Raw genomic sequence first — 269,676 nt, forward strand, 5'->3', positions numbered from 1 at the left:
GGCAAGTAATTTTGCTCCCCAGATTCTGTCAACCCTTTGCTCATGAACGTTTCTTCTTCTAAGCTTAGAAAAGCCACATGTGCCTCTTAGTATAAGTGTTTGACCCAGTTATGGTTCATTCTTCCAGTTAGCATGAACTTCTTTCTTTTTACCCAGAAATGCTCTTTCAGCATCAGCTTCCTTCATCTGCCTGTCATTTCCTGGTTCCTCAGAAAAATCCTCTTTATTTCCCTCTTCTTCAATTCCCCAGATGTCAACTTCCCCTTTCTCCTCCTTTTCCCTTTTCTTCTTGGCTTCTTCTTCCTGTTTTCTTTTTACCCTTTCTCCAGACGGTTCTCTCCGTTGCTTCTCTACATCCTGTTTAGAATGTGCAATTTCAAAGTAGTTTACAGATGCTATAAACAAAGTTGATCCACTTTAGAAATGTCTGGCATCTTCCCACACTCTTGAAGATTTCTGGGATGATGTTTATTTACATACAAATTTTCAGTATGTGTGAGTGAAGTGTGTGTGTATCATTTGTTCATAAATAGAATTGGTTCACATTCAACAGACATTTACTGAGTGCCTACTGCTTTGCTAAACTTGATACAAGACAAGTTACATATATTTCTGTTCCTCACAGCAATGTGTGAGGTGTTACTAGTCTCACATTCTGGAAGGAATCTGAGGTCCAGACTGATTAAATAATTTGCCCAAGCTATATAGCTAATGAGTGGCAGAACTAGAATTAGAAACCAGCTTTTCTGGCTCTGAGTCTGGCCCTCTTTCTGCTATATCACAGTAACACAATCTTGAAGAAACTCTTTGAATTTGCCTTTCAACTGTGACCAGTAAAACCTTGCATTAAGTCGGAAATGGGGCTCCTTCTGAGTTCTTTGATGTATTCATCCAGGCCCGAGAATTTGACCCCTAGAACCATCTTCAGAGACTTTCTTATTCAGAGGAGCCTTAAAGAAAGGACACACAGTAGAAACTCCTTTAGGGCTTTAATCCTTACTTACAGCATCAGGGGCAAGAGGTCTTTTACCCAGTCTTGGGGGACAATGCTAGACTGAGAACCAAGAAGGCTGAGGCCAGTTGCAACCCTGCTGGCAGCAAATGCTTGATATCTTGGTGTGTTCCCTGCATTATTAGGGGAAAAAATCTCTTTCATTTTCTTCTGCCTAGAAAGCACTCATCACCATTAATGTCTCTATTTCTTTACTTCCCTCTCACTGCTCTCTTCACATATCTGTTTCCACCCTCCAGTCTTTGCCAAAACTGCTCTAACCAACTCCACCTGGACCTACAACTGTCCACCGAACCTATCTCCTCTTCATTAGATCTCAGCCAACTCAAGTCCACACTTTTCTCCTTTCTTTGTTTTTGTGTGATCAATCTCTTGCAAACATCCTCAATTCCTTGCCCTTCCCTCCCTTGACTGGGCAAACCCTCAACTCTGGTTAAAGCCAACTCTCCATCCCTGCACCTAAGCAGAGAAAATAGCTGGAGAAAACAATAAAACCAAGATGATTGTTCTCATTTTAAACTCATTATGACTAAACTGAAGTGAGCCCTTAAGTCCTAGTCAGTGAGCCTACTATTTCTCTGTGGTTGACTCACTCTCCTCCTTAGATAACTATTTCTCACCTGCTTCTTCTCCTCAAACTTTCAACACATCTTTCCCAATCTCATGCTAAGTTGTTGGCCTTACTTCCTACTTCACAATCATTAGAAATTTTCTACTTACTCTGTGGCAGCCATGGAGATATGCCACTTGGATTGTTCTTGAAGAAGAACTTGTCATTCAGTTATGAGGAATGCGGTGAGTGGATGGCCTGCAGCTGCAGCACCTGGGGATCCATTGAAGTGACTGAACCCAGGACATGCTGTTCCAAAGCTGCCCCCTGCCAGTGGCTGAGTGCTGAGGTCTGGCCATTTCCAAAATGGAACTCCTCTACATTCAGTCTTCCCACTGGAGCCCTGATGAGCAGGCGAGATTTTCTCAGAGCTGCACTGCACTTGGCAGCAATTCCTATACAATCCTCCATCTTTCGCAGATGTTAGATTTTTCTGCTTATTCCTGTACTCTCTACCCTTCTTCTTGCCCAGGCATTATCCCCAATAAATCTACACTTCTAACTCCATCTTGATGTCTGCTTCCCAGAGACTCCAATGGACGCGTACTCCTGTCACTGCATCTACCACCTGCTTGTATCTATTCTCATATAGTCATTCTTTACTCCTGTGATCACAAACGAAATGTCTGCACTCCTATAGAGAGCTAAACTATCTTCTTGGGCAGTAAATCTCAACTACTGTCACATTCTCAAGAACATTGCTCCAGAAATTCTTCTCTTTCTTTCCTATATTATTTCACTCTTTATTGGAGCATTCCCATTAGCATAAAAGTAGGCAGGAAAATCTATACATAAAAAAATTTGACCAACATTTCCCTTTATATACCACCCCCTCCTCTCTACCTTTTTTACACCAAACCTTCTCAAATGCCTGGTCTATATTTCCTGTCTCTTGTTGTTCTTCCATTCTTCCTTGAACACATTTTTGCCTATATCTCTCCATTGAAACTGCTCTTATCAGCGTCACCAGTAAACTCCATGTTACTAAATTCAGTGGTTCATTCTCAGTCCCTATCTTTCTTGACCCCTTGACACCACTGATCACTCCTTTTCCCCTCAAAAATACTTCTTTCACTTGACCTAAAGGATATTACTCTTGGGTTTCTTCTTCTCTTGCTATCCACTTCCTCTCTATCTCTCTCTCTCTCTCTCTCTTTCCTGGCTCCACATTATCTTCAGATCTATAAATATTGGGGTGCCCCAAAGCTCATCCTTTAATCTCCGTCATGTATATACTCACTCATTAGGAGGTTTTATCTAGCCTTATGGGATTTTAAGTATTACCTGTAGGCTGATGACTCCCAGATTTATGTCTCTGTTTGAGACCCACATACAATTGCCTCCTTGACATTTGGATTTCTCTAATCAGATCTGACCAAACATTTAACAATTATGTTATTTATTTTTGTCCCCACCCCACTCTCAAATATACTTTTCCTTTCTTCTTCTTTATCTCAGTAACACCATCCCTCCACTTACTTAGATAAAAAACCTTGGAGCCATTCTTGTCTACTCTCACTCATATTCCACATCTAATCCTAAATTCCATATTTCTCATCTAGTCATTCCTGTCAGTTTTGCCTTCACAGTGAATCTAGAACTTGAGCACTTCTCTCTACCTCCACCACTACCACCTGCTTTCGCCTTGTTCTACCATGGTCTTTTTTTACTCCTATAGTCTTGCAACACAGCAGCCGGTGTAATATCTTAAACTGTGAGTATATCACCCCTTTACTAAACATGGCTCCAATGGCATTTTACTCAGGCGTATGGTCCTAACCACTCTTGTTCTCTCTCACTCAGTTCTAGTCACACCGGCCTTACTCTTTCTTGAATAAGCAAGTTATGCTCCTACTTCAGGGACTTTGCATTTGCTGTTCTCACTACCTAGAAGGCTTTTCTCCTCCAGATATCTGCATGGCTTGCTCTTTACTTCCTCCAAGTCTCTTAAATCTCACTCAGTGAGATTTAACCACCTCTATATAAAAGAGCAAGGTCTTCATTATCACAGTCCACTCTATTATTGCTTTATTGTTCTCCATCATTTACCTCATGATCTCATTAATATATATTTACTTCTTCGTATGTTTCTTGTTATTCTCCCTTAACTGAAGGTAAGCCCCCTGAAGGCAGAAACTTCTGTTTTATTTCACTTATATATCCCCAGCAACTATAACAGTGCTGTGAACAGGCACTCAACAAATATTTGTCAAGTGAATGTACGGTTTAATAATAATACGTACCACATGTTAAGCACTCACTGTATGAGAGGAACTTATAAGATAGTTGTTATCATCATTCCCAATTTAAAGATGAGGAAACCAAAGACCAGAGAGATTAAATAACTTTTCCAATATCATACAGCCAGTACATGGTAAAGCCTGGATTTGAACCTAAGCAATCTAGCTCCAAAATTCATTCTCTTAACCAATATGTAATATTGCCTCAGTAAAACAATATCAGATGATAACCCAAAGTAAAAGTAAAACAAAACCAGACTAAAAAGTATACAAAAGTCTAATAATTTTTCCCCATGGTGAGTCTTCAATGTTTCTTTCAAAGTATTAAGTATCAAAGTTCTCTCAAAAGTTTTGTGTGTGTGTGCCTGTGCTTTCCTGGCACTCTAAGCATGAGCTTAGTCTGCCCATTGGGTAATCCAGTGCTGGTCAAAACCTGTTTGAATGGACCTTCCTGCAGAACCAGGAAGTCAGGATGGAGGGTGTCACCATCATGGAGTCATTGTCCCAAATGTCACTCCACCCATAAAATAGTTCTAGGAGGGCAGAAAGCTGGTAGACACCACAAACAACTCCCTTCTTTCTCCAAGTCATCCATCAGACATGGGTTCAGTGGCTCCCTTCTAATTTACCACACTGTGAGTAGGGAGAGGGACGCAGAAGGAGAGTGAGTTTGAAAGCAACAAGTTAAAAGCTGTGTGTGACCTCAGGCAGTTTATATATACTCTCTGAAGCTCTGTTCCTACATGTGAAAAATGGGAATAATATCTGTCTTGCTGGGTTGTTTTAAGGGCTAAGTGGGATAACTTTTGGAAAGTGCTCACAGAGGTAAGTACAAAGCTGTAGCTGTCCAATGAATGTGAGTCCCTTTCCCCACTTCACAGGGCCATGTGGTCAGCAAATAAGACAATGACTGTGAGGCTGATTTTTCAAATGAAAACATTGTACAAATGAGGAGTCAGACACCTGGAATTCAGGGTGGGGAGATATCTTACTTCTTTTTATTCTCCAGGTCTTATTTCCAACCTCTTCAGCAAACTCTTCATCATTTGTAAGAAGGAAATTTTCAAAGATGCTGCCTGACTTCACCTGTTGAAAAGAAAACAATGGGATCATTAGAACTAGGTCAAAGGGTTTAAAAAATCACCTGGGGCCTTGCTAAATGTAGATTCCCAGGCCACAGGAGCTTTTACTCAATAATTAAGGTGGATGAGGAAATCCAACAGTGATTAATGATACAGAGGGTTCAGGATGCTGTACCACCTTGGCTGATCCACTCTAGAAGGAAGTTAATTTTCTGTTTCTTCACATTCTGTGCTCCTCAAACTTCTTACCACTTTTTAGGGGGTTGAGAAGAACTTTTCAACATCCTGCTAGGCCCCAAATTGCTAGCCAGTGGCCCTTGTCTGAGCTCAGATGGATAGCACCAAGCACTAATGCCACTTACAATTGCCTTTTCTTAAGGTTCTCTCCTAATGTAATCAGAAAAACTAAAATAACACAAGGAACAGAAAAGGAGTGCTAGCAAAATTTAGATTCTCTACCATATTTCTCTATTTTCATAACAAATTCAATATTTATAATTAAAGGGAAAGATGCACTCATATATGTGGTATATAACCATTTCAGTGTTGATTTAAGGATAAAGGAACAGAATTGAAAGAGTACAAGTCATGAAGTCATATAGACCAGCTCAACCACATACTAGCTGTGTGACTTTGGACAAGTTACTCAACTCCTCTGAACCTATTTTTGTCATAAGAAAGGTATTGAAAATAATCACCCTGTAGCAGTATTGTCATGTAAGTTAGAAATAATATATGTGAATTGTAGTGTTTGACAGATAATAGTCAATAAATAGTAATAGTTACTATCGTATACTTTCAGCATCTGAGTATGTTTCAAAAGGAGCAAAAGGGGGGTCATTGTGTGTGTGTGTGTGTGTGTGTGTGTGTGTGTGTTGCATTAGCAGTATGTTAAGCAAATCAGTAAGTTAGTTGTGTGGGAGCAGTTGTGTGACCAAGAGATAGTTTGCAGCGTGAATTATCATAGGTCCCTCCTTCAGGGTTTGAAAAGATTTGTTGTTTTGTTTTTAAATAAGAAAGACTTTATTTCACTTACATCATCCTACCAACCCTGCCTCCAACAGAAAAATCAATAACAAAATAGCCATTTTGAATACAAATTGTTATTTCACTCTGAGCCATTTTAAAAAAGGTTTCAATAATTCTTTGTGTAACCTTAAGATATCTTTTTTATCTTTTGGATTTTTTTCTCTTTTGAGCTTATTTGTTGGCTCTTCCCCTTTCCCTGCTCTTACAAGAAACGCTCCTAATTGTCCCTGCTTTCTTCAGTGCCCCCTTACCTCCGTCTCCCTTACACGAAACTCGTGGCTCTGCCTCCAACTAAGAATCAGGACCTGAGACTCTGGCATTCTTCCTAAAACTTACAGAGGAATGACCTTGGTGTACTCACATCCTCTCTGTGCCTCCATGTTTTCATCCAGAAAATGGAAGAAAATATAGCTTCCCTACTTTCTTATACAGTCCTCAGAAGAAAAGAACATGTGGAAAAGAGCTCTGTTAGACTGTAAAACCTAAAATGTTCATTCACTGGAAGTCATCTGGTATCCTGTGCTACCCCACTAGGATCATAAGATGGAAAGAGTATCTAGGTTTGGGCGCTTATCACCTATGGGATCTTGATAAATCAAGTCCCCTTTTTGAACTCTCCCATCCTCACAGGGCTTGACACAGGCCACATGACTTAAGGGATGTCAACATGCTTTGCACTATGGCTAGCCTATACTCATTGCATTTTGTGTCACTATTCCTTCAAAAACCATAAGAAGCCCCAAAGGTAAGAGAAATAATTTTTTTTGTTGCCATCTCCTCCCAGTCTCTGTCCTAATGAAAGAATGCAGCCACTTCCAAGCAAAAGAAAGAAAGGGAGGAGGGAAGAAAGGGAGGGAGGGAGGAAAAATGTCAAAACAGAGCAGGAATGATCAGGGACTAGGCCAGAAAGTTAACCAGATTAATAGGCTAGGATAGACCATGTGGACAACTGTGCTTACAGAGCATCTGAAGGCTGGAAAACTGGGTTGGGACAGGGTGCCTAAGGGAATCCCTGCCCATTTCCACACTGAGAGTCGCTAGGCTTTTCCAACAAGGCATTAGGACCCTGTGGTAAACTGGATGTGCCAGGTTGGCTGAGTGTGGAGGGTTGGGTAGGACCTGTGAGTGCCAGGCCCAATTAGAACTTAGACGAAAAGGATGCTTGCAAGGGTGACGTCCCCATTGTGCAGAACTATGTCATCAGAGAAAAAAATGGTGAAGAGATAATGCTGGAGTTTCAGAAATGTAGTCTCTCAGGTTTCATCCCAGACCTGCTGGGTCAGAATTTACATTTCAATAAAATCTCTGAGTGATCGCTATGCACTTTGAGAAACATTCCTTCTGCAGGATGTAAATTCTGAAACAGGAAGGTATGCCTGCTTGGAGAGATTGATAGAACTCAGAGCAATTAGTGCCAAATGATTTTAAACTTTAGTAGATAAATAAAGAAACACTTAAAATGTGTACCTTGATGATTTCAGTGAAAAAGAAAACCCCAGTGCATCTTAAGCAATCAGATTAGGCATATTAACATAACCACATATTTTTACAAGATGTAGAAAGTCCCTATTATTTATTAAGAAGGAATAACTGAGCAGAGATAACAAGGGAAACTTGTGCAAACTGTATCCACATTCTTCAGATAACAAAAGAGGTGATTTAATGATAAAAGAAGAGAATAGAAAGAACACAAGTCACGGAGTCATACAGACCAGCTCAACCGCATACTAGCTGTGTGACTTTAGGCAAGTTACTTAACTCCTCTGAGCCTATTTTGTCATAAGTATTGGAAATAATCACCCTGTAGCAGTACTGTCATGTAAGTTAGAAATAATATATGTAAAGTACAGTGTATTCCTTCTTTCCTTATTTCCTTCCTTCCTTTCTCCCTTTCCTTCCTTCTCTTGTGAACCTTACTGTGCATGTGGTAATTTACACCATCTCCTTGCACTCACGCTGGTCTCACTGAGCCAGGAAACTAAGAAAGTAGAAATAAATAAAGTAGAAAGTGAACCAACCAAGAAAGCTTCAAATAGGAGGTATCTGTCCAAGATACCCTTCATGACCCTGAACTGTGGAAAGCACTGGCCAGGGACAGAAGCCTCCCTGGCCACAGGACCTTCCAGGACACACCTAAGGCCAAGTGGCTGCAGCTTCTAGAGAACGTGCTCTTGGGAGCGTCACTTGGCATTCCTGAGTCTCGATTCTCTCAAATGTGAAATGGAATAAGAATAAGGAATAACAGTGCTTACTTTACAGAACTGTGAGAATTAAAGGATGTAACAGAGGTCAAGCACTGATCCCATGCCAGTATTTAACAAAAATGAGTTCCCTGCCTCTCCAAGGAAATTCTAAGACTAGGTAGACTGCAGTTTCTAAGAGGCCTCCTGGGCTAAGGCCTTCATGCTGGGGCCTGTGTTTCAGGTGCTCTCTTTTCTCCTGGTTAGGGAAGAGTTCCCCCCCACCCCCCATCTTCAATAACAGGTCTCAAGGAAGAGAAGGTCAAGAGAACAACTCTAGAAATCCTGAGCGTATGAGCTTTCCCCTTTCCCTCCCAATCAGAGCTAGGAAAGAGGAATGGCAAAGAGAAGGAGGCTAGGTCGGAATTTGCCATCATGGCTGGGACAATCTCCCCCAATATTTGTCTGTGGATTTTTAATATTTCAAAGTTTTATGACATCTCTGACTCCTTTCTATCTCCAGAAACACCCCCAAGAATCATATAGGATCAGCAGAGCAGTGTAAAGTATTGGAACCCTGAAACTGGCCTCAGAAAGGCCTGCAGTCAGATCCCAGCTTTTTTGCTCACCAAATATGTCTTCAGGCAAGTGACTTTTCTGAAATTCTGTTTTCAAGTTTAGAAAATAGGAGATTTCATAGTGAGAATTAAATGACATTTCTAAATTCTCTAATATAATACTTGGTACATGATAGGGATTCAATATACTTTAGCTATTATAATTATTAGAATGAATATAATTAACCCCATCTTAAAGATGAGTGGTTTGAGGGTTAGAAAAATCAAGAACTCATTCAAGGCTTATGATTTCCAGCCTAGAGCTCTTTCCACTTTGTGGAATCTTTAGAGGGACTGTTGATCGGTGACTTTGTGCCCTGAGAGCTTTACCTGCCAAAGGTCCAGGCTGAGAACTCTAATGTTATAATAGCGACAAATGGTAGGGTCAGGCTTATATTCAGGGTTGTCCATTTCTGGATAAATCCACTCCCCCTGGTAATTGGGATTGTCCATGATTCGAGGTTTCCATTGTCCCTAAGGAAAGAAACAAGAGTGAACATGGCTTGGGGTTTATTTGGGGTTTTGGGTTTGTTTTTTTTTTTCTTTTTTTGCCCTTCTCATGCAATCAAAAAGACCAGTTATTTTATAAAGATGATTGTGTATTAGAAACAAGGATTCAGAGCAGGATTCCTGGAACTCCTTTCCCTTTCTTTGAACTAATGCAAAAGACTTTTCCAAGTTTCCCTGTCTATCCAGAGGGAACCAACAAGATGGCAGAGGCCCATTCTGAGCCCAGGCCCACTTCTCTGTGTAAGTTTGTCCATGAAGTTAAGAAAATGTAGCTTCACAGGGAATACCATCGAAGGACTCTGGCACTTAGGGCCACTCTCTTCCCAGTGTGCAGCACAGGGAACTGTGGCCAAACCAAATCATGCTCGCTTCAGTCAGTTTTATCTCTGGACCATTTGATAGGTGATTCCTTTAGTTCCTTCTCACTTCTGCCATGAGTTCAGGAGTTAGACCTCAAAAATAAGCACTCTCATACCCCAACACCTTAGGCTCAGGCATGTGCTATGTTTTCCTTTCTGGGCCATTTCTGAGACTTTTGATTTCTGACCCCAGGCCATTTCCTTTTTTGACCATGTTCCTTTGGCAGCTTTCTGCCACCCTGGATAACAGCCTACGGCTGCCTGGACCTCTGCCTCCCAGCGCTGACCTTTACTAGCCAACCATCTCTCAAGCAGGCACAGCCTTGACCGGGGGCAGTGACAGGGCATGACCACAGGATCTGAGTTTCCGTTTTATAAGTCAAAATTTTCATCTCTTCTGTTTTATTTCTCACTCCTATTGGATAGAGAGACCCCTCTCACCTTACACTTCAGGTTTGGTATCAGGGTCCTTCCCCTTCTCCATCCATCACCTTGTTCCAGTCATCTGGCTTCTTGGCGTCTGGGTCTGGAATGTACTCAAAGTCCTCCCAGTCCTAAAATGAAGTGTTTCTCCATGAGGACAGATGGGTAAGCTGGGATGAAACTGGGATTCAGAAAATAGTTAGCCTGGACCTGTCCCCTACCCCTGCCACCCTCCTGTCCTCACCCCTATGAAATCCCAGTTCAGAACTCTGCAAACAAACCCAATACAGGAGAGAAAAGCCTTTAAGCAACTCCAGCCCTTCCTCAAGTTCACTATCACACTGACCTTGAGTGCTTTAAGCTCAGATAAGATGGGAATTTCCCTTGTTTCTCATCCTCCTGGTCCCCCAATCATGTGCCCTATTGTCAGAACAGGTCTTCTAGCCTGGGTCCCTCTTCCTGAAGGCCTCATTTGGTGATCTGTCTTGTACTGCAGCCTGCTCCCAGACTTGTATCAGTCCTGCCTTGTACTCCAGTTCCCTTCTATTTCCCAAGACAGTCACACAGAGCCTACCCCAACTTCCATATTTCTTCTGCTGTGAAGCCTCCAAAGTTTTGTTCTGTCTATCTAGCAGTTCACCTTGGCGCTGACCATTTGCCCAGACTGACTGAAGGCTTCAATGCCCAGTCCAACAGATTCACAGTCATTCAGTAGCATTAAAACTTGGAAAGTTCACTGGTTGCTGGGCTCTCTCAACCCGTTGGTGATTCTTGAGACATAATAGTCAGCACCTATCCAAGAGGCTATTATCTTGACAGAGCCCTGCCTATCTAACTATTGAATATTTTCCATCTTCTCCAGGTTCACTCAGCAGGGAGCACAGACACCTGCAACCTCTCCCCTCTCCCCCAGGCCTTCCACCAACACTTGTCAGTGTTCCATGGTCCTCACCAGGACGTTAGTCTTTTTTTTCAAGATTTTGTTTGTTTGTTTGTTTGTTTATAAAGAGGGGAGAGGGGGACAAAGAGAGAGAAAGAAACATTGATGTGTCATCAACTGGTTGCTTCTTGCACACTCCCAACTGGGGACCTAGCCCACAGCCCAGGCATGTGCCCTGACCAGGAATCAAACAAGTGACCTTTTGGTTTGTCAGCCGACACTAAATCCACTGAGCCACACCAGCCAGGGCAGTAGGTTAGTCTTGATGCCCTGAGCCTGCTTTCTGGGCCTGGAAGAAACCTAGCCCTTAATTTTCCCATGGTGCTAAACCCTCAGTCACTTCACTTGGTCATCTGCCTTCATTCATGCTTCCCTCCCCCTGGAATTGGAGCCCTTTGCTGAATCCCCTATATGTGCTTGGTCCACTGCCCACCTGTCTTCAAGTCTCTCCTTATGAACCATATTCCAGCTTCAAGGTCCCATGCTGCCCCTTGCTGAACCCTGAGCATCTCCTCTGCATGAGGCTACATCTGCTCTGACCCACTATGAAGTAGCAACATTGTAGGCAAGGCCCTTCATGACCTGGCTCCAACAGACCATTATAACCTCCCCACTTTGACCTTTATGCTCACAAAATACTAAACTGCTGGTTTCAGTTCTTCACACAGTCCTGTTACTTTCCACAAACTGTTGAGCCTTTGCTCTTGCTATTCCCTGGGTATGGAATATCTTCCCTCTAATCCAATTTCCCACTTCCCTCTCATGAATTCACAGTTTGAAATTCAGTAAATTAACATTTAAAGGCTGTATATTAAGGACTTACTACATATCAGGCACTATACTATGTATATATAAATAGCTCATTTAATCTTCATAGAACCCTTTGCACACAGGTGCTATAATAATCCATTCGTGAAATTGGCTTTCACAGCAGTTATGTTTCTTGCCCAAGGTCTAACTATTAAGTTGCAGACTCACAATTAGTAAATAGTGGGTCACTGGGAAGAAGAGTTTTCAAGAACTACTATAAAGGACACATGGACAAAACCAAGGGGGAGAGTGGAAGCAAAGGAGGGAGGTGGGTTTAGCTGCAGTGTGGGGAGGGGGGGCGGGGGGGGAGTGGTGGGGAGAAAATACAGACAACTGTAATTGAACAACAATAAAGTGATTTTAAAAAGTAAAAAAAAAACAATTAGTAAATAGTGCAGCTCAGATTCAAACCCATATCTATTTGACTCCAGAGTCTATGTTTTCAAACCCAAGCTTAACCCAAATCTCAGGCATTGCTTCCTCCTTCCCAGACCATCACCTACACCCCAACTCAGGCTCAGTTAGGAGCCTTTTTAGGGGCTCCCACAGGATATGGCTTCCCTGACTCTCAGCACTAATTATACAGTGTGAACTTCTGTGTACTTACCTGCATTCCCTACTAGATTCTTAATCCCAGGAGAGTTCTCAATCATTGGATTGTCCTATTCATATCTATATCCAGTACAGCTTTCTAATGAAGGATAATGAATCAGTGAATATACTCCACACACAGCCTATCAATACTTTTGGAGTCAAAAAGAGATCCAGGTTGAAATCTTGGTCCTGATGTATGTGTGCTTGGGCAAATCACTTCATTTTCTAAGTGTCCATTTCCTTACCCATAAAATAGGGATCATAGCACACTGTTGGCAGAGGATACCAGAAGTTTCAACAGATCTTTAACAAAAGTGAGTTGCTTCCCTCTTCTCTCCATGCCTTGTTGGGTAACAATATTTACCTGGATACTTCCTTGAGAGAATGATGCCCCCGGTCTCCACTCTATTGTTCCGAGCCTCCTTCTCCCATCTCCACACCTGAATCCCTACCTCCTTCCCAGCCAGACACCCTCTGACCTCAGGTTTCTTATCTTCAGGATCCTCTATTTGCAGACATTCATCCCATTTCCTTGGTTTCTGGGCATAGGGGTCTTTTATCTTCCTTGGAGGCAAGAAGTTCCAGTCTTCCTCCAGATTCCCAGCTGCTACTTGTTTGTTGTCAATTTTGACCTCATAAGCCACATCGGGACGAATGATCAGAGTGTATGAGTGTCTTTATTGATCTGGAAAGGGAATAGGGAATATTTTAGTTCCATGTTGGACATCTTTAGATCTCAAGCATTAAATGCACCACCTAAAATAGACCCTCAATTTCTGAATGCCACTCCCCACATATTCACAAACACAAACACACTTCACCACATCCCTTATCCCATTTCTCTGGTTAATACAATAGAGACTCTGAGTCTCATTCTCCTAAATACATATGCCTCTGGTTTCCCCCAGCTCCCATCCTTCTCTACATCACAGCTCTGGTCATTCTCTGATCTTGTCTGTTTTTCTTTTTGTCTCACTAGACTGTGAGCTTCTCAATGGCAGGGCCCATGTCTGATGTATCTGTCATGCCTGCTGCTTCTAGGACAAGGCCTGCCCTAGAGAAGGACCTCAGGGAACCTCTTTGGAAAGAATAGCGAAGGGGAAGAATGTACAATCCCCATACGATCTTGTTGGGGAAGGCCTCGAGCCAGGGCACAAGACCTCCAATGACCCAGGCCCTGTGGGCTTCTCTAGACTTAGTTCCCACCACTCCCCTGCACTCTGCCTGCACCAGACTTTTTGCAGTGCCACTCTTTCTTAAGCCTTTTTGCTTTTCCTCATGCAATTACCTCTCCCAGAAAATCAAGCCTCTCTAAAATCATCACACTCCTTTACAAGATCAGCTCACGTTCTTTTTTAAAACTTCAGCACAGGAAAAATATCTTCTAGGAAGTATTTCCTAACTTTCCAGGTTGCCATCCTGTGTGTTTCCACAGACCCTGATCATACTGGGTGATCACTCTCCTTTGCTTGACTCTTCACTTCACTGGACTGTGAGTTCTGTGAAGTTAGGACCATGCCTTGCTCACTGCATTCTCAGCACAAGGCCCAGCAAAGAGTTGGCATTTGGTAAGTCCTTATTGAGTTGTTGATGAAATCCAGCTACTATCCTCCAGCTTGTCTAGGTCTTTCTATCCTGATGTTACTAAGATAAACTCACCCCTAAGAAATTTTTTTTAATGTTTTTCAATTACAGTTGGCATTCAATATTATTTTGTATTAGTTTCAGGTGTGCAGTATAGTGGTTAGACAATCATATACTTTACAAAGTGTTCCCCCTGATGTTCCCAGCACCCATCTGGTACCATACATAGTTATTATAATATTACTGGCTATATTCCATATGCTGTCTGTACTGTACATTCCCATGGCTATTTTGTAACTATAAATGTGTGCTTCTCAATCCCTTGACCTTTTTCACACAGTCACCTCTGGCAACCATGAATCTGTTTTCTGTGTCTATAAGTCTGTTTCTATTCTGTTTGTTTGTTGATGTTGCTCTTTAGATTCTACATATAAGTGAAATCATCTGGCATTTGTCTTTCTCTGACTGACTTATTTTACCTAGCATAATACTTTCTAGGTCTATCCATACTGTCTCCAATCATAAGACTTCATTATTTCTCACCCCCATTTTTCAGCCTAGCATTTCTCACTTGCCTCTTCCTTTCCAAAATCCAACAGTAGGACCTAGGCCATGCCAAATATTGTTACAAGAAACAACCTTATACATCTTCCTAGACTTTTGGATCAAGTGCACCTATGTGAACTCCTATAATTGACAACAATTTTCTAGGACTATTTTCTAATCTGTAAAATGGAGACAATAGTATTTAACTTACAGGGGTTTTGTAAGGTTTAAATAACATATATTAAAATGCTTCTTCTTCCCTCAAGCTGAGAACCAGGCCACATACTCACCCTGCACTTGATGGTCTTGTTGTCCTCATGGTATTTCCCTTGGTAATGAAGGATGACCTGTACTCTGTTGTTGCCAAAGCCACAGATGTCAGGGCCTGGAAATTAAATCCCAATGCATGATTTTACATCACTTTTAGGCAGTTTGCCTGGTCTGAGGCCAAAACAGACAGCCTGTGTGTTAATCAGGGTTCCAGTAGGAAATAGCATGCTAAACTTTAGGATTATTTGAGGAGAATTTAATCAAAGATCTATTTACAAAGGTCGAGGCAAGGCATGAGAAAACTTAAGGAATGGTACTATGCTCTGGGCTAGCAATAGTAGAGTTATTCCTTCCCTGAAGCCTGAGCGGCTAAGGAGGCGTGGTTACCAGAACCCAGAAGAACGAGAGCTGTATGGAGAGGGCAGCAGAAGAGAAACTGACTTTCAGTTGAGGGACACATCTCTCTTCCCTCCCTCTGATCTGCCAGGGTTCCCACGGACCACACCCAACTGGAAGCCCCTCCTGGGGCAGATACTTTGTTTTAATTTTCATAAGTAGGCATTACTTATGAGCATTATCTCCACGTTTAGCTGGGAAAATTGTGGCTCAGAAAAGTTAAGCACCTTGCCCAAATTCAAACAACTAATAAGAAACATTGCTGAGATTAAAATTCAAACTTACTTAGGAACAGCCTGAGATTCTTTCTGCTTTGTGAAAACTTTAGAGAGAGCTGTTGATCAGTGGCTCTCAGGCTACAGAGCTCCACTTGACAAAGGTCCAAGAATAGGTTTTAACCTAGTTTTTCAACCCCGCCTCTGATGTTATTCTCTCTCTGTCTTAAAGACTCACACACAGATGTGTTCTCTAGTCACACTGGTCTTACTGTTCTTCTGCTTGCCTTTGAATTTCATGCTTCTGAGCCTTTTTACACATTGTTTCCTTTGCCCTCATTACATTTCCTCCATCTCCTTCTTATTAAAATCTAACTCATTCTTCAAAGAACAGTTAATTCCTCCTCCCAGAAGCCCCAGATGAACTGAGTCATGCCATCTCTTTTGATCTCATAGCAACTCACCAACACCTTTTTCAAAGTGTGTCTTTCCTTTTCTCTTTTAAAAAATTATTCACATGCGTGTATCCCCACCAAACAGAAGGTGAAAGGTTGGAACAGAAAAACCACAGGCTGTAAAGCCAGACAGACTGCGTTCAAACCCTGGCTCCCCACTGACTCACCTTGGGCAAGTCTCCTGCCTTCGTTTCCTCATCTGTAAAATGGAAATGATAACAGCCCGAACTTGTTGATTTGTTTGAGCATTGAATAAATAACATTCACATGAAAAGAAAAAAAAATCATATTTAAAAAATTATTTCTAATTTCCCTACTACAACTACCATGTACATACATATAAACAAACGCCTTGTGAGACCGGTGGATTCAGAAGAAAAGAGAGATGAGCAAAGGCACACATTTTAGACACCAGTGTGCTATATTGCTCTGTATATCAAAGGGAAGAAAGGAAGGAAAGAAGGGAGGAAGGAAGGGAGGGAGGGAGGGAGGGAGGGAGGAAGGAAGGAAGGAAGGAAGGAAGGAAGGAAGGAAGGAAGGAAGGAAGGAGGGAAGGAAGGAAGGAGTTGAGGGGAAAGGAGATGCAGGCAGAAAAAGAGCAAAGAGGCTGAAGAGAAGGATTTGGCAAGGCCTTGAAGAGAGAGATCTGAAGCTCCATGAGAAAAGAAAGAAATGTTTAGAGAAAATTTTAAGAAAATGTTGCTGTATAACATGTAGTGTAACCCTTCCCTCTGACCTTGTTCAAAAATATTCAGTAAAATCAACATTCTTCATCTGTGCTTTGGGAGTTGGATTAGTTGTTGCTTGTTGGTATTTAATAGCAACCACATTAAAACTGGATTGAGTTTGGAGCTCAGTCAGAGCTGGATTGCCTCAAGGAAGCCTAGTGACACATCGAGGTTACAGATGCAACACTCTGGATATGTTCCAGATGTTCCAGATAAAGGTGATCCCTGACCTCCTGTGCATTTCTCTCTCTGAGGGCTGGAACCTCCTTCAGAGCACGAAGGCTCATTGTAATGGTTACATTGGAAAATGTCTATACTTTATGACCCCTTTCTCCTTTTCTGAAAACTGGAGCCTTCTTAATATCCTGTGCCTCTCCACCTCTTTGGTCTATTTATATTAACATTTAAATTTAGAGTTGCTTTTCTTCCCCGGTCTTTGAAGAGTCCTCCAACATAGAGGGGTTGAGCTACCACATTAGAAATTTCCTGTTTCAGGTCGTCTTGAGCCTTTTTGACATCTGCAGCTGTTCTCTTTAAGCCTCCCAGGCTGCCAGGGACTGCTAGCAGAGGGCTTACCAAACATGATGTAATACTCGGATTCTGAACACATGTCCTCCTGGTTCAGGGTGTCAGGAAAGAGTTTCACATACCCGCCACCACAGTTGATGCCTTGCTCGTGTTTTACCAAAAACTAAACCACCAAGGTCTCGTTCTCATTGTTGAACGGCTTCAACCTGGTTGAGAGGGTGTAAAACTTGGCATCTTCACTGGTCTGGAGACCTGGTAGCAGAGAGAATTGTGAGACTTACATACACAAAGAGCAGCCAGAGAGACCTAGCACTTGGCCTCACCAATCTCCAGCACTTTCTATACACCTACGGTGTGCCAGGTACTGTGCTGGGTAATTTACATATATTATCTTTTTCAAGCTTCAGAGCAACCCTATGAACTGGGTATTATCTCCACTTTACAAATCAAGAGTCTGAGTCATGAGGAGATGAAGTGACATGCCTGGGGCCACAAGGCTGAAAAGGAACTAAAATGGGATTTTTAGCCGTATTTGTCTGATTCTTTCTTTCTCCTGTACCACACGGCCTCTGATCTTCAAGAGATAGTTGAGTATGGTTTTGCAGCTTCACAAAGCAAGGCCCTGTTTCTTCTAAGGCCTCCTGGGTGGCCAGAATCAGGCTCTGCCATGTGCAGCTGCTGCGGTAGAAAGAGGCCCAGCACTGCCTCTCAGGACAAGTAATAACCATTGTTCACATTTATTCAACACTTTCTCTCTTCATTCATATGCACTACTGTTCTTAATCCTCATGGTAACCCCATGAGGTGGGCTCTACTAATATCTGCACTTAATCATGAAGCCATTGAAGCTATTTCTCTTGCCCGGGATCGCACGACCCGTCAATCCAGTCCCAGAGCCCCCGCACTAAGGCTTTACCTCTTCCTCCAGAGAACATCAGAGCTATAAGGGATCTCGGGGCCTTTCTAGACTAACTACATTACTTTAAAGATGAGGAAACCAAGCCCAGAGAAGGGAAGTTACTTAGCCAAGGTCATACAATCACAAATGATGGACATATAAGCCAAGTCTCCTGATTTCCAGGCCAATGGTCTTTTCCATTATTCTCTGCTGCTGTTCATCTAACTGGTTATGACTCTGTGACTGTAACTCTCTGAGCCTCAGTTTCCTCATCAGCAAAATGTAGATAATTATTCCTACCTCACAGGTTTCCCATGAAAGTAAATGGGTAAGATATGTGAGAAGTACTTTGCAAACTGTCAACATAAAATGCAAGGGGCTATCACTATTCATGCTTGGTGAGGGTCCTTCCTTCATGACGCTCTCTGTAATTCCCTGAATCACACTAGGCTTCAAGTAGGTTTATTTCAGACTCTTTGAATAAGTTTTAAGTTCCTGAAGAGCAGGGGCATTTTTATATTCCTAATATCTAAGACAAGGCCTGCCATAAAAGAAATACTCAATAAATAATGTGTTGAATTGCACAAAAGGACCACAAGTCCTGACTCAGATGTCTCTTGAGCATTTACTGCACACCAGACCCTGGCTAAGCACTTTCAGGTCTAATATTATTTTAGGAGCTGTCTGTGTTTTAAAGAGAACGCTTACTTCCTCCAAAGACCTCTGATGAGGCTGGAGTAGCCAGAAGACTTCTCTGGAGAAGGGAGTGGGCACAAGGGAGAGAGCGCTGAACCTGTAGGCAGAAGACCAAGCACTGAGTCTTCACTCTATCAACCCTTGCCATGTAGTCCAATGTAACCCCCTCTCTCTCTGAGCCTCATTTGTTCCCATAGTCCTTCTAGAAAACCAGGGGGAAGCTAATGAACCTGAACATGATGAGATGTGAGAAGCAACAACCAAGAAATCAAACTGAGAGGGGATGGGTGGCTGTGCAGACTGCCTTCAGAATCACTTAAGAAGCAGGCATGCCATGGGTTACTCAGTCTCCAATTCTCTCTCCTCTGGAAGCAATTTTGCAGAGTGGATTTAAATGAGATTTGAAATGCTCAAGCTAGTTCATAATTATCCCCTTTAATAAACATGAAATTGAGATTCATAACAGTAACCAGGAGAGAGAAGATGGGAAATCACTCCAGGGGACAATCAATGAATTCTATTCATAGAACAAAAGCTTTCTCAGACAAAAAATTCTTGCCTGCAGACCTTGCCCCAGGGCTCCTCCTCACCCCTTAATATCTTTTGGCTCTTACAGCAGCCTGGTCCAATGAGCATGGCAGGTGATAGTTATTTTCTCCATTAAGGTTCAGAGAAGTGAAAAGACTTGCCGGAATGACGCAGCTACCAAGTCATGGGAGTCTGCTCCACTCTCTGTTGTACCAAGCTGCCCTAGGGGAGGGCAACATTTGGAGGTTAATAGTGTTTTTTTCTTGTTTCAAGTGCAGTGTTATATATGTATATATATAAAAAAAATCTAGGATTGAGGAAAGCAATATTGTCCAGCAGTAGTGAACATAGTCCTGGAGTTAGACCTGGAATCAGATCTCAGCTCTGATTCGTGCTAGCTGTGTATGTGTCCTCAGGCAAATTACCCCACTTCTCTAAGGCCTCGCTGCAAAACTGCAAACACAATAGTAACCATCTCATGCAGTTGTTAGGAAGATTCATGGGGATAATGCACTTAGGGCTCAATTTTAAATACCTATATCAATAAGTGAACATTATTGTTTTTGTGGAGTTCATTCTCCATTTACCAACTTCTTTTTTAATTGAAGAAAAACAGATGACTTGGTAATCATGGATTAAAACAATTGTATAGAAAGAAGTCAGACTTTTCCCAGTCAGTTAGTACATTCCTGAATTCCAGTATTTACTTTTATCCTTTTCTTTGTCTCCATAAAACTTTTCTGTGGTGAGCTGAAATTTGCTGTAATCTGGCCTATGTTAAGATTCTACCCATTGTTTCTTCCATCCATATATGGCATTAAGAAGAAAAAACACAACATATAAAAATTGTGTGTGTGGTATGTGTGTGTTTAGAGACACCAAGATGCAGCTAAGGCTGAGCAAGACTTATGGGAACAGTAAAGGGATATCAAGGGATAACTTCAATATTCCTGAAACACCCCCTCCATCTGATGCCTAATTCCTACCATTTGTGTACTGCCAGGGGTGTGGCTCAGCTATTTGGTAGCTGAGCCACTAATACATTAATGCTGCACCCTACCCTCCTCTATGAGAGTTAAGTCCTGAAACCACCAGATGTGTATAGTTGAAAGTCATAGGGCATTCTCATCAAAAGTAGATGGAAAAATATGGTTAGGGGGACTATAAGCCCTTTTACATACTTATGTTTAGTAAAATAAAAATAATAAAATCAGCTCACCAAGAGATTAGCAACACCATTTTATACTTCTTGAATCACTAATGAAAATATTGAGCAATCAAGATCCATTTATCCTTGATTTTGCTTAAACTTTTTAGACTCTCCCTTGCAGTTTCAAGGAGATGCTGATAAACTTGTTTTGCTTTGGCAAAGATGGCATGTAGACAAAGAGGCATTCTTTTTGGGACCTGGCACTCCATCCAAACATTCAGTGCCTTTCTGATTTTATGTTTCAGAGTTGCTGACTCCAGCTTCTTGGGCCCACCATGGTCCCAGAGTTACAGGGCAATTTGGCAGCTTGAGATGCAAGAGGCCTTGGGGTAGCCCTTACTTCATCTCCTCCCTGCAGCTGAATGGCTATTTCTCAAATCCCACTACCCAATATCAAAGGCTATTACCTTAACTAAACCTATGGAAACCCCACATCAATGCACATTTAATTAAACTACCCTGAGCTGGCTCGGTCATTTCCTCCTACTCAAGTCTGATGACTCAACTACCTTCCCTCATGAGGCTCAGGGGGTGAGCTTGCTTTCTCTGGTCCTCCCCTGTCTCTCCCAAGATCTGCGTTGGACAGCTCAGGAAGTCTCAGTGACCACTTCACCCACCACTCCTGGGCAGGGCTCCAGGAGGTTCTTTCTACCTGGAGTTGCTATGGTTCGCATGAAGGGGATACCGCTTCCCTGACCATAGCTGACCCAATGAAGGATAAGGATTGATGCCAAAGTCAAAGGAGTTGTTAATCTGTGTTAGACTTTTGTGTGGCTCCCTGAAAATGTCACCTCATTCACTCCCAAGGACAGTGCTATGATAGGTGCTATTAGTTCCATTTTGCATCTAGGAAGTGGTGGGCCTAAGATGTGAACCCAACTCTGTCTGATTTCAAACACTGTCTTTCCTCTGGAGAAGAGGAAGACACAGGAAAAAGTGCTATGAAGAACAAAAAGTTGTATAGTCACAAAATAGCTACTGCTTAGCAACCATAGGTCAGGCCCTGAGTGCTTGTCATGCATTATCTCGCAGCATTCTCATAACAGCTCTGTGATGAATGTCTCATTTTTTTTCTCCATTCAAAGATGAGGAAGTGAAGCTCAGAAACTTATCCCAGAGCCCAGTTTGTATCTAAGTGGGTAAGCCAGGTTCAGGCCCAGGCCTAGGCAACATCAAAATCTGTACTTTTAATTCCTATACTATCAATACATGGCTTCTCATAAGGTCGTGTGTGTAGAAAAGCCCTTTATAACCTAAAGAGTGTCCAACAAATGTAAGTTATGGTGCTTTGCCGTTTGTAATTAATAAAGTTAATGGTGTGTAATTTGAGTGACATTTGTCTTCTTCATCCCGCCACTGTGTTCTGGTATCTAGCACAGAGTAAATCACCCAAATATCTGTCAAATGACTGAATGGTTGCATGATCTTGCCTTTTGCCTATACTACAAGATTCCCAGGCTTACAGAGGGATGGATTCATTTATTAATCCATTTAATGAAAGTTAATTGAGCTTAACAAGCATGCAGAAAAGGTAGCACAACTTTGACCATTAACTTTACAGGAGAGATTAGAACAGAACTTAGAACTTCTTATAGCTAATTATTTTTCTGGGTGAACAGTATTGACACAAATCAAACCTGACACAATTTAAGATGTCTCAAAATAAGGAGTTTTTCTTGGTAGGATAATGTCACATGGTCAATAAAGTCCCACTTTAATGTTTCATACTTCTCTTAACATCACAACATCTGCACCCTGGCTCTGGGTTCATTATTCCTTCATTTCTTGATCATTCACTGTGTGCTAGGCAGGCACCAGGCACAGAAACAAGAATCTACCAAAGTTCCTTCAGGGACTTACAAACTTCAGGAAGCTCAGAGTCTGGTGGAAAACTCACACAGGTAAACAATTACAATACAGGCAAGGGCAGTTGTAGGAGCGAGCACAGGGCAGTGAAATTCAGAAATGCACTGACTGCCCCCTGCCCTGCCCCAGTTAGGGTAGAGTTCGGAGAGGGCATGCCTGAAGAAGTGAGAATTAAAAAGGCAGAAAAAGTGAGGAGTGGGTGTTTCAAACAGAAAGACTTGAATGTGCAAAGGCCCAGAGTCATGAAACTGCCTGGTGTTTCAAGGGAAAGGTAAGCAGTCCTATATGGTTTTACAGGGGAGGGGAGAGTACAGTAGACAGGGGCCAGCTCAGGGAGAGCTCTTATTACGTAACTGAGAGCAGGTGAGCAGTATGCCAACCACGGTTGGATGTTACTGTTTTCCTCTGCTAAATTTTTCCCTCAAATTGGTCAAATACTGTATGTCCCCTGAAATCAGAGATCCACCCACCAAAAAGTAACTGATACTTGAGAGCTGCCATATTTAGCTCATAAATGTACATAATCACACCCGAGTCTGTAAAGATACAGTAGGTTTACATTTGCCAGTATGTGAAACAGAGTTTATTCTTGTATTGTTATTTATTAACTAATGTATTATTTGCCATTAGAACAGCTGTAAATCTTTGCCCCACCCTGTAGAACCACGGAGCCCACAAACCATGATTCCTCTGTCAAATGAACTTACCTCTACATTGCACCTCCCAGCGCGTCTGGCTGTGACATAGCTCAGATCAAAAGACTGGGCTAGGGACAGCCCTCTGCTGCCAGCTTTAGCAGTATCTTTAAGTACCTCTCTGAGGCTCAGTTTCTTCATCTACAGAAAGGGGTGTCCTAACTCATAGAGTTTCTGGGAGAATTAAATGAAGTCGCATGCAACACAGTGTCAGGCACATTATAAGTTCTCAAGACAGCCTGAAGCTGAATCTGTAGATATGTATACAAAGATATATAACGTCAAAGGTAAAGAGAAAGAAATATTTTTAGCATCGGAGGTAAAAGCCGTGCCTTCTCCCCCTGCCCCACCTAGTCCTGAGTCTGGAACAGGGTAGATAGGTCCTTCAGAAAATGCTTGCATGTGTAGATGAAAACACACTTGTTCCATTTATTTGACATCATCAGATTGTTTACCACAAACAAGAACTTGCTAGATAAACTAAAGCTTCTCTCTTCTGGTGCCAATATTTTCTCTACCATCTCCAATGGAAAAAACTTTTTTTTTTTGCTTAATCCTTTCACCCTTTACACCAGTCAATGGAAAATTTTTTAGATATTATGAAAGTACTTGACCTCTTATATAGAGAATCCTAAACAAAAATTAAATTTCTTGAAGACTCCAGCTCTGTATTAGCCTATAATATACAGCAGAGTGTGGGTTTGCTTTGAAATTTTTCTGTCTCCATTGTCCCTGATCTGCCGTGAGCGCTCACTTCTCCCTGAGGTCAGTGTGTTTGCTCTAACAATCCAGCCACCTCTTATGAGACCAGTGGGCCCTGCTTCCTTATCTGCCCACCAGCTTACCTGACCACTTACTGTTTTTCTTTCTGTTTGTCAGTCTATTTGATGTCTGACACATAGAACACAAGTCACTCAAATATTTATTAACTGGTAAAAAGCATTGTGAGGTGGTGCACAGCCCTGGATAAGACTCTGAGGCTTCCTACCTATTTCTGTAAGGGAGTTGAGCCAGTCACTTTTCTGAATCTGTGAATAGGAATTACTTTTACACTCTTTAAAGAAATAAACATTGTGTACATAACAGGTGCTCAATAAATGTTTGCTGAATGATAGATTGGCATGAGAACCAAATTAATTAAGATAATAAAATTAATTATTTTTGCTGCCACTGAATGGGTGCCTCTAGTGGGTGGGAGATGATCCATTCATTTGGTAGGTTGTCATGTCTAATCAACTGCACACTAGGAGGCAGACAGCCAAGTTTGTTTACAAAGTGGGCATTAATAAGAGCCTTTATGTGAGAAGTGGAAGAGAATACAAGCCATCTACTTAAATATTTACAGAGCAGCTATACTGTGCTAGTGTGAGTGCTACACGCTGGGGTACTAACAAGGCATAAATCCTTGAGCCTTCAGGCCCTCAAGGAATTCAAGTCTGAGCGAGACAGGTGAATGAAGTGTCTGCTTTTCTTATTTTATATTTCTTATTTTACATTTCTTAATTTTTCAAAGTAAAATAATGTATTATAGAAAACATAGAAAACCCAAAGGAAGCAAATAAACAATAAAAACACCCATAATCTACTTCCCAGAGATGACCATTGTCAACAGATTGATATATTTCCCTCCAGCCTTATTTTTTTTTCCTGTATGCTGGCCCCTCTTGCCTCCACATCCCTGCAGCCTCTGGAGAGTTCCTTGCCATCAGTTTGTACTTGAGACGTGGAAAGGCCAGCTGGATCAGGCCTCTTTGGTTTGGGCGTCTGTCCAGGGTGATTCTTCTCCAGGGCCAGCATGTCCAAGTATCCACGACCCACAGATGGTCCCAACTGCTATCAGTCTGAGGCCTGAGCCGCAGGCTGTTTCTTCAGTCCTGCTGGGCTGTCCTCCGTTGGTCTGAGCCAACTGTGCACAGAGGCCCTTTGTCTCAGAAGGTCTCTGTGGCCAAGTTTTCATGGTCAAGTCTGAGAGCTGACAGAATTAAAATTCACACACATACCTTGTGGCTTCTGTATCATTCAGTCCTTTGTCTGAATTCCAGTTTCTTTTTGCCTGATTTTGTGTGTTTACCATGGCCACGGCCATCACCCTTAGCCCTCCCCTATTGAATTAAAGTCACTAATTCAATGTTTCTCCAATCAACCAACATTCCTGCTTAGTTTAATGTAGGTTGAAGATAAACTAAAGCTTATCTTTTTGGGTGCCAACATTTTGTCTACCGTTTTCAATGAAAATTAGTAACCTATGTAAGGCCTGGGAATCCAAAAGCTCATGTTGTCCCTGAGGCTACTAGTAGTGTTACCTGGTGGCCATGTGACACTTGGCAGCTAGCAGTAGTGGTCAGTGTATTCTTTACGGAGATTAGAGACCTGGACTCAACAAACCTCTCTGCCACTGAGTCACTGTGTGACTTTGGGAAACCACCTTTCCTCTCTGGGTCTGTTTCCCCATCTGTACAATGAGAAGGTTGGATTTTAAAGCCCTGGCACACCCTCTGGTTGCTGAGCTTCCCTGTGGCCTAGAAAGTCTGGGAAAATAGCAGAAAGAAAGGAGCCTGAATCATACTCTGCCACGAACCCATTAAATGATTCTGTTATATCATATCTTCCCCCTGGACCTCAGTTTTCTCACCTGTGAACAGGGAGAAGAAGGCCCTTTAGGGCTAGTTAAGCTCTCAGTGCCTCTTCAGTTCTGACATTCAGAGAATCTTAAGATTTACCTTCCTGGAGGTTACTAAGTACTTGAAATGTGAGCCAGGAGGCCTTCAATTTAAGGGACTCATGGGAGGTAGTGGGGTGGGCAGCAGGAATAATGCAAGAAAAATCAGTTTAACCTCACGCAGTCCTGGGTTCAAATCCTAGCTTTGCCATTTTTTTAAAATTTAAAGATATTTATTTATTTTTAGAGAGGGAGGAAGGGAGAAAGAGAGGGAGAGAAACATCAATGTGCAAGAAAAATGTCAATCGGCTGCCTCCCATACGCCCCCAAATAGGGATCTGGCACACAACCCAGGCATGTGCCCTGACCAGAAATTGAACCAGTGACCCTTCAGTCTGCAGGACAACCCCTAACCCATGGATCCATACCAATTCGGGCCCTAGCTTTGCCATTTAATAGCTCTGTGACCTCAGACAAATTTTTCAACTTCTCTGAGCTCAGTTATGTCTGTAGACTGGGAAAACAGTAACTGCTTTGAAGAGCTGAGGTGAAGATTAAAGTGAGTAAAGCATCATTGCATAGTGAGCAATACCATGCTTTGAAAAGGTTACTTAAGGCATCAGATACAGCTTAGGTGTAGAAACTAGAGTTCAACAGGAGAAAATTCAGTTCCATGAAAAGACAGAATGGTTTTCTTAATTATTAACATTTTTTAAAAAATTAAGAATAACAGAAGCTCATTATAGCAAATGAAGTAAAAAATAAAGAAAAAATTAAAGTTATCTGAAGTTCCATTATTTACCATTTTCATTTTGGTATAAGAAGTCTTTCCAGAAGGTATCCAGAAGTCGTCATTGTTCATGCATGCACATTCCAGTCCACTCTCCTTGGCTGCCAGGTTACACTGCTGTCACAAAAACCATTCTCATTATAATAACAATGACGGGGCCTTTGCCAGACAGACCTTGTATTTTCCTATTTTTTTTCTATGCACAAATATATTTTACATAGTGACAATATATACCTTATATATAACTTGAACTCTTTAATGTCAATTTGATACCTTTTATCATCACCAGAGACTACTCCACCTCTGAAATCTCACGTTCAAACTCCCCTCCCCGTGATTGTGTCCTCCTATCTTCTAGTTCTCATACCTGCAAGCTCATTGCGAGTGCACCTCTTATCCCCTTCATTTCTTTCCAGTCAGTTGGCTCCTTCCTGTCTAACTCTCACAGTCTTTCCTTCATCCCACCCTCCTTCCTTCTTTCCACAAATTTTAATTGAACATATTCTATGTGTCAGCTACTGTACCAAGGGCAAGGTAGTAAAGTTGAAAGAGATGTGGATCCCTCACCTTCCTCATTCCTCTCAAATCTCTCACCCTTTTGCCTTTCTACAAAATTCCCACCTGTGTCATCCAAACTTTCACCTTTGTACCCCAAATTACCTACTGTATTTCCTCTCTCAACCAGAATGCTCCAAAATGTAGCCCAAACACAGTCTATTAATTTCCTAGTTCCTCCTCCACCCTTCAACCTACTGTAGTCAGCCTCCTACCCCCACCCCTCCACTGAGTCACCAAATGGTCTCCTAACTATAAAATGCAATGAATGCTTTTCTAGACTTTGCTTTACTTGGCCTCCAAACCACTTTTGACACAAGCTGTGTAACCTTGGGAAACTCACTCAACCTCTCTGATCAGTTTCCTCACCAGTGAAAGGAAATAGCATCTTCCTGATAGAACTGTTGACAGATAAAGAAAAATCTATTTGCACACAATAGGCATTCAACAAAGATTAAAATATGACTTGTTGTGTTTGGTTTTCTGGGTCTCTGACTACTAGGAAGTGTTTGTCTTGGCTATTATGAGCATTCTGATCTCTGGAAAGGGTCATTTCCCAGAAAAATTCATCCATTCATTCAATCAAAAAAAATTTTTTGAACACCTACTGTGTGCCTGTTCTAGGCACTGCTATAAGAGTTGCAGATACAGCAATGAACACAACAGAGAAGCACTGTGTTTCTCAGAAAGCTAATCTAAGAGTAAGGAGATAGACAATGAATAAACATACCAACAAAAAAAATGTATCATGTAATGAAAAGTATTCTAAAAAATTAAGCATGCAAAGGTTCACAAGGGAACTTTTAGGGGTCATGACCGTATGTTCTATATATTAATTGTGGTGGTGGTGGTGAACAGGTGAATACATTTTTCAACATTCAATGAATGGTTGATACATTTTAAATGGGTACATCTTACTACATATAGACAATATTGCAAAAGGTCAATTTAAAAAAAAATTAATTCGTATAAAGGGATAGAGTATAACTGTATATGGGGAGAAATTTTCTGATAGGGCAAATAAAAAAAGCCCCTCCAAGAAGTAGACATTTCAGCAGAAACTGAATGATGAGGAGTAAACCTCCTGAAGAGAAAGAGGTAAGATCAGAGAGGTAGGCAGGGTTCTTGTAGGTCACAGAGGTTGTTCACAATTTGGGCCTCATCAACTGTCTTGGGCTTGGGGCTGAAGCCCCTTCTTCTTTGGTTACAAGGAGTATTTCAGAAATGCTGTCGACAACACCTTTAGGCATTTCGCTCCTGCCACACTGGGCAAAAGGAGTTTGGTCCGGCGGGAAGGGACTGCAGGTCTGTGCATGTTCTCTGCCTTCTCAGAGGAGAAACTGAGGTGTGTGAGTACAGCCACCACAGGCAAGCAGGTGGGTGCAAGAGCTAGCAGTCAAGCTTAGTCTCACGGGGTTCACTGCAAAGGATGGCTGAGATCAATCAGGAAATGGGGACCACCAACCTGCTCTTCCAAGAGGCTTGTTTCTCGTCAAAAGATTCCTCTGCAGCCAGTCAGTGAAGCTGCTTCATGCATCCCACTCTTCAGCCAGCTCCTAAACATCTCTCCTGTCTTCCCCCCTTCTCTGTCACCCCCCAACATACAGAGACCCTTCCAACCCCCACCCCACCCACCTCATCCAGGCTTCTCCGCTTTTTACCAAGAAAATTACCATAGCCTCCCAGATGTCTGTCTCCAATCTCAAGTTTGGTTAGCTTCACGGGACATCCTCTGCATTGCTGCCGGAGTGCTCTTGCTAACACGCAGGCCGGATCTTGTTTCTCCACTGGTTACCAGCTTCACTAGCTCTCCCCTGCTCAGTGCAAGGCAAAGCTCCTTAGCCCCCTTGATCCAGCCCTAGCCTGCTCCCCAGCCTCATTTTAACTGCCCTCCCCGCCACACTTTTCAGTCCCGGGAAGATGCCACTGCTGGCGGTGTCATACCTGGAACCCCTGTACTTGCTGTTCTTTTCGACTGGAACACCCTTGTCTCCATCCCTGCCCATCTGATAAATTCTTATCTTTCCTTCAAAATGCTGCTTGGGTTTCACCTTCTTCCTGAAACCTTCCTGGGCTTATTACCCCCTTCCTCTGCACCACCTTTGCACCTTGTTCTCAGTACCACACTACATGTATCACAGAATGGGAAATTGAGTCCCAGAAAGGGGAAAGTGCTTATCCAAGCTTCGAAGGTAGAATGCAGACCCAGATTTTAAAAATCCTGATTCCTAGGCAAGTGCCTTATCTACCACACTTCCAAAATATCAAATTTTGCACACACACACATACACACACGCAGTATTTGGCAGTCTGGAACAGCACCATTGAACATCTGTCTTTAGGTAAGTAAGGATACAATTCTCTAATGTTTCCTGTGGCATTCCAGGGAAGGGGCTGGTCAAGATGACCTCCAAAATCCTCTGAGCTTTATTTTATGAAACACTAAAAATTTCACAATCACAATTAGTGCTCACATTTTCCCTCTATAGTTCACCTGTGTTTTAGAATGCAAGGAACAAGCACTTATTGCACATCTACTATAGTGCAGAGACAATGCTTTCCATACCTTATCTCATTTAATTCTCAGAAGAGGTTTGCAAGGTCCATGTTGTTGTCCTGGTTTTATAGAGAAGGGAAGTGAAATGCAGACAGGGTAACAGCTAGGAAGGGGCAGAAATTTGAACTACAGACCACTGAGGCAGGTGGTTGACAAGGAGCAGGTAGGACCTGGTCTTTCCTCACCCACCCCCTCCACCCTCCACAACTGGGTGGAGACCCAGGGACTCCCTGCCCCCAGCCAGGCCTCTTACCCCTATCTTCAAACTCCTCGTGCAGATAGACCTGGCATTGCACCTGCATGCCCAGGGTGCAGGTGGCCAGCAGCAGCAGCCCCTTCATTCTGTGGAGGAGCCCAGTGTCCCTAAGCACAGCCTCAGAGAGCCACAAGCCTGGCCAGGTGTTTTGCCTTACTGCAAACACCTCTGCCTGGACCCTAGGGTAGGGGCTGAGATCATCTGTATCCTGCACCTGACTGCCTCTCATCTGAAGCCTTGGGCCTAACAAGGACCCAGCCAATGGCTGGCAACCAGGTGCTAAGAGTGCTGTAGGATGGAGGTGGGAGGCCCACACTAAGGGTTGAGGGAGATATAGGGTAGGGTCCCCAGGGAGTAGGGGAATGGCAGGCCAGCTGAGGCTGGCCCCTGGGGTCACTGTAAGCCGGCTCAGTGTTGGTGTAGCCAGTTTCAAAGTACTCTCGCATGCTTCCTTCCACCACCTTTCTGGTCCTTCATCCCTGTCTTCCCTCTATCCCTCTATCCTTTTCTTCCTTCTTTCCATCCACTGGGCCTATGCAGAACAATAGCAGTGTAATGTCTGTTTATTTTAACACAAACACCTAAGGCCTGAGGGGGCCCAGAAGAAGCACTGTTCCAGAACGGGACCTCAGGAAAGGCTTCCTGGAGGGAGTGACACTGAGGTTAGCCAAGCAGAGAAGAAATGGGCAAGAGGGGAGAGGAGCAAAAGAAATACTATGGACAAAAGCCCAGAGTTGAGAAAAAGACTATCAGTTCTACAACAACCCAAAACTATGTAACCAGTGTTATTTCTCCTATTGTGAGGAAACAGGCTGTAAGAGGGAAAAAGGAAGGCGCCAACTATTCATTTGTGTTCATTATTATACTGTGTGCTAAGCACTGCCCCAGGCACTTAACATGCCTTGTATCACTTAATCCTCACAACAGTCTTGCCAGTTCAGTCCTATTATGCTCATGTTACAGATGAACAAACTAAGGCTCTGAGAGAAAACATGACTTGGAAGGTCACACAGAGATGGAATAGGGACTAGAACTTGGGCTTTCTCATTCCAGTGCCTTCACAACACCTTCATCCCACTATTCATCTATTCAATATCTAGTTATTGAGGTCCGACTCTGTGCTGGGCACTGGGCTAGGTGCTGAAGATACAGCAGGGAATAGCGCTGGCAAATATCCTACCAGCAGAGGGAATTTGGATTTGGTTCTTCCAGCCAGTGTTTTTCAGCTTCAGCACTATTGACATTTTGGGCCAGATAATGCTTTGTTGCTGGGGGTGGGGGGCCGTCCTCTGCATTGCAGGATGTTTAGCAGTATCCCTGGCTTTTACTCATTAGATGCCAATGGCACTTCCCCTCCCCAGTTGTGACAAGTAAAAAAGTCTCCAGACATTGCCAAATACCGCCCCCCACCTATGGGGTGACTCAAATTTGTTCCCCAGTTGAGAACCTTGCTCCAGGCACTGGTGGGATGTAGGGTTTTGAAAGGAGTGTGACATGCCAGCACTAGGAGTGCTCTCTTAGCACCAATAACCTCTACCATTGTTATGCTCATAGTGTGAGAAATTCTACTGTTCCATTCTGATAAGCTGGAATCACCTGTACCACCTGGGTAATATTCCTGCAGTCTGTTCATTTTCTGTGAATCAAGTAGATTAAGTTGGTCATGTGTCCCTCAAGGGCAGTGACCACTGTGGCTTCTTTGTTTTTATATTCTCGTCTCCTAGCAGAGTCAAAGGTAAATAAATGGATGCATTTTTAAATTTTCTTTTAAACATAATTATATATTTTTTGTTCTTATTTCTCATATCAGAAATTTGTCAGAAGTCTGATTTATAGTATAGGACACGTATCTTTGTAAGCAAAGAAAGATGTCTGTTTTAATTTTTTGATCCAAAAATTCTATGAATTGATAAAATGCATAGACTTCATTTACAGGTTTATTTCCCAGGTGGGAAAGGCCCACATGATTTTTGCAGCATCTGCAGGGGCTTCTTCAATCTGTAACAACATACTGTCAATTGTTCTCTGTATTTAGTCAGTTATCTGTATCAGTAATTGTTATCTGTATGTAGTCAGTGCCCATTAATGTGGCCTTTACTGAGCTACCCCTATGAACGAGGCAGCAGGAGAGAAAAGGGCAGAATTTCCATCCTCTAGACGCATCTGATCAAAAGGGATGTCAGGCTTACCAAGGCCTGCCTGACCTTGTTTGTTCTGTCCCTTACCAGCAGTGTAATCTTTGGTCAAACAGGGCCGTGTTATGACTTTTATAGGCCCCCTCCCTCCATAAGACAGTATTTAAGGTATATTATGACTACATGGCATAAAGACAAATATAACACAGCTGGGTTCATTATTATATGTGCAACATTTTCCGGGGCCCTAAGCCACTGTGCCGACTGTGCCTAATGGATAAGTTGGCTCTTGGACCAGTTACTGACCTCACCTAGTCCCATTTGCTTCCCTTTAAAATTTCAGTCTTGAAGCGTTGTTTAAAAGGATTATTTGCAATGCTTAGAAGCTACATGAGGGTAAATCAAGTCTGATTTGTTATCTACTGTGTGCTTACAGCCCTTCACATATAGTAAATAAGCACTTAGGAAGATGAATGTGAAATTATCCACACAGTGCTAGAACACAGTTAACTATTGCACTTCTGGTAACTATTACACTTCTTTCCCCAGATCTAGGGAGCAGTTGAAGACACTACAGAGCAGAAAGCTGAAGTGTACAGTACAGATCCTGACTGCAACAGGCATTCGGGTCAGGAAGTACTGTATGGGTCAATAAGGTCATATGCTTCTTAATTTTTTACCTGTCATTGCACCCACCCCCTGGGTCCACTTAATTGCATCGTAACACAATCTATCATTAGCTATATAGACAGGAGAAGGGAGGATTGAAAACCATCAATTTTATATTCCTGCATGGTATATTTGTATAGATACATATGCAAGGAGTTGTACCAGCATTGCCATGTGTTTCCAAATCCTCTGAAGATTTAATTACAAAGCTACAAAGTGAGTGCATAAATTATGCACCAGGCCATGTTTGGAAATCACTGTGTAGTCTTGGGAATTAGATAGGCGGTTAGATCTTTGTAACTGATATGCTCCCATTTAAGGATTAAAACCCTGTGGATCTGTGAGAATTTCTTTCTGCCTAAAGACAGTGTATCTGCAGTTCTGTGGGCTAGTTGGACATTTAAAATCCAAAGAGTAGATATCAGGAGGAGGAGGATTTTGCAAACAGCTATTTAATCCAGCCTTCTCTAGCCTCACTTCCCACCATGGGTTCTCTGGTTCCTCTCTGCCCACTGCATCTGGAAGGACATGCCATTTCCCAATTGCACGACACATAGCCTCAAGCCGCTGTGTTTGTACTATACTGTTCTCTTGAACATTCTGCCCTTCTTCATTCTGGAAACCCCAGAAAAAGCACCTATTCCTAGTAGCTACTTTACAAGTGTTAGTTTCTCTTCCCTGAGGAAGAAAGCAAAGGTGTCACGTTTCAGCTCAAACGCCATTCCCTTTGGAAGGCTTTCCTATCTTCCTTAGGAAGAAGAAAAGGAACGTACTTGTGTTGGGCAACAGTTATGTAGAAGAACCACGTATTTATTATCTTATTTAACACTCAGGGCGATTTTGTGTGGAAAATATTTGTATTCTCAGTGCCCAGGTTAAGGACATGAGGTCTGTAACATTAATAAGTATTTATCTTGGCCAGGGTTCCCTGCTAGTAAAGGGTGGAACTGGGATCCAGTTTTGCCTCAATGTCTTTCTCAGGCAAATCGGCTCTGTTATTGGGGCCCTCAAAGTCTTTCCACCATACTCTTACCCTAACTCATGTCTCCCTGAATGGTAATTTATTTACACACCATCATAATCTGTCTTCTTTACTAAACTCTTAAACCAGAGGCCAAATCTTATTTCTCAGTGTGTCTCTGATGCCTGGCACAGCGACTGTTTGCACTGGGTGCTCAGAACACATTGAGGGAATGAGATGAATGACAACAAAGCACTTGGCAGCCTTCAAGACATTTTCAAATATATGATTTTCACTTAATTATAAGTAAGTATAAGACAAAGTCCATACCCTTGGAAGCTAGCAGTACAGATGAAAAAATGAGCTATGTGCAGTGACAAACACAGTGAACAAAATAGTATGAGGAATAACAACATTATGTACAGATACAATGAAGTAAATTATCAGAGGCCAAGGAGAATGAGGACCGAGCAAAAGATTTTAGACTGGGAAAGAAAATCATCTTAGAGCTCCATTTAGAGGACTTGGTAAGACATTTCTTAACACCTTATTTCACCTTCATAAAAAGCCAATGAGTGACATTGCCTCTATTTTCAGAAAATGAACAAAGTCTCTTGTTTGAGAGGTTAAGTGTTTTGCCCAAGGTCACACAGCTGGTTTATAGCAGAGCCAATTCTATGTTCCAGTTTCTCAGAGCACTCTTCTTTTTAAAATGATAGCTGGATTATTCTGTGCCAATATTTAGGGGTACTAATAATTTAAATGTTGCTTTTTACAAGCAATAAAAACATTTTAGCAGGGGGTCTTCTGGTTGAACATTGTGGTGTGGTAGAATGAGTATGTATCTTGGTTTGAGTTGGAATGTAACTATTTTAGGATGTGGTATCAGGAAACCTGGTGGGAGTACAGTAGTAGTGACACAGGGAGTGAAGAAAGCCAAAATGTATGCACCATCAGGATAGCCAACTGGAACTCATTTATGCTGGGGAACTCTGGGAGATAGTATAGGACACATCCAGGATATCCAATGAGAGGGTGAGGAACTGGGGCATGTTCACCACTTTACCATCCATCATTGAGTTCCGGGCTACTTCTGGTGACATTAAATCTCTGAAACTCCCACCTTGCCCTACACATAGGCCAGTGTGTTCTCTGGCCAGAAAGAGAGAGAGAGAGAGAGAAAAAAAAAACATCTTCAGGAAAAGAACTGTAGTACTCCCTGTAAGTGGCCTTCTGTGTGTAGCTGTGAATGCCAAGAAATATATGGACAAGAAACCATTAGCATCTGCTATGGAATGTAATAGGATACAAATCCTGCATCTACCACTTCATTCTACATTCAAAAGAAACTCATTAGGTATTTATTGTGCATTATACACCAGGTCAGGTACGGTAAACTACAGTTTGAAGGCAAATCTGGTCTGCTGCTTGTTCTGCAAAATGATGTTTTACTGGAACACAGTCATGTCCATTCATTTATACTTTCGCTCTACAATGGCAGAGTTAAATGGTTGTGATAGAGAATGTCTAGCCTGCAAAGCCTAAAACATTTACACTTTACAGAAAATGCCAACTCCTATGCTCGATTCAATAATTGGGATACTGAGAAGAATGAAATTGTTCTCTTGTCCTTAAGAGTTTATAATCTAATGAAAAACACAGACATGGAATCCAGTAAATGCAAGAAAATGTTACAAGTAGCCATCCAAAGAGAGAATGGTGATTCTACTGGTTGGGAGAGGAAAACAAGAAAATTTTCATTAGAAGACATAACAACAGATGCTTCAGGGAAACCTGGAAAGATGAGTAGATATTTTTTAGATGAACACAGAGGAGGCAAGACATTCAACATAGAGGGGGCAAAAAATAGCAAAGGGTGTAACACAGATGAACATAAGATGAATTTAGTAAACCAGTGTCATATTTGGGCGGTAGGGAGAGGAGTGCCACAAAAGTAAGGAGTTACCCCATTTTATATTTCTTTTAGAAATATGAAGGCTCTCATTGTGGTATGAAGGCCAGGTTGAAGCGGGGGTGGGGGAGGGCGGGAGGGGAATTATTGGAGTCGGTAACTCCAAGCTACTGTAGTAATCCAAGCATGAAACGGAGCAGGCTTGAGCCAAGCTGGTAACCGTGACGTAGCAAGGGGAGACTGTTTTCTGTGCAGACTGAAACGTGCTCTACCCAGGCAGTAGGCTGGCTTAGGTACTTCCTCTGTGCTCCCACAGGACCTTTCCTACCTCTGGTTTAGCATGGATCACTCTGTGTAGCAACACGTCCTGTTTCCTGACAGAGTCTGGGCGGCTTGCAAATGAGAACCACGCGAGACTGATCTCTATCCATCAGCATCTGATCTAGAGCTAAACCCACAACTGTGGCTCAGAGAAGGCGACTTCCCTGAAAAAAGGAGTGAATAAATTCACTGTAAATTCATGGCAAGGGTGGCTGGTCTCTAAGTTTGCAGTGTCAGCTCAAGTGGAGACTTAGATCCAGAATGAGGAAGAGGGCATAGGCATCGAGCAGAGCTTCTGACTGGGACAGGAGGGTCTGACAGTGTATCACTGTTTGAACTGTGATGCTTGTTTATTCCAGCTCCGGAAGAAGGCCAGCGCATTATGGGTACATAAATGACACATGCCTGTCAAATTCAGAGCTGATATAATTATCTAGTGGTAATTTTTATTACATTCTTTTTTATTCCTTCACAAAATGGTCTTTCCCCGATTATAAATACAATGTCTGTGACTTATTAAAAACTTGGATAATACAAAGTAAGTATAAAGAAAAAATTAAAATTAACCACAACATCACAAACTTACTACAAATATTTTCCTGTATATCTTTATAGTCTTCTGGAAAGAGATGTACATATTTTATAAAGTCAAAATCATGCCATACATAATTTAAAACCATTTTATAGCTATTATAATGATTTTACAATAATAATTTTTTCATTTATTCAAACAATTTTTCAACTTGCACGTAAATGAGTATCTAGCGTGGTGGCCTCACAATCTCTCGACTTCCAGTCCTCCTGTAATCCATACCCCCCACACACTTCAGCTCTCCTCTCCCATGCCTATACCCTCAACTTTCCATCACCTGAACTGTTGTATATCTGCAACCAAAACTTTCTTCAGTCTCTGATAATAGTCTCTGTTCACTCCTCTAAGCCAACCCAAATAAATACACAATACATGTAAAAACTGTAATTCCAGCAAAGCAGCTTCCCCTCACCCTTTTATCCAGATTGCCTATGCGGTTCCCACTGTTTCACATTGTCTCACTGTTTCATACTGTCCGTATCAGGCATTGTGCTAAGCTTGAAGGATGCACATGTGATCAAGTCCTCAAAGAACCCACTGTCACGGGGGCACTCTGACTCTCTGAACTAGTACATGCAATAGGCGTCCCAGACTCTGTTAGTTGTTCAGAGTACAGGTGGGGCACAAGGGAATGACAGGTCCATCCCAGCAGAGGGAGGGAGTATGTTTACGGAATGTATAAAGCCCAGGGAAGCTGGGAAGTGGGTCTCCAAGGGGCCAAAAGAAGAAGCGTAAGACAAGTGTATTCCTCCTTTCCCTCCTTAGAACAATTACCGACCAAGTCTAGATCTCCTGAAATATTTTCTCTTCCTTCCCCAGCTCCTTTCTGCCTCAAAATCCTAGCCAAATTTTCCTAAAGTTGACATTTCACTTTCTTGCTGTCTAGATAGAGGAAAGGGTTTGTGGACAAAATAGGCTATGTCTTATTTTACTTTTCCTGTATTGAAGCTTGACCTTCCGTTCTCTCTACAGCCAGTGAAGGATAGGCAAGTGTTTTGTACGTGTCTGTGTTTTCCCTTAAGAAGGCAGTATTGTGTAAATGTTTTATTTGATGCCCAACAACTGCCAATTAAGAAACACAACCACAGTAACAGCAATAACTAAAAGAAGCAGGACACCAGTGACAACAGAACGCATTTTGAAGCAATTTACACCTACAATCTCAGCTGTGAAAAAATTGGAAATAATTTTTGCTCAAAACTAAAAAACAAAACGCATTTCCCAACAGCTGTGTAAAGGAAGGAAACTTAACAGTGAGAAATGCAAGCTGGTTTTGTTCTCCCTTTTTTAAAAAAAGGAAAAAAACTCGATTACTGAAATAATCATTCAGTTACATAAGTTATTATGTCTCTGCCTCCACTTACTCCCTCCTTATTTAATTCCATTGTTTAGTGAGTTTTAAAATCTTAACTCTAAAATGTTACTTAATAATATATAGTACAGTATCTTTCCCACTCTCCATCCCTGCTGTCATTGTCTAAATTTATACTCTTCTTACTGCTTGCTTGGCTTTAAAAAGGTCTCTTAGTTTGTCTTCTTTTTTCTAGTCTTATCCCTGATTTGTTCTCATTTTTGCTGCCAGAATGGTCTTTTAAGAATCATACCTGTGTAACATTGATTGATAGTCTAAATGTCAATAAATGGCAGGATGAATTAGTCCAATAAGTGGCAGGATGAATTAGTCCAGTTCCCATCCTTGATGAACTTACACTATTTAATAGTTAACTTCATCTCTTCTTTCTGAATCTGAATCCTAATCCTTATTTTCTGCTCTGTCTCAGCTGCTACCTCATTCCACGAAAGGCCAGTCACTAAGGAATGTGGGAATGAGAGCTGATATGTCTTTCCCATGTTTAATTTTAGCTGATGATCTACAGCATGTAGTTTGACATTTAGTGTAGAATGGTGACACAGTACTGTGCACTGGACGTGGCCTTAGGAGTCAAGAATTGCCTTTGCTCCCAGCTCTTCCTGATGACCTGTGTTATGACATTTGAAGCTAAGTAGAACCCGCTGATGCCTGTGACCCTGATATAAGTTCAAACTGATTTAGAAATTGATGACACTGCCTGTGTCACATCCAAGACATTTATTTACACATAGACTATGTAAATATAGCTTGCAGCAGGGGTGCAATGGATCTGGGGAGAAAAAACCTAGCTTCTAATTCTTGTTCTGCTGTTTACCAGTTGTGCAACCTTGGGCAAGCCACTCAATAATTCTGTGTCCTACTGTCCTCATCTGTAAAATGGGTGTAACATAAATATTAAAGGACTGTTGTGGGGATTAAAGGAGAAAATGTAGGTGATGGTGCTTAGCACAGTCCTTGGAACTTGGTAGGTCGGTTTCAAGAGAACACATAAGTCAGATCACCTTTTGTATGCCAGGCCCTGGGATAATTTCTAGGGCTACAAAGAGGAGCAAGACTTGGTTTCAGCTCTTAAGAAGCTAATGTAGCATAATGAAAACACAGATGTGTTTATATGGACTCATATACTCACCAATTAATGCTATTAGATACCTGAGCAAATAAATAGAAAGAGATTCTGTGCTAATGGTTTGGGAATAATTAATATTGTTAAAATGTCCATACTACTCAAGAGCCATCTATAATTTCAATGCAATCCCTATCAAGATTCCAATGGCTTTTTTTTAAGTTAATGAGTTTTTTAAGGTAAGCAGCCTTTTTTTTTTTAAAGGTTTATTTATTTATTTTCAGAGAGAGGGGAAGGAAGGGAGAAAGAGAGGGAGAGAAAACATCAGTGTATGGTTGTCTCTGACATGGTCACCCAGTGGGGAGTTGGACAAACAACCCAGGCACGTGCCCTGACTGGGAATTGGAACTGGCAATGCTTTGTTTGCAGCCTGCGCTCAAATCCAATGAGCTACACCAGCCAAGGGCTTTTGTTTTTTAAACAAATTAAGAAACAATACTTAAACGTGTCTGGAACCACAAAAATATGGCTATCCAAAGTAATCCTGAGAAGAATAAATGTGGAGGCATCACACGTCCTAATTCCAAAGCTATATTACAAAGATATAGTAATTAAAAACAGTATGGTATTGGCATAAAAATAGACACATAGACCAACAGAATAGAATTGAGGGCCTAGGGGAAAAACCATACATAAAAAATCAACTAATATTTTACAAAGGAGTAAAAAATACTCACTGGAGAAAAGACAGTCTCTTCAATAAATGTACTGGGAAAATTGAGATCTTCACATGCAAAAGAATGAAACTACACCTCTATTTATCCTACTCAAAAAAAAGTAACTAAAAATGTATTAAGACAAATGTAAGACTTGAAAACCATAAACTTCTGGATAAAAACATAAAGAAAAACCTTCTTCATATTGGTCTTAGCAACAATAAAAGCAAAAGTAAAAATGTGTTGACTACATCAAAGTTAAAGGTGGTCAGAAAGTAAAAACTTCCAGTATAAGATAAAAAATTTGGGGGAGCCCTAGTTGGTGTGGCTCCAGTTGGATTGGAGTGTCAGCCTATAAACAGAAGGGTTGTGGGTTTGATTTTGAAGTTGGGGCACGTGCCTAGGTTGTGGGTTTCAGTTCCTGGTCTGGGCACATGGGAGGGGCAACCGATGGAGGTTTTTCTTTTCTCTCTCTCCCCCCCAATTCCCCTCATTCTAACCCTAAACATGTCTTCAGGTGAGGATAAAAAATAGTTTTTGGGGATATATATAAAGTATGATTATAGTTAACAATACTGTTTAGTGTATTTGAAAGTTTGATAAGAGAGTAGACCTTAAAAGTTCTCATTACAAGAAAAGGCGCTGTGAGGTGAGGTGATGGATGTTAACTAAACTTAACGTGGTTAATCATTTTGCAATATATGCATATAAAAATCATTATGTTGTACACCTAAAGATTACATAATGTAATTGCTGTATGGGAATTATACTCAATACCTGGGGGAAAACATATCTGACAGATTGAAGCAGGAGAAATTTTAATTTACTGTAGACCTTTACCTAATGGTTAGCTCCCATTCTCTGTTTAGCTCCCCAGTGATATTTCCCTAGCATTTCTCTTATCAGCTAAGACAAGGGATTCACAACACAGACCTAAATAACAAAATACTTTTAAGTCCAAAATAAAATAGAATAAAAAAGTAAAATGCAAAGAAATCCTCTCCCTGGATCGCACTGACACTTACAGCTAATGCCCCACTTCTCAGTATTCTTTTTTTTTAAGATTTTATTTATTTTTTTTTTAGGGAGGGAAGGGAGGAAGAGAGAGAGAGAAAGAGAGGAGAGAGGAGAGAGAGAGAGAGAGAGAGAGAGAGGAGGAACATCAATGTGCGGATTGCTGGGGGTTATGGCCTGCAACCCAGGAATGTACCCTGGCTGGGAATCGAACCTGGGGACACTTTGGTTCCTAGCCCTCGCTCAGTCCACTGAGCTACGCCAGCCAGGTGACCTCAGTATTCTTTTTATCTCTTTCCTTGATATTTGCATGATGGGGGCTCTTTCTTATCTTTAACATCTCATTTAAATGCCATTTCCTGAGGGGGCCCTGCCCTGACCACCCAATATAAATAGCCCCCCATTGGTTTCCTATTACATCAAGTTAAGTTCTCTGCTAGGCCTTTATCAGTATATTTTTTCTTGTTTTATTTGTTTAGTGTTTCCATCACAGAATTTATATCTTAAAAAACAAGGCAACCTGACTCCTTCACTGCTTCATTCTCAGAATGTCTAACAGTATCTGGTTGAATAGGACAATACTTCCATACTACTCAGAGGCTCTGAGTCAGGGGTGTCAAACTCATTTTTACCAGGGGTCCACATCAGCTTTGAGATTACTTCAAAGGGCCAAATGTAATTTTTAGGATTGTATAAATGTACATACTACTCCTTAACAGTTAAGCGAGAGCTCGGCTGCTGCCGGCTAGAAACATGGTGCCAGGCTGGATAAAATAAGGTGGGTCCTCGGGCCTTGTATTTGCCACCTGTGTTCTAAGTGAATGAAGCCCTTATTTCTCTGACCTTACCTCCTACTACTTTCTCCCTGCCACTCTAGACACTGAATTCTTGTTGTTCCTTTAAAAATGCTAGGGCTCACAGTCTTTGCACTTGCTTTTCCTTCCTTTTGGAGCTCTTCCTCCAGGCTGCCTTCTTCAACCTTCTTCAGGTCTTTGCTCAAAAGTTACCTTCTCATTAGGGCCTTCCCTATTTGGGAATTCAAAATTAGCCGGTATCCTGCTGGAAGCCGGTTGAATCCTTCTCATTGCTTCTCCCCCACTCTCCTTGAGCTTTCCCCAGGAAGAAGGGCCATAAATCTCGAGGACTTTCCTTGGCTGAATCAGCTATCCCTGTCAGAGGACACTGTCTTGCAAACACCCATACCCAGGACACCTGGGGTAGATTAGCAGGGTGACTCACCCTCCCCGGGGGTCTGCTACACAACCTTAAAAAACACTTCTACTCTTTCCCTTACTGCTGTAGCCTGCTCAGACTCAGCCCGCAGGAGCACAGTGTCCTGCCTTGAATGGAAGCCCTTAATTGGACCTTTTTGACTCCTGGTCCTTTCTTAGCCATCTCGGCTACCAAACAGAAGTATAAGGTATCGTCATAGCTAGTAAAATTAATTTTTGTAATAAATAATCTTAATAGCAGTACTCGTGCTTGTATTTGCCAAACCAAGACACGGAGTTCTACACACAATGGGCGCCCACAGCAGGCGTGTTCGAGGGGCGTGAGCTGGCGATCCACTCGAAGCAGCAGCTGCTGGCCGCGCCCCTGCCGGGCCCGCCCCTCCCCGGCCACGCCCCCCGCAAGCTGAATGCCTTATAGGCGAGTGACGTCAGGCCGTTTGTTGTCATTGGCGGCTCCCAAGATGGCGTCTATCATGGAGGGGCCGCTAAGCAAATGGACTAACGTGATGAAGGGCTGGCAGTACCGCTGGTTCGTGCTGGACTACAATGCAGGAGCTGCTCTCTTACTACACGGTGAGTCCTTTGGGCTCGAAGCTCCTCGCTCCTCGTGGGTCACTGTTCCTGGGTGGAGGGGGACCGGGCTTTTTGTAGCGGGGTTGAGGTTGCTAGGCTGGGGGTGCCGCGGTGGAAGAGGGTTCCCTCGGAGAGGAGGGTTTTGCGTCCGGGATAGCCAATGAGGGTGAAGGAGGTGCTGGTGCAGCCAATAAAACAAGCACTGGCTGTCTGATTTACGGGTCGGGGGCGAGCCGCGTTCGGTTTTAGTGGGTTGTGTAGCGGTGGTCGGGTCCCGCCGGGTTTCGGTTGGGTGTAGTCGTGGCGGCGCGGTGCGTACCGCTACCCACGGAATCATGAACTTGACACCGTGCCCCCCCCACCCCCGGCCCTGTAGACGGCCGCACCCCTCAACTTCCCTCCAGGGATTGAAGAGTGTTGCTTGGCTAGGGTGCTTAGGTGACTGGCCCTCAAGCAGCACGAAGGGGTCTGAAAATCCCTCGTGTTCTGCCCAAGTTGGGTGTTTGGTTCACGGGTCGCACTCCTCTATTCAGCGGGAGGCGAGCGTAACCGACGCCTTAACTTTTGAGAGCCGAGGGGTTCCTTACACAGCAGTCTCTTATTAGCGAAGAGAGAATGGATGGTGTGGTGTCTTTTGAAAGTTATGTTCTGGGGAGGCTGAGTTCAGACTTGACTGTCCTTAAATACGAATCTCTGGCCTTGTGCAAGTCCATTACTGTGACTCTTAACAGTGGAGTCATGGTTAGAGTCATGACTATCCCCTCCCCCCATCGCAGTAGAAGTGGAAGGTGGGTGGTTATAAGAGAAATTCCAAAGGTATTCTTTGAATGGTATGTAGTTAACAATAGCTAATGATAGGGAGGAAGCCACTTAGGACAAAAGAATGCCCTGAAGGCTTTAGAAAATAATGGAAAACAAGGGACCAAAAAAAAATTGTGATTGTGGAAGAAGGGTAAATGTTGATGAGATAAATAGGGACACTATTTATTTGTTCATTTAAAAAATATTTGTTGAGTTTGCTCTCACTACCTGTTACTGCTTTAGGATAAGTGTGTGTGAGTTGAGTGTGCACGCTCTTGTGCATGTGAGCAAGAATCAGCAGAGTTCAAGATATTCACTATTCCTCCACTCCTCTTTGAAGTTTATATTCTGGTCTAGTGGTTCCCTTCATTTTACTAACAATAAATCTGTAAAGTTGGTATTTATTCACAGTTTATTTCCTCATTTTACAGTTTTGGAATCTGAGCCTCCAGGCTTTTAAGTAATTTGCTCAAGATCCAAGAGCTAACAAGTAGTGTAACCAGGATTCTACATTCCTAGCTTTCTGACTTTTTCCAGTAACCTCCACTTTCACTTAAGGAAGGAGAAAAGTGCAAGCTGTGAGTTATAAAAGGCAAGCCTGCAGGAATAGAAAGTTTAACTTTAAACATCCTTCAGCTATCAACTGCTTTTCTCCATAATTTTTAAAGGGGAAAAAGACCAAACCTGAATAAGATTTAAGCATATTGTTCAAGATTGTCTTTAGATAGCCATGAAAGGGAGGCAACTGAACATCATACTCTGAAAACTCTGGGGTTATAAAATCCCATGGCTCAGATAAATGAAGAGTTTTAGTAGATGTGATACTCAGAAAATCCTATGGAATCTTTATAGCATATTCAGGGTAGAGTAATTTCCATGACTGGCACTATGGAATTAAGTTACTCTACAAATCCTAAATTTGTGTGGGTCTGCTTATAAGGCCATGCTATAGAGGCCTCAAAGTGGGGTTCTTGGGAGCTCCTAGCCCCAACAGAATATTCTTTTTTCCTGTTTTTTTTTTCTTCTGTTAGTGCAGTGTTTTTCTGCCTCCTTGCCTTAGTTTCTGAATACCTTGACAAATTTCTTCTTGTTTTATCGGCTAAGTACAGGTTTTTTATAGATCTCTCCCCCTGTTTCTGCCCCAAATATTTAGTTTCCATTCTGAGTTTAGATTCTATAAAACATATCCTTGCCAGAGGAAGGAGGTATCATATTTCTCACTAATGGCTATTTAGAAGTTCTTTTACCTTTTCTAGTTCTTTGATGTTAAAGTATTTGCTTGCAGAGAAACAGCAGAGACATATTATAAATAAAAATATTCTTGTAAAAATAAAATAATACCCAATCCCTGATTAGAGGAGGTCAAGTATAAAGATAAGTATTCACTTAAAAAGAAAGCAGGAGTTCCCGGCTGGTGTGGCTCAGTGGAATTGAGTGCTAGCCTACAAACCTAAGGGTCACCAGTTTGATTCCCAGTCAGGGCACATGTCTGGGTTGTGGGCCAGGTCCCTAGTAGGGGGTGCGCAAGAGGCAATCACACATTGATGTTTCCCTCTGTTCCTCTCTTCCCCTCTGTCTAAAAATAAATAAATAAAATCTTTAAAAAAAAAGAAAGTAGGAGACACATTTAGTGTTGGCAGTGAGTTCTGTACATTTGGGCATTGTTTTAGTGCATTAGGATTCTGAAAGATTTGAAGGTACATCTTAATGATTTGCCTGTGGCTGACAACTTGGAACTACATCTTCCAGGGAGAGTATCAGAATTAGTTGCACAACCTTTTAGCAGAGCAGTAAATAGCAAGTCATTCTAGTTTCAAAAATCACTTGGGCTCTGGTCCTGCTCTGTGGTTGCAGGTGTGTTCTAGGGTGGCCATGAAAACCTTCAACTAAACTGGATTGGTCTTGCTTTAGAGTTGGCCTGTACTGAAAATTGATACTGGGATAATCTCAGGGTTGGCTTAGGATCAGTGAAATTGCTATGAACTGAATAGATTCACCTAAAGTTTAGCTCAGTCTGGATCTTATTCTCTGCACCTGGGCCTAGATCCAACCCAAACCTGTCCTCTGGGAACGGATGACCTTTCTACTTTATATTTCTTTTGTTTTCTTAATATGTGCGTTTTCAGTTTTGAAAAAGAGTTTAATACACTATTACTCTAACCAATAGAGGAACAGAGAACTCATTACCTCCTTTAGGGAAGTAGATTTAGGCCATCTTTTGAGCTCTAGCTCAGCCTCTTAATTATTGAAAACAATATGACTTAATTCATTCAGCAAATGTTTATTTGGGGCAACTTTGTAATAGGCATTGTACTTTACATGCTGGAGGTGCAAGCATGAAGGAGAGTCTCTTCTGTCTAGGAACTCAATTCAGCAGAGCAGACACCTAGCCATAATTTCAAAATAATATGATAAATTCAATAATAGAAATAAGACTAGACTGCTGTAGGAAAATTGCCTGGAAAAGGCCAGAGAGACATTTGAGCCTAGACTTAATGGATAGAGGTAGAAGAGAAGGGCATTGCAGGCAAGGGGAAGTGTGCACAAATTGGGAAGCTTGAAAACACAAGGGTTATTAAGAGAATATTGAGAATTTCTGAGTAGCTCTAGTGTAAAGGTGCGTTTGGGAAATAATAGGAGATTGAGTCCAGAAGATATTTGGAGCTGTCAGGCCTGGAGATAAAGGTCTGTTAGATTATACCACAGAATTTGTTAGTTAAATTTTTATTAGATGAGATGCCCAAAGAGGGCTTCGGATATGAATTTGGGAATGCTATGTGAACAGCCCACCATTTATGTGAGTCACAATCACGAAGGAAGATGGGACAAGAAGAAAAATTGAGGGAGGTCTAGGTATGGAGGAATTGGAAAGTAGAGGGGGCATGCCTTTTGTAAATTTATCAAATGTTTATTGAGTACCTACTGTGTGTCAGGGTCTGTGCTAGGAATAGGGATTACAATTGTCATGCCCTCATGATACATAGATTGTACGAGTGGATGCAGGAAGTAAGAGCTGTGATAGGAGAAACATAGTATGTTTGGGGGAATACATAGATGGGTTACTTGACTCAGTCTTGAAGAATCAGGAAAGGTTTTCTAAAAGAAGGTTTTCTGTGGCCTTACTGATGAGTAGGGGTTAGCCATATGAGCAGAGAGAGAAGTTTAAACTGCTTGGGGTAGAAGCAATGTTTTTGGAAGAGACAAGAGTCAGGACTTGTCCATCCTGGAGCCTGGACTGTGTAGGCAGTTGTGGAATGAGCTGGAGGGGTAAACAGGGGCCATATAATGAAAGGCTTTCTGGGTAAACCATGCTAAGTAATTTGGACTTTACCTTCAGCATAATAATTTAAGTGTAAATACTTTTTGATAGGAAAAAACTTTTATTATAGAAAATCTCAAACATACATAAAAGAGGATACTAAAATGAATTCCTGTTATCTAGTTTATATAATTTTCAACATATGGCCAATCTTTGTTTTATTAATACTCCTGTTAATTCCTTCATTCCCTAGTGGGTTATTTTAAAGCATGTATCATTTCATTTATGAATATTTCAGTATATATTACTAAAAGTGAAGATCTCTCTTAAAAATGTTATTACGATACCACTATTAACAACTAAATACTAGTACTAATAATTAATATTGACAAATATCCAGTCAGTGTTCCATTTCATTGATCGTTTCAAACATCTCTCCCTCATCAGTTGGTTTATTTGAGTCAGGTTTCCAAACAAGAGCCACACGTAAATTTGGTCTCTTTTAATGTGTATCTTCCTTCCCTCTTTTTCTTGGCCATATATTTGTTGAAGAAACCAGATCATATGTTTTGAATTTTGCTGGTAATATCTTTATGGTATGTGTAAACATGTTCTTTTGGGAAAGAATACTTCATAGGTGGGATACATTATAACACATCAAGTGGCATATTATGTATGATTGATGTTTCTCTGATTTTAAAATTGATTACTAGGTTAGGATAAAATATTCTCTTTTTTAAAAATATTGTATTTATTTATTTTTAGAGAGGGAAGGGAGGGAGGGAGGGAGGGAGGGAGAGAGAGAGAGAGAGAGAGAGAGGGAGGGAGAGAGAGAGAGAGAAAGAGAGAGAGAGAGGGAGGGAGAGGGAGAGAGGGAGAGACATCAATGTGCGGTTGCTGGTGGTTATGGCCTTCAACCCAGGCATGTACCCTGGCTGGGAATCGAACCTGCAACACTTTGGTTCGCAGCCCGTGCTCAATCCACTGAGCTACGCCAGCCAGGGCTGGATAAAATATTCTTTAAATGCTGTTGTTAAAGAGACATAATCAGAAGATCATTTTTATAGGATTTAGTGATTGGATGTGAAGGAAAGGGGAGGAAGAGTCTGATGAAATCTGGGTTTTGGGTTTTACCTGGATGAATGCTGATAGGGAAGATAGGAAGAACAGGTTGGGGGAGAAAGGTGGTTGGTTGCTTTGGGTCGTGTTGGAATTGATGTAAAGATGTCAATTGTTTGGAATTTAGGAAGATATCTGGGTTACAGATAATACTAGCTTTATATACACAGAGAGAGTTGAGCATGAGGATAATAGAGACCTTTGGATAGGATGCTAAGAAACATCTTTGAATTAGTTATCTGTTGCATTGTAAAAAATTACTACCTGAAAACCTAGCAACTTAAAACAGAAAACATTTACTGTCTCTTAGGTTCAGTGGCTCAGAACTTGGGAGTGACTTAAGTGGCTCTGCCTCAGGGTCTCTCGGAAGTTGCAGTTAGAAGACATTGGCTAGTGTTGGAGTCATCTGAAAGGCTTGACTGGGACTGGAGGTTCTGCTTTCAAGATGACTCAGTCTCACAGCTGCTGGCGGAAAACCTCAGGTCATTGCTGGAAGGTGGCCTAGTTCCTTTACCAAGTCACCTGCTAGCTGCTGCTTTGGGCTACTTGAGTGTCATCGTGACAGGGCGTAGGCTTCACCTGGAGGGAGTGAGCAGCCCAAGCCAGAGCAAGGAGGAAGCCACGGTGCCTTTTAAGACCTTGTCTGAGAACATCACTTTTGCCTTATTCTGTTCATTATAAATGCATTATTAAGTTCAGCTCAGGCTCCTGGGGAGGGGAATTAGACTCTGCTTTTTGAAAGGAATGTTAAAGACTTCATGGACAGATTTTAGATCACTACAAACACTACATCACTACAAACAGGGATTGCCAGAGAAAAATGCCTGATCAGAAGAGTGAAAGGGGACAGCCAGAGATATAAGAAAAAAATTTTTTTTGAAAACAGAAGAATGTGGCAATCAAGTGGAAATAATGAGTTGGCTTGAATACTGTTGAGAGGATTGACTAGATAAAGTCTTAAAAATATCCATTGGATTGGTCAGTTTGCACACCATCCGTGCCCTTAGCGAGAGCAGTTTCTGTGGAGCAGTGGGTGTGGAAGGCAGGTTGGAGTAGTTTGAAGAGTAAATAGGAGGTAAGAAATTGAGAAATTCAGAGCATTTGTAGATGATTCAAACAGGATATGGAATTGAGAGAAAGGGCTTCTAAAATAGGAGTATGGTTAAATGTAGGGATGGGAAGTAAGGTCTGAGTTAAAAATGAAAGTAGAGTCAGGATTTAAGGAATGCAAGAAAGAGTTACATCAGTGCTGTGGGAATGGGAAAAGATATAACTAGGAAAGTTTTAAAGGTTAATCACATTGCGTGAACAACTAGTTGAATTTACAAAATATGGTTTGTTTAGTCATTACCCATAAATGTTTAACTTCCTTTCTTGATTTGTCTTGTTTTTGTAACATTTTAAAGAGAAAGTTAGAAACAGTGAATTAGTAAGTTACCAGGACTACTCAAGGTACTCTTCATAAAAAGAATCAGTAGAGAAATCACGTGTTCTCTGCAATTACATACTGACTGGAAGGCTTATAATGACTTTGCACTTTAAAACCACTAATAGTCAAAACACATTTAAGTGTTATTAAGTATTAAGTGGCAGTCCTTAGTAATGTCTACAAGATAACCAAAAATCTGCCATCTAATTTTTGCATTTTAGGTTTTTGGAGAGCCTAAGTATATGTATTTCTCTTGCAAAGATGTAAAAGAGGTAGTCAGAAAGATAACAGCACTGCTCCCATAAAACAAGCAAATTTATACTTTTCTAAATAGTTGTTCGTGAATACTTCAAATGTGATTCTTATTAAGTTGACATATTACATATTAATAGTCGAAATGTAATAGAGTAGCTCTTCCAAAGCTACTCTATTACATTTTGAAGAGCTACTTTATTACTAATCTAAATGCCCTGAAAAACAAGTATGTGGGCATTTTATATCTTTTGTATTCCTTGAATATTCTATTCAGACTTGATTTTTCCCTGTTCTAATGCTTTTGAGCTTTGCTAATGTAAATTTTTGGGGCATTTCATCATTTTACATCTGTTATGATTAACTAGCCGTATCTCTAGTACTTTCCTTCATCTGTACAGCAAGCTTGTGAACTCTTTGATGGCAGTACTGAGCATTAAAATCCTCAAGCCCTACAATGTGGCACATTGTTCTCATAGTGAATGGAAGAATGTCCAAGGTCCTTCAAATAAGGCTTAGGGATGAGATGTAGAAGGCTGTTTTGGAATTGTTGCTCACACAGCTTTGTAAGTTTTGCAGAATAAATTAATAGCAAGTATGTACATTTCCATGATTTATGTAAAACTTGCTGGAGCTTATATTAGCAACAGTGGCTTTTGTTTAATCATCCAGAGCCTGTCGAACACATCCCTTGTGTGTGATCTTTTGCTTAGTGTGTTAATCAGTTAAGCAGTCAGTTCTTGTTTCTCTTGCTAGCAGTTTTGTTGATGGTAATATTTGTGAAAGGACAGAAAGTAGAAGAGTTTTTTTTAAGATTTTATTTATTTATTTTTAGACAGAGGAAAAGGGAGGGAGAAAGGGAGTGAGACATTAATGTGTGGTTGTCTTTTGTGTGCTCCCTAGTGGGGACCTGGCCTGCAACTCAGGCATGTGCCCTGACTGGGGATTGAACTGGCAACCTTTTGGTTCACAGGCTGGTGCTCAGTCCACTGAGCCACACCAGCTAGGGCTAGAGTTCTTAAATATGCCACTAGTATAAATGACAGTTGTCATAGGATTATATTTTCTTTCTTTTTGTTAGAAAGAGAGAGAAAGGAAAGGAGAGAGAAATATTGATTTGTTGTTCCACTATATTTATACATTCTTTGTTGTTTCTTATCTGTGCCCTGACTGGGGGTTGAATCTGCATCGTTGAGTTATGCTCTAACCAACTGAGATACCCAGCCAGGGCTAGATTTTCAAATCATTACATAATCCCAGTCAAAGCTAGACATGCACAAGTGATTTAAGTTAAGCAGTAGTAAAAAGCGTTCAATCCTTAGACATTTGAGTTGTTTCCACTTTTTGGCTTTTATGACTGATGCTCCTGTGAAACATGTGTGTACCTAAGTTTTGGTGTGGACATATGTTTTCATTACTCTTGGATGTATGTCTAGGAGTAGAATTGCTGAGTCATGTGGTAACTTGTTAACCTTTTCAGAAATTGCCAGACTGTTTTCCAAAGCAGCTGCACTGTTTTACATTCCTGCTAGAGGTATGATTCCAGTTTCTCTATCTGCTTGCCAGTATTTGCTATTGTCTGTCCTTTTGATTATAGTCATCCTAGGTGTGAAATAGTAAAACTTGATTTTGATTTGTGTTTCCTTCGTGGCTGTTGATGTTAAGCACATTTTCATGTGCTTATTGGCCATTTTCATATCTTCTTTGGAGAAATATCTATTCCGACCTTTTGCACATTTTAAGATCATGTTTTTTTTTATTGTTGAGTTGGAAGAATTTTGTAATATATTCTAGATACAAGTCCTTTATTAGATACATGACTTGCAAATATTTTATCTCTTTTTGTGGGTTGTCGTTTTCTTATGGTGTCCTGTGAAACACAAAAATTTCAAATCAGATTATGTCTAATTTACCTTTTTCCTTTATTGCTTCTGCTATTGGTGACATACCTGGTAAACCATTGCTTAATCTATGGTCCTAAAGTTTTATACCTGTGTTTTCTTGTAAGGGTTTTATAGTCTTAGCTCTTACATTTAGATCTTTGATCCATTTTAAGTTAATTTTGATACATGGTTTGAGGTAAGAGTCATATTTATCTTTTTACATTTTATATTTATTTTTACTCTTTTGCACGTGGATATTCAGTGATTCTAGCACACTAGATGGCAATTGTTGTGTTGGATGTTGTCATTTTTTTATTTGACATTCTTAAGGGAAAAGAGGTCAGTGTCCCTGATGAAATGGTGAGGTATGGCATGTTTTAAAAATCCTTGTGGTACAGTGGATGAAAACCGCTGGTCTATGTTCGCAGAATGTACTGCAGTCAACGAGAAGGATAAGACAGGTCTTCATGTACAGTTTATGTACAGACCTGCAAATATCCCCAAGAAATACTGTTTTATTTTTTCCAGATTTATTGAGATATAACTGACATGTAAGATTGTATAAGTTTAAGGTATACAACACACTGATTTGATATACTATGTTTTGCTGTGCATAATGCACTCCTGTGTGTAATGCATACCCACGTTTTTGTACTCATTGCACATGAGATTATTGTACACAGGGTATGTAATCAATATACCCATGTGTAAAGCACGTCCTTATTTTTCCCTCAAAAATTTGGGCAAAAAAGTGTGCAATATATACAGCAAAATACAGTACATATATTGTGAAATGATTACCACAGTAAGATTAGCTAACACATCCATCAGCTCACATGGTTATCTTTTTCTGTGTGGTAAGAACTTTTAAGATCTACTCTTTTAGCAGCTTTCCAAGTATACAATACAGTGTCGTTAACTATAGTCACCACAGTGCATTAAATCCCTAGAACTTAGTTATCTTGCAGCTGGAAGTTTGCCTGTGGCTCAGTACTTTGCACTTAGGACATCTGTGGTTTAAAGTGGAGCAATTTTTAAAAAATATAACTCCGTGATATTGACTTCTTTTACTTCTTTCTTACATAGGGGAGTACAGAAAAATACCAGTTGTTCAGGTATTAAGTATTTTGAAATCTTTGGTTATTTAAGGTTTCATTTGATTTTATTGCACACAATTAATTTATTTTTAGGAATATTTACTGAATATTAACATAGGGCTTATTGTACAGAACACAGCCTTCACTTGGCTCTGTCTAGTAGCAGAGACATAAAGAGTAAGCAACATTTCATCAGTAAATGTTTTTTGAGCCCCTAATGTGTTGCAGACACTGTTCTGAAGCGTAAGTCAGATACAATTCCTATCCCCTTAAGGAACGTGCAGTCTAAATGGGTGAGACAGACAGGTTAACTAGCTGTTATAGCGCAGCGGGGTGCAGGCCACAGCAAGGGGACCTGTGGAAGACTCTGGGGGCCCAGGGGTGAGAATCCCATCTAGACAGAGGTGAGGTACATATATGATCAGTGATAGCAAGGCAGACAATCGGGGTCAAAGTTATTCCAAGCTGAGGAATATTGGGTGAGAAATTTCAGCAGCAAAAAAGGTAACCCATTTGGGGAATTGCAAATAGATAAAGCTAAAGCTCAAAATGTGGTCCTCTGTCTGCCTGGGTCAGAATCACTTGGGAGTGATTCTTAAACCCCCAGGTGATTCTTAGCCTTGCAGGTGATTCTCAGATGTACTAAAATATGAGAAACACTGGTCTAGAGTTAAGGGACATGATGGAGGAATGAAAATTATGGTGTAATATATGCTACATTAAAGGTATACATAAAATATATGATTAGGTTTATTTGTATGGACTGTAAAACGTTTTCATTTTAATCCTGCCAATTCCTATCTGTAAGTGATTTAGGGGAAAGGGGGGTGGGGACAAATAAGGGATATTACTGTATGTGTAAATTTTGTCTCTTAATTCCCAGGTGATTCTAAAAACAGTTACTCTTTTATTTATTGAATGTTTTTGTTTTTCTTTTAGTCCAAGGACAAAATGATGAGAGGCTCTCGTCGAGGATGTGTTAGACTCAGAGTGAGTATTTACTCATTTTTATGAAAACCAATTTTGATAGAATAAAATGTTTTGACAGAATCATGGAAGTCTACATTTAGTTAAACTTTTGTTAGGCAGACAACTAGGTTCAGAGAGAAAAAAATTACTTTTTCAGGGTAACTACTAGTCAGTGCTAGAACCAGGGCTAGAACTCAGTTGGTTTGGCCCATGACTTAATGTTGTACCATGACTTAATGTAGCTACTGATCTTTTTTTATGACCTCTGTTTTATAATCAGGGATAAGGGCTGGAAAATGAGTTGAAGCGTTGGTAGTAGAGCAAACAGTAGGAAAAAAGCTCTGAAGAATCCCCACTTTTAGCTTTTTTTCAGTTGATGTAGCTGTGATGTCCAGTAGAAATACAATGTGAGCCACATGTAATACTTAAAAACTTTTATAGTTGCCACATTTAAAAAGTAGAAATAGGTGAAATTAATTTTAATAGTATATTTTGTTTAAGCCAATATATCCAGAATATTGTTTCAATATGTAATCAGTAAAAAAATGATTAATGAGCTATTTACATTCTTTTTTAAATACTAAGTCTTCCAAATCCAGTGTATCTTTATACTTATGGCACATCTTAGTTCAGACTAGCTACACTTTAGCTAGTGGCTAGTGGCTACCTTATTGGACAGTCCTGCTTTTGATTTTTTGTCCAGTTTCCATCATTGTCCAAATAGCTAAAGGCAAGAAAGAATGCAGGGTTGGGGACACGGTTTCTAGTACTCCGCTGTATCTAAAGAAGGGCCAGCTCTGTCATAACTAGGTAATCAGCTTCTCGTAGCCTCTTCTTCTTTAGGCTCCTGTTGCTCTCTTTCTGCCATCTTTTCTCTGCACCCTTTTGAAGATGTGACTATAACTGCCTTTATTAGCAGTACTTAATAACTCTGAAAAAGACCAAATTCTAACAGACAAATTTTGGCACTGAGATATAGAAGCATGTGTGTGGGGGGGTTGCAGGATGGGAATGAGACAGGCTTGTTTTGAGCAGATGGTAGTGTATATATGATACCGTAAAGATTTTTAAAAAATGTTTACTTTTTTTTTTCGTTCCTTTTGTCTTCTTAATTTTGTCTGCTATTGACCTCAGTTACCCCTCAATCTGGTATTAACTGCTTTCTTGGCTTGAGGTAAGCTCAATAGTGAGATTTTGGCAAAACGGTATTGAGACAGCTCTTCAGTTGACTTAAACCTAGATTTGGGCCACTATCTCATTGTTACATTTAATGCAATATTATTTTCTTTTAAATATAGCTTAGTTAATTATTAGCCTCTGTGACCACCACCCAAGTTAAGAGCTACAATTTTGCCACCTACCCTGGAAGCCTCTGTATGAGCCCTGTTCTAATTACAGTACCCTCCCTAAAGTTGCCACTCTTCTATTCTAGTAATCATGTCTTGGATTTGAATTCTTAAATTCTTTGTTTTTATCTTGCCCATTAAAAGAAAAAACTTCATATCTTTTGTTTATAATTTATCTATTGAAGAATCTAGACCCATTGATCTGTAGAAGTTTTCGTAGTTTAGATTTTACTGATTATAATTTATCATATTCCTCTGTCTCTGCTTTTTCTGCAAATTGGCAGCAGGATCCAGATACTGGATTGGACTCAGATTCAATCCTTTTGGCAAGGCTCTATAGGTGGCAGTGTGTTCTTTTATCAGGAGGCACATAGTGTATGGTTTTCGCTCTTTATTGATATTAGCAGCTATTGGTGCTCAGCACCTAGATTAATTACTTATTTGAAGGTTGCAAAATTACGATATTTTATATCAGAGACAATATGTAAGGAATCACTTCATCTATTATTTGGTTGTCTGGTGGTATAGTTCAGACAGATAGGATGCAAGCTTGATTATTTCTTTTTGCTTACTCAATTTTCAAGATAATGAATTGACTTAACACTCATTTTTATATACAGAATGGGACAAAAATAGGTTTACAGTTGTGAGTACACAAAACACAGAGTTTATTCTTATTTATTTTTTATTTATTTTTAAGATTTTATTTATTTTTAGACAGGGGAAGGGAGGGAGAGAGGGAGAACAACATCAATGTGCAAGAGAAATATCGATGAGTTGCCTATTGCAAGCCTGCCACCAGAAACCTGGCCTGCAACCCAGGCGTGTGCCTTGACTGGGAATTGTACTGGTGATCCTTTGATTCTCAGGCCAGCACTCAATCCACTGAGCCACACCATCCATGGCAGTTATTATTTATTAATTATTGTATTATTTTCCATACAAACAACTGTAAACTACTTTGCCCTATTCTGTATATATCCAAAAGAATTGAAAGTAGAGACTCAAACAGGTATTTGTACATCCATGTTCATAGAAGCATTCCTCACAATAATAGCCTAGAGGTGGAAGTCCTTAGTGTCCATTTGGTGGATGGATAGATAAACAAAATGTAGTATATATAATACAGATAATGGATTATTATTTACTCTTAAAAAGGAGGAAAATTCTGATATATGAGTAAAATAGGCCCATCACTAGAAGACAAATGCTGTATGATTCTACTTACGTAACCTGCCTAGAGTTGTCAAATTCATGGAGACAGAAAGTGTAATGGTGGTTTCTAGTGGCTGAGGGCAGGGGACTTGGGAGTTCTTGTTTAATGGTTGCAGAGGTTCAGTTTGAGAAGATTAAAAAGTTCTGGAGATGGATGGTCATACACAATGTGAACGTACATAACACTACTAAACTGAACACTTAAACATATTTAAATAGTAAATTGTATGTTGTGTATTTTACCACAGTTTAAAAACCCACACTTATTATTTATTATCTTCCAGTTCTATACACCAGCCACCTATGAAGGGTTTTCTACTTAAGGTCTCACAAAGCTGAAATCAAAGTATCAACCAGCCTGGGTTCTCATCCAGAGGCTCTGGAGAAGAATCCATGGCAGAATCCACTTCCAAGGTCATTCAGGTTGTTGGCAGAGTTCAGTTCCTTGTTGAGGACTGAGGTCCTTATTTTCTTGCTGGCTGTTAGCTGAGATCCGCTCTCAACTTCTAGAGGCTGCGCATACTCCTTGCCATGCAGCCCCACTATCTTCAAGTCAGCACGCCACATTGAATCCTTCTGGTGTTTGAATCTCTCTGACTTACCATTCTTCTACCAGCTGCAGAAAACATCTCTTATTTAAAGGGCCTCATGTGATGTGGAGAAAAGGGAATCTGTGTGCACTGTTGGTGGAAATGCAGATTGGCATAGCTACTATGGAAAACAGTATGGAGGTTCCTCAAAAAATTAATAATGAAACTACCTTATGACCCAGCAACTCTACTTCTGGATATATATTGAAGAAACCTAAAACATTAATTTTAAAGAATATATGCACCCCCCAAGTGCATTGCAGCATTATGTATAATAGCCAAGATACGGAAGCAACTCAAGCGCCTGTTAATAGACAAGTGGATAAAAAAAGCTGTGGTACATATACAGTGGAATGTTACTCAGCCATTTGTGATGGTATGGATGAACAGTCAGAAAACTACAAATATCATACAATTTCCCCAATATGTGGAATATAAAGAACAAAATAAATGAACAAACTAACTTGAAACAGACTCATAGACACAGAGCAGACTGGTGGTTGCCAGAGGGGAGGGGATTTGGGGACTGGGTGAAAAAGGTGAAAGGATTAAGAAGTACAAATTGGTAGCTACAAAATAGAGGGATGTAAAATACAGTATAGGGAGTATAGTTAGTAATATTGTAGTAATTATGGATGGTGCCAATTGGGACTGGAAATACCAGGGGAAGGAACACTTTGTAAAGTGTATGATTGACTACTATGCTGTGCACCTGAAGCTAACATAAATAATATTGAGTGTAAACTGTAATTTAAAATAAAATTTAAATTCCTGATAAAACATAAGAAATAAATAAAAGGCCTCATGTGATTAGATTAGGTTTTACCCACCAGGCAATCTCCCTTTTGCCATGTAATCAATCAATCCATTGATTACTCATCCTGTAACATAATCACTTCAGTGAGATCTTATCATTCACAGTATCCACCCACATGCAGAGGGGAGGAGATTACACAGGGCAAGGGTCATGGGAGAAGGGGTAGGGTTCTCCCTGCCACACAGCACGTCAGAGAAGAACCAGGTGTACTTGTGTTTGAATCTTAGTTTTGGTTTTTGCTTTGTTGACTGGAAGAGGGAAGTTATGGGTAAGCTTCCTGAGCTTGAGTTTTCTTTAAAGCAAGTAGTATAATAATACCTTTGTAGAATTTTTTTTAAGGATTGGACACCTGGTACATAGATGGAAGCTGTTAATTAGTAATCTGTGTGTGTGTGTGTGTGTGTGTGTGTGCGCGTGTGTGTGTATGTGTTAAGAGGTTCTGAGGTACAGTTGGCCTTTGAACAATGCAGGAATTAGGGGTGCTGGTCCCGCATTCTGTGCAGTTGAAAATCTGCATATTACTTCTGACTTCCCCCAAACTTAACTACTGTTGACCAGAAGCCTTACCCATAACATAAACAGTCCATTAACACATACTTTGTATATGATATGTATTTATATACTTTGATCTTAAGAAAGCTAAAGAAAATATTATTAAGAAAATCATAAGGAAGAGAAAATATACATTTGTAGTATTTATTGAAAAAAGCTTGTGTGTAAGTGATCCTGTGCAGTTCAAACCCTTGTTGTTCAAGGCTCATCTGTATTTTAAAAAAAGCTGGACTGCCATTTGGCTTTCTACTTAAGAAACATCTGGAGAATTTGTTTATAATATAGGTTTCCAAGCACCATCTCCTAGACATACTGTTTTAGAACAGGGTCTGGAACTTTTATTTTTAAACAGATTCTCCAGATCATGTTGTAGCCAAGTTTGGGACCACTGGCATAGTATTGGGTTGGCCAAAAAGGCCGTTTAGTTTTTTCCATAAAATAAAAGACACATTTTTTATTTTCACCAATAGCTTTATCAATTTGTGTATTGAGTATGTTAGCTATCTCCTGCTCTTGGCTTCTAATGGGTAGAGACCAGGGCTGCTGCTAAACATCTTCCAAGGCATAATGCAGCCCCACAGCAAAGAATTGTTTGGTCAAAATGTAAGTAGTACCAAGAACTTTGCAAACCACTTTTGACACATTCGGTCAGTCACAACACTTTCTCTATATACTGCACAAATTTTTACCTTCCAGTTGCATTTTTACCTTTCTTAAAATGATAAAGCACAATACGCCAAAAATGTTATTTTCTCCCATCTTCAGTATTCAGATGGCTGCACAAAAATTCACCAATTTTGATGTTCTTTTTTTTAAAATGCACACTGGTATGACAGCTGTCACCATAAAATCTAACAAAATTGTTTTGAATGACATTAAAGACAACTAAGCACCACTAGAGCCATTGTAGGGAATAAACTGAAGAAATGTTTTGGCCAACACGACAGAACAGGAAAGACCTGGGGCTCCATCTCGTTCAGCGCTACCCATTACTGACTCTGTGCCTGTGGGCAAATTTCCTTACCCTTATGAAGGTAACATTATAAACTTGCAGTGTGTTGGGAAAACTTCCGGAGAGACCAAAGAAAGAGGCTGACAATTCCAGCATTACATCAAGAGTTTATTAGAGGAACTTAGATAGGAGGCATGTCTTGGGCCCCTGTAAGACAGCATGGATACCCTCTGTTCTGCATGGCAGGTGCTAAAGAATTATCTAGAACAGAGCAAACGGATAGAGGTGCTGGGGTATGATCCACCCAGAGAAGGCAGACATGCCTAGATGCAGTGGCCTGTTCCAGGATCCAGCATGAGCTAGCACACCATGCAGTGTAGGGGAGGAGCTGCTCAGACAGTCTCCAAGGGGATTTATGGGAAGCAGTGTGTCCTGGCCGGGATCTAGCTGGATCTAACTTCAGAGTCCACATCATGGAATAGTCTGTCCTCCACCCAGGGTTGTTGTAAGGCTTAGCAGTTATGTATGCATAGGGTTTGGTGCATAGTACACAGCTAATATAGAACTGCTGTGGATAATGATGATCACAATGATGGTGATTGGTAAGCATCTGTCATCTAGAGTCCAAAGAGCTTAATGAGCTGCCATTGACCCCCCAGCATAGATCTCTTCCTGCTTCTCCATCCATCCCATCCCATATTCCAACTCTCTCATGTTCCCTTATTGTGTTTCATCATTCCTCATTGCTCTTGGGATGTTTTTGTTTTTAAATTACAGTTTACATTTAATATTATTTGTATTAGTTTCAGGTATACAGAATAATGTTAGACAATCAAATATTTTAGATAGCGTTCCACTCGATATTTCTAGTTGACATTTTTTTCTCTGTCAGGAATTTTCTGTGCCCCCATCTGGTGAGCTCATCTTCTAAGGGACTTTTCAAAGTTCGCTTCTTTTGTGAAGCATTCCTGATCCACATCCCCTGCCTCTGCCTTATCACAACCTTTGGCACTTATAGCCAGGAAAGTACTTATTACATTTGAACTTGTCTAGTTTCCCTACTTGTTAGTGAGTTCCCATTCACTGTCGACAGTGCCTGGTACATAGTAAGTAGTTAAAAAAATGCTTATTGTTGATTTTATGCATTTATAAAATAATGAATAAATGTTGGAGAATTGGCCTTTACTATAGTTTACATACAAAGGAACTATGAAGTTATCTTAAACACAATATGAGCTAGTTGAATGATATGTTTTCTAAATAAAAAACCAAACACCTGTGTGGTTTTAGGCTACATAAAAAGATAATAGAGAAAGGAACCGATAGTTATTGATGAAGGTCTTATAATTAGGCATTGTGCTGGATGATTTTCACATGCATTCCCATAATAATCCTGTCACATAAATGGTGTTACTTTATTTTACATGTGAGGAGGCTGAGACTGAAGCTACTTTTAGTAACTTTTCAAAATTGCACAGTAAGTGGTGAATCTGGGCTTGAACTTGGATCTGTTTCATTCAAAACCCTGTTCAATTCTTAACTCTACCGCTTGACTAGAAGAGTTAATGTAGAGACACGCAGCTTGTTGCAGGGTAGTGTAAAACCAGTGGAGGAAAGCAGAAGAGTGAAAAACCATTTCCTTCCCACCTACTTTCTTTGTGCTGGTGGCAAAGTGTGTGCCACTAGATGGTGTCCTTGCCTTTGATGGAAGAGTAAAATGTTGGTTAAGTTCTGCTGTCTGTTTTTTCCTCCTCCCCAACATACTAGCTAAAAGCAAAATATTCACATTCCTGATACAATTTGAGAAATGAGATGTAGTGCCATTGGAATCAGTGTGGGGTAGAGGTGAGAACGGGCCGTACATGAGATGGAATTCCAGTCTGGATTTTGCCACTTTATTAGCTTCGTGACTTCAGGCAACTTACCTGTTCAGCTCTGTGCTTTCTTCTCTCTGGAGCAGGCAGCATGTCATTCACTCACGGAATTATGGATAGCAAAGTAATTGATATATTAAAAAGTATCCAAATACAATGTCTGGGACTTGGTTCTTAATTTATGGGAGTTACTGTTATAATTAATAATTGCTGTTGATAAGATGAATCTCAGATTCGGAAGAATTTTATAGGGCCTTAGGAATCACCCAAACAAGGTAAATTATACTCAACATAGTTTTAATGCTAAATGTATTGTGAGTTTTCAAAAACTATTAACCCATACGTGATCCAAAGTAATACTTTTTGACTGGGTCCTGTGACACTGAGTTGACCAATTGCATGAGGGATGGCTCATCTGTTCTCTTTTCATTTAATCTGTGACGTGAGAGAGGTTTAGTGTGCCATGATGGGTTATTAATGGTTTTAGCACTGACTTCTTATGCTGGTCTGTTATTTCATTGATTCTACACTGTGTTTTCATATGATAACATCTCTGGCTTTGGGACGTATCTTACAATCATTGATTTCTTAGAATGGATGCAACAAGGCATTATTTTAGGTTAATGTATAACCCCTTAAGACTGTCCTTCTTCTTCATCCCCTTAGATTTTGCTTTTGCCAATTTTCTTCTCATTTCATTATGAAAAATTACTCTATTGATTTCCGCCCTTTTTGTTAATTCAGTAGCTTTTTTCGAGTATCATTTCTTCTGTATGAATTTGACACTGAAAGTATCTTCTCTCGGGCAAGATGTAGTCATTTATTCAGTCCCTGTAATTGGCACATAGATGTCATTAGGGTTACATTTTATGAATATTTACAATATTTCATAATTACAAATTAAAGATTAAATAAAAGATTTCAGGAAAATGTTAACTAAACGATAGTTGGAAATAGTGTTATTATCAGACACAATAGACTTTAAGGAAAAAAATTAAAATTGTTACAGAAAAAGAGATACCAAAACTGTACTATTGCATAGATAACATTCTTCAACAACAGTGGAATAAATTAGAAATCCCTTTACAAAACACTATCCACTCACTGCTTCACGTGAATACTTCTAAATAATTCATAGGTGAAAGTAGAAATCATGGAAATTATGAAATATTCTAACTTGAATGATAGTGAAGGGACAACATGTTAAAACTGCATCTAAAGCAGTCTATGATTTATAATCTTAAGTGAATGTATTGTAAAATATAGATGAAAATTAATTCAAAAAATTAGAAAAAGAAGAATTGATGAAGTACAAAGAAGAAAATAACAAAGTAAATTTTTAGGACAGGGTTACTCATTAATATATCAAAACCCTGAACAAAATACAGTGATCCATACTCAGTACTGTATAAATAAATAGTACTAGGACCAAATAGAATTTATTTTGTGAATACTAGAATACTAACTTTTAAATTAACTTATTTACTATATTAACATTAAGAGAGGAAAACTACGTGATCATCTAAATAAATACATAAGAAGCAGTGAATACAGTGAAACACTCATTAAAGATTAAGCAAACTAGGAATAGAAGAGAATATTCTTAATCTGATAAGAGATATACTACTAAAATGCTACAGTGTGCTTAACAGTGAAATCATAGAAGTATTCTCTTTAAAATCAGCAGCAAGACAGGGGTGCCTGCTTTTGCTGCTTCTTTAAATATTGTGCTCGTAGAGGTACTAGTAAATGCTATTAAGGTAAGAAAAGATACAAAATATATAAGGCTTGGAAGGAAGAACAAAATCAATATTTGTAGATGATGTTTCTGTAACTGCTAGAAGTCCTGGTAGGCATGTAACACAATTAGAAACTAAAGAATTCAAATAGAAAGGATTGGAAGGGAAGAAGAAACATCGTTGATATTTGCAGATATGATTGTCTACATAAAACGACCCACAATCCACAAGAGTCTACAGAAAAAGGTTTTTGGATATGAACTCAATGTGTTCCTCTATATGACTCACAAATAATTAGAAAAAACAATTATTTAAAAAAGGAATTCTATTTATAATAGTGACAGGAACTCTAATTACCTAGGAATATATTTTATAAGATAAATATATTCCTTTAGTGGAGAAAACTGTAAAACATCATTTAAAGATAGGGGGATGGAAGGGAGGGAGGGACAGAGGAAAGGAAAGGACAAAGAAAAGAAGGAAGGGAAAGGAAGAAAGAGAGAGGGAAGAGGGTATCACTCAGTAAATGAAGCTTGAATCAATTGGCTGCCCGTATGGCAAAAACGAAGTTATTCCCTATCTCACGGGGTATACAAAAATAAATTCCAACTCTGGCTGGTGTGGCTCAGTGAATTGAGCACCTGCCTGCAAACTGCAAGGTTGTAGATTCGATTCCCAGTCAGGACACATGCCTGCATTGTGAGCCAGGTCCCCAGTTGCGGGTGTGTGTGAGAGGCAACTGATCCATGTTTCTCTCCCTCTCTTTCTCCCTCCCTTCCTCTCTCTGTAAAAAAGTAAATACATAAAATGTTTTTTTTAAACAACTGCTTCAATGAACTATAAAAAAAATTCCAGAGGTATTAAAGGTATAAAATGAAAACTTACACTTAAAAGGACATATAGAAGAATGTCTTTATAATACCAGGACAGAGAAGGATATCTTAAAGAACAAACCAGGGTAGAAAAGATTGGCCCTGGCTCGTGTGACTCAGTGGATTGAGTGCCGGCCTGCTGGCATTCCCAGTCAGGGCACATGCCTGGGTTGCAGGCTGGACCCCCAGTGTGAGGTGAGTGAGGGGCAACCACACATTGATGTTTCTCTCCTTCCCTTTTCCTCTCTCTAAAAATAAATAAATAAAATCTTTTAAAAAAGAAAGATTTTAAATCCTTTGAACAACAAAAAAATACCACAATCAAAGAGAAAGACAACCCTTGGCCAGGAGAGAAAATATTTACAATGCGTACAACTGACAAAGTAGAATATATGAAAACTACAAATGAATTGAAAAACAAAAAGGAAACCTAAGTGACTGCATACAAATCAGTAAAAAAGCAAAGCAGATTGTTCGCCACCCTCTTACTATCGCCTAAAACGATGCCTAGACCAGCACTTGTCAGCTGGTATGCCGCAGTGTGAACAAATAAAAAATATACCTATTTTTTGGTCAGATTGGCAAAAAACAATACATATATTTTGGTGTGCCACAGAATTTTAGTAATTAGTTTATGTGTGCCATGAGATGAAAAAGGTTGAAAATTGCTGGCCTAGACAATTCAATAAACACTTGTTGAATCAATGAATGACGCTGAAGCAGGCCTTCTATACAGCCTCATCTTGGTGAGGCAGGCTGGACCCTGAGCTCTCCTGCTTGCTTCTGTATTGTGGACTCCTGACCCTTCTCTCTACACTATGTGCTTTTCCAGAACAGAGTTGTGTCTTCCTCCTCATATCCTCTGGCTGATCCTGTTAGAAGCTGTGTCAGCAGTCTGTGCCCTAGAGGAATCATCATTCCTTTAAAATCATCTGTGGAGCTGGTTTAGCAGCCCCCTTTTCTCTTCTTGCAGAGAGAGATTGGCCCTGTAAGAAGAAAAAAAACAGACTTCTGTGTTCCCCACCCCCCTACCCAGCTCATGAGAGCAAAAGTTTTTCTGACATTGTAACCAGAACTATGACTCAGGTCTGTAGTATGTGTGCATGTACACTAGAGAGGAGAAGAGGGAAAGTGAGGACATTTATCTGGTTGCACAAGACTGCTGCGCCTTAGTTTCTGTCTGGGACCCAGATAGTGTTACTCTGTTGGCACAATGAATCATAAAAGCAGGGCTGAGATAAAAACTTTGGTATTTTGATGGGTTAACGTACAAACAACTTTGTTTAACAATTGAATACTATTCCATATATAGCAAAGGGAGTTTTGCTTTCCAGATGTAAAAAATAAGTAGTATTAAACTCACAGAAGGAGAGGAAGGCCATTTGGTGGAAGAGAGCTTGGAAGATGGCTTGGGACTCCATCCCTACCTCTCACCTCTAGAGATGAGAGGTAGGAATGGAGCAAATCCTGAGGGCCTTTTGTAAGTTAGGCAATGGAATGACCATGTCCCCTAAACCAGGACATTCTTTAGACAAGAATGGGGTTCTGTTCATTATGGCAGGACAATAGGCATAGTCTGGCACAGTCCCAGGCAAACCAGGTTATATGATCACCTTATTTGAAGGTGAACAAAAGCCATTGATTTGGTTACATATCCAGGCATGTCCAACCTGTGGCCTATAGGCCGCATGCAGCCCAGGATGGCTGTGAATGCAGGCCAACACAAAATCATAAATTTACTCAAAACTTTATGAGACTTTTTTTTGTGTTTACGTGTCACAATGTATTTAATGTGTGGCCCAAGACACCTGTTCTTCCACTGTGGCACAAAGATGCCAAAAGGTTGGACACCCTGTGAGGAATGGGAACTAAAAATAAATTTTAGGTAGGAGGCTTGGACAAGACTGAATAATCTTGACTGGAAAGGAATGAGAGGTGGGACAGTTGCTGGGTGAAGATATGTAACTGAAAAGGATCATCGTGGTGGTGGTGGTGATGGCAGTTATCTTTGGAAAGAGGATGGAAACTCGAGACTGTAAATGCAGTGGAGAGAGAGGAAGGTTGAAAATTGCTAAAGTAAGAGACCTGTGGAAAGGTGATGGGGGTGGAGCCTTCTTCCATTATGACAGGCGGAAAGGAAGCAAGAATGGGTCTAGATGCAGGTAGTCTTTAGGTGGGGGTGCATGGCAGGTTTAGATTCTTACCAGAGGTGACTGCCTGTGTTGCTCTTGGGGGTCCAAGGAAAATAAAGAAGCTTTTAAATAGCTACAGTGGACAAGGGGAGAGAGACCAATAACAAGGCAGTGACGCCCCCATCACCACTTACATTCAATGTTGTTCACCACTCTGGTGGCAGCCTTAAACCAGGCAGTCCTAGCCAATGAATAAAGCAAGAAAAGTAAATATAAGCTATAAGGATTGGAGTAGAAGAAATAAAACTATTATTATTCACGGCAACGTAATTGAGCATATAGAACATCTAAAAGAATCTACAGATATACTATTAGAATGATGTGAATTTAGCATGATTATTGAATACAAACAAGGTCAGTGTACAAAACTAAATTGTACTTCTCTACACCAGCAACTAGCAATAGAAAATGAATTTTTAAAAAGAGTACATTTACCATATCGCCTAAAACATTAATTACTTAGGAATAAGTATTAACAAAAGGTGGGCAAGACCTCTACTCAGAAAACTGTAAACATTACTAAAATGAAAAATGACCTAAATAAGTGGTAATCCCAGTTTGTTCCCAGTTAGTATTATTGTGTGTGTGTGTGCGTGTGTGTGTGTGTGGGAGAGAGAGAGAGAGAGAGAGAGAGAAAGAGTATGTGTGTGTGTGTGAGTGTAACTTGTTCAGCTGACTAACATTTATAAAGAGCCATGAATACGCACTTCTGATTTCCACATTCTCAGTCAACTGACCCCAGTGGAAATGGTGATGTAGTTTCACCTGCTGTCCTAGGGAGAACTGGTGATGACTGTCCTGGTGATATTGACGTGTAATTTATCAAGGCCAAGAAGAAAGAGTTGGAGGACTTGCTGTACCTGATATCCAAATGTAAAGGCCTCCAAAAGATAACATGGAGAAATATTTTTATAGTCTTGAAATTGGGAAGACTTCTTAAAGAAGACGCAGAAAACACAACCATAAAGTACAAAAATCAATATATTGTACTACGTTAAAATTAAGAACTCTCCCTGAAAAGACACCACTGTGAAAGTACAAAGGCTGGCAACAGGGTGGGAGAGGGTAGTTGTCTAATTCATAACCAATGAAGGGCTCATGTTCAGGATATAGCAAAAGCTACTACAATAATTAGAAAATGATAGTGCAGTCTTATCACTAGAAAAGAAACTTTATTTCACAAGAGTCTATTCAGATGGCCAAAAACATGAAAGATACTTAAGCTCATTAGTTATCAGGGAAATGTAAATTAAAACTATTTTGATACCACTACTCAGTTGCCAGAATGACTAAAGTAAAAAAGTGTTAGTGAAGCCCTGGCTCGTGTGATCAGTGGATTGAGCGCTGACCTATGAACCAAAGGGTCGCCAGTTAGATTCCCAGTCAGGGCACATGTCTGGGTAGTGGGCCAGCCAGGTCAGGTCCCCAGTAGGAGGTGTGCAAAAGGCAGCCACACATCGATGTTTCTCTCCCTCTCTTTCTCCTTCCCTTCCCCTCTCTCTAAAAATAAATCAATAAAATCTTAAAATAAGTGTTAGTGAAGATGTGGAGCAGTTGAAGCTTTTATACACCACTGGGTGGAGTGTAATTGGCACAACCACTTTCGAGAACTGTTTGTATCTAATAAAATTGTCATGTGAATACCCTATGGCCTACCAAATTCACTTCTCGATTTATATATAGAAATATAAGCATATGTATAACAAAATACATGAGGAGAATGTCATAGTGGCATGATTCTGCTAACCTAAAACTGGAGACAACATACATGTCCATCTGCAATGGAGATGATAAATAAATTGTGGCTGTCCATACAAAGCAATACTATTTATAGCAACAAAGTGAACAAACTACTGCTATGTGCAACGCCTCAGTGAATTTTACAAACATCTTATTGAATGAAAGAAGCCAGGCACAAAAGAAAATACATAGTATGAGTCCATTTGTATAAAGTTCAAAGGCAGATAAAACTGATTTATAATGTTTGAAGTAAGGATTGTATTTATCTTTGGGATGGAGGGCAGGCCTAATGACTAGGAAAGGTTACTAGGGTAACTTCTCTTCATTGAGCTTGTGCAGTTATGATTTTTGTATATGATACCTTTCAATATGAAGTTGTTTTCTAGTGATATAGTGTATAAGATGCTTATCATAGTGCCTGCTCATTGAAAATGTTTGGTAACTGGCAGTATTACTGAATTTTTCGGACTGTAAGACACACCTAGGTTTTAGAGGAGGAAAATAGTGGAAAAAATTTTGAAGCAAAAGATGTGATAAAATATTTAATAACATAAATAACGTAGGCCCCCCCCACCCCCACCATTAGCCAGGCAAACTACATTTGGACTATAAGACGCACCCCCTTCCCTCCCAAATTGGTAAAAATATGGTAACTCTTTGCTGGAATTGAGTTCTCTCTGGTGACAAGATCTAGGGCAATGCCGTTCAGTACAACTTTCTGCAGTTATCAAAGTGTTCTGTATCTGCTCTGTCTGGCTCTGTAGCCACTGGCTATTGAGTATTTGGAGTATGACTAGTAGGACTGAGAAAGTTACAAAAATTTCACTTAATTTTAATGAATTATAATGAAAATTTAAATATCTACACGTGACTGGTGGCTGTTATAGTGGATAGTGCAGGTCTAGGATATTGATGTGAGGGATGAGTGACTGAAGGAGAAAGACAGTGAAGTTTATTTGAGTTGAACAGATCAAGAAGTGGAGAGGCCAGAATGTAGGATGAATTGTGCATCTGTACATGAAGACAGCTTGGGGTGATGGCAAGTCCTGATTGGAGTGGGGGATTGTTAGCTCAGTTCCAATGTCTTCAAAGAAGCATTTGGATAGAGGAAGGGAAAGGCATAATGGGCCAGAAAAGATGCTTTCTCCCAAATAGGCTGTCGAGGGTACTTAATTAAGTAGACATGTTTCTGAAGCACAGCTTAGGTAATTAAGAGCCAGGGAAGAAGAGTTTTAAGAAAGCAGTGTTCAGCAGCAGCAATCATGCTTCGGAGCGATGCTGTGTGACAAAGCTAGAGCAGTAAAGTGGTCACTGGAGACCCGTGAGGACACAGCTTGTTCACTAGTGGGAAGGAAATAGATTGCAATAGTGGATGAAAGGTTAAGGCGTGGTCACTTTTCTAAAAGCTCCTCAGTAAAAACAATAAGAAATTAAGTGGTAGCTCAGGGCTGTGCTTTTGTTTAGTAAATGGTGGGGAAATGAGCTAAGGAAAGACATAAAAAGTGAAATTGCTTGGTGGGTTGTTTTGTTTGTTTGTTTATTTTTTTAGTGTGTGGAGGAAACATTGAGGCTGAGTACTTAGAGGGTTGCTGCACTGGAGAGGGAAGCTTTGGGCTTGGTATAACAGCAGCAAGTTTAATTGGTGCTGTTATACCATAATGCCATAATGCCATAAGTGGCATTATGAAGAAATGTTGACTTTATTTAATAGATCATGGAGAGTCAAGGAAGGTTTTAAACACCTGGATCTCCTATAACAGTCTGTGCTGTAGGAATATTACTCTGGCAATATAGCAAAGGCTGTGAGCTACAATGTGGCCAGACTTCAGTGTCTTCAGGCAGACATTGCCTTATCAAGCACGAAGTAATGAGAGCCTGAATTAGGGGAATGACAGTTCATAGGCTACAGAAGAGTTGGCGAATCTGAGATTGTAGCCCAGAGGTGGGGTGAGCACCATTTGTGGTACCGGAATGAGGGAGAACAAGCATAGAACCTACAGGTTTCTGTTCAGGTTGACTAGGTAGCTGGTGAGCTTATGTTAAGGGACCTAGATTGGGGTGAGTTATAACAGCTTTGTTCAAATATAATTCATATACCATACAACTGACCCTTTTAAAGTATACAATCAGTGTTTTTAGTATAGTCACAGAGTTATGTAACCATCACCACAATAAATATTAGAATGTTTCCATCACCCTGGAAAGAAGCCCATACCCATTAGAGTTGTCACTTCCTATTTTACTGTCACTTCTCCCATCCCCCCAGCACTGGGCAACCACTGATCTACTCTTGGTTGCTATGAATTTGCCTGTTCTGGACATTTCATGTAAACGGAATCATACACGCTCTGCCTTGTGACTAGCTTCTTTCGCTTAGCCTGTTTTCAAAGGTCATCCATGTAGAGATTCCTTTTTGCCATGTAATATAGTCACCTCTTTGCAGGTTTTACCTCCTCCACTGGCATATAAGTGCATCTTGAGGGGCAGGGAGTGTTGTTAAATATTCAAGAGCTGTATCTAGCACATATTTTCATATTTTGTTATGACTCAGGAAATATTTGATACATCATAAATTCAAAGGTTAACTCAGTTGACTATGAAATTAAGTTAACCAGAATGAGCTGCTCCCACACATGCTTCCCCACTGAAGTGTGTCTGTATTTTCTGTCCTGGAGTAAGTGAATAGGGACCATGCCAATGGGTGCAATTAACTTTGTGTGGCCTTCGTTTAGTCACTAACTCACTGGAGACACTTTCCTTGTCTGACAATGTGGATGAAAATCCCTACTCAATCTGAAACTGAGGAATAACTAAGATAATTCAAGTTGATGGGCTTGGGATAGAGTTGGAGTTCATCTAGACAGCCTCTGAGAAGGTGAATGTTTATCTCTGTTACCTAATCCTCCTGGGAGAAGAACAGCCTTTTTCCAAGGGATTAGGTTATTTAGGCCCCTTGAGTCTTTTCAGCCCCCATTTTCAGATACTGGTTTCATCTGTGGTACATCGCTTCTTTTGTTACCAACTTGGGGGAGCATTTTACATATTCCATGTTCTCTAGCTTTTTTCTCTGGGATACTTAAGACACATACTTCTTTATGACACCAACCAATAGACTCTTTATTTTGCATAGCTTCCTGTCACTTCCTTTAATTTCTGTTTTCTTAATAGGATGCATATAGTTGAATAAAAAAAAATTAAAGTGTAAAACCTACCCTTCCTGAAACAATTTATAAATTCAGTGCCCTTCTCCCCTCTCTTTTGGAGAGTTATTCATGCTTTTATTTAGAAGACATATGCCGAATGTGTATTTGAGTATTATGCATCAAAATAAATAAAGTAGTTTTTGACTTCCAAGATCTCACAGCAGTTCGGTGGGAGGAGGCAGAAGCCTGACAAACGGATAACCACATTGTATTACGTGAAATGTGGAGCAGCAGGGCCGTGCATGATTGGTTATGGGAGCACATCTGGAAGAAGCAATTGGGACAGTGTTTTGAAGCAAGTGTCGCCTGGCATTTCTGCACTAACAAGTATGACACAGAAGTAGCCTGATGAAGAGCCATCTGCGCTCTGGGAGCCTCACAGCAGCCTGGCAAGGAGGAGGTTTTGAATCCCATTTTAGAGAGTGATTTAAGGCTCAGAAAGGCTCAGGGAGTGGTTCTTAAACACAAATCCTGACTCAGATTCCATGGTTGTCCCCTCTCGCTCCCACCACACCCATGCCCTTTCAACAAGGACAGCAAGTACGCATGCAGAGTACTACTACGGTGCCCCGCTACCCCTCTCCCTTAGTTCTTCCTCCCTAAGTAAAACCAGGGCCTCAGATTCCCCTCTTCTGTGTCTAGTTTGCTTCCAGTGTCGTCGGTGGTGCATTGAGCGTTCCAAGGCTGTAGCAGTGGTGAATATTGCTGATGTCATTGTTTGCCTTATTGGGATTTTGCTCTTTGTTTCACAGGGAGCTGTGATTGGTATAGACGATGAGGACGACAGCACCTTCACAATAACAGTTGATCAGAAAACCTTCCATTTCCAGGGTGAGCTGAAAGAAGAGATTCTTTCTCTTCCTAGTCCCAACTGCTTCTTTCATTTTCTTTTGGGTTGTTTGTTAAATGAGGTTTTGGAACTGATCCTGCATGAACCGGCGCACAGGAACGTTCTGGATGAAGTGGTGCTGCAGGTTAGGGAGGGATTTGTATCTGCAGTGGATACAGATCTGTTTGAAACGACTGGATCTGGCTGCAATTGGAGATTAAGATTTTAAAGGATAAAAATCAGTGAAGGGAGAGAGGAATGGGCTGCTGCTGCTGCTGCTGGCTTGTGTTTACAGAAGGTTGCTGACATTCTTTATCGAGGAGTATGGTTCTGCTTCTGCATGAAGAGTCTAAAGACTGACTGTGAAGGTTGCAGTGTTTGTTCGTGTACAACTCAAAATGTAAATTAAATTGAAGCTAGTGGCAGCCTTTGGTTTAAAGGTTTTGCTTTGCTTCAAGAACTGCAAGTTTGCATTCATTTCATCTGCATTTCTGTGTCTTGTCTGCCAGCCGTCATTTCTCTGCTATTATCCTTTTTATAGTTAATAACACCAATGCCATCTGCTACTGCTATGTTTCGGCATTGCATGCTATGGTTCACCGGTAGAAAGGGTAAGGTACTGTATGATCATTCTTATTTCATCTTGCATTGAAAGCTCTAAACCAGCAAAATAAAAGTCAATTTTAATGATCCCATCCTAATGTACCTCTCATATGATAGGAGTGTCTGTTGGCTTTGTTACTAGTGTTTTTGTTATTTTGCCTACCAGAGTAATCTCTCTATTTTATGTTTAAAGCAGTCTGAGAAACTTGAGCAATGAGAAGATTTAGCACTTTCTCTGAACTGCAAGTGGCTATGCACTGCGATAGATGCTGGGTATACCAAGATTGATAAATATTAAATAAATTTATAGCTTAAAAATATTTTGGTTGTGAAGTTTCACAGTGACCAGGTATGTTGTACAAGATGTTCAGACAGCTGTTGTCCTTCTGTGTTAGGGTAGTAATTGTAATTGTTTTTCTTCATTGTCTTGTTTAAGAAACTGATATGAAATGAAAGATGCAGCTTATACACAATAAAGACAAACCACTGTACTCAAAAGTGATATCTCTAACGCATTTAGGAAAAGCATCCTTAAAAATATTGACTGTGTTTGGTAATATTCTTTATTCAGAGCTGCTTAATTAATGATGCTTTCCTGAAATTTTTATAAAATTTATAACACATTTAAAATCTTACTATAAAAGGCCAAGGCCTTTATCTTTAGGTTAAATATAGAATGCTGCTTATAAACTAAAGCACATAATGCCCACGCATTGCAACTCTTTTCTTGAATGAAGTTGAATACTTTAATTCATTTCCAGTAATAGCTGCTGGATGCAGGTGAAGGCTGCAGTATGGAGTTCTCTCCTCTGCAGTTGCTAAGGAGACGCCTTCTTTGGACATCCAGAAGCTGTATTGTTTGCCTGTTTAAAGGAGAGGAGACTCAGACCTCTAACAGCAAAGTCACCTCTATCTTCTGATTTACTTTTAAATTATTTATGTTAAGTCAGTCTTCCCTTTAACACTCCCAGATTTATGTGGCTTTCTTGTAAGATAATTCCTTCAATGAATTATTTAAATGACAAGGATAAATAAGAGTTATATGTATTTTTTAAATGGATTCTTAGTTCTGAGACTGTCTATTTTCAAATGTAATAGTTATGGGAGTCTCAGGCAACATGAGACTCTAGCTTTTTAAAAAACTTGATAAGACTCTTTGTATATATTCTTGGCAATAATGAGTTATTTCACATTCATAAGTCCTTGCTCATAAGAAGTTATTCAAAAATTTGAAAAAAGTTTTTATTGTCTAATGCATTTATATTCTTGATTAGAATTGAAAGCAAGTTTACCAGATGTGCATTAGCATGTTTAAGTGTGTTGAAGTTTTTATTTAATGCCAGAATTTTTTAAAGCAAATGAAGTATCACTTGATACATCTATAAAACAAATTCTACGTACTGTTAACTATTAAAGGGAAAACTAGGATTCAGATTCATTCATTTATTCAACATCTATTTTAGATATTATTCTAAGTTCTGAGGATACAGTAATGAACAAAACAGATGCCCTCTTGGGTCATCATTCTGGTAGAGGAGAAAGCCAGTAAACAAGATAGATTAGGAAAGTACAAGTAAATAACAGAGTGCTGAGCTCTGGGGAGAGAAAACTAAAGCAGAAAGGGAGAAAACAAAAGAGCAGTGAGGTTGTGTATGTGTGTGCCTGTGTGTGTATTGTGGGGGGAGTGTTGGAATTTTAGAGTGGCCAGGAAGTGACTCACTGGGGTGGTGCCTCTCAGTAAAGGATCTGAAGAGAGTGAGAGCAACTGGATGGCTTTGTGGGGGATGGTGGTGGGGAATTCATCATTCCAGGCAGAGGGAATAGTAAGGGCCAGAGGTTGTGCCGGCCATAATTGAAGAACAGTAAGGGGGCCCACTCTGGCTGAAGTGTGAGTAACTGGGGGGGAGTGTTGTGGGAGATGAGACCTGAGAGGCAACAGGGAGCCTGGTCATGAGAGGCCTACGGGCCACAGTAAGGACATTGAATTTTGTTTCGATGAGACACATTAGAGGGTTTCGAGCAGTGGAGTGACAGGTTGTGATTTTTTAAAACAGTATCACTCTTGGCCACTGTGTTGATAATAAAATGCAGGAGGCACGGACAGACGCAGAGAAACTAAATTAGGAGGCTGTTGTAATCCAGAGAGATGAGGTGGCTCCATGGTAGCTGTGGGAAAGGAAATAGTGAGAAAAGGTCAAATTGTGTATGTGTGTTTAATCAACTTTACTGAGGTATTAACATACAATACAATGTACACATTATAAAGTTCAATGAGTATTGACAAATTTATACACTCATATAACTGCCAGCACAATCAAGATACAGAACATTTTTATCACCCACAAGATTCTTTTATCCTTCTTCCAGTCAGTCCCTGTTCCCAGCCCCTGGCCCCAGGCAAACACTGATCTACTTTAACTGGAGATTAGATTTTTCTTTTGGAGAGTTTCACATTTATAGAATCACACAGTATGTACTCTCTTGTCTGGCTTTATTGTAGCCCAGCATAATACTTTTAAGATTCATCCATGTTGTGTGTATTGGTAGTTTGTTCCTTTTATATTGTGAAGTGATAGTTTGTTGCATGTTATATTTAATTTGAAGGTTGAACTGTAGCATGTGAGAGGAAGACAAGAGTGTGGGTTGACACCAAAATTTTTACTAGAGCAACAAGAAGGGAGTTGTCATTGACTGAGGTGGGAAAGATTGCAAGAGGAACTGGTTTGTTGGGGGATAGATGTTGATGAGGGATGTGGGGACCAAGATCTTATCCTTGGACACGCTTATTAAGAAATTTAGATGCCTATCAAACTTCCAAGTGGGGATGTCAAGTAGGCATTTGAAGTGCAGGGTTTAGGAGAGAAGTTCATGCTGGACTTCTCTCCTGAATTTGGAAGTCTTTGGCATATAGATGGTATTTAAAGTCATGAGAATTTGAGGGTAAGGACAGAGAGAAAAAAGTTCCAAGTAAGAGCACTGGAGCACTCCAACATTTGTTTTGAGGGCACAGAGATGAGGCAGAGCTAGCAAAAGAGATTGAAAAGAAGCAACCAAATGGAGGAGGAAAACCAGGTGAATGTGATGCCCTAGAATCTAAGAGAGAAAGTGTTTCTAGGAGGAAAGAAGCATCAGCAACCATGCCAAATGCTCCTGATAGATCAAGTAACTTGAGGGCTGAAAAATAATTACAGGATTTAACAATTTAGAGTCCACTGGCAACATTGAGAAGAGCAGTTTGAAGGTGGCTCCAGCACAAATAATGCCCCGTTTTTATTACAAAATGTTTTCTTACAAGATCATAAGCATGTAATTCTGTGACATAACAATATCACACTCAAGCACACCATATGACATTTAGGTGAAATGTTCACATTAAAACTATAAATGATTATACCCTTGTTATTACCCTACCAACCACACTGAGGTGGACCTTACTCCTGCCGGACCCTGTAGACAGTGCTTTCAGGTTCTGCTGTAAAGGCACAGTGGGACACACAGTAGTAGTAAACTGGAGGAGGCATGAGAACAAGGGAGGGTTTGTTTTTTTTTTTAAGGTGAGAGAAATAATAGCACGTTTTTATGCTACTCACAGTGATTCAATAAAGAGAGAAAATTGATGCAAGAGAGGGGAGCATTGTTGGATCAGTGTCCTTGAGAAGGCAAGAGAGGATGGGATGTAATACACGGGTGGACATTGCCTTTGGCTAGGAGCAGGGACAGTGCATCCACAGTAAGGAGAAAGACGGTCAAGTGTGTGGAAGTATGTGTAGGTCGGTTGTTACCCATCCATTTCATTTCCATTATGGTTTAAATCTCTAGCTGTATCCTGAAACATCATTTGTTTGTAATAAAGAGGATTGATGCCAGGAAGAGAACAGATTTCCCTGAAACAATGGATAATTTGTCATTACAGTGATCCCCAGTTTTCTGGTAACTTGATGTTTCAGAATATCTATGATTTTAAAGAGATGCCATGAAATTCTCAAAACAATGTTAATTTAAATTAACTTTAGTTTTAAAAAGGCAATAATTGAACTTACAATTCTAGTATGTTACAGGTTTAAAGGATTTGAAAACTACAACTTTGTTATATCCCTTTTTAGAAATATTAAAGAGGAAATACTTGCCAGTTTATCTTAATGAACTGGTGTTTTTAAAAATTATTATTATTATTATTATTATTATTTTAAGCAAGGGCAGAAAAGATCCTTTTTCTATTAGCAGCCAAAGTTTTTTGCATGTATAGGATTCTGGACTAGACATTGGGTGGAAAGCTTTGGTGTTATACTGGCTGTCGAATTCAAACCTTCATTGTGTGTGTAGTATGTGTGACTCCCTGTGCTCAGAACTGAGGGTGTACAGGTGTAAGACATGGGCCAGGATGCCAAGGACCATGTGAGGAAGTAATTGTAATGAAATGTGAGATACGCTGTAGTAGTTACACGTAGGGCACTGAAACACAATGGAGAGGCAGTCAGCGCTTCACAAAAGAAAGACTTTTTCATGTTTCCAAGTAATTCTTCTTATAATAAAATTAAAAATCATGCTAGCTCTTAAAATTTCAAGTTGTTCTAAAGTATATAATGTAAAAATTAAAAGTGCCCTGTCCCCAGGCACTGCCTCCCTTCTCTCCCTCATTACCTCTTCTATCTGATGCAGCTCTGGAGGTTGAACAGAAGTTGGTCAGGTGGAGGGCCGCCGTAGCAAACGGATGGGAATACGGCACTGCCAGTGTGTTCACTAACTACGGATGTTTGGTGCTGTTAGCGCCGTGAGGAGGAAATGAGGTTGTAGACATACACAGTGGCAGATGTATCTAATATAAAAAGCCTATGTTTTTATTTTGAGGTCAGTGAGAAGCCAAAGAAGCAGGACTTTAAGCAGAGAAGAGACAGAGTAAGACATGGGTTTTAGATAAACAGCTGCGATTGTTAATAAGGCCCCAAATGGATGAACGCAGTAGTAATGGGGCAGAAGAGAACACAGGCTTGAGATTTCTAGGAGGTAAATCTATGGGAACTGGTGATTGCTTGGAAATCGGAGGTGAGAAAATGAGAGTAGTAAAGGTGACATTTTTGTTTTGGTGCACCGTTTGAATGTTGTTGCATCTGAAATAGAAAGCCCAGGAGAACAGAAGTGGTGAGGAACCTCTTATGTTTGTGCTGTCTGTGGGACACACAGGTGTAGATGGCAATGGGGTCTGAGACTGGGCTGGAAGATGGACATTTGTGGTTATTAGGGTAGTGCTGGTAGGTGGAGCAAACGAGTGAAGATCAAAGCTGAATGAAAACTCCAGCAATTTGGAGAGCTAATGCCCTGTTTGAAGAGGCAGCTGTTACTTAGTTCCAGACAGTTCAGGCTTTGAGTAATGCTTGTCCAAAGTTGCTAGATCATCAGGTTTTTCCAGTGAAGCTAAAAATCTATATTTTTGCGTGTGTGTGTGTGTGGGGGATTGGAGTATGTGTGTGTTAAACCTCCAGATTAAAAAACATGGATATATGTAGGCCAACAAAATGCATCTATGGGATAGATAAACCCTCTGAATCTTCAGTGGCTGGTTAAAACCATGGTAGTAGCAGGTACCAACCTTCTAGGAGATCCCAGTGAGAAGAGAGAGGAGGACCAAACCTCAGGGCACACTAGGGTGAAACCATCAACAGGATGAAAGGAATGATCAGAAAGGATGGAATGAAAGCCCTTGAAAGATACAAGTACTGTTTTTATAGGTCAAAAATAGTTTCATATCAGCAGTTCATATGGCTCAACCTAATAGAAGACTAGTCTGTAGTTCACACTAATTAGAAAATATCCAGTTATTTGAATTTTATCTTCAAACAAAATTGAATCTGTTTAGTTATTTACTATATATCATCATTTATAATGTTACTGATAGCATATTGGCATAATAATATTGATAGCTATATTTATTGAATGTTTATTTTATGCTAGGCTCTATTTAGAGTTTTATTTAAGTTGTTAACTCATTCAATCCTCACACTCTGATTGTTTTATGTTATATTAAGGAAACTGTGGGGTGCAGTCACGTAGGTCACATGGACTATGAACAACAGTTGTGCTCTGGATCAATTTTCTTAGCTGCCTCAAAAAGTTATTGTAGAGATTTGTCAACTAGTTTATAATTAACTTTTATAATTTTATCAGAAAATGAATTAATGTAAAATATAAGGAACAATAAATTACAATGCAGTTTAATGCAATTAAAAATGTTTGCCATGTTAATGTTGTGCATGCTTTATTACTTGCTAGAAACAGTAGCAGTACTGGTGGTGGTAACAACTACTGTTACTACTGCTAAGTATTTATTATGAACCAGGCATTGTATTCAACAGACACTTTACATTAGTTTCATAATTCCTAAACTCCACAACAATGAGGTGGTTTTATTTCTAGTTTTAGAGTTAGAGAAACTGAGTTTCAGAGAAGCTAAGCACCTAGGATTAGTGGGTTATTGCCCAGGTCTGTCTAGATCAGTAGTCCTTGAAGTGTGGTCCTGGCCCAGCAGGATCAGCATCACCTGGGAGCTTGTTGGGAACAGCATCTCCAGCCTGGCCCCAGGCTTGATGATTCAGAAACTCCAGGAATGGGGCCCTCTTAAGTGTTTCTGATGCACTCTGACGCTTGAGAACCATTGGTCTCAACACATGTTACTGTAGTTCACTCTCATAACAACCTTATACATTAGATGGAATTACTCCCAATTTACATGAGAATGAGACAGAGTCAAGAGACCCTGCCTTGATCTAAGATTGTCTCTTACTGTGTCCTAACCTACATAGAAGGGGTGTCTTGCCTTCAACAAACCTGTTATGTGAAAATCTAAGTTTTTTAAAGATGAAAATTAAGGATATATATATGATCGATTCTTCATAAAATAATCCTTCACTTTCAAAGGATTTTACTGAACACATTGTTTAAGCAGTATGTTCTCCAAAATGATTTACAGTATGAAATTTGCCGATTTATTTGGATGTACTTTTGAAGCAATGCAGGTTGACAAAATACAACATTTTTAAACATTAAAGATGTTTAAATTAAAAGAATCTTTTGGAACCATGTCTTAGTGGAAGTCATTTCTCATTTATCTGATAGCTGACCTTTTCAATTCAGTCCATTAGAGCTCCCTCATTTATTAAAATGTAGAATTACTACAAATCAGCCTAGTGGTGAAGGAAAGTGTTTAATTCAAAAAAGTTACATTGATCAAGTATCTTTGGGCAGCTTTGCCCCTACTGCATTAACATCAATCTACTCAGCATGGCACATCTGTATCGTTAATCACTTAGCAGAATAGACAGCTCATCATTAGACTAACCTGTGGTTGCTGGCCTGTTTTCTGCTTTAAAAACCACCATTTCGGTCCTGGCTGGTTGGAATGTTGTCCCATACACCAAAAGGTTGTGGGTCTGATTTCCTGACAGGGCTCATACCTAGATATTACAGGTTCGATCCCGAGTCAAGGTGTGTGCAGGAGGAAACTGATCGATGTTTCTCTCTCACATTGATGTCTCTCTCTCTCTCCTCTCTCTAAATCAATAAACACATCCTTTGGCGAGGAGTTAGAAAAACAACACAACCATTTCAGTACTATTATGAGTAAAAAGATTCCTTTATCTTCTGTTGATTATTGACTTAAAGAATTTCCCTCTGCAGTTTTGTGTTTTTTATTTTTATATGATAACTTCTTTCTATTTTTTTAATATATTTTATTGATTATGCTATTACAGTTGTCCCATTTCCCCCCTTCTCTCCCCTCCACCCTGTACTCCCTCTCCCACCCACATTCCCCCCCTTTAGTTCATGTCCATGTGTCATACTTATGATTTCTTTAGCTTCTATATTTCCCGTACTATTCTTGCCCTCCCCCTATCTATTTTCAACCTACATTCTATGCTACTTATTCTCTATACCTTTTCCCCCTCTCTCCTCCTCCCACCCCCCTGCTGCTAACCCTCCATGTGACCTCCATTTCTGTGGTTCTGTTCCTGTTCTAGTTGTTTGCTTAGTTTCTTTTGGTTTTGCTTTAGGTGTGGTTGTTCATAATTGTGAGTTTGCTGTCCTTTTACTATACATGTTTTTTCTTTCTCTTCTTTTCTTAGATAAGTCCCTTTAGCATTTCATAAAATAAGGGCTTGGTGATGATGAACTCCTTTAATTTGACCTTAGCTGAGAAGCACTTTATCTGCCCTTCCATTCTAAATGAGAGCTTTGCTGGATAGAGCAATCTGGGATGTAGGTCCTTGTCTTTCATGACTTGGAATATTTCTTTCCTGCCCCTTCTTGCCTGTAAGGTCTCTTTTGAGAAATCAGCTGACAGTCTGATGGGAACTCCTTTGTAGGTTACTGTCCCCTTATCTCTTGCTGCTTCTAGGATTCTCTCCTTCATTTTTACCTTGACTAATGTAATTATGATGTGCCTTGGTGTGTTTCTTCTTGGGTCCAACTTCTTTGGGGCTCTCTGAGCTCCCTGGATTTCTTGGAAGACTATTTCTTTTGCCAGATTGGGGAAGTTCTCCTTTATTATTTGTTCAAATACGTGCTCAATTTGTTGCTTTTCCCCTTCCCCTTCTGGTACCCCTATAATTCGGATGTTGGAACGTTTAAAGATGTCCTGGATGCTCTTAAGCTTCTCCTCGTTTTTTTGAATTCTTATTTCATCATGTTTTCCTACTTGGTTGATTCTATCTTCCTTCTGGTCCACTGCATTGTTTTTTTTAAAATATTTTATTTATTTATTTTTAGGGAGTGGAGGGGAGAGAGAGAGAGAGAGACAGAGACAGAGACAGACACAGAGACACATCAATGTGCGGTTGCTGGGGGTTATGGCCTGCAACCCAGGAATGTACCCTGGCTGGGAATCGAACCTGGGACAATTTGGTTCCCAGTCCGTGCTCAATCCACTGAGCTACGCCAGCCAGGATGCATTGTTTTGAGACCCAGTTTCCTTCTCTTCGCTATTGGCTCTCCTCTGTGTATCTTCCTGCATCTCTTTTATGGTAACCTGCATCTTTTCATGTAATTTGCACCCAAAATCAATCAATTCCATGAGCTTTCTGATCACCAGTGTTTTGAATTGTGCATCTGATAGGTTAGCTATTTCTCGATCTCTCAAAAGGATGAGTTCTAGGGCACTGATTTGTTCTTCTATTTGAGCCATCACTCTCTCTTTTTTTTTTTTTTTGGTCTGGTCACTCTTGTTACGGTGGGAGGCGGAGCCTTAGGTGTTCACCGGGGATAGGCACCCCAGTCGCTAGATTGTGACGTTATATGTGGGGGCGGGAGTGGGGACGGGAGGAAACAACGGCAATAGTTCCGTTCTCCTGGGATCGCAGTCTCTTCTCTGGGATCCTGGGCTGCGAGCTCTGCCCTGGTCCACAATCGCTACCCCTCTGAGTCTGCCAGCCACAGCTTGCGTACTCAGGGACCACTGCTGTGTTCTTGCGCACCGGATGGCTTTTGTGCCAATTTTGCGCCGTTTTCCCCAATCTCCACGGGCCGTGGACCTGCGCCCGCCCGGCTCGTCCTCTCCTACCAGTCTGGATGAACGGGTCTACTTCAACTTCTTGGCTGTCCGATTTCCATTCAGATAAATCCTCCGTCAGTTCTGAGTGTTATTCTGGCTGTAAATTGTTGTTGTTCTAATCTTGGTTGTGCGTGGAGGTACGGTGTGTCCACCTATTCCTCCATCTTGCCGGAAGTCCGATAACCTCTTTTTAAATAGAAACAGAATGAGTAACCATTAAGACTTCATGTAAGGGGAATATAAGGAGCTATAACTAATTCTCTAAATAGATGTTATTTCAGTAGGTGTTAAATGCGGAAATGCTTCTGAATTTGTACATTGGGGGTTTGCTGTAGGAAGGTTGGACCTCACTGCTTTACCTTTCTTCTTCCTAATTTGCATTCTGTTCAAGATCATTCCTGAATATTTAAAATTATAGTTTCCCCAAGTTTAACCAAGTGTGGACTGTGAATAGCTAGGATTAGAGTGGATATTTAGTTTTGTGTTTTTAATCATTTATGTTTTTATCTTACCATTCCCTTCTCTGTAATTTTTAAGTAGTAAAATTAGTGCTTGCTCACTGTAGAATTTTGGGAAAATATAGAGTAGTATGAAGATAATACTAATAATCACCCATAACCCTGCAACCTGAAGATAATTATTAGTAACATGCTTTGAATTTTTTTCTGATGCTTTAGATGAGTGTGTGTATTTTTAAAAATTGAGTCATTTTGTGTAAATAAAGTTTCCATATTTTAAACTTCCAAAATTGTCATGAATATTTCTACATAACACTAAATGTTCTAAGATTTTGAATAGATATATAACATTCCATTTGATGAGTAATTATATTTAACCATTCATCTGCATTACAAAGGTTTTTTTCCCCTATTTTAAGTAATACCATGCTGAAATCCCTGTATATAAATCACTAACCAAATCTCTGTTTACCTTAGGATAGATAGATTCATAAAAAAATTTGTTGGAACAAAAGACCTATTTTTAATATTCCTGAAACAATCCTCCCCAATTGCTTTCGAGAGAGATTATCGATTTATCCTCCCCTCTGCTTCACGTTCCTCCTAGGTACTTAGTATTATAATTTTAAAAGAATGCCCACCCAATGCCCCCTGCAAAATGTTTTTAATGTGCTTATTTCTTGTTTGATGGCATGTTCATTTCTTTGTCTATTTTTATAGTTATTGTTGATGTGCTCCTGTCTTTAAAAATATGTCCTTTTTGAAAAGGAGTAGGGAATAGTTTTAGACTCACTCATTTACCCTATCACCTGAGAAATTGGTAGTATATATTGTTAAGTAATCTTTTTACCCAATTTGGAAACACATGGCTTAGTAGGTGTTAGTGTGAAGAGTAAATTAAGATATATAAAGAAAAGTGTTTCTTTAATTTAGTATATAATGTGTACCTGAAAATATGCATGAAGTAGATTGTGCCTTTTAGACATAATATTTGTCCATAAGATATATTCATACATTTTATTATTTTCTTTCAAAAATGAATATATAGACGATGGACCAAAGTCTGAATGTCCCATTGATGATAAAGGTGTACAGTTTTATCATGCCTAATGATTTTTCATTTATGTTTATAAGATTTATGTTTATTGTTGCTCCTATTGACTCTTTAATTTTCCTAATTTTCTACTAATCAAAAGAATGGTATAACAATGCAAAGTATATTAAAATATATTCAGGATCACTGCTTTCCAAGTGGAGATGGTGATGCTACAAAAACTAAATTGTTGGTCTGGCATGATTTATGCCATGCATGTGATGGTGCAAAATGTCTATTGGCTGTCTGATTTAAAGAATTTTAAGTCATTGTACAAGTCTGAGGAGTCATTGTACAAGAAGTAGAAATTATATGAAAGTTGAAAGGGCAGGTACTGCTTATGTAAAATATAATCTTATATCTCAAGAAGCTTTGGGGACTCAAAACTAACTGGAAGGACAATTAAGCATTAAATTGCATGCCCTTGTAACTATAATAGGAGTTCAGGGAAGGGAATAATAACAATAGATTTTCCATGGTTATCAAACTTTTAATAAAAGCATTTTACATATGCAATCTTATTTATAAGCCAAAGCTGAGACAAAAAAATACAGTTGCTCTGGTTGAAGTCAGACGGCACTTGGAGAGTATACCAGCATTCGATTTATTTCATCCATCTTCCCTCCCCTCCCCTCCCCTCCCCTCAGACTTATGTGCTGCTCCCCCGCTTCTTTCTTTTTCTTTCTTTCATCTATTCTTATTGCCAATAAATATTTCACTGCTTACTGTTTACCAGGCATTAGGTTAGTTTCTGAGTTTATAAAGTAGTGAGCAGAGCAAAGTGTCTGTCCTCAAGGATCTCACATTTTGAAAATCATTATTCTAGAGGAGGTTTCCTGGTTGCTCAGTTTCAGGTAGTTCTTGGACTCCAGGTTAAATATACTTGAGCTAAACTGTGTCTTCTAGTAATGCCTAGGTTGCACGCCCTCTTACTTTTACTTTAGATGCCTAACCAGTTGGTGAATTCTCTAAGAAAATGCTTACTTCTGCCACGGTCATCTTTGTCTTTTCAGCCTCCGCCACTAACTCTACATGCAGTCTATGAACATCTATTCTCATGATCACGATGCTTTGCAGGGCACCCATGTGTGTGCACCCTTGGTCCAGCACATAAGTCTGAGTTGTTTTATCATTGCATTTTCTTAATATTAAATTTGGAGTCCCCTAAGATATTTTAACTAATCCCCTGGAAAAAGGAATTATGATTCAGATAAACTATAAGGCAGCTGTATCTTTGCTGCATTGCTAGCTTTAATGAGGATATCTACTTTGGGTGACTGCCTAGTGGGAGGAATCAGGGGATCATATAAAAGAGAATTGAGCTAACCCTTGCTTATGGATGATTTAAGGCAAGTGGGGATAGGTGTCGATGGGATTTTTTTTTTTAATCTTGGAGAGGTTGATTGGGTATCTTCCTGGGGAAGGTGATTATATTCTAGAAGTGAGTGTCTGATGAATAAAAGAAGGGAGTAGGGTAGAGAAGAGGGAGCAAACAGTTATTCAGGGTGCAGTTAGTGTTGTGTTAGCCACTGTGGTCCTCATATGTACCCCACACATCTTATGAGACAGGTATTTTTATTTCCTCTTTATAGATAAGGAAACTGAGGCTTGGAGGAACTTTTAATTCAAGGTAACATGCACAAGAAGTGGCCAAGCCTGGATTCAAACCCATGCTATTTTCATTGCATGATGCTGCTTATTCACGCCTTTTGTCCCTTGTTACCCTTGCTCACACTGTCTTCTTTCTTCACTGTGTCTTAGCCTCTTTTCAGTTCTAGCTTCACTACTGTTTTCTCTTCTAAATAGTACAGCATGCTTCCTATTCTGAGAATAGTGAATGTTTTCGTGCTGTCATGTGGTTTGGTTGTCAAAGTTTCCCCTGTGCCCAGTGTATCCAAGTTGTTAGTTGTCACTTGGCAGGGGCCAAGCTGAGGCAAGGGAACTGAGACATGGCTCAGAAGAGACTGGCGTGAGCCATAGCATGCAGCATGAGGTGAGCAGTCTGTCACTAAGTGTGAGGGAGGCTTGGAAGACTGGCCCAGCAATGTTCCCTGAATGGACTTAAAGGACAGGGAGTCAAATGGTGTTGACCTGTACCCTATTTAATTTTATTCCTGTTCTGACTGCAGAGTTTTTTTAATATATCAGTGAAGGAGCACACCTAAGTTGTTGAGGAAAACAAGCCAACATATCTTCTCAGTTTTATTCCTCCTCTGCAGAGGAAGTCCTATCTACCTAAGAAGCCTAGATGTGGAGTGGGGTCACCAGTAAGATGAGGGTGGCAATACTGACCTCTAGTATTATTGTAAGATTAGAGAAAATGCATATAAATACTCAACATGATGCCTGGCAGATAGCAGGGCTCAAAAAATAGTAACCGGCTTTTACTTGCATGAGGTATGTTTTGATTTTTTTAAAGGAAAGACTATGAGTGTAGAAAATAATATTTGAAATATATATATATACTTGACCATTTTCTCTGTGTGGAACTTTTGAGCCATCTTGCAGAGCTTTGGAATGTGAGCCAAAGTAAGTCCTTTCCTTTTAGCAATCTGCACTTTTAGGTTAATGAGATAAATCAAGGCCATGCCATAGTGTAGTGTATAGTTGAGTGTTAGTAATGTGGACAGGTTGGTTCATGGTGGACAGAGGGAAACAAATCTGAGTGATATGTTATCTGGAAAGATATTTCATTTTCTAGCTGTATTATAGACATTAGAACCAAACTAACATTGCTCTAATATTTTTTAGTGTGATTTATCATTATGAAAATTTTTAATGTTTTTTACACTTTGTACTTGGTGAGTTCGTTTAAGCATAGTGCATAGTGGTATAAATTATTACGAATAGGATTTGAGCCCTGAATTTAGGGAGGGCTGAATCAATGACATTTCACTTCATCTAGATTGTGTTTTACAAGATAGAGTTAAAGCTTGTGGAATGTACTGGGGTTATATCTGGGTTTATATTGCATATTTGGTCTGGAAATATATGCTTTCCTAAAAAAAAGATGAATATATTAAGAGCTTATAGCTAAATATAGAGAAGGAAGGAAGTAGCATATTGCTATCTCTCTGCTCTGAGCAGAAATCCTTGGAGAGCTACTAAGGGCAAAGAGTGAGACCTTCAGAAACGTTGTTCACTAGGAATATTGTAAGAATATAATGCAGAAGTACCTTTACTGTGCTTTACACCCTGAAGATATATTTGCGTGCTTTAAGTCTAAAGGGCTTCTGTACTCTCAGTATGTAAGGAAGAAAATCTATTTTCAGAAACTCTCTAAGCTTTATTTAAAGTAACAAATAGGTCATTATAGTTTTTTGTTAATATGATTCTGTCATGTTAGGCCACATCTATTTTGACCTTGTTTGCCTTGGAGGTAGGCAAGAGAATTAAGTACCAGCTTCTCTTTTCTTACAGGTATATTTTAGTTGCTTTGCTTTAATTTTATTCCTGAATTTTCTAACATGTTTTAATTTTCGTCTGTTTCCTAATTCATGCCTAATTTTAAAGTTGAATGATTCGTGACATCATTCTTCTTTTCTGAATAACCCTTAACCTTGGTAATCAGTGAAAGTGTTTTTCAAGTTCTCTGTTTTTTCCTTATGAACTGAGATGTGGCTTCAGCTACTCAAAATTACCTTCTTCTAACTCTCTCTCCCTTCCCTTCCCTAGAATACATGGGTAAGGTGGGACAACTATAATTGAACAATAAAAAATAAATTAAGCAAAAATAAAAGACGTGTTTTACTTCTTGGCTTCTCCTGGAAAAGGGAATATTTTCTGGCAACATTTATTTGAGTACTATAATTAATAAAGTCAGTAAAACTTTTTAAAAAGATTTTATTTATTTATTTTTAGAGAGGGAATGGAGAGAGAAAGAGAGAGAGAGAGAAACATCAATGTGTGGTTGCTGGGGGTCATGGCCTGCAACCCAGGCATGTACCCTGACTGGGAATTGAACCTGCAACACTTTGGTTTGTAGCCCGAGCTCAATCCACAGAGCTATGCCAGCCAGGGCTAAAGTCAGTAAAACTTTTGATAAGATTCTTCAGATCAGGTTTGCCAAATTTCAGAGTTGAATCTGAGTCTCTTCAAATCCAAAATAAAAATTTTCAGCTCACCAATTTCAGCCAGTTTTTCCTCCTGTGTTCTCATGATGTGAAGTAGCACTTCTCCTTACCCAATTTATCCAATTTGAAGCCTTCCCTTTCCTTACATCTGCATCCCTTACACTGTATCAACATCAAATGATTTACAATCTCTATTAGATTCTACCTTTTCTTTATCTCCCTAAGTCACTTTTTAACTTCCTTCTCTCCCTTTTCTGGTCCCTGTTCTGCCAAATCACCCTTTGTATTGATGTCTGGATGAGTTCTCTAAAACCATCCTATTCCAAATAATATTCCTAATTTCTACCCCCTGTCAGTATTGTAAGTCTTAAAGATTAAAAACTTAAATCTTAATTTTTCTTAAATTCAAGTTTAAGGAATAGTGGCCTCTTTACTAAAACCTGGAGTTAAAGTAGTTAGGAAACATCTTCTGCAGAAACTAAAATTTTTAGTGTTTATTTACATATAAATTTGGTGAGGATTTTTGATTGGTTGGGATACATTGATTTACAAGCATGTGATTGTAGAATTAATTGAAAAGAACCCATCAATCTACATCCGATTTTCTTGTCTGTTTTGCCTCAATCAAAGATACCAGTTGCCCAATACAATGCTGACCCTGTCCAGGGGAAGCACAGTGTTGCTTTAGATAATGAAAGCAGAGATTATGAGGGAGAAACTTTTGTCAATATTTGCTTGTGTTTTATTTGACAGTTTGGAGACTTTAGCTAAAGCTATTCTTAAGAATTGAGGGAGTCAATTATGGCAGCTTTAAGGGATACTAAGCAAAAATAATGATTTCTTAAGAAATTTTAAGATTTCTTTGGAAATTCTATTTTTAGATTCCAAATATAAAAAATGGAACCATACACTGAATAATGAAATCAGTGGATCATTATTTGTGATTCAACAAATTCTTAGTGAGCACTTGTTTGCCTGGAATGATTCTAGGGTTTGGGATACATCAATAAATAAAACAGATAAAGATCCCTACCTTGGTAGAGCTTACATTCTAGTGGCAGGAGGCAGGCTATAAATCTAAAAATGTGTTGCATGCATGTATGTGTGTGATGGGGTGAGTACAATGGAGAAGTGAAAAAGTAGAGCAGGATTTGGGGAATTGACAATGCTTGGTGGAGGGCCCAGGATTTAGTATATGCTGGGCAGGAGCTCTAAGAAGGTATCATTTAAAAAGATGACAAATTATCATTTTTCTGGTAATCACGAGCTTCAGTTATTTTCTAAGAACATGTCAAGCTTTGAGATGTTAAGAAGCTATTGCATCAGATTCTATCCCAGTACTCAGGGAATACACTGGTGAGCAATGGAAGGAAAAAATGTTAACAAATGAGCATTATCCTGTTATAGGTGCATTGACAGAAGCTTGTACAAAATGTAATAAAGCACAGAGATCATTCTTCTCTAATCTGATCTTGCCACTGTCCTAATTATGATAAGCAGTTTATTTAAACTATGGTACTTAGACCTTCTGAATATCAAAACATGGTTTAGATTACTTTAGATTTAGAGTCATGTGAATTGGTTTTTCTCTCTCCACACCTCTTTATTACCTTCTTTAAAAACCACCCTCTGAGCACTCAGCCTGTCCCAACTGGTTACAAATTATAGTCTGCAGTACTTGGAACCACTTCATTATCTAAATGGAATGTTTTTATTCAGTATCTTTCATGTACCCACTCACAAATATATAATGAGTACCTACAAAACATGCAAGGTGCTTTGCTAAGTGCTAGATATACAACAACAAATAAGGCCAAGAAGCTTCTGATTTCTAGGAGCTGCCATTCTAGTAGAGAAGGCAATCAGTATGTACTCAAATAATATGTCACATACAATATATACCAGTGATTCTGAAACATTTTAAAAAATATATTTATTTACCTTTAGAGAGTGGGGAAGGGAGAGAGAAAGAAAGGGAGAGAAACATCAATGTGTGGTTGCCTCTCATATGCCCCCAACTGGGGACCTGGCCCACAACCCAGATGTGTGCCCTGACTGGGAATCAAACAATCAGCCCCTTGGTTTGCAGGCTGGCAATCAATCCACTGAGCTGCACCAGCCAGAGCTGATTCTGAAATTTTTTAGTGTCAGGATCCCTTCACAAACTTATTGAGGACTCCAAAGAGCTTTTGTTTACATGGGTTATATCTACTGATATTTGCAGGTTAGAAATTCAAACTAAGGGATTTAAAAATTATTTATTTGCTTAAAATATCAATAACAAACCCTTTATACTAATAACAGCTTATGAGAAAATAATCATTTTCCCAAATAAAAAAAAATAGAAGAGTGGCCTCCTACATTTTTACAAATCTTTTTTTTTTTTTTTACAAATCTTTTTAATGTCTTGTTTAATGGAAGATAGTTGGATTTTCATAATCTGTTTCTGCATTCATTCTTTTGTGATATGTGGTTTTGGTTGAAGTATATGAAGAAAATATGGTTTTATGCAGACATATAGTTATAAAAAGGAGAAGTATTTTAATAGCCTTTTCAGATAATTGTGAATTTTATTCTGTGATACTTTGCCAGAACTCAGCAAGTAATAGTTTCTTATAGGTTAGTTGCAATGTGGAATCTGAAACAAAAGTAGTGTGATTTATATATGAAAATACTCTATTACATTAAATTCCATGGTCTATCTGGTACTTTGAATGAATCTTTCATGCTATTGCCTCTAGTTTTGCTAAGATGCCATAAGTTTTGCCACCATTGCTCTTGTACCATCAGTGCAGATGTCAACGCAGTGAAAACGCACAGAGGTATCCTAGTATTATTATAAAGGAATTTTGCCCTTGACCTACTTCACTGGCTCCCCAGTGTTGCATATCTCATTTCACTTGATTTTCACAGGAGACCTCTGAGTAGTTGGTGATAGTTAACCTCTTTTGAAATTTGTGGATACAACTCAGAGGTGTTAAGTACTGTCCTTTTTAGGTCACATAAAAAATAGTGTAACTGAGACTTGAACTCAGGTTTTCTGACTAGAGTTTTTGACTCTACTTCTTTCTATTTCATACTGTCTCCAAAGTGTGGGAAGGTTTATTATTGTTATCTTACAAGAAGGACTTTATGTCTAGCAAGAAGGGCATGGGATGAGGCTTATTAACAGGTCCAGGGTTGCTTGGAGCCTCGACACTGTTTATTTTTATTGCCTTCTAGGTACAATGTCATCACAATATACTAACATGTTATTTAGCTTCCATTCCTTTGTATGTTTTTCAGTGTTCTTCTTGTGATTGATTTCTAGTTTCATAGCAGTGTGGTCAGAGAAGATGCTTGATATGATTCCAAGCTTCTTAAATTTATTGAAACTTTTGTGTACTAATATGTAGTGTATCCTAGAAAACGTTCCATGTGCTCTTGAAAAGTATGTATATTCTGCTTTTGGGGGAGTGAAATGAAATCCATTTGGTATAGTGTGTTGTTTAAAGCCACTGTCTCCTTGCTGATTTTCTGTTTGTAAGATCTATCCACTGAAGTCCGTGGGGTGTTAAAACTATATTTCTGTCAATTTCTCCCTTTATGTCCATCAAGATTTTCTTTACATATTTAAGTGCTCCTATGTTGGGTGTATAAATGTTTACAAGAGTTATATCCTCTTGTTGGATTGTTCCTTTATCATTAAGTAGTGTCCTATTCTGTCTCTTACTGTATGTAGCCTTTGTTTTAAAGTCTGTTTTGTTGGATATAAGTACTGCTACCCCAGCATTTTTTTTCCTATTTGCATGAAATATCTTTTTCCATCCTTTAGTTTTAGTCTGTGTGTATCTTTCTATCTGAGGTGTGCCTCTTAGAGACAGCATACATATGGGTCTTGTTTTCTTATCCATTCAGCTACCCTTTGTCTTTTGGTTGGAGCATTTAAGCCATTTACATTTAAGGTGGTTGTTGATAGATACATATTTAGTGCCATTTTATTCTTAAAGTATTTTCCTCTTTTTTTTTCTTTTTCTTCTTAAAGTAAGCTCTTTAACATTTGTTGCATTCTGGTTTGGTGTTAACAAACTCCTTTAGCTTTTTCTTATCTGGGAAGCTCTTTATTTCTCCTTCAGTTTTAAGTGATAGCCTTGCTGGGTAAAGCAGCCTTGGTTGTAAGTCCCTGCTTTTCATCACCTTGAATATTTCTTGCCACTCCCTTCTGGCTTGAAATGTTTTTGTTGAGAATGATGACAATCTAGTTGGAGCTCCCATGTAGGTAACTACCAGCTTTTCTCTTGCAGCCTTTAGAATTCTCTCCTTGTCTTAAGCTTTGTCATTGTAATTACGATGTGTCTCTGTGTGGGCCTCTTTGGGGCCATCTTGTTCAGGACTCCCTGAGCTTCCTGGACCTGTGTGGCATTTTCCTTCATGAGACTAGGGAAGTTTTCGGTCATTATTGCAAAATGCTAAATTTCTCTGTGTATAGTCTGGAAAATGAAGATAATAATAATACCAATCATCAGTATTGTTTGTGAGGATTTAATTAGTTAATACAGGTTAAATGTTTAGACATATGTATCAGACCATGCTGACACAGATTAAATGCTTAATAGAGTTACTAGCTTTTTTTATTATTTACACAGAGACAAGACTCAGGCATTTCAGCTGAGGGAACACCTTGAGCAAAAGCTGGGAACTTGAGTCATGTGAGCATTAAGTATAGTGTAACTGAAATTGAGTGGTTCATAGAGGAGTACATTGGGAATTAAGATAGGAAAGGTAGATTTGGACTCTGATTATTGGCTGGACTAGAGTTATAAACTGTTGCTCAAAGTTGTGCTCCTAATGCCTAAGACAATGACTAGTATATGACACATATTTATATGCTACCTGAGTATTGAAACACTTGAATAAATTTAAGGAAAGACAGAGCAGATCCTCTTATCATGAGCAACATGTGTGGGTAAGATGACATTTTAGCATAGCCTAGAAGAATGCATAGGCTTCTAATGAGCAGATACTAGAGGCTATTAGAATGTGCGAAGATAACCCCCCACTGAACAGTGTACTACCAAGCCAAGTGATTGTACTTTTCAGGAGACCAAATTACTTGAGATTATGATCTGCCTTATCCTTGCTTATATCTCCAACACAATACCAGATGTGAATTGAGGCTCCATAGATTTTGAGCAGTTACTCAGCACTTAATCTTGTAAATATTGTTTTTGCATAATGCTTTCATTTCACAATAACTTTCAGAGAAAAGGAGGCTTTCCTGCTTATAGAGGCTATTTTTTTTTTTACTTCAATAACAGAACAGGTAAATAACCACTTCCTTTCATGAACAAGCAGTAATTTATTCATAGTTGCTGTATGTCTTAGAGGGAAAAGAAAATGTGACTAAGAGAACAGATTCTTAAGTGTGGATCAGGAACAGCAAGGTATAGGAGTTTTAGAAACTTGTCTTAAAACCTACTTCAATTATGTGAAAGAATGTGAATGAAATCCTGAAAATGTCAGTATTTTATTTCCTGGATGGATATTGTTTTTCTTTCTGTGCACTTTATATTGTTTCTATGTAAACCAGTCATTATTAGAAATAAGAATTTATCGCCCCTGGCTGGCGTAGCTCAGTGGATTCAGCGCGGGCGGGAACCAAAGTGTCCCAGGTTCGATTCCCAGCCAGGGTACATTCCTGGGTTGTAGGCCATGACCCCCAGCAACCGCACATTGATGTTTCTCTCTCTCTCTCCCTCCCTTCCCTCCCTAAAATAAATAAATAAATAAAAATCTTAAAAAAAAAAAAGAAGTAAGAATTTATCAGTAATCCCTTCCCTACTCATTTTTTCTGGCTAATCATTTACTAGATTATTAGTAGAACTTGTTTTCTCTTAAGGCTCTGTGGGATAATAATATGGGGATATTTTAGTATATGTCAGGCACTGTGCTATTGTAGAGATTAATGATTTAATTTAAATCCTACAACAACCTTGTAAGATCTAGGTACTGTTATCATCCCCATAGGTAGTAGTATCATCCTCATTATAGATGAGAAAATAAAGCTCAGAGAGTTTAAGTAACATGCTCAAGGTCTGGGTGAATAAGGACAAAGCTACGACGCATCAGAGCCAGCCTTCTTAAGTCTTTATCTATGCTACTTAACAGATACTGAAAAGCAGTAGCTTTGTGGGGCATTGGAGTGGCATAGAGAAGTGTTTTCCATACTGTAGATGGCAATTCACCGTGGATTGTGAATCCTATTTGGTGGACCAAGATCAGCGTTTTTAAAAAGGTGAAATACAGCAGAGGGGAAATATCAATGTGTATGGCATGTAGTAAAAGCAAACATTGTTTTGTGAAACTAATGTTCCAGTTTTATATGTATATGTCTGTATACACATATACGTGTATATGTATTTGTGAATTGTGTCATTCTAGAAATTGCATTTATTGTGGGTCAGAGCCAAACAAAATTTAGAGCTTGCTGGCTCAGAGAATGGAAAGAGAGCTTGAAAATGTAATGAGGTAGGAGCTAAAGATAGGAATTCTAGAGATAAGTTGAATACCGTATTTTGCCGTGTATAATGTGCACTTTTTTGCCCAAATTTTTAAGGGGAAAATAAGGATGCACATTATGCATGAGTGTAATGAGTACATTCCATGGGTGTAATAATCCCATGTATAATGCTCACAAAAATGTGGGCATGCATTATACACGGGAGCACATTATACACAGCAAAATACGGTATATAAACTTTATAAAAAGAGGCAGGAAGAGTTAACCTGTCTTTATGTGTATAAGGAATATATGTACTATTTAAAAGTTGTTTTCACTAATTAAATTGGGCCATTTTAGTAGGGATTTGTTCAAAAGTTTAATTTTACTTCTAGAGAGCTTCCTCAGCAGGTGGTTTGTGAATTGTATACCATTACTGTGTTCTTACTTCTCATGTGAACAAATAATTTATTATGATTGAGTAAATAACCATGCACTTCATTGGTACTTCATATAGACAAATATACTTCCCTGGTAGATCCAGCAGAGCACAGGTTTGTTTACTGGCTCATGGGAGAATGGGAGAAGGTGGGACTAGGTTAGTCAGGATAATAGAATATTGAATTTTCAGCTGGAAAGGGCAATTTAGCCCAAGCCCCCAATTTATTTTTTAATTATAAACACAAGACATTACATTTACCAACTGAACCATTTTTCAGTAACATTAAGTATATTCACATTGTTGTGCAACAGTCTCTAGAACTTTTAATCTTGTAACACTGAAATCTGTATCAGTTAAACACCAATTCCTCTTACCCCTTCTCCCCAGCCCTTCGTGATCACATTTCCCCTTTCCGTTTCTATAGTTTTGACTGCTTTAGGGACCTCATGTGAGTAGACTGACACAATGTTTGTCATTTTGTGACTGGCTTCTTTCACTTCGTATAATGTTCTCAAGATATGTCCATGTTGTAGCATGTGTCAGAATTTCCTTATTTTTTAAAAAGATTTTATTTATTTATTTTTAGAGAGGGAAGGGAGGGAGATAGAGAGAGAGAGAAACATCAATGTGCAGTTGCTGGGGGTCATGGCCTGCAACCCAGACATGTGCCCTGACTGGGAATCGAACCTGCGACACTTTGGTTCACAGCCCACGTTCAATCCACTGAGCTACGCCAGCCATGGCTAGAATTTCCTTATTTTTTAATGCTGCACCATATTCCATTGTATATATATGCCACATTTTCTTTATCCATTCATCTGTCAATAAACATTTGAGTTCATCCACCTTTGATTATTTTGAATAATGCTGCAGTGAACACGGATGTGCAACTGTGTCTTTGGGATTCTGCTTTGAATTTCTTTGGATTCACTGTGTAACCAGAAGTGAGATTGCTGGATTGTATGGTATTCTTGTTTTTAATTTTCTGAGGAACCTCTATACTGTTTTCCATAATGGTTGTACTGTTTCACATTCCCATCAACAGGGCACAAGGATTCCATCTTCTCTGTATCCTTCCTAACAGTTACTACTTCTGTTCTTTTGAAGAACATCAATGGATGGCCATTTTGAGTGGTGAAAGGTGAAATCTCATTGTGTTTTGGTTTGCATTTCCGTAATGATTAGTGATGTTGAGCATCTTTTCATGTGCTCACTGACTGCTTATATGTCTTCTTTGGCAAATATCTGTTAACTCTTTTGCTCTTTTTTAAAATCAAGTTTGTTGTTGTTGTTGTTGTTGTTGTTGTGTGTGAGAAGTTCCTTATACTGTATATTCTCTAGATGTTAACCTCTTATCAGGTATATGACTTGTAGTATTTTCTTCCATTCCCATAGGTTGCCTTTTCTCTCTGTTGATTGTTTCCTTTGATACCCAGAAGTGTTTAAGTTCATTGTGGTTCAATTTGTCTATTTTTTAAAATTCTGTTGCCTCTGCTTTTGGTGTCATATCTAAGGAATATTTGCCACATCCAGTGTTCTGAAGATACTCCCTATGTTTTCTTCTAGGAATTTCATTGTTTTAGGTTTGACGTTTAGGTGTTTCGTCCATTTTGATGAATTTTTATACCTGGTATAAAGTAAGGGTCCATCTTCATTCTTTGGAATGTGTGGATGTCTAGTTTTCCCAGTAACATTTGTTGACGAAACTGTCTTTTCCCCATTGTGTGGTCCTGGCACCCTTGTTTTTCTGTGTTTATTATTTGGCCTTACATACAAGGGTTTATTTCTGGGCTCTTTTCTTTTGTTCCATTGGTCTATATATCATCTTTGTGCAGCAAGCCTCCAATTTGAAGGTGTTAAAATGAATATTCAGATGGTATTAATGACTTCATAAGGTCAGCACTAGAAAAAATAGCAAAACATGGGCTGTATTTTCTGTTTAGTCCTATATCCTCATATAGTAATTTGTCACACATTTGCCTTTGCTTATTCTGTCCTCTTTACCCTGAATGGCTCCCTATCAGTGACCCCCTCCCACACCTCTCTTCGCCCCCTTCCTTTTCCCTCCTTCCCTCCCTCCGACATCCATACCCACCCTTGAACCTTTGACTCTAATTTCTAGTCATTTTTTAAAGCTCAACTCCGATCTCCTTGCTCCATAAGCCTTCCCCAAATTCATCTCCACAAACACACACTTCCTTGTGATAGGTTTTGAACTCTATGCTTACACTGATTTCCTCTCTGGTCATATCAGTCATTCTGTATAGTAGCAGCTGTCAGTTTACAAATGTATCTCTCTGTTACTTGATGCCTGTCTTAAAGGCAGGGCCTGGCTCTTATTTGAACTTATATCCCTAGTTTCTACACAGTACTTGGTATACAGTAATTATGCAATAAATGGGTGGGTGGATGGATAGATGGATGGATGGACAGATGGTAGAATGGAAGGATGGGTGGATATATCTAGTACTATGTTAAACAGTATGGTTGTTTTCAGATAACTTAAATTTTAACCATAGATATAAAACATAAACATGTGAAAAGTGTAAATAACAGTGTGGGGGCAGTATAAAATTTCAACTTTATAGGTAGTAAGTAAATACTTGATCAAAGAATAATTGGCATTTAAAAGTCCTGTAGGAGTTCAAAGGAGAGAGAGATCACTGATGCGGATCCTGGCCTGCAGGATCCGTGTATGTTGTGGCTGCTAGTGAACAAATACACACGAACAGCAGAAGTCCTTTGGAGAAAAAGGGATGGCGTGGCCGCACTCTAAGTGAGAGAGCCCCGACCCCTGCCTGGACAGGTTTTTATTGCTTCTCTGGGTACATTACATGGAGGGTAGTCCTCATTTATTATGCACGGGTTTGCTGCAGGGGATTACCTTTTACAGACAACAAAGGAAAGAATGTTGCTAATTACTTCAAAGAGAAGGATGTTGCAGACCAAGGGGAAAAGTGGTTGAATCGGTCACATTCCACACTTGGGAGGTTTAGCTCAGATTTTAGAAAGGTGCAGTAAGCACTTGCTGCCTCAATTCAGGGTGAGGGAGTTTTAGCAAAAGCAAGCCTCATAGCAGTCTGGGTACAATGCAGGCCTGATTCCCCACGGGAAAACCTCTCTGTGGGTGTGGTCCTATGTGCCACTCACTCCCCACTGGTTTTCCACATGGAGGCTGAGCTACATTTCCACGCCATGCGAAGTGGTTCCCTACAGATCACTGCTTTTGTACTAGTTAAGTAAGGCTTCCTTGAGGAGAACCAAGATCCCTTGTTCTGAGGGATGTGGGGTTTAGATAGATGGAAAGGAGGGTAGAGTCCGTGCTATAGTTTGAGAGGGGGAAGTATGCCATGAGAGGGAAGATCACTCAGTTAAGAGTGTTAATAGGTAAATGTAAAGATGGTTTGGTTCCTGTAAAAGAGGCATGAAATAGAAGATGTGGAGGGTTTTTACTGTTCGGGAGGTTAGGTGAATTCTACAGGACATGGGAGAATGCTGAGGGTTTTGATGGAAACAGCATTCCGAGTGAGGTATGCAGGCTGTGTTGGAGACAGCAGGAGCTAGTGCGTGTACTACATTTGTGGTGGTATTTTGTTTGTAGGCAAGAGACTGTAGGAGTGCTTGAACCAGCATGATGTCAGTAGGAACTGAAAGAAAGGATAGAGAGTGGGACTAACTCTATCAAGGAAGAATCTGGTGAACTTGGTACCTATCTATGTGTTAGATTAGTATTAACTTATTTAAAATCTACAGTCATCTTATGAGATAGATACTATTACTATCCTCATTTTAGAAATGAGGACACTGAGGCTTTAGAAAGGTTAAGCAACTTGTTGAAAGACATATGGTTAATAAATAGCTAAGCTCACAGTTGAACCTAGGAATTGTAGCTCTAGAGTCCATGTTCTTTTTCTTTTAATTTTATTTTTAATTACAGTTGGCATTCAATATTATTGTATATTAATTTCAGGTGCACAGTATAGTGATTAGACAGTTACGTATTTACAAAGTACCCACCTGGTGCCAAGTAAGTATCCACCTGGCACCGTACATAGTTATTACAATATTATTGACTGTATTCTCTATGCAGAACTTTACTCCCCTATGACTATTTTCTAACTACCAATTTGTGCTTCTCAATCCCTGTCCCTTCATTGCCTACCTGCCCCCCAACCCCCAGTCCTCCTCCTCTCTGGCAAACATCAGTTTGTGCCCTGTGGCCATGAGTCTGTTTTTGTTTGTTCATTTATTTCATTCTCTAGATCCCACATATATGTGAAACCGTATGGTATTTGTCTTCCTTTGTCTGTAGAGTCAAATTTTTTAAAATAATTGATTTTAGAGACAGGGAAAAGGGAAGGGGTGGGGAAGGAGGGAGAGACAGACAGACAGACAGACAGTAACTTAATTGATTTGGTGTTCCACTTATTTATGCATTGATTGGTTAATTTTTTAAAAAAAAATTTAATTTATTTATTTTTAGAGAGGAAAGGGAGGGAGAAAGAGAGAGCGAGAAACATCAATGTGCGGTTGCTGGGGGCCGTGGCCTGCAACCCAGGCATGTGCCCTGACTGGGAATGGAACCTGCAACACTTTGGTTTGCAGCCCACGCTCAATCCATTGAGCTACACCAGCCAGGTGATTGGTTAAATCTTATATGTGCCCTGACTGGGTATTAAATTTGAAACCTTGGCGTGTTGGGGTGCCACTCTCAACAACTGAGCTACCCAGACAGGGATGTAAAGTTCATATTTTTTAACTCTGTGTATCACAGTGACTTAGTATGACATTCTCTAAATGGTGTCTTTTGATGTACCAAAAATCTTAACTTTGATGTATTGATAGTTAAATTTATCAGTTATTTTCTTTATAATTAGGACTTTCATATCCTGTTTAAGAAGCTTTTTTTTCCCTCTGATGATTGTGGCTCAGTTTGTTGGGTATCAGCCTACAAAGCAAAAGGTCACTCGTTTGATTCCCAGTCAGGGCACATACCTGAGTTGCAGGTTCGGTCCCTGGTGGGGGCATGTACTAGAGGCAACCACTCTCTTCTCTACTTCCTTTTTTCTCTTCTCTCTTAAAATAAATAAGTCACCCCCCCCTTTTTTTTTTAAAGAAGCTTCTTTTCTATCCCAAGGTTATGATGATATTCTCCTGTTTTGCATTCTGGAAACTTTATTGGTTTTCTTTCACACTTGAGAATTAAGGAATCACCTAAAATTGATTTTTGTATATAGTACAAAGTAAGGTCAGGTGTCATTTCTTAAAAATTTTGTCTTAGCACCATTTATTGAAAGATTATTTTTTTACTTTATTCTTCTTGGTACCACATTTGTCACGAAGCAGGTGTCTATATGTATGAGTGGGCCTGTTTCTGGGCTCTATTCATTGGTTTATTTATCTGTCTTTGCTTGAATACCACATTTTCTTAATTAGTGTAGATTTATAATTAAGACTTCATATTTAATTGAGTAAACCCTCTAAGAATACTTCTCTGTTTTCAAGAAAGCCTTTACTATTCTTAACCTGTTGTACCATTTGTATTTGTAATCAACTTGACAAATTCCAAAGACACCTTTTGGAATTTTAATTTACTTTGTATTTAATCTATAGATCAATTTGAAAATTGTTATAATATTGAGTCTTTAAATCCATAAAATGATACTTTCATTTATTTATGTCTTCCTTGATTTATCATAATGTTTTAAGTATAATTTTTAAAGGTTTATTTATTTATTTTAGAGAGGGGAAGAGAGGAAGAAGGAGAGGGAGAGAGACATCAATGTGTGGTTGCCTCTTGAGTGCCCACTAGTGGGGACCTGGCCCACAACCCAGGCATGTGCCCTGACTGGGAATTGAACCAGTGACCCCTTGGTTCACAGGCCGGCACTCAATCAACTGAGCCACACCAGCCAGGGCTAGGTATAATTTTTTAAAAATTGAAAGAATCTTACAGAAAAGTTATGATAAGTATAGTACAAAGAACAACTCCCCATAGAACCATTTTGTTTTTCAGTAAATTGCTACATGTCTGTCCTATAACCCCCGAATGCTTTACTGTGTATTTCCTGCAAACAAGGAAATTTTCCTGTATACACTCTATACAACCATTAAAACCAGATCCATTAATACCAACCAATCCTTACTCTATTCAAGTTTTGCCAGTTGTCCCAGAAATGTCGGTTATAGCAAGAGGATATGATTCAGAATCGCATCCTGCATTTAGTTCTTTCTCTAGTCTCTCTTAGTCTGGAGCAGTTTCTTAGTCTTTCCTTGACTTTTATGACCTTGACACTTCTAAAGCTTATGGAATAATTATTTTGTAGAATGTCCTTCAGGTTGTTTTCTTCTGATGTTTCTTTATGATTTGGTTCGGATTACATTATCTTTAGCCTAAAGATCACTGAAATGATTTCAATTTGTCCTATTACTGATGACAACTACTTTGATCACCTAAGGCAGTATCTGCCAGACTTTTGTTGTTAAATACTACCTTTTTTCTTTCTTAATTAGTATTTTGTAGGGGTGTATTTTGAAGCTATGCTAAGATCCCACTCCTCATCAAACCTTCAATGTGTATATCAGTAGTAACTCATGGTTTTCCTGTTTTACTCAACAGATTAAAATTCATTACTATCATTATTTATTTTGATGCTCAAATTGTCCTTGCTTTGGCCAGTAGAATTCTCTTTAAACTGACTGGTCTTCTTTTGACATGTCCTTATGATATTTTTAGTATTTCCTTTCTTATTTTCTGGCCCACACACAAAAAAGATGTTTCAGGCTTATTTTCTGCCTTCCCTGTCTTAGTTCTGGATTCAACAATTTTCCCAAGGAACCCTGTTCCTTTCAATGGGAACGGTATTTAGAAATCAACACCTGGTGCCAGGTGTACTTATTCCTGTTGGGAATCATGGCATCCAGGATCTCTCAGAGCTACAGAATATATGAATGTTAGCATGTTTGTGTATATGTGCACATGTGTGTATACACATATATATCCATGTCCATGTTTGTGTATGTATTTATTTACACATATACTTAAAACCATGAATTCATAGTGATAATCTCCCATCTAATTGGTAACACCCAGAAATCATTTTGGTTCTCTCTTATCGTATTTGTAACTATTTAGTTTTACCATGTAACATGATTTTTGTTGTTCTGTATTCATTCCTACTTCTACCACCTTCCCTCACCGTTATTATTCCTCATGCATGAAGGATGCCTTTTAAAATTTTCACTGAGTGTCTGCTGGTGACAAATTTCCTGTTTTTGTTGGCCTGAAAGTGACTTTATTTTAATTCTTGAAAGTTTTTTTTTTCCACTGAATTCTAGATTGGAAGTTATATCCTTTAACCATTGAATGTAGTACTCTATTGTCTTCTGGTTGCCATTGTTTCTTTTGAGACTTTAGCTCTATTTAATGCTTCTTTGATGCTTCTTTGAAAGTAATATAGTAATATGTCTGCCCCCTATATATACCCCACTGCCCCCACCCCTTTCCTGACTGTTTTTAAGATTTTTTCTGTATATTTGGTTTACAGTAATTTTTGCTGTAAACCAAATATCCTTCTTGGAATTCTTAGGGTTTCTGAAATCTGTGGCTTAGTGTCTTTAATTTGTTTTGAAAAATTCTCAGCCAAAAAGTGCTGCTTTTCCATTTTTTCTTTTGTCTTTGTCTGGTGTTCCAATTACATTGATGTTACATCCTCTCACTCTCTATGTTGCTTACCCTTTCTTCTCTATTCTGTATCTTTTTGATTCATTCTTTTTTGTTCTGATGAGTTTCTTCTGCTCTTTATTTGATCTAATCTTCAGTTGAACTCATCATTGAGTTCTTAATTTTGCTTATTACTATCTTTAGGATTTATGTTTAATTATTTTAAAAATCTATATTATTTATAATTGAAAATTTTTTAGGTAAAAATCTGTATCATTTATAGAATAGTTTTTAAGTCTCTGTCAGCGTTTCTAGTTTTTGTTGAATGTAGTAAGCATAGTAACTTCCAAAGCATGGGATTGTTTGTTCAAACATCTGGAGCTCCTTGACCTGTTTCTCTTGTCTTGGTTTTCATTTATGTGTAGTTTTGTCTCATTGTGTCCTTGGTTACCTTTGCTTATGTATCTGAAAACTGTTTTTAGAAATAATTTAGCGGCTAAGATGCTTTCTTTTGCAGGTAAGATTTTCATGTGCTTTTGCTAGCCAGGTGCCTTAGAGTCACTAACTCCCTGGGGTTGTTTTAATCCATTTCAGGCATCATGACTTTTCTGGGCCACCCAGATGGCTGAGCAGTTGTTTTAATTCTTTTATTCGTAATCCCAAGGTACAGCCCTTTGAGAGCCTAATCAAAACATGACCTGTTCACCAAAGGCCCCGCAGTTGGTGGGCTATAGTTTCTAACTTTTGGCCTTACAAAGCATTTTATTTTTACTTTTAAATAGACTTCAATGTTAGAGCAGTTTTAGGTTCACAGAAAAATTGAATTAGAAAGTACATAGTGTTTTCATATACCCTCTACCCACACATGTTGACAAGGCTTTTAAGCTATTGCTCAGTCTATAATTCCTCACCTGGAATTTACAATACCTATAGTGACCTGAAATACCAGGCTTATCTTCTAGATATTTGACTTCTCCTAGATCTGGCCCTGTTCATTGTTTAGTACCTTGTTATTTTCTGATAGCTTCAACCAGCTGTTTTTAAATTTTTATTTATTTTCAGAGAGGGTGGGGAGAGAGAGAGAGAGAGAAACATCAATGTGCGGTTGCTGGGGATCATGGCCTACAACCCAGGCATGTACCCTGACTGGGAATCGAACCTGCGACACTTGGGTTCACAGCCTGCGCTCAATCCACTGAGCTACGCCAGCCAGGGCTTCAACAAGTTGTTTTTAAATAATTCTAGCTTTTCTAGTTGTTCTCAGTGGAAAGGGAACTTGTCTACTATTGAAAACAATTTTATTCCTCTTTTTATAAATTTCTGTAAGTAGACAGCATATTTGGAGGTTAGAAGGGTGAACCTATTAAGAAAATGGCACAACAAAAACATTCTCTATTAACATAATGGTTAAAAATTTTTACTTTCAATAGAGCTATATTGTAGAAATTAAGGTTTTAATTTTTATAATTTTTTATTCCAGCACGTGATGCTGATGAGCGAGAGAAGTGGATCCATGCCTTAGAAGAAACAATTCTTCGACATACTCTTCAGCTTCAAGTAAGAGCCTTTACATGGCTTCTGGATAGTTTATTAGTTTGGGGAGTTTTTTGGTCTTGTTTTCTGTTCTCTTAAATAACTGTGATAATAATGTAATGACAAATTTGAATTTCTGAGTTGCTTATTCCTACCTTTACAGTGTTATATATAATGTATAGTAAAATTATAGTAAAATACTGATTTTTATCTAGAAACGAGACAGTACAAGACAATATTGAAAGTGAAATGCTATGTTAAAATATGCCAGATTCCTTTTTAAAATTTAGTTTCTATAGTTGGTTATTAATATAACCAAATCATATACAATGCATTAATCTGTATACAACACATTAATCTGTTAAATTATGTACAATGCATTAATCTGTTGCTGAGAAGTTGACCTACTTTTTGGTTAAAGGATTTGCCAATTACCACATGTGTTGGGTGGTCCCCTGAAAAGGAAGTGAAAGAAAAAACCCAAACTGATTAAGAAAAAAGCAAACCTGGCTTAGGTGTGGTTTGAAGTAGGCACTTAAACAAGGTCATGAGGACCCAGACCCCTAGTCTCCATTTCTCGATTCCAGTTCTTCTGGGTTGGCTTCATTTTTAGTTAGGTTCTCCCTTTTCAGTGGTAAGATGGTTGCAGCAATTTCAGCCAACCCTTGTTGGGACTCCATCCAAGTCCATTATTGTTGTTTCTGGATGTGATAGGATTAATAGGGATTAGTGCTGATCACCTTCACTTCAGTTATTTTCCCAACCCTGACCAATCACAGTTTCAGAGTCATATGCTCCACCTCTGCAGCTGAGATGTTATCTGCTTCACCGGAAACACAGTCCTGATAGTGTTGAAGATGGTCTATCCCCACCCTCCCCAACCCAAGTAAAGTTAGAATAATGAACATAAGATGCTGAGTGTCAAAGACACCAAGTATCTACTCTGCCATACTGAAGATAATTTTTTATGTTTATTCTCCAATGAAAGAGCATACATTGTGGCATAGAGAGGATTGTCTTTTTCTTTTTCTTTTTTTAAGATTTTATTTATTTATTTTGAGAGAGAGACGGGAGGGAGAAAGAGAGAGAGAGAGACATCAATGTGCAGTTGCTGGGGGTCATGGCCTGCAACCCAGGCATGTGCCCTGACTGGGAATTGAACCTGCAACACTTTGGTTTGCAGCCCGCGCTCAATCCACTGAGCTACGCCAGCCAGGGCTGAGGATTTTTTTCTTTTGATTTACAAGACTGAATTATAGAAAACTGATGTTTTATCACCCCCTTTTTATACATATCTGTGTCCTATACGAGGAATTGGCGTGAATAGGCAAAGTAGTATAGGGCAGGAGTCTATAACCTCCCCACTCCCTGTCTGTGGAGGCAGCTCGAATTACCTCCTGAGCTCCAACTCCTGTCTCCCACCCCCACCCTGCCCTGGTCTGAGGAAGAATTGTCTTCCATGAAACCTGTCCCTGGTGCCAGAAAGCTTGGGGACCACTGGTATAAGGCATCCTATAACATGGTGAGTTCCCCATCGCTTGAAAATATTCAAGTAGAAGCATTAAAAATATTATTTGAGGATGTGGTTATTAAGAAACTTAGAAGTTGAAATTAAGAACAATCTAACAATAGCCAGGGGGGAGGGGACAGTGGGGAGAGGGTTTTCAGGAACTCCTATAAAAGACATATGGACAAAACCAAAGGGGAGGGTGGAAGCAAGGGAGGGAGGTGGGTTTGACGGGGTTGGGAGGGAAGTGGTGGGGGTAAAATGCAGACAACTGCAATTGAACAACAATAATATAATTTAAATAAAAAAGAGAAACTTAGAAGTGAATATGAGCTGAACTAGGAGATCTATAAATTACTGTATGAGCTATGCTTTTGTAAAACTTTTTAATTCAATTTTTTATTTATATTTAGATACTTAGTTTTTGTATTATAAAGAAATTTTAGCATTTATTTCTCTGAACATATGGTACAAAACATTTTATGTAACAAATGATTATAAAACACAAGAACAAATTTAAAGTATTTTAGGTACTACCCATGTATAATGTGCACCTTATTTTTTCCTCAGAAATTTGGGTGAAAAGAATTAATTATACAGCAAAATATGAGTAGAAGCATGAGAAACTTTATACAATAAGAAACTTACTGTACAGATTTGATTCAGATAATTGTGGAAATGACTTAAATAATTTCACTGCTGGGATTATACCCTAAGTACACTGAAACACCAATTCAAAAGTGGTGTTTTGAATTTGAGTTGGGGGAACACTGTACCCCAGTGTTCATAGCAGCATGATTTACAATAGCCAACTACTAGGAGCAACCTAAGTGCCCACCAGTAAATTAATGATTCAAAAAACTGCGGTACATTTACATGATGGACTACTACTCAGCAGAAAGAAAGAAAGAAAGAAAGGAGCTCCTACCCTTTGCAACAGCATGGATGGATCTGGAGAGCGTTATACTAAGTGAAATAAGCCAGATGGTGAAAGACATACCATATGATCTCACCTATAAGTGAGAGCTAATCAACAAAACAAGCAAGCAAGCAAAATATAACCAGGGATATTGAAATAAATAGCAAACTGACAGTGTAGCCAGAGGGGAGCGGGGAGAGAGATAATAGGGGAAAATAGGAGAAGGGTTGTCAAGGAACATGTGTAAAGGACACATGGACAAAGCCAAAGAGGGTAGGATCAAGGGTGTGCAATGCTTTTTAAAAGCAACTTCATTGTTGGTTTTAAAAACCAATTTCTTTAGGGTTTTTTTGTAATTAGTTGAATAAATGACTGTAGCATCATTTCAGCATATTTGCAATTTAGTAAGAAGATAAGTGGTTTGTTTTTTAAAATTTAAAAAGAATTGCAGTTACTGTTAACATTCAGTATTATGTGAAGATAAGTAATTTAAGAATCCTGTTAGACAAAATGTAGCAGATGACATTCCCTCCATAGTTGGCTAGACTGACATTCATCGTCTAATCTCAGCTTGCTCTTTTTTTTACAGATTTTATTTATTTACTCTTACAGAGAGGGGAAGGTGGGGAAAAGAGAGGGAGAGAAATATTGATGTGAGAGAGAAACATGGATTGATTACTTCTCATATCCCCCAACTGGGGACCAAACCCACAACTCAGGTGTGTGCCCTGACCAGAAATTGAACCTGAGACCTTTCTCTTTGTAGGATGATGCCTAACCGAGCCACACTGGTCAGGGCTCAGCTTACTCTTCTTGACATTTATGTCACTGTACCCCTCCATAAACCTGCTAGAGTGCTGCCGCTTACTTGTTTTCCTCTGAACACTTCTCTTCATTTCTGGTCTCCGCATTCTTGCATGTGATGCTCTGTCTACCTGAAATGCCATCTGCCTCTGCTCTGCTTTGGCATACTTCTCCTTTTCTTCAAAGCCCAGTTCAGGGCTGACCTCTTTTGTGGAGCCCTGCCGCTGACTGACCCATTCTCCAAATTCAAAACAATATGCCATACTTATCACACACATCACTAAGTCTTCCTCCTCTTTATCTTGTAACATACAATAGTATAACTCTTACCTCCCCAGTTAGAATGCAGAATCCTGAAGGTCAGGTACCTAATTTGGTCCAATTTTGGAATTTATGAGCTTTTGCTAAGAAGATAGCTTATGTGTCTTTGCGAATAACAGGAAGAAAAAGATAACTTTGAGAAGTCTTAGACTCTATGATAGTTTTGATATTTTAAAATACATGCAGTACATAAAAGTACTTTATATATTTTTTCTAAAGTTAATGCAGAGGACAGGACATTTAGAAATATGTAATTAAATGTTAATTTGACAAAAAGGTAAAGATCCTCTTCCTGTAGTTAGTGAAGTGTGGTGAGAAAGAACCTGGCTTTTGCCCCAGCTCTCGACATTGAATTTACTCTGAGTGTCCTCATCTATAAAACCAGGAGAATGAAAGGACCTACTTCATAGGGTTGTTTGGACCATTAAAGGAGTCAAATAAAAATTTGTTGAAATAATGCCTAGCTGTCATAAGAAATCAATAAATATTAGTTGACATTATTAATACAACAACTCTCAACCATTCCCCATCCCAGAACTTGGCGTTCTAAGAGGGCTCAATAATGGGTAGTTAAATGAAGAAATAATGAAGGAATTTAAGAACAAACAGATGATGTATAGTTGTTTGTTGAGTACTTTGAGATGTGTAACATACCCAGGCACGTGGAATGGGCCCTCATGGAACTCTCTTGTCAGTGGGTGTGGGAGAGGGTATTTACATTTCTTCCTCTTCATTGAGTTTCATCTCGATGTTAACCATTGAACATACCGCTTTGGCCTTGTTGCAATGTCTCCATAATATTGAATTTAAAAGTATTTTCTCTTTAGTCACAGTTTTCTTACCTTCATCCTCTTCTACCACTTCTTCCGAACTTTTCTTCTCTCGTTTGGTCTAAGCTCTAGTTCTCCATTTTTCCTTGGCCATTTAGTACCTTTCAGTTTTATTTATCTCACCCCTCAGTGTAGAGCTTGTAGTCACCTTCTTCAGTGTTGATTTTGCTGTCACCCTTAGAATTTCTTGTCACTGGATGTTTTGTGCCATGTGTGCATTCTGCTTACCAGGGCCCCCATCGTCCGGTTTCTCTGCTGCTCATGCTCTTAGAGGTTACAAAATCAAAATGGCTATCACCGTTTTATATATATATATATATATACACACACACATATATTATATATGTGTGTGTGTATATATATATATATAAACCACAATTTATATTTTGTCTAACTTTTATTGGATATCTGTAACTAACAATCCTCTTACTGACTTCTTGTTGATTTCCAGTTAAATCCTTACGGTGGAATCTTTTCATTAGTGTTCAGCATCTAATTAGAGCCTCTTTTCTTCTTATAGAAAATGATCTTTCCTTTTCTTCAGTAGTTCTTATTGACTTCACTTACACTTTCTTCCTCTGCTTTGCATATTTCGAAGGAAAAATATTCTTACTCTTTCCCAAAGTTAACACTTTACCTGTACTCTTGACTGCACGATGTTTCATTTGAGACAACGACCTTAATCTTTTACCCTCCATTAGGCCCCACCATTTTCATGGGTTCAGCTAAAATTTCCTCCCCCCATTTTTACATCTTACATGTTTTTCTTTTGGATTTTGCCAGTTCACAGTTTCCCTGGAACTCAACCTCAACATGGCTAAAAGTGAGCCTATCATCCCTTTCCTCCCCAAACCTGCCTCTTTATCTGATTTTTCTTTCTGTTAATGACAGCGTTATTCTCTAAGCCAGGGAGGTTTGAAAGTTGAGAATCCTTTTAGGAGTAATTTCTAACCTATTAAACCTGAGGACTCTTTTTTTTTTCTTTTTTAAATAGAATCACTTACACCCCTCCCCTCACATTAACTTAACTATTGTTTTTGTTACATCTTGCCAGCTCTATGTCTGGTGCACTCCTGGATTCTCTTCCTCATCCTATAAATGAGCAACTATAATTAATTAACTGTGAAAAACCTTCAATGGATTACATTTGCCTATAGGATGGAGTTAAACTTATTAGGGGATTTCAGTCTCTCTTTGATTTGACCCCAGGCTACCTTTCCATCCCCTGTCCCTGCATGTACCTGATGCTCCACACAGAGATCTTTCCTGCTTCCAAGCTTCTGCTTGTGCTGCTCTACGTCCTCCCCACCCCCAGTCCTCAAACTTGCCTCTACAAGATCCTTTCCAATTATTCAAGACCCAGTACACATGTTACCTCTTCATGCCACCTTTTTCTTATCACTGTAATAAAAAAACAAATCTCTTACCTCCTCAACCTCTGCTGTAATTTTCATTTCTGTGCAGCCCATTAACATTCCACTTTTAATAATAATAGCAGCAATTAATACATGAGCACTTCTTAAATGCCAGTTGTGTGGGCTTTACATGCATTATGTCTTTTATTAATATAATATTATATAACTCATCTCCAACTTGAGATTTTAAGTTTTATTAGGCTTGGTAGAAAACTTACTTATGGATAGTATGTTCCCCATAGTACCTGTGCAAAGCCCAACAGACACTGTCTAAGTATCAAAATATGGTTTAGGAGTTAGTATATTTAGAGCCATGGTTCTGGCTCTGTCCTCTTACTCGCTGTGTAATTTGGGGCAAGTACTTAACCTTTAGTTATCTGATCTTTAAACATAGGTATAAAACTTCAGTAAAGTAGTTGTGGTAAGATATTATAATATTCCTAACACATTATGCCTTATGCATAGAAGGTACTCAGTACATATTAATTCCACTCTTCTTTCCATTCTAATTGGCTGACTTCATCTGGAGCAAATCTTCTACCTTTTCCTCTTCTTTCCATCTTTCCTCTGTTCCTTTCCTTTTCTTGTTCTTTCTGTTCCTCTGTGGGTATCTGCAAATTGCAATTTGGATAGTCTGAGGATGAGAGAAGACAACTAAAACCTTCTCTCTCCTTTCAACTCCTATGGAAGTTGAGTTTCCCATAGTCATTCTAAACTTGTTGTATGTTAGCTTGTGATATGTTTTCATGTGATTACATTCAACTAAATTAGGATAGTCCTGGAAAAGAGGCCAGAGGGGCTACTGAGCTTCTTAAACTCCACTTGTTAGCCTGTAGGAGGCACTCAGTGGATGTTTGATGATACGGATTAATGGAGGGAAACCTTTCAGATTCTTTAACTAGTAAGCTGTACTACCAACTGCCTGCTGAGATATTCCCATACAGGCAGAGATTGATCATTGGAAAAAGATTTAGGATTTTACATTCTGTAGGGTTTGCAGTATTCTATATTGTGCAAGATATGAATTAGAGCAGTTGGTCTAGATATCATACAGATTACTACTTACAGTGTGAAAATGGTCCTGACAGGGTACAGATTCTGTTAACGTTTGGCATGCACACCCCACTGCGGAATGTGCTGCTCCTGCCATCTCAGCACTTTGTTCTGTTCTGACTGCTGGGAAGCCTTCATTTGTACAGCACACGACATGAGGTCAGTTGGATCTCACTTCACACACATGTAATTTATATGATCCAGGCTCTTCTGTGACAAGTAGTAGTAAGTGCTCGGTGCCAACTTGATTATAAACAAAGACATGGGCAGTGAAATAACTTGATAGCACTTGGATTTAAGGTTGTGACTGAGCTGATTCAGTGTGTGCTTATACAGATGGTCCCTGATTTAGGGTGGTTCAATTTATGTTTTTTACAGTGGTGCAAAAGTGATACACATTCAGCAGAAACTTTGCTTTGAATTTTGATCTTTTCTCTTGCTAGCAGTGTGTGGTGCTGGGTGGTGGCAGTGAGCCGCAGCCCCCAGCCATGCTCTTACGAGGGTCAGCGATCAATACTGTAGCACGGGTGTCCAAACTTTTGGCATCTCTCAGCCACACTGGAAGAAGAAGAGTTGTCTTGGGCCACACATTAAATACATTGTGACATGTAATCACAAAAAAATCTCATCATGTTTTAAGTAAATTTATGATTTTGTGTCGGGCTGCATTTTAGGTTGGACGCCCCTGCTGCAGTGCACTCATTGTCATGTTAGGTGATTTGCTCAACTGTAGTCTAATGTAAGTGTTCTCAGCATGTTTAAAGTCGGCTAGGCTAAGTTACATGTTTGGTAAATAAGCATATTGAATGCATTTTCAACTTAATGATAATTTCAACTTATGATAGGTTTACCATAAGTTGAGCATCTTACAATTTTTATAGGTTATCAGAAATGAAAACACAGAAGATTGTGGTAGAGACGTTTTAGATCTCAGTTTGAAAACACTCGCGTAAATGTCTAATTGAATAGTATATAAGACCATTAAGTTTTTGACTTTTATGCTGTGAGTAGATACTTAAAAAAAATTTATACTAAATGGCTTCTGTGATTATTCTTTGAGCTAAGAAATTGAGCTTGGTTATCAAATTGGAATTTCATTGCTACTGTATTGTAATTTGATATTTCTTCACTTTAATGTTTCCTCACTATCTATTAGCTTTTTATCTCAAGCCCCTAGAGAGCAAGGCCATGATGCCTTGTATAAGAATATGGCTGAGGGAGTGGGGCAGCTGGTAGAAACCTTACCAGAAATGCCATTGAATCTGTGGATAAGACATCATTATCCATGAAGGAGATGTGGTGGAATGCAGACTTGAAACCATTATCAAGGCTGAAAAAACAATGGAGCTGTTTTGAAATCTCTCTTCAAAATTAGATACTTCATTATGATTACAGAATTCTCAAACTTTTGTTATAGACAATCACAGATTAGTATTTACTGTGCAATTTTGGAGACTAGCTGAGAAATTAGTCTTTAATTAAGACCTTGATTCTACCCTCTTTTCTATAATGGCTATATGTATAATTGGGTAACTAAGATAGCAGAATTTTTTAGTATTTTTCTTGAATGTTAAGCTACTTTACTGAAGGTTAGCTTTTTGAATATGTAATTCAATTTTTCAATATATAAAGCTCTGTTTACTATCATTGTAATGTTTTCTCTAGCCTCAATTAGATTTTTTTTTTTAAGATTTTATTTATTTTTAGAGAAAGGAAGGGAGGGAGAAAGAGAAGGAGAGAAACATTGATTGGTTGCCTCTCGCATGTCCCCAGCTGGGGACCTGGCCTGCAACCCAGGCATGTGCCCTGACTGGGGATCTAACCATTTGCAGGCTGGTGCTCAATCCACTGAGCCACACCAGCCAGGGCTAGATTTTATTTTTGTGTCAGGTAGAAAAATAGATGTGTTTTGTTTTTCTCCCTTGAGGCTCTTTGTGTCCCAAAGGAAATGACTGCAATATAGCTGTGTCACCTCTCCCACAGGTAAAGGGTTTGGAGAAGTAGCCAGTTACTTGGGTTTCCTGTAACAAAAGACAATTCTACTAAGGGCTGTTACTGACATTGTTGTTATCACTGAGGGTAGTTGAATTTCTGGCCCCTACGTTGGGACTTAGAAGCCTAGGCTTCATTTTTTAAATTAATTCTATTTTATTAGTAGTGGACCATCTATCTCAAACTCTTGGGAAACAACTAAATAGGTGGTACAGTTTTATAGAAGCTAAAGGCTATCATTCTTTTAACTGTCAGAAATTTAACTGTGTGTTTTTATGGAAATCTTTTAAGAACTTACATATTTTCCTGCCTTCTCTTTATAAAAATAGTTAACAATTTTAAATAGTGCATACTCAAATCAGAACATATAGAGAATATGTTTCAGAAAAGTTATTGATTTGGTAAATGTCCAGCACTTCATGTGTTCCATGCACTATAATAGTTGTAAAGGATATAATTGTGAATAAATGGCATATTATCCTTGCCTTTACAGAGCTTGCGCTAGTACAAAGAATAAAGATCATAACGAAGACTAAATTTCTTAAAGACTGCTAATGACATGTTAAACTAAAAATTCTAAAAATTGTTGAACTATGAGGAAGTATGTAAAATAAAAGCAACACTTTCCCACACCCTGTCACTAATGTGACGTTAGAGGGCATAAAAGCCAGAGCATTTAAAATGAAGAGTAATTACTTAATACAAAGCCAGTTCACCCATATTATGGCAAGGAGCTGTGTACTTCCAACCAAATTTGTCAACTCGTGTTATTAATGAAATCTATAAGTTGTTTCAGAAGAAAGCTAAGTGACTAATGCAGATTTTACCTGTAAAAATTGGGGCAACAGAAACTATCTAATGTGATTTTTAAAATTGAGTGGCACTGAAAAGTTCATAAAGAAAAACATCAGCCTTCTGCCTGTCCACTTTCTTTGTCCTGCTTGCTAGGCTAGCCATTTTCATCCCTTTTAGCTGTTTATGCTGCTGTTTTTATAGCATAGTACCTGGTGTTTCATTCATTCACCAGACACCTTTGCTAAGGACACAGTGGTAAATGAGGTAGTACTATGTACTGCCATAGCCATTGTGGGACGTTCATTCCTTACCCAAAACAAATATTTCTCTATGTTTGATAAAGTGTTGAGAATTACGCATAATTTACAAACTTTTGGAACATGATCATAAGATAGACTGCTTCTACCATATGCCAAGTGGTGTATTTATTCCATGTGGCCAAAGTTTCTACCTGAAAACTTCTTGGCTGACTTCAGTTTTGAGACTTCTGGTTGCTGGTCAGACAAAATGGTGGAGCTACATCTCCTGCTTCCAAGAGTTGTCTTTTAATGTTACCTGCTTCAGTCATTTGGCCTGAATTGCTATGCAAATTACTAGGGAAACTGATTTTTTTAAATAAATTTTTTCTTCTTTTTTCCTTCTATTTGTATCAAAAGTATCTGTGATCTATGTCTGAGATGATATCAGAGTGAATGTGATTTTAGGTAAACATTAGTGGACTCTAGCAGAAATAATATTCTTTAAAGTAGTACATGAATTGTGTATAAAGTATTCTTTTCATCTTTAAAGCCTATTTTTCACTCAGTAGACTTCTTGCCCTTTTAAAAATCCCCTCACTCTGAACCTTAGTGTTTTTATTTTTAATTGTTTGATATAAAACAATCTGCACCTGGTATGATGCAATCAGAGGGAAATTTAGAGGGTTTTGTTTTTCTTGTATTTGTTTTTAATATTTTCTAGTTTTATTGAGAAATAATTGACATATATCACTGCATAAGTTTAAGGTGGGTGTACAGAATGATTTTTTTTTTTACTTGTTAATCACTAGAGGCTGTTCTTTATCTTGGGGAAAAAGGTACCAATTTAATTTAATCACTAAGTTAAGTAGTTCAGAAACAAGTATTGAAGGTCCTTTTGATACATGGGTACATAATCAGTTGTCATATATGGGTTTAAGGCATTGATAACTTAACCTTCTTCTGTAGCAACTTATAAATGTTTTTAAAAAGAGTTGAGTTGCCAAATTTGCTTAGAAGTACTACAGTTTGGGGGGATAAATTGGGTCATGTTGCCTTGTGTTGTATAATTACTCTTCATTCTACATCTTTTATGCACACTAACTTTATAGTAGGATTAGGAAAGTGAGAACTATATATCTATAACAAATACTTTTCTCTAGTATGAAACTGTGGACTGTAGCTATGACCTCTTTAAATATATATGCAATTGATGAAAACCCCGTATTATTATTAAGTTACTGTCATAAATCTTATTTTTAATTGCTATTACCCCAATCTTAACACTTAAGCCTGTCAATAAAACCTATTGATAATTGGGCCCACTAAGTTTTTACTACAACTTAACTATTCACGTTAAACTGTCAAAAATGGTAGTGCATTAGATTTTGAAACATCTACCGACCCATGATGATGGGAGATTTGGAGAACACTTTAACAAAACAACACTTGGGAATACATTGTTAAATACAAAGTCCTTGATGACCCCATAGGTGTTTCTGTCTAGTTAGGGAGATAAGACATAAGCACAAAAAAAGAACTGGTAAGCAAGAATTATATATAAACAAGTATTATGTCTCTTATATAAGGGTCAAACAGTACAGCACATAGACAGAATTAGAGATATAGGCTTTTCCCCTGGGCCTGGAGAACTGTTTAGTCAGCTAACACTGAATTAAGTCCTTTGGCCTGCTCAGGCACAAAATTAACTGCTAGAAAAGCAGATAATAAAGGAAATTTAAAAGGGTATCATTGGAAGTTGTTAGACATTGACCTTGACCATCTGGCAAAATTAATATATTTTTTCTATATCACTGTTTATAATTTGATATTTATCACAGAATTGTTTATTTTTAGAATCTATTCCCATATGAAATCCATTATTGAACACCTAATATATGCCAGGCATTTGGCTAAAGACTCAGGATATGATATTTAACAAAATCAGATATGTAGATCCTTGCCTCATTAAGCTTACAGTCTAGCGGTGAACATAAACATCAAAGAATACTGCAAATAATCTGATTTAAAAGTGGGCATTAGATCTGAATAGACATTTTTCCAAAGAAGGCATATAGATAGCCAACAGGTACAGGAAAAGATGCTCAACATCATTAATGATCTGGGAAATGCAAATCAAAACCACAGTGAGATATTACTTCATACTTGTTAGCATGGTTGAAATTATGAAAAAGATAAGAAATAACAAGTGTTGGTGAGGATGTAGCGAAAAGGGAAACCTTGTGTACTGCTGTGCAACCATTATGGAAAACAGTATGGCAGTTCCTAAAAACATTAAATAGAGAACTATCATGTGATCCAGTAATTCCACTTCTGGGTATTTATCTGAAGAAAATGAAAACTCCCATTCAAAAAGATTTATGTACCCCCATGTTCATTGCAGCATGAACATTTAGGACTATTTACAATAGCCAAGATATGGAAGCAATCTAAGTGTCTCTTGATGGATGAACGGGTAAAGGAATTGTAGTGCATTGTGTGCGCTCACACACACACAGTAGAATGTTATTCAGCCATAAAACGGATGAAATCTTGTCATCTGAGACAACATGGATGGACCTGGAGGGCATCATGCTAAGTGAAACAAGTCAGACAAAGACAAAGACCATGTGATCTCTATGTGGAATCTAAATTAAAAATAAAACAAGCTCATAAATACAGAAAACAGATTGGTGGTTGCAAGAAGTGGAGAGTGGGGGGTATAGGAGAAATGTGTGAACTGTTTTTTTTTTAATTTTAAATAAATTGAACAAAAACTTTTAAAGAATAATGCAAATAGAAAGCAGAGCAGTGGTGGGAGGTACTGACTGCTGAAGGGCACAGGGAAGTTTTGTGGTGCTGGGAGTGTTCTGTGTCTTACTGGATGGTTACATGTATGCATACATTTATCAAAATATATTGAACTGTGCATTTAAAATGGATGCATTCTTTTTATGCAAGGTCAAATTCAATGAAGTTCATTAAAAAGAATAACTCATATGCAAACTAGCTGTGATGAGTTTCATATAAGAGAGTTGCATGGACTGTGAGAACATAAAAGGAAGAATTCATATAGGCAGGGAGATGTTGATAAGTAGAAATAAAATGAGTGAAGGTTGGGGATTGGTGTCAAGGGGATAGTGTAAAAGACAGGAATAAAAGCATGGCCTAGGCCTTGAGGTGGAAGGTGCATGGCAAATTGAGGAAGCTTGAAAAAGGTCATTGTGTGGAGTGCAGAAACCAGGGAGTGGAAGGTACAAGATGGAGCTAGTGGGTAGGTAGGGCTAAACCTTGCAGGCCTTTGTAGACTGAGCTGTATCCTAAGCCCAATGAAAAGCAGTTGAAGTTCTTTAATTTGGGGTGGTGGTGATGAGGGTATAATGAAATTGGTTTTAGAAACCAGTTACTGTGACTATAATGTTGAGAATGAATTGGAGGAGTTAGGGTAGATTCAGGAAGACTTTACTAAGATTATTGCAGTGGTGATGGAGACATGTGGACAGAATTGAGAATGTATTTAGGAGGTAAAAATGACAACTTGGTGATGGATTGTGAAATGAGGAAGGTGTTAGGGACTGCTAGGTTTATGGTCTGCATAATAGAGTGTATAGTAGTGGTTTTCATCTGATATAGGGGTCTCTGGAAGAGGACCAGACTTTTGAGGAGTGAATTTGAGATGAAGGAATTGCCTTTGGTTTTGGACATTTTTTTTTTTTATCCTCATCTGAGGACATTTTTTCATTGCTTTTGAGAGGCAGGAAGGGAGAGAGTGATAGACACAGGAGGAAGCAGGGAGGGATGGAGGGGAGGGGCGGGGCAGGGACATCGATGGTCGCCTTCTTGTATGCACCCTGACCAGGATCTAACAGCAACCTGGTCATGTGGCCTGAGGGGGGAATTGAACCTTGACTTTTCCGTCTGTGGGATGATGCTACAACCAACTGAGCCAGACTGGCCAAGGCTGATATTAGACATTCTGAAAACAATTACAAAAAACAAACTGAAGGGATCTTTAACAGTGCAGCAAGCATTTACTGAGCCTTTTGTGTGCAGTTTGCACTATGCTAGTTGTTGTAGAGGGTAGCAGTACAGCACAAAAGTTTATTAGACACCTAGGAGTTACATATATATATATAAACAGCTGTGAGGAAAAATAGTAAGAACAGCAAAAGATTGTCCTCAGATCAGTAAGTTACTCATTTATGCCTGTGATTTCCTGCGTTTTGGAGGAATGATTCTCTCTGTCAAGGTCTTCTAAGTCTGAATTTTTTATCTAATTCAAGACTATGACTTTTGGATTCCTGAAGCATGTTCACAAGCCACCTACATTCCTTATGGAGCTGTGGCATAACAGCAGGCCCACGGTGTTTCCCTGGATTTTTAAATAAAACGGGCACCATGCTTTTGTTTATTGACATAGTGTCTCCACTTCCCCTCACTGCCTCCTCCTCTTCAGCACTTCCCCGGCACTCGAAACAAACAGCTTTCCGGAAGTAAGCAAAACAGTTTATCAACATGAAACTGGGCTCTACAGCTGACAAAATATTTGGCGATGTTAACCTAGAAGCCGATGGGTGTAAAGCGCATTTAAGTCCGTGAGGAGGCCCTTCCTTACTCCCCACTCTAGGAATCGCAGGACGGAAGGCCGGAAAGCCTGGCTGAGTTCTCTCGGGCGCTGACCCCACTTTCCTGGGGGCGGCAGCCGCTGGTCCGCGGCCCGGTGAGGCCGAACCCCTGCCCGAACCCCTGCCCGGTGGGGTCTGGGTGGGACCGGAGAACTAGAAAGCCCGCTGTGCACCCACAAGCTGCAGACTGCTCCGTCCCCTGGTGGCCTGCTCTCTCCCGCCTCTCCTCCCCAAAATCAATCGTCAGCCTCTCACCTCCTACAGCAGGTGACCCGTGGCCAATCGCCAGGGGTCTCTTTGCCAGGAGCCTATAGGCCCAGCCAATCGGTGCGGCCCCTAGGCCGGGGAGGGGCCGGCTGAACTGGGGTAAGGGTAAGGGGGTGTCCCGGGGACCAGCTGAACCTGGCAGGACTGTCTGCGCTGCTGCCCGGAGGTCTTCGTGGGGGGAGGAAAAGGGGTGCTCGGAAGCGGCCCCCGGCTCCCTCCCCTGGAGGCACAGAGGGCGGGGGCCTTGGCGAATGGCTTTCTTGCCGGCCAGTTTCGGAGTGAGTAGACCCCACGGGTCTGGGAGAGGGGCCGGCCCCCACCCTGAGTACCTGGGGCCGTGGGCGCGAATGTTTTCTCCCCACCTCCTTTCCGGCTCCCTCTGGGGTGAGTACGACGATGTGGCCGTCCAGGCCCTCTCATCCCCGGGAGCTCTGCTCACTTCCCCTGCGAGGATGAGTTGGAGGCTGAGGCTAGGGCCCTCCTGTTCCACCCAGAGGTCATTAGCCACCAAACCAGATTGGAGACAATCTCTTCCTCTTTTTCGGTTCATTTTTGTGTAGCTCTGTTTTCCTTTCGAAAGCTGTTGCAAGATATTATTTATTTTAAACACAAAGTTAAGCTTTCTCTTAATGTGAAAGCTTAATATTGTCCAGTTGCCCATTGAGAGTCTTCAGTTTCGGGCCAAACATTTTCTGTTGTTGTTGTTTTTTTTTTTTTGGCACTGTGTTCTTGCCTGGCTCTGTTTTTTTGTGTGTGTAATAATTATGGGTGTTGTTATTTGTGAATATGTGTATGGGGAGGGAGGTGGTTTTAGGCTTTTTGGGTATCTTGTGCAAAAATATCTAAAACTTTGGAGTAGTTTTATGGGGCTCATGAAAACTAAAAGGAAAGATTCAGCTTTTCAGCACAGCTCAGTTATAGAAAGTTGAGTAATGAATAGACTAGGAAGCACATTTGAGTCATACATTTTTTGCAGCATATTGAAATTTTTGTTATGGAAGAGTAAGAAATTTACTGAACTTTTTGCTAATTTGAAGTAACATTTGGTTTTACTTGTTGATTAAACTGTTTACTTTCAGCTCTGTAGGAAATTAAAAACAATCAAGTAATTATTTCTCCTAGTTTCAGTGGAGAAGCTGGGAGGGATCTTATAATAGTAGTTGCAGTTTTAAGAGTTTCTGTAGTGAGCTTTAAATTGGAAATCCTCATCCGTTACCTGTGAATCATCTCTCAGTACATTGCCTGTATTGAACTGAGTAGGTGATAAAGCCCTTTAATGAATAGTGTTAACATCTCTCATTTACCTGCACTTAAATTTTTTAAAACTTTTACTTTTTGAGCAGCCAAGCAATAGACAACTGGATGAAATCACCATATTACCTTTCCTAGCACAAGGAAGACATAAACCACTAAAACATCAGATTTTTGGTCTGAGGGCTTAAATGGGAAATAAGAGATAACTAACAGAGGAGGCGGGATCTGTTTCCAGACTGAACTGAGTTTGGCTTTCATTGAGATAACATAGCAGAGGCTGTGGTCACATTCATTTTGATACTTCTGAAGTTCTAGATGGTATTTTTCTTTTACATGTGAAAACATTGTGTGTGGTAGTAATCTAACTGCTTAACCATCCACAATTGATAAGAAGATGAGCAGAGAATTTAGTTCAGTGTAAATTTCATTGAACCAAAAAAGTGTTTTGTAATATGAATATATTCTGCTGATTGGAAAATTTAGGCAGTTTCCTGGTTTGTAGTTTATTGCTTGAGAAAGAGGATATCAGGCTTTTATTCCAAAAAGGAAATTCTAGAATTTCCCCAGGGGCATGTCAAGTTCTATCAATATCTAAACTTTATAGTGTAGAGTGATAACTGATGTTTATGGGGATTCTGTAGAAGATGACAATTTTTATGATTACTGTAATATACTTAGCTTGAAATTACATTCAGGAAGATTTTTCAGGAGAGGTTTAAACAAATATTACTTTTGAAGAACTAGTTTTAAGTGAAATATAACTAAGCCAAGCATCTCTTCCTAAAAGTTCCACCACATGCAGGCCATTTATAGCTCTTTTCCATCTCTTTGGTTTTCCATGTCCATCACCAGGTTCTATTAAATTTGCCTTAGTAATATAATATCTCTTGGATTTGGTCTCCTTTTCCCCACATGATAATGCTTTATTTCAGGCCCTCATCATCCCTTACCCAGACTTGGCAAAACATTTCCTTACTTAAACTTTTGCCAAGCCTTCTAACTAGTCTCTCAGTCACTAGACTCTCCACACTCTATCCAAAAATCAGATCCTGCTGGATCACTCTTGTGCTTAACAATCTGTTTGGGGTTCCCCTTGCCAAAGTCCAGCTCTGTGGCATGTCCTTCAAGGCTCTTAACAACCTGCTCCTAATTTTTCTCACTCGAGTCTAGGCTTAGCTGCAAGTGCTCCACCCAGTGTGTCTACTCTAGCACTGTGAACTGTTCATCATTTAGAGCATGTCATAGCTTTTCACAGCTTTTTGTCCTTTCACAGCCTTTCCCTCCTGCTTACAATTAATTATAATTGCTCGGGAATCTATCAAGTGATAAATCTCGTTCTTCCTTTAACACACAGCGTGTGCATTACTTTTTCTCTGTTTTTCTTCAGGCAAAGTGAGTTAGAATTGGACCTTTGTGTGTACAGTGACACTTGTTCATATCTGTATTACAGCCTTCACTAGGTTTCACTGCACATTTTCTGTTCACTTACCTGAGTCTTGTGTTAGACCCCAGTCTCCTAGAGGTCAGAGGTCCTTACTCCTCTTTGTGTCCCCACAGCCTTTGTCCTTAGTCCAGTGCTCAGCACATAGTAGGTGCTCAAACGAATGCTTTTTAAATGATCAAAATATGTAATTTAACTGTTTCCTAAGTGTGCAAACCATTGACTCAGTTGTATTATAATAAAGTTTATTCCAGTGAGTGAGAAATGTTTTCTAAGTCACCAGGCTCCCTGATTGCTGCCACACTTGAGAGACAGGATTGGAGAAAATGTCAGAAACTAGGTTGTAAATGGTGAGTTGATTCAAAGACAAGCAGCTCACCCCTCCCCCATACCTTCCCCTCCCAGTTTGTATTGACCTCCAATGCAGCTGAAAGAGTGCCAGCGCAGATGGGTTCCATGAGAGTATCATAGGTAAAAGAGCTTGTTGCTGGCTAGAGAAGTCAGGGAGACTGCTTGGAAGTGGTGCAACCTGAGCTCACTCCAGAAGATTAGGTAATGATTAATTATATTAGCTATTATCTGTATTGTCCTTAAAGATGTCCTTTGAAGGTGGTGATAGTACCTGGCACACAAGAGCTATTCAGTGAATGTTTGTATAATGAAGGAATACTAGTGGTTGCTCTGTGTCTGTGTGTCTGTGTGAAGGAAGGGGACGGAGCGAGGGAGAGATGGAGACCCAGACCTGCCTTTCCACATTGGAGCTCATTTATTTCTGGAGACATGATTAAGAACTTTACTTCTTTGCTCCATTGACTGAACAGCTTATTTTGTTTTTTTTCCTAAATGTGCCACTTGAAACAAGTTACTCTGCTTACTCAGTTGTTTCTTTGCATTCTCTGAATTCGAGTGTTTTAAAATCTGGTTTCATTACATCTCTCTCACTCAGTTTCAAGGTTACACTAAATGATAAGAGTTTACGTGTGTGTGTGTGTGTTTAATCCTTGCCCGAGGATATGTTTATTCCTTTTAGAGAAGGGGGAGGGGGGAGAGAAAGAGAGAGAGAAACAAACATGGATGTGAGGGAGAAGTATTGAATGGTTGCCTTCCCTCCTACAAGCAACCTGGCCCAGGACGGAACACCCAATCTAGGTATGTGCCCTGACCAGGAATTGAGCCAGCACGACCTTTTAGTGTACAGGACAGTGCACCAACCACCTGACCCACTCAGCCAGGGCTGCTTGTGTTTTAACATTCTCTGCCATACCAGGGAGGACTTGGAACCTGTAAATTCTTATTATCTTTATTTAAATGAAATTAACTTTTTAAAAAAGTAAGGACCCCAAGTTTTTCCAGTATGGTGAGGTATTTCCACACCTGGTGAACATGGAGATACTGGCTTCAGAGAATTCTAAAACTGGAAGGGATCTTGGAGTTTTAGTTCAACCTCTGCCTATTTTTGTAGTGGAAGAAACAGTCTCAGAGAATCCAAGTGACTTGCTCATGGTTACACAGTTAGAGACTAGAACAACTAGAACTAGAGCCCTGTGGTTCTTGCTTTTATTATTTCTCGAGAGAACCAAGGTGCTGCTCTGGTCCTTCTATCCATCCGTGGCTTACCTTACTCCCCAAACCCCAGCAATTTTTCCAGGTTAGCCACTAATTTTGGTTTCCTTTTAGATTCAACATCTAGCTCTAAAAATATTTTATAGTTCTCTCAGAGAGTATTATTCCTCCTTTGGCATCCCACTTTCCAGCCTCTCTTTGTTCTTGTTCTGGCCCTGAGTCTGGGAGTTTGCCTTTTCAGTTATTCTCCATTTTCTTGAAGATTCATTCTCTGCCTTTCTTGGCTCTCAGCTTCAGGAGGCTGACTTTGCAGCAGGTGCCGCCTGCCATCCTTAGTTCTCTGGCTTCTGGCTAGGGTGAGCTGATGGGAGGCAGCAACAGAGGATGGAAGGAAGAAAAGAGAAGTTGTTGGAGGGTATTTTATCTTGCTCCTTCTCTGATTTGGTGCTTTCCTCTCAGTAGCCACTATTTCCTACAACTAGAGTATCCTTTGAGTAGCTACTCCTGTGATTCATCCTGGTAACGTCTCCTTCCTTGTTTCTTCAGCTTGAGGTGGTGAAGGCTTCCCTGCCTTTTCTAATTCCAGGGTACTTCAGCATCCCTGGTTAGTGTCCTTATCCCTGCCCTGGAGTCAGTGCAGAGGTGTTCAGACATCCCATCTGATCATGCTGTCCCAGCAGGGCCCACTGCTGTAATACTGCACTTCCCCATTGCACCTCTGTCCAATCCTGCACTCTGATCAAACATTGCCTCTGTGAGACCTTACTCACCGGCCTTAACTTTCTCCTTGGTATCTCTTAGTACCTTTCTCATAACACTTATTTCACCATGCTTGATTCAGTTATTTGTAGACAGATGTTGATCTCCTCTAATAGATTTGAAACTTCCCAGGGGAGGGTCTATATCTATTTCACCTTGGCACCCCCAAGTCATCCAGAAGGCGCCACAGTCATAAGAGAGTCCCAAGGAGTAAGTCGTTACTGTAATGCTGACCTCTAAGCCCAGAGTAACACGTGTAAGACGGCGCTGGGGAGACGACTTGGCAGGAGACAGTGAGTCCTCGAAGGGCGATGTTAGTTGCCGTTGCTGGGTCTTGCTTCTTGTATGGTCTGCATAGAACAGTGTCTTTCCTCCTATTCAATTTCTCATTTCTTTTTGTAAAAACTTTTAATTAGCCTTAAAAAATGCAGCATCCATAGTTATCAAATAAATTCTTTATAATAACTGAGTTATTTGCAGTTTGTTCATGAATACTCTGATTTTTGATCTGTAAGAACTTCTTGACTTTACTTTTTATGTTTAAATGCCAACAAATACATTTCCAAATTTCTTATTTCACTCATTTATAAAAATTTTTACTGAGTACTTACAACAAGCCCAGCACTAGCCAGGGGGATACAGTAGAGAACCAAACACAGTCCTGTCCGCATGGGCCTGTGTTCTAGCTGTATTTCTGACCACCTTGGTAGAGTTCTGACAGTTAAAGAAAATCAGGGGTAATGTTGGGTTACATTTGAAACAGCTTTAGCAAGAACTGAACCTGCTTCCTTCTGTTTGATATTTACTGGCAGCTAAACTCAGATATATAAAAACTGTTTTGGCATATATACTTTTTAACCAATAAATGCCAAACCAATTGTAGAATTTATTCTTTTTATTTCATGATTATTGTTTTTGCTTTATTTGGTTGGTTTGTGTGGGATAAAAGCCTTTTAGAACCTTAAGTGTCTATTGGTCTGACTAGTTTACCATTTAGCTCCCTTGGGTGTTAGTTTTCTATGAGATGTTTTTTATACAGAGAGCTCCAGTTTTGTTAGAGGAATATGTGAGGTTTTATTTTTGAAAATATACTACAATCAAATTTTTCAACAGTGATTATGCTGTGAGAATTCTGCAGTTATTCCCAATTGTAACTACTAAAATCACTCAGTTTAAGGATTTGTGTTTTTAATGTGAATTGCTTCTAGTTATTCATAGAGCAGCTTTTAAGGAAACTTACCTAAAACTTTTGTTGATGGTAGATCTCTAGAAAATACTGAGACGTTTTGCTCTTCAAAATACAGTTAGACTGAATGATAGGCAGTGATCTGAGGTTGGAGAGGGGAAGAGTGTATTTTTTTCCATCTCATACTGGTAAGCCTCTCAGAACTTGTAAATCCTGGAATGATTTAATCTGTGACTTTTAAGAAAGTTATTGCTGGTAGCCTAATCAACTAAAGTATGATAAGAAAAGCTTTGGGTGCCAATATCACGTGGTCGACACTGCTTTGTTGGGAATGATGTAGTAGGTATTTTTGTTTTCTATAGATTTGCTTTCTTAAATGTCGCGATCTTGTTATAAGTGAGGACATGGGGAAAATATTAAGGTATTCTGCTCTGTTGTACTGGCTATTTTTCTTGGCATTTATTCTAGTACTGTAGTGACTGCTAGTTCTAAGTGCATTTTTGCTAGTTTGTACTTTATCTGTGAAGAATGTTATAAATTTATTATGCTACATTTTACTTTGCTTGGAAAGGTGACTGAGCAGCATCAGCATGGCTGAATTGACTGTCTTAAGATATTTTAGCATTTTGCAGATAATGTTAAAAGTAATGCCAATGACTTTGCAAGCTAAAAGTTATAATTTTTTAAAAAAAATTTATCTTTACAGTTCTATTTTTCACATAAAACTTGTGAATTTAAACTAAATAAATGCATACTTGTAAGAACTCTGACAACATGGAAGTATAAAGTAAAAAAACTAAAAAGGCCCCCGTCTCAAATGCCCCCTTTCCCTCCACCCCTACTTCCCAGGGATGATACATACATTTCATGTGTTTTATTTCAGGCTGTGTGTGTGTGTATAAAATAGTTTTAAAAAATGTGACTTTTGTATTACTCCTGTCTCCACTTATCTAGCATAAGGTAAGCAATCAGTTAATACTGACTTGAATTCTGGTGTCTGTTTTATTTCCATAGTTTGCTTTCTGCTTTCAGAGCCTGGAAACTCATGTTTAATTTTAAATAATTTGCTGCATTCTGAAACCTCTTAAACAACTTATTTGCTTTCCAGACATTTATCTCTCTAAAATGCTAGTTACATCCTTTATAGAGAGGGATATCATATAATAACTTGGTCAAAAGGGGACACTTTTGAAAATACGGAGGTTGCTAATAATTTTGCTAAGACAATAGGCATAAACAGTGACTATTTTAAACAAACTAGGATCTATTTATAAATTTCAAGTTTTTGTTTTATGTAGTTTTGACAATAACTTTTTAAAAAGATTTTATTTACTTATTACTAGAGAGAGGGGAAGGGAGGGAGAGAGGGAGAGAAATGCCAATGTGTGGTTGCCTCTCATGTGCCCCCCACTGAGGGCCGGCCGCAACCCAGGTGTGTGCCCCCACTGGGAATCGAATTGGCGAACCCTGTTCACAGGCTGGTGCTCAATCCTCTGCGCCACACTAGCCAGGGCAACAATAACTTTTTATATGGCTTTATTAAATAAATTGGGATAGGCTTTTTGGAAGGACAAGCTATCAATGATTTAAATAGAGGAAAATGGTATTAATTCCATACTTTCTTTGTGCAGTTGTTTGAGTAACGAAATCATTTTATGACATCAATATTAGTGTTTTATTCTGTAAGTCAAAGGGTTACTGAACAGTGTTGGTCTTAGGTGAAGAGATCATAAAGAATAAGCTGTTGTGCTGAAAGTTTTGATTGATGTTTGTGAATTTTGGCACTGGTGTCAGTAACTGATTCCTGTTTGACAAAGCAGTTCTTTTTGTCCCAACTATATGAGCAATTTAGATTTGTTTTGTAGTATTTTTTAAACAGAAACTTAATGTTATGCATGTTAATTATTATATATAATGCATAAACTATTTTCTTTGTAAATTTAAAGATAAAAGTGATTCTACTTTTCATAGAACTAATGTATTTTCAAGAATCAGATTATTTTATTGAAAAGAGTGTTTCATAATATTGTTTGATTCTTTGTTACAAGGTAGTAATTCAGTGCAATTTACCTTTTGTGATTCAGGCATAGTACCCAACACTTTTCCAAATATCTTATATGGAATTATTTTTTTGATTTGTTGTCCAGAACTTTATTCTATCACTTGTTTTGTCTGTTGCTCATACCTTTTTGATTACTATAACCTTCTTCAGAGTTCAACTTACTGTCTGGTTTTTGTTTTTTGTTTTTGAAGGAATGTTAAATAAATACAATTTATACTTTATCCTTTTCTTGATTATAGATCTCTATTAAAACCGCATGTGTTTTATGGTATTATTTAGCTATTAGTTCATTTTATTTTTATCCATCAAATCTTCATTGAGTTCCTTCTATATGTTAGGCACTACTTTAAGGCCCGGGATGCAGTGGTGAATCTTGGTTATTTCCGATTCCAAATTATGAAGAGGAAGCAGAACACCTACTATTGCATTACTTTACACATATTCTTTTATTTCATCTTTCCAACAACCTTCAGTGGTTATTATACTCATCGCTGGTCAGGAAGGGGAGGTGGAGAAAGTAACTTGGTCAGACTAAACTATACAGGTAATGGATTAGGAAGCTGCAGATTCAGGATTTAAAATTAGATGGGTTTGACTTTAAAGCTTATGCTTATTTTCATGATATCAAGCTCTTTGGGGCAGTTTTTAGATTACATGTGTTTTAGTGTTCTTATGCTATGAATTCTTTCCAAATATCATTGTAGTTTAATAGAAAAGTGAATGGACTCAAAATCCAAGTACTCGGTTGAAATCCCAATTAAAAAAAAATCCTAGCTAGTTGATTTAGGTAATCACTTGTAAAATAGAGTTACTACCTATCTACTTGACTGTCTTCCTTGCTGTGTTGTAATGAAATGAGAAAACTTGTACAGGCATATAGCAGAGAACCTAATACCTAGGAAAATTACATATTATGCATCCATAGTGAATCCAGGACTATGGAAAAAAACCCTTAATTTTTAGGGCATTCTTGGGGTACCTAGCAGTTGTTGGTAAAAAAGCTATAGCCACCATGTACATAAAAAAATAATCTATTAATTTGGAGCTTTAGATTATCAGGAAATGGATTTAAATGGAAAACATCTTCCCGAAGTTTCAGTGTAGGAGTTTTGATAATAGGCTCAATTTTATGGACAGTTTTGAATTGATCATCTTAACTCCAAATGGATCAGTAGTTGGATATTATTTAGGATTAAAAATGAGGAGAAATTCTTACCCTTAGAACTGCTCTATACCTCTGACACCTGTTCTCCCCTTAGCTGAAGTGGCTAAACCACAGAGACAACGGGGATTATATGAATGCTCCAGATTTTCAGTAATCCAAGAAAATTACAGATTAGTATACCCCACATGAAATCATGGTCTCATTACTAATTCTGGTTTCCTAATGTACCTTTTTTCATCATTAAGCCAACTTTTAAATCATTTGGTAAGAAGACAAAGTGGTGTCTTTTCTCAAAAAACTTAATTTGCTAGCAAATTTTAAGGAACAGAAAAGCCATTATTATGTTTGGCATTCTTTTTTATTTTTTAGCTTGCCATTTGCTGTTCATGTACCTACTTTTTCTCGTATAGTTACAGATTTTCCTCTTATTATTCCTTTACTTAATTATTGATGTCAGACTCGCAGCAGATTCACAGCATGGTAACTTTCTATTCTCTTTTTTCCTTACTTTATGGAAGATCAGTACCACACTTGCTTTTTTCCAGTCTTCTGGTATCTCTCCAGTTCTTGAATTTTCAAAAATAATTGTAAGTGATTCAATTGTAAGTATGCCCTATACTTCTTCATTGGATGAAAGTGTATCTGTGGTGCATGTCATCTCAAATTGCTAATTGTGAATATAAGCTTTCCAAATACTTTCATATTTTAATCAAAATGACATTTCTGCAAAGTCTTCATTATTTTAATTGGAAGGTGTATGCTTTGCTAATTTTTAGCAATCTAATTTTGTCTGGATTCATGCCATTTGATTTTCATAGGAGACTTTTTTTTTTTGGTGTTTTTCCATCGTCAAAGTTTTAAGCTGTTCTCTTTTACAGTTCTACTACTGATAATTTATTGTTGTTTTTCTGAATTTTTCTGTGAAACTTACATGGAATAGGGTCTCTATTTCTAATGTGTTTTCCTTTTCTTTTTTTGCAACATATTTTTATTGAATAACAGTTTTGTCTTGTATAAGAGAAGGCACTGAATATAAATAGTGTACTTAGTCCTTAGTTTTTGCCATGGAATAAGATTTGGAATGAAAATAATTACTCATTCGTGAGTTTCTTTTTACAATGTTGTTATTGAGCCATAGCCCTTCCTGTTGTACTATTCTCACTTCCTTAAATGACCTGTAAGTTTCTTGTTTCCTGATTCCGATCTCAGAAGACCTTAAACCACCTTTTTCACCTTTACCTCCACTCTTCATTTCTCCCCCCCCCCCCCCATCAGCAGGAAGCACTTTAAAAGTTTCTACTCCCTCTCTCAGAAATTGCCTCCTGTCCTGTTTTAGTTTGACGAAGTCTCTCAGAAGCAGCTACAATTCATAGGTACTTCAGATAGTTTTAAGGATATCCCTTGTAATACTCTCCTTTTTAATGGGGGTGATATATTCAGTGATGTGTATGTGTAAAGTATAAATAGTGCTTGATGTTCCAATTCAAATCATTAATAGGATTCATTTAATTTTGCCTATATCGTTAGCTTTGAAGTGTCTTCTTAGAAAAGTGATGCTATTCAACGTAAGTATTAGAAAGATAGGGAGGACTTATATACAGTTTTGAGTCTGAATATTATTTTTGATGTCCCCCTTAAATTGAGCCAGATGTGTCTCTCTGTGTATATTTTTAGTTTTATTTTTTCAACATACTTTATTTTGTGTATATTTTAAAACTTGAGTACATAGATCCTGATATAAAATCATGTTACTCCTCTTGACTTTATATATGTATTTTAGATTTCTTTTTTTAGCAAAACACTCTTGAAAACTAGAGACTATTTTGGTTTAGAGTATTTGTCACATAAGTAAAATTTTTAATATACATTTCTTATTGTATGGTTAGATTTAAGTTTAATTTCCTTCATGGTTCTCATTTAACTTCTTTTACATCACAGGCATCATTTCATTATTACATCATTTCAAATGATTACAATCATTACAAATGATTACATCATTTCCTTTCTCTATACTAGTTGTATTTAATTTAAACTTTGAATGAATTCAGACAGAAATCATCAGGTTAGAACTATGGCTCATCAGTAGGATAGATTGGGGAACAGCAGCCTCTTGGGTTCTGGGTGCCCAAGATGCTACAAAACCACACCAGTTACTACTGAAGGACGCCAAAGAGAAGGACTGGAAGATGTGAAGAAGTGCACGAGGGAGCAGAAAAGGAGGAAGGAGAAAGAGCAGAAAGGACTACATTCTGTCTTTATAATCTGCTTTAAAACAAAACTCCATTTAAAAAGATATGAATAAGTGTAGTGCCTTGTATTATATATGTTGAATGGAAAGAGGAAAAGTTGTGACTTTAGGGAATTTTTATGAAAAAGTTTGGTGGGAGGTAATAAGTTCCTTGTCTTGTTTAGGTATTCAAACAAAGATTAGATGACTTTCAAAGATATAAAAGTAACTTTCATGAGTGTGGGAGCTGGATTAGTAGCTTTAATTCCATGTACTGTTAGTTACAATATATATTGAAAACATGTGTTTCTTCTATGGCATTATTCTAGATATGAGAAAACTAATTATTATCAATTGCTTGTCCATGTTATTGATAAATTTGTGTATGTTATTTTATTGATTGCAGATGGGCAACTATATATGTAGATTTTAGGCACACTGAAGATTTATGAATTACTGTACAAAGGAGTTTAGGCCAGTTCTGGGAGTTTAGGCCAGTTCTGGAATGTTGAAATGAACCTCCTACTATACATTACATAAAGAAAGATCATTTGCTGAGGAGGTCTTTGACTTGGGTGTTGTGCCATGTGGAGTTGATTCCGTGGGCACAGGAGTGTGATGGAAGAGTCTAGAGGTGGGTCTGAGAGAAGAGCCAAGGTGAGGTCATGGGATTCAGAGGGTTATTTTTGAAAAATTAACTTCAGGCGGGCTTCAGACCTCAGTAATTTAAATCTCATTTGTTTCTGTGTATTGACTATAGTTTTTTAGTGGATATTTGTTCAAAAGAGTATGTTAATTAAATTTTTGCAGTGATAGTTCTAAGTGGATTTAAAAGAGGAAAAATTCTTAGGCATCACTTCTTTCTCTCTTTAAGATGCTTCATGTTTTATTCATTTTGAATGTGCCATAGACCTTTTTAATGTTTAGCAAGAGCAATGTATGTAGATGATTTTAACTGGGTTTTATGATTAAATTATTGATAATGATGTTATATTGCTCTATGAAACAAAACAAAACAACAAGCCAAGCAGTCCTAATTATTTTTGGGGGGGGTACAGTAATGTGGAAATAAATTACTCCTTTCTTAGAACAATACTGTAGTATCTCTGAAATATGATGGATTTATCTTCCTTTCCACATGTGTTACTATATACTACACTTTGTAAATGTTTCTAATAAGAAGCGTTTGAGTTATCTTTTACAATGAAGATATTTAGCCACAATTTTATAGATATATCTAGATTTTACATACATTATTATTTTTTTCCTTAAACTTTACTTTTATACATGACATCTTTCATTAGGAAGAGGTTTTTTAATATTCATTTCAAGTGGTTTCTCTACATGTATAAAAAATGTAGGCATGTATGTCAAAAATATAAGCAGTTTTATTGTCTTTGAATTTGAAAAAAAATGCAGTACAAGTTGATTAAAAATTTACGTTTTTAATTATTTGATTCAGAATTTAAATTTTAGTTTAGGAAGAGCAACAACAGTAACAGCAGTAATTGATAGTGTTGGTTACTGTGTAGGTCCTTAGTAGAGGCATTGGCCACTCCATTGGTACTAGGTGGAGGAGAACCTGTGTTTGGCAGGTAAGAAAACAGCAGCTTAGAGACACCGTATCTTATTAGTGGCTGAGCTGCAATGAGAAACCAGGTTTGCCACGCATTGTTTCCATAATACTACACCAGTTCAATCTGGTGTTTGAGATAATGGCTGTGAAAGTGCCTTAGTCATGGTAAAAGGTAAAGTGTTAAGCAAAGATGAGGAATTAGTGTAATAAAAAGTGAACTCTGACCTCAGTTTACTAAAATGGGGAATGTGAAAATGATCAGCAGTAGTACTGGCCAAAGGCAGGGGAGAGGTGACAAGTGAAAGTCAAATGTCCTGCTTTTAAACCACTGTGTTTCCCCCATTTAGTGCAGAGTTCTGTGGCTGGGTTGGATTGTGGCACCAGTGGCCCCCGAGCCTTATTTCCCAGTTTAACTGCGTGACATCTGGGCATGCATACATGGCAAGCTGGTGGTCTTGTTCATTCTCCAAGTGTTGTGTCTTTTATACCAGGATTGATGTGTTTTTCAGTCAGAGGCGATTAAGAACTCAAAAGTTTCCTTTGAATAGTGTTAAAACACAGGAATCCCATGCTCTCGGAACTTCAAATTTTTCATGTACAAAAAAGTAGGACATACAAATGTCACACTGTTAAACTGAGAAATAAGTGGGCCCTCTAAATAAATAAACATTTACACCATGTCCAGAGTGTAGTGTTTATGCCAAGGGTGAAAGTGAGTAGGGAACTTGATTAAGACAGAAGTAGTGCCACTTTCACTTAGAGAGGGCCCTCTTCTTTAGAAGTAAGAATTTTGAGGTTATGATTTTTTTTCTTTTTTAACAAGGGAGGAGGAGAAAAACATCAGCTAATGAGGTGGGTTAGGGAACTAGAGAACTGAATAGTGAGAATATGAAGTTAATGTTAAAGGACCAGAGAGATGGACAGAAGAAAAAGTAGGGGAAAATAGGAGGTAGTCTAAGTTTTTTTGTATATGTTCCTTCTGAATTATTGTTGCTCTGCAGGTGACTGGAAGCCATTATGGGGCTTTTGGGTGAAAAGAAAGTGATTCTGAAGGGCAGGGTGCATCCTATTTGAGCTCCAGCACATGTTCGTGAACGACAAGGGAACAGTGCTTGAAGTTCCTGTGGGAGGTTGCTGTACCACTCTCCTTGGAGAATTTAGATAATTTAAACAGACCTATTATTTATGTAAAAGTGTTATTTTTTTATTTTAAAAATGGAAATGCCATGTATGAATGATGAAGTATCTTTTATGCTATTAAACACTGCTTTGGTACTGCTAGATTTATTGCCAGTTTTCTTTTTCTCTAGGGTTTGGATTCAGGATTTGTTCCTAGTGTTCAGGACTTTGACAAGAAGCTTACAGAGGCTGATGCTTACCTTCAAATCTTGATAGAACAATTAAAGGTATGACATTAGTTTATATATTGAATTGATATAAGGTAGCAAATGTTACTGAGCTTGATTTTGAGTAGAAACAGCTATTTGTTTGATATTAATTTATAACCCTGATGTGGCTTCTCAGGAATTTTTAAAGCTGAGATTTGTTAAAAGATCTCGGTGACTTAATTCAAAGAGCTTTATCTCTAATCTAATAATATTGGTAAATAGTGTATGTGTATAATGCATTTTTTTGGTAATTACAAAGGTAAATATCTAGACATAATTAGAAGAAAATAAGACAATGAGTTCACATTCTGTTTAAAAATTCTGTTGAACTGGTCAGTTTTAAGTGGCTCTATATTTAAGGCCTTGCTTTTTCCATCTGGGGACTCAGGGATTGGGAGAGGTGATCCTCTACTTCCTTTATCATTACTGAAATTGTCTCCTTCAGTTCCTACTTTAAATTAATTACAGCTAAAGGCCCTGGGAAGAAAAAGGAGTGTTGATAAACTGGGATGACAAAGTAGGGAAAACTTAGTTGATTTTTTGTTTGTTTGTTTCTCGTTTTTTTAATTCTCAGGAGGATATGTTCATTGAATTTTTGGAGAGGGGGAGAGAAAGGGAAGGAGAGAGGGAGGGAAAGAGAGAGGGGGAGAGAGGAAGAGAGAGACATCAATGTGAAAGGGAAACATTGATGATCGTTTGCCTCCTGTACACGGTTGCCTCCCCTACACACCTTGACTAGGGATCAAACTCACAACCTAGGCATATGCCCTGACCAGGAATTGAACTAGCCACATTTTGGTGCACAGGGTGATGTGCCAACCAACAGAACCACCTGGCCAGGGCAAAACTTAGGTTTGAGTTGAATTTTAAGTTCTTAAAAGTCATGTGTTTTGCTTGTGAATCTACCAGTATAATTGATCCTGACCATTTACAGTAATTGAGTAGAATTTAATTTGATATAATGCCTTGAAAAATGTATATATTATCTTGAAAATACATATAAATTACCACTGGAAGAAATGTGTATAAGAACTAAACTTTGCTTTTCTATGTTTAGTAAATATAGACAATGTAGGAAAGCGGCCTGATTCTATAATCATTTGTTTTAATCCTGTAGCTTTTTGATGACAAACTTCAAAACTGCAAAGATGATGAACAGAGAAAGGTAACTTTCATAATCATGATTTTGACTTAAAAGTTTTTAAATCCAAGAGCCTTTTGGGAAAATAACAGAAGGACCTCAGTGTTTTTGTCTCTGTTGACCTAATGTGATATTATTGCCATATAGACTTTAAGGGGAGTTTTTCTGGTGAATTTTTGTCATGGTTTCATAATTAAACAAAAGAGCAATGTACAAAATTATAATATGACATCCTTTTTGTAAGTACCACTTCTGTAGGAGTTAGTTCTTTCCTCTTCAGGTGTCATATGTTGAAGGTAGAAAGCTACTCAATTTATACATGGTCACCTCAAATAATGATAAACCAACCCGTAAGAATTTTCATAATAAACAAGAAGCCACACATGAAGAAACAAAACAAGGGTTGCTTTAATTCTAGTTCTGCTACTGCCCTCCACCTTTTGCATTTCTGACAGCTAGTTTGTACTTTGAATACTGTGTTCTTTTCTTTTAAAGTATGCTTTATTGATTATGCTATTATAGCTGTCCTAGTATTTTGTCTCCCCTTTATCCCCCTCCGCCTGGTACCGCCATTCTCTCCAGCATCTCCCCACTGCCCTTAGTTCATGTCCATGGGTCATACATATAAGTTCTTTGGCTTCTTCATTTCTTATACTATTCTTCACCTCTCCCCTGTCTATTTTGTACCTACCATTTATGCTACCTATTCCCTGTACCTTTTCCCCCATTCTCCCCCTCCCCACTGATAACCTTCCATATGATCTCCATTTCTGTGATCCTGCTCCTGTTTGTTTTTTTTTAATTTACATTTTTCCTCTCCTTGACTAAATTTCCTAATGCAGCTTTATTTATTTTTTCCATCTCTGTTGACTATACAATCTTGCATTTGGCTCTTTTACATGTGGTTATAGTGGTAACTCATGTTTAGCTCACCTTCCATTCTGTTTTATAATTGAGTCCCAGTTCCATTCTGTTTTAAACAACTTTGCAAAGTTTAAGGTGATTCTAAAATAAGTATTTAGTGAATCTATAGAAAAAACTTAATTTCAGGTAAGGAATTAAGAATGTTTTATATTATTCTTACAAGTCATTAGTTGAATCACAGTAACTTTATTTGAAGATATAATTCATAAAATGTCTGAATTTTTCATTTAAATATTTGGTTTAAATTTTTTAAAAAGGTATAACCAAAAGTACTCCCTTCCCTACCTTCCTGATTGAGAGTAATGAATATATTTTGGTAAAATTCTTTAAATGACAAACCAGTAAAAAACAACAATACCTCTTTGTGCTTCTGATTATTTCTGTTTAAACTTATTATTTTTCACAGAAAATTGAAACTCTCAAAGAGACAACAAATGTAAGTTGCATGGTTTGATAAACCCTGGCTTTGCTTTAGAAAGTCCTTTAAAGTGTTATTTTTATTTTAAGCTGCTCCTGTTATCAATAAGAACAATTTAAATTTTTAATTTCATGAATTTTTACAAGGCTGTTTGAAGAATTGTATTATTTTCTAAAGTAGTTTAAGTGACTAAACCAACCCCGCTAATTGAACCAGCCATTGTGTGTCATCGTGTCTTTTTCTGGTCTTGTCTGTTTGAGATCCTTGGATAAAAGGTGTCGTCATCTGTGCACAGCACACATCCTCTTTTTCAAAACTAAAATGTGCTGTGATTCAAGTTTTCCGATGTGCTGGCTTTCTGACATGTAAAAACGGGCAAAACAGTATTCCAGGTTCATCAGTATTTTGATGGGATTCTTTACTCTTTGTAATTCCATAAAAGTCTTGAATAGAAGTTTTAGAAATTTACAGTGGGATGGCCTGGTTGTTGATCTATCTAATAATTTGGAAGTTAATTCTGTTTGAAATGTTGAAAATCATTTAGGTGGTATTCAGTATAAATTAACATTTTTGGCATTCTTTAACGATAGAATAACTTCATTTGATGTAATGGTAGGTATCAGCAATAAATGAAGTTATTGCTAATAATAACTTCATTTGACATTATCAGCATATTAGAACTCCCTGGATATCCAGAAAGGGTGTTGCTTGTGTAGAATAGACCTAACCCCTGTGTATTTGAACTCATTTTTGTATATTAAGCTTTAAGATCATATGACTATTTTATCTGGGGCGAGAACCTAAAATTAGTGTTTTGTTTTTATAGAGCATGGTAGAATCAATTAAACACTGCATTGTGTTGCTGCAGATTGCTAAAGTAAGTAAACTTTACTTTCAGTACTTTTGATTAATGGCATTTAGAAATTATAGTGGAATTTTTCTTTAATAGTCAAAAAACTTGGTTCTGACTTTCTGCTGTAAATTGTATTGTGGGGTTCCTGGTACTGTTGAACAACTATTGTGTTTGGATGTTAACCTATCAGTATGTGCCTGTTTTTGATAGGGTAATTTCTGATGGTGGCCAGGAAGGAACAGGGTATTGGAATGACTCACCCTTTCCTTCCATTTTATCCATTATCCTGCTTGGAATGGGGATATATTTTGCAAAGTCTTTAACAAAAATGTTTTTCTTAGCAAGAAAGGAATTACATTTCAGTAGACTTCTTTTTCTCATTTATGATGAAGAATATAATTGAGATACATTTTTAAAAAATGTGTTATAGGTTGTTTCTGGTACTAAACTACATTAATGAACCACCACTTTAATTGCTGTTCTGTATTCATGAAATAAAATACACTTTGAATTATTGTTCATGGTAGCACTGTGTTTTCCATAATACTGTGTCTTCATTGCCTAGAACAGTTGCCTGTCACATAGTGGGGCCTGGTAAATAATTGTGAATTTTGAATGAATTTTTCTAATACATATTTTTTAATGGTTTCATGGTTTAGTATTTTCACCATATGTGTGATGTTTGTGTAGCCACCTCTCTGTTGTAATGATCTGCCTTATAAATTAGTCTTTGAGTAAATCTGATTGATTACTCTGTGATTAAGATACAGGGTTTTAAAATAATGATGAGATGCAGCCTTACATCATCTTTAAGTGCATGGACTCTTGGAGCCAGACTGTGTGGGTTTGAATCCTTGCTTCACCATTTGTGCAAGTGTATTCATCCTCTCTGTGTTTTGTTTTTTTTTTTCCTGTATAAAATGTGGATAATAATAATACCTGTACTGTTACTGATGGTGTGAGACTTAAATGAATTAGTATTTGTAGTGCCTCTAATACCAGCCATATAACAAGTCCTAAATAAATGTTTATTAAATTAAAAAAGTATTTTAGAAGGGCATAAAATTGAAAATGATATTATGTGTTGGTAAAAATGAGAGAATTTCCATCTAATACTGACTGGAATATAAATTGATATAGCCACTTTGGAGGACTGTTCTTCTAGTAGGATGATAAAATATTGGAATTGGCTACTTTGAGAGAAATACTGTCATCTGGGACCCCAAAGGGATATAAAAAGATAGCTAATTTGATACTTTTATTGTTTTGGATCAATTTAATTTAAGCTGCTTACAGGTAGCATACTGAGAAGCTTAAGCTCCTACCAGTTTTGATTCTTTCAATAGCTGCCTCCTGCCTAAATAATTAGTTCATTGGTTCCCAAACTTTTTGCTGCCCATTGGAATCACCCTGGGCGTCTTTATCAGTTCTGATACCTGGCTCCCACTTTCACGCATTCTGTTGTAATTGATATGGGGTTTTACCTGGGCATTGGGAGTTTTAAATTTCTGGATGGTTCTACTGTGCGGCAAAGACTGGTGCCACTTTTTGGTGGGGTTTTCAGGTGGGCTGTGGTAGCTTAGAAGAGTTAGTTCTGAGAAGACCATGTACGTAGAGACAGCTAGTGTTCCACTCACAGAACTGTAGAGGAAGGTGAGGGGCAGGGGGCGAGTGCAGGGCCAAGATAATCTGGGAGGCTCCTACAGCTGGGTGCTCGGCCAGGTCTTCATCAAGATTAGGTGATATGACCATATGACACAACTCATACAAGCAAGTAAAATTAGTTTTATTAATGTAGTTTATTTAACTCAGTATATCCAAAATACTGCCATTTTCACCTGTTATCAATATAAAATTTTATTAATGAGATAGTTCATATTCTTTCTTTTCTTTGTCACACCCTCTTCCCTCCCCTCCCTCCCCTCCCCCCCTCCCTTCCTTTTTTCACCAAGTCTTTAACATCCTGGGTATATTTTACACTTCAAACTAGCCATACTTTTAGTGGTCAGTAGCCACATGTGATTAGTAGCTATTAAACTGGACAGCACAGGTCTAGATTATCCTTTCGGAATGGAGTTGCTTGTCCATAGGTACTTTCAGAGTAGATTGTATATTTAAATTATCCCTGGATCCCAGGTTCTCCCCCAAGAACATTTTTCTGTGTAGACTGTTTGTTTGCATGCATGAATTAATTTCTTGTCAGACTTCTTAAAAACAGGTTTATTGATACATAACTTAATATGGTACTAGTGAATACCATAATATTCACTAATTTAAAGTGTACACTTTAATGGTTTTCATTGTATTTACAAAGTTGTAAAACTATCACCATGATACAATTTTAGCACATTTTTATCATCCCCCAAAGAAATCCCGTACCTTCTAAGCAGTCATCCCCTATGCTTCTCACGACCCTTGCCCTTTTGCTTCCAGTGGTCCTTGGCAACCACAGATCTACTTTCTGTTTGTAGATTTGCCTATTCTGGGTATTTCACATAATTAGGATAATAAAGTATATAGTATTTTGTGACTGGCTTCTTTCACTTAGCATAACGTTTTCGAGGGTTATCCATATATCAGGACTTAATTCCTTTTTCTCATCCATCAGTTGATGAATACTGGATTAGTGTTCACTCTCGGGACATTCAGAATACTGCTGCTGTGAACGCTTGTCTATAATGTTTTTGTGTGGACATATGTTTTCATTTCTCCTAAGTAAATATTTTTAAAAAGTGGTGTTTCTGGGTCATATGGTAACTCTATATATAACTTTTTAAGAAACTGCTAAACAGTTTTCCAAAGCAGCCATACCATTTTACTTTCCCACTCGTAGTGTATAAGGGTTCCATTTTCTCCACATTAAACCAACATTTGATTGTCTTTTTGATTATAGCCATTGTGGTGGTATCTCATTGTGGTTTCATTTGCATTTCCCTAAGAAATAATAATGTCCAGCATCTTCTCATGTGCATATTAGCATTCATACAACTTCTTTGGAGAAATGTCTATTCAAATTTTTTCCCCAATTTTTAGTTGAGTTGTTTATCTTACTATTGAGTTATAAAAATGATTTTACATATTCCGGATACAAATCTTTGTCAGATACATGACTTACAAATTTTTCTTCGTGTCTTTGAGTTGTCTTTCATTTCTTGGTAAAACTGTCCTTAGAAGCATAAATTTTTAAATTTTGATGAAATCCAGCGTTTTAGTCTTCTATTGCTTGTGCCTTTGGTGGCTTATTTAGAAATCATTGCCTAATCCAAGATCACTGGGATTTATTCTTGTATTTTTTTCCAAGAATGTTTTAATTTTAGCTCTTACATTTGGGTCTGTAATCTGCCTGGAGTTCATCTCTGTGGTGTGAGGAAGGGGGTCCCTGGGATGTTCAGTTGGCCCAGCTTCATTTGTTGCATCACATCAAACTTAAGTTAGAAAATTTCTTTCAATATGTCTATATTTTGTTTCATATAGTAAGTTTATAGGTACATAATTAAGAGAGTTTTTACTAGACTACATTGCCTCATTAGAAAGATGGGGATAAATTTCATATATTTTTTTATAGGCACAGTTTTAAAAATACTGGACTCTCTAATTCTGATCTAGTCTTCCCAGACTACGTGGTACTGATGTTTTTGTTCACTCTCAGACTTTCAGATCTCAGTCATTCTGTTTGTTCAGGGAAGAGAGTAGCTGTTGTGTTAAGGATTGAGGCACTTATAACTAGAGAAACATATGGTATAATTTAAGTGGGAGTAGCATTAGGCCATTCCTTTGCTTCATTAACGTAACTCATACTGAATTCAGTTGAATCTCTGGCTCAGTAATACTTGTGATTTAGCTTTAACTGACCCCAGTAAAAGTAACTTGTGATCTACTTATAAAACAAAAACAAAAAGAAAGGTAGAAGGAATAAGGCACATTTGATAGTTTGTGGGTTTATATAGATTTGACTCGGCCTTAAAAGACAAACCACAATAGTAACAAAAATTACAAACCCCAATTTAAAATACCCCATAAATAATGTGCATTATTAATCACAAACAGTTTTGGGGGGAAATGGTCAGGTATATGAGTTTATTTTAAATCATATCAGAATTAGAAGTGGTGGTTTTCCTAGGTAATATAGTGTAATAATATGAGTGATCTATTGCTGCATAATAACAAACCACCCCCAAACTGAGTTTCTTAAAATAGCAACAGTAATTTGTTTTGCTCAAAAATCTGCCATTTGGGTAGGCCTCATGACTTGTTCCTGCTCTCTGCAGTATCTGGTGGTTTGACTGGGGGTGAGGCAGAGGATCCACTTTAAAGATGACTCACATACCTAGGAAGCTGCCTGGCTCTTCTCCATATAGTCCTCGTCACAGCCACTTGTGCATTCTCAGTGTGGTGGCTGGATTCTAAGAAAACCGGGCAGAAGGTTGTGGCATTTCCATGACCTAATGTCGGAAGTGACCTGTAGTCACTTTGTACTTTTCAGTAGAAATTGTTACAAAGGCCCGCCTGGGCTCAAGGGTAGGGAACGTGAACTCTTATCTCGTGTTGGGGTCATTTTTGTAAAATTTGATTTACCACATGTATATAATATTACTAAAAACTCCTTTGGAAAAATCAATTTTTAATGTTTAGAATAGAAAGGTCTATTGAAATAAGTAAAATTAAAATATTTGAGCAAGCAACTTAATTTTTCTATTTAATTCTTAGTATTTTATTTTCAACTCATTCTGTTAAGAACTTCTAAAACTTTGGATGTTCTAAATATGTAGTTAATTTGCCCTGGCCGGTGTGGCTCAGTTGATTGGAGAGCATCATCCTATCACCAAAAGGTTGCAGTTTGATTCCTGGTCAGGGCACATGCCTGGGTCCGGGTTTGATCCTTAATCCAGGTGTGTATAGGAGGCAGCTAATTGATGCGGGCTTTGGCCCGCAGGGTCCGTGTGTTGTGGCTGTGATAAACAAATTCACACCGACTGCAGAAATGTTGTGGAGAAAGAGGGACAGCATGGCCACTCTCTAAATGAGAGAGAGCCCCGACCCCCACCTGGACAGGCTTTCATTGCTTTTCTGGCTACATTACATTGAGGATGGTCATCATTTACTATGGGCAATTTCTCTTTAGGTGGTTACCTTTTACAGATAAAGGAAAGAATGTTGCTAGTTACTTCAAAGAGAAGGATGTTGCAGATCAAGGGGAGAAGTGGTTGACCTGGTTACACTCTATACTTGGGAGGTTTAGCACAGATTTTAGGAAGTTACTTTAAAGATATGCAGTAAACATTTGCTGCCTCAATTCAGGGAGAGGGAGTTTTAGCAAAAAGCAAGCCTCAAAGCAGCCTAGGTACAATGCAGGCCTGATTCCTCACAGGAAAACCAATCCATGGGCTCAGGTCCTGTGTGCCAACTTGCTCCCCACAGGTTTTCCAAGTCAGGTGCTGGGCTACATTGGTCATGCCACGTGGGTAGGTTCCCTGTAGGTAATCAGTGCTTCTCTCTCATATCGATGTTTCTCTTTCTCCCTTCCTTACTCTCTAAAAGCAATGAAAAATGTTTCCTCAGGTGAGGAAGTAAATGGATGGATGGATGGATAATTCAGTTGTGCAAATAAAGGGGGACATTCCAACCTGAATTATGTAGATATCAAGATGCAGTAATTCTCAGAGATATACAGAAGATACACACTGTGCCAGAGGTTCCCAAGATCACCCTTAGTTTGGTGATTCACTTGGAGGACTTACAGGAAACAGCTTGAAGTCATACCCATAGCTGTGATTTATTATAGAAAATCAGCAAAGGTAAAAGGCACATGGACAAAATCCAGAGGAAACCAGGCACAGCTTCCACGAGTCTGCTTCCATTGGCGTCATAATGGGATGTGCTTAATTCCTGCAGCAAAAAAAATTGTGACAGCATGTATGCAGTGTTTTCCAGGGAAGCCCATTCAAGACCCAACACCTAAGGTTTTTGTTACTGTTGTTGTTTTCTCCAGCACCAAAGTTTTTATTGGATGCTTGTCATGTAAGCACTCCCTACTTAGCATTTACCAAGATACCAGACTTCCAGAAGGAAAGCAGGTGTTGAGAGTAAACCATATTGTTTGCTTAAACAGTTTAGGCAACAGTGAGCCACACTTACCAGTTAGGGTGATGGGAACCCTCGTGAAATCCAATGTCCTAGACACCAGCCAAATGCCAGCTGCACAGGCAGGCTTTTCTAAGGAATGCTGTTTCAGGCCTGGCATGTTAATTCTTTTCTGCATTTAATGTGAAAACTTCCCCAAATATTCAAATTGCTCTTCCTTGAATAAGCTCAGTAGTTAAAGAAAGAAAAGTTATCATTAAATGAGATAAAACTTGGCCATTATGTTTAAAACCAAGACCAAATACTGGTTTCTGTTAAAACTGGAAAACTTCCTGATAATGTAGGGTTAAAACTTTCATTAGTTTTGTTTAAAGTTAAATATGTTGTCTGAGTAGGACTACTAGTTAGTTATAGGAACAATAATGTGTTGGTTACTTTCCACCATCTTCTTTCTCAAGTACATTCCTGGACAGTCAAGATAGACTAGCATATTGGTTAAGAGCGTGAATTCTGGAACTACCTGTATTAGAATTCTGGCTCCCCATGCTCTCTCTTAGCTATCTCATCTGTCCAGTGGGGATAAGATGGTACCTATTTCGTAGAGTTGCTGATGGAATAAATGAATTAATATAGTAAAATACCTGCCAGGTAGCAACTGTTAACCCCTATTTCATCATGCCATGAATATAGTGCTTATGTTTGTTCAAACAAAAATCAGACCATCTGCCCTGGCTGGTGTGGCTCAGTGGATTGAGTGCTGTCCTGTGATCCAAAGAGTCCCTGGTTCGATTCCCAGTCAGGGCACATTCCTGGGTTGTGGGCCAGGTCCCTAGTGAGGGATACCTGAGAGGCAACCATACATTGATGTTTCTCTCCCCCTCTCTAAAAATAAATAAAGAAATAAATAAATAAAATCTTTTTGAAAATCAGACCATCTATTTAGAGAAATGTTGGTGTAATTCTTGGGCCAGCAATCGAATTATGGGAAATGGTGTCTATCCTGAGTATTGAAGGATATACGATTGTCATAACTTTTAAATGCAGTAAGAGCTCAGACAATTTAGTATGAAGTTGAAACCCAGAAATATTCAGTGTCTTTAATCTTAAATTAGTATATCTGCATATTAGTTGGTACCAATGTGACTACATAGTTTAATAGGATATTTCTACGGCAAATTTAATTAAATGTCTGTGTGGGAGAATAATTGCCTTGCTGTTGGCATTGATTGTCGTGTAGTCAGTAGTAGAGTTTTGTTTGTGTAGGAATGTGCAAGTGGAATCAAAGACTTGATGGAAGCAGAAATGCTTTTCTAACATTGTTACTTACCTGGTAAAATAAGCTTTTGTGGTAGGGAAGAAAGTACAACAAGGAGTTGCTTAATTTTAGAATGAAGTTAATGTTTTTAACATTTCTCCTTAAGGACCAGTGTATTGCGGAGAAGCACGCAGATGGAATTATAGTAAGTTTAATCTAATCTTTTTGTTTCCCTTTACTTCTGCAGAGCGTTATAACCAGTCATGTCAGGAGAAGCCTGAATTTCTACTTCTTTTTCAACGCAAATTCTTCTTTTCACTTACTCACTGCTTTTTGTTGTTGAGTCTTGCAATTTTCCTTGAGCTCCTAAATTTGGTCATCTCTCAGCAATCATTTGGAGGGAAATGTTGATCTTAAAATTTTTCTAAGCGTTGGTCCAAACTGAATCACTTTGCATGTTTAACTTGAAGGATTAATCATGGTATGAGTACGCAGCTTTTATGACTAAATAAGGCATAACTCACAATGCTACATTTCTTGTCAACCCTTTTTTCTCAGATGAAAGCAGAAGGGGAGGGGCACATTGAAGCACATTTTAATCTATTTAAATATGTTTATAAATTTCTATTTTCTCATCTTTTATTTTTAGATTTTTTCATATTGTGTTAACTAGCATTGCTATTGTGGTATATACTGCATTTGTGTTGGAACATGATTTTTTGATTTATAGACGTTTTCTTATTCTTTCCTCCTCCTTGGCCTTTTACTCTTCTATTTAACTTACCCTCTAAAAAGAAAAGAAAATGTTACTGTTCCCAGCTGGAACTAAAAAGTTAGACTTTAAATGTTTGTAGTTTGAGCTACCCTGGCGTATGGTTACAGTTCTGTTCAGACTGTATTTCTGAGGCAGTCTTATTTTTGTCCTAAGACTTTACAAATGGCAGCTTGTCTGAAATCTGGAAACTCATTTTGTAAATCTGTTAAAACCATCTCATGATAATAATTGATGAAAGTATGAGCATGTTATCTTTATATTTGGGTTGAAATGAAAGAAAAAATATCCATAATGTTGAGAGTAGAGATGAGAGAAACATTTTTAAAATTTGAGTTAAACACATTCGAATTTTTATTTCTCGTTTCACAATGTGAGTTCAAATTTTGAGCCATGATGGTGTCATACAGTTATGTGATATAAATACAATGCAATATATAATCTCTCTTCCTGAGATACTGGATAAGTTTGTAAGCCTCATGAAAAAAGACTGTATATGTTATCTAGCATTTCATGGTCCCCAAAGACCCTAAGGAAAATCATGTTGGGAATTACTTTTCTCTCTTTTTCCCCCTGAGCCAAATTAGTTACTTTTTATTATGTTAAAAAATAGCGTTTTAGAAAGCATACCAAAAATGTTTGATCATTTGCCATTAAAATACCTAGAAAGTATATACTCAGAAAATCTAAAGTTGTGGAAAACAAACATATTTGAATCATTTGATCCAGGATGATGCATTTTTCCTTAAGAGTTTGTACTTTGAAATAAGAAAGGATTTAGGGCCTTGGACCCAGACTGCTATGATCCAGTCCTGCATTCAGTAGCTGTGACCTTCAGGCAAGTTACTTAACTTTCAGGTCTTAGTTTTCTCTATAAAGAAAGTGACTAGTTCCACCTATGAAGGTTTTTGTAAGGTCCATAGTGCTCCATAAATGTGAGCTCTGTGTGCATATATGTGTGTATATATATATATATAATTCATTATATATTGTATTGCATGGGTTTTGTAACTGTCACAGTAAATTAGGACTGAGTATCTATCATCTTTCACATTCTGCTAATTCATTTCAAAGCAAGTTGTAGAATGTAATTTGACATATTTTAGCCTGAAGTGGATTGAGCAATTACTGTAGATAAGTGTAGAGTAGTTATATTTTCTGTTAATAATAATAGCAGAAGATAGAGTACTTTTAATATACATGTAAACAGTATACAAAGTATTTTCTTTGGTTGGCAAGCCTTTCTAAAGTATTTTCTTTGGTTGGTAGAATATTTCACCTGGAAAACAAAAGATTGCATTCAAAAGACAGCATTCTGGTCCCTTTTCCCAAAGTCATTGTATCTCTTAGTCTCTTCAGTAATTTTTCTTATATAATGGGTGGGGATAAAGAGGTGATATATTCTTGTTCCTATGGACCAAAGTATTAGAGCTGGAATTTTGCCTTTGTAAAGCACTTGAGAGTCCTTTGGAGAAAACCACTATGTAAATAAAAGGAGTTTATTTTAAGAACAGCTCCAGGATTCTGTGCTTTTCCTAGTCCTTTAAAACTTCTCCCACTTCACTTGAGTAGGTTTTTGATTGCTGGTGTTTTCAGGGTTCCCTCTCTAAGAACCATTTATTTTTCCAGTCAGAATATTTATGGCAGGTAGACTGTTGTATTGACAAGAATCAGAAATCTTGTATTCAAATCACTTGATTTAAAAGCTCTGATTTAATGATTTTAAAATATTTACACAGAGAGAAAGGTTAAACAATTTTTTTGTAAATTTAGATTTTAAATGAGAGTGTTTCAGAAACTTTGCTATTATCAGTTTCCATTGTCAGGTGCTTTTAAATTCTTATGCATACTTTTGGGTTCATCCATCAGCAAAGCATTTCTCTTCTAATTTCAGTATTTTCTGTTATAAGCTTTACCTAATATATTTGAAGTTTAGTTTCTCAGATCAAGAAAAACTAAAGAAATTTTTATTTCTTGGGTTTTGTCTAGTATATAGCCTTTTGGAAGTGGTAGATCTAAACCTTACCCTGGCAGAGGCCTTGTTTAAAACTCGCCCTTTCTCGATATAAAAGTACATTAGTAAGCTATGGAATGTTGTTTTTAAAATACCCTCATGCTGGCAGAATAATTTCTTGCCTTTTCCTCACAATCCCTTAAAATAGAAGCTACGTCTCTGCCTGCAGTGATTGTAAAGCTAGTTGCGTGTACAGTGGACAGTGATGGAAGGTGCCCGTAGTGTGGGCTGGAAAGATAAGACCCTACCGGTGCAAGTACGTTAGCTGGTCCGCAGTGTCATGTTTAGTAACACCAGAGCAAGAGAGCATTTCTGTGTCTTGGTTAGAGAAACAATATTTGAGGTGAATTAAAATTTGAGAAGCACTGAATTTAATTGAAAGATTATTGTTTTGGCTTCCTGAAATCTTCCCACACCATTTTACAGCTCTTTCCAAGTTTTTCCATTTAGCTTTACCTTCCTATATGACAGAATCATTCATTTTCTCTCCTTACTATGTGTGTGTGTTTTTTTTTTAAATAATTAGAAGAAACTTTTAGGCTTCTGTATAGACAAGCCGTTTCATTTCCTCTTTGTATTTTGCTCGACATATCTGTGTAGCTGCCCTCAGGACTTTGATGTCAGAAATGTGGGCAATTTCGTACATTTGGGAGGGTCAGCACTGGAAGGACATTTTATTAAAAAATAATGTGTTTCTTTATCGTAGAGCACTATTAATCCTGTAGATGCAATATACCAACCTAGTCCCTTGGAACCTGTGATCAACACCATGCCTTCCCAGACTGTCTTACCTCCAGGTATGGTATTTGGGAAAATGTTTCACGGATTCATTACTGAGAAAAAATATAATTTGTATGACTGTCATAGTAATCTTGGAAGACTTTTTCTTTTTCTTTAATGAGTAAAATTAAAAATATACAGCTCAAAATGAACTGGAAAAAGATGATAGTATTTTTTTATATTGGGGCTTTTTAAGTACAATGAAAGGGCTTTTGATTTTCCAAATGAGATGGAAGACAAACATAGTTACTAAGACCTGGATTAGCGGGTGGAATAGAATCCTATGACTCAGGATTTTTGGCTACCAAGGAAAACAGTGTACCGTGATCTGTTTAGATAGTCCAGAAATGTTCTATTTTGGGATATTCTTTATAGCTCTGAACAATACAAATGGTTTTTTCATGGTGGACTTTAAGGTAGGAAGGAAGGGAAGAATGAAACATGTGATGTCTACCAATTAAATAGACTTGTGTATTTTAAGTATAGAGTAATAAATAGTATTTTTTAAATGGGCAGAAGAGGGCTTAAGGCCAACACCCAACCACACTGATTTCTTTTACTTTTTGTTGGCATCCCACATATCTGTGATCTCAGTGATGATGTAGTTCAGTCAGAAATTGTGCTGGAAAAAAGAAAAGTGTTTTTAAAAAATATTTGTGAGTATGAAAGCCTTTTGTGAATTTTAATATATCCTTAAGAGAATGAGCTAACATCATCTCTCATGGACTGAAGAGGAGATACTCTGCCCCATTTCAGATTTTATGTGGTTTGATGCTGGGAAACACTTGACCATCAGAAGTGTTTGGTGGTTTTACACAGCAGTTGTACTGAGGAATTGGCCTAATGTGGTTGGTCCCGTGAGATCCTGCCTATCTTGAGTTTAAAGGAGAATAGGATGTCAGAAAGGAGTTGCATGGAATTGACTTAATGAAATGTATAGAACTTAATTTAGGGTTTTGAATTCCATCCAGGTGCAATTAACAGAGTTATGTTTGGGCTTTTTCTTTTAACTTATTTCACCTGTTCGAATCTCCTAGAACCTGCTCAGTTGTGTAAGTCAGAACAGCGCCCATCTTCCCTGCCTGTTGGACCTGTACTAGCTACCTTGGGACATCAGACTCCAACACCAAATAGTACAGGTACAGACTTGTATAAATCCTGAGCGTCTCATGATGCCCCATTTACATGTAAGATTTGTATTTGACTGCTGGTGGGGAAAAGGTTGAAGAAATGTGTTGTGTCTTTCTGTTGGAGGTAACATAGTTTTATCATTACAGTTCCATATATGAAGTGGTTAACTTTGTGATTGAACCAGAAGCCTTCGTAGTAATTATAATTTAAATAGAATATTGCAGGATGTTATTCTCTTGTTTAGCATATGGTTTATTTTGAAGATTGACTCAGGTTAGACTTGTATATCAGAAAATAGGGAAGTAGAGAGAACGAAAGCTGAAAGTCCTCTTTGCCCTTCCCTCTTTGTTTGTGTACATGCGTGTACACATTGTGTACATTGTATATTTATGTTGTGTACCTTTATTGTCGTTTTTGTTTTAACCTAAAGAGATCTTGTGTTTCTTGACTTTCTCTTTTCATTTACCAGAGAACATTTATAGAGCTTTCTGTATTCATGCAGTTAGGTGTGAAACATTCTTTTTACAGCTGCCAGAGCAGATACTGCGTGTTTTTCCACTGATGGACATTTAGGTTGTTCCCAATAGTTTTCCTGTTATTAGCAAAACTTAAGTGAAATATCCTTGTACAGCAAATGTTAGCATGAGTGGACAAAAGGGGACTACATACTAAGCCTGGCAAGCTCAGGGGAGGCCTGCATGGTGGCCCTGTATATACCCAGAGACCAAGAGTGCTGTCATAGGATGGTCTGAACATAAAAATCCCTGACTAACAGCCAGTCATGGCAGGTAGTCACATCCTAGTCCTATAGCTTCCTCAACAAAGGTCAGTCTTTACCTTAAGGAAGCCTGTCATTGTCTTTTAGCATCTAAGATAACATAGCTTCGGAATGTCAGAGTAATTGCTTTTTCTAGACTCCACAGGGCATCCCCATCCCGGAGACCACAGAACCCCTCGGTGCTATCCTGAGCCCCCAACACCATCTCTGTGCACTGTGATGTTGATTGTTAACTACCTCCTGCCCACCAGTGTAGAAGAAGTGTGTTTCTCTGTTTTACTCCATCCAGTCTCAGAGATTTCCCCACTGCTTTCTCCCGCTCCCTTAGTCTATTACTCATATTGGTAGATTTCATATAATCTTCCTTTGTCTTCTCCTTTGATTCTGTTGTGTGAAATAAAATAAGCTGCAAAACTGCCATTCTCCAGAGCGTTTTCTCAGTCTGTTGAGGTTTTGCTTCCTGGCAGTTGTTGTCAGTTTGACTCACACTCATAAAAATTATCTATAGGTTTGGACCTTTCTTATATTTACACGTGTATGTTTGTGTGTGTGTGTGTGTTTTAAGGGTAGATTTATCAGTCTTTCATATTTTTGCCAGTTTATAAACAAAAAAGGGATATTTCATTTTAGTTTGCATTTCTTAATTCATTTAGACTTACGGTCTTTATTTTTTTTCTTCTAATTTATAGGGATGCTCCAAGTGTTGGTATTAGATTGATTTCTTGTTTTAAAATGAAATACAGTCCTTGACCAGTATGACTCAGTTGGCTGGGCATTGTCCTGCACACCAAAAGGTCAGGGGTTCGATTCCTAGTCAAGCACATGCCTGGGTTGAGAGTTCCATGCCCAATCAGGCACTGGCAGGAGGCAACCAGTTGATGTCTCTCTCTCACTCTCTCCCTCCCTTCCCCTCTCTCTAAAAATAAATAAATAAACTGTTTTTAAAAAATGAAATGAAATCGCCCTGGCTGGCATAGCTCAGTGGATTGAGTGCGGGCTGCGAACCAAAGCATCACAGGTTCGATTCCCAGTCAGGGCACATGCCTGGGTCGCAGGCCACAGCCCCCAGCAACCACACATTGATGTTTCTCTCTCTCTCTCTCTCCCCCCCCCCCTCCCCTCTCTCTCAAATAAATAAATAAATAAATAAAATCTTTATTAAAAAAATGAAATGAAATCGATATACATTGAGTTACCTGTCTGTCAGCTGAACTCAAGGAAGCACTTAGTGCCCTAGTCCCTGTTACACCTGGAGACCAGAATGGAAGCTGCTCCCAAGGAGGTCAGGGATGAGCTCCTGCAGTTGCTCCACAGCTTTCTTTCCTGGGCAGAACTTTCACTGTGGAATAATGAAAAATTACTGTGTGATTTTAGCCTGTTTTGAAATTTGAATTAGTGAAGTGCTGATGCCATTACTTTGGTCTTTAATATTTAACAGCAGATGTCATGTGAACTTTGAAAGAAAGAAAGCAACAATAGATTTCTGATTTGAAACTCTTGAAAATGCTGATAAGGAATTTGAATAATGAGATTGAAATGCTTTACCTGACTTTTTCTGTATTTCATTACCTTTGTCAGCCTCTTGTTCATATTAAAACAAGAACTTGTGTTTTATTTTGTTGATTATGTCAATTTTGAAACTAGAGCCAAAATTTGTTGAAAAAGAGAGCATTCTTTCTTATGTACATTTACTTTAGGATAATTACTTATAAATAATAATTTAAGATAAGTTATTACAGAAGGAATTTCAAAAATATAACAGAGTAGGTGGGTATAAAGAAATATTAAATATTAAATTAGTATTGGGTTGGCCAAAAAGTCCATTTAGTTTTTTCCATTAAGTAAAAGACACATTTTTCAGTAACTAATGATTTGGATATTTTGATTATGTCTTCTATCTCCTGCTATTGGCTTCTAGTGGATAGAGGCCAGAGGTGCTGCTAAATATCTTCTAATTCACAGGACAGCCCCACAGCAAAGAATTATTTGTTCAAAATGTCAGTAATACCAAGAAACTTCGGAAACCACTTTTGGCACATTCAGTCAGTCAGAAAACCTTCTCCATACACTGCACAAATCTGTTTTTTGCGTTTCAGTTGTGATTTTACCTTTCTTAAAATAACAAAACATAATACACTGGAAATGTTGCATGTCTCTTATCTTTAGTATTAGATGGGTGCACAAAAATTCACCAATTTTGATTTTTTAAATGCACACACCTGTCAATACAAGCTAGCAAAATTATTTTTGAATGAAGTTAAAGACATCTAAGCACTACTAGAGCCATCATACAGAAAAAACTAAATGAACTTTTTGGCCAACCCAGTGCCTAATTATGTCTTTTTAATTTTCAGCCTAATTTCTCCCTCTTTCCCACCTTTCTTTCCTTTGCCTCTCTCACTAATACAAAAGAAATCATGGAACAATTGAGAAATGAGAGAATTCCCTTTTCTTTCATAAGGAAAACTCAGTTATTTTGTTTGTAGTTCCCATTCAAACTCATTTTCTTCTTGGACACATTTGCAGTTGTGTGATCACCTGGAGTATTTTCATTTTAATCCTTTGTAATTCCTAGTCTTCCCTCTCACCCATTTCAGTAGGATACAGTTTCTCATTTTATTGCTGCTATTGGGGGCTTGGTGGTAGGGAGACAATTGAAAGATTTTTTAAGACAAACTATATTTGGAATGTTCACGATAAGCATTACTATCTTTTTACGCAGCAGACTTTTTGTTATGTCCTTAAAATGTCTTTATTAAACATGGCAACTGAGTGGCAGGTGACTGTGCTCGTTAACCATTGAACATGGACACGGGAGCAGACTGAAAATCCTTGTGTGGCTCTGGGCTCATGAATGTGTAGTGCTGCTGTTCTCGGTTTTTTCTAGAAGTGTGGTCTTGGCTTTTATATTGCCATTGTGACCTAAGTTTAATCTCCAGCAAGGTCTGTAGCAGTTTGGCATAAATTGCCTGAGAGCCTTTAGGTGCTCAGTAAGCATTTGTTAAATTGATCTCAGGACTCCATTGTTCTGACTGTGCTTTTATTGTTATTACTTTATTACTAGGCAATGAACCAGGTGATCCTCACAAAGATTAGATGGTAGTCTTCTTTCTTTGGATCTCTGTTAATTGCCATTTCCTTAGTTAGACTGTTGAGGAATAAATAGAAATATGTTCTTAGTAGCCCTGGTTTCCTCTGTCCCTGAGCCCAGGCACCTGAGTTAGACGTAGGTGGAAAAGAGATGAGGAGTTGGGGTTGTGAGGGCTCAGGGATTTGTGCAGAGCTTTCGTGTCTCCGTGTGACTTCCAGAACACTGACGGAAAAGAATGATGTCCTGACGGCTATTTTAACGGTCGTGCGCTCTCTAATGCTCTTCCATTTTGTGTTCCCTTTGGCTCAGTGCTGCGTATTCAAGGTGTCTGGGTCTACTGTATTAAAGTAAGGGTGCTTGCTTCCCTCTGGTGCTGGGTGTCTCCTGTGGGACTTGCAACACCAGAACTCACATGCTGTAACTATAATCAAAGGAGCTCCCTTCCTGATACTACAGATAATCAGAGAATGGGGACAGCATTTTTTTTTCATTTATTTAAAAGACTGTTCCACTCTATAATGTAACTTGGTTTTTTCTTTATCTAGTTTAAATGCTAATTTTCTCTACAAATAGTGTAAGGACTTCTACCAAGTTAGCTAAATAAACTCTTTCTTGATTTTAGAAAGGTCTGTTTTGACCCGGTCTTTCTAATTGCTTCCCCTTTATTAACAACTTTGTCCCCTAATTAAAACCTTTTTAATTTCCTAGGCAGTGGGCATTCACCACCTAGTAGCAGTCTAACTTCTCCAAGCCATGTCAACCTGTCTCCAAACACAGTCCCGGAGTTCTCCTATTCCAGCAGCGAAGACGAATTCTATGATGCTGATGAATTTCATCAAAGTGGCTCATCCCCAAAGCGCTTAATAGAGTAAGTAGATGAACTAAGTATGCATCTAAATGACTCTCCTGATTTTTAAGAATGTAGTTTCATTTTGAGACTGATGTTAGTGACAGACTCCTTTGTAAGTTATTACGTTAAGAAGACAGTTTGTTTTTAATTGACTTATTGAGTGAAGTCAGTTCTGGGAGAATGTTGGTTTTCCTCCTGACTTAATTGAAATGGAATAAATGAGCCTTGCTATAGTAATATGCCAGTATTGTGGAACTCTGGGCATTATTTCTGTAGTACCAGTGGTAGGAGAGGGTCAAATGAGAGTCAGTAAGCTAGAGAGTATTATATAAATGAGGTTACCATTGCTTGTTTTCGTAGTAGTGTGGAGAACTGTAGTAGGTGGAGGGATGATATGGAGATGAAAGGAGACCCAGTCTCTGCCCCCAGTGAACTCTACTGTCTTTTGGGGGAAGAAGCAGGCATTTATAATCTAACGGTATATGTGCTATGGTAAGAATAAGCACAGAAAGCTACAGGAGCACTTTCAAGTCCTGAGGAGTCAGGGAGAGAGATTCACAGAGGAGGGGAAGGGATGTGATCCTGAGGTTCGATGTGGATTAGTAACAAGAAGGGACATGGGGGTTAGAGGAGGGGGGAATGGAAATGTTCTCATGGAGATGGAACCCTGTTCAGAAAGGTCTGGGTGCCCTGGTCCGGTAGCTCAGTTGGTTAGAGCATTGTACTGGTATGCCAGGGTTGCTGGTTTGATCCCTGGTCAGGGCACATACAAGAATAAACCAGTGAATGTGCATAACTGAGTGAAACAACAAATCAATGTTTCTCTCTCTCTCTCTTTCTGTCTCCCTCCGCTCTCTCTCTCCCCCACCCCCTCTCTATAAAGCAATAAAAAATTATTTAAAAATAAAGGTTTGGAGTCAGGGGGAGCTTGGTTGGCTGTGGCTATAGTGTAAGTTTATGATGAGTAGTTTAAAAAAAAAAAAAGAGGTTGACGAGGGCCAGGTCATGAAAGAGCCCTTTAGCCTTTTATTGGTGATAGAAGTTGTTGGTCAGGTCTACACTGAAAAAAAAACAAAACAAACAAAAAAACAAACTTGCTGAAATAGTATAGAATTGAGTGCAGTGGGGCTCCGTAACAGTTAGGGAGACCAGCTGAGACTGGGTGGTCAGCTGAGAAATGTTGATAACCTGAGTCAAGGCAATAGCCTGGGAATGGGAGGGAGTGTGTGGGTTCCAGAGATAGTAACAGGAAGATTTTGGCAGGTACTGATGATAGGTTTTCCATTATCAGAAAACATTTGACCTGTTTTATCCCATCGAGTCAAAGCTAGATATGGACTATTGTACAGAAAAGGCTTTCACAAGTAGAATCATTTACATGAACGCCGATAAGCAGAGTACTTCTTAGCCCATCTGTTATATATAGATTGCTGTGGTTAAGACTTTGGATTCTGGAATCTCAGAAAGAATAGGTTCTGTATTTGTTTTGCCTCAAAGGTGTATGATCTTGATCAAATCATTCAGTCTATGTAATCCTGAGTTTCATAGTTTCAACTTCAGCGGGTCATTGTGAACATTTAAATGAGAGAAAGGTCTGTCACTGCGTAACAGAGTGTTACTGTGTTTGCTGTAGACACAGTTGGCTCAGTTTTGGTTGGGCGTTTTTTCTAACTCCGCTGCTTTCTCAGGAAACGGTACTACTGTTACACCTTTTGCTTTTGCTTTGTAAGACGTTACACATTTGGAAATGATTGTGAATTTGTAAGCTCAGTCAGTCCTTAAACCTTGAACTTGAACTTTGGTTCCTTTAAAAAAGAAATATTACGTAAGACTCTAGTACGTAAACTAAGAAATACAATATTCACATAATAATTTCATAATAATTGCTCAAAGTCTCAAAATTTATAAGGAAAATGACTGTTTTGGTTCAGGAAATTTTCTTAGTGGATCAAACTCACTTTTTGAATGTGGGAAAAAGTGAAATATACGTGATCTAGGAGAACACGTACTCTTAAGACTTGACTCCTCAGTTAAGGAAAATAAGTTTGACCTGCACTGAAGGCGTCCAGTTTAGCAGAAAGGGTTTGTGTGTGGAGCATGTCGGTTTCTTAACGTTTGTGGGAAATAAACTAAGGAGAAATTAGTAGTAGTAGTTGCCAGTGAAAACGTTTCACTTTAACTTTTAAACATGTTTTTTTATGATAGTGAGGTTGAAAAAGAAAATAAGGATTTGGATGAAAATTCAAAAGTAAAGGTTTATTGATTTTGTTTTGAAGTGTTCATTGTTTTATTTACACAGAATTAAGGGCAATTTGTTACACAGAACATTAGCTGTTACTCTAAACAGTGTATAATCAAATATCAAAATGGACTCCTCTGTTCTCTAGAACAGCGATTTTCAACCGCTGTGCCACAAGAATTTTTCAAACATGCACTACCTGACTCTTTTCCCTTAGATTGTCACGCAAAAAATGACAAACAGCCAACACAACAATAGCTGTCTGGTGTGAGTGAATCAAAATTATACCTTTTTTTTTTTTTGTCAGATGAGCAAAAAGTACATTTTTTGGTGGGCCGCAGAATTTTAGTAATTTATGTGTGCCATGAGAGGGAAAAGGCTGAAAATCACTCCTAGAAGCATCTGTGTAACTATATTTAGAAAAAGCTCCCTTGTAATCATCACCGATAGCTAATTTTTGGCCCCAGTTTTGGCCCCAGCCTCAGTTTCCCTGAAATTTTTATGAAATAAGAATTTTAAAAATGCTTACCTCTGGTACCGGTAACAGGCGTGTCAGTAGAGTGTCGCCTGCAGACGCGTAGGCTGTCCTCCCTTCTCCTTCCTCCAAGCGCCCGTCTCTGGGCTCCCCCGTGCCCGCTGCTGAACAAACACACCCTCACGAATGTGCTGAGTGAAGTTCTTGCCTAACTGTCTTGCTCTGGGTTTCTCATCTCCCAAAATTTCTCTCCTTAGATACCCTCTCCAGATTCCCAAACTGATGGGGACTACAGATGTCCAGCACAGTGTTTATTGACTGTTTTGGTTGGGATACTTTTTAAAGATTTCATTTATTTATTTTTAGACAGAGGGGACGGAAGGGAGGAAGAGAGGGAGAGAGACATCCATGTGGGGTTGCCTCTTGAGTACCCGCCCTGGGGACCTGGCCCACAGGCCAGACATGTGCTCTGACTGGAAATTGAACCAGTGACCCTTTGGTTCACAGACTGGCGCTCAGTCCACCAAGCCACACCAGTCAGGGGTTTCGGGTTTTTTAATGGGGATTTATATAGCCCCTCAAATGGGGTGTGCTGGCTCCAGGTCTCTGTTATCTTCTAACCAGAACCTGTTCACATAGTATTTATACTATTTTCAATATGCAGAGGACTGACTTAATGCAGATTTTCAGCTGCACAGATGGTGGGCACCCCTAACACCCTCCTCACCCCCTACCTCCGTGTTGTTCAGGATCAACTGTATTTGCATTCTTTACCTGTCCTGAGTTTGTGAAACCTGCTGATCATCAGCTGCTACCACTAATTTTCTAACTCTGAGATCATGTGTCTGTCTACTCTGTATGTTCCCTCTCCTTCCCTCTCTCTTTCTCCTTGAAAGCCGAAGTCCTTTCACTGCTCAGTTTCTCAAGACCTGTAGTGATGATAGCTATGTTATTGACCAATGTGGCATTATTCCTTTATACACTAGATGACCGTGTGTTGAAAAGAACTTGTGCTTTGAAGCCAGACATGCATTTGAAATGGCTCTACTACTAATCAGCTGGGTGACCTTGGGCTGGTCATCGAACCTCTGGTCATCTGTATATGATGAGAATAATTGTGTCTTGGCCTTGACCAGGTGGCTCAGTTGGTTGGATCATCAGTGTGTGGGAGGGAGGCAGCCAATCAATGTTTCTCTCTCACATCGATGTCTCTCTCTCTCTCTCTCTCTCTCTCTCTCTCTCTCTCTCTTTCTACCTGGCCCCCCTTCCTATCTCTAAAATCAATAAGTGTATCCTTGGGTGAGGATTTTTTAGAAAAGAAGAATCCTGTCTACCTTACAGGGTTGTTACGGATTCTCTTACAATTTTAATTAAGTTCAGAGCTTTAAATTTTTTGGTTGATTTAAATTTTTGGTTTAGTTTATTTATGATCTTATGATTTAATTCTATATAAGATAGCCCATTGAAAATAATTTTTTTTGCCTTGAACAAGATAACTTCTAAAATGGATAAATGAGAGCTTATCCCATTTTTTTCCTTTTTCCATTTTGACCTTCATTCGGCCCAGACAACGTTTCTAATCCGAGCTCAGAGGAAGAACACAGCACAAATAGACCTGACCTTTGGAAATACATCTAAAACAAGATTTTTGTTTTAAAGGATTTGGGGTTTTTAGATGAGCTGATTTAAAAGATTGACTATTTTAATAATGTATCAAAGGGCCACAAAGACCATCTTGAAAATTTTCATGTAGCTCTTTTACTTAATGATAATTTGATTTCTTTCACCTGTGTCTTTACTCATATTTTCCATTGTCTCTCCAAACTGGTGAGGTAGACATTAGTTAGAGTACCTTGTGGTGAATGATACTAATAATACCTAAGAATTTTTTTTAAATATGTTAAAAGAAGGTAGGTAGCCGGGACAGACTATACTTAAATTAGAATACATATGTTCTAATATTCTAATATTAGAATATTCTCATAATAGGCAAAGCACAGAGGATTTTTAGGGTAGAGAAGATTTACGATACTAGAATGGTGGAACTTTGTCGTTGTACATTGTACAAGTCAGTGGAATGTACACCCCCGAGTGTGAACCCTGATGTGAGCTACGGGCTTTGAGAGGTAATGACGTGTCAGTCTGGGTTCATCCTCTGTTACTCCGCTGTGTGATGTCGATAGTGGGGGAGGTAGAGCATATAGGAATACTGTACTTCCTACACAGTTTTGCTGTGAACCTAAAACTACTCTAAAAAAATGAAGCTTCTTATTAAATAAAAAATAGAAGGTAAGAAATCAGGACAAACTATGTTTAAATTACAGTACATATGTTTCACACCCATAATTTTGTAATAAAATTTTGGTTATATGTATGTTTCATTTTATTATATCTGCAGTGTGAGAAATTTGGTTTCTGTTTTTGTACTTACCAAGTAAATTCTGCCTTTGATTATTCTTTCATTAATTTACAAGTACTAATCCTGGGTAAGTTATGTTCACAGGTACAATAGTATAGTAAAGGAAGCTTTTTTTAGTCCCTGTTAACCAATTCATGATACCCGTTACTATAAATTTATTTGTAAAAAATAATACACTGTTTTATTTTGTAATCTCAAATGCATCTTTTGATGACTGGGAAGAGTGTTAATACCAATGTGGACTTTTATCAAAGGATCTCAAAATTATAGACAAGACATCTTTTTGAGACTTAAGTAACAGACTTGCCATTTTTGAGGTTCGGGAAATTGTTACCAAGGATTATGACATATCTACATTTGTACATAGTAGTAACAAAATCAGAAAATAACTCTAGTTTTAAACTTAGACGAAGAAGCAAAATTAATTTTTGATGACCTTCAACATGACTTGGTTGAACACACGCCACGCAAAAAGCGTAGAGAGACCTGGTCGTCAGACTTCACAGTCTCAGAATGGGAGCCATAGGAGGAGGGTTGCAGAGCGTGTATGTGTGTTCAGCCAGCCAACTCTGAGAGTCGAGTTTGCCAGCTGATTGTATTCGTTTTTCAGTAGCTTTGTAGGTTAACATCTTACTGTGATTCTAAATTGCTTTCTTAAAAGACTTAACAAGGTGATTAATATTTTTTTAGTTCCTCTGGATCTGCCTCAGTCTTGACCCACAGTAGCTCGGGAAATAGTCTAAAGCGTCCCGATACCACAGAATCGCTTAATTCTTCCATGTCCAATGGAACAAGTGATGCTGGTAAGTGACCTTTGAGAATTTAACTTTTTTTCTTAAAACATTTGTTGGGCGGGGGATAAAAGTATGCCCTGGCCAGGTTCTCAGTTAGAACGTTGTCCCGGTTGCAGGTTTGATCTCTGGTCAGACACATGCAGGAAGCAGCCAGTGAATGTGTGCATCAGATCCCTCAATCTCTCTTTCCCACTCTCTCTGAATCAGTAAATTAAAAAAAAAATTTTAATTAAAAAAAATTTGGATTACTGGTAGCAACACAAATTGGCGCATTTGAACACCAGTCTAAGAGGATCTGTTTTGTTTCAGACCTTTTTGATTCCTATGATGATAGAGATGACGAAGGGGAGGCGGGGTCGGTGGAAGAGCACAAGAGCGTTATCATGCACCTCTTGTCACAGGTCAGGCTTGGGATGGATCTCACTAAGGTAAGAACCACAGTTGGCCTTTGCCCGAGTCTTAATGTGTCTGTGTGGATTCTTTATTGGTGACTGTGTGGCGAGTGTGCCTGCAAATATAGTACAATAACAACTTTTGTTTATACTTCTGTTGTGATTTAATATGTACGTAGATGAGTAAACTGAACATCTTTATAAGGGAATGAAATGAGTAAAGCTAGAATAATTTCATATAGATAGTATGGGTGGTTTAAGATTTGGATTTTGCTGGGGGAAGATAAGGAATAGTATTGGGTTTGGTTAGAGGTTTGCATGCAAACTACAGCAGTGTAGCACGCACAGAATCACAATGACCAGAGTTCTGACTTTGGGATTGCAGGGCCTATGTTACAGCATCCTGCCTCTGCTATTACCAGACCGGGTGACCTTGAGCAGGTCCCTTCTGTGAGCTTTAGGTTTTTCATATGCAAAATGGACATACAGTGACTGACTCACAGGGTTGTAAGAGTTAGAACAGGTGATGAATGGGAAATTGTATGACACACAGTCAGCCATCCAAGTGTTGTGGTCTGGACTAGAATTTGAATTTAATCTTGGGGCTCTGAAGACAGTGCCCGATTGATTTAGGAAACTGGGCTGTGGGTGCCTTTGTCTATCTCTGCCACTATGCTGGAAGCCTCATCCTTCCACTTAATTCTCACCACAAAATAGGTGTTATTGTTAAATCATTGTATAGACAAGGAAACTAAAAAGCGTGGAGGCTAAGTAACTTGGCCAAATCCTACTAAGTGGTAAAACTGAGATTCTGATCTGGTCTGTGATTTCAAAACCTACAGTTTTTTCACTGCTTCCCTTGTCTTAAAGACTTGAGCTGTGAGAGCTTTCATGTTGGTTAAGTTATTCTGTCCAGCTTCAGAAAGTGAATAAAATTTAATATTCTTACTTTTGTTATGAGCAAGTCCAACTATAGCCTTCGTCGGTGGTGAGTTTCATTTTGGTTTTGGGTTTCGAGGGTAGTTAAGAAAAAAACCAATCCTTAGTACTTTCAAATAAGTATCTGTAATAAAACCTTTTACCCCAAATCCAGACGAGAACACAAACACAAGGAGAGCATTAACTTGTGGAACCCACATACTTGCTAGGAATGTTCTAGATAAGAAAATATTTGCAGGAGTTTGCCACAGTAATGTTTCAGTGATCATTACATTAGACTGCAGAATTTCTGGAGTAGAATTGTCACTTCAAATTTGAAAGTTATAGCTTCATTTTAGATGTCAAAAATCTGTAATATGTTTCTTTTCGACATCTGCCTTGGTTGGTATTGGGCTCCAGTTATGGGAGACCCACCCAAAGGTAACTCAAACGATACTAGGTTTATTACTCGCACAGTAAGAAGTCCAGAGCAGAGAAGTTCCAGGACTGGCTAATTTCACGATGTGAGAAAGGACCTACTTTCCTTTGGTGTCTTTGCTCTGCTCTCCTTTGCTTGTGGACTTCGCACTCAGGCTTGTCTCCTCCTTGCAGAATGCTGCCACGCTTCCTTCCAGTCATCGCATCCTTCTACAGATGTATCAAGGGGCAGAAAATAATTGCTGTTCATGGATTTTTTGTTGTTATTAGGAAGGACATTCTTTTCCGGAGGTGGCCCATCAGACTTCCATTGAATGTCATTGACCAGAGCTAGGCGTGTTGTCCATGCCTAACCCAGTAGCTGTCAAGAGAGGACAGATGATTGGTTTAGAGTAATCCACCTTCACCCCTTGAGATTGGGAGGCCCAATCTGCTCACGGCAGCTGATGGCCGGACCCTAAACGGAATCCGGGGCCTGTTACTAGGAGTGGAGGCAGCCAAAGCGTCTGCCACCATCAGTTGTCATTTCCCCTCCCACAGTTTCCTCTGCCAGGTAGTCCATGTTTGGCTCTGTCACTGCTAAAAGCTTGTTATTTTATGAATGATATTATAATTTTTTTCAAATGTGTTAAAAAGTAGCTATTTTAGAAATCTTTGTTGTCACAAATAAATAGCTCTAATTGCCAACAAATGCTGAGATTTTTCTTTTTATGCATTCCATAGTTACAATGATGCCTTCAATTGGTATCTCATTCTCCTACATATAAAATAAATTTCTCAGTTCAGATACTTTCTAAAAACAGTTATTTTCCAAACACTTTGCAGTGTTAGGACGTACTATAAAGTCATATCCCATTTGCCTCACTTGATCTTCAAAACAACCTGCAATATGAGCAGGGCGTGTAATTGTCCTCCACGTGCAGAAACTTAAAGAGAAGTTGAGTTAATTTTCTAGGGCCTCCTCACACCTAGGAAGTGATGAAATGAGGACTTGAACCCTGGTTGGAGATGACGTAGCCCAGCTTGCTTTCATTGCTCATCCAGCAGCTTGACATGCATCAGCATAGTGCTAAAAACATAAAAATGTTAAATGAGAAAAAATGTTTTTTTTATTATACATCAAATCAGGTTTTATGTTTTTTGGCCATTTCTTCTTTTTTGAATTGCCTGTTTAGTTCCAAGAGCTGCTTATATACTAAAGGTATTTACCCCTGTTTTGTTCTTCAGCATTCCTACTTGATTTATAATTTCTGCATTCTCCAAGAGGCATAGGAAGTTGCACCAAGTCAGCACACAAGCTTATCTGCCAGTCTAACCTTATTTAGATTATGAACATACATGTTCTGTGGAAGGAAAGTATTCACTTAAAATGTACACTCTAGAGTTTGATAGTTAACATTATGAATGTTACAACCAGTGGCACAGCCCTTGTAACTCAGCCTTTTAAGCTGTGCCCCGTTAGTCCACTGGTCAGTTTCCGTCATGCCCACTTCCTGGCTCCACGTCCTTTTTCCCTCTCATCTTCATGCGCTATTCTTCTGTTTCCTCCCCCTCTTATTGCAGCCTTACTCTTCTCTAAGTTGTTTGTCTCATGCCACCTCCCCAGCTCTGCCCTCATTCTGGTCCTTCAAACAGGACATGATCCTTCCCACCCCTGAGCATCTTGTGTGTGGTATTGTCATATTCCGTATAAAATTTAATGCTGGCGTTATTCTCTCAGGCTTGCCTTGGCCTGCTTCGTAGCATTTAACGCAGGATCCTGAATATGGTAGATATTCAGTAATTACTAAATTTAAAGGAGTGTTTGCTTAATATGGTTTTCTGGTTCTCTGATACTTGATTTGTAATCTGATACACATTCTAAAAACTCTTCTTTCATTCCCTAATGAAATTCTTCTTTTTTTTACTGGTTATTCATCATCTTTCTCATTCCTTCTTCCCACATTTCATTTTAAATCGCATTAACTTTCTCCTCTACTGCAGTCCCAGCCCCTCAGCACTTTTATCCACGGGCTCAGCCCTGTGGTAGAAAGAGTTCATTGATTTCCATCCTTATTCCTCTTCTTTTTGTTTATTCCTTCAGTTCATATAAAAACTTCCTACTGCATCGTACTAGCTGAGAATACAAGTGTGGTCCTTGTGTTGCTGGAGCATGTCAGTTACTTGAGGACACATTTGTAAATAGATACATTTCCCAGTGCACCCGATGACGATGACGATAGAGAAGCATCAGCAGAGAGGAAAGTGCACAGACACCCCCCGCCAAGTCAGACAGACCCACAGCGCAGTGAAAAAATTTCTCCCTCTCTTTGAGTAAAATAGTGATGGTAATCTCCTCACAACAGGAGTGTTGTACAGTTCAGCAAGCTAGTGCATGTGCGATGCCCCAGCAGGTAGTGGGCACCCGGAGCTCGGTTGTCGTCGCACCGATCCTGACAACTAAAGGCAGGCTGTGCAGGGGGAGTGACTTTGAACATTTCAAGCCTCTTCTCTGTTCTTTTCTGCTGGGCAGGATAATGGGCATTTCTGAATCAGAACAGTTTGGAGCGTGGGTATCAGCAGCTTGCCTGGGCAGAATTTGGGGGAGTTACATGATTAGAATGAGTTTTGTATTTTCCAGCCGAGTAGCAATCTGTTTCTCTGTAGTGGAATTTGACCCTCAAGGGTCCAATGTGTATGTTTTTCAGGTAGTCCTTCCAACGTTTATTCTCGAAAGAAGATCTCTGTTAGAAATGTATGCAGATTTCTTTGCACATCCGGACCTGTTTGTGAGGTATTGGGCTGAACATAGTAGTTTCTAATTTTTAAAGATTTTACCCAATAGTTTTCTGCCTTCGCAGCATAGATGGATTCCCTTTTACCTTTTAAACACTTCTGGAGAAAAGTGGCATTGAATATTTTGTTTATATTAGATGCCTGTTAGTTTGCTTAGGTTATATGGTGGTGATGTTGTTAGTCAACCAACGCTTTCAAAAACCTTGAGAGCCCGTTAATAGGTAGCCAGTATTTACAGAGCCAAGTCTGTAAGCTGATTTGGCCCAGGGATTGGTATTCACTGTTACACTGTTTACTCTGTATCCTGATGAAGTTCAATTAACTGAGTTCCTGTGACCGTTCTAAAGTGCCCATTATTTCCCAGACAATCCTAAGAGCTGGGCGGGGGCTTGGGAATAGCCAAGCGGTGGGGAGCCAGTGTCTGCCCCTGAGAATCTTACAATCTAGTTTCCAGATTATAGACCGAATCATAAACTTTAAATGTAAAGCTGACAATACTAAATATATGTACAAAAGATAGAAGTCATCTAAAGGTGGGATTGATTTACAAGGAGCTGAGTTCACATTGCCTTTCAGTGGTAGCAGGACAATTTTCTTTGTGCAGGGGTGTTCTAATCTGTCTCCTGTGATTGCATTTCTTGGCCTTGAGCTGTGGTTTACTGAAGCCAGAGAGAAATCACTGAGGCTTCGCAGTGGGTGGGCACATTGACTGACACCAATACATGTTTCCTTCTTGAGGAAGATTTAAGAGAACCATTTAACCAATTCCCAAAGGGAAGAATTTCAGTTAATATGACACTGTGTAGGTTAATACACAGTTGAATAAATAAAATGTAAACATTTATTGGTAAGGTGTAAGTAAAGATGCACAGTACCAGTTATCCATTGGATGTAGATTTGAGGTTTAAGGATAGTTTTTATGTATGAGAATTTAAACTTTGAGGTTCCTTAGAGGAACCATTTAAAAATACAAAAAGTACAGCTAAAAAGCTAATAGATGAAATTAAATGGAATTCTAAAAATACTGAATTTAAAAAGTAAAGAAACGAAAGAAAGAATGGAAAAAGTAACAAAGGGGACAAATAAAACAAATACTTAGATGGTGGAGTTAAACCCAACCATATCAGTAATGATACTAAATATAAATAGCATACACATTCCATGTAAGAGTGAGTTTCAGACAGGATAAAAATCTGGATCCAACTGTATGCTATTTGCAGGTGAGAGATTTTAAATAGGAAGACGTAATTGGTTAAAAGTACAAGGATGAGGAAAGATATGCAAAACACTAAGCATAACAACACTGGTGTCACCGTGTTAGTATGAGACACAGGAGACATTTTTAAAGACCAAAATACTACCAGAGACAAACAGGGATATTTCATGATTTTAAAAAGTCAATTTTTCAAAAATAAATAATAATCCTAAATGCATATGTACCTAATAACACAGCTTCAAAATACATGCAGCAAAAATGGACTAAACAAGAGAAATAGACAAGTGCACAGTCCTCTTTGGGAATTCCTCAGGAATTGATTGAGCAAATAGCCCCCTGCATGCACTTTCCCCGCCCTCCAGAAAATCAGCGAGGCTGTGGAAGATGCAGACAACATTATCAATCAGCTTGACCCAGCTGACCTTCTAGACACTGCCAGTCTGTATGACACACAGTCGTTCCAGGTGCACGTGGAGTGTTCATCAGGATAGACTGTTACACTGGGAGACACGATACGTGTGAAATCACTGGAACCATACAAAGCGTATTCTCTGGCCATGACATGATTAAATTAGAAATCGATAAGACATATATCTAGAAAACCTCCAACGATTTGGAAATTAAACAGTGCACTTATATGGAGTTCTAGTACAAGGAAAACTAATCTGTGGTACTAGAAACCAGAAATAGTGTTTACCACAGGGTGAGGGGTGGGGATTGCTTAGAAAGGGGAAATTAGGAAACTTGGGGTAATGGAAATGTTGTATATGTTGATTGGATGGTGATTAGTGGATATATACATTTGTCAAAGTCACCAAACCATACACTTAAGACTGGTGGGGGTTTTTTTTTAATGTATATTATACTTCAGCCTTAAAAAGAGGCTTTGAGGTAACTCCTCGTCCCGGGTCCTCTCAGCCTGTCTCAGGGTGGAGCATGCGGAGGGCACAGCAGAACGCTGCATTCTGTCTTTCTCCCTTGCAGCATTAGTGACCAGAAGGATGCCCGAGACCGAATGGTTCAGGTTGTGAAATGGTACCTCTCAGCCTTTCATGCAGGAAGGAGAGGATCGGTTGCCAAAAAGCCATACAACCCCATTTTGGGCGAGATCTTTCAGTGTCACTGGACATTACCCAATGATACTGAAGAGAGCGCGGTGAGTTCTGCACTGGTGTGTTTTATTTGTTCTTTAAGATTTTGTGTATTTATTTTTAGAAAGAGGGAAAGGGAGGGGGAGAAACATCGATTGGTTGTCTTTTGCATGCACCCCTACCAGGGACATGGCCCACAACCCAGGTGTGTGCCCTGACCAGGAATCAAACCAGTAACCTTTTGCTTTGCATGATGATGTCTGACCAACTGAGTCAACCAGTCAGGGTTGCACTGGTGTTTTTTTATTATCTTAAGTTGTATACTGATTCAGAGTTTCATTTTATTTGAGGGCAGATAACAGTGATAAAGGTAATGAACAGAAGATGCTCACCACTCAGAGAACAGTGTTGCTGGGTCAGCATATTCCAAATATAGTGAGCAAGGGAGTGAGATGAGGACAGAGATTCAGAAATCAGATCATGCAGGGCCTTGTGGGCTGTACTGATAACTTCATGGCTTAACAACATCTCATTTTCTGTTTTGAGAAGATTATTTATTGATTTTATGAAAAATAGAAAGGGACAAAACAAGCAAGAAGACAATTGAGGCTTTGGCATTATTGCAGGAGAGACACGGTTGGTTCAAGCTCTATTTTGGACTTAGAACTGATGGAGGACTGATCAGTGGATTTGGGGAGGTAAGGGAAAGGGGACAGAGATGAATCCTAGAATGTGGGCTTCAGCACTTGGTTAGTGCCATTTACTAAAGAAGACAAGGTTGGATTTGGGGAGGGAAAGATCAAGAACTCTAATCTGAAATACAAAGTGTGAGCGATCTATTAGACATCTAAGTGGAACTTTCAGGTGGGAGTTGGAATTTAAGAGTCTGGAGTTCAAGGGAGAGATCTAGAATGGAGAGAGGGCTTTCAGGGATTTTTGTCCTGGAATTAAATGAAATCATCTGGGAAGACAGCATAGCCAGAGAACAGTAGCAGGTGACTCAGACCCAAGCCCCTGGGCTCCCAGCATTTAGGAGTTGGTTAGAGAAAGACTCAAATGAATATATGAATATAGAAGCCTCAAGGGATGAGGGGAAGCCCCTGGCCCACAGTGCCTGGTGCATAATAGTCTCTCAGTAGGCATAACTCTGTGTCTTTCCCTTTCCAAGGAACAAGTTGCATGTAGTCCTTTCTGAAGACAGAGGCAGTATGTGTCTGTTCTCATTTATTTGGTAGGCGTTAATAAGTGCCCGCTCTTATGTCAGGCCTGGCCCTAATTTAGGCGCGTGATCCTTGCCTTCAAGAGTGTCTGAGGGAGCCCTGGCCAGTTGCTCAGTTGGTTGGAGCATCATCCTGTACACCAAAAGGTCGGGGATTCGATCCCAGTCAGGGCACATATGGGAGGCAGCCAATCACTGTTTCTTTCTCTCTTCCCCCCTGCCCACCCTCTTCCTCTCTCCTAAATAAACATAAAAACAACAACAACAACAACAACAAAAAAAAAACAATGTCTTAGGGAGACTGGCACAAAGCAACAATTCCAATAGTATAATTATGCACCATAATGAAAGTCCATGTCAGGTGCTTTGAGTGTACGGAGGGGGAGCAGTTAACCACCTTGGTGGGGAGAGACTCCAGATATTAGATTCTCTGCAGTGTCATTTATGTTTCCACAGCACAAGAAAATGATGTTATATTTGCTTGCAGGAGCTAGTTTCAGAAGGACCAGTTCCCTGGGTTTCCAAAAACAGTGTAACATTTGTGGCCGAGCAGGTCTCCCATCATCCGCCCAGTAAGTTCCAGAGCTCCTCTGCAGCCTCCACTCTCAAACTGCTCTGTCTGAAGAGGGTCTAAAAACCCCTGTAGGTGAGGTCACTGCTGTCAGCCGTTTGGCTCCCTGTATCTTCCCAGTCCTAGAGGCTTGGTGCCTCGTATCTCTTTTTGCGTAAGTTCCAAAGACTATTAGCTTCACTGATTAATTAAGTATGTATAAAGAGAAGGGATTAGGAAAATAAACCTTTAATGTCTGAAGTCACATGTAATGAGCTGTGCTGTAGAGACCTCAGCACCTTTGAGACACTGTGTGTAAGTGGCAGTCTAGTTTCTGCCCAGTGTACTTATCGCTGACACCGGGCAGTGAGTACATATCCTCAGTGTCTCAGTGCCCTGTGCAGTAGTAATGCTGAAGGGCCCAGGCTGGGGCTGGAGCAGGAGCAAGTGTACTGACCAGAAGAACAGACAGGCCCCTTGATTTTAAGCCCCCAGGATTGGTCATCACCTTGTGGTTCGGGGAAGTTTCTGCCCACGTGGCCCTGAAGGGCAGTTTGCGCTGCAGAAAATGGTGCAAAGGCATTTAGGTACCTCCCGTCCTCATTTGAGGCAGTTCTTTGGGGGGTAAAGGATTTCCCTAAAGGAGTCAGTTCTTTCTCCAGGTTAAGTAAGGGAGTTGGAGAAGTAAGTATAGTTATACAGGACACTAATTTAAAACAATTTCTGTAGTTTCAGCCTTTTATGCTGAGTGTTTTAACAAGAAGATACAATTCAATGCTCATATCTGGACCAAATCAAAATTCCTTGGAATGTCCATTGGGGTGCACAACATAGGGCAGGGTAAGTCTCTGGGCACGGGGGGGGGGGGGGGGGGGCCGGTGCTGGCAGCAGGGTTTTATGTTACTCTGATGTCTGAGGAACAGGACATGGCCCCTGGAAGCTAGAACGGATGTCATTGTGTGCATGAAAGCATGTGTATTGGGGGCCATCATGACGGTGGGTGCGAGGTCGATGTTCCCAAAGCTGAATGGAGTGTCCTGGAGGATCCGTTGATCAAACAAGAAAACCTGTGGCCAGATGATGACACTCCTCATTAGAGTCCTCCCCCTCTCCGCAGGCTGTGTCTCGTGTCTGGACCACGACGAACATTACATCCTCACTTTCCCCAACGGTTACGGAAGGCAAGTAGAACTGTGCCCGTTTCTTCTGGTCAGCGAGCAGCGAGCCCCGCTGTTTATTAAGCTGCGCCCCTCTCTGTCCTTTGGACTGTCGGCCTTATGTGGAAACTTTTGATTTTTAGGTCTATCCTCACAGTGCCCTGGGTGGAACTAGGCGGAGAATGCAGTATTAATTGTTCCAAAACTGGCTACAGTGCAAATATCGTCTTCCACACGAAACCTTTCTATGGGGGCAAGAAGCACAGAATTACTGCTGAGATTTTGTAGGTATTCTGTTTTTCTGCTTTAGTGCTCTCCTCTGAAACACTTTCCTTTTGTCTGGAATTATAACTTCTGTTAGAAATCGAGCATTTTAATTCTGTCTTTGTAAACATCACATCCCGTGTGTCATGTCTCTCCATAAACTCCCATTTTCAGAAGGAGCCCTGAAATACGGGCCAGAACAACCAGGCGTCACTGTGGGGCGTGCGTCCGGGAAACCTGACTTGCAAACGGGGAACAGAGGGGTCTCCCTGGCATCAGTCAGCTCGCCCGGACCACGGGTTCCTGACTCCCCGTCGCCGGTGGGCCGAGAGCTAGTCCGTGCCTTAGACTCTGACTCCCACCTGCATGGCTCCAAGTCCTCAGTCTTTCTCTTCTGTGCCTTTCTGGGGGAAACAGTAACGATCACGCCCTGGGTTGGTTTTGTTTGACACTGTGGGGCTGATGCAGACCACTGTGCTGTCTGGTGCTGGTCAGTGGGCTGCGCTCAGAGCCTGCTCGGAGGAGGAAAACCTGCGAGTGTAGGACACACAACAGGTTAACCAGTTTCCAGGGAGACGGTTTAATTCCAGTGACCGAATGGCACCCCAGAGTCTTGCGCAGGATGAGACCATGAACATGAGATGAAGTTTACTAAGGATCAGTGTAAAATCCAAAATAATTATTGCAGTCAGAAAATGTGGGCAGAGTTTAGGGAGCAGCACAAGTCACCACTATAATAATGTTGCCCCTGAAACGGCAGTTGGTGGAAATACGATTTCCAGAACGAATATACAAGTGTGCTTGTTCCTCAGAGTTCCTTAGGCATGCGGCACCGTCAGGAGCTGCTAGCTCACAGACTCTAGTGTGGGTGGCCGGAGGGAAGGGGGTGGTGAGGATGGGTGAGGGGTGAGCAAAGGTGGGGGGATATCGGAATATCTGGAGTAGTGGAAATAATGAAAATAAAGTAGAAAAAAAGGAACTGCTAGCTCAGCAGGATTCCCGCCAGTCAGCCATACACAGTAGAAGACTGCCCTCAAACTTGTCAGCTAAAAGAGTGTTTGGTGGGCTCTTCACACTAGGGATTTGAGCACCAGCTGAGTGGTTCTCACACTCTTTGGTCTATGAACTCCAAAATTATCAAGAACTCCAAAGAGCTTTTGTTTATATTATACCCATAGATATTTCTCTTATTAAAAATTAACAGACTCTAGCACTAGCTGGTGTGGCTCAGTGGATTGAGTGCCAGCCTGTGAACCAAAAGGGTCACCGGTTCAATCCCCAATCAGGGCACGTGCCTGGGTTGTGGGCCAGGTCCCCAGTTGGGGGTGTGCGAGAGGCAACCACACATCGATGTTTCCCTCCCCTCTCTAAAAATAAATAAAATCATTTTAAAAAGTTAACAAATTCTAAAATATTTATAAATGCATTTCCAGATGACAATAATAGCATTTTCTGAAAAAGAGAAAGCTCTTTAAAAAGAAATTTGTGAGAAGAGTGGCATTGTACATTTTCTGAATTAAATCTCCGATACACAGTTGTGGCTGCATAATGATGCTCTGCTCAACAACAGCAGACATACACTCTCGTGGTCCCGTAGGGTTATAATGGAAATGAAAAGTCCTAGTGACATCATGGCTGCTGTGATGTCGTAGCACAAGGCGTCACATTACTCCTGTGTTTGCAGTGGTGTGGGTGCAGACAGGCCTGTGTTGCAGTCACACGGAAGTACAGCACAATTACATACCTGACACGATGCTTGATAATAGCCTGTGTTACTGGTGTATGTGTTTACTATACTTTATATTGTGATTTTGGAGTGTACTCTCTCTACTTACAAAAAGTTTGCTGTAAAACAATATGCCTTGTCATACCGGCAGCAGCTTCATACACCACATGTTTACTTTGTCTCTCGATTGCAGTATTTTCTCTTGTGCTTGGTTTCATCTCATTGTTTTGGGCAGTCGCGTGCCGTACAGGTTTTTTAGCCTGGGAGCAGTGGGCGGTCCTATGCAGGAGGCTCCACCATCCAGCTTTGTTTCAGTGCCCCTGCAGTGTTCCCACAAGGGCAAAGTTGCCTGATGACAGATTTCTCAGAACACAACCTCATCGGGAAACACTGCACACTAACAGGAAAATTAGAGTAAGGAAGGCAAATAATGTCTCAATGTTATGGAAGTAGTTTTGCTCTAAGAGGGTCTTAGGAACCCCAAGGGGTCCCCAGACTGCACTTTGAGAACCACTGCACAGTGACCTAAACCTGGATTGTACGATTTTTCTGTTTGTCTTCCTTCCGTCAAAGCCCCTAAGTCATAGAAACTTAAATTTCAGTCCAGCGATAGTAGCTTCCTCTCTCCACCCTGTGTACTTTCCCTCCTGACCTTTTAGCCTCCTCCTGTCCCTTGCCTTGCCCCTCCTAACCTGTCCTTTGCTGTGATACTTATCTTCCCAAGTTCATACCTGCCATACAAATCACTCTCTTGTCCAAGTACAGGTCTAAGTTGGGGCTTCTGTGGAAGGGATCCTTGTCAGGAAAAAGAGGTCAAACCATTAGACTCAGGTTCCCTTCAGCCCAAGGTTGGAAGCCTAGTCTCTGGCATTATACCCTTAAACAAACCTTCCAACCCTCATGCCAGCAGCTTTGCCCTTGAACTCCAGTGCTCACATAAACTCAGCACAGCACTGATCATCCCAAATCTGTGGCATCTCTCCCCACTTGGATGTGAACAGTCTGAGGACGGACTGTCCCTAGCTGCTGCATCCCCAGCACAGGGCTCATCTCATACTCTGATTGTGGGATCTCAGGTTCATTAGCATCTTGTTTAGGGCCCTCCCTCTTACAGTTGGCTCTGGGAAACCTCCTTCTACAGCATTACGCTGCCTCCACCTAAAAACTCACAGTTGTTCTTCTGTGTTCTGCTCTGTGTAGATTGGCCAGGTATTTTGGTAATTTTCAACTTGAGACTAACGTTTCTTTTTCTTTTTAGTTCTCCAAATGACAAGAAGTCCTTTTGTTCAGTTGAAGGGGAATGGAATGGTATAATGTATGCAAAATATGCAACAGGGGTAAGAAACTGATTTTGCCACTTATTTCAGACTACATTGAATCGTATCCTCTCCTTGACTCCAGCTTCCTTCATCTGGAAGTTTAGCCCCCGAGGCCAGCTCTCATGCCCTCTCTGCAGGGCAGGCCTTTTCCTTTCCCCACCTCTTCCCCAGCGGTAAAGGTAGTAGAATGAGTTTACTTTCCTTCCCTCCTTTCAAAACACCCAAGAATAATGTGTGATCTGTGCTGTATAACAGCAACTAATATGAAACAATATTGAATGTAAACTATAATTAAAATTGTTTTAATTTAAAAAATAACAAATTTTTTTAAAAGAATATGTTTAAAAATGCTTGGCACATAGTAAGTACCCAGTAAATGTTAGCTGTGTGACTGGAGTGTGTGGTATGTTTGTAAAATGAAGTGCTAAACTAATCTGTGTCCATGTGCACAGTCTGATTTTGTGTAAGAAATATACTTACTGCCTGGCACCAGCGACACAGAAATCAGTGAGATAGACCTTGCCCTCAAGGAACTTGCAAACAGCTCCTAATTAAGGTCGGCAGAAAGTGGTATGGGATTAACAGGAGCCAGTGAACTAGATTTGGACTTGGAGAATTTGAAATGTAACAAGCACTTCAGCATACTTATCATTAGGATTAGTTATTTATGAGTGTAGCTCTCCAAGAGATTACATCCTGAGAATGTAGCATCTAATCATGTTGAAAATGTCTATTGAATTGAACCTCTACCAAGATTAAAGACACACAACTATATTTTAAGGGTGAAGATTGCTTATGAAACTCATTATATCATTAACATATGTGGGATTTGATTATTACATCTGTTAATTAAAGTCTTCTAGGAAGAGTTGACTGTCTCAGAACAGTTTGAATAAAACACCTGCCTACTTCTGTTTTCTAGGAAAATTCGGTTTTTATAGATACCAAGAAGTTGCCTATAATCAAGAAGAAAGTGAGAAAGTTGGAAGATCAGAATGAGTATGAATCCCGCTGGTAAGGAGACAACACACCCAGCGCTGTGGTGGGCGGGGCGTGGGTGCCGGGCGGGGTGTGGGTGCCAGGCGGCAGCGCAGAGCAGGATCTGAGCGCACAGACGGAGTTTGCGTGCTTCGGTTCACATGGAGCTCCACCACTTACTGTTTTGTAACCGAGACTGTAAATTCGCCTCTCTTGCCTTTTCCTGAGCTCTGAACTGCCTCAGGGGTGTTGTGAGGAGTAAATGAGGTGGACATGTAGCATATATATGTGATGCTTGGCCTGTAAGCGGGACCCAGTGTATGTTGGCTCATCACCATCGAAGTGGTTTGTCAGACATGGCAACGAAGTCCCACCCAGGAGGTGTCTGTCTGGTAAAACACCTTCAGCTCTTTTGTTTACAAGAAGTTTTTTTTTTCATTATTGAGGATTTCAGCATCTCTTTCTAAAATAATCTAAAAAAAACCTAACCAAAATAATATGCTTCAAGAAGATCAGTTATTACTTAATATCATCAAATGCCTAGTGGGTATTCAATTTTCCAATAATCTCAAACATCATAATTTTTTCCTTTCTCAATAAAATTAGGATCTTTTAGTGCTGTGAGGAATCTTGCACTGAAAGTTTTTCGTTTAACCTGTCCGGGGGCTTCATAAGTGAAGGAGAAGGGAATGTTAGAAATCATCATCCTGCTTGTTGTCAAGATCTTAACTTGTAAACATTTTGCTCAACTAGACTGCCTGCTCGTACTCACGACAGAGTGACCTTAGGCGGACACTTTTCTAGTCCCTGGGAGTCTTCACTTGTAAAGTGACGTGTTTGGACCAGAGCTGTCCAGCCGTCATCTTCCAGGCCTTGAGAGAAAGCTAGATCTCTTTCCCCCTTAGGCCTCTGCAATTCCCTCCCATCTTGACTCTTAACTCTCTATTGAGCTTCTCCAAGTCCTCAGCTTGGAGAAATGGAGCTTCTCAGCAACTCTGATCTGAGTTTATAGTAAAGGACACTCAAGCCCCACAGAGGTGAACTGACCCCACCTCTAATTAGCATTGCTAATTAGATGTGGAGCCAGAAAAAGAATCCCAGGTCTCAGTTCTCAGTGTTCTTTATCCTCTGTTGTCCTTACCATATATCCAGCTTTCAGCCCGCCCTTTATTTCCTTATATATCTTCCGGGTCTATTTTTTCTGTTCTTATTCCAGTGCTCTGGAGCTAGCTTAAGGAGATTTAGTCTGTGAACTATAGCACTTAAGGGTAGAGCTGGAGTTTCATTCTCAAGATTGCTAATAATTGTGTCTATTTAGTTCTCAGCACCTTACTTTTTTTTTTTTTAGCCTTTGGAAGGATGTCACTTTCAACTTAAAAATCAGAGATATTGATGCAGCAACTGAAGCCAAGCATAGACTTGAAGAAAGACAAAGAGCAGAAGCCCGAGAAAGGAAGGAGAAGGAAATTCAATGGGAGACAAGGGTAAGCTTGCTTTGGGGAGCCTGCCCCCACCTCCCAACTGCTACTGCTCTTGTAATGTGAGCTGTAACTCATTCATTCATTCCAGTGCAGTTTGAAGTACCAAACACCATTTTAAGTCAGCACGGTGATGAACAGGATGGGCTCAGGTCCCTGTTTGAAACTGTTGTCAGTGTAATGGGAGAAGACATAAAATAATAAAAAGTATGATGATATAGAAGTACATAGCAATTGTGTAACTGAAATCTTCCCTTTTCTTTTACAGTTATTTCACGAAGATGGAGAATGTTGGGTTTACGATGAACCATTACTGAAACGTCTTGGTGCTGCCAAGCATTAGGTTGGGAAATGCAAAGTTTACACCTGATAACCAGGGCAGTAGGCATAATTAAGCAACAGTCTTCCTTTGGGAGAACCTCCTTACTCCCTTCCTATCGCAGTGGTTCCTATCTCAGGGATACTGGACTTTCCGATGCAGATGAACAATTAAAGCAAGAAAAGCTTCCCTGTTTTCCTCTTTTGTGGCAGTTACAATTTTGACTTCAGTCCTGAGAAAACTTCAGGGTTTGAAAACATGTCTGCTCCTTTTCCAAACCCCATGCTTTGAAAAGCATTTATAAATCTGTCTCAAACGCTGCACTCGAGCACTGCTGTTGAGATATATATTATCTATTTCTTAGTTCATATACTCTTGGGAGAGATATATACACACACACGTATACACATGATAGACCTGAAGCCAGGTTTTTCATGAATACCCCCTCTACTGTAAATACTGGTTCCTCTGAGTTATTTTAGAAAATTAGCACAATGTATTAAAATCAAGTACTAGGAAATTTCACGGTCTCACCTACAGTACCTTTTATTTTGGAATTGTATCTAAGTCTGGATTATAGTTTAATTATACTCAGTGCTTCTTAAGGCTTCATAAAGTAATTTTTCCAACCTTTTTTAAATGTGTTTCTTATTAATTATCTTTATGGTTAAACTTGAAGCCAATTATTTGCCCATTTTCAATACAGGAGTTGGCTTTACATTAGGACCCTAAAATAATGAAGGGTCTGTGCTTTTCCTCGCCCTGCCTTCACGCCCGGTGTGTGCCGTCAGCCCCGCCGTGCTGTCCTCCGGGGTCTTCACTGAGCTCTCACGGAACACACATCGCGCCGCCGACATCTTATCCAAAAATACCTTATTGCCTTAGAGGTTTTGAGAAGTGTTTTAGATCTCTACCCCACACTAAAACAAAAATATAATAAAAAGAATGCCACAGCAGCAAATGACTCATTCTGAAGGGCAATACAGAGCTATCTTTATTGAAAAATACATTAAAAACAACATCATTTAGGCATTAGTCTTAGCACCTGACATTTAGGTACTAATAAGACATTGGTTACACAGGGCTGTCATACAGAACCGGACTCTCAGTCTGAGAGGCCCAGTGCCAGGGCTTCTCAAACTGCGCCTGTAAGCTTTTCGGCCCCCCTGCCAGCTTCACTCTGCCAGCTGCTACTGCAACGCTCGGTCAGTCACAATGGGAGGGGGGCAGTAAATCAAGTTCTGTGATGCAGTGCAAAAATTCATTGGAAGCCCTAAGTCCATAGTAGTGTAACTTCATAAAATAACATTTTAAAATACACAATGCTTCATTCAGGCCAACGAGACTGCAGTTTATTTGACTATTTTATGGTAGGGGAGAAGGTTAAGTGTTGATGTAAAAGCCCTAATATCAGTAATGGGGATGGTGGAATCTGTCAGCAGAGGAGAGGTTGGCAGGTAGGTCAGCTGCATCCCTTCACAGGAAGAGTGAGAATCCTCACCGTAAGGGGCACCATCCTCTTCCAGCTCATGCTTCCCAAATCCAACAACCTGAAAGAAGCCAAAACTCACGGTGAGAAACACGCTGACGAGGTTTACATAAAGACCTGCCAGGATCTCTAATACAGCCCAGACTCAGAATGATGCCGGCTAAGTGACAGCCATACTCACATGGACACTGAGCATTCTACTTCCTGGTCCTCTGTGAGCCTTGAACCAGTTGACTAGGTCTGATTTTGAGAATGACTTCAGTGCTTCAATCTTACAGGAAAGAAAAAGAAAGCTATAAAAGACTAGCAATACATTTTCTGGGAAAATAGTTCTTAAACTTAACATCCTAGGTAGACTTCCTGGATCTGAACATAATTTATTCTCCCAACTCTCCGCTTGCCCCAACCTCCCAGAGAAGGATAAAAATGAGTGTTGGTAACACATTTTCAGGTTTTATAGCAAAGAGTGACCCTAGACTATAAGCAAGAGAAGGTAGCAGATACTGTAATTATAGCTGAGCACTATACACTAAGAACTCTAAGGTACATAGTAACTGTATGCTCTAGCTCAGGAAAAATGCAGTAACTACTGAAATGGGTAAAGAGAATTTTATCTGCCCTGCTTCTAATAGAAAAATGGGTGCATTAAGAACTGGGCTGAAAGCTTCTTGTTAAACCCTTCTGCTTCAATGTCCTTTGGTAATTCACTGCATAGGTGATATTATCAGCAAGAGACTGGATTGTAGGACATGGCTCCTTTTTGTGGGGTTTATTACTTTGTCAAAAGAACTATACCAGCAATCATTAAATCTGGAGGAAGAACCCCATAATCAGAAAGAACAGAGGTTTTATATTTCCCTTAAACAGCAGAACCCTTTTTGTCCTGACAAATCTTAAAATGAACCTCAAGATGTAATGCAAAATTTATCTCCTCCAGGTGAAATTGGGGGTAGGTGGTAAGGATTAGCATCCTGCTCACTTAGCCACCTGCGGTGCTAAAGGCCAGTCTGGACACTAATCAAGAAAGCAGCACGTAAATAACCAAGCCTGGATGTGAGTGCCCCAGGTGTTTCTCCACACAACACCGATGTGCTAGGGATTGTGACTCCTGCAAAGCCAGGAGTCCTGACAGGACTCTTGCTCTGAAAACCATGCTGTACCTCATGAGCGAGACGGTCGAAGAGGTACTGCTGTGTCACCACCTCGTTCCAGTTCCTGTCCACCTCCTCCCCGAGGTGGGTGTCCTCACACTCCTTCAGCTTGATCAGGGCTGTGACCTGTCACCACCAAAACGAGACCTTCAGGCATGGTGTCACGCTAGCTCCTCCAGAACACACTTGGCCCTGTCCAGTCTGATTTGTGACGGACATGCTATGGTCCCTTCACTCGGGACCTGCCAGCATGAGGAGGAGGAGAAGGGATGAAGCTAGGAAGACATTTTGGTCAAAGTAAGGTGGGTCTACAATGTTCTGACAGTAACCAGCACACAGCACCGCTAGGACTGGTGTCCTGAGGGCTTGTGTGGGCCAAGGAACAACAGACCAAGCCAGCTCGGTCAGTCACCTGGGTGTTGAATGCATCCTCAGTGAGGTTTTCAATCTTTTCCTCAAAGCTAGAAAGAAACTCTTCTATCTTTTTATCAACAACTTCAGAGCTGAAACAAAACAGCAATTAAAAGTCATCAGAAACCTGGTGTTAAGTAGAAGGCAAAGGAGAGAGTTAGGGCTAAGGTATATTTCTAGGAAAGATGCTGAAGTGTTTTCTTCCCAGTCCTCAGTAGCCTCCCTTACGTTGCGGGAGGAGGGAAAAGAAAAGAATGGGAAGAATCCTGCCCGTACCTCTAGCCCATTTTCCTGGTATCCTCACACTGAAGCAGTGACAGCCATGCTTGACCACTCCCAAGCTGAGAACCAACAAGGCCTTGTGCCTTGGTTCTAGCATGAAGGCCAGGTCAGGCACCTCTGCCTTTCCTGACCTCAGGTCTGCCTGAAGAGGTGGAACACTGGCAAGCCCTGTACAGCGACCACAGGACGTGAGTCAAACCCTAATAGGACCATAGGAACCACTGTCCTGGACCAGGCCATCTGTGAACAACCAACCCTGAGCCCCCGCAGCTGTGACTTTATGAAGCAAACCCATTCGGTAGAGTTGTCTGAGGTTTTAGGTCAGTACCTGTAGCCCCTGCTCTCTGTGCCAAGAATAATAGTTTGCTTACTCACTTGTATTTGGTTGCCTGAGTCCCCACGGTGACAGAGAATCCTAGAATCCCAGATGTGTTCCTACAGGTAGGGTAGACATGGTACCTACAGCCAAATCAGAAAGTTTTATGAGCCCCCGTGGTCACCTGGGTCCTGCCCTCAGAAGCCCTAGGGATGGGGGAGGAGTTTCTGCATATCTTTACTGGGCCTGCAGATCCATAAACATGTATGCATCTATTTCATTCTCATGTCAGGGGACCACAGGCTAGCTTTTTCTCTTGCTGATCTTGAACTAGGCTGAACTAAAAGCCCACTCAGTCCAAGATGCAAACTCCACAAGGTTTGGCCAGAAAGTGTGACTCTAAGGCATGGAAGGACCAAAGAACCCCGAGTGACTGCTCAGTCAGGATATCTGAAACCTCAGCCTGCAAAGGAAGCCCCAGGCCCTTATTTGAGCTCAGAGCTCTCGCCAGCAGACTTACCCAAGTGTCTGCTTGGTTCGAAGGAAGTCAAAACAAGGCTCTTCCATGTGCATCTGCAATTCAACATACTACCCATCAGCCCAACTCCTCCTAGCAAAGAAACCTCTACTTCTTCCCCTAAGTGTTCCCCATACCCCTGAATTCTAGCCTCTCTTCTTCCTAAATTGCCTATGAACATGAACAAGCCCCTGTCCACGTTCATAGTGGGTGAGAACACTAAATAACCATTCACTTTCTAATCACAGGTTTCTGACAACTCCCAAGTCCCTCTCCCCAGGCAGAAAGGCCAGTCCTAGTGGGTCAGGGGCTTGAACACCTTAACTCCTCTATGCAACTCACCACAAGCAGCTCCATAAGAGTGTATTCTTTCAGACTCCTGGGACCTGACTGAAAGGAGAAGTTGGTCAGACCACCTGAAAATCCAATGGCTTACAGGACTTTTTAATCAGCTGTTCTTGGCAACCATTTGTTCAGGTGTCCATCCCACTGTTACCCCCTGAAAGGGAGCTGATTGTGCCCTACTGCCATACTTAGAACAATTTTGTTTATACATGCCTTCCCATTGGATGGAAGGTACGTGAGAACAGGAATCATGCTTGATCGTTTGTATACCTAGCACAGAACTGCAGACATGAAGAGAGTTCAATAATCCCTACCTGTCAGTCAGTTCCTGCCCAAAGGATGTAGATAGAGGACACACTAAAATCCAGTACTTGCAGTTCAAGGGACTAGAGTAAGGGGAGCAGGAAACCTCTGGGTGTCAGTGAAGCGTAACTGGACCTAGTCCTCAGATGGAGTGGATCTAAATAGGAGCTTCTGCAACCACGCACAGGGCCTCATGGTTGCCTTCAAAGGGCCGTAATAATTTTAGGAGTGTATAAACATGACCACTCCTTAACTGTTAAGGAGTTGAAATTACATTCAGCCAGAGGTAGACTGGCTCTGTGAACAAGCTGGTCCTCTCAGGAAAGACTCGGGTTCATGACCGAAACACAACAAAAGGACAAAGCTAGAGTAAGGCCACATAGCCATGCTCAAAGCCCAGACAGGGGTCTTCACGGGGCCTGGCAGAGAAGAGACCTCTTCATGCAGGGAACCCAAGACCATGGTATAGCAGCAGCTATAGGAGCCCCAGCATTTGAGAAGTCTGAGACCAGTCTAGCAGGCACAGGCCCCGATAGTCCTAGAAGGGTGTGAGACCAACCACGAGCTAAAGTAGAATATGGGCCAACTGACATTGTTGCAAAATTAAGTCCCATTCCACCTCTCCAGAATGGTGTGGGAAGAACACAGGATCTGAGGATAAAAGGAATAAATTCAAGCCCCAGCTGGTATAACCAGGGAAGTAAGGGACTCTGGGCCTCAGATTCATCACTCGTAAAATAGAGGTGATAAATCCCATCTCTGGTAGGATTACAGCTTTGGTGGTCATTGTTTGCTGTATACAGTTTGCATAGCTGTGTTTACTTTTGCCTCATTTGCAAAACTATCCTTTCAACAAATGTCCGATCACGGGTTCTGTCGGGAATGTTCAGGAATTTCCAGCTACACTCTAGTCCGTCTCTCGGGACTAGTGCTTGGGTGATCAGTGAAGCACTGTGATTTAAAAGGATTCATTTTACTGACAAGAGCAATTTTTTAAATGTAGTTGCTTCCGGAAGACAAATGGCCCCAGGCACAAAACTACAGAGGTAACTTGAAGGGCCCTGAAAGTCACAGGGTCACTACTCCCCCGTGTTCTCTGTACTCGGCCATGAGGACGGCTGTCTGTGTGGGAAGGGGCCGACTGACCTGGTAGTACACAGTGACTTCAGAGTTGGCATCACCCTTGTTCAGAGCTCGCACTTTGCACAGGTGGTGGGCGACGGGCAGTTCTACCACCTGGAACTGCACAGACATCTCCTGTTCCAGAGGTGTGAAGTTCAGCTTGCTGCAAAAGAATCAGTGTGGGTCACTCGGGCGGTGCCTTTCTCCTCTTACCCTACCCGAAAACCATGAAAAAGAGGTCAGGCCTTCCACAGTCCCTTCTGCATTGCTGTGTTTAGATAACTAGCTTCAAGAAAACCTGCCACAAGAAGCATCTCCACTGTGGTTTACTAACAAGTGAGTTGTGGCTCAAAGCCCTTCTGCTGGTAAGAACACATAACTTCCAAAGAGAAAACTCAAACCAATACTCACTCAACAACATATTTCAGGAAATCCATAGATTCCTAGGAGGCAAAAGAGAAGAAATAACTACATCAGTCTCTCTTGACATTAATTTCACCCAGAACCAACTAATATCAATATTCTAATTGCTTGGGAAGCCCTGGATAACATGAGGAAAACAGACACAGTCTGTAACCCAAAGTGCTAGGTAAGTCATTCACTGATTGGGCTCATCACTTACTGACTTAATATTATGTTTATTGAACACTAAGTGGCTCTCAATTGAACAGCTCCTCTCTGGACTCCTTTGGCACTCTGCTTACCTGTGCATACATACACTGTGACACCTCCCCACTGGGTCAGACTTAACGGTCCAGTTTACCCCAATAGTCTGTGTCCTCTATGACAACTGTGATTGTGATTTAGAAACTTGGAGCCTGGCACAGAGTGAGCAATGGAACAGTAACACTAAGTGAGTGCCTCTCCTCCCCCTCACCTCTAAAGTGATTCCTACCTGGGCGAAACATGGTACTGAGTCTGCCAGACCACAGGCCCCTGCCCAGTCCTGCCACTGTGCTCAGAGAAGCAGGCAGCTATTCCTACTCTCCTCTGTGAGCTAAGGCTTTTAAACTTCTTTCTGTGGACAAGACAGAAACAGGCTGGTTTGGGGTTGTGGGATGAAGACACAGAGGAGTGGGGAAGATAGCAGCCAATCTCAAGAGTGGCCATTGATATATTCCACCAAAAGGCTGGTCCTGGGAAACTGGGAGGCCATGGAAGGTGGTCGAAAAGTTTAGGAAGTGTCCCAGCCAAGCGCTCTTGGCCAGAAGAGGCCTCGGTTAGTTACAAGGTCCCACAGACAACCCAACTCTATCTATACGTATCAAAACAAACTCCTCATATGCCCCCAAAACCAACTACAGTTCCTCTTCCTCTACCAACCCAGTGGTTCAGCAAGAAATTTAGGCATCATCCTAGATCCTTCTCTTCCCCTTCATCCCCGCATCTAATCAGTTACTCAGTTGAGGCCATCCTCTACCTCATTCTTTCTTAAGTATTTCTTATTCATTATCCCTAACCTCAGGCTTCATCATTTTTCACTTCAACTTTGTATCTAGAAACATTACAAAGTTTAACATCTTAACCATTTTTAAATGTACAATTCTCTAGTGTTAAGTATATTCAGTGTCGTGAAACAGAACTGCAGAACTTTTCATCTCACAATGCTTGAACTCTGTACCCACAAACAATTCCCCCCTTTTTTACTTCTCCAAAGCCTTGGTAATCACCATTCTACTGTCTGTTTCTGTGGCTCTGACTACTCTAGATTCCTCACACAAGTGAGATCAAACTTTGTATCAATTTTTACAACAGCCTCCTAATTAGTCTGTCTGGATCTTAATGGTAAACCCTCTTTTAAATCTTTTAGTGGTTCTCTCTTTACCACAGGATGAAGCCGAAGCTCCTTAGCTTCATACACAATGTTGACATACAAGCTCTGTGTATGTGCATATACATATATACACATCCCTCACCACCCCCAGGTCCCACTTTAATTTCTAGTGTTTGTAGTTTCCATACAGAATCTTCAACAAATGTAACCAATGCCCCTTTCACTCAGAGTCCGGGTCCACTACCACCAGTCTCCATCACAAAAAAGTCTTGCTCATCAGAGGAGCCATGTTCCCTTCTAAACACACTGTGACAATGCTGGCTCGTCACATGATACAGAGCTTCAGGGAAGAACTAATGCAATCCCAGAGCCCACAGTGGCATTCAGACCTGGCCAAGGGTGACAGAACACCTCACACTCACCGTGCTTGTGACATTTCCTTGTACCAGGCCCTCAACAAAGAGCTGGGATTTGAAATCTTTGACGAAGCTCAGGAGAGATTCAAGGGAAAGGCCATCCATCAAAGCCCGGTACTTGTCAATCATAGACCAACGGGCATATTCCAGAATTAAAAGCCGCACATCTCTGTAAAAAGGGCAGGAAAATAAACAAAGTATCGTAAGTTATGAATCTTGAAGGTAAAGAAGGATTTGGTTAAATTTCTACAAATGATATGCTTCATTTTATATTTTTTAAAGATTTTACTTATTATTTTTAGAGAGAGGGGAGGGAGGAAAAAAAAGGGAAACATCGGCTGGTTGCCTTTTGCATGCCCCAAGTCGGGGACCTGGCCCACAACCCAGCAATGTGCCCTGACTAGGAACTGAACTGGCGACCCTTTGGTTCACAGGCCTATGCTCAATCCACTGAGCCACACCAGCTAAGGCCCCATACTAAATTGTTTAAACTTGGGAAGTCACCTAACACATGTGACTCAATTTCTTCATTTATAAAACAAGGGAAATAATAATGGGGTTTTGGTGAGAAATACATATAAAGTTCTAGGTCTAGCACATAACAAATCTTCAATAAAAAGGTGTTATTATCATTACTTTACCACATTTTAATAAACTAGCATTCAGGGATAATTGCATACACAGAGCTGTTTTTCAACATATCAGTAGTTCTAGACAACTCTCCTTTCCAACTTACATTTGGTTATTAGTTTTTGTAGCTTTTTGTGATCAGATTTTCAGTTATCACCCACCTGTCTCTTAGCTACTTCCTCCCCTGCTTTCAAATTTTGGTTATTTATGGGCTCATTATAACTGTCAAGGGCAGGCCTGTCTACCAGGTTGTGCAGTTTACCATTTATAGACGCCCAGCAAGGAGGTCAAGTAGGGGACTGCAAACCATGTGCACAAAGGGCTATGTCTGCTCAGGGGATGTTCCCCCTCCCTGCCGACGGAGGGCACTTCCAAGGAAGTACTTTTCCCTGATTCACACAAAGTAACCTATAGGCTTATAGGCTGTAATGAAAGGCCCAAGGGGGCAGCCCATTAGCACAGGGTTTAAGCATTAGTATGCATGCTGTCCAGAAGCCTCTTTGCTCTATTCTGGAACCATGACTGAATTCTGGATAGTTACAGTTTAAGAAGTTTAACTCAGCCACTTATCACAGCACTCAACACACTAAAACAGTAACGTATCACCAGCAAGCAATTCTGAACCACATAAAGCCAGCACTACTTCAACTGTTATTCATTTACAGACTTTGGAAAAACACTCTTTTTTACCTTCAGCCTCTAATTAAGTACAGTAGGTTACTTTCAGTCCTACTCACAGATAGCTGTTAGAGGGGTTTAAAAACCCGATCATTTTATGGACTGGTTTCACAAACGACAGCACAATTCTAATGAGTCTGAAAACTGGCAGTGCAACTATAGCCTCAGCCCCCACACATAACCCCTAGGGAAGGCGGATACTTTCGGGCCTTCGGAATAAAAGCTGATCCCAAGTATACCCACTTGGCCAGAGTCTCAGGCTTGATGAGGATGTTAAAGTAGGTCTTCTTCAGCTGCTCAGTTATCATTGTGAAGACGGCTGGTGTGGAACTAAACTCCGCCAGATAGTCAATAATGAGCTGAAACAGTAGCTACAAAGAAAAAAAAGAAACACTTTAAATGGAAAAGCACGAAAATTAAGGTTTTGGGGGAGGAAGGGTGGGGAAATGTCTTCCATTGGTTTTTACCGGGGGCCCAGCATGGAAACGGGCATTACAGGGGCCAGAAGCACTGACGACTCAGAGAAGTTCCAGGGGCTAAAATCCTCAACACTGCCAAATTTGGAGCAATGATTCTTTTATTTTTACAATTTCCATAGGTATTAAATATTTCTTTCTTCAAAATGAACATAAAAATAATTTCATCTGCATCCCCACAGCCCTTAAATATAACTTTACATGGGAGGACATTACATTTACATGTTAATTTTTGAAGTAATGATAATTTTCTATCAAGCTGTCCTATTCAGAAACATGGTAAGTCTCTCCTTTAAAGGCTTTTTTAATATGTTTGAATAAGATTTATAGCTTTCTTTAGATGGTTCTGCATTTTTCTTATTTATTCTAAGTATTTTGTTTTCCTCAGTATTGTAAAAGAATGTTGTTTCTATCCATTTCTCTAAGTGGTTACTGCTACCACAGGAAAAAGAGTAATTTTGATATACTGACCTTGTGACCGGTCACAAGTAATTTTTACAATTTTACTACTATCTTAGGTTTTCTAAGAATACAACCATATCATCTCCAAAGAAAAATACTTTTCTCTGAAGGAGATTTGGACTTCTGGAGAGATGGTGGCACAGGTAAATATGCGTCACTCTCCTCAACTACATCCAATATTACAACTAAAGTATAGAACAAACATCACTCAACTGGCAAAACTGAGTTGAATGGAAGTCTGACAACTATGGGACTAAAGAAACCACATCCATCCAAACTGGTGTGAGGGTGGGCAGAGATGCGGAATGGGCTGGTCCCACACATCCACATGTGGTGGATAGAAATTTGGGAGGGATATCTTGGGAGCAAGGAGTCACATTCACACACCAGGACCCCCACCCAAGGGTTCTAGTGTCTGGAAGATAAGTCCCCATAACTTCTGGTGCAAAGACCAGCAGGAATTGAGTCAGTTTAGAGAAAGTCTGGAGTCCCAAGCAGTTCCTATTAAAGAACACACACAAATTTACTCAGACAAACTCCCTCTGAGCTCCAGCACTGGGGTAGCAGCTTGAAAGGCACCAGTGGCATACAGGGAGGAAAACTGTCTGGCATCAAAGTGAGAGCTGGCAGCTTTCTCCCAGACAGAAAGGCAGGCAGGGACACAGAGCCCACATGCTGGTGCCATATCTGAGACTCCATCAACCTGGGCAACACTGCTTGCCCTGCCCGCCCTGCCCTGGAAAGCCCCTGAGGCTCCATCCTACCCAAATTAGAGCTGTTAACAGTAGCTTTTCCATATGAATGGCTGGTCTCAGCTCATGCTCCACAACTTCCTCAATCCTCTCAAACAAGCAACAGCTGTCCTCAGTGAGTCCCCCAGCCCCCATACTTTTTGCTAAGTGGCCCCAGTCACAGCACTAGCAGCAGCCAGCCTAGATTCAGTTTGGCTTTGCCTGGGAATCTCCAAGACCAGCACAAGTAGCAGCCATCTCAGATTGCTCCATAGTTCAGGCAGGGTGGCCTGGGCAAAACACAGGTAGGAGCTGACCTTGGCCTACACCACCCGGGAAACCCCAGAGCCAGCACACCCAGTGGATAGCTACAGACCACATCTGAGCAAGACCACCCTGCCCCTGCACAGCTGATTCTCCATGGAGGGGAGAGCATGGTGGTCAGTAATGACAGCCAATCCTTGCAGCTGACTGGCCTTGGGTAAATCCTTCCCATTAACCTGCCAATATCAACCAAGTCTACAAGAAGAGCGTGTACTCAGTCCACACAAAGGGCATAACTTTAGTATCCAGCTTGGGTGGAAGGGGAGGCTGTGCCACTGGACCCTACAGGACACCTACTACATTAGGCCACACTACCAAGACAGGCAGTCATAGCAGCTCTACCTAATACATAGAAATAAACACAGGGAAGCTGACAAAATGAGGAGACAAACAGACATTGCCCAAGTGACAGAACAGATCAAAGCTCCAGAAAAAACACAACTAGGCGATGAAGAGATAGCCAACCTATCAGGTGCGGAGTTCAGAATAGTGGTAAACAAGATGCTCACAGAATTGGTTGAGTATGCAAAGTACAGGAAAAAGTGAAGGCTATGAAAAATGAAATAAAGGAAAATATACAGGAAACCAACAGTGATGGAAAGGAAACCGGGACACAAATCAATGGTTTGGACCAGAAGGAAGAAATAAACATTCAACCAGAACAGAATGAGCAAGAATTAAAAAAAAAAAAAATGAGTAGAGGCTTAGGAACCTCTAGGACAACTCTAAATGTTCCAACATCCAAATCATAGGGGTACTAGAAGGAGAAAAGGAAGAGCAAGAAATTGAAAACTTATTTGAAAAACCAATGAAGGAAAACTTCCCCAATCTGGCAAAGGGAATAGACTTCCAGAATGTCCAGAAAGCTCAGAGTCCCAACGAAGTTGGACCCAAGGAATCACATACCAAGGCACATCATAATTACATTATTTAAGATTAAAGATAAAGAGAGAATCTTAAAAGCAGCAAGAGAAAAGGAGAGAGTTACCTACAAAAGAGTTCCCATAAGACTAGCAGCTAATTTCTTAAAAGAAACCTTACAGGCAAGAAGGGGCTAGAAAAAAGTATTCAAAGTTATGAAAGGCAAGGACCTACCTCCAAGGTTACTTTATCCAGCAAAGCTATCATTTAGAATGGAAGGGCAGATAAAGTGCTTCCCAGATAAGATCAAGTTAAAGGAGTTCATCACCAAGCCCTTACTATGAAATGTAAAAGGGACTTATCTAAGGAAATGAAGATCGAAAATATGAACAGTAAAATGACAAAAACTCACAACTATCTACAACTAAACCTCAAAACAAAACAAAACAAAAACAAACTAAGCAAACAACTAGAGCAGGAACAGAATCACAGAAAAGGAAATCACATGCAGGGTTATCAGCAGGGGAGGAGGTTGGGGAGAAAGGGGGATAAGGTACAGGGAATAAGTAGCATAGATGGTAGGGAGAAAATAGGGAGAGGTTAAGAATAGCACAGGACACACAGGATAGGAAGGTTTATAGGCTAGGATATCCTCCTATAGGATAGGACAGGAATAGCATAAGAAGGCAAGAAACTTATATGTATGACCCATGGACATGAACTAAAGGGGGAGGAATGTGGGTGGGAGGGGGGTACAGGATGGAGGGGAATAAAGGGGGAAATGTAACAACTATAATAGCATAATCAATAAAATATATTTTTAAAAAGAAAACAAAAAATCAAAACTATAAACAATAAAATGACAATAAATACATACCTATCAACAACTGAATCTAAAAAACAAACTAAGCAAACAATAAGTACAGGGCCAGAATCATGGATACAGCAAGCGTTTCGATGCTTGCCACATGGGAGGGTGATGTCGGGGAAATGGTGAAGAGGTAAGGGGAGTAAGAAGTACAAAAGGTAGTTACAGAACAGCCATGGGGATGTAAGGTACAGTACAGGAAATGGAGTAGCCAGAGAACTTGTACACATGACCCGTGGACATGAACAACGGTGTGGGGATTGCCTGAGGAAGTGGGGGGTGCTGGGTGGAGGGGGGGAAAGGGGGAAAAACTGGGACAACTATAGTATCATAATCAATAAAATATAATTAAAAAATAAAAATACCTTTTCAATTGTTTTTATTTCATTTTCTTCATTTTAATGTAGCATCCACAACCTCTAATTTATTCTGAAGAACAGAGGTAATTGTGGATATCCTTGGCTTATTCCTGCTTTTAACGTTCAGCATTTCATCAGTTAGTGTAACATTTGCTGTTATTGTTTTTAAATTAAAATTTTTATTGTGATTAAATAATTTTTCCCCATTCCTACTGATTAGTAATGCCCACTCAAATTTATCAAGTGCTTTGACATTTATCACTATATCCAAATTCGGGCATACCCCGTTTCGTTGTGCTTTGCTTTACTGCACTTCACCATGTTGCATTTTTACAACGTGAAACCAGCACAAAGATCAACTCCCTTCACTGCAGCACTCGCTTTAACTGAGGAGGCCTAGACCCGAACCCACACAACTCTGAGGTATGCCTGTTGTGCTTCCCATTTGACCTGTGTTATGGTTTATTCATCAACTTTCTAATACTGAACACCAACCCTCTGCATTCCTGGCACATGATCAGAGTGAATTATTCTTTTTGTTACATTGTTGCACTTAACGTTCAATTTTTTAAAAAGATTTTATTTATTTATTCTTAGAGAGAGGGGAAGGGAAAGGGAAAGAGGAAGAGAAACATCAATGTGTGGTTGCCTCTAGCACGCCTCCTACTGGGGATCTCGCCTGCAACCCAGACCTGTGCCCTGACTGGGAATCAAACCACGGCCCTTTGGTGTGACCCTCTGGGAATCAGGCCCGCACTCAATCCACTGAGCTACACTAGCCAGGTAATGTTCAAATTTTTAAATATTCGCATCTACATTTTACAGGTAAAACTCATCTATCTCAGGTTTTAACATTAAAGCTAAGTAAGCTTCATAAAATGAAGAACCTCAAATACTTTTCTATGGATTATATTTTGAAAAGCTCTCCAGGTAATTCCAAAACATATCTCCCAAATGACAACTACAATATTAAGCTTTAATCTATTGGGACCTTATGCTACATTATACGTAAGCCTTTGAAGGTTGATAAAAGTAAAATATTCCATGGTGTGTCCTCCTAAGACCAATCTCTGTTCCCTGAGGAGGTTGATACGAACAAGGGCATAAAGGAGAGAACTGCATTCTTCACCAGCGTTTCTGCTAAGATATGGATGCTGTCATCTCTTAGCACAGATCTAACCTCTGCCAGGGCCTTTCCTCCAGATTTTTTCTTGTATGAATCCAGTTCCCGAAACCTGAATATATGTTCTACCCACCAGGTACATTATATTACTTTACCTGGTGTTCAATGATCCAACCCTTTCACCTAGCACCCTGTATTATTTCTCCCTCTGCTTATGACACTTTTGACAAAGTGGCACTGGAACACATTCCTTACCAAAAGACAAACTACTGACAAGATATATGCCCTGCTTCTAAAGGGCTCAGCTTAGAACTGAGAAGACACACATACTTAAAACAATGGGACACAGTACAGGAAAAAGAAAGGACACACACGCCTGACAAGGCAGCATGATAACCCACATGAATAAAGATCACCTTCTGTGGACGGCACTCCATGCACAAGCCTCTATGTTCGGTACTATGGGAGCCACAAACATAAATATGAAACTTCAAAGCTCTCTATGGGGAAAACAGAGCACTTGTACTTACAGGTAGTTTGTGGTTAAATCCTTTCACTCGAATAATTAAACCATGTTCTCCAGCTACCAGCTTATACTCCAGCTGTGCCACATCTGCTTCATAAGCTGGTTCCGCAAGGTTATGGGTGAGGATATTGACAAAGATATCAAAGAGGACCACGCTGAGAATATAAAATGCAAACAGCATCGTTAATTGGCAAGCAATAGATGTGAAAAGATTTGCTTTGAATTAGAGTAAGAAACTTCACTTTTACAAAGATGTTTACTCACTTCTCCCGAATGTAAAACTATATACTCATTGAGTCAAGGTAACACTGCTTCCAGGACTCACTGTCACAGAGGTTTTATAGAGCTCCTATCTTCAGCTGTGCTCCCTCATCTTTTTCATCTCATGCACACAGAGAAAACAGCCACATTCATGCTGCGCAGTGCAGTAGGTGTAAAAAGTATCAAAGGTAACAGGCCTAACGGCTCCATTACTGTGGCCTACCCTGACTGACAAATTAAAACTCCGAGGGAAGGGATGAGGGTAATGTATTTTTTAAAGTGAATATTAATAAATGTTAATGCTGCCTGTCATCTTAAGGTTGGATTTTATGTGTTAAGTAGGCAAAGGAAAGAAGAAATACACTATCATTTCCTGAGTACCTCCTACGTTTCAGGAATATTTTGGGTTCTCTGACCTCCCATAATGCAGCTATCTACATAAATATATAAGTGATTTGCTAAGAACAAAGTATACGTAATCAGACTCTCTGGCAGCCTCTAAATACAGGATTAATAGATCCACTCATCCTCATCACAGACTGAAGCTAACCCAAACTCGTCTCTAAGGCACTATCTCAACCAGTGATTCTAGAGTAGCCTTCACCATCAGCCTGTGTTACAAATGGTACTGGAGAGGCAGCAGCCACAACTTCATCTTGATGTTTATATTGATCCAAATAATTTGTTTTGGGCATGGAAAAAATATACAAATCAGCAGCATAGCTCAAGTACTGATAGAGAAGATGATACAATGATTCAGAATGAAACAAATAAGTTTTCAATAATAACGATTTTTCCTGGAAAAAAGGACAATTGCTTACTTGGCTGCAGACTTCTGTATCAAAGGTGAGATCAGGTGGAAACGTATATATGCTGAAAGAAAAAAGATCATAGATAAGAAAATAAAGGCCAGAGGCCTCAATAGTCTATACATCTATTTATCCCCAATATCATGCTTTTTTAAAATTCTGAAATAAGCTATTAATCCTTAAATCTTCATTACATTTTTATCCTAAGGGTCTTTTAAAAGTAGTATTTACCATTCCAAATAATGACCAGAAGGCACACTTTACTGTATAGAAAGATCAGAGATACAGACAGACACACAGAGGAGCCTACAAATACTCCTATTTATCAACAGCTTTAGTCAGGGAAAATGTTTACAGAGGTATGCATGTCAATAGCAATCCCAGTGCTCACAAAAAGTCATAGACAGCCTTTCCAAGGAAGCTGAATAAATGATAATAACATTTTTAGAAACTCTTATAACCTATTCCAAAAAACCTGAGGCAACATCTTCCCAATGAACTTAAGAATTCCTCAGAGCTACAGTATAGTTGGTTGAAGTTAAGGATATGGATTAAATGGCCACCAACAGCACACAACCCCTGATTCCATGTGGCTTCAGCAGGTTCCTATATAAGGCACAGGAATGAGAAAAAAGCAACATAGTTTGGGCTACTAAGTTGAAGGATTTAAGAGTGTTTAACTATATACTATGCTGCTTCTACACTGAAAAACAAAATGTAGAGGGAGCTATATGGAGAATGTTTCACATTTGTAATGCTGGATGAGGCTCTGGTGTCGAAGAATAATTTCCTTTAGTGTACTCTTATTCTATCTCCATTTGAAAAAACTTTTTATTGATTGATTTTTTAGAGAGAGAAACATTGATTTGTTGTTCAACTTATTGATGCATTCATTGTTGATTCTTGTATGTGCCCTGACCAGGGATCAAACCCTATAACCTTGGTGTACTGGGACGATGCTCTAACCAACTGAGCTACATGGCCAGGGCCTCTACCTCTTTTTAAAAATAATGTTCAAAAGTACCACCTATTCCCTAAGATGGCCAAATACCTGGCTCTGCTTTCATTAAACTGAAAGAAAAATATCTGAAAACAATTTCATTTTAGGCTTAGACTCTATTCCAAGGGTTTCTGTGGTGGCACAAGAGTGCAGCACCGATCTGCGAGGTAAGCCTGCAAAGGTCTTCAAATGGAAGGGTCAGGGGAGAGGGAGGCAGATGACAGACATAAGGAAAAAAGGTTTTTGCTACAATGTGAAGAAAGATTTATAACACTTATTTCACTGCTTTTAGGGAGGGAAGTACTTTACCTTTGGGGATTTTAAATTTGTTGTCTTTCTTATACCACAGGTAACCTTGTGGAGTGTTCACAATTTTAACAGGGTATTCTGTCTCCGGACAATCAAAAGCCTTCAACATGAAGTCCGTGGCTAACAAAAGAAAAGAGTAATAACTCATTCAAGTAGGTTAACAGGATTCCCAGCAATCTGTTCTTGGCTTCAGAAATCTAAGTAACTACAACTACTTTGTGAAATCTGGAACAAAAGTTCTTGAAATAATACCCTTTCTTCGTACAATTAAACATTTTGCTATTTTCCATTCTAACTGATTTTTTTAATGCTTTCACAATTCATTACACTGACATCACAGCCCATTACACTGATTTCACAATCCTCTAATGGGTTGCAATCTATAGTTTGAAAAACGCTAAAACAACCAGAAAAGATAATGATAATTCCAACATAGACTAAAAGGATCAGCTAGGGCATACAAGCAAAAAAAAAAAATGTTTTAGAGAGCCCCAAGATCTATGTTTGCGTCCTGTTTCCTCCATTCACCAACTTAGACAAGTTGCTTTACTTTTTTGAGCCTGTTTTCTCATTCGAAAAAGTAAGAAAACAGTGATGCCCATCCCAGAGTGTTACTGGGCAAACCATTCTTTGTAAAACATAATGTTCTATATAGGTGCTATTTGTTTTATTAGAACATGGGTGTACAATGATTGCTATTTCACTGACCTATGTATTTGTTTTCAGCTGGAAGATGAAGATCTGGATTTAATTCGAAATTACTCTTCCAAAGTTCAGCCCAAGAGTTTTCAACATCTGCAGAGGTGGAAAAACAAACTGTTCCAGTCAAAAATGCGATGTTCGGAATTCTCTCAATAACAAACGAGCCAACAACTAGCCTTCACAAATCAATTCTCCTTTCTTCAGAAACCTATGAGTGATATATCCAGGCATTCCAGACTCTTGAGACTCAAAGTGGGGTCTCTGGGAGCTTAGGTTGTAGAATTGCAGAGTCTCAGGCCCCACCCAAGAGCTACTGAATTGGAATCTGTATTTTAATAAGCTCTCCAGGTATAACATACGCACACTGAGGAAGTTTGAGATGTACTTTTCTAAAACATAGTCAAAACTGCTCCCAAACTACCAAGACAACAGGATTTTTCCACTAGCGAATAAATATAAAGTCATAGCAAAGAAGTATAAATAATTTTCATTTGAAGGTAATGTGAAAATATATATACTTTTCCCCTATAAGAACCATCAGACACATTATTAAGGAATAAAAATTCCCAGGTGAGCCGGACATATCTAAATAATGTAGGACAATTATTAAAAACACTTTACCTTCCATACTATACTGAGTCCCAAACCATTTCTCCTTGAGGTCACATTTTCCCTCATTAGCACCAGACAGTAGGACGAGATTCGCTTTTTGAGGAACTAGCTGATTAAGGGCTTCAGCAATGACCTAATAAGGGACGGGGGTGGGTGGGGGAGGAGACACATGAACAACAATAACAACCTTAACCTATACATCTGTTAAAAAGACAGAACCACGTTATGTTAGACACCCCAAGATCCTAGCATCTTGACATGAATGAAAATGTGTATAGTCCATAAACACCCTAATTTACATAAGTTCATTAGTATATCAGTTGTTTAAAATGTTTCTTGATACATTTTATATAATGCTATATAAGGGGGGACACCAGAAAAATGGAATTATCTTCTGGAATATAATTATCTTCTTGTAGTACAGGCTTCCCTTGCTAGGTGTGTGATCCAGGAACCCATCTGTATCAGTGCACCAGCTGGCATTGTTGTGAGAGGCTGTGTTCAGCTTCAATAAAATTTTCTTAAAGTCTCTTTCAATGCATTTGCCCATTTTATGGCGGGTGATTTATGAGTGCACCTGCCCACACCATGCTAAGTATTCAGTTTCTGACCAGAAACAGCATTACCCCCATCATGCCCCACCCTTGATTTCACCCCGAGCGACTTTTTTGTTTCCCCAGATGAAAAAAAGCACTCAAAGGGAAATATTTTGCTGATGTGGAAGAGGTGAAACAAAAATGGCAGAAACACTAAAAAACATCAAAATTTATGAGTTCAAAAACTTTTTTGAGCACTGGAAAAAAACATCTTAATAGGTACTGCATCAAATGAAGAGTACCTGGAAGGTGACTGAAGTTTAAACATGTAAAAATAAATACACAATTTTTTTTATAAATAAATTCTGGGTTTCTTTGGATCCTCCCTCAGGTAAACAGTACTCATCTCAAATTGTACATAGTAATAGTACTAGAAGTAAAAATAGCTATCGCTAAGTGTTTACTATGTCAGATAGTGTTTAACATGTTATTTTATTTAATACTAAAAACAACCCTAAGGTATACCAATTTTATAGAAAATAACAGCTTCAGAGGTTAAAGATAATTTGCTCAGGTCAAAGATTATGTAATCTGTACAGGACAACACAGCTAGAAGTGGCAAAAACAAAGTTCTAACCAAGTCTGTACGTGATTCCAAAGACTACAGCGCTCTTAACTGCCGCCTCACACCTGAGAAGCAGCAAAAACGAGCCCACGCAGGCCCTACTCCAATAAACCTTCACTATGGTAGGACTAAAACAAGATTTTATGGATTAGGTTTAAAATGCTAACTACCATCTAAACACCATTTCTTTTCACCATTTCTTTGAGGAAAAAAATGACAAACGGTGGTTCAGAAAAAAACACTTGGACCCTTGGGCACAACCATCCTAGGGAGATGACAAGAACATGTGGTTGCTGCTTTTTCCTTTACCTTGCCCAACCTTCTTTAAAATTCGTAATAGTAGAATACCCTTTATCAAAGTTTCTCAGCCTTAGCACTATTAATACCATGGGCCAGATAAATCTAGGTTGTGGGGTGCTGTCTTCAGCACTGGAGGATGTTTAGCAGTGTCTCTGGCATCTATCCACCAGATGCCAGGAGCACCCCCAGTTTTGACAACTGAAATGTCTCTGCATGAACAAATATCCCCTAGGGGGAAAAATCACCCCTGGGTGAGAACTGCTACCCTACGGGGAAAAAACATGACTTACTGCCCAGGAACAATGGAGGAAAAACCCTGGCCAACATTTTTTTTTTTGTATGTAGTATTATCTGTAAATCATGTTTTGAATTCAGGGAATCTTATATTTTTCTTGTAAATATTTTCAAAATGATTAAGATTTAATTGTGCATCATCTCCAACTGAATTAAAAGGTAAGCTAAACAACTCTCTAAATATGCTTACCAACCAGTGCACATAATTCTTGGTAATCACTTTATTTAAGTAGATGTTTCAACACTTTAAAAAATGGTAAGAATAGTACCTAAGAAGAGGATTTGACTTTCTCCTATCAAAACATAACCTTACACAAGAAACATGAAAAATTACCCACAAAACTACTGGTATTTTTTCAATTTAAACAAACAAGACATGACTAGACACAATCAAGCCTTCTCCATTCCCACAGTTCTTAAGTACTTTTCTCTGCTTCTCACCCTCCTCTTTCTCCAAATGTAAGTATTAGAAATGGAAACTCCCTTACTTCTGGCTTGTATTCAAAGAGAAGCTGATCTCCAGTGAGGAAGTCCTGCAGTGGGTACAGCTGCATGTTTTCACACATGTTTTCCACATACTCAACTGGGTCTGTCTGTAAAGAGGGAAAATTATTTCGCACTAGAAACTCCCCATTATCCTTAATTTGCCACAAATACTTTTCTCTTAAACACACACACACACACACACACACACACACACACACACAATGAACCAAAAGCTTCTGACAGAAAAAACCAAACTTAACTGCAGTTAAAGAAACTGATGGTCAGAATTTCAAAAAATAAATTAACCGGAGCTACAAGCTTAAGGAGCTTTAACCTAACACTCCTCTAATCCCCCACCCTGAGTCCTGCAACACACCAGGCTCCAATTATGTCACAGCCTCCTCATGAGAGCAATTATAAGACTGAACTGTAAATGCTAGTTTATATGCCAGGTGCCCCACAATGCTGTGAGGTCCCTAAAGACAGGGCCTTCATTATTTTATCACTGCAGCACTATCACCTAAAAGCTATCTAAAAGCTATTTGTAACCATGAATCAAATTAATGTAAAAATCAAAATGTACAATAAGAGTCTTAATAGAATAAGTTTTATTAATCAGTATATTATTTCAATTTAAACCACAGTTCTCTAATCTATGAAATGGAAATACTCTTCCAGAGGAAAGCAATCAGTTCAAGCATGTGTGCACCCAGATGCACAGAATCTTGCACCAAGTGGAACCAGTGGTTCCATTCCCACATTTTGTAATGAGGACATATACTCAGATTGTCTAGGTCATTTGTCCAAGGTCACAGAGTGAGAAAGTAACAGGCAGAGTTATGACAGAGAAATGACTGGTTGCTTCTCAAACATGCCCCAACTGGGACCAAACTTGTAACCCAGGTATGTACACTAACTGGGAATTGAACCGCTGATATTTTGATTTGCAGGACAACAGCCAACCAACTGAGCCACACTGGTGAGGACTATTTAAATTTTTAAGGAACTATCAAACTGTTTTCCAAAGAAGTGCACCATTTTACACCCCCACCAGTAATGTATAAAGGTTCTAATTTCTCTACATCTTCTCCAACACTTATTATTGTCTACCCTCTAATTTTTTCATTTACTACAAACTTTTACTGTCTTCCTTTATTGTTATATTGTTTGTTTTTCTGCCTACAGAAAAAGCACTTAAACAGCTTTTCAGTCTAGTTCAAATAGTTGACCTATTACAAGACATACTAAGTCCAAGTTCCTATGTAAAATTAAAAATTTTTTTAAGTTTAAAAAGAGACTACTTTGAAAGGGGCATTCCTATATACCTTTATTGATGAAGACTAGAAAAAAAGTCTGAAAAGGAGACATTTCAACTTTGTTTAAAAAGAGTATACATAAATGCCAAAATAAGCTGAGCTACTGGAGTTAGTTTAGCAGTTCATACAGATACGGATGGACCTTACTGATGTGTTCTGACTTTGCACTGATTAGGTTTTTATTTAAGGTGTTTTGGGCTCATGTTTTAGAATCAAAGTAAGTATCCATGAATATTGCTAAAAGTAAAAGAAATAAGCTATAAAATGCAGAGATGTCAGTAAACAAAAATCTTGAAATGCCTTGCTAAGAAGGAAGTGAAGGGACAGAAAGAAAATGTCACTCACTCAACCAATGCTAAAAAGCAGGTCCCCCCAAAAAGGAATTTGTGCATCACTTAGGATTGTACTCCACAATCCTTGTTCCCACTCCTCTGCCACAGTTCTGGCCCACATGTTGCCACCAGAGCTGAAAAGAACAAAATCACTCCTGATAAGGTAGATGACAAGACTCGCGGTTCTATGCATATGAATGAATAGGGAGCACTGTGTGTAGGAGCCTCTAAAGGCTAATACGAGTCATAGCAGCCTTTCTGTTTTCACAGAGTAAGATCATTTCAATTTCAAGTGACTTCAAGTATATAGAGCAGATTACAGAGGAATCAATAACAACTCAAAGCTTATAGTTTTTGTGATCTTGTCCTCATGTGCTTAAGTTTTCTCTACTTAATAGTAGATATTCAGGGAATCATCTCTGATAATGATCCAAAAAGACAGGTTCCAAGATACCCTACAAACTGGTTCTAAATCACAGGCTCTTAATCTAGGGTCCATGGACACCTCCTGTAAGATATCAGTGGACAAATTCAGGAGGGGGTGGTCGTGTAAGAATGTGATTGGGAAGAAATTACATATTTATTTCACTAATCTCTAATTTCTCATTTTTATTCAATTATGAATATGGCAACAAACCACAACAGTATTAGTAGCATCTATGACTATAACCAAAAGAAATCACAATATAGTTGTAGATATCTTAAAATATCATACTCATTGCTATCTAAAAATTATAATAATTATTAGACCTACCACTAGACCTTATCATTTAATATTAATAAGATTATATTTTAATTACTATTTTGAGTGCTTTATTTCAATACCTTTTGTAAACAATGTATTTTATTTTATGCACTTAGGAAAACTATTCTATGAACTGTGGAATAATTAACAGTATTGTTTCAATGTTAAATTGTCTGAGTTTGACAATTTTAGTCAGATTATGCAAGAGAATACATTTGTTTTGAGCAGATACATGCTTTAAAATGTACAGATAAAGTACAATAATATCTATGATTAAATCTCAAATGTTTTGAGGAAAAAATACACATACACCCACATACACATATATAAAAAGATAAAGAAAAAATACCATATAGCAAAACATCAATCAGTGAATCCAGGTGAGGGATATACCAGTGGTCACTGGACTGCTGTGGCTGTTTGAGTTTAAAAATTTGGAGGGATAAAATATTATTCTGAGGAGGAATGCACAGGTTTAACAGATTTCCAAAGGTATCCAGCACAAAAGGCTTTAAAAAAAACACCCTGCTCTAAAATTCTGACCTTTCAGCCTTATATAACACCTTCCGTTCATGGACCCTATCCAACAGACATGTAGGATCACTAACTTTTCCACAGCACTCCAAGAGTACCTCATGTGCTTCCCATTGCTTAGAATGTCTCCAAACCATATCCATTTTTAAATGCAATTCAAATTTTCCATATCCACGAAAACTTCCCTGGTTATATTCCAATCAAGGCAAATGTTCTCCTCGCCCTGAAACCCCAGAGTGCACTGTTTCTAACATTATGTATGGTTATTACTACTGATTATCTTGTAGGATGTCTTCACAATATTGGAATCCCCCAAATATCAAGTACCATAGCAAGATCTCCATGAATGTTTATCAAAGGGATAGACAGATGGATGACTATATATATGTATGATTAAAATATGATCTGTGTCAATCTGCCTAGTCCTTCACCACTGCTCAGTAAAAATACTCAAAAACAAGAGAGCTAATTTTCAGATAGACTCAAGGCCATCTTGAGACTCACTGACAGAGAATGGCACAATTGAAACTCCACTGACATTTCCAGAAAGAGGAACAATGGCACTGACTGGTATGGCTCAGTGGGTTATATGTTGTCCTGCAAACCCAAAGGTCGCTGGTTGATTCCCGGTCAGGGCACCTGCCTGGGTTTTGGGCCAGACTGCTGATTGGGGTTGTGCACGAGGCAACCTATTGGTGTTTCTCTCTCACACATCCATGTTTCTCTGCCTCTCTTTCTCCCTTCCCCTCTCTCTAAAAAAATAAATAATTAAATAAAAGAGGAACAATGTCCACACCAGTTTTCATTTTGGTCTCAGAAAACATTAAGAAAGAATTTGGCTTCCAGTACCTGTTCTTGGTAATGAAACTCATTGTCCTCAATTTTCTGAATCTCTTCAAAAATTCTGTGAAAGAAGAAAATTATAATCAGAAGACATATTTAAATTTCTCATTCAAATCATCAACAAGAGAAGAGAAGCATAAAAATAAACAGACTGTCCATTCACATGTAGAGAATAAGAATATGGAGCCAGTAAAGGAAAATAAGCAGCAAATGCCTGACAAATGATCAAAGCAGGACTGGAACACTGTTTACTGGCAGCCTAAACACCAGAACATACTAGGACTGACTTCCGGCCTAATTCTAGTAAGTATGCATTACCTTTTGTCTGGGCCTAGCGTCTGCAGCATTTTTAAATACTGGAAAACAGTATGAGCCACCTAAGGACAAAACATCTGGTTATATTTTTGCATAAAGTGATATCTATATATTAAAAAATCCTCCATTTTAATTATTTACCTCATAGAAATGTTCATAACCCTCATCAGTCAATGTAATAGAAATGCTGAATACTGAGTAAGTAGAATTTTGCTCAAATCCTGTCTCACCATTTCCACCAAATAATGCAAGAGCCCAGCATCTACAATTAGAAAAAAATTTATCCAATCAATATATGGAACTGATAGTCAACAAATACATCAAATTAACAAAATAGTTAGGATTTCTACGTAAAATTTGGGAAATTCAGCTTTTGACGCAAAGATGCTTTCCAACAGTAAGTTGAAGAGCACAAACTTTAAAAGCACAAAGGCATCCCAAGGAATTATAGTACATTCAGGAATCACCAGAAGAAATAGCCATATTTACTTGTTTACTAGAAACACTAATATATTACAAATAGTAAAATATTAAGTTTTATGAAGCCATAGTAATTTTATTGAACAGCAAAATATTAAAAACCTAAAATAAAGAGAAAGAAAGCCAGAATAGAGTTGGAAATCTTAATAAAATTCAGCAAGGTAGAAAGGTTATGCACATCTCAAAGCATTTCACATTTATTGTGTAAGGCATGTAAGTACCTAACAACATTAGTCTTTTATAATAATAGCCTTGCCTTCTCAACTTTCTTTGAATGTTCTAGTACATACTAATGTTTTAAAGTACTTATTTTAACTTTTCATCTACCTTTCCATTCTTGAATTAATGTACAGAAAAAATCAAACAAAGAATTACTTTAACGTATTGATCCTGATGCTAATGCTCTATTTTTATCACTTGGCTAGACAAGTTAAACAAGTGCCTAAATGCACGAGGAATCATTCTGCTAACATGACTGCATATACTGTTCACAGTTCCACATACTTAGGTATTATGATTCATATGCCCAAGGAAATTCTCTTTAGTCTACCTTTTGGACTGTGAAAGCTTGGAGATCCTCAGCGTTTAAATAACAAATATTCAAATCTAAATTCTTGGTTAGAGCTAGCCTTTTATGTAACTCTGGAATCTATTAGCTTATGATTTTTAAATTCTGCATACAACTACTTCCAACATGGACTAAAAGGGGGCTTCCGAGAAAATACACATATATAATACAGCCATTAAAATAATCTAGATTATTACAGTAACTGTAATTAAGCATTAGATTTGATTCTAAGCTCCTGGCAGATAAAGCGAAAAGAGAGAAGAATGAGTTACATAACACTTATTATCTACTGTTTTTCAGAGATTGCTATAATTCATTAATTGAATACTTGCTTTTTTCTAAGGTAAGAAAGAATGCTGCCTTTGCCTTCATGTCCAACCAGCCAAGAGATATAATGAAGTGGCTTCACCCTTTTAAAAAAATACTAAGGTCAGAAATTTTAAAAAGTAAGGTATTAAAACACGAGAAAACCATATTTCTGTGACTACAATATTTGAGAATATGATTATAAACTTATTCTCACACGAATTCCACTAACCATGAAATTATAATTAATTTGATAGTAGGAAGATAAAGACAGAAAACATGGTAAAATTTAACTTCATCTGAAATCACTGAATGAGTAAAATCACTCCAAAATTTAAGACTTCTACTTTTCCTCTCAGCCACCAAACTTAACTTCTCTTTGTGGTAAAATCATTTTTTGTTTCACCCAAAATGGAAGTAATACAGATTCTTTATAATTTTAGAAGCTAATGCAATATAAATCATTCTGTATCTGTAAAAGCTTTCAGTATTCCATCAGACTGCGGTAAACTGAAATGTGTTACTCTAAGAGTTAGAAAATCTAAGTTACAGTTTTAGCTTTTCCTTTGAGTAAATGCTCTTAAGCAAAAATCTTAGCCTCTCTATATTTTTTCCCTCTTCACTTACCTAACTACTTACTCATGGGACTTTCATGAAAATGCAGTAACAGGTATAAAAATGCTTTATTATATAATAAATATATTTTAATAGTCTGAGTAGTTGTATATATGTTATCATATTGTCTTTTCCCACTGGCTTCTACTATAATTTCAGAAATATATTCCTACCAAAACAAAATATAGAAAAATATATTGGGTTAGGAAATCTAAACATTCTTAAATTTTAAAATTACTGCACAGAACTATTATCAGTGAACTTTAAGAAGTCAAGGTATAATATTATGACTTCAACTATATCAAGCAATCCCCAAAACCCACACAATATTGTTTAAAGTCTGAATCTGAATTACATCTACAGTAAGACTGCTGCAGGGGAGCCCATCAGTTAAAGAATGAACACAGTGATTACACGATACTTGCATCTGAACAAAGCTAACTGCACTGTATTTGATAACTCTGGGAGATAAAACAATTGCTTCTTTGTAGAAAAGGGGCTCCCACAAAAAGCTAATTTACTGGGAATTCACATATTTGGGAATGCAAAAAAACTCATGATGAATATCACATTTAAAAAAGTTAACAGTACACACACACACACAAATAACTGAAAGGAAACATACAGAAATGTTAATGGTCTTTGGAAAACAGAATCATGAATGACTTTTTCTACTCTTCAGTAGTTTTCAAGATTTCTACAATGAATTACCTTAATAATCAGTCAGAAGGTAAACAGGTTTTGTTATTAAGAAAATAGAAAATGCATAAAAAAGGAAATAAAATGTGTTTTATATTCATTATTTTAATGTCTGAACTATATAACATTATTGATTTTAGACATATCTTTGAGGACAGAGACCAAGAAAAGAAGCAGAGCTTTACTTTTTACTTAATACCCTTTTGTCCTATTTTAATATTTTATAAGCATGTATTATTTTTACAGTAAAAATTCAAAACAGATGAATAAACTTTTAAATATGCATGTGATAATTTTAACACTTTAAGGGACACTCTAACATAACAATCAATGCATATTATCCTTGCACCAAAAGCCAGTAGACAACACATGTTCTCTGCTTTCTTACTGCAAGTATCCTGTTCTTGCTAACTTTATGGGACTTGAATGTTTGAATACTCTAATATATACACTTTTAAAAAGCAATTTTTACTGAGATTAGGCAACATGCATTACTTTCTTTCCTTCTGCTTGTATGTGTATCATCATGGTTTTATTTTGTTGGTAATAGTTTTTTAAAATAGGTTAAATGTTTATCTGTTTATTGGCATTTGTTTTTAATAAGAAAAGCATTTGTAGGCATTGGCTGATCCTTACCTTCAAAGAATGTCTGGATCCATGCTATATTGCTCAAATAAGATAACTGTATAAATAAGCTAAAATGTTCTCCTAATTTGTAAAAATCTGTCCTAACTCATTCCCAATTCCTAGAAGTCCTTGAGACTTATGCTGTAGTCACATTCCAAGCTCAAACTTATTTACTTTTGACAAGATCAAACTAAATGGTCACAACTGGCAAACAAACAAACAAACAAATAAATAATTTAGAGAAATACTTAATTTCAAAGACTCAGGAAAAAGCAAACCAGTTATAAGAAAACTCTAGCTTTTGTACCCAAGAAGTCATTCAAGTATATTGCAAGGCTTGAAAAATTTAGTAATGAGGTCCCAGTTTACCACATCACCTGAGTTTATACAATAAATCCAGAACCCCAGATTCAAACCATTCAATATGCTTTAAAAATAAAACTGTAGCTCAGCAAATAATGGAGTAAATTTGCCCTTGAACTCTTACCTGTAATGTTGTTGTTGAGGGGGAAGTGCCCATGTGATGGTCAGAGCATGAATTTTTCTAATTGGAACAACTAAAAAATATTTTTCAGAAGAACAGATATGAGAGTTTCACCATAACTTTTACTATGTTACATGAATTTTTTTTAATTCAATAAACTTCATCCTCCATTAAACAGGGGAAGGTTAAATACAATGCAATTATTATTTCAAGTTGCCAATTTTCCAATTTGAATAATGTAACTTTTGTGACTTTTGTTTCAATTTGGTTTCACATGTAGAGAAAGCATGGATAAAGAACTATCAAAATATTAAATGTTCCTAAGGATGGATCCCTTCTCGCAAGAATACAGGACTAGGAGTCAGAAGCCCCCTGGTTGAAATCCAGCCCTACCTCTCTCTTGCTATACATATTTATATAATCTTGAGAAAAATCACTTGCATTTAAATCTTTTTGGATCTGTTTTCTGATGGTAAGTGAGTAGATTAGGCTAAAGTAGCTCTAAGATTATTCCCAGTGCTATTATTCTAGGATTCTGTGAAGAGAAAATCTAAAGCCAGAAAGAATACAACCAAAAGTCAGCCAGCTTAGCTATGGAGCCAACCAACAGCAGAGGGTGTGACAAAACAGTCACTTATGAGAGGAAGGGAAGAGGAAAGAGGCAAGAGACAGGCAATAGGGCAAAAGAGGAAGAGGAAGGAATACTTAGGCAACTAGGAAAAGAGAAAAAAAAAAAACCTGCCATGACAAAAGGAGCAAAGGAAGAGAAATGATGAATTTAAAATGTTTCTGCAATATTTGTTATGGGCAAACTGCTAAGTAAATTATAGTATAATTACGTGATAGCTCACTGGGCAGTTATTACAAATATATTAAAAAAGGAAGAGAGAGAAGGGTATATGCTTTACAATCTCAACTGCATTAAGAAAATATAACCACAGAAACTCAAAAGGAAATTTGGCCAAACGACTTCTCTGGATGGTAAGATTTAGGGGTTATTTTTACCTCCTATTGCTTCACGAATTTTTCTTCACTTAACAAAAATTGTTTTTATAATAAAGATACAAGAAAATGATATCCAAAATGTTTTCTCCTCTTCTATATTTTATTTTTAATGTTTTCCCCTCCTGTTTTTTCTTTTTAAAGGAAAAAAAAAAGAGCAGAAATGAAATAGGAGAGAAACAAACAAACAAAAACACAAAGAACAAAAGGGAACTAGGGGAAAACAGGAAGAAAGCATGAAACAAACTCAAGTAGCAGTAGGCCAATCAATCTGCTGCTAGTCAGTGGCTAACTGGACCTCCACCGTCCACCTACTCCCTTTCCAACCCAGCAGTACTCTCTGTTGTGTTCTCATTTCTGAAGAAAATTGGCAGCCTCAATTAAGTTTTAGAGAATGTGCTAAAATTATTTCAAACAGTTTTAAACCTTTGGTTCACGAACCTCTATAAAGTTTGTTAAATGCTGGTGTGTCAAATGGATCCGTTAAATGGCCAAAGTTTGGTTTGGGTAACCCACTGAAAATAAAACAAATACATTAAAATTTAATTGGCAAAAGCCTTTATAAGCAGTATCTTTAGGGATGCCTAACTGATAGGTATGTATAATTTATTCTACATACTCCTGGCTGAAAAGCATTCTACACATAAGTGAATAGATGGCAATAAAGCCACAAAATCCTGAACTATACAACCTGTTCTTAACCTCAGTCCCAATGACTCAAATATCATAAAAACTCACAAGAGATATAAAACAAATTAAAGGGACTTCCCCTCCCAATATTTACTGCCTCTCTCAGCAAATTCATTTTTAGTTCTCCTCCTATACAAAGTCATTTGAGAAAGAAAATTTATACTAGAGATAATTTTTAAATTCAACAAACAGATATGGATTATTAGGTATAAAGCATTATATTAAGCACCTTGGTATTTACAAGACTTTTTCTAGAGGATTCCGATCTTGTTAAAGATACTGTAACTAATATTTCTTCTAAAACATGGTCAATATGAATATTAAATATCTAGAAGAAATTTTAATCTTTCTGATTAGGAACAAAAGTTATTAGTGAGTAATATTAAAGAAAAATATTTAAAATGCTTATCAGGAATTGATAGGACCTAATGAATCCCTCTATTAAATTATACCTCTGATTTTATTAATAAAGTTCCACAGTAAAATATGTTTCAATCTGCCATTGAAACAATGGCAATCAAAGCAAGCAAACAAAAATAAACAAATAAAACCCTGCAACTTTGGCATGGCTTTCATTATCTTTCTATATACAAAAACTACTGCTAATTATCAATGTAAAATAACAAATATAAAGCCAAAATAACAATAATAATCAGTTGTTATCACAAGTTAGTCTAACATTTTTAAAGCTAATTTTTCTTTCATAAATCTATAACAAATTATATCTTGAAATGAAGAAATGCAAAAAGTCTAGCTTATTCACTTGATGCAAGAAAAAAATCTGATGTCATTTATTTTACAAAACTGCAAACTGCTGACCTGGCTGGTGTGGCTCAGTGGATTGAGCACTGGCCTGAGAACTGAAAGGTCGCAGGTTCAATCCCCAGTCAGGACACATGCCTGGGTTGCACAGGCTAAGTCCCCAGTTGGGGGCATGCAAGAGGCAACTGATCAATATTTTTCTCACACATTGATGTTTCTCTCCTTCTCTTACTCCCTCCCTTCCCTCTCTCTAAAAAGTAAGTAAGTAAGTAAATAAATAAATAAATAAAATATTTTTAAAAAATGCAAACTGCTAGCTGTGGAAAGAAAGACTTAACTGCATCACAATTAAAGTTTCTGTATTCTTTGTAACAAAATGTAACAATAAAGTGTCAAATATTTGTATTATTTGATGAATTTGAGGTGGACAAAAAACAGCTTTCTGAATTGAAACCCTATACAATTTCCGATAAAAGGATATGACTTTTCAGACAATATGGAAAGTCAATCATCATCTAAAAGATTATTTCTTTTATGAGGAAAAGCATTTCAAGTTTCAAACAACTGACTTAAACGAACTTTCAGAAGACAATCTGTTCTGAGGCAGGGGATACAAAAAAAAAATATATATATATACACCCCTTCTGCCTCCCAATACAATACTTGCTTTCATATCACAATTTCAAACAGTTTCCACAGTAACAAAAAAGCTTCGAGTACATGTAAAAAGACATACATTCTTCAGAATTACTGCTTACTGTAAATTTACAAGCTTATAAATTTTGAACTACATAAAATATGGAAACTCAGGTTCTCATCTTAGTTTTCCCACTCAAAAGCTGTGCAATCTTGCTAACTACTTTAGGTCCTAATGGTCTGTTTAAAAAACAAACCAAAAAAAAAAAAACCTCTGGAGCTCATACAAGAAGATACAGTTTCTTTAATTCTAAAGGTGTATGATTTATGAAAGTAAATGTCTTACTTGTTTGGTATTTGAGAGAAGATTTCAGTAACCCACTTTTCCAAAGTATCCAGTGTTTCTTGGGAGGGAGGGTGGGGAGGAGACAAGAAAACGCAATTAGATTTCTCACAGATCTTTAGCTATAAAACAAAGGGATTTTTTAATTTGGGTATATAGGGTCAAATCCTGTATACATAATTTCTGTCTTCTAATTCTTTGCTTATTATCTCATAGGAAATTCGTTTGAAATTTTGAGCAAAACTGGAAATCAAAATGAAAAAGGAAACCTTTTAGCTTTATCCAGTGACTCATTTTAGCTCCACCAGACACATGAAATTTCACTAATTCTCAAAAGAGATGCCCGAGGATATGAAACACAAGGTGAAAAGTACACTAACAAAATTATGAATTTGTTCTATACTATTTATAGATATTTAACTCTTAAATAGTATAATAAATGCTAAAACTCCAAAATCAATTGATTCTATACTCTTTAAGGTTCTCATCAAATATCTGCAGCTTATTTTAGAAATTTGCATCATTAATATGCTCTTGTATTTGTCATCACAAAAAAAAGAGAATGCAAAAGAAACAATACCTACTTGAAGAAAAATGCATGTTTATGACAGATTTGGAATTAATCATTAACTAAAAAGTATAAATTAATATGGCACACTGAATATGAAACTATTTTAACAAATGTAAAAGAAATCTACATGCCCACCTGCAGTTTGAACAAACGAATCTACCATATCATATCCATAACTTTAAGTCAACTTTAAGTGGACTAATTTTGATTATAAATGCAAAAAAAATTTTTTTTATATTTAAGTGCCAAGTCAGCGCTCATCTTCATTTCGATAAGAACAAAATTTTTAAAAATGAGAATATTAGGGTGAGAAGATTAGTTTTTCAAAAAATAATATGCAAACTTATAAGGTATATCAAAAGGAATAGTTTAGCAACTGATTGACTTTGAAAAATAGCCTAAGCTGATTGAAATGTAAAGAAAACTACCATGATTTCTTTAATGAGAAAAAGTTAACACAAGTTCCTGAAGATAAAAGAAGGAAAAGAGTAGAGGTACTGATCAATATTTTATAATATCACCATGATGGAATTCAATTCATCATACCATTTTACTGGACCCTACGTAAGGATGAAAAGAGAGACACCCTCTACTATAAGAGTTTATAATCAATATGGATTAAACTCAAAATGAGAAATAACAGAGGCAGTAGCTGAATGTGGCTCAAAAAACAATTTATGACCTATTAGTACATTAGTACACTCACAGACTAGCTTAGAGATAAGACCTATGTCTACATGAGAAAAAACATTTGCTGATAATCAAATGATTTTGTGCTTCCCTGAGCTTATCCACTTGCTATGTAACCTCTACAAATTCTCATCCCCTTTAGTTCATAATTAGGATCAAGCACTAAAGTAATTAACAGTGCACTTACTGAATCATTGACCAAGGCAAACAAATCTGAAGAAAACACTACTTCAGAGTAATCCTAAGGGCCGTAGTAGGTAATATTACCTTTGGACTGAACCACTAAAGTCATGTAATGAGCAGAGTAGTAACGCATCCAGAATTCTCTCAGTCTAGTATATGTATCAATATTATTCTTTTTTGGCTCATGTTTGAGAGTCTCAGCATTTCCTATAAAAAGATGAAAAATATAGAAATAAAGTTTGCTTTGTTCAAAGTCTCTATACCAGTAAGACATGTTCTGCTACTATATATAATTAATGAAATAACCCAAGTGACTCAGGATTATTGAATTAGTATATAATAATATTATTACTATAGGACAAAAATTCCCAAGAAATAATTTCAAAGTATATTTAACACATAAGAAATTAATATCTAGTTGGCAAAACCTTAGTCAACAGCAATTGCCTTAAGCTTTCTTTCTTAATAGTCTACTATTCAATTCAGGTTTATCTCTGAATTATTTTAATAATATTCTCCATAATTCTTAAAAATAAATCACATAAAGCAAAGATGCCATATAAAATGTTTACAACTATACACAATATACATGGAAGCAAAACATCCTTTGAATGAAGTACCATTTCAATCTGCTCATCCCAGATTTAGCCAAGAGGATTAATATCAGGCTATAACTGATTCTAATACTAAGATAAAGGCATTGTTAAAAACAAATACCATTTAAACAGCTTATCAGTTAAACAAAATTAGGTCACAGCTCAAAAAATATTAGAGAAATCATTGCTGAATCTCTGTTGATAAATTGAAATGTCAGGCTGAGGTACAGCACAGCTTTTACAATCGGATAAACAGAGGTTCAAATCTCATATTCACCACTGTGTGACTTAAGCAAATTAAATAACTTCTCTTAGTGTGTTTCTTTATCTTTAAATAGAGATGATAATGGTACCCAGCTCATCAACACTGTTATGATGATGAAATGAGATGAGTCATGTAGTGTTGGCAGAGTATCTAAAACCCAAAAGGCATTCACAAAATGTTAGGTTTTATTTTTTATATAGTCAATGTTAGAGAACTATATAAAGGCATGCTTAACTACTTTGTATTTGAATACATAAAAGGTACCTAGCTACCCTACTTTTATACTTTTCCATTCTTTATCAATTTTTCATAATCTCAATCTTCCTTAACTAGAAAATATGAAATAAGGTGAAGTATTTAGTATCTTACCCCAAAAAAATTTCCCCATAGGATGTCCAGGTCTAGCAAGGCTTCCAAACAACATTTCCTTTCTGTTTGCATCAGAAGGTCTTGCAAGCTGATATTCTGTCAGTTGTAAAGAAACACACTTAATTACATGAAATTCAGTTATCTGCTTTATTATCTAGAAACTCAAGCCTAAAGAACTAAAAGTAAGGAAATAATAAAATTATTTTTATGAATCGTGTTTTTTTTAAGATTTTATTTATTTATTTTTAGAGAAAGGGGAAGGAAGAGAGGGAGAGAAACATCAATGTGTGGTTGCCTCTCATGCATTCCCTGCGGTCAACCTGGCTAGCAACCTAGGCATGTGCCCCAACTGGGAATCGAACTGGCAACCCTTTGGTTAGCAGGCCAGCACTCAATTCACTGAGCCACACCAGCCAGGCCATAATTTTCACACACTGATTTCAACCCATTCTCAAAACTATATGAAGAAAAACATACTAAAAGCATCTGAGACAGAGAATATAGAATATAGTTCCTAGGCCCCCAAAAGTAGGAAATTTTTCCTTGGTTATTATGGTTTTCAATTCACTCAAATATTTGTCTGAGCCTATGATAAAATAGACACTGTGGTGGGAAAGTAACAAAAGTGAAAAAAATAAATTCTTGATTATAAGGAGCTACTAGAGTTAGAAGGAATCCCACTCTCTTGTTACAAATAAATTTAGATCCACAGTTGGTGATATTTCAATAAGTAAAACACAAGTTGACTGGGTTCCAAATAGACGGCTCTTTACATTCATCTGCAGTTTACACAGTGAACTATATTGAATATATAGTGAACTACAGTGAATATATTAACATTATTAGACACTGAATCAAGCCAAGGAGGAAAATAATACAAAAGGAGGAACAAGTACAGAGACCTTGCCTCTTCAGTTGCCACAAGCCAAGCCTAACCTATATGAACTGGAAGTCCACCCAAGTGTAGTATTACATTTTTCTAATGCTCAAATAATGCAGGACAGGTTAACCTACAATGGTGCTATTTATTAGTACTCTGTAATTAATATTTTTAGCACAGCTCTATAATAAAGCCTCACCCTGTATAAGCACAGTTTTCTTTATGGTCTTCATTCTTTAAATGGCAAAGATAAGAAAAACTGTCAAAAAATAAAATTAAGCCCTGGCTGGCATAGCTCAGTGGATTGAGCGTGGGCTGTGAACCAAAGCATCGCAGGTTCGATTCCCAGTCAGGGCACATCCCAGGGTTGCAGGCCATGGCCCCCAGCAACTGCACATTCATGTTTCTCCCTCTCTTTTGCCCTCCCTTCTCTCTCTAAAAATAAATAAATAAATCTTTTAAAAAATAACATACGTTTAAAAAAATAAAAAAAAATGCATTTCCTGCTCAGGGATTTAGTTTTTTTCATCCATAAATGTATCTCAATGATTTTTAGAACTACCAAAATTCAAGCTACAAAGTACCTACACACACAGCAACAAAAGATAAGCTATTTAAATATCAGGATGGTATTAAAAATAAAGCCTCAGAGAAATTCTCTCCAGGCAAAGAATATGTGAACTTTTAAAGTTTTAATACTCTGTATTAGCTTTAAGAATTAGGCTCCTGCCCTGGCTGGGTAGCTCCATTGGTTAGAGTATCATCCCAATACACCAAGGCTGTGGGTTCAATCTCTGGTCAGGGCACATACAAGAAGCAACCAATGAATACATAAGTAAATGAAACAATAAATTGATATTTCTCTCTCTCTCCAAAATCAGTAATAAATTTTTTTAATTTAAAAAAAAAAGAACTAGGCTCCTGCCCTGCCAAAGATTAGTCACTATGGTAAACCCTCAAAAAACAAAGGCTGAAAAAATAAAAATGTACCACCCTTTTATTTCAAATCTATATGATTATACATTTAATGGCTTCAGGAATAGACATGACACATCTATCTCAATTTAGTCCTTATCATATAGAGATAAAATGGTCTAAAGTGATAAAGAATGATAAATGTGTTAAAAAATAATTGGCAATGAAGAAAAAAGTGGTAAGACATAAGGCACTGCTCTTACCACTATCAACAGCTTCAACTTCACGGTCAATTGCATCTCTGATCATTAGTGGATGGATGAAGAACTGGGCCCATCTGAAAAAAATAAACTGGCATTTCTATTATTGTTCAGTAAAAGCTTTTCATCAGCCAATATCTTACTTTTTAATCAAGAAGTTTTACTAAGTTGAATGTACTTCATAATCACGCATGTAAAATCTAAACAATATTCTGCATTTCTATATTTTAAAGCCTACAAACTGCTTTTTATATTATGAAATTAAAGACCCATGCAAAAAAGCATATAAAACAAACATACAGGCTAGTGGATAACTATAAGGAAAACACCTCTGTGGGCACAACCTAGATCAAGAAATAGACAACTGTCAGAACTCTAGAAGCACCCAGCACCTCCTTTATTCTTACAGTTAATATCCTGAACGTTATTGTAATCACTTCTCTGCTTTTCCTTATAGTTTTACCACCTACATATATTGATATATTTCTAGACCAGTGTTTCTTGACCTTTCTTATTTCATTATCAACCCCAGGAAGGCTTTGCAGAAATTTTTTCCTAATCACTCTATTCAATTTTAATACCACAGATAGATGGTTTGTTTATACACTGTATCGGTGGCTTTATATATAAAAAGTATATAAAGCCTATTCTCTTTATTCAATGCATGGTTACAAATAATAAAATGACATTTTTTAAATTAAAGAAAATTTTAGATTTTTCAAATTGATTTTTAGAGGGGAAGGGAGAGAGAGAAACATCGATCTGTTGTTCTACTGATTTATGCATTCATGGGTTGTTTCCTGTATGTATGAACAAACGAAATGTATATATCCATACAATGAAATATTTAGCGATGAAGTACTGATACATGCTACAACATGGATGAACCTTGAAAATATTATGATAAATTTAAAAAGCCACTCACACAAAGATCACATATTGTGAGATGCCACTTACATGGCATTTCACAAATCTTACATTTTACAAACGAAGAAATGAGACACAGAGAAGTCAGTTTCCCACGAACCCTCAGCTAGCAAATGGTCAGCACACAGTCCAAGGCAACCTGGCTCCACAATTTGTATTCAGAAATATTATACTATACTGTTTCTCAAAACGAATGGCTTTTGTACAAGATGTCCTGGTCAATTATTTGAGGGACTCCAAGGCACTTTGCTTAGCCCTAAGGAGCACACAAACAAATTCTACAGTACCCTTGTGCTCCATATGTGAAATCATAGAATATGTGATGTGGTCTTTTGTGAGTAGCTTTTTAAATGTGACATGTTTTCAAGGTTCATCCATGTTGTGGTATGTATCAGTACTTCATGTCATGGCTAAATAGTATTTCATTATACGGATATATACCACTTTCTGTTTGTCCATACATCAGTTGAGGGACGGCTAGTTGTTTGCACTTTTCTGTTATGAATAATGCTGTTATGATTATTTGTGTACATAAGTGGGTTTTGAAGCTCACTTAGTGAAGAAACTTTCAACTAGCTACTAGATATTCACTAAGATATTGTCAACATTTTTTCTTTTCAGTACACGGCATAATAGCTTGAATAACTTCTGATGAATTAAATAATAAAACAGAATATTTTTATTTAATTCTAAAACTCACTCAAAGTTTTAGAATCAAATAAAACAAAGGATCAAACTTACATCCACCATGGCAACCAACTGGCAAGTGCAAACCATCTGTAGCAACAACTTCAAGATCAATCATTTGCAAGTCCTCCAATCATCTATCCACCAGTTTTGTAGCTCTGACATCACATACACTTTGTCTATCTTCCACAAACTCAATGTCAGTATAAATGGTTATATGAACTCAAGAATAACTCAAAAAGAAGTTAAATAGCAAGCAAAAAATGTTGCTAGGTCAGACTAAGCTTTGGAGGGCCATAAACCATTATCATATCAAATATTTTCTTACCCGCCCTGCAAAGAGAACACTTTCATCCCCACAAGAACGTACGTAGTAGACAATATAGTTTTGTTTTTCAACTTTATATAGATAGAAATAAACTGTGTATTCTTTATGTCTAATTTATTTAACTCAATACTAAGTTTTTACAAATATTTTTTAATCCTCATCTGAGGACATTTTCACTGCCCCTAGAGAGAGAGGAAGGGAGAGACAGAGAAACTTCAAACAGTTGCCTCCCATATGCATCTGGACCAGAGATCCAACCCACAACCTAGGTATGTGCCCTGATTGAGAATTGAATGCACAGTCCTTCAGGGATGGGACAACACTCCAACTGAGCCATGTTGGCCAGGGAAGCACTATATTTTTAATATTCATCCATCACTAGTACATGCAGCTGTGATTCTTTTCATTGCAGTAGAGTATGACACTGAATTTATTAATCCATTCCACTGCTGATGGATAATTGGGTTTATTTCATGTTTGGGCTACTATGAACAATGCTGCCATAAACATTAACATCCTTAAAATTGTGCACTGGGCCACATGTGAATGAAAGGAACTCCTAGGTAATAGTATACATGTGCATATGTTCAATACCATTAGCTAATACCAAACTTTTTCAAAGTGATTGTACTAATTTATACTTGAATCAACAGTTTCAATTCCTCCATTTCTCCTCAACCCTTACTTGGTATTGTCAGACTTTAAAATTTTCTGCAACTTTTAGGATAATTAAATCTCTTAATGGTTTTCTTCATATTTTCCTGATTCCTAATGAGGGTGAACACTATCTCATATGGTTATTAATAGCTTGAATTTCTTCCGTAAAATGCATGTTTTCATGCTTTTTTTCTATTAGGTGGTACTTTTTCTTATTGATTCTAGAAATATATATAGTCATCCATTTATATATGATATAATTATGTTACATATAATTATACATATAAAATCTAATAGTTAAAATTCAATGATAGTTATTCTAAATATAATGTATTACAAATATATTCTTCTACTTTCTAGTTGCTTTTTCACACTATAGTACCTTTTAATAAACATAATATATATTTTTCCTTTTTGTTTTGTGCTTTTTGTATCTGATTTGATAATTCTTATCTGAAGTCACAAATCTCTAAATCTTTTAGTTGTACTCTTCACTTTTTGGCCTGTAATAGAATCCATTGTGAGGCAGGGATTCCATCTAGTTTTTACCATTATAGAAGCCCAACTGTTTTGACATCATTTCTTTAAAAAGCTCTTTCACCACTGTACCATATTGTCCCTATTAAAAATCAAGTGTCCACATAAATGCTAGTCTATTTCCAGGGTCTCTATTCTATTTCATCATCTCTTTGCTTAGCCCCATGCTAACATCACAATGTCCTAATTACCAAATAGATCTTAATATCCCATAGGTCAATTCCTGCTACCTTGTTATTTTTCTACTTCAAAAGTATCTTGGCTATACTTAGCCCTCTGCATTTCTTATAAACTTTAGAATTACCTTGTCTTATTTAAAACTAAATAAGTCTTCTGAGATTGTGATTGTGATATCACTAAAACTGTACATTAACTGGGGAGAACTGACATCAAATTCCATCCAACTGGCTCCAGAGCCAGAGCTCCTTTCATTCTAGTGCACTGTCCCCCCATAGAGTCTCCATACGCTGTGCACCCCTACATGAGAGCTGAAACGAAAAAGCAAGGTGTTGCTTTGTTCAACCTCAGCTGAGAATGTGTGTGTCAGCAACTCAACTTTTTCACAATAATTTACAAAACTGTTCACATGTCCATGAATGACTGTAAAAGCATCATATTGATTTTGGAATTACAAATAAATTTTAGTGAGCATGTGAATTCTCCACAAATAATGAGAATTGTTTGTACAAGATTACACATGAAAATAAAGACAGTTTTACTTATTTTCCAATCTGCATGCCTCTCATTTTATTTTCTGGTCTAACTGCCCTAGCTCAAACCTCCACTTCAATGTTAAACAGAATGGTGATAGCTGACATCTTGATCCTGATCTTCGGGAAAAGGCTTTCCATGTATCACCATTATGTATGATATTAGTTGTGGGTTATTCATAGATACTCTTTATCGGGTTGAGAAAAATTTCCTTTTATTCTCAGTTTAAGTGTGTTATTGGTAAAGGGTGATGGATTTTGTCAAATGTCTTTTCTGTTTATATTGAGATTGTATCTTGAAATGTGACTTTTGCACATCTATTAATTTGGCAATATTACCTTGATTTTTATATGGTGAACCAACCTTGCATTCTTGGAATAAATCCCACCTGGACATGGTGTATAATTTTTATATGTTGCTGCATTCACTTTCACAGTATTGTGTTGGGGATTTTTGCTTCTCTATTCATAAGGGATACTGGTCTGTAGTTTTCTTGTGAAATCATTATCTAGACTTGGTATCAGAGCAACAGTGGCCTTTTAGACTGAGTTAGAAAGTCCCTCTTCTTCTATTTTTTTGAAAGTATTTATGAGGTATTAGTGTTAATTATTCTTTAAATACCTGATAGAATTCACCAGTGAAACCATCTGGGTCTATACTTTTCACTTGGAAAGTTCTGGATTACTAATCCAATTTCTTATTACATCGCTATTCAGATTTTGTTGTATTGAGTCGGTTTCAGTAGTTTGTGTCTTTCTAGAAATTTATACATTTCAACCTGGGTTATCTGTTTGTTGGCATATAATTACTTACAGTATTCCATTATACTCCTTTCTGTTTTGGTAAGATCATAGCAATGTTCATTCTTTCATATCTGATTTTAACAACCTAAGTCTTTTTTTCTTGGTCAGTCTACTTGAAGGTTTGTCCATATGTTGCTCAAATAACCAACTTTTTAAAAAATTTTCCCTATTGTTCTTCTATTCCCTATTTCATTTATTTCCACTGAAAGTTTAATATCCTTCCTTCTGCTTACTTAGATTTAGATTGCTCTTTATTCTCTAGTTAATTAAGGTGAAAGTTTAGATCATTGACTAGAGATCTTTTTCTTAATGAGGTGTTACAGCTATAAATTTCCCTTTGAGCACTGTTTGCGATGCATCCCATAAATTTTGGTATGTTGTTTTCATTAGTCTTTAAGTATTTTTAAATTTCCTTTGTTGTTTTTTCTTTGACCCACTGATTATTTAGGAGTATGTTGTTTATTTTTTACAGATTTGTGAATTTCCCATCTTTCCTTCTATTATTGACTTCTCATTTTATTCCATTACAGCTAGAAAATATATTTGGTATAATTTCAACCTTTCAATATTGGGAATTGTTTGACAATCTATTGTATGTCTATGCTGGAGAATGATTCATACTGCACTTAAGAACGTAGTTTTTTTTTCTGATTTGGAGTGAAGTGTTCTATAGACGTCTATTGGTTTATACTGTTGTTCATGCCTTCTATTTCTTGTTGATTTAACCAGTTGTTCCATCCTTTACTGAAAGTGAGTTCAATAGTTACATCTGCAACTATTATTACTGAATTGTGTACTTCTCCCTTCATTCTGTCAGCTTTTGCTTCATGTATCTGGAGCTTTTTTGATAGATAAATGTGTTTATAACTGTTATATAATTAACCCTCATAAATCAATCATTATAAAATTCCTTTGTCCCTAATAACAATTTTGGTTTTAAAGTCTATTTATCTGATATTAGTATAGCCACTCCAGTTCCCTTTTAATTATTTTTTATTAAATTTATTTTAACATAACATTAATATAATACATTATACTAACAAATTAATATAATTCTATCTTTTCCCACAATCTACTGGTATACTGTAATCTAAAATGGTCTTATAAACAGCATGTATAGTTGAACTGAGTTTCTCTACCCATTCTACTAACATCTGCCTTTTGGAATGCTTAATTCATTCATGTTTAATTTATTAATAAGGAAGAATTTATGTTTGCCTTTGCTATTTGTTTTCTATAAGTTTTGTCTTTTTCTCCTTCTAATCCTCCATTGCCAACTTCTTTTTGTGAAAATAGGTATTTTCAAGGGTACCATTTTAATTCTCTTGTCTTTTATTATAGTTTTATTTTCTTAACATAACTTGTAATAATTCATTACAAGTTAATATAAAAACTTTGCTTCTATTTGTTTTCCCTCCTTTGTGCTATTGCCATAAAAATTGTCTTTATACAGTATATACCTATCAAAAGAGATTTATAATTTTTACATTGTACAGGCAGTTGTCTTTTAAATCACATAGAAGAAAAATTTACAGAAAGTATATACTGTCTTTAATATTTATCTATGTAGTTACCTCTACCAGTGCACTTTATTTCTTCGTGTAGATTTAAGTGTCCTTTCATTTCATTATGAAGGACTGCACTTAATATATCATACAGAGAAGATCTGCTAGTGACAAATTTTAATTTACTGTCTCAATTTCTCCATTTAGAAAAAATGTTTTTGCTGGATATAAAAATTCTTGATTGATAGCATTTTTCTTTCAGCATTTTACATCATACTATTGCCTTCTTATTTTTTTAATTTTTGCCCCTGACCCCAACTATTGCCCTCTTACTTCCATGGTTTCTGTTGGGAAATCAGCTGTTTACCTTATTGAGATTACCTTGTATGAGACAAGCTGCTCCTCTCTTGCTACTTTCAAGATTTTCTTTATATTTTGTTTTTGATAGTTTCATTACAATGCATCCTGTTGTGGATATTATTGTTTTTATCCTTCTTAGACTTTGTTTAGCTTCTTGACTATGCAGATTCTTGTCTCTTAACAAATTTGGGAAGAATTTGCTATTATATCTTCAAGAATTTTCTTCTATAGCCCTTTCTCATTTTCCTTTTGGAACTCCCACGATGCATATATTACTATGTTTAATGGTGTCCCACAACTCTCTGAAGCTCTTTATTTTTCTTTATTTTTTAAAATTTTTTTACTCAGACTAGGTAACTTCAATTGACTTATCTTCAAGTTTGTTCATTTTTTTCCCTTTGATAACTCACATCTGCTGTTGATCCCCTTTATGAATTTTTATTTGAGTTATACTTTTCTTTTTTTTTTTTTTAAAGATTTTATTCATTTATTTTTAGAGAGGGAAGGGAGGGGGAGAGAGAGAGAGAGAGAGAGAGAGAGAGAGAGGGAAACATCAATGTGTGGTTGCTGGGGGTTATGGCCTGCAACCCAGGTATGTACCCTGGCTGGGAATCGAACCTGGGACACTTTGGTTCCCAGCCCACGCTCAATCCACTGAGCTATGCCAGCCAGGGCTGAGTTATACTTTTCAATTCCAGAATTTCTATTTGATTCTATTTACTAATGTGTATCTCTTTATTGATATTCTCTATTTCGTGAGACATCCTTCTCATACTTTCCTTTAGTTCTTAGATACTTTTCTTTAGTTCTCTGAACATATTTAAAATAGCTAATTGAAACTGTTTGTCTAGTAAATTCAGAATCTGTGCTTTCTCAGGGACAGCTTATAGTGACTGCTGTTTATGGCCCATACTTTGCACCTCTCATCATTTTCTGTTGAAAACAACATTTTAAGTAATATAATGAAAATCAAGATTCTCCTCCCTCCTCAGGGTTTGTTGTTATTGTGGAATGCAATTGTGGCTGTTTATTCATAAAGTGCCTTTCTTAAACTAATTCTGTGAAGTCTGTGTTCTTGAACAGGTTTGGTTAGCTTAGGCTAGCTTTGACAGGTTTAGTTTAACTGCTTAAGATAAAGATTATCTTAAATCCCTGTAATTGGTAAGTCTCCTAGCCTTGGCAAGGGGCTCTGTGTGCATATTGGGGCACACCTTCAGCATTTACTGCCGTAGCCATCACTTCCTGCTTTCACAGAGACTCAAGGTCAGCCAAAGTAAGGCCTTAAGGCCTTTTCAGATCTTTGTTGAGCATGCATACTGCCCTGGACCTGGCACAACCGTATGCATGTATATGGCCTTCAAGATTCCCCAAAATGTATTAGGTTTTCAATTTTAATGATCACATCTCAGTTCAAGATGTTCTTTTTGTCCTGACAGGGTAGTTGGTTAGAGCATCAACCCAATTTGTCAAAGTTGTGGATTTGATCCCCAGTCAGGGCACATACAAAAGCAAACAACGAATGCATAAATAAGTGGAACAAATCAGTGGGTTTTTTTTTTCTCTTTCCCTCTCTCTCTAAAAATCTATAAATTTAAAACAATTTAATTAAAAAGGTTATTACTTTTCTTTTTCAAATCTCAGTTTCTTTATTCCTTGAAATTGTATTTAAACTCATCTATTTCTTTAAAAACATAAGAGATAATCACTTTTATAATTTATGTCTAATTGTGAAAATATCTAAGATTTCTAAGGCATTAGAGAAACCTTTTTTTGTTATCTATTCTTATTTAAATTGTTGTTTTCTTGTGTGCCTGCTATGTGTGACTGAATGCTGATCATTTTACTTCAAAAACTATAGGAGTAATGTAAGGCATGGGATTAATCCTTTTGAGAGGATTTGTGTTTGCTTCCCACAGACATCAGAGAACAATAACAGCTCTGGATGATGTTAAATAACAATCAAAACTTCAGGTTCTTTAGAAGACTCAGGCATTTTGAAACTAGGTTGTAATTCCTCAAGACAGCTTATTCATTTCTTCAACCTGAGGGTGAAGCCACTGGAGTCCCAGCTTATTATGAGGAGGATCTCCTGTTAGATATCACACTTTGTGGATGTCCTGGACTTTGATGTTTCTGGCCCTCACCCTGAAATACTTATTTAAAAAGTTCAAATTTATTGAAATTAGAAAATGTCACCAGGGCAAGAGCAGCTTCCATTCTCATTTACTTTACTAGAGTAAAAATTCAGTCATTCCCTCAACTTTTTACTTAAATGGTCCAATACACTGATAAACAATGTGACCTGTGTGAGGGAATTGGATTTAATCGACCTATTAAAAAATAATGACACAATCTATATAAGTTGCAAATGATTCAAAGACTTTTTATTCCTCACTAACTGTAGAAGTATACTATTATCATATTTATTATAGTGCCTGCAATACTTATTGCTCTGTCACTACCAATTAAGGCATGAAGTCATGATTTGATATTCTTAATTTCTCCTATTAATTCAGTAGCATTCTTCTTAAATCTGTTAGATTCTTTTTTTAAGAGACAGATGAAGAAAAGAAGAGAGATAAGAGAAACACTGATTTGCTGTTCCACCCATTCATGCACTAACTGGTTGATTCCTGTATGTGTCCTGACCAAGGATCAAACCCACAACCACAGTATATCAGGATAACACTCTAACCAATTAAGCTACCCAGCCAGGGCTCTTTATTATTATTTTTAAGTAGAAATAAATATGTATAGATCTTCTGATTTCCTAAGGCAGTCCTTAAATAAAAAATGTATACAACTTCTAACAGACCTAGGCAGGCCTAGGAGGAATGAAAAATCACCAGGTGGGAAGCTGCACCATGGGAAAATGCCTGCCTGGGAAACTGCCTGCCGACCCTACCCAGGACAAACAGATGCTGGCCAAGACTGGTTTGGCTTACCCAGCATAACAGGATGCAACTTTAACCTAAGGCTGACAAGATGCTTCAAGAACAACAGTCAGCAGAAATGGCAACCAGCAACCAGCTGTAGTCAATCAGACTCTGACACCCTAACCAGTTACCCTCCGCAGGTTTTTGCACTTAAAAATCCTGCCCTAACAACAACCGCGTGAGACTTAACCTCCCTTGGTTAGCTCCCCAACCTCCCTGGGTTGGCTCCACTTTCTCCACTTTCCCCCCACAAGTCCCAACCTCCTTTGGTTGGCTCCACTTTACCCTCTTTTTCCCCACTAATAAATCCTGCTCCTTAGCTCTCTGTGTCTGTCTGGTTTCTTGAACAACTCCAACCTAACAACCTCTTTAAAAAGAAATGAAACAAGTTATTTAAACTATACCAAGTTTCATCATCTCTCAGGTGGTCAGAATTTATTCAACATATCTTTTGCCTATTCTTTTTTCCAATGAAGTAGGTTTTTTCCTTCTTTATATTTGGTCTGTTGCTTAAGATTTCAACGTCAGAATAAAACTTGTCTATTGTTTAAGATTTCTTCAAATGTATAAAGACATGTCTGGATTTTGTAAACCTTGAGAGCTAAGAACTTTGAGCAAACATGCAGTCATTCTCAGAGTATTCCTGATTTTCTAAATTTATAGAAAAACTAATTTTGGGCATTTGTACTGCCTTCATTGGTTTCTTTTGTCTCTATTCTTTTGTTTGTTATTTTGTAATTAAATGTTTAATTACATAAACAGAGTATCAAGTGTATGTGCTGTACATATGTCCTTAGCATACAATTAAAAACAGCTATAACAAGCCCTGGCTGGCGTAGCTCAGTGGATTGAGTGTGGGCTGCGAACCAAAGTGTCGCAGGTTTGATTCCCAGCCAGGGCACATACCTGGGTTGCAGGCCACGACCCCCAGCAAAGCAACCACACATTGATGTTTCTCTGTTTCTCTCTCTTTCTCCCTCCCTTCCCTCTCTAAAAATAAATAAATCAATAAAATCTTTTAAAAAAAAGTGTAGCTTTAAAAAAAAATTAAAAAAAACAACAACCCAGCTATAACATATTGTAAAAACACAGGTATGGTCCAGGCTGTTGTGGCTCAGTGGACTGAGTGCTGGCCTGTGAACCAAAGGGGCCAGTTTGATTCCCAGTCAGGGAACATGCCTGGGTTGCAGGCAAGGTCCGCAGTAGGGGGCACATAAGAGGCAACTATACATTGATATTTCTCTCCCTCTCTTTCTCCCTCCATTCCCCTCTCTAAACATAAAATAAATAAAATCTTTAAAAAAGTAAAATAAAATTAATAAGCATGTCCTCAGGTAAGAGTTAAAAACAAAACAAAACCTTCTAATAATGTATTGATATGAACTTTCTTGAAAACATTTTTGTTGTGAATAGCAAAAGTTTCACCAAAATAAAAACCCTTAAAATATACATACAAATATACTCAGCAAGTTCATTTCTTAGAACTTAATTAAAAGAAATAATTAAGAATGTAGGCAAAGAGCCCTGGCTGGTGTGGCTCAGTGGACTGAGTGCCAGCTTGGGAACCAAAGGGTCGCTGGTTAGAATCCCAGTCAGGGCACATGCCTGAGTTGCGGGCCAGGTCCCCAGTAGGGGTGCTGGAGAAGCAACCACACATTGATGTTTCTCTCCCTCTCTTTCTCCCCCCTTCCCCTCTCTCTAAAAAAATAATAAAATAAAATCTTTAAAAAAAAAGAATGTAGGCAAAGAATAGGATATTCATCATAACATTACAATACTAGAAAACTGGAAACAACTCAGCTGTCCAATAATACATAATTGGTTTAATACATTTGATATATCTATACAATGAAAATAATATACAATCATTTAAAACTGTTTTATAAGTTATACAATGATTTAAAAATGATACACCTTGTTTAAAAACATAAAAGGATATAACAATATGATCCAATATACAGTAAAAATATAGATGCTTATATACCAAAACATTAGCCATGGTTATCTCTAGATTATAAAATCAGGGGCAATCTTATCTCTAGTGCTTCTCTGTCTTCCAGAATACATTATTTACAAAACCAAAATGTGTTTTTGGGGGATGGTTAAATCTTTAATACAAAACTAAGTTTATACACTAAGGGTTAAGGTGTACTTAGTACTTTCTTCTTTTCTCCAAATAAAGTATTCTTATACTTCTATAGAATTAGAGTACTGCTTAAAAAGAAATACATAGAACAATGTCCAATATTTCAATTTGTATGGTGCCATTACATAATTAAAATAAAAATACATTTTGAGTTAGTTACCTATCCAGGGCTTCCTTGAAGTATTTTCTCTGGACATCAAACTGAAAGACTGTACGTTCACAATCGGTTGAAGCATTGTCACTACCTCCATGTTTCTTCAGGAAGGCATCAAATCCCATTTTCATCTGGATACTTCAAACTACCCATGAATACCACTTAAGTGGAAAGAACACAAAGTCACAGGACATAAAAAACATAGACAATGTTTTCATTATCAAGGAGGAAATTTCTCATACGTAAAAAAAAATGGAAGAAGTAATATCAACACATTAACAATATTTATGTCTGGCTAATTCTTTATTATACTACTTACAATTTTTCTCTAATGCTCATATATTTTAAACTCAAAAACTAAACATTTTATTTTTAAAGAAAAAATATATATGATTTGTAAAAAGTTAACATGTAAACATAAGCATATATGCAGATAAATGTTACTATAAAAACTCTTAAAGTGAGTTTACCATAAAATAGCTTAGAAAACTAGAATATAAAGAATAATTCAGAAAAACAAACTCAAATTTAAGTATAACTGTATAGCATTTACATAAGTTTTAGTCAGTTACCAAATTAAACTGAATATTGTCTATTTTGTTTTTTATTAATCATGCCTCTCTTTCTATTTTGTGTATTTCTGATGCTATGACATCTTAGCGCCTGGCTAACCATGAACAGGACTGCTCCTCTCCAAGGCTACAGTCTAAATTCCTAGAGACTGACAATTGTCTCCTGAATAATACCTGAATAATAATAAAACCTACCTTTTCAAAATGTTTTCTGAGTGGTTTCATTCTATCTCAAAACAAATTACTAAAGAAGATAAAAATTAAGTCTTCACCTGTGATTATTCATAAATATTTTTCTTAGCCTTTTCTCTTATTAAACAGAGACCAGTTAGTTATCTTTGAAATCAACTCATACGAATTTAGAGGAAGAACACACCCAGGAATGATATTTTACAAAGATCTTACTGTGCTCCAAAAAGTGTGCCAGCCCAGGCAGGTCATCCGGATCAGCAAAACTCCCAACTCCAACACAAAGCGCAGCTGCAGACTGGAGTAAGTAGAACATATACAAACAGTGAGTCAATACTAAAGGAATAATACTGAGATCTCATCTGAAGGATTCACTCAGAGAACGAAGTTTTCCAATTGAAAGTAACATAATTCTTTCCCTGATAATCAGGAGGAGCAGCAGCAAAGTGAAACTCACCAGAACTGTGTCAGTTTCACCCTGCTGCTCCTCCTCTTGCCATCCTGCCAAATGCTGAACAGGTGTAGACCTAAGGGAAAAAGCGAAAAGAAACAGAAAAAAGGGAAGAGGGACTGGCCCAGCCCACTGAAATAGCATTTTGTGTCAGCATTTCAGAGTTCTGACCCAAGTTTGTTTCCTGATTATTAGATTTCAGAAATCTGAAGCATAACATATTATATATAGATTATCTCTAAAAATCTCTAAGTAATAAATGGCTCTTGTGTTCAGCAACTCAGTTACTACATGTAAAATTTCTCAATGGTACTCAGAAATTTTTGTTTTTATTAAAACAGGGCATTAATAAAACCACATGTCAAGAAATATCTAACAAGCCTGGCTGGCATAGCTCAGTGGATTGAGCATGGGCTGGGAACCAAAGTTGTCCCAGGTTCGATTCCCAGCCAGGGTACATTCCTGGGTTGCAGGCCAGAAACCCCCAGCAACCTGCATATTGATGTTTCTCTCTCTCTCTATTTCTATCTCTATCTCCCTCCCCTTCCCTCTCTAAAAATAAATAAATAAAATCTTAAAAAAAAGAAAATATCTAACAAAGAGAATAAGTAATGATTTAAAACAGAAAATCGTGAGTAATTAAAGCAATACAGAACTGAACTTTAAAGAGGTTTTTTAGTTCTTCACTTTTTATTGAAGATATATAGGATATATTACATGTCTACTGATAGTAATTTTCCATACCTTGGGAAAACCAGAGTTTTTACCAAAATACATAGTCAAGAGGTACACCAAACTTCACTTTTAAAAAATGATTAGGGCATACCATTTGTCATTTTAAGTTAAAAGACACAAAAAAGGAGAGAAAACTGTCCATTTAAATCACTGAAGATAGGAAGTTGAATTATTAACTTTCCTAAATTTTATAAATGTCAATTTTAAAAGGTTAATACATTTGGTGACACAGCTTATTTGGGGAAATGGTTATCTTCTTAGAAAGAGAGTTTTTTAAAAATAGCATGTACATGATATAAAATGTAACTGTGTGTGAGAAAATGAAAGTATGTTTGCAGAAGTATCAAACTGCCTCACTTGATACTGTTTGATATTTTAAAGACTTAGGCCTCGTAATCTTAGTAGTTAAAACATTGGGAAACAGCCACTTCTTCAAACCACAGTGCTAAACCCGTCCTGTGATATTTAATAGATGCCTAACCTGCTTTCAGCTCCAAACCACCCCATAAAGATTTCTTGTCTGGACCAGCAGGGTTGAAGACATTTTCCTATAAGTTGACTTAGACCAGAGTCTATCAGTCAGCTCTGACCACAGCAAAAACAGGCTCTGCAATGCTTAGAAAAGAAATTCATACTTGAGAATTACTTCCCAAGAAATTCATACTTGAGAATTCACTTAAGAAAGCCCCTGAACAAATCATAACTCAGTATTTATCATGCTTAAGTTTCAATCTTGTTACTTTCTCAAACCCTTCAGATCAAGAACAACTTCCTTTGGGAGGAGAAAATTATAGGGGGACAAAAACAATGACCCAGAAAAGTAGTTAACTTTTTGATTAAATAAGTGTTCTCTAACACATCAACATATTATTCTTCCCACTTCCAATATTTCTCATTTACCTTAAACAAGGTTCACATTTTCAAATAAAAATCAAATAGTAAAAACCACTGCAAAACCCTACCCAATTTTTAAGCCACCTCTTATCTAGGCTACTTTATTTCCCTTCTACAGACACTGATTCAATGACTATAAACTATTTTTCATTGTTATTATAATCATGGGCTCTTTCCTTTCACTACTTTACCCACTGAATCTGAATCAAAACATTATGATCATCTCTTTAAAGTACATTAGGTTCCTTTCTAATAAAATCCAGAAAATTAGCTATCAATATTTTATGAAGGAATATACCATACTGAGTACTCAAAAAAGAAAGGCAGTATCTAAGCCACTTTTTAAATGATCATTTGAGTCTGACCTTGCTGCTTCCAGAAGAGGTAAACATTTAGAGTTTGATCCACAGAAGCAAAATGAAAAGGAATACCAAAAATACTAGATGCACATCCTCATTTGTCAAAGGAGTTCACAATTGCTATATAAACCTAAGATATTTTATTGTCTTGACAGTAAAATTGGCTGTCAGCACAATTTTTTTAATTTAACCTGAGTTTTGCTTATTAATTGACAGAAGATATAAAGAACTCCAAAGAAGAAGAAAAGCCACTAGTAGATACAGGAAGAAACTTACAGATAGGGAACGTTCAGTCATGAAGTTATAACACAATCAGTATTAGTGCTAAAATGGACCTCAAAAGTTATATAATCTAATCCAGTTTTAGAAATCAGAAAATGAAAAGGCCTACAATCATCCAGAAAGATTAGGACAGAGCCAGAATTAGAACTCAAGTTTCCTGATTATTAGTATTCTAACTATTAATAATCTATATGGAATTATGAGATCTATTTTAAAGGGAATTTACTGATTCCCAATTTATTTATAAAGACCTTAGTATACACTATCAAGTGATATTTCTATGCATTTTCCCCCTAGTATTTTGGTTTTCCAAGCTAAAACCACTTGGCCTATCATGTAACCCCAAAACAGCCATTGCTCATAATCTGAATAGCAAGTGGCAAATAAGATTTAATCCCCCCACCAACTTAACGGACTAGCATAATCTTCTTTTTAAAAAAAATTTTCCAGGAAGAGTGACTGTCAAATGATTTATTTAAAACCTATCTACTACTTGTATCTCATACCTTCCTATCTTTGAGGACTGACTACTTTATAGTCTAATACATCTGACATCTAGATTTTTGGTTTAGTAATCTGAAATGTTATTCATTTGTATGTGGGCTATACCATGGTAAATGTATTATCAATATTCAACAAACTGTTACCTCCATAGTCCAGTCACAGTGCCGCATTGGGGAGTCTTCCCCATTGGCCAAGATGGCAGCAGGGGGAGGTTCTTACACTGACTATGCCAATAGCTAAAAGAATGAATGGATAGGGCCTGAGTGCATCAAACTCTAGAAAGATGAATGGACAGGACCGGAGCACAATGAAAGCTAGCAGGACAAGTGTATAGAAAAAAAAGCCCTTCCCTCCCTATCCCTATAAGAACTGGGGGTTTGAGAAGTGGGGTTGGTCTTGGAGATGGGAGTCCACCATTCTCCCAGGTCACACAGAGGTTTGAATGAACCTCTTTCCTTTTAACCAGCACCTGCCTCATGAGGTTGGCTTTCCTTGTGGCAGGCAGCTGAACCTGTGTTTTCAGTTGCAAAACTAGCTTTAGCAAACATTTGCTGATCAATTAATTCTACTGTGATGCCTACAAAATATATCCTCTAATTTAAGTATTCCCTATCGCAAAATGAAGGCATTTTTCAAAAATATGCAGAGAAGCGGCTGGCAGGTAATTCATAGGGACACACCAAGGTTGCGGTCCAATCTCTGGTCAGGGCACATATGAGAATCTATCAATCAGTGCATAAATAAATGGAACAAATCAATGTTTGTTTGTTCTCTCTCTCTTTCTAATCAATTAAAAAAAGTTTAAAAAGATATTCAAGAGAAAGGCAGATAACTATAATTGAACAATAAAGTAATTTTTAAAAAGATATCAAGAGAAGGAAATTCTCCCTAATAACTCTCTTCTTATCTATTGGTTGTTATTATATATCACACTAACTAAGCTCAACTCCCCATTTCTATTTCAATTCCTCCAATTTACTTAAGTTATCCACACTTCTGGTGCTTTCCCACCAAAGAAAATAAATCATATTCCATTACCTAGATAGAAATTACCCATATGAAGACTCACAGAATACAGGCCCAGAATCTACACTAAGCCTGTTTTTTTTTTTCTTTTTCCAGTCTCTCCAGAGATAATACACTCTCTTAGTCCTCTATCTCAGGCAAAAAGGATGCAGATCCTTACCTCCTAGCATTTGTTTTAAAACATGTACACATAAATTCAAATTTTACACCAGTGATTATCGCTAAGAGTTATGAGTATGGGTGATTTTTATATTTTGTTTTTTATTTTTCATTTGTTTTTATAATAAACATTTGTCACTTTTATAATCAGAGCAAAATATTTATAAATGTAATCTTTATGCAGAAGAAAGAGACCTTTGCTGAAGATCAAAAGATACAGACTTCTGCCCTGGCTGGTGTAGCTTAGTGGATTGAGTGCTGGCCTGTGGACCAAAGGGTCACCAAATTGATTCCCAATCAGGGAACATGCCTGGGCTGCGGGCCAAGTCCCCAGTGAGGGGCACACAAGAGGAAACCACACACTGACGTTTCTCTCCCTCTTTCTCCCTCCCTTCCTCTCTCTAAAAATAAATAAATAAAATCTTTTAAAAAAGATATAGACTTCATTTTTGTCATTAAGAAATAAAATAGCCCTGGTTGGTGTGGCTGGGTTGGTTGAAGTGACATCCCATACACCAAAGGGTTGTAGTTTTGATTCTGGGTCAGGGCACATGCCTAGGTTGCAGGTTTGGTTCCAGTTAGGGCACATGAAGGAGGCAGCTGATTGGTATTTCTCTTTCACATCAAGGTTTCTCTCCCTCTCTCTTTCCCTCCTTTCCCCTCTCTCTAAAAAGAGATGAGAATGTCCTCTGGTGAGGGAGGGAGGGAGGGAGGGAGGAAATACAAATTTAGAACTTATTCCAAAGAAATACTAAGTTAGAAAATGATAAAATAGACATGATCCACACCTGCTTTTCAGTGGTTTTCTTTCTGGCTTCTGCCCTCTCTTCTAATTCTTCCAATTCATTATCCTCAGTATCAAGAGCATCGTCATCATGTTCATCAACATCATCAAATTCATTTTCATCATCAAAACCCTCTTCATCATCATCTTCTATTTCGGCTCCAGAATCTTCATCATCATCGTCGTCGTCATCATCATCATCGTCGTCATCTTCCTCCTCATCATCGTCCTCATCTTCTTCCTCTTCCTCCTCTTCTTCATCATCTGTTGCATCTCCTGCTTTACCTTCCGTATTACTTAGATCTGAAATCAAAAGTGCCTGCAAACCATTTCGTAATTTGATGTATCTAAAAAAAGAAATTAAAAAATTACATTTGAGTCAGTAGTTCATTACACTACACTATTACAAGTGATCAGCTTAGCAGAATTTTTTAAAAAAATTCAAGTACACACAGCAAAACCAACATTATTTTAAACTAGTCAATTGGTTGCTTCTGGAAGGGGGATCTCAAAACAGCTATCAGTTTCTAAATAGCTGGAGAGAAAGGATGAGAGAGATACTACACTGTATTTTATACACAGTGGTAGGCAAAAGTAGGTTTACAGTTATTTGTATAAAAAATAATGTATTAATAATACAAGAATAAACCATTTTGTATACTCTCAACTATAAACCTCCTTTTGCCTACCACTGTATAGAGTATATTTTATGTAACCTGTTTGTATTTTTTAATTGTGAACTATGAAAATGTATTTACTTATTCACAAACCAAATCTTAGAAGTAAAAATGTTACAAGTTAAAGTCACCATTAAGCCTACCTTACTATTTTCTTAGTTTATAAGTATTTAACAAGCATTCAACCATACCAGAAAACTCAAGAGAAAGAAACATATCCTTCCATATACAGTGCAGGTATGCCAACTTAAATATTAAAGCAAAATCTCACATATTTAAACTCTGTTGATTCCCTCTGGTACAATGTATCTGATATTTTATACCAGTCACAAGGCTGCTTTTATTGACTAAAAAAAAATCTCACAGACTGGTAGCCCTGCAGGAAGATGATTATCTATGTGATTTATAAGACTGCCATGCCAATTTGATTACTGGGTTCGTACTACAAACTTCTCCTATATATACCCATTCTTACATGTGTTATTCTATAAGCACTTACTTAGCATTTAATGTATCAGATACCATGCTATATTAAAGAATAAAGCCACATTCTTCCTCATCAGGCATTAATGCCTAGTACAATATAATACAATTAAGTCAGTACATTACAAAATGATAAACACTTAGCTTGAGCCTTGAAGGTGAAAAAAAAAGTTCATGTAGCAGAAACTGGGAAAATAATGTACAAAAAAAGACAAGGAAGGAGACTCTGGATTAAGACAGAAGAATGAGTATGTGTCCTTTTCTCCTTTCCATATCAAAAATCACACTGAAATAACCTCAATACTCCAACTTACTCCTTGGACCCCCGCCACACACACACACACCTTAAGTCTACCCTCAGCAACGTGAAGAAAGATCAGGCATTTATATTTATAAACATAAATAGGCTCAACTGTCTTCCCCTAAAAGTCTTATGTTGAAGTCCTAACCCCTAGTACCTTAGAATGTGACGGCAGTAGAAACAGAGCCTGTAAAGAAGTGATTAAGTTACCATGACACAATTATAGTGGCCCTAATCTAATCCGACTGGTGTTTTTGTAAGAAGAAACTTGGACACACAGACATTGGACGTGTCTGCACGCACATAAGAAGCCATTGTGAGGACACAGCATGAAGGTGGCCATCTGCAAGTCAAAGAGAAAGGTCTTAGAAGAGACTAAACCTGACACCTCCATATTGGACTTCTAGCCTCCAGAATTTTTAAGAAAATAAATTTCTGTTAAGCCACCCAGTCTGTGGTATTTTGTTATGGCAGCCCTAACAAACTAACACAAAGCCATTTCTCTTTTCAAAAACCATCGATAGCTTCCTATCATGCTTGGAACAAAATCCAAAATCCTTACAAGGGCCTAGATGGCTTCACATAATCTGGTCCAACCTCCCTTCCCATCACTCCCCCTTCACTTTGTTCTGACCAAATGACTTTATTGTTATTTCTTGAACATTCAAAACAGGCTCCTATACCAGGGCCTTTGTGCTTGCTATTGCCCCAGATTGAGTATTTGCAAGGTTGCTCCATGTCTTTCAGGTCTTTCCTGAAATGCTGCCTTTTCAGAAAATTTTTTTAACCATACTATCTAAAATAGCACCCCAGTCAATGTCTACCCTCTCTCATCCTGCTTTAACATTTCCGCACCATTTATCATCACCTGACTTTTTTTTCACCTGTGTGTACCATTAGACTGTTAGCCTGGAGGGCAGGTCTTTTCTTTTTTTCTCCACAGCTAGATCAGCAGCACCTAAGACATTGCTTAGCACTTAGGAAACATTTAACGAATATTTGTTGCCCTGACCAGTGTGGCTGTATTGGTTGGGTGTCCTCCTGCAAAGCTAAAGGTCACCATTTTGATGCCAGTCAGGGCACATGCCTAGGTTGCAGGTTCAGTCCCTGGTAGGGGCACCTGTGAGAGGCAAATGATCAATGTTTCTCTCCCTCTCTTTTTCCCTCCCCTGCCCTCCGTCTAAAAATAAATAAAATCTTTAAAAGAAAAAGCATTTGTTGCTCCTAAAGAGGGCCTAGGATATAATAAGTACCTAAAATCAACTACGTGAAACAAAGTATCAGGTAAGAATCTAACACCTCGTTTTTTAAAAAATATTTTAGGTATATTTTATTGATTATGCTATTACAGTTGTCCCATTTTTCTTCTCTCCTTTATTCCCCTCCACCTTGTACTGCCCCTCCCACCATCATTCCTCTCCCTGCCCACCCCTGCTCCCCGTGCCTTAGTTCATGTCCATGGGTCTTACACATAAATTCTTTGGCTTCTCCATTTAAACTATTCTTAACCTCCCTGTATATTTTAACACCTAGTTTTATATAAATATTATGAGTATACATGTACATGTTAAATGTATACAAAGATATCCTGGCTGCTATGGCTCAGTGGGTTGAGTGCCAGCCTGTAAACCAAAAGGTCACCAGTTTATTTCCCAGTCAGAGCACATGCCTGGGTTGTGGGCCAGGTCTCCAGTTGCCATGCAAGAGGCAACTGATTAGTGTTTCTCTCCCTTTCTCCCTCTCTTTCCCTCTCTCTAAAACATAAGTAAAATCTTCAAAAAATGTTTGTTAATGTATATAAAGTTATAGCAAACAAAAGTATACAAAACAAATGTAACAGTAATGTATATATCCTGTTACTATATATACATAAATATGCACGTGGAGAAAAAAACAGAGCATCATACAAAGAACTTTCATGCCTTAATCTATGATTTCTATCTTTTGTAATAAAAAACATCCATTATATTAAATCACTGTATAATAACAATAATTTAGTAAAAACCCCAAACCCACTCTCTATCAAATTAACACACACACACACACACACACACAAAGAAGCCCTTCGCTTTATAGAGGATTAACTTCCGTAAGTCAACATCAAATCCATTTAAGAGAATCAAGGACAAAATGCTCTTTATCATCACTTCTATTATACACTGTATTTATTAGAAGTCCTAATCAATAAAAAAAATTAAAAATATGCATAAATAGAAAAAATTATGAGGCAAAGATATTGAAAGCAATAAACAATTGCAAATTTATGATAACCTAGAGAATGCAAGAGGATTTTTTAAAATTTTGAGTAATAAAGAGTTCAGCAAAGTATCCAAAATCAAGAAACATGAACAAAAATCATGAACTTCTCTATGTAGCAAAGGTAACCAATTAAAATAAGATTTAATAAAAGAAGCTATTCACAAAAGTAACAGAAACTATAAAACATTTAAATATAAACCTAATAATAGCTCACATTTTAAATGTATTAATTTACATGCCTTAACCCACTTAATCTTCACAATAACTCTAGTGAGCTATTATTCCCATACTTTGGATGAGGAAACTAAAACTTCAGAGGGACTGAACCCAAGCAGAATGGCACTAGGGACAGTTCTTTTCACTGCTGCTCAATACAGGCAACATGAGGAAGTCTAGAAAACTTTACAGGAGAAAATGAAAGACCTGACTAGTCATATGCTGTTGGGTGGGAATACCCAATACTGCAAAGATACAAATTCTTCCCCCCAAATTAATGTATAAATTAAAGGCAATTACAATTTTAAAATCCCAAAAAGATTATTTTGTGGAACTTGATATACTGATTCTCATGTGAATGAGAAACACAAAAAATGCCAAAAACATTTTGAAAAGGGAAAACAATGAGGGTGAACTTCCTTACCAATTATAAAAAGTATTTTAAAGCAATTGAAATCAAAACAATATACTGATACAGGAAAACCTACAGATCAATGAAAGAGAACAGGTTCTAGAAACAGAGAAGAGTTCATAATATTATTGTAACAATGTTTATTATGATTCAATAAATGATGCTGAAACAATAGGCAGTTCACTTTGGGAGAAAAACTAGCCCATCTATAGCTAATTTATACTCAGCATGTAAATAAATTCCAGGAAGATTAGAGCTAAAAGGAAAAACTGTTCTGAAAGTATTTAAAATATTATTATGATACTAAGAAAATCTGGACTAAACAAGACAAAATTCAGAACTATAAAGGAAAAAATGGAAAGATTTCACTATATTCTAATTTAAAACTTTTCTGAAACATCATAAATAAAACAAAAGAATAACTGCATACTGAGAGAAAAGATTAACAAAGAATGTTTGTAATAAATAGTAGAAATCACCCAAACGTCCACAGTTATCCACAGATAGGTTAATATATGAGCTCTCATTGTCATTAATAAAGAAAATAGTGCCTCAGGTTCTAGCCTTAAATTGTTATTTCTTGGCCTACACAGAGTGCTAAATCATTTTAGGTCAAAAGAACATACCTGGGGGCAGGAGTGGGGGGCTAACTTTGTAATTATGTAACTTGTCATTACCTCTCCCCAAACCATGTAGTTTCAAATATTTGTATGTATATATATATATATATATATATATATATACATAAATAATTTTTGGAAGGGTGGGGCTCTTCTAAGATGACAATCTTTCTCTAAAAAACCTCTCTTCCTCTAGCATATTTAACCAGTGTCCATTTATTTGGTTTCATTATCCCACTGTTCCTATACTGAAAATAAAGACTGAAGTGTATTTTTCAAACAATGTCAAAAAATAAAATATATGGTATTGTTCTCTTTCTATTAAAGTAGCCACCTACTCATTTTATTTGTTCCTTAAGGAACCAACTTTTGTGAATCCACTTACAAGTCACTAAAATCACCACAGTTAAGAGTTCATGTATTTAAACCCAAGTTCATGTATTGAGACCACACTGGAGGATCATTTTAACCAAGTTGCTACAATTATTAACATTAGGGCTCTGGCCAGTGTGGCTCAGTTGGTTCGAGTGTCAACCCGTTCGATTTCCAGGCAGGGCGCATGCCATTGTAGGTTCAATACTCAGTCTGGGCACATACAAGACGCTACCTATGAATGTCTGTCTCTTCCCACCACCCTACTTCCTCTCTCTCTAAAAGCAATGAAAAAAATATGCTTGGGTGAGGATAAAAAAAATAATAAAAATTTTAACATTATGAAGGTTGAGGCATGATGAAAGACTCCAATTTTTGTTCTAACTAGCCTGGAAACTTGAACTATTTTTTTCTTTAACTTTCCAGTACTGCATCAATTCTTGTATATACACCTGGACCTCCAGGTGACCCTCTAATTGTCACCTGATTTATCCTGAGTGACTCATGTATACATCCACCTGACATCCATTATCCAGACCACTGGGATATGACCAAACCTCCTAACACCCATCTTCTGGACCACTTAGCATCCATCATCCTGACTGCCTGACATCTGACTGATAACCATCCTGGACCAAACCCAGGGCTAAGAACCTAGCAGAACTGATAATTTTCAAGAATGTACTTTTTGCTACGAGAACTTTTCACTTTTCTTTCTTCTTTGGAAACTTCTGGGTTTTTTGTCTAGTTGTGTCTCCCATTTGCAGACTCCAAGGTTCTTGAATAAATCTATGTCACTTATTTCTAGTAAACTCTTCTGGCTCTTTTTAATTCACTCGACAAGGCTCAGCATTCATCACAATATTCTCAACTCACAGGAACAAAACAATCAGGAAAATTAGAAAATTTAAAATAAAATCTCATTACAGTATAATTTCTTCACAAAAATTAAAAATGAAAACGACGCTGCAACCAAGATGTTTCTGAGTGGCTCATTTGATAGCCAAGCAAGGAAAGCTATTAACCAACAGGTGAGTTACATTGTGTTTCTTTGTAGTAGCTGAAGAAACCTATCCAGAGAAAATAAACTTAAGACTATTTGCCTTTGGGCGAGAACTACTGCAAAAAAGAGTTGACATAGTAGCAATATTGAGTCAATTAAAAACAGAAAATCATTTCAAGATTTTGGCTCTTGATGTTACCAACACTGTTGGGTTGTTTATTTGAGGAGTCAGTATCAAGTTTGAAGCAACTTAGCCTATGAATACTCTTCATGGAATACAAAGATAAGAACAACTTCAAGGAGGTTGAGGAAATAAGAATACAGTACAGCCTAAAGTGGACTCTAATTTGTTACCACATTAATGTTGGTAAAAATATGTCTGGAGCAGGATAAAAAGGCTTTAGTTAGACAAATTTATCTTTTGTGAGGTATTTCAAAGCCCGTTATTTATACGGTATTCATCAGGAGTATTTTGTAGAAAATACATGAATCTATCATGTTGTAGTAAATCAGTAGTGTCATTTGCTCCTGCAGACTTTACAATCATCGGTTCTGTGAGATTTTGTCAGAAATACAAACTGAATATCTTCATTTGCCCTTACTGTGGAGCAGTTTGGTGCTTAGCAATGGGAACATTTAATTGCAATGTTTTGAGCCAATATTGAAATTTTTGTGAAGAATGGCCTTCAACAAGTATTCAAACACCAAATAGCTTTGGAAATTAGTTTTTGCTGCAGACTTGATAATGTTTCTTAATGAACCCCACATTACAAAACAGCACTTACATGCAAACTTATCTTATTGTAATTCATTTCAACAACTAATGTTATCTGAATCACAAATAATGGCAAATAATTTCCTGTGCTGTCAAAAATTAAAACAATAAGCCATATTTCCATTTGCACACAAATCTGCAGCGGTATGTTTTCAAAGCAAACTACAGTTGCAGTAGTGTTTTTCAGACCTTGATGGAAACACAAAGGAAATTTCCTTATTTCAAAGCTCTTTCAACTGTGCCATTGTGGAGCTTCCACCTAATTTTCAATCAAAAGTTATTAATCAGCCCTGGATGGGTAGATTAGTTGGTTAGAGCATCATCCTGATACACCAAGGTTGCAAGTTCAATATCCAGTCAGGGCACATACAAGAAGCAACCAATGCATGCATAAATAAGTGAAAGAACAAATCGATGTCTTTCCCCTCCCCACACACACTTTCACTCTCTCTAAAAATCAGTAAATAAAATTTTTAAGACATTTAAAAAAAGGAGTGATTAATTTACAATGTACTGATGTGCTAAAAGGCAAAAATATCAGAATAGAATCTAATAGAATCTTATAAATGCCTTTTAATTGATAAATATGCTCAAGTAAAATCATATGCTCATGGATATCAGTATTTGACAGTACCTGTCAGTATGGAAACACATTTTCAAAGATGAAGTATGTAAAATTTCATTACAAATCATTATTAAGAAAAACATTTGCAATCACCTTTGATGGCAGGGAACATTAACTCTGACCTCCCCCGAAAAAACAAAATATATTCTCAATAAAAAGAATTCCATTCTTCTCACTAGTACACCTGTATATATATATATAGTTATAGTTGAAACTTAATTAAAAATTATTACAAATTTATAGAAATTTGCCTTCTTTGCTGTTATTAAGTACCTATATAATAGCCTTAATTTTGCCTCTTCACTGATCAAGCCTAAAATATTTATCTTACCCTTTACAGAAAATATCTGGTGACCTCTAGGATACAGAACTTTCAAAATGTGGACAACTGATTGTCCATATTTTCAAAGAACAGTAATCAAATTAGATCCTTACTCAAATGCAAAAAGCAAAACTGCAAAACTTTTACAAGAAAATATATGAAAAAAAGCACAAACCATAATTAAAAAGATGAATAAATATGACTACATTTCAAGACTTTCTAAACAAAGGGTAAAAATAAACCATACAGACTTAGAGAACATATATGCAACTTGTATTACCAACAAAGGATTAGTGTTTAATATATAAAGAATTCTCACAAATCAATTTTAAAAAGGAAGAGCCCTGGCCAGATGCCTCAGTTGCTTGGCACATTGTCTCAAACACCAAAAAGTTGTGGGTTTAATCCTGGATCAGGCCACATAAGTAGACTGTGAATTCAATTCCAGATGGGGTGCAAACGGTAGGCAACTGATTGATATTTCACTCACTCATACGGATGTTTCTCCCTCTCTCTCTCAACTCACAAAGGAGGTGATGCTTGAATTCGCAAGGCAAGCATTACCAAACTATTTACACTCTAATTAGTGCTCAGTACCTGCTCAATAATGTATTTTCATAGATAGCATTTAAGCTATCATGTAATAAGAGCACTATCTAATAGGGTTGCTGTAGAGATTAAATGAGATAATCTATGTAAACAGCAGTTAGTACACAGCACCTCAACAAAATACCAGTTATAACAAGAATAAAGAACATTAGTGGTGTTAATAAAAAAACATAAAATCCTTCTGAACACCTCTCCAGGGGACCAAGAGAACTTTCCAAACTACAATCTACTTCCAAATCTTCTGGAAAGTTTAATTCTGGTCCAACCAGGTAATTGAGGACCCCCCACCAAATATATATAGGTATGTATAAGAATGTGTGTGTGTGTGTGTGTGTGTGTATAAAAGGACTATAAACCTACTCAGTTTCCTGTGAGTTGGATGGGCTTAATGAATAACTTCATTCTAGGAACCTGTATGAATATGAGACCATGTCAGAATGGAAGTCCCAGAACAAACCATCTTCTTATCTGTCAAGTCTCCTAATAGAGAATGTCCTAGAAACAGAGTGATAACCAGTGGTTACCCTATATGTCTAACAAATTCATTATGATTGGGTCCATATCCAAAGAATTCAGTTGGGAATAAAAAGGCTTCTAAGGTAAATTTGGCCATCTAAATATCCTATAAAGTAGTAATGATGAAATTATGGTATATCTATACCATGGACTTCTAGGTAGACAAAATATATTGAAAAGCACTTAAGTAAAGACTATAAAAATGTTACCACTTGTTAATGCTGGATGGAATAATTATGGGAAATTTCAAATCCCTCCTACCTTTCCCTAGAGAAATAAGCTTGCTTAATATCATGTCTAACCATTTATGTACGTATCAAAACATAAAAATTATATTTTAGGTAAAAATAAAACAGGAAGTGTTATTTTTGTGGTTTTTTTAAGAGAATTGCACAATGTATTTGGTTTTCACCTGGAACACACAGTTTTTGGTACTGTGATCTAACAGTGATCTAACCTAGCCATGATCACTCCTTGATAAGTATTCTCCTCCACTGGTCTTTCATATAGTAAAAAAAAAGACACCATTAGCATCTAGTGTTTCTCCTGATTCCTTACACCTCCTTTTACATTTAAAAGGTTTATGGGGTTGCTCCTCTTCTAAGTCCTCAAAGGTCCTGAGCCTTAGAGACTTCAGTTAATGTGCTGAAGGTCACAAAACTAGAGATAGGAAACTAGATACACAAATGACTAAAAATCCCATACTTTACACACATCTCTATTCTAGCACCTATTACATTTAATATATTCCTGCTTCAGTATCTGCTCCATGATTCCACCAGGAATCTAGATCAACTAGAATTCTTTGAAGGCAAGAGTTCCTACCATTGTTCAGTTCTTCAAAAACAGTGATCTTTTGAATGCTAAATCTTATTTCCAAAAGAAACATTTTAGTTAAGAATGTTCTTCCACACCCCCAAAAAATTCAGTAACAAAATTTTTTAAAGTAAAATTTTAAAAAAGAAAAGAATGTTCTTCCTATTCTTACCAGCCCATCAGTCCATGAAAAAAATCAATCTAAGGAATGGTAACAAAAATACACCTAATTAAAGTCATATTAGTATTCAGAAGACTTAATGTTATTCAACCTTAAAAGATCTCTTTGTTAAATGAGCTTGAACCTCACAAGGTAAGGCCTAGCTTGCTTCTACTTTATATTATAAGACTAAGAGGGTACAATTGAAATCGAGTTTTGGATTCAGGTATCACAACAAGGGATTGAAAGATGTCAAAGTTCCTAGAATACATATACATGTACTTATTTCTTTTGTAACTCTAAGAGTCTATGATCTTATCACTAATGTGTATACATATTACAAATGCAATTACTATCTCATATATTTAAAAAGCATTACTATTTCACAGGTTTTATTGAAAAGATCCACAAATAAACCCATGTTCTCATCCAATACAAAAGAATATGTTCTCTGATATGTTAGATTTCCCTAAAGTTTCTACTCTGCAGTGGTCCTGCTTACTCAGATTGTGATCCTCCTTCTGTTTATCAGCATATAATAAAATAAATGTCCTGAATAACCTGTACCTTATTCAGCCCACATGTTAAGAAGTTAACATAACAATCTCCTCAGTTCTAACAGACAGACCAAAATTTAAATTAAAAAGACTTGCCCTTTAGCCCTGACTGGTGTGACTCAGTTGGTTGGGTCTTGTCCCACAAACCAAAAGATCACCATTTAGGTTTGATTCTGGTCAGGGCACTTGCCTGGGTTGCAGGTTCTGTCTGCTCTGGGCTCATACCAGAGGTGAGGTAACTGATGGATGTTTCTCTCACCCATCGATGTTTCTACTCCCTCTTTCTCTCTCCCTTTCCCTCTAAGAATAGGTAAATAAAAATCTTTAAAAAAAAACGTTTTGCCCTTCAGAACCTTATTTACCTTTTCAGATGTTGCCCCCCTCCCAAAGAAATACAGATCTTTTAAAAACAAGCTTAACATGGAAAGTGTTTTATATTTATTTAAGTTAATTCAAATTTCATAAGTGCTCTTCATTATGAAAATAAGTTACTATTTAGACTGCACCACTAAACCTGTTATCTAGCATTTCCACTTTACACCAATAAAAATTTGAAAAATATTCCCCAAACTGGAGTCCCTGAATCCTTCAGAAGAGAAGGAAATCAACACTTACCAAGCATTTATATAGAGGTCCCCAAAAACAGATGTCCTGGAGGTATGCTTAACATTTTTAAAAAGTTGAATATAAATTACACATATAAAAATAAACTTCATGTACACTGGTAAACAATTCTTTCAAGGCATTATTTCACCACAATATTCCTTTAATCAGATCTGTTTGTGGTGCTTCTTCACACGTTCAAGAGATATGATTATATGATGGATATGTACTGAAACAGACCATGTACAAAGTCCTACTGAAATACAGTGAAAGGAGGGATTAGTTCTGCCTGGAAAGGTTTCACAGAGATAACATCTGAGCAGGTCCTGGAAGGATAACACAGCTACCTGAGGCTGCAGATGCTTCACGTCTGTTTCCAGTTACAGAAATTCACAGCATTTAACTTTAGGTTGGATAAGTCTTCAAAAATCATCTAGTATTAAAGTTTTCCATCTTTATTTTAAAGCAACAAAATATTTTCTTTAAAAGTCTAATTGAAACTGCAATATATAAAACAGAAGTGGATCTACTCTTTTAAAAGGAGAGGTTATTGGAAAACTTTGGTATTCTAATCGACCCCCTTCATTTTAAAATAAGAAAATTGAGACACTAAGGACACTGACTTGACAAAAGACCACATAAAGATAGAAATGCAACAACGTATTGAAAGAATACTTAAATAGTATCTCCCCTTTGAAGCCTTTCCTAGCTTTCTCCCTAAGTGGAGTTTACCACTCCTTACCTTATTCCCCAAAACACCTAGCATATACTTCTATTATGGCTTCCATAAACTTTAGTGCCTAATTTTTCTTTTTATATGTCTGTGTCCATCTACTACATCAAAAGCTCCCTGAAGGCAGGGGCTGTCTTAATCATCTTTATATGCCCAGTATCCAGAAAATTTTATTAAGTTATATTTGATCAAGTTCCATAAAAGATTTATGACAGCTCAGCACCTGTCACAGAGTAGGGCTCAATAAGTATTTGTCAAATGAATTTGCCGAAAATGAGGTCATTAAATGAAAGAATACATCTAAAGCAGTTACAACTGACACTGTGTATACTATAAACATTATCTGTTACTATGTACCCTTATACAGTCAGACAAACACTGAAACTGTTATTGAACATTTAATTTGGAAGGCAAAAACTAAGCACTTTGAATCAAGGTTTCAACTTGTTCATTTACATATTACTAATACAACCACATCTTTGATGAGAAAAAGAGAAAATTTATCCCTAACATAAAGAGTTACCCTGCAGCCTGGGGGAAAAAAAATAGTTCAAGGAGTTGTGTATTATTAATCACTAGATTTGGAGTGAAAAGAGAAAAGAGGCCAGTCTTAAACTTGAGGTTAAATCACTTTTTTGAGATCCCAGTTTCCATCCTGTCAAATTGGGGTAGTGGGCAGTGAAAAAAAAGTATTTCTAAGGTTCTTTACTGCTTTAACAGTTACAGGGGCTTATACAAATTGGGACCAAAAATCCTTCAGCTTTCAACTCAAAATGAGTAAGAATTTTATAAAAATCAGTAAATGGTGCACTGCATTTGGTGATAGGGTTTTCATACCAACTCAGCTGTGTAAATTCTGAGCAAGTAGCAAACTCCCCGGATCTCAATTTCTTCCACCTATAAAATGAACTTGTTGAATACGATCTCTCTTTAAAATACATTGTAGTCATGACACTCTATGAAGTAAGCTACTCTGAAGGAAGGATTCAGGTGGGGATTGAGCTACCATCAATGAGATATTTAGAAGATTCCAGCATCAACCAAAAAGTACAGAATTTCATAGCTAGAAGAAATTTTACAAGTCTATTACAACTGAGACTGATAGTCTTGGAAGAGGTCACTCAACCATTCCAGTAATGAGAAACCCATGGAGACAAGCCATTTCATCGCAGGCCAACTATGATACTTAAGTTCTTTTACTCAAGCCACACAATCCTCTACTGACTTCCACCTATTAGTTTTACCCCCTTTACAACTAAGGACACCTCAAATATTTGTGGATAGTGATTATATACCCCTTACATATCCTCTCCAAAATTAAAACCCCCAACTCTTCAACCTTTCCTCACAACATGATACCAAGACTCTTTTCACCACCCAGCCTTGCTTAATGTCAAAATTACTCGAACCACCATTCCCATTCTGACATCCTGATTCCTTGAGGAACCCAAGATTTCCCACTTGTCCTGCTGACATCACATGGCAGCGCCTAATCGCCCTAACCACCTCTACCCAAGGAAGCATTCGGGATGGGAAGTGTGCCCCTGCAGTTCCTTCGGGAGATAAAAGACAAGTGACCGCGGCAGCAAGAGAGAAGCCCGCACCCGGCTCTCCTCCCCGTTCCGAGCCTTCTCCCTCACCGGTATTGCTTGGGGTCGCTAGGAGACTTGACGATCTCAGGGTCTCCGGCATTACTGATAGACCCCCTTCGTCCCTCCTCCTCAGATTCATCTACTCCTAGACGGGCAACCCGGGCGCTCTCGCCCATATCCTGTCCACTGGGCTGCAGGTCAGGGCAGCTGCAGGTAGCCTTCGCCTTGTTCCTTCCAGGCATAGTCGGAGTAGGAAAGGATCTGACAGCAGCCGAGTCTTCGCACCGACTCCGCGCTTCGATTCTCCACAGCGCCGCGAGCTCCCGCCCGGCCTCACACCACAACTTCCTCCCGGTGGCCCCGACTGCAGTAACCGTGACTCTCCTCAGCATTCACCACCAAGCCGGAGCGATGGGCATTCCCGCTCCCCAGGGCCCACCTCCTCCTCCTACTCCTCCAGCTGCTCCTCCTCCTCCGCGTTCCAGAGGCGGTGGCGGCCGGCGCTGGTGCTGCCGCAGCCGCCGGGGAGGACAGGCCTGCACCCCTCCCCCAATCCGGTCTCCCTAATGCCAACTTTCCTCATCCGCCCCCCCCCCGCCCTCCAGTCGCCGATGACGCTACTGGTTCTACCCAATAAAGAGGCAAGAGAGCAGTCACGCGCACGTGAACAACCAATGGAAACGGGGAATAAAAGGAACCAAAGAGACCGGTCGGATTTTCTGACACTCAGAGAGCTCTTCGGAACCTCGGGTGGGCGGGGCGAGGAAGAAGGGGCGGAGAGAGTGGCGCGGAGGACGACGGGAGAAAGGCGCCTGGTCAGTGGCGCCGTGTTTATGACGTATGCGGAGAATTTGGGCAGCTACTGAGTAGTGCGCCGCGGGTCAGAGGGAATTTTCGTCTGGTGAGGTAACAGAGAAACTAGCGGTGAAAAACAATCTCCAGGTTTCTTACCCCATCACGTGATGTTTTGCCCATCCTGCCCCTCCGGTCCGGGCAGAGACTTCGGCCGTGACTCAGCGCGTTAAAATGCTGAACGCCGGAAGTATTTTTCTTTGTCGCCGGATGGTAGCTGCTTGGGAGTGAACCCCAGCGGAGCCGAGCTGAATGCCACAGATAGGCCTTACGTTGTTCCACTTTATCGCTGGCCACCTTTTAGTGCTATTCGCTCATAAGGCCCGAAAAGGTGCTTAAAAGGCGGGTGTAGATATGCTCCCTTTTATATGCGAAAACATTTTTTAGCTTCCCCTCTTGATCGAGTCCACAGTTTAGCGTTAAGTTCAGCCAGCATTTATTCAGCAAGTGCTGCGGGAGGCTGCTGCCCTCAGGTCCCTTTTCCAAAGTTATCTTCTGTTAGTGGTTTTTAAGTGGGCAAACATCTAACGTGACTGAAAGACATTTTTTAAAAAACTAGAAACAACTGACATGTTAATAAGCTACAATATAAAGTAAGTGTATGGAAGGAGAAACACTTGAAGTAGGGAGATGTATTGACGGTTACAAGCCTTTAAATTTGTCTAGGCGTCCCGAGTTCCACAAACACGGAATAAAATCACGAACAAAACAAAAATCCTTACTTTCATGGAACTTGCGTTCTAATTGGGAAAAAATTAATGTATTTTAAAAACAGTTAATGCTGCGACGACAAATAATGCAGGATAGGACAATAAGGAGTTGGGGAAAAGAGCAACAATTTAAGCAGGAAATAAAATCCTGAGCTAAGGCAACAGATGAAGTAAATTAGTTTAGAAATATTGTTTAGATATTTCAGTTTGTTTTCAATCAATAATGCTTGTTGAGTAAATATCTGAAGTGACGTCTATTTAAAAAAAAAAATTTATCCTCACCTTAGGGCATGCTTATTGGTTTTAGAGCAAGGGGAGGGGGGAGGGAGGGAAACATCATGATGGAGAGAAACATCTATCCCTTGGCTGTCACAGGCGTCCCAAGTGAGGACCGCACCCACATCCTAAGCAATGTGCCCTAACTAGGTGTTGAACTCATGACTTTTCGGTTTACAGAAAGACACTCCAACCAACTGAATCACACTGGCCAGGGCGAGTGACATCTATTTTGAGGGTATTTTTTCTTTTAACTCTCCAAAGCAGTGATGCCATAAGAAATACTCAAATTTAGCCAGTAATTAGAATTTTCTGACTAGAAACAAAGAGAGGCCACATCCTAAATTGTAACCGGTTAATTTTTCCGTTTCAAAAGAGGCCTGAATCTTACAAGTCACCGGGCTAGCAATATGGTAACACTCTATAGTGAGACATTACTTTATTCATTCAGCCAACCATCTGAGCTCCTAATGTATGCCAGATGGTGGGAATAGAGTAATGAACAAGAAATTTCCCTGTTCTCTTTGTGCTTACAAAAGAACTAGTGAGACATTAAACAAACACACAAATTTTTAAATTTTTCATGACTAGTTCTGGAAGAAGAAATACAGAGGGACCTAGTCTGGTCAGAGTGTTTTCATAAACGACACCTTTAAGCTTACACTTGAGAAATGTATAGGAAAAGACTTGCTCAAAAGCTCTGAGAAAGCAGGTCAATATGGGTAAACTGGGAGCAAAGGGAAAGTGAGTTAGTGGCCAAGGTCATATAAAATCCTCCTAAGAGTAAAAAGAAGTCATTGCCTTGTCTATTTCATGTAGCACTGGATTCCTATCTTCTAAAATAATGTCTGGCACATTGTAGGTGTTCTGTAAATAATGGTTGAACAAATGAAATGGAGGTATCGTCATGTGTTTTGCAAGTAAATCATTTTGGTTGATGTGTGAAAAATAGTCATACCTCAATACTCTGCTTCAGAACTCAAACCCTATACTCATCTTATTTTGACGGAAAAAAAGTTTCAGCACTCAGCACCTGCTTGAGACTCCTTGCACTTGCTAGAATTTTTATGAGAACTTTTACGATGCTCCACAAAAGAAAATGTTTCACCATTCAGCACTCAGCATGAGTTGCTGACTGAATTAACGAATACTGAGTTACCACTGTAGTTTGAATGGGGGTGGGGGTACAGGCAAGAAAAGGGCTCAAGAACCAAGTTTTGAGGAGCTTGTAGAAGAGGAAGAACTCCTAAAAGAGACTGAGAGGGAACTACCAGGATAGTAAGAGGAAAACAAAAAAAAATAGTAGTATCACAGGAAAAATACCTCCTTGATGTTTGGCACATTATAATTCTGACCACATACCAAATGTCCAAAGTATTAGATTATTAGATGTTTGAAATATGAGAACTGTCAAGGAATCACAGAAGTATACTTTAATCTGGCCTTTTTGTATTAAAGACATAACCTACCCAGAGAGTTGTAGCTTACAAGTGACCCAAGGCATATCCAGGACTTCCAAACCAGAAGTATTATTTACCATTGAAAATAATTTAGAAATTTGCCACCCTTCATTTGAATATTTGTAATTATTGTAAAGAGTATTCAGGGGAGAGGTGGGAGGTAAATGCAGACAACTGTAATTGAACAACAATAGCATTTTTTAAAGTATTCATCAGAGAAAACAAATTAAGCTATTGCCATTTTATAGGAAACTGACACATTAGAAAGTTTACAAAAACCTTGAGATCTCCAAGAAAGTTGAGGAGCACAGAGTATAATTTTTAACCTCATTTAGCCAGGCTCTCCTAGAGTATTTAAGAACTTTTTTAAAATCTTCAGTCATCCTGTACTCCTTTCTACTTTTTAAAAAATTTCTTTGCTGAATTTATGTATATAGAAACATCTCTTTTTTGTTCAACTTATTTATGCATTCATTGGTTGCCTCTTTTATGTGCCTTGACCTTCTTGTATGTGCCCTGACCCAAGACTGAACCCACAACCTTGGTGTAGTGGAATGATACTCTAACCAACTGAGCTACCCAGCCAAAGTATATTCCTTTCCATTTTTACCTCAATGATTTCCCTGTTATCATCAGGTTTGGTGACCCTTCTCTCCCTATTATTCTGATGAGAGGTCAGAAATAATGAAAAGTTAAAACACCTTATTTCTGCGTTTGATGCCTACCTCTGAAAGTTAATTTAATCAATGCAATGGCTATCTCCCAGAGGGAGAGATCTGAACTTACTCCCAAAAATTCAAAGGTAAATTACTTGATTAACCCCATTATCCACCTTTACATATGAGAATCAGGGTAAGTCAGAATTGCAGAATGCTGATTCTGTGCTGTGTAGATTGGGAGTGCTATGAACCCAATAAAGTCTGAGGTCCAGTGATATGGTTGGCTAAAGAGGCTGCTAAATACAAGAGAAGAGGCACTGAAAGAGGAGACAGGCAACAAGAGAAATATTAGCAACTTTATAATTTTGTCCTAGATCCACACTGTAAGAAATTATACCTTTGGAGCTCTAGTAATTAAGTGTCTTGCCCACTAATTGCTCTCCATATTTCATAGTTTGGTATCTAGGTCAAGAAGTAGACATGTTCTTATACAGTCTTGTCTGGGAAGACCAAGGTGTACACAACATGCCAAAGAGTTTGTATGAACACATAAAATAGTTTTCTCCTGTACTGTAAACATAGCTCTGGGAATAATTTGGTATTCAAACTTCAAGATACATTAAGAGTGACTATAAAGAATACTTCAAAAAATATTTTTAGATTTATATTTAATTTTAGAGAGAGAGGAAGAAAAGGAGAAAGAGGGAGAGAAACATCAATGTGTGGTTGCCTCTCACTTGCCCCGTATTGGGGACCTAGCCCAAAATCCAGACGTGTGCCCTGACTGGGAATTGAACTGGCGACCCTTTGGTTCACAGGCCTGTGCTCAATCCACTGAGCTACGCCAGCCAGGGTGAAAAAACACTTTAAAAAATATTTTATGTCCAAATCCCTGGCTGGCGTAGCTCAGTGGATTGAGCGTGGGCTGCGAACCAGTCATCGCAGGTTCGATTCCCAGTCAGGGCACATGCCTGGGTTGCAGGCCATAACCCCCAGCAACTACACATTGATGTCTCTCTCTCTCTCCCTCTTCCAACTCTAAAAATAAAATAAATAAAATCTTTAAAAAATATATTTAATGTCAAATGAAAAGTTATTCTGCCATAAATCTATGTTCTCTAATCTGAAGACACAGATTTTGAAACTGCCTAGAAAGAATGTGAAGACAAAAAATGATATTTTAAATATATGAATCAGAAGTCAGATCACATTATGCCTCTTTTTTAAAACCTATCAGTGGCTTGTCTTTGCATTTTGAATAAAATCTAGCTGCTTGCCATAGCCTATTAAGGCTCACTTATTATTTCTGTTCTTCCTATATTTACAATTTCATCTACCATTCTGCCATTTACTCAATTCACCCAAGCTTTCTTTTTTAAAATATAGTTTATTGATTATGCTATTACAGTTGTCCTATTTTTTTCTCCCCTTTATTTCCTTCCACCCTGTACCCCTCTTCCCACCATCATTCCCCCACCTTAGTTTATGTCCATGGGTCATATATATAAGTTCTTTGAGTTCTCCACTTCCCATACTATTCTTAACCTCTATTTTGTACCTACCATTTATGCTTTTTATTCCTTGTACCTTTCTCCCATTCTCCCCCACTCCCTCCCCACTGATAAGCCTCCATGTGATCCCTGTTTCTGTGAATCTGTTCCTGTTCTAATTGTTTGTTTAGTTCATTTTTGGGCTTTTTGATCAGTTGATAATTGTGCATTTGCTGTCATTTTACTGTTCATAGTTTTGATCTTTTTCTTAGATAAGTCCCTTTAACATTCATATAAGGGCTTGGTGATGATGAACTCCTTTAACTTGACCTTATCTGAGAAGTACTTTATCTGCCCTTCCATTCTAAATGATAGCTTTGCTGGATAGAGTCATCTTGGATGGAGGTGCTTGCCTTTCATAACTTTGAATACTTCTTTCTAGCCCCTTCTTGCCTGTAAGGTTTCTTTTGAGAAATCAGCTGATAGTCGTATGGGAACTCCTTTGTAGGTAACTGTCTCCTTTTCTCTTGCTGCTTTTAAGATTTTTCCCTTATCTTTCTTCTTGGGTAATGTAATTATGATGTGCCTTGGTGTGTGCTTCCTTGGGTCCAACTTCTTTGGGACCCTCTGAACTTCCTGAACTTTCTGGAAGTCTATTTCCTTTGCCAGATTAGGGAAGTTCTCCTTCATTATTTGTTCAAATAAGTTTTAAGTTTCTTGCTCTTCCTCATCTCCTTCTGGCACCCCTGTGGTTCAGATGTTGCAACATTTAAAGTTGTCCCAGAGGTTCCTAAGCCTCTCCTCAATTTTTTGAATTATTGTTTCTTCATTCTGTTCTGGTTGAATGTTTATTTCTTCCCTGTGGTCCAAACTATTGGTTTGAGTCCTGGTTTCCTTCCCTTCCCTGTTGGTTCCCTGTACATTTTCCTTTATTTCACTTCTCATAGCCTTCAGTTTTCCCTCTATTTTGCGACCATACTCAACCATTTTGTGTGAGCATCCTGATTACCATTGTTTTGGACTCCGCATCTGATTTGTTGGCTATCTATCGCTTAGTTGTGTTTTTTCTGGAGTTCTGACCTGTTCTTTCATTTGGGCCATATTTTTTTGTCTCAGTGCACCTGTTACATAGTAAGGGGTGGAGCCTTGGATATTCGCCAGGGTGAGGCAACTCACATGCCTGAGTTGTGGTGCTGTGTGTGGGGGTGGTGTCTGAGAGGGAACAGTGCTGCTTGCTCAGTTCTCTACCAGCTTTCAGCCACTTCCTCCTCTACCCACAAGCAATTGGGCCCTTCTGGTGCTGATTTCCTGGTGGGTGGTTTGTGTACATTCTAGGACCCTGTAGGTCTCTCCAACAAACTCTCCTGTGAAGCTGGGAGTTTCTCCTGCTGCTGCCTCAACCCCCACAGGTGTTTTCAATCACAGGTTTTGAGGCTTTATTTCCCCTCGCTGGAACTCTGGATTGCTTGGTCTGTCTCACTCTCCAGTTGTTCCTCCCAGTTTATCTGTACAAAAGTGGGACCACCCATTCTGCCAACGCTGCCTCACCCAGTCAGCCAGCCACCAACTCACCTAGTCCACCAGCAGGAGCCTAGCCCACCCCAGTCCTCCAGCCACTGCCTCTTGAGTCATCAGATGAGTCATCTCTGTCCCAGTTGCCAAACTCCACCCCTCCTACCGGTCTGGATGAGTATTTCTTTTTTAATTCCTTGGTTGTTGGACTTCCATATACTTTGATTTTCTGGCAGGTCTGGATATTTTTTGTTTTTCTATTTGTTGTCCTTTTTGTTGTATGAGGAGGCAAAGTGTATCTGCCTATGCCTTCAACTTGGTCAGAAGCCCCACACTGGCTTTCTTAATGTCCTTCAATATACTAGGGTAATTCTTGCCTTTAGGGCCATTACATCTGCTCTGCTGCCTAAACTGTACTTTCTTTAGATTTTGCATTATTGGCTCCTTCTTACAAGTTATATGTCAGCTCAAATATCACCTCTTAAAAGAAACCTTCTCTTACCATTCTACCTAAATTAATATTCATTTTCTGAAATTATTTGTCTATTGGCTGATTGTCTAGATAGCCTCTCTATTTTATAAGATCCCCTGGAGAGTTGGTACTCTGTCTTGCCACCCCCCCCCCAATTTCTTCAGTATCAAAAATAGTGTCTCACACATAGTGGGTGTTCATTAAGTGTTGAATTAATGAAAGAATGGTACAGGAAAAAGAGGTCAGTAGGGAGGCAGAAAAGAGGGATTAGCCTTAAATTAGAAAAGAACACTCTCTATCATTAGACCTGGAGGGAAAGAAGCACAGATTAAAGCAGGAGCTGCAAAGATTTTAAGTGTTGTTAGAAGAAAGTAAGGGACAGGAATTTATAATAGAGTTTCTGTCTGACAGCCCCCCACCTCCATTTTCTTTTTGAAATGTTATACAAAGTCAATGTTGGGAATGAGGGGATAGGCATTATGGTAGGTCCCGCTTCCATGGGAATCGGTAAATAAGATACTTGGTTTTTGTTTCTTTACTTAAATTTCACACATCTTAAAACCAAGCTCAGTTGGTAGTTTCAGTATCCTGAGTAACTATAATATTTTGGGGCCAAGAATTTTACTTACACTAACTCATTTAGCCCTTGGAACAACCTAAGTCTGTTATCAATTTATGGATGAAGAAACTGAAGTTCAAAGATGCATGAAATCATACAAGAAAGTAGAATAACCAAAAGGGCAAATCATGTAAGTTTAATTCCAAAGATTTTACTCTTCTGCCTCTTACATCTTTCCTGTCAGATACCTAGAATAAACAGACTTCTAATTCATTAATTTTATCATTGATATTTCCTGTTGTGGTTAACCCTCAGTCTAGTTTTTGAATGCAACACACAAAGTAACAAATGCCATAACTTGCCTATCATTAGGAAAGTATCTGATATTCCATCAGACCTCCTTCCTTCCTTCTTTTCTGAATAATTATTGGTCTGAAAGCCATTTGCTTAGGTAGGGCTAAGCAACCTAGGTACCTGTGCCCAAGGCATACAAGAGCAAGCAGTCTGATGAGACATGTTGGAGCATGAGCTGTGTGAGGAGGTTTGAATATGTGGGTTGATGGTGCAAGGTACCTGAGTTCAAGCAGAATAAGGAGGGTGAGGCTTTGAAGCAGTGGTAATAGAGATTGGCTACACACAGGGTTGACTTATCAAATATTGAAGATATTAGCAGCCAGGTTTCTCACTGTAGGAGAAGAGAGTTAAAAATATGGAAATGCAGAAATTAGAATAAACTCTGTGGTGTTGGATTGGAATTGTTGGTGTCAGTGTGAACTCATGTTTTTAATAGATATAGAAGTAAATGTAGATGTGGGTGTGCATGTGTGTATGCATATGTAAGTATGTATAAACATACTGTACATATATCCTCAAGCCATGTTGAGGGTCTGGTATTGAGAGGGTCTGGGATCAGGGATATCTCAATAGCAATGAGCATACTGAATACCTCTGTCTTGGTCTCTAAGTGCTATTCTTCACTAAAATGCCATTTTCCACTAAAAGAAACCAAGGCTTATTGGAGAAATGGCTGACCCCAAGGCTAGGGTAGGAAAGATACAAGAGGAACCTGGAACTTATGTATCTTGTATGCCAGAAAGTAACAAGGAAGTATTCAAAGAATAATGAGGACATGACAAAGGAACTTAGAGGCCAGTTTGAAGTGACTCCCACAGGACCAAAATAGGGACAATTTGAGAATCAAAATAAGTAACAATAGTAACAGATTATAATCTGTTGTATAAAATAGGACTCCATGCATCTAAACTGATTTAAATAAATAGGGGGAGAAGAAAGCTTTTTAATAAAGTGAAATGGCAACAGTGAATGTAGAAAGGATGATGGAATTAGAAAACTACCATTTGTCAACCATAATAATAATAGTTAATTCAACCAAGAAATGTCTATGAATGATAAGTTACTCAATGAAAATCTGATGAGGAATGGGATATTTACATTGTCTCAAAGTACCTCCTTACAAAATCCTTATTAAGAAGGGGAAAGGAACAACTTTATACTGGAAAAATCTGGCAAACACTAGTAGTCTGTGAAAACAGTTAACACCAGTAATGGGACAAATTCGAAATTCTTACCACCTAATAATGTGAAACAAAGAAAAACTCAGCAATACTTCTGTGCTATTCTTGTTAAAAATGCAAAACGTGAATCTAATCTAGAGGAAACCTCAAACTAACCCAAATTGAGGAATATTTTATAAAATAACCCACCTACAATATTTACAAGTAACAAGGTCATGAAAATCAAGAACCATGGAGCTGTTTTGATTAAAGACTAATAAGACATGGTAATCAAAGGTATCACTATAAACACTATTGGGACAATTGGTTAAACTTGAATGGAGTCTGGATTACATGATAGTAATGCATCATTAATTTCTTGATGTTGATAATTTGTGGGTGCTGGAACATCATATGGGCAACCAACTCTCAGAGGTCCAGGGAAAAAGTCTTAATAGCTTTTATGTAAGTTTAAAATTATTTTTTAAATAAAAAGGGAAAGGTATTGTTGGCAAGAGGGTCCAAAGGAATACCATACAAAACATTGGAATTGACTGCCAGTGTCTTAAATTTAAAATGTGATTCCCGGAATTGTGGGTAGAAAAACAGTGCTTTGTAGGAGTAGTGGTAGCAATAGTTCTCCATCTAACCACACCCTCCAAGAGCCTGCTCAAGACACACCTCCTCTTAGAAGCCTTCTTTGACCCTTCCAGCCCACACTGATCCTCCATTCCATACCTGAACTCAGGATACATATTTTTTTAGGGGGTCACTTCCTTGACTCTTAATCATATATAGCCTTGTGACCTGTACTATTGTCCTGTATAAATGTTGAGTTCTTGTTTAAATCATTCATGAATATGTTATCTCCATAATTATTTTGTAATCAGTTTAGGAGTAGATACTATATGTGATCTTTTTTCCTTCCCAAAGTACATACCATATGTTTTGCAATCACATTTCTACATCCCAAGGACTGCCAAGAATAATGAATGTCACTTACCAAATATTTCTTGCAACCCAACTATGTATCAGGCACTGTAAATAATAATTTCTTGCATGTATAAAATGTTTTACAGTTTATGCAGCACGTGTACATCTATTATCTGATTTGTTCTACATAAGTCTGTGAGACAGGTGCTGACACCTGATAAACATGCTCAACGAGGAAATGTGATTTACTGGAAGTCACACAACTATTTAATAGCAGAATTGGGATGCCAACCTTGATCTTCAGTTTCCAAGCCCAGGGCTTTTTCTATACCACCATGAGAAACAGGGCTGGACACATTGATGGTCATAGATATTGTATTCATTTTCTATTGCTGCTGTAACAAATTACCACAAGCTTTGTGGCTTACCCAACAAATTGCTTATCTTACAATTTTGTAGAAGAATGACACAGGTCTCACAGAGCTAAACTTAAGGGGTCAGCAGGTTGCCCCCTTAAGTGTTATTTGTTTCCTTGCCCTTTCCAGCATCTAGATGTTGCTGGAGATAAATCATTGGGCCTTGTATTTTATGGTGAGTATTTTTTTTTAAGATTTTTTAAATTACTTCTTTGGAGAGAGGGTAAGGGAGAAAGAGAAGGAGAGAAACATCGATGTGAGAGAGAAACATTGATCGATTGCTTCTGGTATATGCCCAACTGGGAACTGAACCCACAACCCAGGCATGTGCCCTGACCAGGAATCAGGAATCAAACTGATGGCCACTCATTTTCACTTTGTGGAATGGTGCCAGATCCACGGAACCACACTCTCGAAGCATTTTGAGTATTTTTAAAGCAAGCAACAGAGAATCTCTCTGTGCCTTCCTTCTATGATTACATCTCCCTCTGACTCTCTTCCACTTATAAGAATCCTCGTGATTAAATTAGACTTACCCAGATAATCCTAAATCTCTCTACCATCAGTTGCTACCTTAATATCTTCTACAACCTTAATTCCCATTTTGTGAATGCTAACATATTCACAGGGATTGAGGTACGAGCATCTTTGAGGCCACTGTCCTGCCTATCATGTACATGTTCTCAGAGTTTCACTTTTCAAGATCAATTGAGCACTTCAAAATCTTAGCCCATGATGTGAATGGTTATTCCATCTACTAAAAATCAGTCATCAGATTCCCACAAGACACTTTGTTTACTTTTATGCTGTTTACTTTTAGAAATTAGTTTCTATGAAAAATAAGCCAGAGTTTGATTTATAAAAATTAGCATTCTCTGAGTCCACTGGTTCTTAAGTCAACAAATAATCGAGGCCAGTGACATTAAGTAACTTTCCCAACACAGTGTCATAACAGTAATTCAAACTTAGATCCTATTGAAAAGCTCATGGCTTTTCCATTGTACCATTTTTACACCAAAATCTCTTTGCTTAGGGCCTAATGACTTAATCTAATGCTTGTGGTTTAAACATTAATCTTTTCCTTTGGATCATCCATTTCATATGGACTGCCTTGAAAATTCAAATCCTCGATTAAATAAGATGATAGATGTACAATTGTGTAATAAAGGGAATGAAAAACGTGTTAGATGTATGTATTAATGTATAAGCAGAGTTGTAATTTGAAGCAAACCTGTTGGTTCAAGTCCTGACTCTGCCACTTGCATGAATTTGAACAAATCCTAAATTTTGGTAAACTCTCTAACCTTGGTTTTATCATCTAAAAAATAAGTCCTCCCTGGCTGGTGTGGCTCAGTGGATTGGGCACCAGACAACAAAGCAGAGGATCACTGGTTCAATTCCTGGTCAGGGCACATGCTTTGGTTGCTGGCAGGTTCCCAGGTGCGGGGAGCGCAAGAGGCAACCACACACTGATGTTTCTCTCCCACTCTTTCTCCCTCCCTTCCCCTCTGTCTAAAAATAAATAAATAAAATATTTTTTTAAAACTTTATTTATTTTTAAACTTATTTTTACTTTTTAAAAAACATTTATTTATTTATTTTTAGAGAGGGAAGGGAGGCAGAAAGAGAGAGAGAGAGAAACATTAATGTGCGGTTGCTGGGGGTTATGGCCTGCAACCCAGGCATGTACCCTGGCTGGGAATCGAACCTGCGACACTTTGGTTAGAAGCCCGTGCTCAATCCACTGAGCTACACCAGCCAGGGCAAATAAAATCTTTTTAAAAAATAAAAATAAATCCTTCTTACGGTTGTAAGGATTAAATGACATAATTCTTGAAGAGTACTTACAACAGAGCACGCCCCAAAGTAGCGTTCATGAACTGTTGGCAAGTGTAAAGATTCTGATGACTTCACCTAATTCACCTGTTGATGATGGGATGAGTGATTTCCTGATCAACCACAAGGTGGAGCTAGAGACATAGGAATGTCTTGTTCCTCGAGAGGAATTTTGAAATTAAGGGGAACAAAGAAATAATCCATTTGGGTCTTGTCGGAATAGGTCCTGTCTTTTAAGCCACCACCCATGCTCCTCCATCATGAGAGCCTTTGAGTTCTGTTTCTTGTTTTTCAAAAAGAGAGCATCAGATACACAAAGGAACTTTCAATAGACATTCTTTAATAATGTGAATTTTAGTTCCACTTGGAGAAGATGACTGTACAGTTATGAGATAAAATCTTTAATACATTTCATTCTCTTCACCTTCTCAGTCCAGAGGCCAGAGGCAGTTTTTGTCCACACTCTGCTTCAAAGGGCATATTTATCTTTTCTCCTAAAAAGCCCATTGGGTCTGCATGCAAATCAAACTACTAGCAGTCTATCTTAGCACCCCAGAATCCTCAGGATGTATGTTAGGCTTCAGTTGTTCTCAGAGGATCCCTTTGAGGGTATATTTTGATGAGCTTATTAAAAACTCAACTCTATTACTTTCAAGCACTGTCTTGTAGGCCAGGTATCTATCATAATTAGAATTTCAAGAAAATCACAAAAGTCCACTTAAAAATAAAGGTATTGTCAAATACCAGCTTTAAAGTACTACTACTTTCTGGACTCAAAAAAACATTGCTATAGAACAGAGTTTGGAGTACCCCAAACCTAACTAGATAAGAAATGAAACCCCTTCATTTCTATATATAAATAAAGCACGAACAAGCATTAGCCAAATGGAGGAGAATGAAAGGGGAACGATTATTCCAGGCTGAGTTCCAGGAAAAGGAAAGGTCAAAAAAGAGGAAGCCGTGTTCTTGTAAGTTTGAAGGTAATTGCATGTGACTCATAGTTAAGGTTGAGAGGGGCATGGCAATGGTTAAAACTGGAGGGGTAGGCTGGAGATAAATCATTAGGCCCTGTATTTTATGTTGAGTATCTTTATCTGAGAGCAGCGCAAGCCACCAAAGGCCATCAAGTTGGAGCAAAATAAGATTAGATTCATGCGTTAGAAAGATTCGTGCTTTAGAAAGATTCGTGCTTTATCATTCTGGCTGCAAGGTAAAGAATAGGAAGGCAAGGGTAGATGAAAGGATATTTTCTCTTTGCCTCTTCAGATGCTGTCTCCACCGTGCTCCACCTGTTCTGTGTTCCAGAAGTTTGGCCTCCTTGGAGTTCAACAGGCTTCCTTTGCCCTCTAGCTTCTGCTTGGGTCTAGTATTGGGAGATAGCAGCAGGAGATCAGAGGTCAGCAGGAAAGAGGCAAGAGAGTATGTATTCCCCAGTTCTCTCCCTACTGAATTACTTTGTAAGGATATGTCCCTCCACCAAAGGCCACAGCTCTGATTAGGTAGCCCCTTCCATTCAACTGCCCTCTCCAGATTCTGAGATTCTGGTAACTACTCCCTACCCTTATCTTTTCATGCCTTTGGCTAGTAGCATGCCCACTGTTGCTCTCACTGGGGGAAATTTATACCCCAAAATCGTCTCCCTACACCCTATACTCATTTTGTAAGTAGTTACTTTATCGAACACCTCAAATGATCTATTTTGAGTATATCATTTGTTTCCTGCCAGGATTGTAACTGAGGTGGACAAAAGTAAGTAATTATATCTAATATTTATTATGTTCCAAGCACTCTCCTAAACATACATTAACTCAGTTAATGCTCACAGCAACTTTACAATGTATCCCTCCTCTACAGATATGGAATCTGAGGTATAGAGAGATTAAATAATTTTCCCAAAATTATACAGCTAGTGAGGGGTTGAACCAAAACTTGAATCCACATTCTGTTTCCAGAGTAAGAACTGATGTTGTAAGTTGAAGCAATAGCAGTGGAATATAGAGAAAAGAAAGAATTTAGAGATATTGCTAACCCCAGCATAATTTTAAGGATCTTATTTTTAGCTGTTCTTTTAAAGAGTCAGTTTATTGAATCATGAATCGACAAGCCAAATATTTATTAAAGTGAATTATCAGCTGCCTCAGAGGCATCCTATATGTCCACCATAGAGAGCAGAAAGACATTAAAGAACGGGTAGAGGCCTCTCTTTCAGTACAAATCACTGGGATCCAGGCAGCTCTTTCAAAAGCTGGGAGCTTGGAAAAGCTGTGAACTGATAGTGCACTCTGGACACTACAGCCAACTGCCTACCTCTTGCCTGGTTTGTGTCATTGGACAATCTACTCCCACAAGTAACCGGAAAATTTAAACATGGCATAGTAGGTTCTATGGCAAAGGAAAACAAAGGGGGATGTGGTTTCCCAGAGAAAGTAACTAACCGAGCTTGGGAGACAGAGGAGTAGGAAGAACAACATATGCAGAGGCTCAGATCTAAAGTGTACCCCAGGCCCTGGCTGTGTAGTTCAGTTGGCTAGAGTGTCATCTTGATTCACCAAAGTTGTGTGTTTGATCCCTGGTCAGGGCACATACAAGAAACAACCAATGAGTGCATAAATAAGTAGAACAACAAATCGATAATTCTCTCTCTCCCTCTCCTTTACTCTCTCTAAAAATATATTTAAAAAGTGTACCCCAGTTGTCTTCTCAAACCAAGGAGAGGTTGCCATTCACTTTATTGGCAGCCCTTGTTCTATGAGCTACTATAATTTGAAAATATATTCAGCTCTCCCTTCTGCAGGTTCCATATCCACAAACTCAACCAACTGTGGATGGAAAATATTCAGAAAAAAAGTCACATTAGGTCTTATGTCTATGTATACTTAGGTCTACAGTGGTTGCATCTGCAACTGAACACATACAGACTTTTTTTTGTCATCATTCTCTAAACAATATAGTATAGCAACTATTTATATACCATTTACATTATATTAGGTGTTATAAATAATCTAGACATGGTAGGGGTGGGTGAAGAACTGAATTTTGAATTTGATACCTGCTTAGACTTGTACTGTTAGGAGGTTTTGGGGGGAGGAATGAGTTCTGCCCCTTCCCAAAGCAGGCCAGTTCTGTCTGCATTTTGTTGCATTTTTCTGTGGGCTTAGCACTGTCTCTCCAGTTCAGCAGCCTTGCTCCCACATGCTGTCCAGTAGTATATCCTAACCCTCTGTTGGGAGATAATACTGAGCTAAGCTGCAGAGGCACACACTGCACCATGATTTTCCGCATCGTCTATATCACCCAGCACAGCTGGGACCTGGAGAGTCTCCACAAGTACATGCTGAATGGCTGTCCTTGACTTCTTGCAGCCCCAGTCCTTCCTCCACTCAGTCTTCCCTGACTGTTACAGTCCACCCTGATCTCCCCATTTTCTGAGTGATTCATGAATTACTGCCTTGTATTGTGGCTTTCGTTGCATTGGTGCTGGACCTATTTTCCAGTCCCTAAGATTTTAGATGGCAGGAGTCTTCTCCCAAAGTTCTTAGCACAAACCCAGGGAAGAGTTGCTCCATAAATGATACATAGTTTAGATTAACTTTATTGCATATACCATCATTGCCACTACAGTAAGGATAGGAGCTACATTTAAAAAAGTCAGTTTGTATCAATTAAACATGTCAAGACAAAACAAGAGAGACACAACAGGTATTTGCAAATAGGATCTTCCCTTTTGTTACTGTGTATATATACTCCATGTCCATATATGTCTTTATATTTTACAAACTCATAACACTACATGACATTTCATTTTTATCATGTCACTAAGAAGAGGTGTCAGTATATGGAACATAGGAAGAATTAAAAAGCATGAGAACATCTGCTTAGCTAGAATCAGATGGGGAGAGACTTGAGAGTTATTATTCTTCTCTCTGCTCAGTCCTAGAGAAGGACAAGTGCAATTTTGCTAATTGCTCCTCCTGAGTAATTCTGCTCAGTCTGTTTTGGTATATCTCCTAAGCTGGCATGAGACTAGCCTGGTCCCTGGTTGAATAAATTAGAAAGGAACTGAGAGAAATGAAGATGGTGTACAGGCTGCATAATGTGACATTTCTCTGTGTGACTCCAAAGACCAACTGCCCCTGGTCCCATGAGATGAGGACAGCCTCCGCTGCTCAAAGGTGCTCCAGGGTTTATTAGTGACGGCGTGGGGGTGGTGAGGAGAGTGTGTGTTCCTCTCCTCCCTTTTCTCCCACAAGCAGAAAGGAGGCCAGATACAGACACAACTAATACTTAAATTTTCTCTTCAGCTGTGCCCTGCCACCCCATCCCCAATAGGCAGGCAGGGTTCAGGGTCAGGAATAACTGTTCAAGGGGGCAGATCCTATTTTGTTCTGAGACCAACCAAGCTATTTGCCCCCTTCTCTGTCATCTTGGGCTGGTTACTTTACTGATGCAGGCCCCACAGTTTTCCTGACTTGAGTACTTGGAATAATAAAACCCACATCACAGGGCTGTGCCAAAGATCATGGGAGTTTTGATGAGAAAGTGCATTTGGAACTGTAAAGTGCTGGACACATGACTGATGATTTTTGTTATGGTATTCCAGTCATGGTGCAGATGGGCCCTTGTGTCTGCCCCTCCAGGGCTCCAATCCCATCACAGCCCGCTGCTCTGTTTATCCAATCCCAGCATTCACTGGCAGATTCTCTTTGGCTGCTCTTAGCCTCTGGAAGATTTTTTTAAAGCCAACCAAACCTCTGATTATAAGGCATGTTGGCCCTGATATTTCCAAGTGAGGTTAGGGTCCTGGTACCAAAATTTGGAGGGAATGGCAGAGGAGGTAGAGGGAGGAAAGGACCTTTGGAAATGGCTTTGGGAGTGGTATACTTTGTTTCATTCTGGAAAAAATGCTGCTTACCCCAGCCCCTCATGGTGACTGTAACATATATGTCCACAACATTCCACATGTCTAAAATGTGCTTGTATCTGGCTCTCACAACTCCTTTGTGAAATAGGAAGATTATTCATTTCATTTTATGTATGAAAATGTTTGTCAAAGGTCACACAATTAGCATATTGCAGAGGCAGAACTCAACCCCAGGTATCCAGATTCCTAATTTTCTGAGTGTGGGAGAGCATGTCTAACATAGGCTCTAGAATCCTCTATCTCCTCAGGTTTGGCTTAATTACTTCACCTGGAGACTGGTTTCTGGGAGGAAGGAGGAAGTACACGAGGTATCATACTGTCAGGTGTCTGGTGGCAGTCGGCCCAACAAAGTCATGCAACAGAGATGCTCCAGGCCAATCCAGACTCTCCTCCCTTGTTCCTGACAAGATTCTACCCTGATCTACTTTCCAAGTCCAGAATCCACCTCCTACTTACACCTCCCCCCCCTTTTTTTGCTCTTTTTCTCAAGGTATTTACACTGGGTTCTCTGTCCTCAGTTTCCTTGCAGAGACCCTGGATTGGCTTGGCCTAGTTGGGAAGGCTGTGTTGTACAATGGTCAGCACCACGTGTTTGTCAGGCACTGCACTGCGGCTTTGCACCCATTTTCTCATGTGATCCTCTCAACAACCTCTGGGGGTAAATGTTATTTTTCTATTTATGTATGAAGTAATTGAGGCTCAGAGAGTAATTCTCTCAAAGTCACACAACTAGTTATTGATAAAGAACTAAGAACTGAATTTAGATCTGTCAGACCATAAGCCCTATGCCCTCAACCACTCTACCACACTTCCTTCTTAGTCCTCTTCCCCTGACCTCTTGTTTGGAGGGATGGGAAGGTAGTTCAGCACAAGCAAATCTCTCAGCCCTTTTTTTCAGCTTCCAGGCTTTCAGCTGCCTGACAGAGATTGTCCTCAGAAAGATCTCGTCCAGTTGAGCCTGGCACATGCTTGGTGCTCTATAAATTAAGTCCTCCTAGAATTGGAATGCATTTATGGTTCTTAAACATGGCTGCCTGCTGTCTCTTCTCAAACACATGGGCCTGTGCTCCATTCTTAACAAGTCTCCTTAGAGATTCTTTGTTTCTTCTCTACTTGTTACCCTTTAAAAACCTTTGGCATGTAACAGGCAGTCAGAGACCACCCAGATGCACTTACTGGCTAGGATGCTTTCTGGCAGCCACAGAAACCAGGCCTGACTGAGTGATGTGGACTTCACTCAGCCTTGGCTGTTTTCATTGTACTCAAGAAGAAAAGAGGCTTTCACAACAAAAGAATTTCTGCCAAAATCCTGTTTGCTCTTTGCAGCTCTTAGAGAGAATGGACATAACTTCACAAAGCATTAGTATTAAGGGGCCTGCAGAAAACATCTGGTCTGAGATCCTGAAGCCCAGAGTTAGGGAGTGACTTAAGGAAGGTTGCATAGCCCATTAGATTTATCCAAGTCTATTGGTAAACACCCCCTCCTACCCCAAGGGGTGCATTAGAATCTGAAGGGAGTTGAGAATCCTATTCATACTGCTCAAGGGTTTTTTAATTTACTTTGGCTAACATTAGCATTTCCATTGCAGGTTTTCTACTGAGCAAAGGAAACTCTTTTATTCAAGTCTCTCAGAGACTTCCTACTTGGGTATTTGCTGTTTGGCCACTTCAGAATGATACGACAAAAGCATAGGTCACACAACTCAGTCCAGTCAATGGTACTCTGTCAAGACGGTGGGTGTCACTGAGCTGGCAGGGAAATAGAAACAGATGTGGAGAAATAGCAACTGTGGTGTTAGATGTTTTGTGTAGTTTCCGCGTACTTGGGAAGCCAGACTCTGTGGACCAGGAACCGAATCATAGAACCTGTGCCTGTGCTGTCATCACTGTTCTTGGAGAGCTGCTTCTCACCTTGCCAAATCCCTCTTCTTCATGCATTCAGGTACGAGACTCGAAAGTGAAGAGAGTGGGCTTTGTTCCAGATTATACAAAGTCCATTCAGAAAGTCCATAGAAGTGGAATTTTCTGAAATACTCAGTGTTTAAAAATTAGAAGTACTGCATTTTAGAACAGTAAGGAAAATGAGGAAAAAAAGGGAAGGTTATTTTTTTTTTGTTTTAAGTGATAAGAACTTAACTCCAATAAGCAAAGCTAAATGGAGCCTTTACTAGAAACATATACTATACGTCAAAATTACAACTAAAATATAGAACAACCATCACTCAGAACTGTTAGAAATTGAGTTGCATGGAAGTCTGACAACTATGGAATTAAAGAAACCACAACCGTTCAGACGGGTAGGAGTGATAGGGGTTTAAGACTTGGGAAAATTTAGCTTAAGGTAAATAGTCATAAATCTAGCAAGTAATGTGTATGTTAAGTTTTTGTTTCAGTAACTACAGATAAGGCCTATCTTGGCACCTAAGAATAAGCAGATGACCTCTTGGAGACGTCTGTACCAGGAAGAAGCAAGAGACTACCCTTCCCCCTTGGAGGCAACTGTTGAATTTCAAAGGCTTTCGCTGACACCTTGTTTGCCCTCCCCCAACCCTCTTATAAAAGATCTGGTGGGGGGGGGGCGGAGAATAAGATGGTTTGTTAGGGTATGAACCCGCCATCTTCTCAGATTGCCGGCCATCTGAATAAAGCGCCTACAAAAGATTCAATCACTGTCATTGCTTATTGGATTTGGTAGTGACAGGCAGCCCGAACACCGGTGTCTTTTCCGGTTACAGGAGGGGTGGAGATGCAAAACAGGCTGGTACCACATCCACATGTGATGGAAAAATTTCAGGAGGGATATCTCGGGAGCAAGGAGTCCCAGCCTCACACCAGGTCCCCATCCCAGGGTCCTAGTGCCAGAAAGATAAGTCCCTATAACTTCTGGCTGCAAAAACCAGTAGGGATTTAAGTCCATGGAAGAAACTTCTGGGGTCTCAAGCAGTTCTCCTTAAAGAACCCACACACAGACTTTCTCAGACTCAATCCCTCTGAGCTCTGGCACTAGGGTGGCAGCTTGAAAGGCACCAGTGGCATACAGGGAGGAAGTGAATGCCTGACATCAAGATAGGGGCTGGGGGACAACTTTCTCCCAGACAGAAAGGCAGGCAGAAGCCATTGTTCCTTTTCTGAACCCTCTCCCACCCTCAGAGCAACAGAGCTGACAGGCAGGTGCCATATCTGAGACTCCATCAACCTGGCCAACACTGTTTGCCCCACCCTAGAGATCCCCTGAGACTCCATCCCACACAACTTATGGGCCCACCCAAGCTGTTAACAGTGACTTTCCCATGTGAATGGCAGATCTTGACTCATGTTTCACAACTTCCTAATCCTCTCAAACAAGCAACAGCTGGCCTCAGTGAACTACCCAGCCCCTGTACTTCTTGCTAAGTGGCCTCAGGCCTGGCACTAGCGGCAGCCAGCCTAGATTCATAGCTTAGCTTCACCTGGGCGTCTCCAAGCCCAGCAAAAGTAGCAGCCATCTCAGATTGCTTCATAGTTCATGCAGGGAGGCCCCAGGCAGAACACATATAGGGGCTGACCTTAGCCTGCATCACTTGGGAAACTCCAGAGCCTGTGCACCAAGTGGAGCTACAGACATATCAGAGCACCACCACCCTGCCCCTGTACAGCTGATCCTCCAAGGAGGGCAAAAGTTGGTGTTCAGTGATCATAGCCAATCCTTGCAATTGACTGGCCTAGGTAAGTCCCTCCCATTAACCTGCAAACAGCAATCAATGCTCAGCTACAAGAGGAGAGTGTACTCAGCCCACACAAAGGGCACACCTCAAGTACCCAGCTTGGGTGGAAGGGGAGGCTGTACCACTGGACCCTACAGGACACCTACTACATTAGGCCGCACTACCAAGACAGGGAGTCATAGAAGCTCTACCTAATACATAGAAACAAACACAAGGAGGTTGCATGGATGAGGAGACAAGGAAATGTGGCCCAAATGAAAGAACAGATCAAAACTCCAGAAAAAGAACTAAACAACCTGGCTGGCATAGCTCAGTGGATTGAGCACGGGCTTCGAACCAAAGCATCGCAGGTTCGATTCCCAGTCAGGGCACATGCCTGGGTTGCAGGCCACAGACCCCAGCAACTGCACATTGATGTTTCTCTCTCTCTCTCTTTCTCCCTCCCTTCCCTCTCTAAAAATAAATAAATAAAATCTTTTAAAAAAAGAATATATTTAAAAAACAAACAAAACCCCCCTAATACTTAAAAAAGAGAGAACTAAACAAAATGGAGATAAGCAATCTACCAGATGCAGAGCTCAAAACACTGGTTATAGAATGCTCAAAGAACTTAGTGAGGACCTTAACAGCATAAAAAAGATCCAGTCAGAAATGAAGGATTTACTAATTGAACTAAAGAACAACTTACAGGATAACAACAGTAGAGTGGATGAAGCTGGGAATCAAATCAATAATTTGGAACATAAGGAAACAAAAATATAACCAATCAGAACAAGAAGAAGAAAAGAATCCAAAAATACAAGGATAGTATGAGGAGGCTCTGGGACAACTTTAAGTGTTCCAACATTCCATTATTGTGGTGACAGAAGGAAAAGAGAAAGAGTAAGAAATTGGAAATATGTTTGGAAAAATAAAAGAAAACTTTTGTAATTTGGTGAAGGAAATAGACATGCAAGTCCAGGAAGCACAGAGTCCCAAACAAAATGGATGCAAAGAGGCCCACTCCAAGACACATCATCATTAAAATGCCAAAGGTTAAAGATAAAGAGAGGATCTTAAAAGCAAGAGAAAAGATGTTAGTTTCCTACAGGGGAATTCCCATAAGACTATCAGCTGATTTATCAAAAGAAACTTTGCAGGCTTGAAGGGTTTGGCAAGAAATATTCAAAATCATGAAAAGTATGGACCTACAGTCATGATTGTTCTACCTAGCAAAGCTGTCGTTTAGAATTGAAAGGCAGATAAACAGCTTCCCAGACAAGAAAAAACTAAAGGAGTTCATCATCACCAAACCATTATCATATGAAATGTTAAAGGGACTTATTTAACAAAAAGAAGGTCAAAACTATGAACAATAAAATGGCAATAAATATATATGTATCAACAACTGAATCTAAAAAACAAACCAGGCAAACGAGAACAGAGACAGAATCATGGATATAGAGAGCATTTTGATGTTGCCAGATGGGAAGGGGTGTGGGAGGATGGGTGAGAGGTGAGGGAATTAAGAAGTACAAATAGGTAGTTACAGAAGAGCCATGGGGATGTAAAGTATAGCATAGGAAATGGAGTAGCCAAAGAACTTATACGCATGACCCATGGACATGAACAATGGTATGAGGATTGCCTGAGGAAATGGGGGGTGCTGGGTGGAGGCAGACAAAGGGAGAAAATTTGGGAAAAGTATCATGGCATAATCAATAAAATATAATTTAAAAAAGAAAAAAAAGAAACATATACTGAGGTATGTAACCTGATCAGAAAAAGGAAAAGGTGACCGGCCAAATCTCAAGAAGCCAGGGTCAGGGCATGGAATGTTTGTGATTCTGTCTGCATAATGGCCTTGCTTTCTCTTACTACATACCAGCATTCCACACCCGGGTTCAAGATAGGCTATGATAGTTTTACAGCACACATCCTCATATATTTCCCATTCTGGTTGGCCCCAGTTGATCACATGCCCTCTTTACTGACAGTTCTCACTAGAATCACCTTGTTTGGATGAGGAAACATTGTGTTGACCAAAAAGTTTTAGTTTTTTCCGTATCATGCCTCTAGTAGTGCTCAGTTGTCTTTAACTTCATTTGAAACAATTTTGTTAAGATTGTATTGTGAAAGCTGTCATATCAGTGTACATTTAAAAACTATATCAAAATTGGTGAATTTTTGTGCAGCCAATTTAATATTGAAGATGAAAGAAAATGTGCAACATTTTTGGTGTATTATGCTTTATTAATTCAAGAAAGGTAAAAGCACAACTGAAATACAAAAAAAAAATGTGTGCAGTGTATGGAGAAGGTGCCATGGCTCATCGAATGTGTCAAAACTGTTTTGCAAAGTTTCTTGGTACTATTGACATTTTGGCCAAATAATTATTTGCTGTGGGGCTGTCTTATGCATTGGAAGATGTTTAGCACCACCCCTGTCCTATACCCAATGGAAACCAATAACAGGAGATAGTTGGCATACTCAAAATATGCAAATCAACAAACTTATTGGTGAAAATGAAAAAGGTGTCTTTTATGGAAAAAAAAAACATATGGACTTTTTGGCCAGCCCAATAGTAGTACTACAAAAGAAAAGGTTGCTATTTCCTGAAGAAATGTGAGAAGACATCATAGCTGTCTAGTGCAGGAAATGACTCATCAGAGGTCCTACAGCAAGTTAGAGGCAGATTCAGGGCTAGCAACAGAAGCAATAAAATAATGATTCTTAATAATAATGAAAGTATCCAGATTCTTTTATATGTGCTACTGAAGTAAACCTCAGTGTTACTGAACTGTTGTTCATTCATTTGTATTTTTAAAAGACTGCTGATGTGTGGAGGACGGACTGCAGGGGAGCAAGTTCAGAGTAGGGACTCCAGTTAGGAGCTCTGTGGGTAGCTCTCTAGTGGAGAAATAGCAGTAGGTTGGACCAAGGTCAATAAAATGGAAATAGTGAAAAGCAGTCAGACTTGAGATCTATTTTAGAGGGAGAATCATAGGACCTGCTGGTGGATTATATGTAAACACTAAGAAAAAGAGAAAAATAAGGAATTAAGAATAACACCTAGGTTTCTGTGAAGATTAAGGTTGAAGTGAATTTGGGACAGAATCAAGAGTACCAATGTGGACATATTAAGTTTGAGACATGGAGATCTCCAGTAGGCACTTGTGTATGTATGTCATTGCAAAAGACTTGGCATCTAAAACTTCAGGACCTGATGAGCTCTCCAAGGAAGAAAGTATCGCTACAGCAGAGGGCCCAACTATTCTCAGAGACATCTTTCCAACATACACTGAATTTCTCTGCTGGGCTTCCAGCCAGAAACTTCAGATGGGAATCATAACCATTATTATGGTGAATCCCACAGAATGAGGAGCCAGGTTCATCCCTCAGAGGGTGACTAAAAGGTAACCAAATGGACTGCTAAACAAGAATCAAAACTTTTCTATCCAGATTATGTCTTGTTTCCTTCAAAGTGGACCCTTTGAACAACTAAAGAAATGATGAGTCTGCCCTGCTCTAAACCATTTTGACTTTTGTCTTTGGGAGATATCTTTAGAGCCAGGTTTTAAGACCCAGGGAAATTTACCAGACTCAGTTTCAGATGACTATAGAGTTGCTTTCTTTCGTAGATTGAAAAAGTAGCCACAGTATGTTACAGCTCCTGCCATCAAAAGATGGCACCTATTTCTCCATCCTTTAAAATCAGGCTTGGTCATGAGACTTGTGGTCATCAGTGGGACATTAGCAAGCAAGTTACAAACAGAAGCTTAGAAAGTGCTTCTGCATTTTTTTTGTATTTTTTTAAATTTTATTTATTTATTTATTTTTATTTTGTTAGGGAGGGAAGGGAGGGAGGGAGGGAGGGAGAGAGAGAGAGAGGGAGAGGGAGAGGGAGAGGGAGAGAGAGAAACATCAATGTGCGGTTGCTGGGGGTTATGGCCTGCAACCCAGGGATGTACCCTGGCTGGGAATCGAACCTGGGACACTTTGATTCCCAGCCCACGCTTAATCCACTGAGCTACGCCCGCCAGGGCTGAAAGTGCTTCTGCATTTTAGCTTGCCCTCTCTTGCTGCCTGGAAAACTTCCACCACCATGTGAACAAATCTGGGCAGCTTTCTGAAGGATGAGACCACATGGACAGAGGTCTCAACCACCCTAGTCATCTCATCTGGGGACAAAGACATGTTGTGAATGAGGCCATTCTAGACCATCCAGCCTCAGCAAGATCCAGCTGACCCACAGAACCATGAAGAACAATGTTTGTTGTTTTAAGTCATTAAGTTTTGGAATGGTTTTCCATGTCCCTCAGAAGACAATTAACTCAACCAGCAATCTAAACATGTTTCACAGTACAGATGTTTCTTCTCTTACCCTTACTCTTTCAGGAGGATTTATACTTAGTCAGCCATCAAAGTTTTAAACTAATAAATGAAAGCTTAATTGAGGGATATAAAGCCATTGCCAATGGGTAGTGGAGATATTTGGGTGCAGTGGAGTCTTCCTAGGCTCCCTGAAACAGCTCCACAAAGGTGGCTCAGGTTTCCCAGGTATGTGTTTTCAGAATGATGTACTTTGCCTTCGGAGAATTACGTAAGTACATTGGGGTGGTTACTTTACAATGTCTAGACTAAACAACAAGCTACTAGACCAGTGATTTTCAACATTTTTCATCTCATTGAACACATAAACTAATTACTAAAATTCTGCAGCACACAAAAATATCTTTTTGCCAATCTGACAAAAAAAAATAGGTAATAAATAATTTTGATTCATTCATACCAGACGGCTATTGTGTTGGCTGTTGTCATTTTTTTATCTGACAATATAAAGGAAAAGAGGTCAGTGCCCCTGACTAGTCAGATATTGCATGTTTTAGAAATTCTTGTGGCACGCAGGTTGAAAATTGCTATACTATACTATAACCTTCATGAAGGCAAGGACTATATCTGATTTGCCACCAGTTGTATCCTAGGCACAGGTAGACACAAATCTGTGGAATGAATAAATTTGAGTTTTGCCTACTTCACATAAGGGATCCACACCTTTGAAAACATCATGTAACAGTATTTGTAACTCATGGGCCTGTCTCTTACATATACTCTCAGCCACAGGCTGCTGTTTGATTTACCAGCTGTGCAGGTAATCAGGCGTAGGTTTAGAATGAGGAATCTAAAATCGGTGAGATCCCAGGACACTGATAGCTGTAATTCCTTCCCAAGTATCCTGAACTCTTGGCAAACAAACACTCTATAGGACACTCTAGAAAACTTGATACTGGGGAAAGAGCTTTGGGACAGGAGCAGGGGATGTGAATGAAGAATGAGGTCTGGAGGATATTCATCTTCTGTGGACGTTACAAGACTGCAGTCAGAAAGCAATTGTGGAACCAATGTCTCACCGAGGCTATTTAATTAACTCTGACAGTCCTTGAGTGTGTCATTACCAGCACCCCATATACCCTTCATCTGAGAGACAAACCGAAGAGGAATGTTGAAAGAGCATGAGTCAGACAGGGCAGGTTCAAATGATCCTAGTGGGTGACTTAGGCATATTAACTTTTCCAAGACTATGTTTCCTTGTCTGCCAAGTTGGGATAATATCTCAGAAACACCTCTGTTTGTCTAAAGGTACTTTGCC

At 38.7% G+C, this 269,676-nt stretch overlaps 2 protein-coding genes and 3 long non-coding RNA genes across 5 annotated transcripts; 1 reads left to right on the plus strand and 4 right to left on the minus strand.

Moving 5' to 3' along the window:
* Positions 1 to 4,095: 4,095 nt before the first annotated feature.
* LOC114496937 lies at positions 4,096 to 10,289 on the minus strand. The gene is made up of 3 exons (XR_004903199.1): positions 10,081 to 10,289; positions 9,101 to 9,244; positions 4,096 to 4,948 (listed from the first exon to the last, which is right to left on the minus strand). It is a non-coding gene; the product is annotated as an uncharacterized LOC114496937 (long non-coding RNA).
* A 31,965-nt stretch (positions 10,290 to 42,254) lies between these two features.
* Positions 42,255 to 174,892, plus strand: OSBPL9 (oxysterol binding protein like 9). The gene is given in 26 exon segments (XM_036026071.1): positions 42,255 to 42,379; positions 42,381 to 42,398; positions 53,178 to 53,228; positions 71,052 to 71,130; positions 102,960 to 103,036; positions 127,725 to 127,793; positions 132,320 to 132,415; positions 133,515 to 133,562; positions 134,869 to 134,898; positions 135,707 to 135,757; positions 143,236 to 143,274; positions 146,562 to 146,652; positions 147,673 to 147,774; positions 152,344 to 152,503; positions 158,309 to 158,421; positions 158,722 to 158,840; positions 162,848 to 162,933; positions 165,136 to 165,307; positions 166,949 to 167,033; positions 167,741 to 167,851; positions 168,129 to 168,192; positions 168,312 to 168,452; positions 171,417 to 171,495; positions 172,400 to 172,491; positions 173,804 to 173,939; positions 174,202 to 174,892. Coding segments are annotated over 26 exon segments (2,277 nt in total). The 5' UTR covers positions 42,255 to 42,286; the 3' UTR covers positions 174,277 to 174,892.
* Positions 110,387 to 121,973, minus strand: LOC118500626. Its single transcript, XR_004903200.1, has 3 exons — positions 121,186 to 121,973; positions 117,324 to 117,329; positions 110,387 to 110,397 (listed from the first exon to the last, which is right to left on the minus strand). It is a non-coding gene; the product is annotated as an uncharacterized LOC118500626 (long non-coding RNA).
* A 325-nt stretch (positions 174,893 to 175,217) lies between the features above and the next one.
* Positions 175,218 to 243,304, minus strand: NRDC (nardilysin convertase). Its single transcript, XM_028514220.2, is given in 32 exon segments — positions 175,218 to 175,802; positions 175,923 to 176,012; positions 176,902 to 177,018; positions 177,305 to 177,395; positions 177,961 to 178,044; positions 178,422 to 178,474; positions 178,761 to 178,808; positions 180,213 to 180,351; positions 180,600 to 180,631; positions 182,385 to 182,547; positions 183,930 to 184,057; positions 189,421 to 189,571; positions 190,499 to 190,550; positions 191,796 to 191,915; positions 192,504 to 192,590; positions 193,119 to 193,242; positions 195,353 to 195,457; positions 199,127 to 199,181; positions 199,439 to 199,497; positions 199,577 to 199,697; positions 200,816 to 200,893; positions 203,218 to 203,287; positions 204,658 to 204,731; positions 206,651 to 206,708; positions 208,176 to 208,298; positions 209,322 to 209,417; positions 211,380 to 211,453; positions 223,134 to 223,249; positions 223,251 to 223,288; positions 224,105 to 224,186; positions 229,087 to 229,429; positions 242,782 to 243,304. Coding segments are annotated over 32 exon segments (3,513 nt in total). The 5' UTR covers positions 243,126 to 243,304; the 3' UTR covers positions 175,218 to 175,604.
* Positions 177,514 to 177,952, minus strand: LOC118500627. The gene is made up of 2 exons (XR_004903201.1): positions 177,701 to 177,952; positions 177,514 to 177,668 (listed from the first exon to the last, which is right to left on the minus strand). It is a non-coding gene; the product is annotated as an uncharacterized LOC118500627 (long non-coding RNA).
* Positions 243,305 to 269,676: the final 26,372 nt, after the last annotated feature.

The sequence above is a fragment of the Phyllostomus discolor genome, chromosome 5, assembly GCF_004126475.2.
Source record: "Phyllostomus discolor isolate MPI-MPIP mPhyDis1 chromosome 5, mPhyDis1.pri.v3, whole genome shotgun sequence".
Lineage (NCBI taxonomy): Eukaryota > Metazoa > Chordata > Mammalia > Chiroptera > Phyllostomidae > Phyllostomus > Phyllostomus discolor.